General features: G+C 39.4%; 2 protein-coding genes across 2 annotated transcripts; one reads left to right on the top strand and one right to left on the bottom strand.

Annotated features, from left to right (window-relative positions):
• Nucleotides 1-14,633: 14,633 nt before the first annotated feature.
• LOC149237441 (FKBP-like peptidyl-prolyl cis-trans isomerase family protein) lies at nucleotides 14,634-122,992 on the bottom strand. The gene is given in 7 exon segments (XM_089366819.1): nucleotides 14,634-14,972; nucleotides 15,053-15,112; nucleotides 15,300-15,449; nucleotides 15,880-15,966; nucleotides 16,215-16,285; nucleotides 122,522-122,635; nucleotides 122,638-122,992. Coding segments are annotated over 7 exon segments (828 nt in total). The 5' UTR covers nucleotides 122,918-122,992; the 3' UTR covers nucleotides 14,634-14,906.
• A 3,473-nt stretch (nucleotides 122,993-126,465) lies between these two features.
• On the top strand, nucleotides 126,466-129,680 carry LOC149237442 (uncharacterized). Its single transcript, XM_089369271.1, has 5 exons — nucleotides 126,466-126,818; nucleotides 126,981-127,185; nucleotides 127,469-128,261; nucleotides 129,031-129,249; nucleotides 129,571-129,680. Exons 1-5 carry the CDS (start codon nucleotides 126,466-126,468, stop codon nucleotides 129,678-129,680), a joined length of 1,680 nt encoding a protein of 559 aa, XP_089225397.1.
• The last annotated feature ends 158,678 nt before the right edge of the window (nucleotides 129,681-288,358 follow it).

The following is a 288,358-nucleotide window of genomic DNA, read 5'->3' on the forward strand; positions in this document are numbered from 1 at the left end:
TCCGCTGGTTGTTGTACGTGCTATCTATTCACTGTATGTTTGTGATTACCACATCCGTGTGGGTTACTCCGCCAGAAGTTGCGCATGTCCTGTTGTGTTGTGTCTCTGACAGAGTTGGGACTACTCCCTTTCAACTTAAGACTCACTTCCCTCCTCTCCCTCTGCAGTGAAAGAACCTTGACACAAGTAACACTAAGCACTCACGAGGTACGTGAACCTCGTTGTTCGAAGACAAAGTAGACCACTCTCATGTGCTGACAAGCAAGAACTAAGGCAAACCTTTAAGATAATGGCAACCAGGCCATCATATTGAATGGAACTCCTACACCAAAAGGTGTGAGGTCTAGTGGAGACTTCATACTAGGGAGATCCCCTATATGTTGGTGGGTCTAGCACTGTCAACATAACAGTAGAAAGATAGTAGTAAAGTGAGACATAAAATTCATGGAGGACCAAGCTTTCAGGAGGTCTCGTGAGATGCCTGCAAGTGATCAGAATTAGTCAGCAGAAGCTCCTTTAGTCCAGCAACAGGGGCAGCCAATGGGACAAGAAGGAGGACAGTCACAAGGGTCAAGTACTGTGACTTGTACCAGTGTTTCCTCAGGTGCAAGAAATTCGGGGAGTTCTCAGTAGATGGAGCAGCAGAGACAAGATGAGAAGGAGTTGGCAGAACCTCCCACGACTAGTGGTCAAGCCAGCGGAGAGGTTCATCAGACATTAAGAGATGCAAAGGAGTTTATTAGAACTCCTAGAACAAGCAAGAGACAGTGCAAACAACCTGGCAAGTACCAAGCATTGGTAGCCCAGGTTCCAGAACCTTCTAGCTTTCAGGAGGTTGCACAACATCATATGTGGATAGATGCCATGGTCAAAGACTATAGCCCTATCATGACGAATGATGTTTGGGAGGTAGTGCCTAGGCCAAAAGATAGATCTGTTGTAGGTTCGAGGTGAATCTATAAGATCAAATATGTGGCAGACGACGGTGTGGAAAAGTACAAGGCAGGTTCATGGCAAAAGGGTATGCTCAAAAAAAAGGGATAGATTATGAGGAAACCTTCGCCCTAGTTGCCAAATACACTTCTATCCGGTCAGTTATATCTCTAGCAACCTAGATGGGATGGTAGATTCACCAGATAGATGTCAAGACAGCCTTCTTGAACAGAGTGACAGAGGAGGAAGTGTACATAGAACAAGCAAAGGGCTTTGAGACTCAGGAGAGGCGCACACATGTGTGAAAATTGAAGAAGGCTCTATACGGGCTCAAGCAGGCTCCTAGGGCATGGTATGGTAGAATTGACACCGACTTGCAGCAGATGGGGTTCATCAAGAGTGACACAGATCCCAAACTTTACTATTTGATGGTCAAGGATGAGCCTCTCATTCTAGTTTTGTATGTGGATGATCTATTCTTGACAAGATCATCAAGGCTCATAGAGGATTGCAAGAGGAACCTGGTAGCATAATTTGACATGAAGGATTTGGGGTTGATACACTATTTCCTAGGATTGGAGGTGTGGCAGAAAGATGGGGAGATCTTCCTTGCGCAAGGAAGATACGCCACAGATATTCTGAAGAGGTTCAAAATGTTCGATTGCAGACCCATGTCTACACCCATGATTACCAACTGGAAGAAGATAGATGTGTCAGATGACCAAGATGTCGACCCCACCTTGTATAGACATCTCATTGGGTCTCTCATGTATTTGGTCAATAATAGGCCAGACATTTGCTTCGCAGTCAATACCCTTAGTCAGTGCATGGTGGAACCGAAAAGGGTACATTGGGCAACAGTGAGGCATATTCTGAGGTACATTCGTGGCACAGTGGAGTATGGGTTGAAATATACTCGAGAGGATGATATTAGACTTTATGGGTACATAGATGTAAATTGGGAAAGCAGTTCAGTGGACAGGAAGCGTACCTTCGAGTACTGCTTCAGTTTTGGATCAAAGATAGTTTCTTGGTGTGTAGCAGGAAGCAGAAGTCAGCAGCACTGAGCTTTGCAGAAACAGAGTATATGGCAGCTAGCACAGCTACGTGCAAAGCTATATGGCTTCGAAAGCTGCTAATGAGCTTGTTCATGTAGAGGATGGAGGCGAACAGTGTCGATTGTGATAATCAAAGTTGCATAAAGCTCTCTGAGAATCCAGTGTTTCATGACAGGTCGAAGCACATCGATATTCAGTGTCACTTCATCAAAGATTGTGTACAACGAGGAGTAGTCAAGGTACAGTATGTTCCACAGAAGAGTAAGTTGCATATATACTCACAAAAACTCTAGGGAGAGCTAAGTTTGTCTATTTCAAAGAACAGATGGATATGGTGGAGAAACCGTTTCAGTAGCAGAGACAGGGTATTTTGGATGTTGCAGTTGCAGGAGCAGCAGATGAGAGGGAGTTGCAGTGCGGATGCGGTGTTGGCAGCAGTATGACAGGATCAATAGCAACACAAATGCAACGTATATCAGAGTTGTGCAATAGTTGGTGGGCAACAACAACCAGACATCTGCGGCGTGAAAAGAGATGATACAGAGACAGGGTGTTGCTACAAGGGGCAGCAACACCAAAACACATTCCTCGCTAAGAGGGAGTGTTAGTTTTTGTACCATTAGATGTGTTCTAGCCACAAAATTTTGTGGAGAGGCTAGAATACATGAGATCTCCAAAACCCAGAAATCGTTTCTGGAAATTCTGCCTAGAAGTGTCTCAATTAGATTATTAGCCGATTTTTAAATATTTCTTAAGTTTAAACTTAGGTAATATGGTTAATTAATCAATATTAATTGAGATAAGGCGTGAATCATCTAGAAACACACACAGATCGATCCAGAAATGATCCTAGTCATTGATTAAGTTTTAATCTTGGCCATTGCTGCTCCAAAAATGGATTATAAAAGGAACTCGATGTAGTTATGGAAATAATCCAGTGCAGATACTCAGTTGCCTAGGCAGTTCAATTTTCTCAATAGCAGCAGCTCAACAAAGAAGATAGAGCCACAGGTTGAGCAGCAAATAGAAGAGGACAGCAACAGCATCCGAGGGGAAGTTTTCAGTTTTCGGAAGATTCGAAGGAAGAAAGGTTGAAATCTTCAAAGGGCCAGTGTAGGGACTACGCAGAGGTTGACACAGGTATCTCAATGCAGAGGTCAGGGAAGCTATTTCGGAGGTAGAAAATAGTTGTGGGGTGAGAAAAATTCTCACAAAATTTTTGCCAATGTTTTCTTCAGATTAGATTGTCAGTTGGGCATCTAAATTATTGTACTCAGAATTGTTGTTGAAATAATAAAACCCTCATTTGCTGCACCGATTTTCCCAAGTTGGGTTTTTCAGGGGACAATTGTCCAAAAATAACTGTGTCAATTTTATTGTGTGTGTGCTATAATTTCTCTATTTCCAATATTTTATTTTCCGCAATATTTTTATGGTGAAAATTGCAGTTCTGATTTTATTTGTTATTTGCAGTAAGCAAATAAACTACAGAGTTAATTTTTGAATTTAGAAGAATAATTTTCAGTAGTTGCAATAGACAATTTTCACAGAGGTCGAATGACCTATTTATAAACAATTGAATGGGTCTGAATAGGTGCCTCTTGGGGCAGAGCCAACTTGAACATAGGATGGTCAACTTGGTCATCTTGTGGAGCCAAAATTAAAAATCCAAATTCAAATTTTTCTCTTGAGAAGGTCATGAAGAGCATGCCTTCTAATTTTCTTCGACAAATACAAATAATATATATTTATTTTGAACATGAAGAATATGCTTATAATAAATACATAAATGATGACAATATACATTATGAAGACCGGCCATAGTTACAAAATTCAACAACAATGACACCAGTTGGGTGAGATCGCCAAACCTTCCCCTTCCTTTCTCACACCATCAGGTCTTAGAGGATATTGGAAATACTCCAGAAAAATACAAAAAAATGGATTTGGACAAAACATCAGAAGGTAACTTTTACATTTGTTAGGATATGTATAGAGATCGGCCTTAGCAAAGGTCTTCTCGATCGTCTTCTTATCAAATATGAAAACCTCCAGCGGACACAGGTATTAGATTATGAGCTAAGTCACATGACACATCCTTAGGGATCATGTGTCTTGTATTTCGCATGTCAGACACGATACAACCCATAAAACATGTCTGACACATTTTTCAACATGTCCTAAAATAAGACACGTGTTTGGACTGTGTCAGACACGTGCCCTAATGTGTCCTGATTTTAGGACACGTGTCCCACTAAAATCCCAAAGTAAAAAGCGTCGCGTCTTGATTTTTTTCATTTTTTTTGTCAATTTCGTGTTTGTTCATGAGGTGTTAGCCAACATGGATCTTAATGACCCAGTGCTAGAGCCAATCACTTTTGATGATGAGTCTCTTGAGGGGTCATCCTCCACACCAACAAATGCAACAGGAGATCTTGGATTGGGCATAGAGGAGGATGGAGTAGAGTCAAATGGAAGCGGTAGTGATGGTGATTATAACATGTAGGAGGACCTGGACTATTGATAGAATCAGACTAGTGATTCATGACCAGTACCACTGACGAGCTATGATATTCCTACCTATTTTGTATCTACTCTATTTTGTATTTTCTAGTGGCATTCCCTCAGTATCAATGTAATACATTTTTATTTTGATGACTTAATGAGAATTTTGCAATTTATGGTTTTAATAGTTGAGTTCTACTTCTAAATTTCTAGATTTATTTTATCAATCATGATATTTCTAAATTTCTAGTTTCTTATGTGCTTGAAAAATTGCTAATAATATAAACAATGAACATTGAACTGTGAACATCATTGATGTAGTAAATTAATAAACTAACTAGTTCTAAAATTGTAAAATTGTAAATACTAAATTACTAAATAGATATCATCATGATTCATATATGTTGATGTTCTAATTTCTAAAAAATATGGATCAGACACTATATTTCAGTATTTTTTTCATATATATATGTCCCCTGTGTCCTATCTCTGAGGTCATTGTGTCTCGTGTCAAATACTGGTATTTACGTGTCCTCTGTGTCCCATGTCCTTGTGCCATGTGTCTTAGATTATGAGAATATGACATTCAAATGACGAACTTGTTTTTAAATAGGGCATTTGCAAAATACTTGTCCTTAAGAAAAAAGGCCCCAAAAAGGAAAAAGAGGCAAGCCCCTAAGCAAAGGGGATGGCAGTTTCCTAACTCTCCACAAGACCGGGAAAAAGAGCCCAAGGAAAATACTCCAAATACAAAAGCATGGACTAAACCTAGCAGCCAATCAAATGTGGGATCAGTCAGGAACAATGGATCTTAGCCAGAAGGGTGTTGAATCAACAGAGATCATAGTACTAGAGCAACAGAGAGTAGAAACACCCACTGAAAAGGAATCGAGATGAATAAAGAGATCGCATGTATCTAAGAGCTCGAACTCAAACAAAGATGTTCCCCTGAAGGTAGATGGTAATCAATTGGAAAAAGTAATAGCCGCCCCCAATCAAGGAGTCTGACAAAAGGTGGAGAAAAGAAAGGCAAAAAGGGAAAGCTAAGTGATTTTTATCACACTTAGCCCCAAAAACTATGTAATTCTTTATAGTTTCTTCTTCTTATTGTGCATCAACCAACAAGCTGACATGATTAAATGCTTACGAGCACCTGCAGAATTTAACTTTGTTCCTTGCTTTCAGATTGAATAAAATTACGATTTTTTCTTCAGGGAAAAAAATGCATAGAGAGAGAGAGAGAGTTGAATGGTCATTTTTACCTTTGGGTTTTCACATTAAATCCTTGTGTAATGTATTATTTTGCTTTGTAGTTGTCTATATCATTGTAGATTGTATTTCTATTTTCTTGGATGATTAATGTTATAGGGATGTCTAATATGGAGTCTAGACAATATTTATTCCTATGGAAAACAGTTTTGTGTGAATTCCTACCATTATATCTCTATATGAAAATGTCAGCCAGATGTGAAGATACTCCCGAGATTAAGAGTTGTACCAAGAAGTTTGTGTTAGGTCCCTATAATACTAGTGATGCCCCCATTACTATTGTAGTTGTATCCCTTATTAATATTTTTGTGCCCCTACTGTCTACATATTGTTATTACTATGCCCCATAGAATCTCTCTATTGTTATTTTTGTGCCTTTATATTATTATTGTTAGGTCAGCTTCGCTATATTGTGACCCCTTAGACTCCTATATATAGAAAGGAGGTTTTGTCATTTGAATCATCTAAGAATTGTTCATTTGTGTAATGTAAAGAAGGTTTCCCCCTCGAAGAGGCTGAATTCTAAGGCATTCAACTATCTTTTCTATCTTTTTGTGAGCTGATTTCATAACATTTGGTTTCAGAGCTTTGAATTCTAGGGTTTCGCTGCTCCAAACAGGTCATCGTGGCATTTGTGCTATAACTTTTTTTCTGCCACATTTCAAACGCTAAAAAAAAACCCATTTGGGCCGAAATCATTATGAACCCCAGGTCCGAATTTCAGAGCGTTTCGCGCTATATTTGCGGATATATGATCTAAGGAAGTTGGCCTTTTTGCAGACTCCCGAATTTCATTCCAAACAGGTGACCTGGGGAAAATCATCATAACTTTTGTTTTGAGCATCAGATTGAAATTTCGTAAGAAGTTACAGAAAAAAGGATGGACTGTAGTTTCCTGTGCATATTTTTCAGATACTAAGGTCAAAACAATGACACGTGGCACTTCATACAAGTTCACTCTTCTGGAAAGGTCTATAATCAGGTCATCTTGGGAGATTGTGCATAACTCTGCCTTGGAGAATCTAAATTCGATCAGACTGGTGGCATTGGAAAGAGGACACAAAGGGCTATTGCAGGTCGCAATTTCAGAACTGGATGATCCGAAATTACAGAGATACATCAAATTCAATATTGAGCTCCTACAAAATGAAAAAAAGTGTGTAGTTTTTTTTTAATTTTGCATAAGCTTGGTTTGAAAAATTAGTTTGAAGGAATTCAAAAGGCATAGTAAAACATTATTATCGGTAATTGATGCCCCGAGGAAAGAAAATGCAAACACCTAGTAAGCAACCTGAAAGCTCTAGCATGACTCATGAACAAGAGGAAGAAATGCAACATGATATACCAAAATTACGAGACCAAATGCAACAAATGTCACTCACACAAAAAGTAACAAAATCTAAGATGGATGGTTTAAAGAAAGATGTAGAAATTAAGATGTATGGCGTGGAAGCTGAGATGGATGATTTAAAGAATGGCCTTACCAATGCACCTTCTACATTTCAAGGTTTGATGAATTCCATTTTCAAACCCTTCCTTAGAAAATTTGTGTTAGTATTTTTTGATGATATAATAATCTACAGCAAGTCTTGGAAGGATCATGTTAAACATGTTGATAGGGTGCTACAACTATTGGAGGAGAAACAATTATATGCAAAAAGATCCAAATGTTTCTTTGGAGTACAAGAGGTGGAATATCTGGGTCATATTGTATCTCATAAAGGAGTTAAGGTAGACCCTAGCAAAATTAAAGCCATTAAGGAATGGAAAATTCCCACATCCATAAAGCATTTGCGAGGATTTCTCAGGTTGACAGGGTATTATCGCAGGTTTGTTAAGAATTATGGGAAAATAGCAGCGCCTCTAACAACATTATTGAAGTAAGATGCATTTTCATGGACTCCAGAAGTAACAAAGGCCTTCGAACATCTTAAAGAGGCAATGTGCCAAGCACTGGTCTTAGCTACACCAGACTTCACAAAAACCTTTATTGTGGAATGTGATGCTTCAGGAAATGGAATTGGTGCTATTTTAATGCAAGATAAAAGACCCATTGCTTTCGAAAGTCGTCCAATCAAGGGAAAGTATTTACATAGAGCTATTTATGAGAAGGAAATGTTGGCAATAATACATGCACTTAAGAAATGGCGACCCTACCTAATGGGAAGACACTACAAGGTAAAAACGGATCGTGATAGCCTTAAATACTTTTTAGAACAAAGATTATCCTCTGAAGAACAAAGAAAATGGGTCACAAAGATGTTGGGTTATGACTTTGAAATCATCTACAAAAAGGGGAAGCAAAATGTTGTGGCAGATGCACTCTCAATAAAGGATGAGGATGTGGAAGCATTGTTGTGCGCCATTTCTATTATCCAACCAGATTGGATAATCGAAGCAAGGGAGGAATGGAAGAATGACGAAGAAGTGTGGGCACTTATTCGAAAGTTACAACAAGATTCCAGTACATCTGATACATTTAGCTAGAAAAATGATTCATTATGGTACAAAGATCACTTATACCTCTGTAAGAATTCCCAACTCAAACAAAAGATTCTTCTGGAATTGCACGCTTCTCCCTTAGGAGGGCACTCAAAATCTTTAAAAACTTACCACAAGGTTAAGAAGGAATTTTTTTGGGATGGCTTTAAATTAGATATTCAAAAGTTTGTGGCGAAATGTTTAGTTTGCCAACAAAATAACGCTGGAACAATTAAGACAGCAGGTCTATTACAACCTTTATCCATTTCAAGCCAATGTTGGGAGGAGGTTTCAATGGATTTTATCACAGGTTTACTCAAGTCTGAGGGAAGGAGCGTCATCATGGTGGTAGTTGACAGACTTACCAAGTATGCACACTTTTGTGCATTATCACATCCATTTAAAGCCAGTACAGTTTCTACTGCATTTATGGAAACAATTCAAAAACTACATGGAAACCCAGAGATTATTGTAAGTGACAGAGATCCCATTTTTACTGGAAATTTTTTGACAGAATTATTTTCTTGTCTTGGTACTCAGTTAGCTCATAGTTCATCTTATCATCCTCAATCCGATGGGAAAACTGAGATAGTAAACAAATGTTTGGAAGGATATCTTTGTTGCTTTGTATCTGATAAACAGACACAATGGGTCAAATGGTTGCCTCTGGCTGAATGGTGGTATAACACTTCCTTCCATACTGCAACAAAAATAACCCCATTTATGACACTTTATGGACATTAGCGACCATCTATCACATCATATTTAAGAGAAAATTTTAAGGTTCAAGCAGTGGAACATCACATCGAGCATCAACAACAAGTTCTCCAACTCTTTAAAGATAACCTCGTGTTAGCGCAGAATAGAATGAAACAACAAGCAGATCAACATCACAGCGAAAGAAGTTTTGATGTAGGTGATTGGGTATTCCTACAGCTACAACCATATAAACAAATGTCCTTCAAGCAAGCTAAGAAGGATAATAAATTATCACCAAAGTATTATGGTCCGTACAAGGTGTTGCAAAAGATTGGTACTATGGCATACAAATTGGAGCTTCTTGCAGCTTCTTGAGTGCACCCAGTTTTCCATGTTTCATGTTTAAAGAAGGTTATAGGCAACAAGCTCCCAATTCAAACAATATTGCCAGAACTTGACGAGAAAGGAAAAATTATATTGGAACCAAAAGCAGTCATAGAAACAAGAACTCGACAGCTACGAAATTGATCCATTTCAGAGTATCTCATCAAGTAGAAGAACTTATCCGCTGAAGATTCCACATGGGAGGATGAGAATTTTATACAGAAGCATCCAGAACTACTCAAGCGTTGAGGACAACACTTTTTTGAAGAAGAGGGGCATGTTAGGTCCCTATAATATTAGTGATGCCCCCATTACTATTGTAATTGTATTCCTTATTAATATTGTTGTGCCCCTATTGTCCCCATATTGTTATTACTGTGCCCCATAGAATCCCTCTATTGTTATTTTTGTGCCTTTATATTATTATTGTTTGGTCGGCTTGGTTATATTGTGACCCCTTAGACTCCTATATATAAAAAACAAGTTTTGTCAATTGAATCATCCAAGAATTGTTCATTTGTGTAATGTAAAGGAGGTTGCCCCCTCGAAGAGGCTGAATTCTAAGGCGTTCAACTATCTTTTCTATCTTTTTGTGAGCTGGTTTCATAACAGTTTGTTATTGCATTGAACCATCAGTGAGTTATGTTGTGTAGATGCCACTAAGGATTAGAGTTTTTGTTTGAATGTAAGTTTGGGCGTAGAGACTGCTACAACACTAAAGCGGGTCTACATAATATAGCTTTAATGTGAGAAGCCTACGTATGAGGGAGGATAGTTTCCCTGGTTTATAAACTCACTGTAATTAATTACAAGATTGAGAGACATAACGCCAAAGGTGATTGGATTGAATAACTCGGAAGTTAACAGAAAGGTGATATATATTTATTAATTATTGAATGGATGATGGTTTTTTTACACGCAGGGCCCTGACTTAAATAAGCCCTTGGGCATATTTTCAAGAATGAACAAAGTTCGTCTACTCAAAGAAATGCTCTAATACCAAATGAAACAAACAAAGTTCGTTCTCCAAGTTAAATACTCCAGAAGACTTGGAATATGTAGATCTCCATTGAAAATACAAGAATATATATTAAAATGTATGAATAAGAATAATGTTACAAATGAGAGTGGGGCCTATTTATATACTCGGCAAGTGCCTCTTCATGGAAATTCATATCCCATTTAAACATGCCTCTTCAACACTAATTACTAATTAACTAATCATTCTTACAATTATCATTATTATTTATATTTAATATATTTTATTCATAAAATTGCATTCCTCTTCAAAAAGTTTTGTCCTAAAAGCTTGTTGATGAAAAGGCTTGACCTCTTTTTCTATTTCGAATGTCTTCTCATGTCAAAACTGTCATCTTCGTTGATACAAGTTGATATGATCCTTGGAGTGATATATAAAGTTGTCGCACGAAGAAAAGATCTGACTATCCTAAATTAATCTTTTGTGGAATCTTTCGATTACTAGAAACTTGTGATGAATCGTTATCACTACACTAAATTGTGCGCACTTTAATATCCTTCTAAACATAAGTTTGTTGTTTTTGTTTAGAGAGATACAGATATGCAGACTGATTAGAATGTATGCTTTTGTGATTTTGATGTAGATAAGGAGTGTCTTTCCCTTATCATGTGTGTGGCAATATTGAGACTTACTTCAGGTTTGATGTCGTCGAGTTGGTTACAAAATCTTCACTTAGGTTTTTCATCGTTTGAACTGCAACGTCTACATACGTCCTTACTTCAGTTGGGTCTAGATTTGTCTGAATTGTGAGATTAATGGGATCTGTGTTTGTTTCTTTTTCTTCGACTTTGACTATTACGTCTAAAGACTTTGATACTTCTTTCGTGAATAATTCTTCTCACTTGTTTTTTAATGATTGCTTATCATCCTTAAGTTTCTTAATTTGAGTGAGTAGACTTTGATTATGGTTTCTCAGACATAAGAGTTCTTTGGTTTCTGATTCATCAACCTTATTTTCAATGTCTTGACTTTTAAGCTTCTCATCTTTTAGATCTCTTGTTTGTTCCAATAACCTTTGGTTCAGTTCTTTTAAGCACAAATTTTCTTCTTCCTTCTCTGATAAAATCTCGTTGAATTTCTTCTCGACACATCCCTTTTCTTCTTCTAATATTTTCTTTCATTCTTTGGACTTCTTGACCTTCACAAGTAATTTTGGCCATGGTCCCTTAGACGCAAAATTTCTTCATCTTTTTTCGTTAGTTTTTGTTCTAGTTTTACAAGTTTTTCCTCCCGTTTTGTCATTTGCATCAGTACATCATCTTGACATTCTTTCACATTAAATAATTTTCCACATGTTGGACAACATAATTCACAATTTTTATGAATCCAAGAATATTCAATGTATGTTATACAAAACGGACATTTAGTCCAAAATAATGATTGTTGTGTGAAACTCATCTTGACTTCCTTCATCATTTTTGAATTGGACTCAATTTGTTCGTCGAATATTAATTATTTTGTGTTCATTCAAAAACTTGGGGTTTGTAAATAACCCCATTTTTTTCTTAATTTGTATAATTGTGTGTGTGTGTTTTTTTTAACTAAATAATATTCTTTTTAACTAAAAAAAAAATTAGTTTATTTTTTATCTTTACTAGTTTTTATTTTATTTTTATTTTTTTAATAATTTTATTTATATTTTTTTTTCCAATTTTGTTTTTGAATTTTTTTTCCACACACACATATATATATATATATTCTTTTTTACAAAAATAAATTCTAATTATTTTTTTAAATAAATATAATCTTCTTCTTTTTTAACCTTTAATTTCTTTTTTTTTTTTTTACTTTTTTTGTTTTTTTTTTTATTATTAATTTTTTTTCTTAAATAATTTGTGACTTTTTTTTTTTATGGCCAAAGGCTTGATAACGAAATGGAGAATCTCCAGAGACAATATAGCGAAATGCTTCAATCACGACAACAAGGTTGACGAATTTCAATAGTCAAAGAACTGGATCCGAGAATACGACTTTGTGCAGTGGTTGAGTGGCCAGAGGATCGCACTGCTTTGATACCAAATGGAAAGAACGAAGTTTGTCCACTCAGAAGAATGCTCTGATACCAAATGGAACAAACAAAGTTTGTTCTTCAAGTTAAATACTCCATAAGACTTGGAATATGTAAATCTTTGTTGAAAATACAAGAATATATATTAAAATGTATGAATAAGAATGATGTTACAAATGAGTGTGAAAGAACTGTTTATATACCAGGCAAATGCCTCTTCATGGAAAGTCATGTCCCATTTAGTCATGCCTCTTTAGACATGCCTCTTCAACACTAATTACTAATTAACTAATCATTATTACAATTATCATCTTTATTTATATTTAATATATTTTATTCATAACAATGATGTCGCCATGAACTCTACCTAGAAATGTTACCAAGTATAAAATTGTTTTGGAAGGACTATAAGAATTTGCATCTCTCGCTAAATATTGAGAAATATAGAGCAGATGGGTTAGTACAAACTTATGTTCAGTAGCATTCAATTGCTTATGTTATAGAAGAGCAGACAAGGGTGTATGTGCAATTTCAGCAGTGGTAGCATTGAAGTCTATGATTCTGTGTGCTTCTATTATGCGGTTGAGCCCTTAGAGAGTCTCCAATCCTAGATCTACGTAGAAATCTTGAATCCCACAATGAAATTATGCTGATAGACGAGGGGAGGTGTGTCCTCTGTGAGTGAAGATGTCATATGACACATATCCGTGGCTAGTGTTGTATAATACCAAATCTGAAATACCTTTCTATTGATTCTTCATGTGAACCATGACGTATGCCTCTTGCATCTCCTTTTCCTTCTTTATACATCAAGAAAAAATATGAAAAAATAGTTTCTTACCATGGAATTCAGTTAAGCTTGTTCTTGAGAAATTTTCCTACATTTTTTGTTTCCATTTTTCTCACAAGAATTCCCTAGAAACTTCCCCCCATGACATCCATAAGGATAATTAGGGTCAAGGGCATTGTGGTAGGGGAGGGTGACTATCCAAAGACATACAAAGTGTAGCAATCAATCCAACTCAATCTCCCTCTAAGCTTGGGGATTATATTCTATAGTTCTTTGATGTTCTTGAGATATGTTGGGTTATTCAAATGAGAGACATTGAACTTGTAGGTTGCCTTAGTGAGAGATGGCAAATCCACCTCCCATATAAACCATCATATAGAGTTTTGTTTCCCACGTGTATAGTGTGACTCGCAGTGGGAGTTGCATGCTAAGTCAAATGCTAAGTAGAACTAACTAAGGGGAGCTCTTCTATGTCCATTTGATCCTTTGTAAATATTGAACCTCAATAAGAAATAGTTATAATGGTTCAACTACCTATAATGATCCACTAGCTGTCAACTTGCTCGAGTGGCTGGTTGCTATTGGCAAGCATGGTTTGGGGTCTATGTCATCTCGCTCGATGTCTTCAAGTTCAACCAATGTTGTGACAACAAAATCTATTGAAACTCATGTCGCGTAGTTGACATCAACCTGAACGATGTCAACATGCTTTTAACTCATCTGTAGATTCATCGTTGACAAGACATCTATTATCGTTACTGATGTCAATGGCAAGCAATAAGCACCCAGCAACATGGCATTCAATGCTATGTAAGTTGGGTTGCACACTGTCAGATCATTTACATCCAACAATGTGCAACCCAACTTACATAGCATCAAATGCCCTGTAGCTAGGTGCTTATTGCTCCTCAGTGTCAATGGACCATTGTTGATTTACCCTTCATTGATGACCCTAGCATTAACTAAACGTCATCAACCCTCCTCTAACAGGCCTCCACCTCATCAATCTACTTTTAGCTTTGCTTGACCCAACTTCGACCAATCCTTCCACCTTGGGACTTAGACATTTTCCCGAGGACAGCGCAGCAATACTTGTTCGTGAATCATAGAAGGTTCCACTAGAAGCTTCTCATGATACCCTACCTTAGCCAACTTGAACCAACCTTCCACCTTGGAAGTTGGGACTTAGCCATTTTCCCTAGGTTGGTTCAGCAATACCTGTTGATAGATCATAGAAGGTTCCACTTGAAGCTTCTCATGAGATTCTAATTTAGCCAACTTGAATGAGTCCTTCCACCTTGAGACTTAGCCATTTTCCCAAGGTTGGTTCAGCAATACTTGTTGACGGATCATAGAAGGTTCCAATAAAAGCTTCTCATGAGATCCTAACCTAAATTAGGCAGCTTTTTAATTTGCAATAACAATTTCTTTAAACAAAGAGCATCACTCATCATTATAAGACATCGCTAAAACTTAGAAGCCCTTTGATGTCAATCTCTTTGAGAGCGAAATGAGATATAGAACAGTCTTGTGGAAGATCAAACTGAACATGGATGAACTGCTTGATCACCTGAATACGAAAATTTCTTGTCCTTGGTAATATAGGGTACTTCTCAAAATGCTCTACAGTCATATATAAATATACAATCATGGTTACATCAAATTAATAAGATGGGATGCAATAAACAATCACTACCTCTAGCCCAAAACCTTAGTTATGACAACTAAAGACGTTTATGGTTACTTTGCTGGAGTAGGTGATTTGACTCGTAGAAGCTCCACATTCAGTTCAAAGGTTCCATCAGGCTGCAATCAAACAAATGCATGTAAGTACAAACAGTTGAAACATAAATGGTTTAATGCATTGAAGTTTGAGATCATCTTACCGGAATTTCATTCATGCCCTTCTTACCATAGCCCACTTCAGGTGGAACAATTACAGTCCGCTGCAAAGTAGCATGATATGGAAGAAAGAATAAGCTATCTAGGTGTTATCAATCATTAATGTCAGCTAAGAAATATTGTAAAGTTGCTATCAAACATCCTCAAATTGAAAGACAGGTTTAACATATCATCAAACATGTTTCAAATGCATAACCCTAATCATTAATTGTTGCATGCAAAAGGTGTCACCTGTGTTCCTACTCGCATGCCCTCAGTTATTGAATATAAAGCTGGTGGCGGTTTTGGGGATGCTTGAGCAGAGAAAAGACCATTTGGATTGTCTACAAATTCACGTTTTCGTTCCCTGCCTGGCGGTGCTCCAACAATAAACTCATATGGCTGGAAAATACACATAAACAGTGAAGAAAAATATTTATAACAATATAACTGCTCCAAATGGAAAGAAAATGCATTGTACTAAAGAATAGAAGCTTTGAGCCGCACAAGGAGCAACCAAACAACTGACAAAAAACAAGCTTCTAAAACACCTGATTGGTATTTTACTAGTTATATGCTCATATGTCCGATTTCCAATAACAGGAGACAGAAGAGAGATTTACTATAGATTTTCTCAACTCTGCAGATAAAGATATCTATTAGACTGATTAACAAATGCCTATGAAACCACAGGCTAAAGTGTGAAGATATCTTCCAGCTTGGAGGTGATCAGCATGAAACTAAAATATTAATTTTGATATCACAACTATTTGTTTCTGACAATAAAATGAAAACGATAATGGTCATTCCTAATCCTGCACTTAAAGCTGACCTGAGCAATCACCCGATTTCCAGCCAGAATTTTTGATTCACGACTTGAGACAACAGTAAGACCTCGGTATACACAATCAAAGTGAACCTGCACAGGATAGTGTTAAATTATAAGGTTCCAACAAGTAGATCAGTGACATGTGGGTCACCGACTCACAACGAGACCCATGAATTTTCAGAACAATAATATACCAAGAAAAATGGCCAACTAAAAAATCATTAACAAGAAGTGGTATCTTTATTTAGGGTGGTGTGTCCGTGTTATCAGAAAATTGGAATTTGGGGAAAGGATGTAAGGGAAAAAAGGGCAATAGCAGTACAGCATCCAAGACACACCAACACAGTTGACCCTTTTCGGGCTTCAGGCCCATTCCCTTCAACCAGATCGTAGTACTTAATCCCATCACCTGCTTGTATACATCAAATAAACATGTGTATTAGCAGAACAGGAAGCTAGGATAGTCATTGGAATCATTTGAACAATATTCGCTATCATGAGGTTGATCATCAACTACAGTTATCATAAATACTTGCTGTTATAAACTAATACAAACATTTTCAATTTCTTGTTCAAAGGTTCAGAAATAATCACGGGCATGATTCAATGGAGTAATCAATAGTAAATACATAGAAAACTGACTTGTCTTTGAATAGATGGTGATTGAGTGTACTGTTAAGGCATTCATTAATGTTAAGGACACCAACCCATGGGTAGTCTTACCTGCCTAAAAAAAAAAAAAAAAGATAAAATGGACCTAAAAAATTGTCCTTAGCAAAGCAGCATTGGAAACTCAGTTAGAACTATTCATGACAGTTTTGCAATCTCAAAAATTTTAGAGCTCTTCCCACTTAATTCATGAAAACATGTGCACTTAAAGAAGTGTGCTTGTTCTAGGAGAAAAGTAAAAAGGGAAAACCATGTAGAGTCTTGCAGAATCCGGAATTGGAACAAAGAAATTTTTCTAAATCTATTCTATATCAGGGAACAGCTTTTGGTGTGCATAGTACAGGGAAATTAAATAATTTGGAATTAGATTTGCTATAAGATATCAGTTTAGTTGGCTCAGTTCTACAGTTTACCACCTCCATCTCCAGATATTTGAGTTATTCTTGCCCATGCATGCTGCATATCTATAAATCATTGTATATATTGAAAAATACATTTTATATTACATCACTCCATAGAAAGATACATCAAGTGATTCACGACTGCATATCAATGGTCTAGGAAATAACCATCAACTTTAAAGACATCCCCATCCAACATAAGCAAGGAATGTAAGCGTCAACCCCAATCTCAAGAGAGACTAATATTTTCTAAAGATGCTCATCCTAGCTGAGAACTGAACTGCTAATTATGCTTTGAAGGTGTGCAGCTCTTCCAGATGGAAAGAAGGGGGGTCCTCATTAAATGTGACCCTACATCATTTCCAGAGGAAAGTGATCTCCACTGGTAGAATAGTATTCTGCATTTCCCTACCATGCTTCCTGATCATCCACCTATCCCCTAGAATGAATCCCTTGCAATGAAGAAGTTGAACAAAGATGGCAAACTCAGCAACAACCCAAATGTAGAGGACCTGTTACCACTCCAACCAGCAGGGGACCTAAAGGGGGTTCCTAAGAGGGCAACTGCTAGGTCAAGGGCAACGGTGGAGACTTAGCCCACTGTCACCACAGCTAAGTCTCCCTGCTCTTTACAGACTTTCACTGATGGGAGGAGTCCCGGTTGTTGATTTTGGGGTAGCATCAGATGTGCTCTAGCTCCAAAATTTTGTGAAGCTAGAATACATGAGATCTCCAAGACCCAAAAATCGTTTGGAGAAATTCCACATGGATGAGGAGTTATTAAAATAATTAATATTTTTACTGAGGTTCCTAAGTCTAAACTTAGGAAAATAAAAATATTAATTGGTATTAATAAGAATATGGGTGAGAAACTTCTAAGTGACAAGGATCAAGTCTGTTTTAATCTTAGCCGTTGATTAGGGACTTAATCTCGATCGTTGATTCATCAACAGGAAAAGTATAAGAGGAGGCTTGTGGGTCAATTGAAAAGACACACCATATTGATCAGTCAGTTAGATTTTTCTAGGGCGTGGTTTGGTGAGAAAATTGAATAGGTGATCTGAGTTGCAGTGAGAGGGGCAGTAACAGAGAGTTGGATCAGAAGGGAGTTCCGAGCCAACGAGTACCAGGCAGAGAGGCAGCAATAGCATCAGAGAGGCAGCGCAGAGGCCTACACAACCTAGGAAGGGGCTCACACAGAGCTGACGCAGGCCAAGAGGGTTCTTGCAGTGGAAGTGCGAGATAATCATCGGAAGTTCGAGATTTTGTTGGGAGCTCGATGTTCTGAGCCGGGAGGGCTGAAGTTGAAGCCCCTGAGAGAAAATCGATCCAGCAGAGAAGTGACGCAATCTCCCAAAGGCAAGATGCTAGCCCACACAGAGCAGATTGTGTTGGGATTTTTGCAGTGCTTGCCGGAGTCAGCCATTCAGTGGATCAGTTGTGACTTAGAGAATGATGTAAACCCTCGTATGTATTTCTTGTTGCCGATATTTTTCTGAAAGGTTAGCCGGTGTGAGAGGCAACCTGTTGTACTCAAATTCTACTTGCTTAATAATACAAATCCTCTATATGTTGCACCAGTTTTCTCGCATTGGATTTTTCGAGGGACATTTGTCCAAAAATAACAGTTCCTTGTGTGTTTGTCTCATATCTATTTCAGTTTATGATCTGTATGTCAATGTAGTCTACAGTAGTGTTTTTCATCATTGTTTAAATAATTAAATAGATTGTTGAATGTAAAAACAAGTAGGAGATGATAAACCAGTGATGGGAATAGGATTTCTGATGTGTAGATTCAGAAATTTTCACACCAGTAGTGTAGGGATCACTTTGTAAAGTAGGTGTCAATGGATAGGTGAGAAGTGACCTTGAAAACCCTTTCCCAAGGATGGAATGAAAAATGGAACTTGTTTTCTCTTTGAGCAAGGGACTTGGTCCACCAGGGTAAGGGGTGAAGATTGGAGGGTTGAGAGAGAAAGAGTAGACTTATAAAGGAGTTTCTCAATCCCTACAATCCTTAGAAACTTGGACTCCCAAATGGTCTTTGATAAATAGTCTTTATTGAGAAGTGAGACCACACAGGGCCAAGTTGACCCAACCCAAGTTCAGGGATGGAATGTAGCAACCAATGATGTTCCTATCCTGGACAAGGTGAGGGGAAAGGACCAAACAAGAATACTTACTTCAAAATGTTGAATTGATCCTATTAGTGTCTAGCCTTGGGGATGCCTAGGCAAAATTCGGTTCTAGAGCTAGGGCTTGAGATTCTCGGAGATTCCACTGTCAAAATGGCCTCAAATTTGGAGGAGAGGGAGGGGACCCACCAACGCAGTAGCCTAGAGGAGATTGAAATTTTTCCTTGGGCCAATTGCCGAGAAATTGATGCCCTAGGTGACCCACTGGGGCTAGACTCGAGAAAAAGGGGGGAAATGGTGAAAAGAAGGTTAATGTGATCACCTTTTTTATGGAACCAGTGCCTAATTCACTTGAGGATATGGAGTCAAGGATGGTAATGAGTAAGAAATTGGATTCTTGATCAAGGAGGCCCAGAAAGTCAACCTCATCCAATGTAGATAGTAAGAAAAGAAACGCGACTTTCAAGCATTTATACTTCAAAACAAATGATGCAAGCTTCTCGAGATAAATAATCTCTAGGACATTTCATTCATATAACATTGGCCCATACATTTGGTAGCTAAAAGTTCCAATGTTTTAAAACTCCGACTCCAACTCCGTATCGACTCGGCTGGCTCGATTTCAATGACTCGATCGTTGTAAAAAATACATTAAATATTTATTTATTTTATAAAAAAACATAATTTTAAAGATTTTCATTCATGTTTCCAAACACAGCGTTAGAATATAGATAGAAGACAACATATAATCAAAGTAGGCTCATGAATATATCCATTATATCAAAATGGCACCTAGTGCACTGTCCAATACATACATGATGATGATATAGAGATCAAAACAAAAACACATAACCAAGGAGGCTAGAAATGGCCTCTACAACAAAAGTAAATTGTGACCAGTACTACTGGCTAATGCTAGAGGAGATAACATCATCTGGCTCAACCTCTAGATCAGAGTCAGACAGGGAAGCCCATGGCTCCTCCTCATCATCATCTCCAACTGCAACTGTAGAAGTGGTAGCACTAATAGGTTGTGCAGCAACTGCAAGCTGAGATAGACGAGATATGTGCTTCTGTCGTGACCGAGCAAAGGAAGCACCTGCTACTGGAGGACTTGGGGCTGGCCCTGAGGCTGGTACAAGTGGATCTGCATTCAACTGAACATTATGTTCGAGTGATGCCTACCCCTGTAAATCCAAATCAAGATCCTCATCAGAATCAAACTCTGTTGGATGACTCTCCACTACCCAATCTAATGTTGGATCAATGTCTTCCAACACAATGGGATCTAAATCGGGTCTTTTATTCAGCAATTGGTTGCGTCTAAGCCGGAGGTTGTATTGGACATAGACTAGATCATTTAACCGTTTTTTATCCAAACGGTTTCTCTTCTTTGTGTGAATCTTCTCAAAGATAGACCAATTGCCAATTGCGCTCACACCCAGTAGCACTGCAAGTTTGACTCAAAATACAAATTGCAAACTTATGCAATTGAGGACAATGGCTACCAAAAGCCTCCCACCATTGTGCTGCAAAAAACATAGGAGTGTAATGAGTTAGCTCAAGAAAATTACAAATTATATCCAACTTTCAAATTATAAACGATTTAACAAAATAAGTATTAAGAATTTGAAAATTGAAATTTTTGTTTACCTGGCTCATCTGTTTCCCTTGCAATCTTTGCTAGGTTCTTCCCAAAGGTACCTGTGGCTTTGTTGAAGGTTGTGACCTGTTAGTGTATCTCCAGCGGATCACACTCCAATGGAATAATGCGATCAATGCAGTCAATCAATCTATCTCTAACCCCCCCCCTCAAAACTCATGTTGCCAGAGCTTTACAATGATACCGTGGGTTCAAAAAATACCCAGCTACATGTATAGGGCAATGGAGTTGATTGTTCCATCTTTCGTCAATGATTGCCCAAATGGACCCATACTTAGCCGCCTTATCCTTGTATGCCCTCTTTATTTGCTCCTTTGCTTGATCCATAGCCTCATAAATGAAGCCCATAGCCAATCTTTCCCCATCCACCAACCCCAACACCTTAACCAGTGGCTCAGCAACCTTCATAATCTCTGCTGCCTTTCTCCAAAATATTTCTTTATTAACTTTCTTTTTCAATTCTTTGCCATCTTGTTTGTGAGACCACTGGCTTTGATTCCATTCATCACTAGAAAATATCTTTTGCAAGTTTCTATGTTGTGAAAGCATAGATTGCAATGTCAAAAAATGAGTAGAAAATCTAGTGATGGCAGGCCTAATAATATCCCTGCCCCTTGTGTGTCTCCTCATAAGGCTCAAAATCCATGAATGATTGTAGATAAATTTTGTTATGCTTTTGGCATGATCTACAGTGTTTTTGACCCAATCTAATTTGCCAATATCCTCAAGCATGAGGTCTATGCAATGTGCAGCACATGGGGTCCAAAATATGGTTTTGTGTTTTTTCTCTAACAACTTACCAGCAAAAGCATAGTTAGAGGCATTATCTATGATGACTTGAACAACATTAGCCACCCCCACCTCCTCAACAACCTCATCCAATAGCTGAAACAACAATTATCCATCTTTCACCTTATCAGATGCATCAACTGATTTTAGAAACATGTTTCCCTGTGGGCAGAAGATAAGAAAGTTTATGATGGTACGATTCCTTTGATTAGTCTATCCATCTAACATGATGGTACATCCTGTTCTTGCCCATGAGTCCTTGAAATATTTCAAATACTCATTAATGGAGGCAATTTCTTTCTGCAAACGATACCCCCTTATCTCATGCATAGTACGGCCTTTGAAGCGTTTTCCAGCAGCATGTATGGCATCAAACATAGGCTCATAATATGGTGAACAGGAAGCATTGAAGGGGATATCAGCATCATACCACCATCTACATATGTAATCACAAGCAGTCTCCGCCAATTCTTTCTTCCAATGGTCATCTAAAGTGCGCTGCAAAGTTCTACTAGCTTGAGGACCATGTGGATCTGATGGAGAGGAGGGTGTGACACTGAAATAACTTTTGATATTCATATCACCCTTCTTTTTCATTTTACCCTTACAGTTTTCTTGAATAGACTCCAAAGAGGGAGGAACATATCGGAAGGGGTTGGATGCATCAATACAAGGGATACAAGAAGAACCCTCAAAATCAAAATGGGGGTTGCTAGCCATCATTTGTTGTATACTCCTCTTCCTCCCAATTTCAGCCTCTAATTCTTTTTTCCTAGCCTTTTCTTCATTAAACTTCTCAAAGTTAGCTAACAAATCCTTCCTAATCTCCCCAATTTCTGGTGATTCACATGGAGTAATTTGGCCTCTAATCCCTGCCAAGTGTTGTTTCAGCCTATTAATGCCCCCAAGACCTTCTTTAATTTTTCTATGGAAAAATTTGTAATGCATTTGACTATCAACGATTTCAACATATGCCCAAGCAGCATCTTTCACTCTAGGTGCCATTTTTTCACTTGGAAATCAAAAGAAAAAATAGGAAAATGAAAACAAAAAAAAATAGCATTGCTTCAATGTTCATTTCTTTCACAAAATACACTCTTTCCAATTTCCAGATTTGCACCAAAAAATAAATAAGTAAAAACAGATTTTTACAAGTGAACAAAAATACCTCTAGGCACACACTGCCTCCTCAAAGTTGCTCCAACAAACCAACTGCTCAATGCTGCTCCAATGGATGCCCAAGAAGCTCCTCACTCCTGCTACAATGCTTGCCCAAGACTCCTCATTGCTGCTCCAAAAACAAACTCCACAACTCCTCACAAACTCTCACTCAAATGCAATGAGATGGTTGTGAGGAACTGAGAGGGGTTGGGTGGGTTTTATAGGGTTTAGGAGAGGAGAATGGACCCCAAATAACCTAAAGGCAGATTACAGTGGGCTTTGGGGTCCCCAAAAATACAATTCTAAAAAAAAAGTTGCTGAAATGAGTTGACCGGCCGTTCTTACAGAGCCAGCCGAGATGGCTTGGACTCAGCCAAGCCGGCCGGGTTGTTACCAAGCCGGCCGAGTCGTTAGCCAACTCGGCCGGCTCAATAACAACCTCGTCGGCCGATCCAGTTCAATGGTCGTTTCGACCCAATTGGCCTATGACTCGGATCAACTCGGCCGAGTCAAAGTCGACTCGGCCGAGTTGGAGTCGCCTCGGCCATTTTTTTAAAACAGAGACTAAAACATTGCTCAATTCCACATTACAATAATGTAGGAACTAGCCCTAATTTTAACAATATGCAGCAACAAGAATAACAACAATAAAAATCACTTACAACGTTATAGAGTATATCCAACCAGCAATTCGTTTGCATAACAAAGCTCCAAGATAAGAGAAATAGCCCAAATCCATACATCAAAATTCATCCATCTCCAAAAATATCCTCCAAGGAAAAAGTGTGAAAATTCTCTAAGACTAGAGAGATCCCAAGTCAAGTGATGATACAAATGAATGTATCTAACATCAATATATAGCCTCCTAAGGAGTTCAAATTAGCCTATGGGCCCCTAAAGATAAAATAATGTGCAAATAATAACTCCTAATGGTGACAAGCCCACCATACTAGCTCATAATGTAAAAACAAGCCTCACAAGGGGCCAAATAATGATGTATGCATGTCGTAGGGCCCTCCAAAGGCTCAATAACATCTTGAAGTGCCATATTGAGGAATAAATTCCTCAGAATATGATGGACAAAGGGGTGGCCCCTTGTTCTCCAAGTAGTAGACCTGTGGTGCTCTCAGTGGGTCTGAGGGCACATCAATGACCCCATGGGTCTCCATATGAATCAGAGATGTATGTAGATCCTCGACAATGGTCCAAATGGTGGAATGAATGTTGCCATGACATCATACAAGTCTTGGGACACCTGTCAAGAGTGTGGGTGTCACGCCCTCAATTATTTTTTCACGAATTGATCTACGTATGGCACCAGCCAAATGCCTAAACATTTCGTTTTCCAAGTCATCTGGTCGGTGCCACACGTAGACCAATTCGTGAAATAAGAATTGGAGGCGTGACAGATGGTATTAGAGCTAAAACGACAGCAAGATGCAGAGACCAGGTATGTATGCAGTCTGAAGTTTTGGAAAAGAAATCTTGGATTCATAGTTTGGGGTTTCTTGACTTGGAAGTTCATGGCAAAACTATCCAAGCATTGGTGGACATAGGTGCCACACACAACTTCATGACGACACGATTGGCAAGAGAAGTTGGGTTGTAGATTATTCCATCTAATGTGGAAGTCAAGGCAGTGAATTCGAAGGCTAAGGTGTCAGGGTTGGCAGATGAAGTGCCAATTCGAATTGGAGACTGGCAGGGTCAATTGGACTTCACAGTGATGGAGATGAACGATTTTGACATGATATTGGGGCAGGATTTTTTGAAGGGCAATAAGGCAATTATTGTCCCCTTTTGCGATGAGATTATGTTGATTAGAGGCTCACAAACTTGGACTTTGCCTACTCATAAGCAAAGGAAGGAAGTTCAGGTGCAGCATGTTTTTGCACTAAGCTTGGAGAAAGCTATGCGGGAGTCAGATGTGGAGACATATGCGATAGTCATCAGGGAGGTTGATAGCAATGATGGAGTGGGGACGCCTGTTCCAGCTGAGATTTCCGATGTATTGAACAAATATGCAGATTTGATGCCCGATGAGCTACCGAAAGCACTTCCACCAAGGCGTGTAGTGGACCATAGCATTGAGCTAGAGCCAGGGAAGCAAATTCCGGACAAAGCTCCTTATCAATTATCAAGACCGGAGTTGGAGGAATTGAAACGACAGTTGAAGGATTTGACCAATGCAAGTTTCATAAGACCTTCAAGGTCCCCATATGGAGCTCCAATATTGTTCCAGCGAAAGAAGGATACGAATGAGTTAAGAATGTGTTGTGATTATCGTGCTTTCAAAAAGCAAACGATAAAGAACAGGTATCCTTTGCCATTAGCTGCAGATTTCTTTGACAAGCTTGCAAAGGCCTGAGTGTTTTCCAAGCTAGACTTGAGGCATGGGTATTATCAAGTGCAGATAGCGGAAGGAGACGAGAGGAAAACTGCGATTGTGACAAGGTATGGAAGTTTTGAGTTCCTTGTTATGCCATTCGGGTTGTGCAATGCTCCTGCGACATTTTGCACTTTGATGCACGATGTACTACGTCCATATTTGGATTCGTTCATAGTAGTATACTCAGACGATATTGTGATATATAGTGATAACATGGAGGATCATAAGAAACACTTGGCTTTGGTGTTTGAGGCACTGAAGAAAAATCAGTTGTACTTAAAGAAGTTGAAGTGTATGTTTGCCCAGACCGAGATTCCATTCCTTGGACACATTGTAGGCCAAAGGCACATACGGATGGAGCCAAGCAGAGTGAAGGCGATAGAGGATTGGGTCGAACCGAAGAATGTCCATGATATGAGGGTGTTTTGGGGGATGACCAACTACTAGTGGAAGTTTATAAAGGGGTACTCCAAAGTGACATCGTCACTGACAGACCTTTTGAAGAAGGATAAGCGGTGGAATTGGACGGAGAAGTGTCGTACAGCATTTGAAGACTTGAAGAGGATGGTTACAGCATTGATACTGAAGTTACCCGACTTCGAGGGACCGTTTGAGGTACACACAAATGCTTCATATTTTGCGATAGGCGGAGTTCTTATGCAGGATGGGCATCCGGTGGCGTATGAGAGTCGAAAGTTGCAAGACAGGGAACAAAGGTATCCGGTTCATGAGAAGGAGATGACTGCAATCATCCACTATTTACAGGTATGGAGGCATTACTTGATTGGGAAGCCTTTTGTTGTCAAGACTGACAACGTTGCAGCGAGTTATTTTGCATCACAACCGAAGCTGTCAACAAAGCAAGCTCGTTGGCAAGACTTCTTGGCAAAGTTCGACATGACTATTGAGTATAGACCGAGTAGACTCAATGCAGTTGCAGATGCCCTCAGCAGGAAGGGACAGTTAGCCACACTTGAGGAGGAAGAAGACCGGGCAGCACGAAGTAGGAGTTAGGTATAGATGACTGATGAGATGCAGAATAAGCTTCGAGCAAGCATTGAGACTGATACTCAAGCACAGAGCATTGTGAAGCAGGTGAAGGAGGGAAAGACAGAAGTTTTTTCTACGAGATGGACTCTTGTTCTTTGGGAACCGACTTTACATTCCGAAGTCATTAGGGCTTAGGAGACACCTTTTGAAGGAGTGCCACGATTCTCCATGGGCTGGCCACCCAGGGTAGCGTCATTCTTTGGCATTGTTGGAGAGAGGATTCTTTTGGGAGAAGATGCAAGAAGATGTAGAGGAGCATGTGCATACATGCATTAATTGTCAGCAGGACAAATCAAATAACCAGAGATAGGGACGATTGTTGCAGCCTTTGTCGAATCCAGAGAGACCATGGATGAGTGTTTCGATGGACTTCATTACTCAGTTACAACAAGTTCGGGGGTATAATAGGATTATGGTCGTGGTTGATTGTTTTTCCAAGTATGTCGTCTTCATTCCAACGAATATACCATGTGGGGCCGAGATGACAATTGAGCTATTCTTCAAACATGTTGTGAAGTATTGGGGGATGCCATTGAGTATCGTATCGGACCGAGATCTGCGATTTACAAGCAGATTTTGGACCACTTTGTTCAAGTTGGTTGGGACAGAGTTGTTGATGAGTTCGAGTTACCATCTGCAGACAGATGGGCAGACTGAACGGATTAATGCACTGCTGGAGGACTACTTGAGACATTATGTGACGGTTGATCAGAAGAATTGGCCTGAACTCTTGGATGTGGCAGTTTAGCTACAATATGCAGAAGAGTTCCGCAACCGAGTATAGTCCATTTGAGTTGGTAAATGGACAGATGCCAGTTGCTCCACACACCGTATTATTGAGAGGTTCTTGAGGAGTCCACATGCGAAGATATTCATGACAACATGGGAGGATACCTTGGAGTTAGCACGGGTGCACTTGCACGAAGCTGCAAGGAGGATGAAGAAATGGGCAGATAAGGATAGACGGGACGCACACTTCAGTGTTGGAGATATGGTTTTTCTCAAGATTACCGGAGATCAGTTTCAGCCACTGAAAGGGACTGCAAGATCTTTGACGAGGAAGTATGAGTGGCCATTCCGGGTGAAGAAGCGAGTGGGAGAAGTTGCATATGAGTTGGATCTTCCAAACCACATGCGTTCGAAACATCTTGTGTTCCATATGAGTCAGCTCAAGAGATGTCGACTTGATGCACACCATCCAGATAGGACGGAACCACTGAGAGGACCAACCATGATTGTAGACAGACCAAACCTTGTTTTGGAGAAGATCATGGATCTTTGGACTACAGGTCTTGGGAGTAACATGAGGCAAGAGTTCTTCATTAAATGGAAGAACGCACCGGAGGAGAGTAGCTGGGAGATGGAGGATTCACTATGGAGATGGAGGAAGGAGATTGCAGAGTATGACGAGAAGCTGAGAGGTATAGCTGGATTGTCGAGGACGACAATGACTTCTGGTGGGGGAGGATGTCACGATCCTGAGTCATCATCGCACTTGGGCGAGTCGGGTGCATTTAACCGACGAGTTCGCTGACGAGTCGTCGGGGCGCACATAACCGACGAGTTGGGCGAGCACACATAACCGTCGAATTGAGGGGCGCGCATAATCGACAAGTCATGATGGGCGCATTTAACTGACGAGTCGAGGGGTGCACCAACATGAGAGTCGAAAAACCGAGACGGCAAAAATTGGCTATGTGTTGGAAGGCACAGGTCGACTTGATTTATAGGGGAGCAATAAGCTTGGCGCCCCCACACTTGGGCCGACATGTTAAAAAAATATGCCAAGGCAAGATAGGTGGGTCGGCTGGGTAACACCGTGACCCATCCTTACGGCTTGACAAGCATATAAATACACATGGAGGAAAAGTGGAGAAGGCATCAAGCCAAGCAAGCAAGTCTTAACGCATATGATTGGGTAGCGAAAAGACAAGTGAGCTGCAGGGGGAGATGAGCCTGCATGGACGAATGGAATAGTGCATAGCCAAGGGGAGGACTAGTTATAGGTCGCAGGCCGAACGGGACAGCGGAGCGAGTTAACTGGGGCGGCTCTGCCCGCGAGTTGAGCGTAGGCGGGTGGACTGAACGGAGGAGGTGTAACACGGTTGGGTAGGTGGAAGTGCAGCAGCACGAGTCATGGGTTGGCGAGCCAACACGACCGACGCGCCAAAGGCAGCGTACATGGTAGACCAGGTGGGTAACACGATTGCGGCAGTGGAGTAGTGAACACAGTTGCAGCAGCAGGGGTGGCAGTTCGGGCAGCACTGTCGGGCGAGGCTAAACGTGGCAAGGTTGAACGTGCAGCGGTCGAGTCGTGCAGTAAGCCGACCAGTCGAGCTGCAAAAGTTATAATTTGTAAATTTGGTTGAGTATTTACTCCTAAAATTGTATAATAGCAATTCGATAGAACTTATATTTACATATATTATGTGTCTCTTGCATTATTATTGTTGATGAATAATTTAAGTTTATTCCGCACTTAAATAAATTAAAAGGTCGAAAGATGAATGTGTTAGGCATAGTCTGGGAAATGACTTGGAAAACGAAATGTTTAGGCATTTGGCCGGTTTCGCACGTAGACCAATTCGTGAAAAAAGAATTGGGGGTGTGACAATGGGGCTCCTGTGGGGGGCCGCTGGGCTTAATGTACCAAGCGTATCACTATCATCCCAAAAGTGGATCGCTAGGAGTCTTTGAGCATCCATGAAGATCTGTGGAGTGTTGTCTGCTGCTGTGGAGGCCAATAGATTTCTATGCACACCCTACATGTGCCAATGTAGACCTCTAAGGTTAGGATCCCATATACGGAGACCAAACTCAAATGGTAACCACCTGCAATCCTGCATAAGATCCAATGCATCCCCTAGGCTTCCAGTACAATCAGTTATTAGAATAATTAGGTAAAAGAGCTTACAAACCATGGATAACAAAATGGGCACTTCATAATGGCATGCCCTTCTGTAGTGGGCTTTGGCATGTCCTAGTGTCTACAAACTCCAAAGGGGGTTAGCCAAGTACCTTATTAGGTGGTTTCAGTCCTTATAGGGGATAGTATATCCAAGTTACACCCTTCTAATGGGGGTGACAAGTGACAAATAGGTGAGATGGAATAGGGAATGAGAAGGACAACCCTAGACCACATAATGGGGCATAGGGGTAGCTAGATAAGGGGAAGCCCACACCTGGGTATGTAATGTATAGGAGGGAGTAATCGTGGTACATGAGGTGCCCCGACCTTGATTTTTTCACCCTTATTTATATGTCTTTTGCCTGTTATTATTTTTCTTTAATTAACTGCTCGGGGCTCAAAGGACAAGAGCATGATGTGTAAGATATAGCAGTGATTACCCCTTTCAAGGTAGGGCGGTTCATTGCCCTCCAGGGGTTGGGACAATCATAGGTTCCTGAATGATAAAGGAGGCTCATCTAGGGCCTATGGAACTGGGGTGATGGCCATGGATTGGGGTAGAGCTCCTGTATTGGCCTTTGCCCACGTGCTAATTGTTTTTGTCCCAACTATCTTTTGCATTTTGTGGTACAATTTCCTGTTAAATGTGGTCATTTATGCTTTTCACTTTTTCTTTTAATTGCTTCAACCTCTGGGGCATCATTCTAGGCCTGGCCCAAGGTGGGGGCAAGGGGATAGGGAGGCTAGCCCTATGTGGACCCAGAATGGGAATGTGGACCCAGGTGGGAGAAAAGATGAATGGGGGTATAGCGACTGGAAAGGGAGTAGTATGTGCAGGTAAAGGGGCGGGACCACACACCCAAAGTCAGGGTTTCCCAAGTAGTACCACCCTAGAACCAAATGGCCAATAAAGGAGATCCCACGGGACTAAGATGCAAGGGTAACAACTAAAAGAGATCAAGGGGACAAGAGTACAAACTAAGCCCACTCTTTCCCCCAAACCCCCCCACCAACCCATGCCCAAAAGTATCCACGATAAGTAAACCCAATACTCAATTACCAAATGACAAGACATACCTTTAGATTCGAGAGGCCCACCTTCAAGCATACGATCAATACAGGTGGGTGAGGGACCACATAGTTGGCTCAGGTGGTAGAGAAATGGCACAACGAACTAGTAGGAGGCATCAAGGTGTTGTTGGCTGCACGCTGAGGCTCATTATGTAGAAAAATTTCTCTTGGGGATATCACCCACAAAGTATTGGGTAACAATACCCAAGCTACTCAACAATCCAAGAAAATATGCTCAGCAGTTTCTTTCCCGTGACAAATCTGAAATTATACAGTGTCCAGCTAACAAATAGTAGTGTTGCATTTATCTTTCGCCACTAGACTCTATTTAAGCACTAGTCATCTAAGAAATTTGAACTTTAAAGAAGCTCGCACTTTCCAAATAACATCTACTAATCCACCTATATCTGCAGCCTGGATGCCAATCTATTTAGCCTACTACTATGGAATATTTGGTCAATATTTGGTCAGACTTTCTCACACAACTTTTTTTCCTTGTATTGCATGCATGGCTTCTAATAAAACCATTTCCAATCCTTCTAAATTGATCCTCAAGCATCCAAATTCATCCTATAAAGAATGGATTAAAGCAGAAACCTTGCACTGCCTCACCACTGGCAATCATTACAATCTATTCACCAATCTCCACTTTGACCAAGAATCAACTACTTGACCCGCAAATCCACCCACATATGGAACCCCATTTTAGCTCATCCTTTTCTTGAATAACAAGTTTGCATTTTCCAAAAATCATGACATATTTCACTCCAACTATATACCGCCTCCTGGATGCCCCATTTTTTTATCTAGCCTACTTGTATGGAATATTTGTTCAAATAGTCTCATGCAACTTTTTTTCCTTGTATTACAAAGATGCTTTATCATAAAACCATATCCAATCCTTTTAAACTCGTCCTTGAGAATCCAGATTCATCCTATAAAGAATGGATTAAAGCAAAACCTTGCACTGCTCTAAAATAGCATATCTGTTCACAGCTGGAAGTCATTACAATCTATTCACCAATCTCCACTCCAACCAAGAACAACTACTTGTCCCACAAATGCTACCACATATAAAACCTCCTTTCAACTCATACTTTTTGTGTATAACAAGCTTCCACATTCCAAATATCATGACATCTTTCCATCCACCTATATTATGCATCATGGTTCTAGGTTACCCCATCTCTTATTTAGCTTGTGACCATGGAATATTTGGTCCATATTGATATCTTCTCACACAACTATTTTGCCTTGTATTACATATATCGTTTATCATAAAACCAATTGCAATCCTTCTAAATTGGTCCTTGAGCATCCAAATTCATCCTAAGAAAGAATGGATTATGATGAACCCTGCACTGCTCTTAAATAGTATGCTTTCTCACAGATAGCAATCATTAGTAATTATGATCAATTCACCAATATACAATTATTGTGATATATTAGCCAATCTCCACTCCAACCAAGAACAAAATACATGTTCCTCAAATTCTCCCACATATGAAACCCCATTTTAGCTCATTCTTCTCCTGCATAACAAGACAAAAAACCAATCTGTCCTTTGGCAAAGGGAAATGTCCAAATAGATCTCATTAACAAATCCAAACTATTTGTCAATCCATCATACTCCCAATGCAACTTCCTAGATATGATCTTCCATGCCTACCAAATTCTTTTTAGAACCACTAAACATACAAGCCTCAAAGCACTAGCTCCTCCTTCATTGCAAACATCATAAGGTCGTTTGGTCTCACCTGTTATCACTTAGAGAAAACCCTAGTTGTAAGGGAAAAGATCTGAAATAACCTCTAACCAATCTTTTCAATTGAAAGCTAGCCCTTTCAATTCGAAGGGGGATCCCTTCTATAACTTAGTCAAATCTGACTGGTTATATACTTAGAACAATGGCTAGATCTGATTGGATCATATAAAACTGGTTTGAAAAGGAAAGGTAAAACCATTGGGCATGGAGTCTCTGATACAAAGACATTAGCAACTGTGAAAATTCTTAGATCTAACAATCTCAAGATTCCTACTGCAACCAACTGAATCTACTTCACCTAGATCATAAATTACATTACAAACTTATTTCAGATTTCTTCTTGAAACATTGAAGTAAATTACTGAAGCAGCCTACACCAAATTATATATCATTCTGAAACATAGAAACAAAGCAAAGAAATACAAACACATAGGACACTGTTATTTTTGGACAAATGTCCCCAGAAAAACCCAACTTGGGAAAACCAATGCAGCAGTGAGGGTTTTATTTTATTATGCAGCAGTGAAATCTGAGTACATCTATGGATGCCCAACTGGCAATCCAAATAGCAAGAAAATCTGGCAAATACATTCCCTAAGCAACCCTGGCACTCGTGTTGCTTGCACTTGCGCATTCCTGCACTTGTGAGTTCATTCACTCGCGCGTTCCTGCATTCACGAGTTCCTACACTTCCACATTCTTGCTCGCGCGTTCCTGCACTCGAGAGTTCCTGCACTGGGAATAACTCAGCCTCTTGCCACTGACTCTCCAGATTTGGAAATCTTCCTCCAGATCACTGTCCTTGCCCATCTACTACAAAAGATCTCTTCGATCAGAATTTCGTCCTGAGAACTTCTCACTTCAAAAATTCAATCTCTTGATCTCTCGGTCTATTTTCCAAATGACCCTCAAGCCCCTTCTTATATCTTCATGTTGGACAACCAACGGCCTAGATTAACTCCTAATCAAAGGCTCAGATCATTTTGACTTGATCTCCATCTTTATCTAGAAGATTCACCCACAATCATATTAATACCCATTAATATTTTATTTTTCCTAAGTTTATACTTAGGAACTCCATTAAAAATATTAATTATTTTAATATAATTGTCTCTGGGTGGAATTTTCCAAAACGGTTTATGGGTTCTTTGGAATGCATGTGCCCAAGCCTCCCTGCGAAATTTGAGGCTTAGAGCACATCCGATGCTACCCCAAATCAACAGCTACAAGTCGTACAAATCAGACTAACAGAGGCAAGATAGTTGTAGGTTTCTTAGACAAACCATTAAAGAGATATGGTAGGAGACAATATTAGTAAACATCAAAAACAGAGCAACCATGTGAATTTTGCGATTGACATTTAAGTTGAAAAACACATAATAAATCTGAATAACCTAAAACAGAGCATTTACACAAAATTTTGTTTCATAACCTATTGTAGCGGCTGCAACACCCTCCAAAATTTTGGCCTGCATCCAATTTTAGAGCCTTCCTTGGGTTTTTCCTTGATGTTTGCAAACACTCGGGCTCATCCCGTGAGTTCGTGTCGAGTCTTTGCACCCTCCTCACTTTACCATTCATCGGACATCTTTTTGCATGTTGGGCACAGTGTCATGCTTGCAGTCATGTTCTGGCCACGCGTAGAAGTTGTATTTGCTATGTAAACATTCGTCGCACTCACACATGAAGTTGTATGCACTGTCGTGCAAGTGTCGTCACGGTCATTCAACGATCTATCACAAGTGTCGCGCTTGTCCTCGCACCGTCGGTCGCTCACACTGAGTGTATGTTGTCTTGATGGTTCGAGGCGTCCTGCCGTCAAGTCATGTTGAGTGTGTGTTCACAAGGTCATGCATGTACGAAGTCACTCCTTCACATACTTAGTCATTTTGCTAAAACTATGTCAACCGGACCAACCCCAACAGCCGAATCTCCATTGAGCTGCACTGTGTAGTTTTAGCCCTCAGTGAACATGTACTGCTACCCAGAATTGCGTAGAGCTTGAGGCCGCCTCCCAGGCAGACTGCACTACGCAATCCTGGAATCGATTCGACTGACTGTCACCTAGAATAGCTCAGAAGTTTCCCAGCAAGCCATCTCAATCTGCGCTGCCCGCAAGCAAATCCACCAAGCCTCCAGCTAGTCAACCAGAGAGTTTGACCAGGTAGTGACCCTGGACCTCACTCCAAAAAATTCCACAAAAACTTCCAAGCATGCCCGCTTCTGCTGACTGAAGAAACTGCGCAGACATGTCAGACAGACACCCGCTGTCTGTCACTGCACTGCCCTCAAAAATTGCGCAGTTTTTCCAGCGAGTCACCCTATCAGCCGGCCTACTGCTCCTCCTAAAAACAGCACAGTTTTCATGAACAGTTTCCCAGCATCCCGCTCAACTCAGAAACTACGCAGGGCTGTCCAACAGGCCAACCTCCCAGCTCTGCGCAGTTTTCCCTAGCAGCCTCCTGCAGCCCGTTACCAGCTTCCCGGAGAAATTGCGCAATTTCTCCCAGCAGCCCGCTGCCAACTCCCCGGAGAAATTGCGCAGTTTTCACTGCCAGTCTCCCTCTGTTGCCCGCACTGTCTCCCTGAAAAAATTGCGCAGATCTGCCCTCAAGCCGAGGCAAATCATGCAAACAGTCGCTGCTGATCCGGATTGCCCATCTCAGCCTCCCAATGACCTCTACACAATTTTCATCGACAGTACCCAAAGCCCGCATCCCGGCTTGAAATGTACTCTGTGTAGTTTCAGAGCCTTGTCCTCTCTCCTAGTCACCTACATCCGAAAGCGAAAAACAATGCATCATGGTAGACTAGGAGATTTCTAGATTTGATGTCGTCTCGTCATGAGTGATTGCAGATACAGGTACATGGATGAGACATGGCGCGACGACGAACGGGATGAACAAGGAGCGCATGCAAGGAGACTTGTTCACGAACAGACAAACACATGGAGCATGCCAAAGTACAAGTGAAGGATAGACATGCACGTGCAACATCAAGCGGACACCAAGACCATGGAAGACTTCGCACACCATGCCATGCGGAGGTGAAGCTATGATACACCAAGAGCACATCCATCACTCAGCAGCACTGCAGCTCGACATGCACACCACCACCAGCATGAACATACCAGCTTTGTCGTGTCAAGTCATGTCATGAGTCATCTCGGCCACATCACTACTATGGGTCATATTGTTGTAATCAATGTAATGTAACATGAAAATCCAAGAGACCCACATGTAAATCAGAAGAGTCATGCAAATCAAACAGTCATGAGGGAAGTCGAACAGTCACAAGGGCCAGTTTTACCCTTGGCTATAAATACCCCTCATTTGTACATGCAAAGGACTTTTTCACCTTGGCTCCTCCCACATAGCCTTGAGAGTCTGTAATCTTTTCTTTGAGGAGCGAGCAGTGGCTCCAACGCCCTGCTATCGGGGTTAGTGATGTAATGGTGTACAGATGTGTCTTGGAACTTTCGCTTAATTCAGAAGCCTGTTAACAGGCTAACACGTTTTCACACATGTATTGTATTCATTTGTAAGACTATTCTTTGGACGCTTGTAATGCATGTTGCTTTAACCTGTATTAAGACAGTTGAACTATTTCGGTTGTTTTAGTACATATGTTATTGGAAATGTGTTGTATCAGTTGCTAACGTTGTCTCACCCGTGTGGGCTATCCCGCTGGACACTCGACAAATTCATTCTTGTAAACTTGTTATAACACCTGTCACACTCATGTGGACTATTCCGCTAAGTGTTGTACATGCTATCTGTTCACCTTGTGTTTGTGACTGCCGCATCCGTGTGGACTATTCCGCTAGGTGTTGTACGTGCTATCTGTTCACCTTGTGTTTGTGACTATCGCATCCATGTGGACTACTCCGCCGGAAGCTACGCATGTCCTGTTGTGTTGTGTGTCTCTAGCAGAGTTGGGACTATTCCCTTTCAACCTGAGACTCACTTCCACCCTCTCCCTCTATAGTGAAAGAACTTTGACACAAGCGGCACTAAGCACTCACTAGGCACGCAAACCTCATTGTTCAAAGACAAAGCAAACCACTCTCACGTGCTAACAAGCAAGAGCTAAGGCATATCTTTAAGATAATGGCAATCGGACCATCATACCGGATGGGACTCCTACACCAATTGATGTGAGGTCTAGTTGGGACTTCATACTGGGGAAATCACCTGAATGTTGGCAAATCCAGCATCATCAACATTTATGGCGCTACAAGCAGGGCCACATGACAAGCTGAGCCCGTTACATCTGGTTTGAATCTCTTACCAAATGGGTCATACACAATTCGTGCTCCCGGGGTATTTCTCTCATTTCTCCCTTAATCAACTATCAAAGCCCCGATGAGCTTCTCGATCACTTGTCCTTTTTAAAGTTTGATTGTGAGGACAGAACGTCCGTAACCAAGCATATTTCCGATTTTCTTCATTTCTCGGAATCTCATGAAATCGATAATGAAGAGCGTGTTTGTGTATTTTTCTTCCTCATCCTTAAAGGTCGTGCTAATCAGTGGTGTCATACCCTGCCACCTGCTTCCGTCCATTCCCTTCTCACTCTCCTCAAGGAGCTCCATCAAGCCTTCGACAAGTATAACCACCAAGATGTCCATGAAAGAATCTCTCATTTGAGAATGAAGCCTGGTGAATCAGTTGAGGACTTTGCTACCCGCTTTCTTCACCTCTGTCACGAAATTCTTGAATAGTTTTTGGACCTTGACTTCGTGAGCCAAGAGTTGAAACGCTTGGTTCATGTCTCCCGAAACGGTGAACCTCTTGATTTCCCTTCTTCCTCGACTCTTGTGGATCATGAGACCCCTCAGTTTGCAGAGGAGGAGCCCAACACCCCATTTGTTCCTTGTCCTCCTCCCTTTCCGGTCTCAAAGAGGGTGCCCCCTCGTAGTGGTCACAAAGCTAAGAAATCTGCGCAGAGGGTGCCCCCTCGCAGCGGTTGCAAAGCTGAGAAATTTGCGCAGCATGTTCCCAACCCATCTTCTCAGTCGTCTCCCGCTCCCATGGAGGAAATTCTAGAATGGCTCAGAAAGCCTATGGCAAAGATTCATTCCTCCATTCCGCAAGAGGACATCACCGTTCATAACCCAAGTCTTGAGTCTAATCTGCGTCTCTGCTATCCTCCATCATCTACAAGCCATGACTCCTTGTACCATGACTCACTTGATCAATCTGCTTCACAAGCTAGCTGCACACATTCTCTTGATTCTCAAGCTGCTGGCTCAAGTTGCGGTCATGTGCAAGGCAATCTCATTATACAGGAGGAGGAGCAGGAAGGTGAAGACACAATCAATTCCTCTTCTATGTTTCAAAATGGTTCACATCAAGACATTGAGCTTCCATTCTTGATCGACTCTCAATCCGCTAATCTTGGTGAAACATCATGCACAATTAATTCTTTCAATCAACCTCCAGTCTTGGGTTGTCATCACTCCCATGCTTCTGTATGTTGTGATGAACACCCAAGCACATCATGTGATCTGTTGTTCTCTCATGTACACTCTAACTCAGATCTGGAATGTGCATCGGTCAAAGCAGACGTCCATATCGAAACTTCCTTTGCACCTCACTTGCCCATGTGTCCTACCATTCACAGCACATCTACATGCGCGGAGATACTCCTTGTTCTCTTGCTTCTTCATCTGATGAGTTATCTCCTTGATCGATACCAGGTAGTGAGGTTGTCCATGATGAGAACAGTCTCAACGCACAAAACTCTTCCCACTCGTCATCATCTTGTGTGTTGCATGAAGACAACTCGTCAAGTCAACTTGCTGAAGCTGGAAAATTTGATGAGGTCTATGACAGAGATGGCTGCATCCTAAGAGCAGTTTTGAAATTAGCAACAATAGCCATCGTCAAGCCATGCATGATCTGGTTGAGATCTCAAAATGCAAATTTTCAATTCTGGAAAGTTTCAGGACGTGCCAGCGAGTCGAAGCACTTCAACGTCCATTAATGGTTATGTCAGGACCTCGCGACTCTGGTAAGCCCCTCGAACCAAATCAGATCTCGTTTCTCATGCACAATTCGTCTATCTGCATGGTAGCACTCGACATGCATCCACGTGTAAACAATATTAACTATTCCGGGTGTGATATTTCAAGATTTCAAATTTTCACTAATGACCGAATCCACAAGTCTATTATAGCATGTCCGTCTTCATGCACTTCTCTTACATCCAATTCGGGTTGGGAGCGTCCGTCTCTCATGCAATCATGGAACTGTGAAGTTGATCATCTCAAAGACTATCTTTGTCCAAAATCATACTTATCAGATGTTCTCTCTCGTGATTAGCTCCTTGGTCTTCTTGCAAATATTGCACTTCAAATCTACCCGCTCATCACACCAACAATCTCCCTGTGTGATGACGAGCGCACAAGCTATCACGCGAATCAAGTTCCTCTCATTTCACCACACCCCAACTGGCTTCACATAGTCATAGTGTTGGTATCCTTCCTACATTCCTGTGATGACCATGATACCTGCGCAATTTTTCACCAGTTGCAGGTGGGTGTTCTGTCATATCTAGTGCACAGTGAACTTGGTTCCATCATTCAGAGCATTCACAAGATTGTTCAAAAATCTTCTATGTTCATGTCAAACTGGGAATCTGGCATCTCGACCAACTTGTCTGATCTTTCTTCTATCTTGGGTGACTGTCATGCAGTTTATCATTTTCCCAATAGTACATCCAATGATAGTCGTTTCGCGCATTATCATCTTCAGCATGTAACATCTTTCTCCTCAGACTTCTATCAAGCAGGTGAGGCACTTCGGCCTACGCTAATGGCTATGGCAGGTCCTCACTGTCTTGACATGACCAACGAGAATGATCAAATCTATCTATCCGTACCAAATTCCCATCGTGATCCCCTCTCTCAAATCAGGAACCCATCCTCTCAAAGATCACGAGTCTTTCAAAACAGCCATCACGAATTTTATGATCCAATCACTGAATGGTTGGAATAATCTTACTTGGTGAGTTATGTTGCAGGTAACAAGCTTCAGTCCTTCCTCGCACTCGCTAAGAAAATTGTTGCAGGAGAACACACACTCGCAAGAGGACTTCAAGGTTTGTTGAAAAACGTAGTCACCGGAGAGGTAAGCATGTGTGTTGGGTGGTTGTGACACATCTTTCTGCCCACAGGCAAGACCTTCTCTCTCATGTGCAAGTTTGTCAAGTTTTTGTATTTTCTGTTGCACACTATTTTTTATTTGTTTTAATCGCCTATATCTTTGTGGTCGCAGGTCAGGTACACCTACGGTGGCTTCACTGGAAATTTCATTTCACATAACCCCGACCGTTTAGCGTAGGAGTAGGAGTAGTGTTTGCTTTCTTTCTTGTCTTTGCTTTCTGGTTTGCATGTTTGTTTGCTTGCTGACTTGGTTTGGTTTGTTTGCTTGCTCGCTTTGCTTGCTTGTTGTCTTTTCGCTTTACTTTACTATTTTTGCTTTGCTTTGTTTTGTTTGCTTAATATCATGCTATTTTTGGTTTCTTCAATAAGTGCTACCCTGTACTGAGTTCTGGCTTTTGAATGAGTACGTAGCTGAGATCCAAGGAGTCTTGTGACACTACAGCACTTGGTCAGTCTTGTGTCCGTCTTTTCCGTGCTTGGTTGTAACCTTCAGCCAACGAAATCTTGATGGAAAATACGAGCCATCTGCAAGGGAAGCTTGGGTCCAACCATGAACATGTGTCCACACTAGGAAACCTTGTGCCTGTACTCAGCCTTCTGCTCTGTGTTCAAGCTCATCCAACTCGTAGAAACGGAAAAGGGGAAAACCTAAACGAGCAAACCTATGTCAGAGGACTTACATGCTTCTCTAAAGGAACAACCTCTTCTGCTCTCAATAAGTAGGGATCCCTCTTCTGCCTCAAAAATAAATAAGTGCCTATGCATTGTCCTCTTCAAAAATACAAAGGCGAAAGAAGAGAAAGGCTTCCTGCACAAAGAGGTGAAGCATGCAACTCCATCGGGGTACTAACCAGGCTCGCTGCCAGTGGAGCAATGCGTGTGTTCCCCCGTAACTCGATCGGGGTACTGTCCAGGCCTGCTGGCAACGGAGCAACACCAGAGATGAAAACTTATACTCTGAAAATTTTTAACTCGCGAGCTAAACTACCCTTCCCGATTTCGAAACGTTGTGATGAAGTTGAAACTTGTTGTGTGTTTGACTGAGTTGGCAAAAGGTGAGCCATGTCCGTCCATGGGGTAATTGGGGAAGCCGAAGTAACCCACACAGCCATTCAATACCCCCTGAAAGACCAAGCACTGTGTTGTCAATGGACCAAAATAGAGAAGCTAGAGTTCAACCAGTGTGTCACCAGGTGTTGTAGGGACTGCAACACCCTACAAAATCTTGGCCTGCATCCAATTTCGAAGCCGTCCTTCGATTTTTCCTTGATGTTTGCAAACACTCAAGCTCATCCTGTGAGCTCGTGTTGAGTCTTTGCACCCTCCTCGCTTGACCATTCATCGGACATCTTTTTGCATGTTGGGCACAATGTCATGCTTGCAGTCATGTTTTGGCCATGCACAAAGTCTGCCTTCATGTGTACAAGTTGTATTCGCTATGTAAACATCTGTCGCACTCACACACGAAGTTGTATGCACTGTCGCGCAAGTGTCGTCACGGTCATTCAACGATCTATCACAAGTGTCGCGCTTGTCGCTCGCACCATCGGTCAGTCACATTGAGTGTATGTTGTCTTGATGGTTCGAGGCGTCTTGTCGTCAAGTCATGTTGAGTGTGTGTTCACAAGGTCATGCATGTACGAAGTCACTCGTTCACACACTTAGTCATTTTGCTGAAGTTATGTTGACTGGACCAACCCCAACAGCCGGACCTCCATTGAGCTACTCCGCGCAGTTTTAGTCCCCAGTGAACATGTATTGCCGCCCAGAATTGCCCAAAGCTTGAGGCCGCCTCCCAGGTAGTCTGCACTGTGCAATCCTGGAATCAATTTGACTGACTGTCACCCAGAACAGCACATAAGATTCCCAGCGAGCCATCTCAATTTGCACTGCCTGCAAGCAAATCCACCAAGCCGCCTGCTAGTCAACTGAAGAGTTTGACCGGGCAATGACCCCGGGCCTCACTCCAAAAAATTGCGCAGAATCTGCCAGGCATGCCTACTTCCGCTGACAGAAGAAACTACGCAAGCATGCCGGACAAACACCCACTGCCTGTCACTGCACTGCACTGCGCTAAAAAATTGCACAGTTTTTCCAGCCAGTCACCCTATTTGTCGGTTTGCTGCTCCTAAAAACTATGCAGTTTTCATGAGCAGTCTCCCAGTTGCCTAGCATCCCACTCAGCTCAGAAACTACGCAGGGATGTCCAACAGGCCAGCCTCCCAGCTTTGCGCAGTGTTTGCCCGCAACCTCCCACAACCCGCTGCCAACTCCCCGGAGAAATTGCACAATTTTTCCTAGCAACCCGCTGCTAGCTCCCTAGAGAAATTGCACAATTTTTCCCAGCAGCCCGCTACCAGCTCCCCGAAAAAATTGTGCAGTTTTCACTGCCAGTCTCTATTGGCATTATGATGCATGTGTTGTACTTGATGGCAACCCCTTGTAGAAGAACAACTCACTTATATATAACTAGATGAATCTACAGAAGGGATATCAAATGTGACAAAATACATGGGATGCAAGACAGCTCAAAGGAATCAATTCAGATGTAATGAACAATGACAACTCATTAAGATGACAGTTCTCAGTATGGCAAGTTAGCTTTGCCATCAAGTCCAAAGGGGGAGATTGTTGGCATTATGATACAAGTGTTGTCCTTGATGGCAACTCACACAAATGACAGATCATAGTGCAGCAGGTCAGTAGAAAAGAATTGATGATCAGACTACAAAGAATGAAGAAAGAAAAGTATATACGTAGGTTCACTATATACCAAGTCGTGTACACACGCAGGTTCACTATACACCAAGTCGCATATATACGCAGGTTCGCTATATACCAAGTAGTGTATACACGCAAGATCACTATATACAAAGGCGCGTACATCGTACACACGCACTTTCACGCAAGGAAAGGCACGTACATGTCGGAAAACTAAGTTTTGGGTCCGTGGTATTTGGTCCACGGTATTTTGGTGTTTGGTCCTTGGTATTGCGTCCTAAGTGTTGAACCCAGGTATTGGGTCCCTAGTATTGGTTGAGGTTCTAAATGGTTTTGGACCATGGTATTCAGTAAGGTCTAAGACTATAAAAAGAGAAGAGGATCATTAGGCAAAGGCATTCAGAAAGTCTTGAATATCTGATGAAGTATGAGATCTAGTATGCAGGTTACGGGTTCATAATGCTTTGCTAAGGAGGAATCTCAGCAGCTGATGGTGAACAAGATCTAAGGATAGATTGGGATCTAATGGCTTGGAATGAATCATCTCTATATGGTTTGATCACGCTTATTCTAGATTTGTATACTGACACATGTAATGTTCTGTAAATATTATGATCTGGGTATAACTCAAGTTTTGGAATAGCTACAAATCATGAATGAATATTTACAGATGTATATGCTAGTTGACGATGATAAAAGCGCGTACATACGCAGGTTAGATTCATCTAAGTAGCGTATACCATATGAACTATGATGTTTGATGTTACAGGTGGTTCTGGTTGTTGATGAGTTCTGATCACTGTTTACTGGTGTCAGTATTCTGCATATTCAGTTTGGTTGATTATGTTTAGTTTCAGTGTTGATAGATGAGATCTATAATGGATCAGGATCATAATGACTTATCTTTATGTGATCTGATGGACTAGATCTGGTTGCTAACATACGTATTATCCTTGTATATGTAATGATCTGGGTTTGTCTGGAGTTAAGAAGTGCAGCGAAGTTATAAGTAAGTAATTAATGACATATACGTTGGTTCGCTTTGGTATAGTTGCGTATACACGCTGGTTTGGCTCTTCCAAGTAGCGTATGTACTCTGATACATGATTTTTGATGATACAGTTAGATCTGAACATTGTTGCAGAGTTCTGTGTTCTGCTCTGTGTTCTGGTGATTGCAGTTTGTTGACTGGGTTTCAGTGATTCAGTATTGGGTGATTCAGAGATTGATGACGCTAGTGTTGATTGATTGTGTGCTTCAATGATATTGATGCGTCCAGTATGAAAATTGGATGAAACGTGGCCTTCAGATTATAATGATGTGTTCCATGAGTATCCAGTCTGGAAATTTATGAAACGTGGTACCTGGAGGAAGAAAGAGAAGGTTGTAGCCTTCTGTAGGTCAGCACCTACGTACTAGTACATCAGCGAGTACAAGAGCTAAAAAGGTTGCAGCTCCCTTGCAGGAAAAGCTGGAGAACGAGAGAAGGTTGTAGCCTTCTGCAGGTAGAATCCTGTGTACTGGTATAAGACTGCACCATTACAGAAATATTGTAAAAAGAAGTTTCTTATTAAAAGAAGATAGAGACGACTTGCAGCAAGTGGTTTTCACCCACATTAGGTTTCCACCTTACATCATGGTGTTCATATGTGCTTCTTGTGTGTGATGATCTATTCTGTTTTACTGCACCTGTTCACTGTTCATATGGTTAATAAAAGTTCTGATGCACTAACTAAAGATCAACATTTAATGGATTAACTGAATCATAAGTTTACTAGATATACGCTAGTTGCATTAGACACAGTTGTGTGTACACGCAGGTTCTCTTCACTGAAGTAGCGTATATGAATCTGAGTATGAAAATGAAAAAGTGTTTGATTTGATAATACCAATTCACCCCCCCCCCCCAGTATTATTTCCAACAATTGGAATCAAAGCAGATCCTTTGATAGAAGCTTGATCGCTTGAAGGAGATCCGTAAAACAATGGGAAAGAAGCTTAAGAAGAAAGCGCCTAAGAAGAAGAAGACATCTCAAAGGAACTATGACAGTGGGAGAATCAATTGGGGAATATGTGGAAGAAACTCTTCAAATTCAGAATCACTTCAAGATAAGGATGAACAAGCAAAAGAACTATCAGGTATGAATTTGTTATCCTCTAGTGATACATTTCTCCATCCATTTGAAAATGATGAAAGTGATAGCGAAACAACTGAATTTGCTCTTATGGGTGAGAAAGAAAGATATCAAATAGAGGCAGAATTTAAAAGGCTTACAGACAAAATTAGAGATCAACAAGATCTATTGCACAAAAGGGAATGTGTCTCCAAAGAAGAAGTTACCAATCTAAAAGCTCAACTAGAAGAAGGAAACAAGGTAAGGAAGTTATTCAAGGAAAAGGAAGATCAGTGTCAAAAGTTGCAGGATGAAGTAACATCATTAAGAAATGAAGTAAATGAAAGGAGCACAACAATCAAGAAACTCAGAGAAAGATCCAGTTATTATGAAAGTCTTATCCTCTCGCTAAAAGAAGATCTTGAATAATCAAATAAGCAGAATAAAGAACTACTCCAAGCTCTTGGAAAACAAGAAAACAAAGTTCTTGAATTAAAACATCAGTTGGAAGAAGGAAGAAAAGTTGAAGAAAACATGAAGAAGTAGTATTGTGAAAAGGAAGAGCAACTTCAGGTTGAGGTAAATATTCTAAAAGATAACTTAGAAGAAAAGGATAAGCTCTTACGATTTCAAGATAGTACTAAGATCTTGGATGATATTCTTAGTAGTCAAAGGTCTCCTGCTATCAAAACTGGTCTTGGTTTTCATGAATCTGTTGAAGATGAATCTAGCTCACAAAATAAGACAAGGAACTCTAATGCACAATCTGAAATGCTCAACAAGGAGATGAAAAGTCAATCCCATCAACAACCAAGGAAAGAAATTCTTCAAAGAAAATCTTTTACTCCTCTGATAAATAATGTTGAATGTTATATATGTCATAATCTTGGACATGTTGCAGCGAGATGCAAAAGAAGAATGGTTCAAGACCATCACACAGAAAGATTATCACGTTGCAGGTACTTTAAGGGATATTGTTTTTCTTGCAATATGTTTGGTCACAAAGCTGTTGATTGCAACAAAAGGAATATGAAACATGTAAGATGTTATGCATGTAACAAGCTTGGACATATAGCAAAGGAATGCAAGAACAAAGTACAGGCACCATACCAAAAGGAGAAAACATCATCACACTTGAAGATATGGAAGAAGAAGGAAGTACAGTCAGAAAAATGTGGCACAACACAATGTACAGACATAACAGACTCAGAGGAAGCTGAAAGTGTAAAACTTCAGTGTTCTCAATCTCATATGCAAGTTTCATAAAGAGAAGTCACGTATATACGCGAGTTAGACACTGAACAGTCGCGTATATGTTAGTTTGAGGAAAAGCAATGGGACAGACTCAGGAAAAGGGTCTGATATGATTCAGTCCATTATTTGCTCTATTTGATAATGGTTACAATATGCTGATGTTGTGTGGAAATGTCTTGATATTCATAAGATGTTTAGAAGTGATTTTGATCCTAACTTGATACTTCTTGCTGATATATGCATGATCAAATCTGACAGTAAACAGATGGCACAGGTTCAGGGGGAGCATATGCTTTGAATAATGCATTATTGGCATTATGGTCAGAAGTCCTTGGTGATGATGCTTATATGGCTAAATGATACATCTTGCTATAAGTTGTCCATGACAAAATCTCATATGATTCTTGGGGTTACAAAGTTGGTGTTCAGATCAAATTGTGGTTGATTCTCTGATAATGCATATATGGTGCTTACATGGTGATCTTCATAAGGATAAGGAGAAGTACAAAGCTTGAATACACAACTTCATTACTTGATGATGAATCACTCATATGCTATTGTCGACATATAATACAGTTATGATGCAGGATTCCTATAGTTCTTGGTGCTCACATGGATGAGGATTGTCGCTGTTGATGATATCAAGAAGTTTTGACAAAAGATCTTGAGCTCAAGATACATAGTGCTATATACAGTATGTTGGATACATGGATGATTTGCATTGTTGGAGACATGATGATGATGAGTTCTTACCCATATGATGACAGGTTGATACTTACATATGTTGATTGATACAGATGAGGGATGTCCCCAAGTGATGATACATGGATGATATATAAGATCATGCAGATCTTGATGTTGATGAGATGGCTATGGTGTCTTTCGCATATGATATAATGTGAATGATTTTATAATGCTCAAGATCAAGAGGATGAATTGATATCTATATGCAGACATATCTTGTCACAGGTTGATGCTATCTACACTAATGGACATATACAAGTTGCTGGTCTAGATGTTGTTGACAAATGCTTATGGAGCAGATCATACACTGTGTATGATAGTTGTTGATGACTATCATGGTCTTATTTAGATGTTTGGTCTCTGTTATAAATGTCATGTATATCATTCAATGTAAAGGTCATATCAAGACTCATGATGTAATAGTTTGTCTCTGTCTATTGTAGTCATTTGATGAATCCCTTTTGGTCATATGATGTAATTTGTACCCCCACTATGCATGGGAAGGATGATGTAATATTTCAGTCATGTATAAACAATTGGTATCTGGTATATCCCCACTTGGTTGGGTGGATGAGTCAATATTGGTATATCCCCACTTGGTTGGGAGATGGATGTATGTATGAGTCTTTGGTGATAGGAAGGTCATTTATGATGTATAGAGTCATGTTCTTTTTGTAGAACATCTTTTTGCAGACCTTGCTTACAGTCAGGGGGAGCATGAACAACACACTTCAACAGAGCAGAGATTTCAGCATGTACTTAGAGGGAGCATGGACAAATTGGTACACCTTGGCATATACAAAGGGGGAGATCAATCAGAGATTTCAGCAGGTACTCAAGGGGAGTATGGACAGCGGAATGTATATCAAGGAAGAGAACATCTTGGTTTGCCCTTTGCCCTTGATGTCAAAGGGGGAGAGTGACTTGGTATGGTTGTTGCCATCAAGTCCAAAGGGGGAGATTGTTGGCATTATGATGCATGTGTTGTACTTGATGGCAACCCCTTGTAGAAGAACAACTCACTTATATATAACTAGATGAATCTACAGAAGAGATATCAGATGTGACAGAATACATGGGATGCAGGACAGCTCAAAGGAATCAGTTCAGATGTAATGAACAATGACAACTCATTAAGATGACAATTCTCAGTATGGCAAGCTAGCTTTGCCATCAAGTCCAAAGGGGAAGATTGTTGGCATTATGATACAAGTGTTGTCCTTGATGGCAACTCACACAGATGACAGATCATAGTGCAGCAGGTCAGTAGCAAAGAATTGATGATCAGACTACAAAGAATGAAGAAAGAAAAGTATATACGCAAGTTCACTATATACCAAGTCGTGTACACACACAGGTTCAATATATACCAAGTCGTGTATATACGCAGGTTTGCTATATACCAAGTAATGTATACACGCAAGATCACTATATACAAAGGCACGTATATCGTACACACGCACTTTCACGCAAGGAAAGGTACGTACATGTCAGAAAACTAAGTTTTGGGTCCGTGGTATTTGGTCCATGGTATTTTGGTATTTGGTCCTTGGTATTACGTCCTAAGTGTTGAACCCAGGTATTGGGTCCCTAGTATTGGTTCTAAATGGTTTTGGACCATGGTATTGAGTAAGGTCTAAGACTATAAAAGGAGAAGAAGATCATTAGGCAAAGGCATTCAGAAAGTCTTGAATATCTGATGAAGTATGAGATCTAGTATGCAAGTTACCGGTTCATAATGCTTTGCTAAGGAGGAATCTCAGCGGCTGATGGAGAACAAGATCTAAGGATAGATTGGGATCTAATGGCTTGGAATGAATCATCTCTATACGGTTTGATCACGCAGCACGCTTATTCTAGATCTGTATACTAACACATGTAATGTTCTGTAAATATTATGATCTGGGTATAACTCAAGTTTTGGAATAGCTACAAATCATGAATGGATATTTACAGATGTATACGCTAGTTGACTATGATAAAAGCGCGTACATACGCAGGTTAGATACATCTAAGTAGCGTATACCATATGAACTATGATGTTTGAAGTTACAGGTGGTTCTGGTTATTGATGAGTTCTGATCACTGTTTACTGGTGTCAGTATTCTACATATTCAGTTTGGTTGATTGTGTTTAGTTTCAGTGTTGATGGATGAGATCTATAATGGATCGGGATCATAATGACTAATCTTTATGTGTGCTGATGGACTAGATCTGGTTGCTAACATATGTATTATCCTTGTATATGTAATGATCTGGGTTTGTCTGGAGTCAGGAAGTGCAGCGAAGTTATAAGTAAGTAATTAATGACATATACGCTAGTTCGCTTTGGTAAAGTTGCGTATACACGCTGGTTTGGCTCTTCCAAGTAGCGTATGTACTCTGATACATGATTTTTGATGATACAGTTAGATCTGAACATTGTTGCAGAGCTCTGTGTTCTGCTCTGTGTTCTAGTGATTGCAGTTTGTTGACTGGGTTTCAGTGATTCAGTATTGGGTGATTCAGAGATTGATGATGTTAGTGTTGATTGATTGTGTCCTTCAATGATATTGATGGATCCAGTATGAAAATTGGATGAAACGTGGCCTTCAGATTATGATGATGTGTTCCATGAGTATCCAGTCTGAAAATTTATGAAACGTGGTACCTGGAGGAAGAAAGAGAAGGTTGTAGCCTTCTATAAGTCGGCACCTATGTACTAGTACATCAGCTAGTACAAGAGCTAAGGGGGTTGCAGCTCCCTTCTAGGAGAAGCTGGAGAACGAGAGAAGGTTGTAGCCTTCTGCAGGTAGAATCCTGTGTACTGGTATAAGACTGCACCAGTACAGAAATATTGTAAAAAGAAGTTTCTTATTAAAAGAAGATAGAGACGACTTGCAGCAGGTGGTTTTCACCCACATTGGGTTTCCACCTTACATCATGGTGTTCATGTGTGCTTCTTGTGTGTGATGATCTATTATGTTTTACTGCACCTATTTACTGTTCATATGGTTAATAAAAGTTCTGATGCACTAACTAAAGATCAACATTTAATGGATTAACTGAATCATAAGTTTACTAGATATACGCTAGTTGCATTAGACACAGTTGCGTGTACACACAGGTTCCCTTCACTGAAGTAGCATATATGAATCTGAGTATGAAAATGAAAAAGTGTTTGATTTGATAATACTGATTCACCCCCCCTCTCAATATTATTTCCAACAGTCTCCCTCTACTGCCTGCATTGTCTCCCTGAAGAAGTTGCGCAGATCTGCCCTCCAGCCGAGCCAGATCCCGCAGGCAGTCACTGCTAATCCGGATTGCCCATCTCAGCCTCCCAGTGACCTCTACGCAATTTTCATGGACAGTACCCAGAGCCCACATCCCGGCTTGATATGTGCTCTGCGCAGTTTCAGAGCCTTGTCCTCTCTCCCGGTCACCTGCATCTAAGAGCGAAAAACAATGCATCATGGTAGACTAGGAGATTTTTGGATTTAATGTCGTCTCATCGTGAGTGATTGCAAATACAAGTACATGGATGAAACAAGGCGCGACGATGAACGGGATGAACAAGAAGCGCATGCAAGGAGACTTGTTCGCGAACGGACGAACACATGGAGCATGCCAAAGTACAACCGAAGGATAGGCATGCACATGCAACATCAAGCGAACACTAAGACCATCGAAGACTCCGCACACCTTGCCATGCGGAGGTGAAGCTATGATACACCAAGAGCACATCCATCACTCAGCAATGCTACAGCTCGACATGCACACCACCACCAGCATGAACATACCAGCTCTGTCATGTCGAGTCATGTCATGAGTCATCTCGACCACATCACTACTGTGAGCCATACTGTTGTAATCAACGTAATGTAACGTGGAAGTCCAAGAGACCCACATGTAAATCCAAAGAGTCATGTAAGTCAAACAGTCATGACGGCAGTCGAACAGTCACAAGAGCCAGTTTTACCCTTGGCTAAAATACCCCTCATTTGTACATGCAAAGGACTTTTTCAACTTGGCTCCTCCCACGTAGCCTTGAGAGTTTGTAATATTTTTTAAGGAGCGAGCAATGGCTTCAACGCCCCGCTATCGAAGTTAGTGATGTAATAGTGTACAGATGTGTCTTGGAACTTTCGCTTAATTCAGAAGTTGTAACAGGCCAGCACATTTTCACACATGTATTGTATTCATTTGTAAGACTATTCTTTGGATGCTTGTAATGCATGTTGTTTTAACCTGTATTAAGACAGTTGAACTATTTCAGTTGTTTTAGTACATATGCTATTGGAAATGTGTTGTATCAGTGGCTAACATTGTCTTGCCCGTGTGGTCTATCCTATCGGACACTCGACGGATTCATCCTTGTAAACTTGTTATAACGCCCGTCGCACTCGTGTGGACTATTCCGCTAGGTGTTGTACATGCTATTTGTTCACCTTGTGTTTGTGACTACCGCATCCGTGTGGACTACTTCGCCAGAAGTTGCACATGTCCTGTTGTGTTGTGTGTCTCTAGCAGAGTTGGGACTATTCCCTTCAACTTGAGACTCACTTCCACCCTCTCCCTCTATAGTGAAATAACTTTGACACAAGCAGCACTAAGCACTCACCGGGCACGCGAACCTCATTATTCGAAGACAAAGCAAACCACTCTCACATTCTAACAAGCAAGATCTAAGGCATATCTTTAAGATAATGGCAACGGGCCATCATACCAGATGGGACTCCTACACCAAACGGTGTGAGGTCTAGTTGGGACTTCATACCGGGGAGATCTCCTGAATGTTGGCAGGTCCAGCGCCGTCAACAGTTATGTCGCTAGAAGGAGGGTTAGATTACAAGCTCAGAAAGTTACATCTGGTTTGAATCTCTTACCAAATGGATCATACACAATTCATGCTCTCGGGGTGTTTCTCTCATTTCCCCGATGAGCTTCTCGATCACTTGTCCTTGTTAAATTTTGACGGTGAGGACAGAACGTCTATAACCAAGCATATTTTTTATTTTCTCCATTTTTGCAAATCTCATGAAATCAATAGTGAAGAGCTTGTTTGCGTACTTTTCTTCCTCACACTTGAAGGTCGTGCTAATCGGTGGTGTCATACTCTGCCACCTACTTCCGTCCATTCCCTTCTGACTCTCCTCAAGGAGCTCCATCAAGTCTTCGACAAGTATAACCACCAAGATGTCCATGAAAGAATCTCGCGTTTGAGAATGAAGCGTGGCGAGTTAGTTCAGGACTTTGCTACCCGCTTTCTTCACCTCTATCACGAAATTCCTAAACAGTTTTTGGACCTTGACTTTGTGAGCCAAGAGTTGAAACGCTTGGTTTATGTCTCCTGAAACAGTGAACCTCCTGATTTCCCTTCTTCCTCGACTCTTGTCGATCATGAGACCCCTCAATTTGCAAAGGAGGAGCCCAACACCCCATTTGTTCCTTGTCCTCCTCCCTTTCCGGTCTCAAAGCAGGTGCCCCCTCGTAGTGGCCGCAAAGCTAAGAAATCTGCGCAGAGGATGCCCCCTCACAGCGGTCGCAAAGCTAAGAAATTTGCACAGCATGTTCCCAACCCATCTTCTCAGTCGTCTCCCGCTCCCATGGAGGAAATTCAAAAATGGCTCAGAAAGCCTATGTCGAAGATTCATTCCTCCATTCCGCAAGAGGACATCAACGTTCATAACCCAAGTGTTGAGTCTAATCTGCGTCTTTGCTATCCTCCATCATCTACAAGCCATGACTCCTTGTACCATGACTCGCTTGATCAATCCGCTTCACAAGCTAGCTGCGCGCATTCTCTTGATTCTCAAGCCGCTGGCTCAAGTTGCGATCATGTGCAAGGCAATCTCATTATACAGGAAGACGAGAAGGAATGTAAAGACACAATCAATTCATCTTCTATGTTTCAAAATGGTTCACATCAAGACATTGAGCTTCCATTCTTGATCAACTCTCAATCCGCTAATCTTGGTGAAACATCATGCACAATTAATTCTTTCGATCAACCTCCAATCTTGGGTTGTCATCACTCCCATGCTTTCGTATGTTGTGATGAACGCCCAAGCACATCATGTGGTCTGTTGTTCTCTCATGTACACTCTAACTCAGATCTCGAATTCACACCGCTCAAGGCAAACATCGATATCGAAACGTCCTTTGCACCTCCCTTGTCCGTGTGTCCTGCCATTCACAGTGCATCTACATGCGACGGAGGTGTCCATGATGAGAACAGTCTCAATGCACAAAACTCTTCCCACTTGTCATCATCTTGTGTTGCATGAAGACAACTCGTCAAGTCAGCATGTTTAAGCTGGAAAATTTGATGAGGTCTATGACAGAGAAGGCTTCCATCCTAAGAGCAGTTTTGAAATCAACAACAATAGACATCCTCAAGCCATGCATGATCTGGTTCACATCTCAAAATGCAAATTTTCAATTCTGGAAAGTTCCGGGATGTTTCAGGGAGTCGAGGCACTTCAACGTCCATTGATGGTTATGTCAGGACCTCGCGACTCTGGTAAGCCCCTCGAACCAAATCAAATCTCGTTTCTCACGCACAATCTGTCTATCTGCATGGTTGCACTCGACATGGATCCCCATGTAAAAAATATTTACTATTCCAGGTGTGATATTTCAAAATTTCAAATTTTCACTAATGACCGAATCCATGAGTCTGTTACAGCGTGTCCGTCTTCATGCACTTCTCTTACATCCAATTCGGGTTGGGAGTGTCCATCTCTCATGCAATCATGGAACTATGAAGTTGATCATCTCAAAGACTATCTTTGTCCGGAATCATACTTATCAGATGTTCTCTCTCGTGATCAACTCCTTGGTCTTCTTGTGAATCTTGCACTTCAAATCTGCCCGCTCATCACACCAGCAATCTCCCTGTGTGATGACGAGCGCACAAGCTATCACGCGAATCAAGTTCCTCTCATTTCACCACACCCCAACTGGCTTCACACAGTCACAATGTTGGTATCCTTCCTACATTCCTGTGATGACCATGATACCTGCGCAATTTTTCACCAGTTGCAGGTGGGTGTTTTGTCATATCTAGCGCACAACAAACTTGGTTCCATCATTTAGAGCATTCACAAGATTGTTCAAAAATCTTCTATGTTCATGTCAAACTGGGAATCTGACATCTCGACCAACTCGTATGATCTTTCTTCTATCTTGGGTGACTGTCATGCAGTTTATCATTTTCCCAATAGTACATCCAATGACAGTCGCTTCGTGCATTATGATCTTCACCGTGTAACATCTTTCTCCTCAAACTTTTGTCAAGCAGGTGAGGCACTTCAGCCTGCGCTGATGGCTATGGTAGGTCCTCACTGTCTTGACATGACCAACGAGAATGATCAAATCTATCTATCTGTACCAAATACCCGTCATAATCCCCTCTCTCGAATCAGGAACCCATCCTCTCAAAGATCACAAGTCTTTCAAAACAACCATCACGAATTTTATGATCCAATCGCTGAATGGTCAGAACAATCTTACTTTGAAAGTCATGTTGTAGGTAACAAGCTTCAGTCCTTCCTCGCACTCGCTAAGAAAATTGGTGCAGAAGAACACACACTCGCAAGAGGCCTTCGAGGTTTGTTGAAAAACGTAGTCACCGAAGAGGTAAGCATGTGTGTTGGGTGGTTGTGACACATCTTTCTGCCCACAGGCGAGACCTTCTCTCTCGTGTGCAAGTTTGTCAAGTTTTTGTATTTTCTGTTGCACACTATTTATTATTTGTTTTAATCGCCTGTATCCTTGTGGTCGCCAGTCGGGTACACCTACAGTGGCTTCACTAGAAATTTCATTTCACGTAACCCTGACTGTTTAGCGTAGTAGTAGTGTTTTCTTTCTTACTTGTCTTTGCTTTCTGGTTTGCATGTTCGTTTGCTTGCTAACTTGGTTTGGTTTGTTTGCTTGCTCACTTTGCTTGCTTGTTGTCTTTTCACTTTACTTTACTATTTTTGCTTCACTTTGTTTTGTTTGCTTAATATCATGCTATTTTTTGTTTTGTCAATAAGAGTTTCCCTCTACTGAGTTTTGGCTTTTGAATGAGTATGTGGTTGAGCTCCAAGGACTCTTGTGACACTGCAGCACTTGGCTAGTCCTGTGTTCATCTTCTTTGTACTTGGTTGTAACCTTCGATCGATGAAGTCTTGACGAAAAAGACGAATTGTCTGCAAGGGAAACTTGGGTCCAACCATGAACCTGTGTCCACACTAGGAAACTCTGTGCCTGTACTCAGCCTTTTGTTCTGTGTGTTCAAGCTCATCCAACTCGTAGAAACGGAGAAGGGAAAAATGTAAATGAGCAAACCTATGTACGAGGTCTTACATGCTTCTCTGAAGGAACAACCAGTTCTGTTGTCAATAAGTCGGGATCCCTCTTCTGCCCCAAAAATAAATAAGTGTCTATGCACAGTCCTCTTAAAAAATACAAAGGCAAAAGAAGAGAAAGGCTTCCTCAACAGAGAGGTGAAGCATGCAACTCCACCGGGGTACTGACCAGGCTCGTTGGCAGTGGAGCAATGTGTGTGTTCATGCGTGACTCCGTCGAGGTACTGTCCAGGCCTGCTAGCAACAGAGCAACACCAGAGATGAAAACTTATACTCTGAAAATGTTTAACTCGTGAGCCAAACTACCCTTCCCGATTTCGAAACACTGTGATCAAGCTGAAACTCGTCGTTGTGTTTGCCTAAGTTGGCGAAAGGTGACATGTCCGTCCATGAGGTAAGTGGAGAAGCCGAAGTAACCCACAAAGCAATTCAATACCCCCTAAAAGACCAAGGCCTTATACTATCAATGGACCAAAACAGAGAAGATGCAATTCAACGAGTGTGTCGCCAAGTGTTGTAGCCACTACAGCACCCTCCAAAAATTTGGCCTACATCCAATTTCGGAGCCTTCCTTGGGTTTTTCCTTGATGTTTGCAAACACTCAGGCTCATCCCGTGAGCTCGCATTGAATCTTTGCACCCTCCTCACTTGACCGTTCATCGAACATCTTTTTGCATGTTGGGCACAATGTCATGCTTGCAGTCATGTTTTGGCCATGCACAAAATCCGCCTTCATGTGTACAGGTTGTATTCGCTGTGTAAATATCTGTCGCACTCACATACGAAGTTGTGTGCACTGTCACGCAAGTGTCGTCACAGTCATTCGACAATCTATCACAAGTGTCGTGCTTGTCGCTCGCACTCTCGGTCAATCACACTGAGTGTATGTTGTCTTGATGGTTCGAGGCATCTTGTCGTCAAGTCATGTTGAGTGTAAATTCGCAAGGTCGTGCACGTATGAAGTCACTCGTTCACACACTTAGTCATTTTGTTGAAGCTATGTCAAACGGTCCAACCCCAACAGCCGGACCTCCGCTGAGATGCACTGCGCAATTTCAATCCTCAGTGAACATGTTCTGCTGCCCAGAATTGCACAGAGCTTGAGGCCGCCTCCCAAGCAGTCTTCACTGCGCAATCCTGGAATCGATTCGACTGACTGTCATCCAGAACAATGAAGAAGTTTCCCAGCAAGTCATCTCAATCTGCGTTGCCCGCCAACAAATCCACCAAGCCTCCAACTAGTCAACCAGAGAGTTTGACCCGGTAGTGACCCCAGGCCTCACTCCAAAAAATTGTGCAGAAGCTACCAAGCATCCCTGCTTCCGCTGACTAAAGAAACTACGCAGACATGCCAGATAAACACTCACTTCCTATCACTGCACTGCCCTCAAAAATTGGGCAATTTTTCCATCCAATCACCCTGTCAGTTGACCTGTTGTTCCTCCTGAAAACTGCGTAGTTTTCATTAGCATTCTCCTTACTGCCTAGGCTCCCAGCTCTTCACAAGTTTTGCCAGCAGCCCGCTGCCAACTCCCCGAAGAAATTGCACAATTTTCACTGCCAGTCTCCCTCTGCTGCCTGCACTGTCTCCCTGAAAAAATGCGCAAATCTGCCCTCCAGCCGAGCCAGATCCCCCAGACAGTCACTGTTGTTCCAGATTGCCCATCTTAACCTCCCAGTGACCTCTACACAATTTTCATGGACAGTACCCGAAGCCCGCTTCCCAGCTTGAGATGTGCTATGCGTTGTTTCAGAGCCTTGTCCTCTCTCTCGGTCACCTGCATCCAAAAGCGAAAAACAATGCATCATGGTAGACTAGGAGATTTCTGGATTTGATGTCGTCTTGTCATGAGTGATTGCAGATACAGGTACATGGATGAGACATGGCACGACGACGAACGGGATGAACAAGGAGCGCATGCAAGGAGACTTGTTCACGAACGGACGAACACATGGAGCATGCCAAAGTACAAGTGAAGGAGAGACATGCACGTGCAACATCAAGCGAACACCAAGACCATTGAAGACTCTGCACACCTTGCCATGCGGAGGTGAAGCTATGATACACCAAGAGCACATCCATCACTCAGTAGCATTGTAGCTCAACATGCACATCACCACCAGCATAAACATACCAACTTTGTCGTAGCGAGTCATGTCACGAGTCGTCTTGGCCACATCACCATTGTGGGCTATACTGTTGTAATCAATGTAATTTAACATGGAAGTCCAAGAGACCCACATGTAAATCAGAAAAGTCATGTAAAGTTGAAGAGTCATGTAAGTCAAACAATCATGAGGGCAGTCACATAGTCCCAAGGGCCAGTTTTACCCTTGGCTATAAATACCCCTCATTTGTACATGCAAAGGACTTTTTCACCTTGGCTCCTCTCACATAGCCTTGAGAGTCTGTAATATTTTCTTTGAAAAGCGAGCAGTGGCTTCAACGCCCCGCTATCGGGGTTAGTGATGTAATAGTGTACAGGCCAGGAACTTTCGCTTAATTCAGAAGCCTGTTAACAGGCCAACACGTTTCCACAGATGTATTGTATTCGGTATAAAAAAAAGTGATAAAAATCGCGATTTGATCGGGCAGAGGAAAAAATCGCGATTTTCCGATAAAATCGCGATTTTATCGCGATTTTAACAACACTGCTATTAACAATAAGGGGCTACACTAGTAGTATAGGGACCTAACATGCCCCTCTCCTTCAAAAAGTGTTGTCCTCAACGCTTGAGTAGTTTTGGATGCTTCTGTATAAAATTCTCGTCCTCCCATGTGGAATCTTCAACGGGTAAGTTCTTCCACTTGATGAGATACTCTGAAATTGATCGATTTCGTAGCTGTCGGTTTCTTGCTTCCATGACTGCTTCAAGTTCAAATATGATTTTTCCTTCCTCGTCAAATTCTGACAATATTGTTTGAACTGTGACCTTGTCACCTATAACCTTTTTTAAGCATGAAACATGGAAATCTGCGGGCACTCGGGAAGATGCAGGAAGCTCCAATTTGTATGCCATAGTACCAATCTTTTGCAGCACTTTATAACAATGTTGTGAAAAGCGCGAGCGGGATTAAATCGGCGCAGGGAACGAATCAGAAAAAATCGGAAAAATCGGGAAAAAGTCAGAAAAAAGCGGGAAAAAATCGTTTGGTACAAAAATATTCATTTTTTTCAATTTTTTAAATATCTAAACCATCTACAACATAAAATAAATACATTGACACATAAATATGATAGAAAAACTAATATATAAGATGTTTAATATCATTTCTAGCGCTAAAATCACACATAACATTGAATCATGTCCTGAATAGTAAGTCCTGACTCCTGAGTCCCAACTCAGCGTCAAAATATCAACAAAAAATATGATAATGTATCTCATCATGTCATAATGTCATATACAATAAAATGAGGTCTAATCCTATTGATTTCCTCTGCCCCTCTTGCGAGAAAATGCCACAGCTTTCCCTTTCCCTCTAGATGTAGATGCTGGTGCCTGTGCTGGTGGAGATGGCAGTGGAGTCTGATGTGCTCTAGAAGCTGAAGAACTAGAAGTAGGAGCTATAGGAGGTAGACCACGTCCTCTACTGGTGGCAGGGGTAGCCCGAGCAGGTGGTGTCACCTGAAAACATTACAATCTCCCAATCCTGAAATCCTGAAAAACTGATAAGTCTGCTGGATGTTAAATGAAATCTAAAATTCTACTTTCTCCATATGAAATCCAATGAGGCTAGAACCACTCTCAAACACCCTGAGTCATTTCATGGTAATGTTAAAAATTTAAGTAAAAGGATGAAAATGAAGATTAAGGAGAATCTCACTTGTACTTTAAGAATTTAACATTACCATGAATAGCATATCCATACTAGGGCCTAGACTTGATCATTAAGCTGCCCCACTCAAAAATTATTTGTTTCTTTCAAAAAAAATTGCATGAAAAAACCCAAATGACCAAATGAAAAACCAAAAAAAAATTTATAAAATCGTGCTATCCCGGCAACCCCGAGCTTTTTTCGGAAAAAATCGGCAAAAAAAAATAGACGCTTTTTTCGTGTAAAAAGCGCGATTAAATCGGCGCGGGGAAAAAAGCACGATTTTTTCAAAAAAGCGCGATTTTTCACAACACTGCTTTATAAGGACCATAGTACTTTGGTGATAATTTATTATCCTTCTTAGCTTGCTTGAGGGACATTTGTTTGTATGGTTGTAGTCGTAAAAATACCTAGTTGCCTATGTCAAAACTTCTTTCGCTGCGATGTTGATCTGTGTGTTGTTTCATTCGATTCTGCGCGAAAGTGAGGTTATCCTTTTTCTTCTTGATATGTTCTATCTTTTGAGGAGTGGTAATTTCTGCCAATGCATTATAAGATATGGTCAGATTCATTTCTTCTTTCTCTGGGATTGGTTCCTGGTGTATATCCTCTTCTTTTGACGTTTATTGATCTTTTTCTTCCTCCTCTTCACAATTAATGTAAAATAATTTCTTCTCAGCACACTTATGACCTTTAGTGTATTTGCTATCACAACTGTAACAAAGCTCATTTTCTCCTTTTTCTTCCAATTGTTGTGGTGTCAACCTTGTAGTTTGTGGAAGGCTAAGAGCAACAACACTTCCATCTTTATAATTGTGAGAGATAGAATTTCTTGTTGCCATAATTTTGCTTTCAATTTTTCTTGGCAACCTGAATGCCTTCTCCAATGAATCAGGTTCCCAAAGACGAACCTCATGTTGAATGTTATCCTTTAAAGTCCCTATGAAGACATTAATCCTCTACTTCTCTGGAATATCATTTACCCTTATATTCAATTTTTGGAAGTCCTCAATGTGCTCTGCCATTGAACCCTTTTGTTTGAGATTTATCAACTAGCTAAAGAAGGTGTTGCTCTTTGTATCCTCATAATGTGCTATCATTTCCTCCATGAAAATTGACCAGGTGACAAGTAGTTTACGAGAACAAAGCCCTTTATACCATAAAAATTGATTCAGTTCTAAATATAAAGATGCAATACATACCTTTTGTAACAATTGCACATCATGTAGATCAAAATATTTCTCCATCTGTAGTATCCATGTTATGGGATCCTTGCCATCAAACTTCCTCATATCAATCTTTGGAATATGGTGGGTCTTCAATCCAATGTTAGATTCTATGAAATCATGATTAACATTTAATTTTTTTCTCATCATGAGTTTCCTCTACTACCTTTTCGTCATTAGGAAGCCTTTCTTGTAGCAGCTTTGTCCCGACTCCCACCTTCCTTCAAACCTTCCATGTCTTTCTTCAAATCTTCCATTCCTTTCTTCAAATCTGCTTTCATACCATTGATATTAGCTTCCATGGCACATATAAAACTATTTATCTTAGCTTCGATTGCATTCTTCAAATCATCCATCCAATTTTTCTTACTAGGTGTTTCTATTTTCTTGATTCAAGTCATTATTTTTCTTGCTTTTAGGAGCTCGATATTTAAACGACTGTAACTCTGTAATTTCAAATCTTCAAGTTCTGAAATTTTGGCCTATGGTAGCCCTCTGAGTCCTCTTTCTAACCCCACCAGTCTGATCAATATTGGATTCTTCAATAAAGAGTTATGCCAAATCTCCTACGATGACCTGATTATAGACTGGTTCAGTAAAGCGAACTTGTACAACCTTCCACGTGTCACGGTTTCGACCTTTGGACATAAAAAAAGTACACAGAAAAATATAGTCCGTCCTCTTTCTGCGACTTCTTATGAACTTTCAATCTGATGCTCAAAGAGAAAGTTATGACGATTTTCCCAAGGTCACCTGTTTGGAATGTAATTCGGGAGTCTGCAAAAACCCTAAATGTCTTGGATCGTATCTCCGAAAATATAGCGAAACAAGATCTGAAATTTGGGCCCAAGCTTCACCAAGATTTCGGCTCAAATGGGTTTTAATTTCAGAGTCTGAACCTTCGTAGAAAAAATATTATAGCGAAAATGCCACGATGACCTGTTTGAGATGGAATTCTAGAGCTTGCAAAAACCCTAACTTCCTCAAATCATATCTCCAAAAATATAGTGAGACAAGATCTGAAATTCGGACCCAAGGTTCAGAACGATTTTGGCTCAAATGGGTTTTTTTAGCTTCTGAAACCTCATAGAGAAAACGTTATATCGAAAATTCCACGATGACCTGTTTGGAGCAGCGAAAACCTAGAATCCAAACCTCTGATACCAAATGTTATGAAACCAGCTCACAGAAGATAGAAAAGATAGATCAACGACTTCAAAATCAGCCTCTTCGAGGGGAAACCTCCTTTACATTACACAAATGAATAATTCTTGGATGATACAAATGACAATACCTCCTTTCTATATATAGGAGTCTAAGTGGTCCCAATATAATCAGAGCCTACATAACAATAATATTGTAGGGGCACAGCGATAACAATAGTGGGCTTCTATGGGGCACAATAATAACAACATGGAGGCTACAAGGGCACAACAATATCATAAGGGGGTTACACTATTAACAATAAGGGGCTACACTAGTAGTATAGGGACCTAACAACGAGTTCTATTAATATCAAAAATAATATATACACCAAGTATGATTTTCAAAAAAAATTGAACCCTTCTTCATTCTACAGAGCTTGTCTTTATAGAAAAGATTACAACTTACAATAGGTTTCTAGTATCTACTTAATTACAACCTTCTAAAAATAAAAACGTATATGTCAAATACATGCACATAATACATTTTTCCAAGCCTATTTGTATCTGAACATAACAGTGTGCTATAAAACTGGGTCAAAAATGGTGGCTGATCCTCTGCCTGATTCGCTGGAAGTCGTGCCTCATCATCCTTCTAAAAATATATTTAGTTGCACAGCTTCTCCCTTCGGGTTTCCTGATCTAATAGTGTTGACAGTCTCATTGTTATCCTTTTGAAGCCGGAACATAAACAGTGTTGTTGATAAGTTGGTTGTTAGCGCTTTTATAGAACCGATTGCCAAAAACGCACTAACAATGACAATGTCAACGCTCTTTCACTTTTAACAGTGTGAAACACTGATATACAAGTTATCAACCTACGAACAAAATTCCACCTTGACAGTGGGCAACCAAAACTATGTGGTCAACAATCAACTAGCTAAGTGTGCTAGCTGCCTCTAGTAAGATGTCAACATTTGTCCTCCTCTGTCTCTTACTCCTTTGAACCTCGATAGTGACCCCTTTCTTTGAATCTTTGGTTTTCTTTGGTCTCTTTGAGCTTGTGGCCTTCTCTTGGTTTATGATCAAGTCCTTTTGAGGAGTTTTATCTACATCTATGACCTCCTTTGCTAACTCAGGATTTTGTTTCAACTTGATATTTAGTCTCAGCTTATTCCATGGCCTGGTGTGGGGTCTTTTTCCACCTTTAAACATCTCTGCCAAGGTGGGTTCCTTATCTACTGGTGTCTGCTCTGCTTCAAGCTCAATCATTTTGCCCTTGGCTTTCTCTGTTGCTAACTTCTGTTTCTGCAGGTAGGGGGACAATGAGAGGAGGAGCATCCTTTGTTTTTCTTAGCCTATCACTTCTCCTGGTATAAACCCTGGGTAATTCAGGAACCAAAGGAGGAACTGGTTCCACCTTTTGTTGGCTCCTAGTTTGTACAGATGAGGTCCCCTGTTCAGGATTTTGTGGCTGTTTGATTTTCTTTTTGCTACCTTTCTTCCTACCCCTTTTTGGTTTTGCAGTTTGAAGTTCAAACCCTCCCCAAAACAAAAAATGTTCCCAGGTCCTTCCAGCCCTTCTCAACTGGCTTTCAATTAACAATTTTATCAGACCCTTATGATATATGAAGTGGGAAGATGCATTTGTTCTCTCTCTAACTCTAGCAAACATATGTTTCAAGCTTTCCAACAAAAAATAGGGAGTATTGATTCTCAACTGACCTGCTATATGAGCTAAAAATCAGAAATGATAGAGATTAACTCGATTGTAGCGTCCTTCGCAGGTGAAGTATGACTGAGTGATCCGCAGGAGATAGTGTCACTCGTCCTTTAACCAGGACCTTTGAACTCCTGAACGCCAGTTCATTTCCTTAAATTCATCTTTTAAGAAAAAAGGTACATCAATGCCAGCCAAAACATGGCTCCTGAAAGCTCTCTCTCCATCTGCAGGAAAACCTGTGACTTCAGCGATTAGCTCCTCTGTGACCTGAAATGAAATTCCCCCAACAGTCACCTACTGACCATCAAAGCCTTCTACAAACACTCTAGCAACTCCATCATGATAACCTGCACAACGAGAGAAAAATTGCTCCCACCCTGCTTCCCGAAAATGTTGTTGAATCTCTGGATAGACCTCGAGCAGGTCGGGTGCCTTAGGCTCGCTTCTGTTTAATTTTCCACTCCTTCCCATGTTTCTCACCGTCAAGCAAAGCACCAGAAGCGGGATGGTGATTCGATCCTGGGTTTCCGGGGAAAACTTAACAACCCATCCTCATTTAGCATAAGAAATACAACAGCTCAATCATGGGTTATACAGGTATTACTATATGAGGTAAATTACTCTAAGACGTGTCAAGCAGTACATCATTATAACGAACTGACAACTGATTTAAAAAATCTTAACATGCAATCATGAATGTCAACTCATTTTTTAAATTTTCAAATTTGCAATCATGAACTGAGAACTAATTTAAAAAATCTTAACATGCAATCATAAATGTCAACGCATTTTTTAAATTTTCAAACATAAAATAACGTTGACACTCTCATTGTCAGCGCTTTAACCCTGTTTATTACAAATTGGCATGGACACTCCCGTTGTCAGCGCTTTAACCCTGTTTATTACAAATTGGCGCTGACACTCCCATTGTCAGCGCTTTAAAAATTATTAACTAAAATTATGATAACAGTGGGCACAACGAGGATGTTGTCAATCATATATGGCAGCAAGAACCCCATAGACCAGAAGCCTATTTATTACAATGAATTTGCTTTAAAGCAATACTTTTGACTGATTCTATTCAATAAGAAAATCATTTTTCAAAGCTATTATTTACAGACTCTTTTGGAACTGAAATTAAAATAAAATAAGGTAACACCACTTTATTCTCTGATAACCACTTATCAGAACCTTAGCGCCTTCTCCTCAGGCTTCAAGTCCTTCAAAATGTTTATCCACCCTGCAAATTTTTTAAGTAACATGGATATATACAATGGCATAGTGGAATGTGATTTCCTCAATAAATATAATGTTTCAGAAACCGCTCGTTGACTGGACCTCCAAGCAGTAGCTCTCCTTTCAAATCGTTCAGAATAAAAGCATTCTTGCCACGATAAGCTGCAATTTGATAAGGGCCCTTCCAAATATGATCGAACATCCCATGTTTACCTTTCTCCTCAATGCATTCATCCCATTTTAAAACTATGTCTAGGCATTTGAAATCATCTTAGTCTTTTTGTCAAATACCTTCTTGATTTTTTTTGGATATCTTGAGACTGTTCATATACCTTTTCTTTGTTTTCCTGCACCTCTATCAGCTGATTGATTCTTCTTTGAAGATGATTTGGTTCCTCTCCTAGCTCCTGTAAGTACCTCATAATTGGTATCCCAATTGAAATCGGGAAAGTTGCATCAACACCATATACTAACTAAAAAGGAGTGGTACCAATTGATCTCTTTGTACTGACCCTATCTGCCCACAAGGCAAATTTGAGCTTTGTATGCTAAGCTTTCTTATTATCCTCTAACAGTTTCTTGATGATTTTGATTAGGCTTTTGTTTGATGACTCAGCCAATCCATTACCTTGAGGGTAATAGGTTGTAGAGTGACTAAGATTTATATGATATTCATCACAGAATTTTATCAGTATTTTGGATTTAAAACATTGAGCATTATCAATTATGATTCTTTTTGGACTACCAAATCTAGAAAGAATATTTTCTAAAAACTGTATAACAATGAGATCAGTAGCTTGCCTGCTTGGGAGAGCCTCAATCCATTTGGTAAAATAGTCAGTCCCTGTCAAGATCCATTTATGTTGCACTGAAGATGCTGGATGAATTTCGCCTATAAAGTCAAGGCCCCATTGTTGAAATGGTGCTTCTACAAAAATAGGCTTTAAGGGTAAAGACATCAACTTAGCTTTTCCTTCAAATAGTTGACATTTATGACATGATGCAACTTCCTTACAAACATCAGAAAAAATTGTAGGCCAATAAAACCCCGCTCTCAAGATTTTGTCAACAGTGGCTTTCCAATAATGGTGACCACCACATGCTCCCTCATGGAATTCTTTCATCATCTGCTTGGCTTCATTTTCAAGTAAACAATTTAGTAAAATACCTTGTGGATCTTTCTAGAACAAATAACCATCTAGGATACAGTATTTAACAGATTTAAGTTTCAGGAATCTAGCCTGAGTTTTATTTGTTCCTGGTGGAGCTTGCAGATTTTACAGTATATAAACAATATCACTATACCATGAAGAATCTTTAAAACGATCATCCACTGCTACAACTGATTCATCCTTTGTTATGTCTGATAACTCCATAGTCAGATTGATCCCAAAAGTTTTGAGATTTGCTTCAGTCATCAATTTGGCTAAGCCTTGTCCTTTTATTAGTTTGGTGGGCTTGATTTCTAGATCAAATTCCAGCATTTTGGCAATCCATTTTCCCCTCCTACCATCGTTGTCAGGCTGGATTAAAATACCTTTTACTACAGCATCTGGTACATAGGAAATTATATGAGAATGAAGTACAAAAACTCTGAAATCCTTGAGTGATTTTATCAATGCATATGCTTGTTTATCCATTATATCATATTTTAGTTCAGAATCTCTCAACGCTCTGCTGAAAAAAGAAATGGGTTGTTCATGGCCTTCTGCATTTTTCTGAAGCAAGACACCCGAGATGGTGTGTTCGGAGGCAAAAGAGAATATTACAAATTCTTTACAAAAATCAAGACAAGTGAGTAAAGGAGCCTCACACAAAGCTTTTTTGATGTCATTAAAAGATTCCTTAACCTGATCAATCCATTTAATCTCATTTCCTTTCTTCAACATGCTTGTGATAACTTTCAGAATCTCGGCAAAATTAGGAATGAACCTGCGTAAAAAAATTACCTTACCCAGGAATGACTGAACTTCTTTCTTGTTTCTCGGTTGTTCAATCTTTTTATAGATGTTACTCTACTAGGATCAATCTAAATACCTTCTTTTGATACTATATGGCCCAGTAACTTCCCTTCCTTCATGGCAAAATGAGATTTCTTCGGATTTAATGAAACTCCAAATTTTCTGCACTTTGTGAAAATTGTTCTCAAATGCTTTAGATGAGCAGACTCAGACTTTGAAAAAATTGTAATATCATCTAAGTATATTACAACAAACTTGTAATATCCCTCCCCTTAATAATAAATAATAAAATAATATAAATAATAAATAAAAACATAAATAATAAATCACTTAAATAATAAAAATAATAAATCATAAATAATATTAAAAATATATACAAAATAATAAATAAAAATAATAATAATAATAAAAATAAAAATGGTTATTCTCTAAATAAGAATAAATAGAAATAAAACAAGAAAAATAGGAAAAAGAAGAAAATAAAACAAGAAAGCTAAAGAAAAGAAAAGAAATAAAAAAAGAAAACTAAAAAAATCAAAAGAAAAGTAAAGAAAGCTAAAATTCAAAGTCGCATGTAGACACATGGAGCGTGTGCATGTGGTTCCCCATCCAACGTTTACTCTATTTATTAGAAAGTGAGGAGGATGGGAGGCACTCCATCATTCCGAGATTCTATCTTTCATTCTCTTGGGAGAATGGTGTTCTAAGACTTAGGAGTCACTGGCAGTAGTACGTTGATTGAGGACTCGGGGTGGCCAGTTGTAGCAAACCCTTGCACAATTGAGCCTACGGTTGGGTGGAGAGTCGTCCCCAAAACCTTGTTGTCATCTGGCAGACTTCGATCACAGGTAATATAGGTATGTGCTTATTTGTTTGATTATGATTTTTAATTAGGAAATTAACTTTATATTTACTTTGGACTGTTACAAAACTCGTCTCTTTCATCAGCAAATGTTATATCCATTGCTCGTTGGAAAGTGGCCCCGACATTCATGAGCCCAAAGGGCATCTTCAAGTACATGAATGTACCCCATGGTGTAGTGAAAGTAGTTTTGTCTTGATTTTTTGGATTCACCGGTATCTTATTATATCCAGAGAATCCATTGAGCATAGAAATTCGTTCAGACCCAACCACTTTCCGCAAAATGTGGTCCATCTTGGGTAAAGGATAATTATCCTTCAAAGAAACTTTGTTTAGATTCCTGAAATCTATGCAGAGCCTGATTTCCCCACTCTTTTTCCTTACTGGGACCAAATTAGCTATCCAATTCGAGAATCTTAAAGGGATGATGATTTTCACAGCGAACAACCTTTTAACTTCCTTTTCAATTAATGGCAGCAACTTAGGATTGATTCTTCTTAATTTCTGCTTGAAGGGATTTTCATTTTCTTTGAGTGGAATAGTGTGTTGAATAACAGTCTTATCATAAACTTTTAGATCCTCATACCTCCAAGAAAATACATCTGAAAACTCCTTCAATAAATCTGCATATTGCTGCTTTTGTTCTATTTTCAAAGTATTAGAAACCTTGACTACTTTAGGATTATCTTCTGTCCCTAAATTATAGTCCTCCATTTCTCCATCACTTGGCAAAATTTTGGGTTTGACAGCCACATCATTTGACTCAAACAGTTTTTCTAAAGGAACTAAACCCCTAGGGATTATATTATTGTTGAGCTAAATGATATCTTGTCCAGCGATGGCATTTAAGAAGGCTGCTTCCTCAGGATTTTCCTCTATGGTTTCACCATCATCTTTATCAATTGGAGTATTAAGAAACTCATCAGTCCTCTCTAGAAAGCTTCTGATTTGTTTATCATCTTCAAAAACTTGCCAATGTTTGGTATTGTCCGGGATAGAAGGTTTGTGTCTCACATTAATTTCATATTTTTTATTTGGGTAAATGGGAATTCTAAAAGCGCTAGCAGTAGTGGCTAAAGAATCTGCAATTCCATTTTCTTCCCTAGGAACAAGAGAAATTTCATGCTCTGAAAAGAAATTAGCAAACATGTCCCATACCTCATTGCGGTAAGCCCTCATCCTTGGGTGTCTGGTCTGATATATGCCTTTGACCTGCTTCACAACCAACTCCGAATCTCCAAAAATACGAACTCTCTTCACTTTCTGCTCTCTTAACAAATTCATCCCAATGATTAGAGCTTCGTATTCTGCAATATTATTTGTGCAGTCAAAATATAGCTTGAAAGAATGTAGCTGACTAGTGAGGTTTGGTGGAATGATCCAAATTCCTACTCTGGAACCTTTCACATAAGTAGAACCATCGAAATGTAAATTCCAGATACCTTCATCTGAAGCTGCCTGAACTTCTTGCTGAAAATTGCCTTCAACCTGTTCTGATACTTCTCCATCAACACACCAATCATTAAAGAAAATCTGAGATCCAACCTCTGTATCCACTGCATAAATGGGATGGTTATTCGGCTGATCTTGATTGTTGACCATATAAGCCATCTAGACTTCTCTGTATAACCTCTTTAATTCACCAAACAGTGGAATTGATGTGTAAGACATATCCATTTGCAGTGTTCCTCCTAGCCTTGCTGACCAAGACCGGGACAATAACATACCGAATCTTGCTGGAATATCTGCCACCACTATGTCCATCATCACGCTTTTTGCAGGTATTTGTGCCAAGGTTACAACTAGATCTTTTATTAACCCTAAACACTTAACCTTCCTCGAATCAAATGAGAATAAGTCTTTATAAGGCCTAGTAATCTAAAGTCCCAAGTGGTCCATAACTCACTTAGGCATCAAATTATGCGAAGCTCCAGAATCCAGCATAGCATTATGAAGGATCATGTCGTGAATATTTAGGCTAACATAGAATGGAGGGACATCATCATTTATACTAGTTACATGCGGACCAAACACGAACTCAGGAGCATCATCATCCAAATTGAGAGAATCTTGTGAATTGATATTTACTTGATCATTTTCTGAACTTTTAACCATTGAAAAAATTTATTTCCTATACTATTCATTTCTCAAAAGTTCAGCAAAAGGGATAGGAATTTTCAGTTTACCAATTTCACTCTCCAAATTGAACGCTTGTTGTGTTTTCTCTATCTCTTTCACCTCCTTCATTTATTCTGCTCTTTTTGGAACATCCTTTTTAGGATACTCGGGTCTTTTAAGTATCTCCTTTCTTGGTTCAGCTTGTTGCTCTCATGTTGTTGTTTTTTGTGGTGGAGCTCTAATTGGGATAGTTCGGCCTCTGAGATTATATTGCTTTTGAAAATCTGCTACTGTGTTATTATAACCTTGTTGGTAAACTTTTGAATCACATATATGAATGTTGTATTTTTCTCCTGAGGACCCGGCAGAATTATCATGCTCTTCCTTGGTAGCAAACACTTGTGTTTCCTTGTCATTAAAACAACCAATCTACTGATTTGTTTCTTCAATGACATCTTCATCAACAAAGCTTTCCGGAAAAGGAGGCCTAACAACCTGTTGATCTTCAGAACCTTTTTGTTCTCTTGGACGGTTTTGAGGGCCTTGAGGTCTCCTAAAACTGGGGTTTCCATCCTAAGGTAGAGTGTCACTCCTAGGAGGGGTCAGTTTGTCAACTAGCTTTTCCATTGTTTTTAACATCACATCAAATTTCATGTTTGGTGAAGAAGATGATTCCTCCTTGAATACTACTCTTCTCTCAGTCTTCATCTTTGCTTTCTTAGCCAATAGATTTGCTTCTACTCCTATAGCATTTCTCTACATCGCCTCCAAGGTAGCAGGATTCCTCTCTCTGAGTTGATAAGCTAGTTCGGCATCAAAACCATCGGGATAGTGCAGCAGGGCTAAACCAGGGGGGCTTTTATCTTAGCAAGGATCAAATTGTAAACTCTATTGAACCTTGTTGTGAATTCTTGAACTGTCTCCCCTAGGTTCCTTTTCAGATTCTCATATTCGGCTAATATTTGCAGAGGATTTTTCTTCACTTCCCACCTAGCGAGGAAGAGTTGTTCAAACTGTTGGAAATTAGCAATGCTTGTTGTTGGTAAAGCTCTAAACCATTTCTTAACCTCCCCTGATAGACTTTGTGCAAAAAGTCTAAGCTTAACATCCTCATGATCTACCTCCTCTAGATCAATGAAATCATTCAGCTTGTCTACATGTTATTGAGTTGTGAGGGGTCCTGTACCATCAAACTGAAGTAAACGTTGTTCGTAGTTTCAAAGGAAGATCATGTAGCAGGGCTGGGAGATTGAGAGGAGTGTATCTAGCAGCGATAGTTGTGTGAGATGAGATTGAACTAACAATAGGGATCTGGAAAGCAGATGTCAATGGTAATGAAGTTGTTGTTGTGATAGTTGATGAGATAGGAGTTTGAAATCCCACAGAAACCAGAGGACTAGTTGAGGCAGAGAATGATGGAATAAAAAATGGAAAAGTTGGGGACCTGGATGCAACTATCTAAAGTTCATGAACTATCTTTTCCAACTTTTGAAATTGAAACCAAATTTTTTGATCTTGTGGCAACAAATCTAATTCTTGACTAATAGAACTAAAAATAAAAGTTTCAAATCTGGTCTCATCAAATACAATATCTAAAAGATTGCTTTCAGAATTAGATCTAAATAGAGTTTGTTCAAATTTGGTGTCGAACTGTATATCATCAACAGATTCAACCTTTTTAGGTAATGAATATGACCTCTCTAAATGAACCGTACCTAATTTTTCTGGAGATCTTCTTCTTCTGAGCAGCCTCTCCTGACTTGAAAAAATCTGTGGTTGATTTGGATCAGGGTTCCTCCGAGTGTAAACCCCTCTATGAGCCAAAATTTCGTCAATAGGATCACCTTAAATTTCAAAGTGGAGTCGCCAGAGAAAAAATCTCGCAGCCAACTCATATTCAAATCTTTGTTTGCTCTTAGAGATCTGACTTAAACAATCAAATCATTCGGGGAGAATGTATCGTGCGTTCCCTGACAACGGCTCCAAAATGTTATCACTTAAAGAAAACCCTGGCTATAAGTGATGCAGGAGCATCCAGCACTCTTCATTAAAGGAGGAATCCAAAGTGGAGCAAGGAGGAGATGTGGACCATCGAGCAAAACATGGGACAATTCTATTCAAAATAGAGTAAATGATGGAATGTATTAAATGTAATCTACCACATATGTATGCATGTAAAGAGATTAGGGAGTTGTTGAGTGATTCATGGAGAGGATTGATCGGATCCTTCCAGTGATCCGATCCAATGTTTCCTTATATATATTATGAGCCTGCGTGTTTAATAAAGGGAGCGATTGATAAAGATTTGTAAAAAACAGAGATAGATACAATGTGGTCGAAGGAGAACTTGTTCTAAGGCTGAAACGCCTTAGGCTGTAATAGGAGTCTGTATATTTATAATGAAAACCAGGCGAGCTGTGTATATTTGTGTAATTATGTCTTTTTTAAGGTATCTATGTATTTATGCGTCCAATGACTTAAAATCTTGTTTGTATGCGTGTTGATCGACCATCGATCACTATAAGGATCGATGGCGATCCATTGAATAATGAGATATCGTTATATACGAGTGTTTTTCAGAGTGTGCCAGAACTGTGTTTAACACATAAATCCATCAAAATGCAAGCAAGATTAAGTTAAGAAGGAAGCGGGTGAGAATGCACAGCGACCGTTGGATCTCAGAGATCAACGGATCAGATCATGTCGCTGAGGAGCAAAGCGAAATATCACATCGGCGAAACCCTTTATGCAATATCGGAACCAGCCTTTGAATTAGTGCGATTGCGATTGTGCGATCAAACAAGGACCGTCGAATCGGAACCAGGATCGACAGTCAAGATTTGATCGATGATCGCATCTCGGTAAACCCAAATGACAACAGACGGTGATTCGGCGATATTGCGATTGTGATGGGTCGATACGCTAATAGCGATAAAGCGTCGATTAGCGATCGGAGATCGAAGGAGCGCAGCGATAAGGCTTTGAAGTGAGAGCTGGACCCGACAATAATTATACTGCGGGTTTTAATAGTTTTGAAATCCGGCTTAAGGGTTCGGAGCATGTATTTCCCGTATAATTCATGTATTCCGATAATTGTATGGTCCGTGGGTTTTAAAGGCCAAAACGCATATTTAATGCTTCCGATAGGTTTGTGGGCCATAACCCACAGGCCTCAAGATCGAAATTTGTAAAAGAAAGGAGATTTTGACTTTCCCCCAAAATCTCTTTTCATCAAGTGGTATCAGAGCAAGGAAAGGATTTCCTGCGAGAAGGAGGAAGAGTTTGCAAGCAAAAGGAGAAGAGGTACAGTTGTTGAAGACTGGAGAGTTTATGGTCTTACTGTCGTGCAAAGAACGACAGCGGAAGGTGAGAAGACTTGCAGCAACCTAGAGAAAGGAGTGCTCAATTGGTTCCAAAGAAGAGAACCAGAAGGATGCCAAAAGACTAAGTGAGGAGAGCTTGGTAAGGTATCGTGTAGCAGAGGAAGACTGTTACTGCAGAGGTTGGGTGCAGCTCACAGAAGATGATCCAAAATGAATCCTAAAAAACCCTCTAAGTCTTCAAAAATCAAAAACTATCGCAAAAGGATGAACCTTTAAAAATGGCAGAAAACACTATCGGGAGAGAAAAACAAGAAGAAAAAGAGAAAACAAAGTATATCGGAGGCTTGAACAACTTTGCACGGGAGCCGTCGGATCTGGCCGATCAACGGTCCAGATCCAATCGGCATATCGCAATCGGCGGTGGCAAGTGGAGTCTATCGGGGGCGACCATATGATAACTGCGACAGCGATTAGCGCGAGTCGACGAGGACCATCGATCAAGCGCGCAGATCGACAGCCCAGGTTAACTCGCGATATCGCATCGGCAAAATACAAAGGAGGGCTTACCAAAGGCCCAGGGACTATGCGATATGTCGCATCACGATATCACATCGGAGCGATACAATGGAGCGGGGCCGATACACTTGCGACTTGCGATAGCCGGACCCAATGGGGTTTATAAATAAAAATACATATATTTTGAGTTCCGGAAAAAGGGGTTTTCTATGTATTTTTCGCATTTTCGTTAAATAAACGAAATACAAAGGAAATGTGAATGGAGCGATAAAACGGACCCAAAAGGGTTTATATATGCAGTGATATACATTTTGAATTTCGTAACAAGCGGGATTTCGGGCGAGCCTCCGGTGGTAAGTGGTATTGGACGGGCTCCGCCCGAGCCCATACACTGGCCGCCATGTGGCTCGGCGCCGGAGAGAGAAAACCGCCTTTTCGGGCGGGTAACCTCCGTGCACGTAAGCCACCTAAAATCAATAATAACCGTTGGATCAATGATCACTTGCAATAGCGCCCGAAGACGGATCTGAAAGGATTATGGGGCGGAATTGATAATATTTCAGATCCGATAAAAGGCGTTCGAGCGGATTTTTACAGGTTTTCTGTGTATTCTCTGTGTAAACAGAGAACGACTATTTTGGGGATTTCAAAGGCGCCGATGGTCCCTTCTATTACAAACCAGGTGGCCACCATACCCAAAGACGTTTAACAGTGATTGTTTAACGCTCAAAGGAGATCTGAGAGGACAAAGGCTGGGAGCCAAAGAGCCCAGAAGAGGAAACGAACAGACAGCATCGATTAGCTTAAAAGCCACAACATGACAGAGACAGAGGCAAACAGTGTTGAGACAGAGAGAAGACAGAGACAGAGAGCGAGAGGGAGAGTCTGTGTACTCAAAAAGACTTGGGGGATCCAAGTAAAGCCCTGTTGTTTTATTCCTGTTGTGTTGAGACTCAATTTGAGCTCACTTGTAAAAAAAAAAACTATGCTCTTGAAGACATAATAGAGAGGTCACCACTGAAGGCTGGACCAGGAGACGTAGCCCAAGAGTTTTGGCTGAACTCCTTGATTATTTGTTGTGTTATGTGTGTATATGTTATGTTTCTTTAACTGCTTCATTGTCTATATTATTCGCTAACTTATCGGTCCGTTGCACTAAATAATATAGGCAAATCCATGCACGAGTCTGTAATACCATAATCTTAGTCTAAGATCTCAATATCAGATCAAGTGGTATCAGAGCTTTAGGCTTGCTAAGGTTAAACAAGCTTGTGCTGGATTGTTGAATGCTAACTAGGTCAAAGCTCAAACTAGGAGAAGGAGAACTTGTTGAGGCTAATCCAGAAATTGGAAGAGTCTATCCTAGGAGGAGAATGGTAGAACAAGTCCCATTGGAATCAGAATCTCAATTCATGGACAATTTCATGACCATGAGAGCCATGGTGGAAGAGATGTATCGAGAATTTAAGAAAGGTCGAGTTGAAAGTACTTCAACCTCCAAACAAGACAAAGGAGCAGAGGAACCTTCTCTAGATGCCCCAGAGGGCAAAGGGAAAGGGGAAAAGCCTCCTCCATCATCTCCTCCACCATCACCTCCATCATCCTCATCTCCTAGCCCTGAAAAAAAAAAGAAGAAAACATCTTTGATTACATTAGATCTAAAGTTTGATTTCCCAATCTATGATCGAGAATTAAATGCAGAAAAGCTAGATAACTAGATTAGACAAATTGATGTGTATTGCAGGGTGCAGAACATTGATTCAGAGAGGAGAAAGATTCAGCTGGCTAGCCTTCGCCTTGGAGGAACTGCACTAGTGTGGTGGAAAGGCAAAACACAAGCTGATTTGAAGAAGCATGGTAAAATTCTTTCTACCTGGAATGAATTTGTTTCTACCATTAAAAAATAATTATATCCACTAGCTTATATGTAGCAAGCAATGATGAGTTGGAAAATTCTTCGCCAATTAAAGGGGCAAAGTGTACAAAGCTATACCCAGGAATTTAGAAAAAGTGCTTTAACTCTAGGCATTTCTCTAGACTCACCTGAAACTTTGTTTAAGTATATAGGTGGTCTGCCTAGCTATTTGAAGCACACCATTCTCATGTTTAACCCCACTAGCCTAGATGATGTATTAGTTCAGGCTACACATCTAGAGGTTAGAGGCAAGAATGTGAACCCAGAGATTGGGGGATCATCAAAACCCTCTGCAAGCAAGAACAAGGAAAAGAAGACGCTGAAATGGAAGGAGAGGAAGACAAACGCTGTACAGAAGGACAAACCTTCATGCACTCACTGCAAGAAGGATGGACACGATGATGAACACTGTTGGTCTTTGCATCCGAAGCTGAAACCCAAGAAGTTCGGTGGTAAGAATAAGAAGACTGTTGCTGCTATTCAGAAAGACTTGGGGTCAGACTCAGGGGAAGAAACAACAGTCACAGCCACAGGTATAAAAGGTAAAAATTCTGAAGCATCTACACATAATTCTGCTCAATCTATTGATAATGAAGATAATGAGAGGAAAAGACATGAGATTTTTCATATTAGAGTTATTTCCAAGCACCAAAAGATTGATACTTTGTTTGATAGTGGTTCACAAGTAAACTTGATTTCTGAAACAATTGTAAAGAAGTTGGGCTTACTCACAACACCTCACAAGAAGCCATATCCATTAGGTTGGGTATGTGATAAGGCAAACCTACAAGTGACTAGACAATGTAAACTTAGGTTTGCTATTGGGTCAACATTTGTAGATGAGGTTGAGTTAGATATAATCCCCTTGGATATATGTGGTATTGTTTTAGGAAGTCCTTACTTGTATGATAGAAAAGCAATTTTCTATAGAGCTAAAAATAAGTATCAACTCACTAAAGATGGAATAGAATATATTGTAAGAGCTCACAAACTCAAAAATAACTATTCTGTCATAAACTCGGGGCAGACGAAAAGAATTGTAAATTCATGCAAGCAATTTTTACTAATGGTTGTAAAGGAAAAGACCCCTGATAAAACTAATGTATTTGAAGGCTATGATGCTAAACAAAAAGCTAATTTAGATAAAGTTGTTTCGGAATATGATATCCTATTTCAAGAACCTAAAGGTCTGCCACCCAACAGGGAAATAGTACATGATATTCATTTGCAGCAAGATGCTCCATTACCTAACATCGGAATGTACAGGTTATCCGCTTTAGAGAATGCAGAGATCAAGAAGCAGGTACAGGAGTTGCTCGATAAAGGGTTCATAAGACCAAGCACATCACCATGTGGATCTCCAATCGTACTGGTGAGAAAGAAAGATGGTTCGTGGAGGATGTGCATTGATTACAGAGCACTGAATAAAATAACGATCAAGAATCGTTATCCTCTTCCTCACATTGATGATCTATTAGATCAGCTGAAAGAAGCAGTTTACTTTTCCAAGTTGGACTTGTGTAGTGGCTATCATCAAGTCAGAGTTGTAGAACAAGATGCATGGAAGACTGCTTTCAAGACAAAGCAGGGGCTGTATGAATGGTTGGTTATGCCTTTTGGCCTAACTAATGCTCCTGCCACTTTCATAAGAGTTATGAATGATGTACTCAGACCTTTTATTAATGATTTTGTAATTGTATATTTAGATGACATTCTTGTTTTCAGTAAAACATGGGAAGAACATTTGAAGCATGTAAAGCAGACTTTAGATGTTTTGTAAAGAGAAAATCTCTATGTGAAATTATCAAAATGTGAATTTGGCAAAACATCTTTAAATTATTTGGGTCATATTGTAGGGGGGTGGTGAATTGAAGATAGATCCCTCTAAAGTTGAAGTCATTGTGAACTGGCCTAAACCCAAATCTGCTACAGAAGTCAGGAGTTTCCTAAGAGCAACACAATATTGGAGAAAGTTTATTGCTAACTTTTCCTTGATTACAGCTCCCTTACATCTTTAACAGGATTGAACAAGGTGTTTCAGTGGGGAGGCAAACAGCAGAAAGCCTTCGACACCTTGAAATTAAAAATTAGTACAGCACTAGTACTAGCATTGCCAGATCTTCAACAACCATTTGAGATTGAAACAGATGCCAATGACTATGCCATGGGAGCAATGTTGATGCAACACGGTAAACTCATATGCTATCATTCTGAGACATTTAATTCTGTAGTAGTTAATTATCCCACATATGATAAAGAATTGTATGCATTAGTGCAGAGTGTGAAAAAGTGGAAACATTACCTATTGGGCAAAGAAACAATTATACATACAGATCATCAACCACTTCAATATTTGCACTCACAAACTAAATTGCAGCAATCAAGACACTATAGGTGGATGGGTTTTCTACAGCAGTTTCATCTTGTCATCAGATATAAGAAGGGCATACACAATAAAGTTGCAGATATCTTATCCAGACCAATCATAAATGCATCTACTATACTTAAGCATAATTCAGTAATGCATGAAAGCTACATTGAACAATATGCTCAAGATGTAGATTTTAAAGATGTATATGCAACTTTAAGTTATGGCAAACAAGTAGAAGAATTGGATTATTATGTTAAAGACCAACTCTTATATCATTTGGGAAAGTTATGCATTCCTCAAATTGAAAGAGTCAACATAATCCGAGAAGCACATACTTTTCTAATATCAGGTCATTTTTGTGTAAGTGAAACAGTTGCACGGCTACAAAGATTCTGCTATTGGCCAAGAATGCATGAAACAGTTTCTAGATATATTAAAGGGTGTACTATGTGTGCTAAAAGCAAGCCCAGTAATAGAAAATTAGGCTTGTACACTCCACTTCCAGTTCCTTCTCGTCCTTGGGAAAGTGTTTCCATGGACTTTGTTGGGGGATTGCCAAAGTCTAGAAAAGGTCATGATTATTTATATGTTATTGTGGATAGGTTCAGCAAAATGTGTATTTTGATACCTTGTAACAAGCAAGTTATAGCTGAACAAACAGCGAAGTTGTTCTTTCAACATGTATGGGTTCATTTTGGGTTACCCACTTCTATTGTATCTGATCGAGATTCCCGATTTGTTGGGAAGTTTTGGTCAAGTCTATGGGAGTTGATGGACACCAGATTGAAGAAGAGCACAGCATTTCATCCACAAACAGATGGTCAAACAGAGGTGGTCAACAGGACAATGATCCAGTTGCTCAGAGGCTATTGCAGTGAGCATCCCAAGCTTTGGGATGAACATTTGTGTTATGTGCAACATGCTTACAACCATGCCAAGCATTCTTCTACACAGAGATCTCCTCTTGAGACTTGTTTTGGTTTTACACCAAAGTCTCCCTTGGATTTTGTCTTTGGAAAAGACATAGCAGTTGATGGACATAGTGATGTGGACAAAGCATCCAAGTTCATTGAACAGATCCAAGAAATTCACCAGGCAGTGCAAGAACAGCAAGAAAGAAGCCAGGCGAAGTATAAGGCAAGCCATGACAAGCATCGAATTGAGCATAGCTTCCAAGTTGGTGATCAAGTCTGGTTTTACATCAGCAAAGACAGAATGCAAGGTGAAGGTAAGAAGCTGAAGCCAATAAGGTATGGGCCTTTCAAGATACTTGAGAAAATTGGTGAAAATGCTTTTCACCTTGATTTGCCAGCTTATATGCATATCTATTCAGTCGTTAATGCAGAGAACTTGAGACTATATGAACCTTCATTGATTGAAGATCCAGAAAAGCAAAGTCAGTGGCCTTCTATTGATGATCTGTTGCCTGAATATCTCAATGAGTTGCAGGAAGACACAGTTTTGGACAAGAAGGTGAGAACTACGCGCAAAGGGGATGTTGAGTACCTAAGAATCGGACTCGAAGGTTCAAAACCAAGCAGTGCAAGATGGATAGAGATTGGACAACTGAGGAAGTTGTATCCTCACTTGATCGATACTTAAAAACCAACTTTTGGTGGTCCAAAATCTTTTCAGTGGGAAGGCGTGATCCAAAATGGATCATAAAAAACCCTCTAATTCTTCAAAAATCAAAAACTATCGCAAAGAGATGAACCTTTAAAAATGGCGGAAAAACTATCGGGAGAGAAAAACATGAAGAAAAAGAGAAGACAGAGTATATCGGAGGCTTGAACAACTTTGCACAGGAGTCGTCGGATCCGGTTGATCAACGGTTCAGATCCGATCGGCATATCGCAATCGACGGTGGCAAGTGGAGTCTATCGGGGGCAACCACATGATAACTGCAACAGCGATTAGCGCAAGTCGACGAGGACTGTCGATCAAGCGCGCAAATCGACGGCCCAGGTTAACTCGCGATATCGCATCAAAAAAATACAAAGGAGCGCTTATCAAAGGCCCGGGGACTATGCGATATCGCATCAGAGCGATACCATGGAGCGGGGCCGATACACTTGCGACTTGCGATAGCCGGACCTGACGGGGTTTATAAATAAAAATACATATATTTTGAGTTCCGGAAAAAAGAGTTTTCTATGTATTTTTCGTATTTTCGTTAAATAAACGAAATACAAAGGAAATGTGAATGGAGCGATAAAACGGACCCGAAAGGGTTTATATATGCAACGATATACATTTTGAATTCTGTAACAAGCAGGATTTCGGGCGGGCCTCCAGCAGTAAGTGGTATTGGACGGGATCCGCCCGAGCCCATACACTAGCTGACACATGGCTTGGCGCCAAAGAGAGAAAACCGCCTTTTCGGGCAAGCAACCTCCGTGCGCGTAAGCCACCCGAAATCAATAATAACCGTTGGATCAATGATCACTTGCGATAGCGCCCTAAGACGGATTATGGGGCGGAATTGATAATATTTCAGATATGATAAAAGGCGTTCAAGCGGATTTTTACAGGTTTTTTGTGTATTCTGTGTAAACAGAGAAAGACTATTTTGGGGATTTCAAAGGTGGTCCCTTCCGTTACAAACCAGGTGGCCACCATACCCAAAGACGTTTAACAGTGATTATTTAACGCTCAGAGGGGATCTCAGTGGACAGAGGCTAGGAGCCAGAGAGCCCAGAAGAGGAAACGAACAGACAGCATCAATTGGCTTAAAAACCACAAAATGACAGAGACAGAGGCAAGCAGTGCTGAGACAGAGAGAAGACAGAGACAGAGAGCGAGAGGGAGAGTTTGTGTACTCAAAAAGACTTGGGGGATCCAAGTAAAGCCCTGTTGTTTTATTCCTGTTGTGTTGAGACTCAATTTGAGCTCACACTTGTAAAAAAAAAAACTCTGCTCTTGAAGACATAATAGAGAGGTCACCACTGAAGGCTGGACCAGGAGACGTAGCCCAAGAGTTTTGGGTGAACTCCTTGAGTATTTGTTGTGTTATGTGTGTATCTGTTATGTTTCTTTAACTACTTCATTGTCTATATTATTTACAATCTTATCGATTCGTTGCACTAAGTAATATAGGCAAATCCATGCACATGAGTCTGTAATACCTTAATCTTAGTCTAAGATCTCAATATCAGATCAGAAGATCATGAAAACAATTCCACTAAGAGGTGGGTAGAATTGCTAAGGACAAGGAGAAGCATATGACCAAGAGGTTATAAATTCTTGTGCCTCGGGAGTCTGATGCAGCAGCATCCAGCACTTTTCATTAAAGGAGGAATCCAAAGCGAAGCAAGGAGGAGATGTGGACCATCGAGCAAAACAGGGGACAATTCTGTTCAAAACAGAGTAAATGATGGAATGTATTAAATGTAATTTGCCACATATGTATGCATGGGAGCTATTGAGTGATTCATGGAGAGGATTGATCGGATCCTTCTAGTGATCCAATCCAATGTTTCCTTATATATAATATGAGCCTGCGTGTTCAATAAGGGGAGTGATTGATAAAGATTTGTAAAAAACAGAGATAGATACAATGTAGTCGAAGGAGAACTTGTTCTAAGGCTGAAACGCCTTAGGCTGTAATAGGAGTTTGTATATTTATAATGAAAACCAGGGGACCTGTGTATATTTGTGTAATTATGTCTTTTTTAAGGTATCTGTGTATTTATGCGTCGAATGACTAAAAATCCTGTTTGTATGCGTGTTGATCGACCATCGATCACTATAAGGATCGATGGCAATCCATTGATTAATGAGATAACGCTATATATGAGTGTTTTTCAGAGTGTGGCAAAACTGTGTTTAACACAAAAATCCATCAAAAGGCAAGCAAGACTAAGTTAAGAAGGAAGCGGGTGAGAATGCACAACGACCGTTGGATCTCAGAGATCAATGGTTCAGATCATGTCGCTGAGGAGCAGAGCGAAATATCACATCGGCGAAACCCTTTATGCGATATCGGAACCGGCCTTTGAATTAGTGCGATTGCGATTGTGCGATCAAACGAGGACCATCGGATCAGAACCAGGATCGACGGTCAAGATTTGATCGTTGATCGCATTTCGGTAAAGCCAAATGAAAGCGGATGGTGATTCGACGATATTGCGATTGCGATGGGCCGATACGCCGATAGCAATAAAGCGTCGATCGGCGATCAGTGATCGGAGGAGCACAGCGATAAGGCTTTGAAGTGAGAGTCGGACCCGACGATAATTATAGTGCGGGTTTTAATAGTTTTGAGATCCAGTTTAAGGGTTCGGAGCGTGTATTTCCCGTATAATTCCTGTATTCCGATAATTGTATGGTTTGTGGGTTTTAAAGGCCAAAGCACATATTTAATGCTTCCGATAGGTTTGTGGGCCATAACCCACAGGCCTCAGGATCGAAATTTGTATAAGAAAGGGGATTTTGACTTTCCCCCAAAATCTCTTTTCATCAATAAGGGAAAAATTCTAAGGTAACCTCTAACCAATCTTTTGAATTAAAAGCTAGCCCTTTCAATTCGAAGTGGGATCCCTTCTATAACTCAGTCAAATCTGACTGGTTATGTACTTAGAACAATGGCTAGATCTAATTGGATCATATAAAATTAGTTTGGAAAGGAAAGGTAAAACCATTGAGCATGGAGTCTCTGATACAAAGACACTAGCTACAAGTTGTACAAATCAGTCTAACAGAGGCAAGATAGCTGCAGGTTTCCTAGACAAATCATTGATGAGATATGGTAGGAAAGAGTAGAAGTAAACATCAGAAATAGAGCAACCATGTGAATTTTGCAATTGACATTTAAGTTGAAAAACACATAATAAATTTGAATAACCTGAAACAAAGCATTTACACAGAATTTTGTTTCATAACCTTTATTCAAATTACTGAAGATCAATGGATTCAAGTTTTGACTAAGAAAGAGGAAAAACACAATAGGAAACTAACTAGAAACCTTCAACACATGAATCTCTGAAATTTTGTAATACTGCTTGCAGCGAGTTCTATTAATATAAAAAATAATATATACACCAGGTCTGATTTTCAAAAAATTTCAAACCCTTCTTCATTCTACAAAGCTTGTCTTTATAGAAAAGATTACAACTTACAACAGGTTTCTAGTATCTACTTAATTACAATCTTCTAAAAATAAAAGTGTATATGTCAAATACATGCACATAATACATTTTTCCAAGCCTATCTGTATCTAAACATAACAACGTGCTATAAAAATGGCTATAAAATTGGGTCAAAAACGATGATTGATCCTCTGCCTGATTTGTTGGAACTCGTGCCTCGTCATCCTTCTAAAAATATCTTTTGTTGCGCAGCTTCTCCCTTTGGGCTCCCTGATCTGAGAGAGCTAACAGTCTCGTTGTTATCCTTTTGAAGCCGGAACATAAATAGTATCGCTGACAGGATGGCTATCAGCGCTTTTATAGAACTGATTGCAAAAATGCGTTGACAATGGAAATATCAACGCTCTTCCACTTTTTAACAGTGCGAAACTCTAATAGAAGAGTTACCAAACTATGAACAAAATTCCACCTTGACAGTGGGCAACCAACACTGTGTGGTCAACAATCAACTAGCTAAGTGTGCTAACTACCTCCAATAAGATGTCAGCATTTGTCCTCCTCTATATCTTACTCCTTTAAACCTCAATAGTGACCCCTTTCTTTGAATCTTTCGTTTTCTTTGGTCTCTTTGAGCTTGTGGCCTTCTCTTGGTTTATGATCAAGTCCTTTTGAGGAGTTTTATTGTTAGAATTGACAACTAGGGCCAAACTCCATGTGGGTCACCTTATTTATGGCAACTGATATTTTTCTTGGATTCCTCTCAGCGAGAGGTGTAGGATTGATCTAACGATAATCCAATTCCGACATGTATTCATGGAGATATGAATTTATTTGTATTTCTTGGCAATTTGTCAAGGTCGCCCAGCGAGCAAAACAGTTTTTCTCACCCCCAGTTTATCCTCATCATGGCATATAAAAGGAGGAGACCTTGTGGCATTATACCACTCATCTCATCTTCTCATCTCTTCTCTCTCCTAGCTTGTTTGGGTATTTGTAGGAGGAGCAACTCTCTCTCATGTGGGAAGGAGGAGGACACAGGACTGTTGCAGCAGCATTGACTTAGGTTGACCGAGGAGCAGCTAAGATGGGTTTCATTGCGTTGACCAATGTAGGGGTCAGTTTGACTGTGGATTAGTGTGGAGAGCCTCTACCAAGCAAACCGCAGCTCTGGACAGCAAGACATTTCCCTGTTTTGACCACAGATTTGACCAGCGTTGACTGGTTAGGGTTGACCGCAAAGCTACAGATGTGTTCACTATTGTTTGACCATCTTTCGTGGACTGTTTTGCGCTGCCTATCATTATTGCTGGAGGCCGAGTTGACCAAGGTTGACTTGAGGTCATTTGTGAGTTGTTTAACTAGCTTTGTTATTGTTGGTTAGGGTTTTATTGCTGCTGTTGTAAAATCACAGATTTGTGAAATTATACTCTCTCTGTCTCTCTGCTGAATTATTGAAGAATATGGAAGAATTGATCAAAGGGTTTCCCCGCATTAGGGTTAGTCCCTGGCTGGTGCCACATCTTGTGTCTCTTGTCTTGGCTTGTCTTCCACTGTTTACATTTATGTTCTATCTGCATTTTACTATCATGTTGATGTGATTGCAATTCTGGAATTTGATATTGGGCTAATAAGAAAATTTGAAGTGAATTGCTCTTAAGCATAGAATATTGCAATCATGTTTTTATTCAGTATTTGCAGTAAAATAATTTTTCTCAAAATTAAACACATTGGATAATTACCGGTTGATTGCAATAAGCGATATTTTTATCGATTTTTCACATGGTATCAAAGCAAATCTGAAGCGCAGGAGTTTATCAGACTAGATCAACGTAGGATTTTGGAAGAGGAAAGCCAAGGGTTTAATACCCAGATTGATTTCTTTAGTTCGTTCCAAATTTACTTGGGAGGAATTTTACCAGTGATATTTTCTGCAAGAGAAGCCGAGATCACTTGCAGAGGGACACTGTGATGTTGAAGTTTCTAAGTCTACTAGTTAGAAACCCTCCATGCACTTTACTGATTTATTCCTACCTACTTGTTCTATTACTTAACAAGTTATTTACAATGTAAATACTGAAAATAAACACTAGTGCATGCTCAACATATTACAGATCATCAACTAAAGGAAACAGAAACAAGCACACAAAATGACACCGTTATTTTTGGACCAATGTCCCCAGAAAAACCCAATGCGAGAAAACCGGTGCAGCTATCTGAGGGTTTTCTTATTAAGCAATTTCAGAGTACAATCTGGGTGCCAAATCTAGCTTACCCAACAGAGAATGTCCTTGGCAGTAGTACCTCTCAGTCTGAGACAAATGTCCCGGTTGAAACCCCGGATAAACCCTCTGGCAGCTCCTCAGCTCCAATCTGCCCCAAAAACCCCAGCATCTGCCTTTCTGGACTGCGTCAGCCTCTCTCTGCCCAGCGTTGGCCCTGCGTCACCCTGAATGGGCCTGCGTCAGCCTCAGGAGGCCCTGCATCAACCTTCTGGCCCTCTACGTCAGCAACGCTGGCCTCTCTAAAGCACTGCGCAGCTCCTGGCTACCTCTGCGTGGCCCTGCGTGAGCCTTGGCTGGTTCTACGTCACTCTCTCTGGCTCCTACGCTGATCTCCTAACATTATCTCTGTCTCTCTGTCTCTCTGTACTCACTGCCCCACAGCTGCAACTTCGATCACTGATTCTATCTCTCTTAGCAAACCCCGCTCTAGAGAATAGAATAACTGATCATCTGGTGTACGCTCCAAGTGACCCTCAAGCCTCCTCTTGTACTTTTCTCGTTGACATATCAACCGTCGAGATTAAGTCCCTAATCAACAGCTAAGATTAGATCTGGCTTGACCCATGTCTTTTGGACCATTCTAACACAGTTTTATATTAATCCACATTAATATTTTAATTTCCCTAAGTTTAGACTTAGGGACTCCATTAAAAATATTAATTATTTTAATATTTCTCAAATTGATTAGAATCTGCCCAAACCCTTTCTCGGTATTGGAGATCTCATGTGCCCCAACCTCTCCACCAAATTTCATGGCTAGAGCACATCCAATGCTACCCCAAATCAACACTCTCTCTTAGCAAGGATTGTGCTCTAGCAATACTCCTCACCGAGTATCACCCTAATTATCTGGCATCGGTCCCTGCGCTGATGTTAGGCCTGTTGCCCATCATCCTCTGGGCTGCTGCATCTTGTACCACTGCCCATGGCTTTGCCACTGCCACTGTTGCATCTGTACGACAGCTCCCTCTACATCCATGCTGCTACTCATGGCTCTGCCACTGCCACTGCTACATCTGCATTGCATCTCCTCTCATCATGCCGCACTGCAACTCAGTTACTGAGAAGTAAGTAACTGATCTCCCAACTCTGACCTCTCTGTTGGGCCAGAGACACCTACTAATGTTGAAGCTCCCTCTGTCGCTAACAAGTGCTCCCTCTCTAACCTCTGTGCTGCTGCAACAACTCCCTGCATCTCGCACCATTGCATACCTCTCTGTGCCATCCTGGACTGGTGCAACACTCCCATGCCTCTCTCACTACTGCAACCTGCTAGCCTCGTGCTGTCCTGGGAATCCTGCACTGTAGCTCTCTCTGTTGCTCCATCTGAATCCGTCTCTACTGACATCCGCCAGTACTCCTCTTCGGGGCTCTCGTAGCAAGGTATAATCCAAGACACTGGGTACCTCGAGGATCCTGCCCCTCGTCGCCTGTAGTCCGCCTGACTATAGCTCGATGTCTCCCCACTTCCGCTCAAGTGGTGCGTGTGCACTCATGGCACAGTCATTGTCTGTCTCCACTTCCTTCTCTGCCCTTGCTAGTGCTGCCTTAGTTTCGGAAGACTCTCCCTTTCTCTTCTTCCTTGAACAGTGGGTCGCATAATGACCCAGCTCTCCACAGTGGAAGCACTTGATCTTGGAGAGATCCTTCTTCTTCCGTTTTTCTTGCTTTCCCTCAGATGCTAGGGCAACATCTTCCTCCTTTTTTACTCTGATCCCTTTACTGTTGCTTCCTGCCTTTGTCTGTCATCTGATCTCTTCTTGGCGAAGAGCCGCCCACATCTCCTCCCAAGGTGGAAGGGTCCCTCTGCCCAGCATACTCTGGACAAATACCTCCCAGTCTTCTGAGACTGCATTCAAGGTTGTCCTCACCATTAATTCCTGATCCGACATGGCCCCTATGGAAGTCAACTGATCTCGGATCTCATTCAATCCACCAAGGAAGGTGTCGATCAGTTCTCCCTTCTTCATCTGGTATGACCTCATCTGATTTTCTAGTAACATTCTTCTCTGCACAGAAGTATGTTGGTACAATTTCTTTAGGGCCTCCCACATCTCATATGTTGTTTCCTTCTCGGCAATGTGTGGTACTACATGGTCTTTGACCCCATCAAGGATGATGCTCTTGGCCCTTGCCATTGCTTCCTCGTACTTGTTGTTATCAGCTGGGTCAACTGGGATTGCTATCGTCCTCAAGGCGAAGTGCTTGACACGATTTCTGTCAAGTACGGATAAGATTTTGGCCTTCTAGACTGTGAAGTTTGAGGCTCTGTCTAGTCTGTCCTGGTCTCTTACTCCGTGTAGTGCCATGCTTCTCTTCTACTTCCCTCATGGAAGTTCTCGATGTGACTCCCTCTAAGTCTCGATTTCCCTCCTGGAAATCCTTCTATCGATGTCGAGATGCCCCCTACTCTGATCGTTTGTGCAACTGCACCACTGATCCGAATTTCTTCGCTAGAAACCCTCAGTAGCAACTCCCTCCTCCTTGCCCTGTTAGGTATTGTTCTGACTACAATACCCCACCAGCTCCACTCTGTAATTTTCCCACAGCGTCCTAAACCCCAACAACCTGAAGGTGAGAGCTAGGCTCTGCGCAATCCTGGCACCAGCAACTCAGCCTCCTCAGCCAATTGCGTCAGCCCTCCTAGCTTCTACGTGAGTCTCCCTTTGCCTCCCTTAGCCTCTACGCTGCCTCTTCCTGGCTCACCCTTGATGACGCAGGCACTGCGTCACCCTTCCCTTGTTGCTGCTCTGCTAGAAACAGCTTCTGTCACTCGGGACAGCTGTTTTCTGTTGTTATTGCTCTGCTCGGGTGATGTCCTCAATTCTCCTGTGACCTACAACCACGCTCTAATACCATGTTGAAGTTTCTAAGTCTACCAGTTAGAAACCCTCCATGCAGTTTATTGATTTATTCCTACCTACTTGTTTCGTTACTTAACAAGTTATTTACAATGTAAATACTGAAAATAAACACTAGTGCATGCTCAACATATTACAGATCATCAACTGAAGGAAACAAAAACAAGCACACAAAATGACACCGTTATTTTTGGACCAATGTCCCCAGAAAAACCCAATGCGGGAAAATCGTTGTAGCTATCTGAGGGTTTTCTTATTAAGAAATTTCATAGTACAATCTGGGTGCCAAATCTGGCTTACCCAACAGAGAATGCCCTTGGTAGTAGTACCTCTCAGTTTGAGACAAATGTCCCGGCTGAAACCCCGGATAAACCCTCCGGCAGCTCCTCAGCTCCAATCTGCCCCAGAAACCCCAGCATCTGCCTTTTTGGACTGCGTCAGCCTCTCTTTGCCCAGCGTTGGCCCTGCGTCACCCTGAATGGGCTTGTGTCAGTCTCAGGAGGCCCTGCGTCAACCTTCTAGCCCTCTACATCAGCAACGTTGGCCTCTCTAAAGCACTCCGCAGCTCCTGGTTGCCTCTGCGTGAGCCCTGGCTAGTTTTGTGTCACTCTCTCTGGCTCTTGCACTGATCTCCCGACACTATCTCTGCCTCTCTATCTCTCTGTATTCACTGCCCCTCCGCTGCAACTTTGATCACTGATTCTATCTCTCTTAGCAAACCCCACTCTAGAGAATAGAATGATTGTCATCTGGTGTATGCTCCAAGTGACCCTCAAGCCTCCTCTTATACTTTTCTCGTTGACATATAACGGTCGAGATTAAGTCCCTAATCAACGACTAAGATTAGATTTGGCTTGACCCATGTCTTTTGGACCATTCTAACACAGTTTTATATTAATCCACATTAATATTTTAATTTCCCTAAGTTTAGACTTAGGGACTCCATTAAAAATATTAATTATTTTAATATTTCTCAAACTGTTTAGAATCTGTCCAAACCCTTTCCGGGTATTGGAGATCTCATGTGCCCCAACCTCTCCACCAAATTTCATGGCTAGAGCACATGCGATGCTACTCCAAATCAACATGTGAGGTTTTCCAGGTACTTTTGTTAGTTGGTAGAAGAGATTAATTTTTCTTTCAAGGGCCTCAGTAATGGCTTCAACATGATTGAGGGATCAAGATAGGTTGGATGGCGCATCTAACTTTGGTGTCTGGAAAATCTGGTGCCTTCTTATTTTGGAAGAGCATGGGCTAAAGGAGTTTTCTATGGCACATATTGTTGTACCAACAAATCCTATCATGTTGCATGAGTACGGAAAGATGATGCCAAGGCCAGGCATATTATTCTAGATGGGGTCAAGGACCACATTGTTCCACATTTGGCGGAAGAAAATACGGCCAAGAAGATGTGGGATGCCATCAACAAATTTTTCCAGGATAAAAATATGAATCGGAAAATGATCCTAAGAGAGAAGCTCAAAAGCACCAGACAAAATAAGGGAGAGAATGTTGTCAGTTATCTCACCCGCATCAGGACAGTCAGAGATGAGCTAGCAACCATTGGAGAGAAGGTTGATGACGAAGAGCTTGTGAGAACAGTCCTGAATGGGTTTCAAAAGCAGTGGGATGTTTTCGTGCAAGTGTTTAGTGGAAGATCTGATTTTCCTACCTAGGACTGCTTGTGGAACGAATTCACATAGGAGGAGCTTCAACTGAGCCTTGTGAAAGGCAACAGTGGTAATAGTAGCCATTCCAAGCAGGAGAGAGATGACAATGAAAATGTTGCTCTTATGAGCAAAGGAAAAGCAAAGAAGGGATCCAATAAAGGGTCCAACTCCAAGGAGGAAAAGAAGAAGGACATGTCGAAGATCAAGTGCTATGGCTGTCACGAGTTTGGCCATTACCATAGCAATTGTCCGTGCAAGAAGAAAGGTGACAAGAAGGGCGAGAAGCAGACATGACAGCTACAAATAAGCTTTCCAGTCAACAGGAGGATGGGTTTACACTCATCGCTTGCAACAATAGTCCAAGAGGGTTGTGGCATTGTGGAATGGGCCATGGAGTACTCAAGGTGGCAGGTGTTCCAGATGCAAGCACAGAGCACGATGGTGTACAATGTAGAACACCTTCCTCACTAAGAGGGAGTGTTGGTTGATGTAGCTCGGACAGGTGTTCTAGCCTCAGGTGGTGTCAATGAGGCTAGGAACACAAGAGCAAAAAATATCTCCAAGCCCAAGTTATTCTTTTGAATGGAAATGTCTTAATTAAATTAATTAATTAGTTTTAATTACTAACTTAGGGAAATAGATTAATTAATTAGTAACAATTGAGACATTGTTGATTTTCCTCTGGAGAATTGGAAAAGTTTCTAAGTGATCTTAGCCATCGATTAGATCATTTCAGATCTAGATCTTGGCCATTGATTTATCAACAAGAGATTATAAAGGAAATCGATGGGCAACCTTGGAGATCAATGATCATGGTTATTGGGGTTTGACACCAACGAGGGTTTCAGCAGTAATTGAAGAAGTGAATATTTTTCAAGGTTTTCTTTCATCAATATTCTTCCAGTTTCTGAGATCCAGAGGAGGAATTCTCCCAGAGTTCTTCTGCAGACAGGGAGGTTGAGTTATTGAGGCTGTGAGGGTTTCAGGAGGGTCGTGTTTTCTCTGAGAGAGGCTGAGATTCCTTGTGGAGGTCGTATTTTCCAAGAGGAGGTCGTACAAGATTGCCAAGAGGGTTGTACAAGTTGCCAAAAGGGCCGAGAGGCTGATTTTGTCCAAGTCGTGAGCATCATAGGGTCCACGAGCCACACGCGTGGGGTTGTACAGGCTCTATTTGCCAATGTGAGGCCATGTCAGGTTGCAAAGGGAGGTTGTGAGCCTTCCAGGGGTTAGATCGTCTTGTAAAGGTGAAGAAATATTTTACCAAAGCTTTGTCGACATTTGGAAAGTAGTATTGTCATATTCATCAATTGCAGAATTTCTTGAAGATAATAATAAAACCCCCAGAGCTAAAAAATCGGTTTTCCCTTCAGGGTTTTCCAAGGACATTTTGTCAAAAAATATTGTTGTCCATTTTGTGGTTGGTTTTCTCAAGTTTTCACAATTTATTTTTGGTGAATATTGCAATTGTGTTTTTATTCAGTATTTGTAGTAAAATAGTCTTGCTCATATTTAAATACAATGGATAATTACCAGTTAATTGCAATAAGCAATATTTTTATTGATTTTTCACAAAATGAGGCTTATTCTTATGTTTTATCATTGAATTAGCTATCTTTGGGGTCGGCTTGTGACCTATCCAACTTGTAATCACATTTATTATTATTATTATTATTAAGGATTTTAGTCTAATTTTAGAGAAAATTGGCTTGGTTTCCCTCATATAAATAGAGGGTAGTCGATTTCTCTTAGATGATTGTCAAAGACTTGGAAATCAATGCGCACTATCTCTCTCAGTCACTATGGAGCACTAGTTGAATGAGTTGTCTTGGGGAGGATATTTTGTTTGAATGGTTCTCTCTCTTGGATGATGATTGATGATTCTATGATGATTTTGTACTAATGTATTGTAAGTATCATATTCCATGTTGTACTTGTTGAAAAATTAGGGTTTTAATGAAATTTTCACCAAAGTGTTGTTGAATGTTGTATGGCTCTACATCTCCTCGAACAAGATTTTCATCAAGCTTCTCTTGAAGACCCTAAGTGTATCTTCCTTCCTTTCAATCTCCATAGAAGATAGAACAACTAGGGTTGAAGGAATTGAGAAACATAAGTTTGTCTTTCTTCCTCTCTTTGAAATCCCTTCTATCGATCCTCTTCCATAGAATTATAGCCCTAGAATCCATTACCCTTAATTGAGATAGGCACTAGTCTTATCTCTTGTGCAAATCCATAAAATAATAAAAATAAATCCCTTTTTCATTTTTATGTTTTGTAGGGAAAATTAGGGTTAGGCTACGGCAAAACCTGCATTTTTCATCATTATTTACCATGGACCTTGTTACCCCTCATGTCATCAGCGGCACACAATTTTTCAATGCATTCAACACCATTATAAGCCCAAGGTCACACGTTAAGGCCTTGTAACAACCATGTGAGGACTTGTATAAAGTGTCCTAGACCTAGGGTTTAGTCGGGCCATGGCCAGTCCCTTTGGATACATCTCTAGTTTCTTTCATCCTAGATAGGATTGGAGATCCTTGGATGGGCTTATTTGGGACTCATGGTTTTAGAGGAGCCTGCATGTGTAGGAGTGATCAGCAATGTATGGGCCAATTTAGCTCACATCAGGGGACACCTATGTCTTATCGCATGGTTATGTGTATATTGAGTCTATATGTGGCCTTGGCCTTGGTATAATATCCTTCACATAGGTCTCAACATGCTAGTCTCACAAAGTTAGTTTTACATGTTTCCCAAGGCAAATGATCCCGAAAGTCAAAGAGTCAACTTGGTCCTAAAATGCTTAGCTTGATGAGAAGATGGCATGCCATGTAAAAAAAACTCCAAACAGTGAAGGCATCGCCAAATTAGAGGTGGTCAAAGTTGGTCAACAAGTATAATAGGTTTCCAAGTGGCAAAATAAAGGCATCATTGTGAAGTTTTGGACATGCATTACATCATAAGTGGTCTACAAGAAAAGAGGAACAAAACCCATGTCTCAAATTCTTCAAATTCCTCAATGCGTTAGAGATCTACCATTTTGGCATGATAACATGGCAAATGCAATGATGATGTGGCGACACAGGATAGGATATGGCCAAAAGAAGGGAGACCTGTTGTTTTTCCACAACCTTGGGTCTAGGATAGAGTCTTAAAATCTCTTACGCTACCAAACCAAGAATCGCAACGATACTACTTTGCATAGTGGAATATAAACAACAGCAAATCTACTAGTGCACAAAATATGGACAACTTTTTACAATTTTTAACTCAACTTCGTTATATTAATCAACATATAATACAACAATCTAGGGCTCCCGTACCAGAGATAATGGCCCTCATATATCCACTATTAAAAGATACAAAAACTGAGTCTTGCTGTTAGTCCATCGACAACCAATCTACCTCAACAAGATACTCTGACCATCTGGCTGATGTAGTCGACTCTCTTAGCTCCTCTCGATCATACCATGTACCTACCTAGTCCTTTGGCTCTCGATTTGTAGCTCCAGCCTCTATCAATGCTCCATGTCCATCTGGTCACTGAACCTCGACCATCAATCTGCTCACTAGTTGATCGTTCATCCATCAACGCATCAACACGTCAAGACTCCTATCAAGTTGTTCATCGCTCCACTTGCGAACAACTCTAAACTGCCCACTGTTGCTCCTCAGCTACTCAAGGACTTCAGCCCACTAAGGTCTTCCTGCGCTGATCCAATGAAGACCGACATAGGGCACAGAGAGCTGCCACCTATCACTGCAAGATGTCCATCTCCCACAATGAACACGGGCTAGGAGGATTGCCCATCATCTGCTGTAGAAGTCCTTCTCCACACACAAGTCTAGGGTTGCTAAACTGCTCCTCTGGTTCATCAACCCTTGAGCTCAACAACTGCCACTCTAGCAACCACGTTTGTCCATCAAAGTGTTGCACATCGGGCTCCAACTTGGGCACTATCATGTTGTCCTCCAACAGACCATAAATGTGTGAAAATCCAAGAAACACCGAATCACTACTGCAACAAACTGATATTACTTCTCCTACTTGTTAATCCATGCAAGTTATTTACTATGTTCTACTGTAAATATCAAAGTAAATACAACTGCAGCCTTCACAACTTTAAATAATATGTGGAAACAAGAATCTGAGCAAGAAAGAAATAACACACACAAGTGACACCATTGTTTTTGGACCAATGTCCCTGGAAAAACCCAATGTGGGAAAACCGGTGCAGCAGCTGAGGGTTTGTATTATTATGCAGTAGTTTCTGAATACAATATTTGGATGCCTTACTCGCTATCCAATACAGAGAATCACACTGACAAAGAGATGAGTGAGATATACCTCACACTATCGCTGGCAATCCAGTACTGATCCAGCCACAAAATGGCTAGCCCCTAGCTACCTCTGCGCAATAACTGCGATGCTCTGCGTCACTCCTTTGGCTGATCGATTTGCCTCTAGAACTTCAACTTTTTGCCCTTCCAGTGTCACACCCCGACTCCTAGCTCTAGAACTCGACTCTCCAGCAAATTTTGAATCTCCTCTCAAGCTCTGTGCTGCCTCAGCGTGGCTCTACGCTGCCCAACGTGGCTCTGCGCTGCCTCTTTTAGATCTCTCTCTGCCTCCTCTGCAATGTATCCCCGGATCAAAAAACCTTCCTCCGAAAACTATCCCTGCCCCTCGCTGCAAGAAATCACTTCTCTAGCAATTGCTATGCTGCTCTCTTCAAAAATCGATCTCTTACTCTATGTGTTTTCCAAATGCCCATCAAGCCTCTTCTTATAATCTTCTCGTTGAGTAACCAACAGCCCATATTAGATTCCAATTAATGGCTCAGATCATTTTGGCTTGATCCTCGTCTTCTTCTAGAAGTTTCACCCCCAATTTGATTAATACCCTTTAATTATTTTAACTTCCTAAGTTTAGACTTAGGCCTCCATTAAAAATAATTAACTATTTTAATAAAACCTTCTCCGGGTGGAATTTTCCCAAAACGATTTTTGGGTATTTTGGAATACATGAGTCCTAGCCTCCCTGCAAATTTTGAGGCTTAGAGCACATCCAATGCTACCAGAAATCAACACTCCCTCTTAGCGAGAAATGTGCTCTAGTAATGCTAAAGCATCACCCTTCTAGTAACATCTCCCTCTGCGTTGTTGATGTCTGACATCACTGCCCACCAACTACTGCGCAAATGTTGCATCCATGCTACTGCTGGCCCTGCCACAGCCAACATTGCAACCCTCTCCAACTGTTGTTGTCACTGCAACAACGGAAAAGCATCCAAAATACTGAACCAAAGATATTCAGCGTGATGCATCTGCTGCTGGAGTTCTGACTGCTGCTAGTCTCTGCGCTGTCACTTAAGCCACTGCGTTGCTGTTGACTCTGCTTTGTGCCAACTACACTACTTCCAACACTAGCTCTGCATTGTTCAGACTCTAGCACTCCTAACCACTGCATCTATCACTCCGACACTCCTCTTGCACCAACTGACCCTAGTCTATCCTGCTACTTCTGATATGGGCTCCCGTAGCAAGGTTTTGATCCAAGAGGTGAACTCCTCAAGGATCCTGCCCATCTGCAGTTCTTTTGAACTACAGTACCAGATCACCTCACCTCTCCCCTAGAGGTATCTGGGTAATCATGGCAAACTCCTCTTCCTCGATCTTTGCAGCTGTAGCTTGCAGATCATGTTTCTTGTCCTTGTCCTTCTTCTTGAGAGGACACTGCGTAGCGTAGTGACCAAATTCACCACACCAGAAACACTTGATCTTTGAGACATCTTTCTTCTTCTTTTGCTGCTCTTGTTGCCCCTTTGATGCAAGGGCTACATTCTCTTCCTCCTCCTTGGGCTTCGTCCCACTGTTGTTGTTGCCATCAAGTTTGCACTTGACTAAGTCTCGCTTCATCTCTTCTTGCTGAAGAGCGGCCCACATTCCTTCCCAATCCAACAATTTCTCTCTGCCTAAATACTCTGGAAAAACACTTGCCATTCCTCTGAAACTGAATTCAGGGCCAACCTCGCCACTTCTGTAGGCTAAGGTGTTGATCCTACAGCTGCCAACTGATCTTGGACTTCTTGAAGCTTTGATAGGAACGGATCAATGCATTCCCCTTTCTCCGTCCTTCTTGATCTCAGCGTCTCCTCTAAGTACATCTTCCGCTACTCGGAAGATCCTTGATATAGCGTAGCCAAGGCATCCCACATCTCTTTGGTCGTCCCTTTGCCAGCAATGTGACATACAACGTGATCCCTCACTCCATCGAGGATCAACCGCTTGGCCTTTGCCATCTCAGCCTTGTACTTTTTGAGTGGATCTGCATCATTGGGTACAGCTACCACACTATCGACATACATCTTGAGATCATGCTCATTTAGAAGGCATGAGATCCTAGCCTTCCAAATCACATAGTTGGATGCTCCATCCAACCGATCTTGATCTCTCAGCCCGTTAGCTGCCATCTCTGCCAACAAAATGTCAAACTGCCTCCTCTCTCCTCTGCACTGCTCCTGCTAGAGTTAGTAGATCTTCTCATCTCTACTGTTGCTCAACAAATGAGAAATCGAATCCAAATCCTACTACAGCAACTGATAATATTTATTCTATTTGTTAATTTACTGAAACAAATTATTTGCAGTTGCCTACGGAAAATATCAAAATACATACATTGCAATCTTCACAAATTAATTTTTGCGGAAAATAAATGTAAGGAAAATACTAGCACAATAATAACACATTAACACAGTTGTTTTTGGACAACTGTCCCTTGAAAAACCCAATGTGGGAAAACCGATGCAGCAAATGAGGGTTTCTTTTATTATTCTTTAGCAAAATCTCATGTACAATCTACGGATAGCAGAATAGAAGAAGAATCATTGAGAGAAATTTTAGAAACAAATTTCTCCACTCCACAGTGAATTTCTGACACTTGAGAGGACCTGTTGCCCTCACGCTAGCCACACTGCGTTGTCCCTGCATCACTGCCTCTGCATGGGTGATCTACGTCCCTCTTTTGCGCTGCCTCTTCTTGTCATTCCCTGCACTCTCGACTATTGTTGATACCCTCTCCCTCTCACCTGCAACTTACCCTCTGATTCGATTTCCTCTTGCCAAACTTCAGCCAATGAGAATCGATCTACTTGGGCCACTGAGTATCTACCTGGTGTATTAATCCCAACACACCTCTTGTTCTATTGTCACTTCTGGGAAAAGTTGCCTTAGCATATTTCGCTAGTACGCATCCTCTACATACATCATCATGCTTAGTACTGAGAACTAGAACCCCTGTAATAATCTATATGAGCATTCTCAATGCTCCATGGTGTAAGTGTCCCATTCGCCTGTGCCATAGATTATTCAGTTCTTTTTCCCCATTATGATCACTGCTTATTAGTGCCATTGGAGATTCGAGTTGCAATCTATACAATATGTTGCTTCAAGCTCCAATTTGTCTCTTCTTCTTCCCGCTGGGATGTTTGACATACACTTTCCTTCCAATGAAGTATACATCATACCCCTTATCCTGTAATTGGGACACTGAAATCAGATTCATTCCTAACCCTGGCACATGCAGTACATTAGTGGCTCTTATGCTGGTTCCTGCTTCCATCTGAAACGTTATGGTGCCTCTCCCTACTAGAGTACACTTCGTTCTGTTTCCCATAGTGATCTGGAAGTCCATATGCTCTTCTTGATAGCTAGAGAAGTATTCTCGTACTCCAGTCATGTGAGTTGAAGCCCCGCTATCAATATACCAAACACCTGCTGATGTTGAACTTGACAAACATGCGAATTCTTCTTCCAATCTGGAAGATAATACATCTTGACTATCCATGTTGTTCCGTGCTATTCTCCTTCTCCTGACGTTTTTCTGCCCCAGCAACTGCTACAGAAAACTGCGTCCCACCTGAAGACTGCTCTGCGTTGGATCTGTTGTTGCACTACTCCCTCTACCTCTGACAAATCACGAACTGGAAATCTTACCTCTATGTCAACTCACTCAGAGAGATTTTCGTCGAGAACCTTGCCCACTTAGCTTGGACTACGCAATCCCTCTGGGGATTCAATATGCTGCCTATGCAACACTTCGATCCCCCTTCTTCTCTTCAACGTTGGGCTCTTCCGGCCTGTTCTCTTGCTTTACCTTCGCTACAATACCATGTGAAAATCCTTGAAACCCCGAATCACTACTACAGCAAACTAATATTACTTCTCCTACTTGTTAATCCATGCAAGTTATTTACTATGTTCCACTGTAAATATCGAAGTAAATACAACTGCAGCCTTCACAACTTTAAATAATATGTGCAAACAAGAATCTGAGCAAGAAAGAAATAACACACACAAGTGACATCATTGTTTTTGGACCAATGTCTCTGAAGAACCCAATGTGGGAAAACTGGTGCAGCAACTGAGGTTTTGTATTATTATGCAATGGTTTCTTAATACAACCTTTGAATGCCTTACTGGCTATCCAATACAGAGAATCTAACTGACAGAGAGATGAGTGAGATATACCTCACACTATCATTGGCGATCTAGTACTAATCCAGCCACAGAATGGCTAGCCCCTAGCTGCCTTTGTGCAGTTTCTGCGCAATCACTGCGTTGCTCTGCGTCACAGCGTATGGGGACTGTGTCACTCCTTTGGCTGATCGATTTGCCTCTAGAACTTCGACTTGCTGCCCTTCCGGTCTCACACCCCGACTTCTAGCTCTAGAACTCAACTCTCCAGCGAATTTCAAATCTCCTCTCATGCTCTGCATTGCCTCAGCGTGGCTCTACGCTACCCAACGCGGCTCTGTGCTACCTCTTCTGGATCACTCTCTGCCTCCTCTGCGACGTATCCCCGGATCAGGAAACCTTCCTCTAGAAACTATCCCTGCCCCTCACTGCAAGAAATCACTTCGATCACTTCTCTAGCAACTACTATGCTGCTTTCTTTAGAAATCGATCTCTTGATCTCTTACTCGATGTGTTTTCCAAATGCCCATCAAGCCTCTTCATATAATCTTCTCGTTGAGTAACCAACAGCCCAAATTAGATTATAATCAATGGCTCAAATCATTTTGGCTTGATCCTAGTCTTCTTGTAGAAATTTCACCCCCAGTTTGATTAATATCCTTTAATTATTTTGATTTCCTAAGTTTAGACTTAGGCCTCCATTAAAAATAATTAATTATTTTAATAAAACCTTCTCCGGGTGAAATTTCCCAAAACGATTTCTGGGTATTCTAGAATACATGTGTCCTAGCCTCCCTGCAAATTTTGAGGCTTAGAGCACATCCGATGCTAATAAAAATCGACAGAATTCCCAATCACTATCACACTTGGTCCACTCCAATGCTGCCCTCCAACAGTCCACGAGTGACCAATCCTTGTTGTAGCATCTGCTCCTAGTTAGGGCATCCAACCACCTAGGAAACCCTTCCTCTTGGCTGCTAACAGACTTCCAAATTGTCCTCTCCTAGGACACCATCCACTAGCATCAATTCAACCTTAACACATCAATACAATACATACCTAGCCCTGCTCAACTTTTGCGTCACCCTGGTGCAGTCTGCTACACGCTCAACCCTCACTCGCACTACCTGCACCCGCGTTGCCTGCACTCACATTCTTGCACTTGCGCGTTCCTGCACTCACATTCCTGCACTTGCGCGTTCCTGCACTCGTGTGTTCTTGCACTCGCATTCTTGCACTCGTGTGTTCCTACAGTCGCACGTTCCTACACTCGTGTTCCTGCACTTGCACTGCCTGCACTCTAGCTGGCTTTCTTGATGTGTAGACTATGAAAGATGCTTCTTGGATGTGTTAAATGACTCTCCTCCACCTTATATTTATACACAATACAAGGGCTCCATCAAGTCACATGTGTGGGCTTGACAACTTGTCACAAGGTCTCTAAACGCCTAGCCGACCTTGACCAAACCCACACATTAACTTCAAAAATTAATATCTCCACATAGACAACTCGGATTTCGATGATTTTCGTTGCGTTGGATTCATCTCAATGTCCTCTATCATCTCCATCCATCACATGTCCAAATCTCGTCACGGTTTTGGCCCAAACATCGATGGGTGCAAAACCCCAGGCTTGGGTTTCAAGCCCACAAGGCCACTTGTGGAGCTCCTTCCTCCAAACCCTCGATCCTCAAGGCTTGGAGTACCTCCCAAGCTACAAATCTCAACAAGACCAGGTGAAATTAGGCTAATTTATAGCAAACCCAAGCAGCACAATCATCAAATTCGTCAAGGCATTGGAGATAAGGCAAAAAGGTGGTGAAGTCAAGTTTACTATCCATTAAAGGTCGATTCAATTAGTCATTTTAGAGGGTGGACTAACCATCGGAAGATCAAAGAGGAATGCTTGAGCATCTTGGACCAAGGAGTTAAGAAGTGGATATTTTCCTAGCCATTGTAAAGTCAAGGGACTTCTCATTCAACCAAATTGAACATTAGTCCAGCAAGTCGAGTAGATCAAGGACTGAGTCGAGTTACTACCTAGCCATTGGTGAGATCGTTGAGCATTTTAGTGGGACATCGGGGCATTATTGGACCATTCTTCAACTTCTAGACCATAAGCAAAGGGTGCATGGATCTCCAAAGCAAACTTGTGTCAATTCGACCCTATAGTGAGCAAATTCATGAATGTAATTGTAATAGTTTATCAAATTTTCTTAGTCTCCAACATGTGGAAGACAAGAAAGTTATTTTCCTAGAGGAAGAGTCCAGCTAGTTGTTAGCTAGCCATTAGAAAAGTTTTATAAAAGGCTAGTCTCTTCAAATGTTGTTGTTGTTTGTGAGATCATATACCATAATAAAAAGAACTCATTTTCCAAACCTGTGTGTTATTACATTATGTGGGTTGGTTTTTACTATCTTGCATTTTCTTGGCTAATTGTGGTAAATGGGTTATAATCTAAAACAATTCTCATTAAGTAAGGTTACACGGTAGTTGGAGAAATGATTCGTTGAGGGGCTACATAGGCACACAAAGGAGATATAGTGGGCGCTAGTCCGCTTTATTCTTTGTTGCAAGTGAGTCACTCGGACAAAGGTTGAACCAATCTAGGAAGAAGCTTCAACTGGGAGAACAGTTTTCACCGAGCAATCAATCCAGTAACTGCAGAACACCATGCTAGGGGCCATTCCTATTTGGATCTAGAAAGTGAGAAGAGTTTTAAGTCAAAGATGGGGGTGACTTCTCTCTAAAGAACAAGCCCACCTCATTGATCAAGTGCAAGGCCGACTTAAATGCAAGCGTGTTTCACAACATGGCTTCATGAGGTAATTTGTTGTGGCACAAGATACGCAAGTTACAGCAACCATTTTATATATGAAAAAACCAAAATATTTTAATTTTTGTTTTAGTTTGGGATAATTATCTAGCTGATTTTTCAAGTTATATTATAAAAAAGCTAATTTGATTCCCTTCCAATTGTTAGAAATAAAGTTGTATATGAACTAATGATTTATACATTGATATCAAGGTCTTTATTGCATATATTTTTACTATGTATCAACTTTCCTGTTGAAAATCTGCATTTTTCCTGTAGTTACAGAACAGATCTACAAGTTTTCCAAGGCTCCACGTTCTCACCAATTAACTATATTTTGTTGGAATTTTGTGTATAGACTCTATAGTTAATATACTTGTTGATATATCATTCTATATTCTAAAAAACGTGTATTTCCAGTTGTTCTTTAATTAAAATCCTTGCTGGAATTTTTATGGGCATTGCACCCAATGGGATTTCATCCCAAGAGTTCACAAATTCAATTTCCAGCCTACTAGAAATTGCAATTTGTTGTTATCCAAAGGCTTCGGAGTGATCTAAAAAGGTCAAACTAACATCTTTTAGCCTCCCCACCCCTAGATCTTTTATCTAGAATGCTGTGGCACCAATTGGGTGGTAATTTCAAGGGAAATTGGTTGTTGTCCCTGCATTTTTCTGCACATTTTACAGTGTGCACTCATAGGGAAGCAAGCAAAATAACACCAGAACCCCTCCAACTAGGACTCCAACTTTTTATTTTCTTGTGAACCTAGCACCTGGCAATTCACTGACCTAACAGGTTACAGATCTACTAAATGAAAGCACAGTTAGGTTCTTAATTTTAATTAGCGGAAGAAAAAATCACATTAGCTGATCTCAATCACGATGATACAAATAGATTATGCCCAATCAACAGCTCTTCATACAAATAAATTTTAAAAAAGAAAAAAACTCAGAACTTACTTAGGCTCCCATCCTGGGATAATGGCCCAACTAAGAAAATACAGATTACAATATAGCTTGGATCTGATCCAAAAGATATTGCCCTAAATCAGTCCTCGATCTCCTTGGCTGATATAGATCTCCAAGATCTCCTTTTTGCACTTACTTGGACCCAGCACACTAGAGTATCAAACTCATCACTGAAATGTCTTTCTGAATCTTGTGTTGTATGGTGTGCCTTTTCCCTCTCCTTAGCCTTGTTTTTATAACTTTACATTGAGCTAAATCCCTAACCCTAATCTCTAAAGTGAGAGATGGTAGAGACTAGATCTCGCCTCACTTGAGATATGTTGAAAAAAATCTAGTACAATGTAGACTAGCACAATTTTTTGAAACTGATAATAACTTGTGATGATTATATTCAACTTCATTTTATCATTTACAACTTCTTCATCAAGCAATTATACTTCAGAAATTCAAACATACAAGAATGAGAAAAGAAGAGATCACAATGCACAAGATCAACACAATATTTACCTTGGGAAAACCCACTTGGGGTAAAAACCCAGCAATTCTTTCCTTAGAGAATCAATTCAACAAGAGATATCAAAGTCAAAGCTATGGACAAACTAACCAGCAAGAGCATCCACCAAGTGTCCAAGTCAGCCCTCCTCAATCTGATTGCAACCACAGAGATAACTCAGAGAATTTGGCTCCCTCTTCCACAAAGATGAATCACGGAACTTCGGCCCTCTTCAATAGAAACGAACCACAGAATATAATCTAATCACAATTTGGAATTTTGTGTATAGACTCACCAATTTGCCTCTTTTTCCCACAGAGATTCAGCCTCCTTGCACAGAGATAAACTTCAGATATTCAGCCTCTTTGCATAGAGATATACCATAGAGAGATTCAGCTCTTTCCAAGAGATTCGACTTGCCTTCTATCTGCTCCTTCATCTTTGTTTTGTTCCTTGATTAGCTTCATATGGCTAGAAGATACTATTGCTTGATGCTCAGATCAAATGATGGATGGAGAGGAGGACGAGTGACTCAAATATATAGTGAACCATAAGTTGAATGGGTGACATAAGAGTTGGGCCAACTTGAAGAGTAGAAGGCCGACTTGAACAACTTGCGGTGCCAAAACAAATATTCAAAAATTTAAATTTGTCTTTTGATAAATACAAAAATTACTTAATTTTCTTATGAGCATGAAGAACATGTTTCACATGAACAAGTACATCAATAAAAATATATTAATATGAAGACCGACCATAGCTACAAAATTCAACGCTCCCTCTTAGCTAGGGAGGTATTCATAATGACTACCAAGATAATCTCAAGTTGACAAATTCTCTAAGGAAAGATCAAGATTAAGATAAGCATCATCAATATCATAATCACCAACATCAACCATACAAAATCATGGTTCACCATCAAACAACTATATACATAGTCTAGGTGAAACACCAAATAAGCACACTCTAGAAAGAGATCAGACCATGATGCTAGGAGGCTCTAACTCAACTGAGTAGCCTCTAGGACCATACTCCACCCAAGGTCAACTGACACAAGGAGTATGTCCTCTGCGAAACCTTTCTCCCTAATTCAGGTCGATGTACTTGACACAGGGATAACTTCCCTAATTCCGGTCAAAATACTAGACACAAGGAGAAATTCAATCTGTCGGACCATTCTTCCTAATTTAGGTCAATGTACTTGACACAGGGATAGCTTCCCTAATTCAAGTCAAATTACTTCACACATAAAGAATGTCAATCCATGATGCTATCTAATCTGTCAAATCATTCTCCCTAATTCAAGTCAATGTACTTGACACAGGGATAATTTCCCTAATTCAGGTCAAAGTACTTGACACAGGGAGAAAGTACATCCATGATGCAATCAGCACTCCCTCTCAATGAGAGAGGCATTCTCCACAAGCCCATGCTTGTCTCGGAAGCAAGGTTGCTTAGTAGCGGGAGTAGGGAGCGACATTTTCAAAAGCTCCTAGTTCGGGAGCGAATCGAGAGTGAACTTTTATATAATATATATTTTTATATATTTTGATGCATATATGCCAACAAAAGCATGTAGAATGATGAATTAGATATAAAAAGCATAAAAACATGGACTAAACCATATAACATCAATCATCTAGAAGTTATAATCTTCATCAACCACGTCCACAAGTTAGTAACATACAACATATCGAGTCTCATCATTCATCAATCTTAAAGTTTCAAGCTTTCAAAATTAGATGTATAACATTTATCATTATTCATCACTAAAGTTGTAACTTGTACTTGCTTGTACTTGTAAGCATTACCATTATCAAGTAACCAAATGATAACAAAGAATATCTAACATGAAATGAAATGTTTCAACTTTCAACTTTTACAAAACATCATATTCACAATTCATTACCAATGAGTTATAATTGCTAACTTTAAACTTCAAACTTAAATTATCATATATTGTTTACAAAAAATATCATAATAAATATGAAAGAGTCCATAGTTATAAAAACTACTAGAAACTAGAAAAGACAAGTAAATCTAGATCTTAGACTTTTGTGATCCATATTGATAATGAAGTTGTCTTTCGGATTAATCACATCATTGAGATTTGGTCGACATTTAGAACCATCTAATGCAATTCATCCTCGGGATAAAGGTTAAAAAAACAATCTACCCATAAGTTTAAATAGCAGAACATCCGGGTCCAAAGTTAGCTGTTGGGAATTAATAGCTAATTAGAGTTGCAATAGGCTATTTGAAAATCCCGTGTTTCATGATAGGTCTAAGCATACAGACATCAAATTTCATTTCATTGGGGATTGTGTACAGTGTGGGATAGTTCAGCTACAGTATATACCTGCAGATCAGTAGGTAGCAAACATTTCGATGAAGGCCTTGGGGAAGGCGAGATTCATCTTCTTCAGAGATAAGTTGGGTGTTGTGCAGAACACATTCCTCGCTAAGAGGGAGTGTTAGTTTGTGTAGCTTGGACAGGTGTTCCTATCTTAGGAAGTGTCAATGAGGCTAGGAACACAAATGAAATAATTATCTCCAAGCCCAGTTTATTTTATAAAGTGAAAATGTCTTAATTAGATTTAATAACCAATTTTAATTATTTTCCTAAGTCTAACTTAAGGAAATAGGTTAATTAATCAATAGTAATTGAGACAAGTCGATTTCTCTCTAGTGGCTTCTAGAAAAGTGCCTTGATGGGGTTAAGATGATCTTAGCCGTCAATTGTGATTAGATCATGGTCATGATTCGTCAATGAGAAATTATAACAAGAAATTGATGGGACTCTTACAAACACAATTTGAGTGAGTAAGTGATGCGCAGCAATAGCGTGGTAGGCACAACGAGCAGGGTTTCAGCGGGAGAAATTTGAGAAGACATTTTCCAGAGGAAATTCTTCACAGTGATTCCAATTTTCTAAGAGACAGAAGGAGGTCGAATTCTTCTGCAAATGGGAGGTCGAATTAGCTAGTGCGAGTTTCCAGTTTACTGATGCGATTTGCTAGACGATCAACTTGTGTTGCTAGTTGCCAAAGCGATTTACTGGAGGCAGTGTGAATCAACTAAGCGAATTGTTGGAGGCAGTGCGAATCAACTAAGCGAATTGTTGGAGGCAGATAAACTTGCAAGATCAAATTTTTGGAGGCTGAGCAAATTACTAGGAAGGCTAGTGCACATTTCCAGTAAGCAGTGCAAGTTCACAGAGGCAAAGCGAATTGCTCAGGAGAGGCTAATTTGACTTGCAGAGGTTTGATTTGGTCAGCTATAGTGAAGAGAAAAATTGTTGGAGCTTTGCTACTGTTAGGCAAGTGATTTATGTGCATTCTTATTTTGTTGAAGAATTAATAATATAAACCCTCATCTACAGAACTAGTTTTTCCCACTCTAGGGGTTTTCCAGGGACAATTTGTCCAAAAATATTGGTGTCGATTTTATGTGATGTTTTCTCAATTCCTGTGATTTATTATTTGGTGAAATTTGCAGTTGTGTTTTTATTTGTTATTTGCAGTAAATAATTCATTGGGACAAATAATCTAAAAGATAGGAGAATAATTACCAAATTAACTACAACAGAATTTTCATAGAAACTTCTTTGAAACCTTGCTCCCCTTGATCTACCTCCTGCTCCTGAACAGCCTATAACGTCATCTCATACCAGATAGATTTGGAAGAGTCTGTCGACTAATCCTCCCCATCTGAACCTGAAGGCTAACCCCCTGTAAGTCGTTCAACCTTCGGAGCTTGCCTCTCCTTATCCTTTGTCACTGCTCTACTTTTTGTCATCGCTCAAGTAGGTTGGCCCTTTAGTCTATGCGGGTTGTTCTCTCTAACTCCAATGACATGTACCTCGTCAAAGCTAGATCCCATGTGCCTAATCAAAGCCTTTCCATCCTAGACTGTTACATAAAACCGCTTATTCTCCATTATATAGACTGAGAGAAAACTCCACCTAAGGTTTGGCACCCATACCACGTCCTTCACTTCCAACCTGCGTCCTAACTCAAATAGAATATCATTGTTCCAAACCACTTCATTACATGTTTGGAATCGACTCCAAAATCTACATGCAATTCTAACCCACTCGATCAAGTTGTCAAACAACTCAGGTGCCCCTGTCATATGTTGTGTGGCTCCATTGTCTAGCAACCATGCACCCATTGGTAATGTGCCTGAGGTAAGGTAGGAAATGAGTGAAAAATTGGATTCAAACTTCTTCGCAAACTCCTCTTGAGCTTCTGTAGGTACAACCACTGTTGACTACATGCCCTTTCCCCCTTTCCTCCTCTCTAGACATTGTGAAGCATAGTATCTTGTCTTATGGCAGGCAAAGAACTTGACCTTAGTTAAGACCTTCTTCTTGGGTTGTGAGGTGGACTCTTCACTGCTACTCGAACCTTTGCTCCTTGTTGCCCGACTGGCAAGAGTAAGATTCTCATCATCCCCACTCTTTTATTGTCCTCTAGTTAATGATTTCTCCTAGATCTCCTTCTGAATGAAGTCATCCCACAGTTTCCTCCAATCTAGTAGCTTTTCTCATGCTAAAACACCTGTCACAAAGGTATCCCAAGGTTTTGAGAACCCACTCAAGGTTGTCCTTACAAGTTCATCCTCTTGCACAACTCCAAGCTCGTCTCAAAGTTGCTAAATCTTGCTGAGATATGAGGCCATCGTGTTTGATTCAGTCTTCTTGGTGTTTCCGAGCTTCTCCCTCAACACCATTTTTTGATTCTAATTATCACTTTGATATAGGTTCATCAAAGCAATCCACATCTCAAGGTCACTATTCTTCCTTGATATGTGAAGGATCACATATTGAATGTGTCGTCATTGATGTCAAGGTCAAGGTCAATTCCTAGTGGATACATGATTGTCAAAGTCAAGGGGATTCCACAATGGAGGCCATGAACAAAAGTTGGTGTTTTCATGTCATGCCTGGAATTTGGTGCACAAATCGAAATTTGGTGTTTCCCAGGAGGGGTACAGTATACAACCCAGTCTAGACTCTAGAGTGGATTCAATATAAGCACATTCTAGAGTAGATTCGGTATAAGCCTGGGCATCGTGGGAAGTGGTATAATGGGGCCAAAACTTATAACTAAACCTTCACGTTTTTCCACAAAGTTACCCACACTTAATCTCAGCCACTAATTTGCAATTAACACTAATTAAATGTGATTAAGCATGCCAAGCACAAGTTCAACAGTCTAGATCTGTACTAGGCATGAAGATCAACAGCCCAGATTAATATCGGGCTCATAACATGCATGGAGCTTAAAGTGCACCTATGCACGCAATGGATCCAACGGCTATGGGTGTCTCAATCCAATGACCCAAATTGATATTTGGTTCACAACATACACAAAGTTTAAAGTATGTGTGTGCACGCAATGGATCCAATGACTAAGAATGCCTTTATCTAATGGCCCAGATCAATATCGAGCTCACACGTGTGATGGTTAAAGCAAGGAATGCACTCAATTTGGTAGCTGGTATGATGTGGCACTTCCACGTGGATAACAGGTGGCAGATCTACTGACATGGCATTGATAGCAAGTGACATGTGTCAAGCAAAAATGGCATTTTCCGTAGACAAATGATATGATTGGCAAGTGACACGTTGCAAGTAATCTCAGCACTCAGACACATGGTAGGCCCTAATTGGTCACCACTGATGACCCAGCAGGTGATGTGAACATGGTGGATCCCATACCAAAGCATCGATCACCAAAGTTCAGTTTTGTTTATAAATGCCAAGGCCAATATTCAATATGACATGGTAGAAATGATGTGGCAAACGACATGGCAATAGGACCATGTGGTGGACCCTGATTGGTCGACGATGGATTAATGTGGTAGTCCCAAAGGTCTCGGGATTTGTGCCAAGACATTGTTTGGCAAAGGTTTCTCGTGTATTTTGTTTTGGGCAAAAAAGTGAAAACTAGGGTTCCAAGTCTTGGTCATGGAAAACTAGGGGTTCAACCCTTGTGGGCTCATATCAGGCACTAAGAGATCAAAATAATCATGGATTAGAACACTCAGGTATAAGGAGTCCTGGTATGATGGGAAATTTTCCAACAAATGCAGGCAAGTTGAATATCTCTGTCAGGTGCAGATTTGTCTACCAGAGTCGCATGTTTGGGTTAAGGTCACAGTGCACGGTCATGAGGGTCTAACATCTTAGCACCTGGAGCTAAAATATCGATAGTGGGATGGTTGTGAATGAAGTATACTAGAACAGTATGGAGATAAGGCCAAGGTCATAGCCTACAATCATGAGTGCCAGCACTTGAAGCTGGGGGCTTCAAAGAATCCCCAGTATCTGGTGAGTAAGAGCATAGTCACAGCACCAGGTTACGAGGTGAGAAATTCCAGCACCCAAGCGTTGCAAGCCTAGGAACAACTACAGTATCTGGTATGTGAAGGAGGTGGTCATAAGCCTCGGACAGGAGGGGTTAAGGAATAGCCTCTAAGGGCTAACCATCACCACACTAGGAGATGTAAAGAACTAAAGGTTCTGGTATTTGAAAGTCCCAATATGCTAGACTCATGGTCATGAACACGCGCATATGCAGCATATGCAAACCACAAGCGATAAAGCTTGGACCAACTTCCAAGGGAGTTGAAACACAAACAACATATTTGGGTATAAAAAGGCACTAAGGAAGATTGAAAGTGAATTAAAGACTCTCACACCATATATAAATATGAACGATTTGTAAGTGAATAGAAGTGACAGAGCATAAGCGTTATCCCAGGTAGCACATAAATAAAAAGAACTATGCATGAACAAAGCATGTGTAGGGGATAGTTAAGTCTAAGATTTGTACCAATTAAGAGCATGCCGAGAAGAGTTCAACATTGTGCAGTGCGCCAAATGATTGCAAGTGAATCAAGATGATTAGATCGTTGCTTAGGAAGAAAAGAAAGGAGATCAGAATTCAATAAGTCTTAATGTGTTAGAATTAAAGAAAGTGCCTCTGGATCCAATCTGAAAAAAGTGATGAAATAGAGATTTGATAGGCAATTGAGATTGGATCAGCAAATCCAAAGGGGATTGGTTCTCCAACAAGTTGGTGCTTGCATATATGAGGGGATTGGTGTCTCCTGCAAGTTGATGCTTGAAAATTTGAGGGGATCGGTGTCTCCTACAAGTTGGCACTTGTAAATTAGAGGGGATTGGTGTCTCTTGTAGGCTAATGCCTACAAATATTGTAGCAATATGTTGGTTCCTACTTAAATCAAATAATTAAAAGAAGTTTTGTGGTTTTCTCTCGGAGGGGTTTTCACATATATCTTGTGTTCAATGCTCACATGTTACTATTGTTATATTGTGATTGAATGTTTTAAATAGTGTAAAATTGTAACAAAAATCCATGGGTGTTTACAAAATCCCATAGGGCATTCTCCATGAGAACTAACATTATCCTCTCCTTCCATGGATTGAAATTATAAGCATCATCCAACATGTCCCTGAACCTCAAACCAGTTGTTGCCATCTCGAAATAGGAAAAATCAACTAAAAAAAGTTCTTGCTGTCAAATTTTTGCAAGCCATGACCACGCTTTTGGCCTATTGCTAGGATCTACAGCTATCGTTGCCTAGCTACCTAGTGGTTATTTTGGCTAGGTTTGGATCGGTTGTCCTATCGAACCTCAACCATGTTTGATACATGTTCCTATGACCTGAGCTCTTAGAAGCACTTTGCTTTCTCTATCGAGGCACCTCATGGTTAAATCTAAACCGCAACCCTCCACCACCCTGCATTGTTTTCCTGCAAACCTACATCGTTGCCACTTGCCATCCTTTGTCCCCACTCAGCCTATCGAGCTACCTCCTCCACCACAATCTGCAACACTTTGTTGTTGTTGTACAATTGGATGTTTTTGAAATTGGCAGCAAGGCCTGGCCCTTGTCATCCTTGCTTGCCACCCTTTTATTTTTTTCTTTATTTTGTCTTGAAAAAAATTCTTCCACCCCCTGCTTCCGCACAAAAAAAATTGAGTGTTTGTACTAAGTACGGATTTTCCCTCAGGCCATACAGTCAATTTCGACATGTAAAAAAAACTTAACTTATATGATAATGACCGAACCTAGCCCCAACAATCCTGTACAAACCTCGCTTTTGTGTGATTTAGAGATATGTTTCCAAGGTTTCTTGCTCTAATACCATGTTAATTTTCCTGCAAACCTAGAACCTAGCAATTCATTGACCTAGCAAATTACAAATCTATTGAATGAAAGCACAACTAAGTTCGTAACTTTAGTTAGCGAAAGAAAAAATCACATCAGCCAATCTTAATCACAATGACACAGACAAATTCCACCCAGTCAACAATGCTTCATAAAAAATAAAAAAATAAAACTCAAAACTTACTTGGCTCCCATCCTAGGATAATGGCCCAACTGAGAAAATATTAATATGCCCTCAATTTAATTCTACAAATCAGGCCCTAGCTCGATCTCCTTGGTTGATCTGGATCTCCAAGCTCTCATTTCTCCACTTACTCGTGATAAGAAGTCTAGAGAATTCCATTGATTCAAATGTTGTGATCTATATCTTAATTCATTCAATGAAGGTTACATTTATACTTGAAAACAATAAATGAAAACAAGGATAACTAGAAATACCTAATTTATAACTAAATCCCTAACTATACAGAAATCCCGAAGGATTACAACATTTCCCCCCTTAATCTGAAGGGACATCTAACATACCAAGTAAAGATCTAAATTTTTCGAACTTTTCACATCCCAATGCTTTAGTAAAGATATCTGCAATTTGTTCTGATGTTGGACAATGTGTCAAATGAATTGTTTTGGCCTCTACATGATGTCGAATCAAATGATACTTGGTGTTGATATGTTTGGTTCGATCATGAAACTTTGGATTCTTGGCCAATTGAATTGCTGTCAACAAATAAAGGAGTTGAAGCTTTTTGTTTCTCCTGCAAATCTTCAAGTATTTTCCGAAGCCAAATGATTTCCTTAGTGGCTTGAGCTGCTGCAACATATTCAGCTTCAGTGGTAGAATCAGCAGGAACAGATTGCTTGCGTGATCTCCAACTAATGGTTGTTGATCCAAGATTCATCAAATAGCTAGAAGTAGAGACTCCATTCTCTTTATCTCCATCAAAATTGGAATCTGAATAACCAGCAAGATGGAAGTCTAAAACTTTGGTATATTTGATGCCATAAGTTTGGGTTCCATTTAAATATTTCAGTACTCTTTTTGCTGCTACCCAATGCCCCTCACAAGGATGATGCATAAATCTGGAAAGTATTCCTACAACAAATGTTATATCAGGACAAGTAATAGATAAATAAATCAAACTTCCAACAAGTTGCCTATACTTTGTTGGATCTTCAAATGATTTTCCTTCTTCTGAAGTAAGTTTCAAATTCTGCTCCATTGGTGTAGCAACAGGATTACAATCCATCATACTATATCTGTTCAATAACTTACCAACATACTTCTTCTGAGAGATGAAAATATGTTGTGGTTTTTGATCAACTTCAATTCCAAGATAATAATGAAGTAAACCTAAATCTGTCATATCAAAAACCTTTTTCAATTCCTTCTTAATAGATGATATATATTCATCATTGTTTCCTGTGATCATCAAATCATCAACATATACAACTAGATATACAACTAATCTTCCAACTTTCTTAACGAAAAGAGTTGCATCATCTAGGTCAAAATGTTTATAATTTAACTTTAGAAGATGTTCAGTTAGTTTCTCATACCATGCTTGTGGCGCTTGTTTCAAGCCATACAAAGACTTCATTAGTTTGCAAACCTTTTGTTATTTCCCTTTAACGGAAAAACCTTCTCGCTGAAACATGTAAACATCTTCTTTCAAATCTCCATTTAAAAAAGTAGTTTTAACATCCATATGATGAATTTTCCATTCTTTTTGAGCTGCAACAACAAACAAAGATCTAATAGTGCCCCATTTAGCTGTAGGAGCAAACGTCTCTGTATAGTCAATACCCTCTTTTTGTGCATATCCCTTCGCTACAAGTCGTGCCTTGTGTTTGTCTAGTGAACCATCAGCTTTATACTTAGTTTTATAAATCCATTTGCAACCAATAGGTTGGACGCCAACAGGGGGATCCACCAGCCTCCATGTGCCATTTTTTATGAGAGCATCATATTCCTTTTGCATTGCATCTTTCCACTGATCATAACTAGTAGCTTCTTCAAAACAAGTAGGTTCACAATCCACAGAAAAGTTAAATTCACAATGAGAATAGTTACCTGAGGAACTTCCAATCTTAAACTCATCATATTTCTTCGGAAATGTTCGAATACGAGATGATCTTCACAAAGGTTGTGTAGGAAGTTGCTCATCTTCTTCATTTGTCTCAGTTCTTGCCATTTCTGTCCCTTTCAACTCTATTGTCGTTTCTGTCCCTGTCATGTCTGTAGAAACACTTGCATCAACCAATTTCTCATCAATAGCAGAATTATCATCATTGAGAGAAGGAAACTCCACAGACTGATCTAATATAGGTATCCCCCCTTTAGGATGTGGAAGTATATTATCTTATTCATAATAAAACTCTTGAGGCACAAACCTTTCTATCTGATTAAGTTGTCTATCAATAGTGAGGGAATTTTTATCAGATTCAAGAAAAATTACATCTCTTGACAAAATAAATTTCTTGTTCTCTTCATCATATAATCGGTATGCCTTAGAAGTCATAGAATACCCTAAAAAAATACATTTTTTGCTCCGTTCACTCAACTTATTCCTCTGTTGTTTAGGAATCAAAGCATAACATTGAGAACCGAAAACTCTGAAATGTTTAACAGCAGGAAGATGATTATACCACATTTCATATGGAGTTTTGTTATTAATGACAGAGGATGGGCACCGATTTCTAATATATGCTGCGCAGAGCGTTGCTTCTCCCCAGAACATTAATTTTACATTCTTAAAATAAATCATTGACCTTACCATATTAAGTAATGTTCTGTTCATTCATTCTGCAACACCGTTTTGTTGTGGATTATATGGTATTGTGGTCTGGTGTTTGATGCCATTCTCTTGCAAATATTTTTCAAAGACATGTGAAGTATATTCTCCTCCATTATCAGTTCTTATAGTACCAAAATTTAGTTGAGCTTCATTTGTAATCAAGAAATGAAATTTTTTAAACACATCAAAAACTTGTGATTTTTCCTTAAGCAGATAAACCCAACACATCCTCGAATAATCATCAATAAAAGTCAGTATGTCTTTATTGCCATTCGCAGTTGGTATAGGCATAGATCCACACAAATCAGAGTGTATGAGACTTAATTTTCTTGTAGCTCGAGAAGCAAAATTCTGAAAAGATTGTTTGTGATGCTTGCCCAATATACAAGCATTACATGGGGTCAATTTTCTGGGAACAGTTGGAAGTCCTTTAATCCCCTGCTTTCTCATAATTCTAATACTTTCATAATTAATATGACCAAAGCGTGCATGCCACAATAAAGAATATGACAAAGTATAATTTTGCTGAACCGAATAATTTGTGTTCAATGTAACAGAGGGCACACCTTTCAATTTCAACAATTTATCTTCTTCTACACCAGTCATTACAGTTTTATTATCAGCTGCTCTTCGAATTTCCACTTTACCATCAAATATGTGGATGGAATGTCCCTGTTGTCTTATTTGTACAAGAGATAATAAATTTCTTTGGAACTGAGGAATGTAAAGAACATCATTCAAAGTATAATCAGAAAGTCCAGGAATTTTTAACTGAATAGAACCAATCCCCGATGGTTTGATTTGAGACTTATCAGCAAAATACACTACTCCATCAATATTATCACTGAATTGTTCAAACAAATCTCTTCTAAAGGTCATATGACAAGTGGCACCTATGTCTAAAATCCAACTGTCATGCCATGAAGAAAAAGAGGTACTAAATATATCTTCCATATGAAAATTACAATGAGCAACAACATAATGTGCATTCTCAGAAGACTGTCCTTTTTCTGGAATTAGATGATCTTTCTTTTCAAGAATTTGTTCTCTTCTTTCATTAATTTTCTCCCAGGGAATTCTACAATTTGCAGCTGTATGTCCAATTTTACCACATCTAAAGCATTTTACAGCTGTTTTATTAGGAAAATTTCTTTGTTTATCATTCTGCTGTCTATCTCCCTGAATATTTCTGCCCCCCCTGCCTCTATAATTCTTCCTACCTCGACCTCTATTACCCTTAGTATTTCTTTCAGATTCTTCTTGAGGTTTTTGGTCTTTTTGAGCAAGACATAGGGTTTCAGTATTAGAATTATGTGATGTTTCTTTCTTGCCAAAAGCCTTCTCTCTTTCTGCAATTTTCCCTACTAATTTGTCAAAATCTAAATCTTTTAATTGCCCACTAGCTTGGAGAGATTCCAAGTAGTGTGAATAACTAGGGTAAAGAGCTTTTATAAAGGCAGTGAGTTGCATATAAACTTTAACTCCAACAGATTCAATTTCATGATTGATGGCTTTAATTTCAGAAGTAAGTTTTAGAGGATCATTATCTTTCATTTCCAAATTAAATAACTTCAACAATAACTGAATTATCTCCAATTCAGAATGTGAATCATAAAGCTCTTTTAGTTTTGTTATGGCATCATATGCTGTTTTATTCTGAGCAATGTATCTGCTTACCTCTTCTGAGACTGAAGTGGAAATTAAGGCATAGGCCTTTTTATCCTTACTTTGCCAGATTGCTAACTGTTTCTCCTCGTCAGGCTGATCTGGTGAATTCCCTTCTTTTCCTTCACAAATTCCATCCCATAAATCATTAAAAATAAGTGTATTTTTAACCTTCCTGAACCATTCCTAGTAATTTTCCTTTCCGGACAGAACAATCCCAATTAAAGATACCAAGGAGTTCATCTTTTTTCAGATAATGACAGAATTCTTAACAAAAATTGTTATGATTACAAGAACACTTACAACAATTAAAAATAAGTGTATTTTTAACCTTCCTAATACAATTGATCTTGACCTACCTTGATCACTGCTTGATCTCAGCCCTCTAGCACACAATTGTTCCCCTATTTAATAGCCTTGACTTGCCCTACCTCTTTCCTGATCCCAACTCTTATTCCCTTGCGCACTCGAGCCCCTATTTCCTTGTGCACTTCTCCTATTTCTTAGCACACAAGGGAGCTCCTATTCTTTAGCGCAAATCCCTATTTCCTTGTGCACTTCCGATCTCCTATTTCTTATGACACAAGCTCTCAATTTTGCGCACAATTGATGCTCAATTCTACGCTCTCCACAATCAAAGATGATCTCACAAACGTATGTGTATTATGTGTCTTTGTCCTCCTCTTTATAGACCCAATTCGAGCTGCAAGGAAGGCCCAATTTAGTTTTAGAAGTCGAGTTCTGATAGCAAGTTAATTGAGAGTGACACTCTTTCTCTCTCTAATCAACACTTGGAGTCTTAACTAGTTCTTCCTTCAATCAAGACTAAAGACTAACTCGCTCTAACTGAACTTGTAATTGTCACCTCGTTTTGTAGTCAAATTGGCAAAGACTCCACTTAGCTGAAGCTCCAACTCTGTTCATGCCATCTTGATGATCATTCCAGTAAACTGAAAATAAACTCATCCTAAATGAAGTCTAATTCATGAGCTCGCATTCATGCTAGAGAAATACAAATTGAGATCTTTAATGGCTAAGGCACAAGCCAAAAGACCTTCACTCACTACATTTTCAACACTCCCTCTTAGCAAGGAAGGGATATTGTATAACTCCCAACTTATCTATGAAATAGACAAAACTGCCCCTTGCCAATGCCTTGGTCAAGATATTTGTTGTCTGCTCCTCTGTTGGAATCTATGGTAGCTTCACTATCCCTTTTTGTACACAGTCATCTGCTCGCTCTGCTCTACTAGCGTCCACCTTCCTCCAGCTTATGACTAGAGTCGTGGTCATGGGCCTGCATTCCTACATATGAAACCTCCTGAGGATCTTTGTAGTGTACTTCCCCTGTCCCAAGAAGATTTCCCCATCACCCTGCCATACCTCTAGCCCGAGGAAATAGTGCATAAGCCCTATATCCTTCATCTCAAACTCCCTTGCAATATCTTCCTTGCAATCTTAGATCAAGTTGTTTGCTCCAATCAATATAAGATCATTAACATAGAGCATTAGAATGAGCAGAAGCCCTCCACTCGTGATGTAGTACAGGTTGGCATCTGCCTCACTGTCAGTGAAGCACAATCCCTGAAGGTAGTTATCAACGTGAGTGTACCATGCTCTTGGAGCCTACTTGAGCCCATAAAGAGCTCTCTTCAGCAAACAGACATGAGTGTCTCTATTGAAAGTCTCAAACCCCTCTAGTTGCTCCATATAAATCTCCTCCTCAACCACCCCATTGAGGAATGTTGTCTTCACGTCCATCTAGTGGATCTTCCACCCCAACTCAGCTGCAAGTGCCAGAATTGTCCTGATGGATGAATAACGTGCCACTGGAACAAATGTCTCATCATAGTCGATGACCTAAAACCTGCGAGAAGCCCTTGGCCACAAACATGGCCTTGTACTTCTCCTCATTTCCATCTACTCCAAGCTTCACCTTGTACACCCATCGTGAGCCTACTACTGATTTTCCCTTGGGGCATGGCACAATCTCCCAATCATCATTCTTCATGATGGAGGAATATTCCCCCACCATGGCATCCCACCAACCCTGCTGAGAGGTTGCCTCTTCAAAACAAGAAGGCTCTAAGTCTATCAACTCAGTCATCAGTGCCATATACCCAGTGTACCTCTGTGGCTACTTGCTCTGCCTGAGCATAGAGCTAGGAGTCTCAACTCGCTCCTGGACCTCTTGATCAACCCACTTGACTTTCCTCCTCCCTGTGTTGGGAATCACTGACTGAGTGGCTAACTCCACTCGTCCTGGTCTCTTCTCCTGATCTTGCGCCGATTCCTGGTCATCCTCTTATATGGCCCTCTTGCCACCTGGCTGAGACTCAATCTGTGATACTGGCTGAGGCTCCTACTTGGGAGTGAGTAGCTCCTCCTCAGGTACTCTAACTTGCTCTCGCTCTAAGGACTCCCTCAAAGCTCTACTCTCCTCAAACCTCATGTCTCTACTCTACGCACTTCCTGCCTTGCTGCTCAAGGTTGCGCCTATCTCAACCTATAGCAAGTACAGATTCTTCATCCTCACACCTATTTGCTTCATACATCCAGAAGCTAAGTGCTTGAGGTAAGCCTTACCTCTATTGAAGATGACATCATAACCCTTATCCTCTAGGGTAGCAACAGAAACAAGATTCTTCTTCAGTCCTGGAACATAGAGGACATCCCTGAGATGAAGAGAGCTACCTAACTCCCTCTCAAAATTGACAGTACCAACTCCCCTAGTTGCATACTTGCCATCATCTCCTAGCTCAATATGAAACTACATGTCGTTCTCCTTCAAGTGGCTAATGTATTCCTTGTTCCCGGTCATATGGAAGGGTGCTCCAAAATCAATATACCATACGCTACTACCTACTAAGCTTTCCATGCAAGCTATGAATGAGAAATATTTCTCGAACTAAGAAGAAAACGCATCTACCTCAGTTGTTGCAGCCACATGATCCTCATTACTAGACTCCTTTCGATTAGGGAACTTGGTGGCATAGTGCCCGAAATCATGGCAATGGAAGCACTTGAACTTGCTCAGATCCTTCTTCTTCTCACCCTTCTAACTGGACTCGACCTCTCCTTGGCCTTTCTTTCCCTTGGCTTCTACCACTTTTGCCTGTCAGGGCAAAGTTCTTCCAGCGCTCATCCCTCTCTGTATTTCTTCTTGAACACTGTATGACCACAACCTTTCCCAGCCGAGAAGATTCTCTCAGCCGCCATTGACTACATCCTAAAAATTCTCCCAAGACTTATGAAATCCCAAAATCACAAGACTCACAAGGTCATTACATGCTACAGTAGTGCCCACTCCAGCTAGCTCATCCCAAACCTAAATGAAATTGGAAAGATACGTAATGATGGGCTCACCTTTGCTCATCCAGATATTTCTTAGCTTGTCTTTCAATGCAAGCTTCCTAGCATCACTGGAACCCTTATACAGATCTAAGATGACTTTCCACATCTCAAATGATGCCTTCTTCCCATGGAGATGAGGGTAAATATGGTCTTTGGCCCCCTCAAGAATGATCCTCCTTGCCTTGGTGTCATTCTTGTTATGTTGGATCAACTGTTGCGCATCTTGAGGTGGAACTATATGATTTGCCACAAATTCTAACACTCCATTATCCTCCAACACCATTGAGATCCTCCCATTCCATGAGCAGAAATTTGAAGCTGCGTCTAAACAATGATTTGCCCTTAGTCCTTGGAATGACATAACTCTATCCAAAAACTGCTCTTCAAAAACTCTAACACAAGCCTTCTGCCTAATCTGCGCTCTTCACTGACTAAACAATTTGGTGTTGGGCTTTATGTTGATCTTTGCTCTGATACCATGTTAAATTTCTTGAAACTCTGCAACTACTTAGATGAATAACTGAAAACAAGGCAACTAAAAACTGAAACCAAATTTACTTTCACCAAGATACAAAGTTTGTTAACAAATTATAAGCAGCAGAAAATAATCGAGAGATGGAAACACATCATACAAATTGACACACTTGTTTTACCCAAGAAACCCAAATGGGAAAACTTGCTTTCTTTGTTGAGGTATTTTATTGATTTTTCTTGAGCAGTCGGATCTATTACAAAGCAATCTGTCTTTGAGAAAGTGTTTTGCTTCTTCTCACTAATCTCAGCTGATACTATTGATCTCGGCCTACTTGATCACTGCTTGATCTCAGCCCTCTAGCACACAATTGTTCCCCTGCTGAATAGCCTTGACTTGCCCAAACTCTTCTCTGATCCTAGCTCCTACTCCCTTGCACACTAAAGCCCCTATTTCCTTGCGCACTTCTCCTATTTCCTAGCGCACAAGGGAGCTCCTATTCTTTAGCGCAAATCCCTATTTCCTTGCACACTTGTGATCTCCTATTTCTTAGGACACAAGCTCTCAATTTTGCGCACAATTGATGCTCAATTTTGCGCTATCTACAATCAAAGATGATCTCACAAACTTATGTGTATCATGTGCCTTCATCCTCCTCTTTAAAAACCCAATTCGAGCATGCAAGGAAGGCCCCATTCAATTTTAGAAGTCTAGTTCTAATAGTGAGTTAACTGAGAGTGATACTCTCTCACTCTCCAATCAACAATTAGAGTCTTAACTCGTTCTTCATTCAATCAAGACTGAAGACTAACTCTCTCTAACTGAACTTGTAACAAACACCTCATTTTGTAGTCAAACTGATGAAGACTCCACTTAACTGAAGCTCCAACTCTACACATGCCATCTTTATGATCATTCCAGTAAACTAGAAATAAACTCATCATATCTGAAGTCTAATTCATGAACTCGCACTCATGCTAGAGAAAGACAAATTGAGGTCTTCACTGGCTAAGGCACAAGCCAAAAGACCTTCACTCGCTACATTTCAACACCTAGACACATAGGCTTGTGCAGAAGTACATATCGGAGCTACCAACATCAACACCAATCACATAAATAACCTTAGATTTGGTTAGGATATTTTTTGTACAGTCATTTTCACTTCTCACATTGATATATCCTACAATTTGAATGTCATATATTGTTGGTCGAAAGCTTTACTACATTTTTTTACACAGTCAACCAATAGAACAACAAAGAATTAAGTCGTCCACTTCACCCATAAATCCAATTCAAGGCACTAATCTTTATTGATTGGGTGAAGTAGTCAAAGTGAATCCTCCCATAGCCATTAAGGAGGTAATCAGGCTTAAAGAGTGGGGACTGGGCTGAGGTGATAGTGGGCCCCAATCTTGTGTGTGCCAGTCAGGAGTAAGTTGCAAGGACTTCAGCAACCCTACCAATTCGATCGGTAAGAGATCTCATTGTCCTAGGGTTAGGCTTTGAATGCGTTCACTTGGAAAAGTAAAAAAATTATTTTACATGCATTTTTCAGCCACTAATTAGGGTTGACATCTATGGTTTTACTGTTGTTTATGTATTTTTAGCCATTGAGAATTGTTATAATTTATTCTCTTATTTACTCATTGAATAGCCCTAATTTTTTACTTATTTATCATAGATTTTGGGGTTGTTTTCTTATTGTTGTTATAAATATTTGCATATTGTAAATCTACTGATTAAAACCATAGTTTATAAGAGCAAAGAATATTTTCTTGATTGCATGTGTTTGGATACCTATCTGAGCCTCTTTTACTCTGACTAAGCCTTCTAGATTTAGCCATAGGGACCTTTTAATTTGTTTTCTTGAAAATATACTTTAAATCACACGAAACCCTAATTACCGCTTATTTATCATTGGGTGAACCTTGTAGTAGAATCCTCAGGAGGTATTTAAGCATTAATCGTTTGGGTTATTTAATCCCTAAGATCCACTAGGGAAGCCTCCCTTTTGAGAATTGTATCCAACCATAAAATCCATGGGAATAGTTGCTGAGGTGACATTGATAACTACTCCCATTGTTGCTCTCAATCTATTGTGTAATGAGGCTTTGCACTAAGGCGCTAGATTTTGCAGTAACCGGTACCACATGTATTTCTGTGTTTCCATATAAAAATGCACATGGTACACCCCTCTTACATGTTTCTTGCAACTTAGATCGGGGGATATTTCAGTTGTCAAAGAAGCAATCCATAGTTTTATTAACAGCAACAAAAGAGGAATAAACTGCGGCAAGCTCTGCAACATGTCAAGCAGTTTCGTCGAGGAGAGTATTGGGAAATTTGAAGCAAGAACAAAGTATGGCCACTATTGTTCATTGCGACAACAATTCTGTCATTCCAATGACAAAAAATCCAATGTTTCATGGCCATGCTAATGCACAGATATACAATGTCACTGTTAGTAAAAGTACCTCAAGACAGAGGGAGAGGATGCAATCATGAATGGATGCATGCGCCTGTCAGCTACAGACCATCTTGTACAGCAGAAGATCTGGGCACCTGCAGATATGGGCGCATCACTCTTTAGTTATAGAGGGAGAGGGCACATGCATGCAGGCACCTACATGCTAGCCTTAGATGAGACATGTGCTAACACCAGCTAATCTTAAGGGCATGCGTCACCAAATAAAGATGAACTAGAAGTCAAAATAAAAATAAAATTCAGTTTGGTTATTTTTGGTAAATTTTATTTCTGAGTTTGAGTCACATGCAAACCTATTTTTGTAAACGTTAGTATGCCCTTCTCAGATCTATAAGAGAGAGGGCAGAGGTACGGATTCATTCATTGAGTGGAGTCTAGCAGCGGGCAGTTTAAGGGTATTTTCCTGTAGCATTTTTTCATGTTCAGAATTGATAAAAGCAGTGACAGGCATTGGCAGTTGTATATTGAATTCTGTTCATTGTGTTCTACAGCATGTGCTTATAGATTCTAGCATTTACTGACAGAGCTGTTTTGATAGATTCTTGGCTTTGCTGTTTTTTAGTTTCCCGTAGGAATTGTAGTACGGTGCAGAGTCTGTTTACCATGATTTACAAAATTTCTACAATCACTTCATCGAAGAACTAGTAGGAGACGGTTAAATTGAATTGAGATTATGCAGATTCAGCGATCAATTTGCACGTGTTCACCAAGGCACTTACAAAGGAAAGCTCTGAAAGGTTCAGACAGATGTCGGAACTTGGAAGTCAAATGCATTGAACATCAAGGGGAGATTGAAGGCATTGATTAATTCATCTTAATGCATATGTTTAGAGATCTCTGAAAACATAAGTAGCGGTTCTGTAATAAAAACCACTGCAGACTAGATATATTTAGGAAGATATGACAGAAATATTCTAACAGTTCTGTCATGTAATCAGATCATGCAGCTGATGCATAGGAGGGCTAAATAAGAATAGTAGATAACAGTCGCATTAGAATCTATATATCATTGTAATCAAAAACTTTTGAATATATGAAAAAGAAAGTAATCCTTCATTGTGGTGCAGCAGTACAGAGTTGAATTTTTTCACTGTGGGCATACTCATTTTTGTTGTTTATGGTTCTCTGTGTTGTTGTAAACCCCTGCTATAAACCTTCTCTTTGGTAGGAGATTTAGTGACCTGGGAATGTTGCAGGCTGCAGCACAAATGTTCAGTGTGTGATAGAACTGAAACTCTTAAACACCTGATCCTGTCACTTTGCTAAGTCTGCACGGGATTGAATTTTATATTTTTGTGGTCAATTCCTTCTCATGTTCATTAACTGAAAAGACATCCGTGTTAGATGACAAATTCCCTTGGGCTGTGGAGAATCCATCAGGATGGTAGGTGATACGAGTTGAAATGCTCACTTTCTTCTCGAAGAAAAGGAATGATGCTTTATTTCATGACAGCCAGCCTGCCAGAAGCTTCACTTGGTATGACAGTGCACTAATTAGTACAAACATGTCCAGCGGTGCTTTTAGAAAGTGGAGGGAGCGGAGGCACAGTTGGCATCCCCAGAAGACAGAATTAGAAGTTTCTTGTGTTAGAGCTTGCCATCCCAGAGGTTGAACTTGCCAATGATGGTTGGGAATGATGTTGGGAATGTGTTGTAGGAGATTTTGGTGTCAATTTATGATTTTTTTTGTTGTTTAAAATGTATTTTTCTACTAGATTCAACACCCTGAAAAACGTATTTTTGAGAATTCACAACTTAAACTTGTCATTTTGGTCAATTTGTGATTTTTTTTGTTGTTTAAAATATATTTTTCTACTGTATATAGATTCAGTACCCACCCTGAAAAACATGTATTTTTGAGAATTCACCACTTAAACTTTTCATTCCATAAAATCCCAAACAGATTCTAAATAAATTCAAAAGAAAAATATGCCAAAAAAACTCCCAAACTTATAACAGGTCAACCACCGCGTTGGGAATGGCTTGGTAATGGATTTTAATGATCCCAACGCTTGGTAATGGCTTGTAATGATCCCACAGGTAAACCACTGCGTTGGGAATGGCTTGGTAATCGATTGTAATGATCCCAACGCTTGGTAATGGCTTGTAATGATCCCACAGCTGCTCCAGATCACCCAAGGTGACCCCAGAACCACGATGATCTGCCACTGGGTGCTGAGCTTATACTGTAGTTGGTTTTTAAACTTTGCCTCATTTTTATCTTTGGTAGTGCTGGTGGCTTTTGGGCAGTTTTTAATGTTACTATGAAATTTCAAATGTACATTTCCATTCTTGGGGCTATTTTGCACCAGTTTTATTATTATCATTATTATCATCGAATGCAACATTATATATCTCTGTATTAGTTATCAAATGCAACATGTATTAGTTTTCATCGTTTTCAACGACAGCAGGCCATAATACCCCAAAAACAAGCGCCAAATTGCGGTATCGAAACTTACTGCTGGTTTTGTATTCTTCAATGGGGATGGCTTTGGTGTTCCTGCGCTGCCTGGCCTGTGCAGGCTGTTCAATCAACAATGTAATGCAAGTAAGGGCTATTGCAGCGACCCCACCTCTCGTCTTGACATGGCGAGTCCCCTAACTGTCTCCCGCAGGTGTCCACCAGCTAGAATCTTCACTGCACTGGTGTCCACCCTTGTGGGTTTTGGGCTTGAAGTGATATGCAGAAAAGGTGAATACGGAGAAGATGAGGGGCAGCATCTCCGAATAGGTGCAGGCAAATGCCAACTTAAATGCTGTTGTAGTGAAAAGGAAGACGAAGACATGTGGTCATTCTGAGGAAAAGCTCTGACTGTACCAAACGCCTGCAAGTAGTCATGGCATGCCAAGGCCATTGCCAACTACGCCACACCACTATCTCTTGCGAAAGATATTATATGTTATCCACATACCACCTCCATCGAGGCTAGAGGCTAGTTGTACTCGAGGCTTAGCAATTGCTTTGTGTAATTTTTCAGTAATGCATAATTAGTACGATATAGTTAAAGTTGTATGAAAGTAACAAAATATGTTAGATATTTGGTCTAGAGTAGGTCTAAAGTAATAGATATTTGGTCTCCACTATGTTTAAGTGTTTTTATTTAGTTAAGAGTTTGGTTTTTTATTTAGTTAAGAGTTTGGTTTTTTTGGAATTTAAGAAAATAGGTTAACGGTTTAATGTCAGGCATCTCTTAACTAAGTGTAAAAGTGTAAGTTTTTTACACACCATCAATGTGTAATTACAAGTGGTGTAGTTTATCAGCTGAGACCATTAAGGGGTAATTACAGGTGGTGTAGTTTACCATGAATTATAGTGATGAGTCTGGTTTGATAAGTAAGTTGTGATAGATTTTTCCAATATTATATATATATAAGATGGATGTGTAATGGCCAAAGTGAACATAAATTTATATTTTATTGTTACTTAGGTTAGTAGGTGGTGTTGGTGTTATATACATTGAAAATTATATTTTTATTTTATTTTTATAATTAAATTTATATATTTATCTTTATTGTGTTGAGAAAGACATTTTCCAATTTACTATGGAGTAGATGTTGTCATGTTGTTAAATGAGTGTAAAACGTAAATGTTCACTATATTAAAATTATATGTTATGTGTCTCTAAATAAATGTAAAACATAAATGTTTATTACATTAAAATGATATGTTGTAGTGTATTGTAAAATGTGGGTTATATTCAAATTATATGTTGTAGTGGTTGTAAAATAAAGGTTAGATAAAAAAAATTAATATAATAAAACATAATGCTAACTCAATCAAAATATAAATAAAAATAATAAATCGATTCAATTTATGATATTTTAATGTTGATTTTATTAATAAAATTACAAACAATTTTTTCATGCAAAAAAATCATAATATGCATGTCACATTGAAAATATTTAAATAATTATGGTTCATATTTGTAACTAGAATATTGCAAAACATCCAATATTGGAAAGCGGGGAGTTTTCACCATTCGAAAAGTTTCAACTCTCATGAGGGCTTCCCTGGAGCCATGGGGCACCTTAAGGTGGTGGTTGAACGTGTGGTTGCACCCAAAAAGATCATTTTAAATGGTTTCATGGCTCATGTACACATAAGTATATCAAAGCCCACCCCCATTTCTCCTTTCCTTTTATAGTCAAAGGATCTTAGCTCAAGTGGTTTGGTGAACAACTTGTTTCCCCAATTGCATGGGTTCAAGTCTCCGGAGACATGCTCTAATTAGCCCATTTGTGGCGTTAATGAAATAATTATATCTAGTGTAATAGTGGCAATTGATCTTTCTTTCTTTCTTGTGAATTAAAAAATTGTATTACCTTCTAATCAATCATTTACATGTTCACGGATAATTTTGTTTGGTCAATTCCAAGGGAATACCAACCAAATCAAAAATCAAGAGATAAGCTAACTTGAATTTCTATGGAAACTAACTAACCTACGATCGACAATGGCAATTCTCTTACTACTTTCCTAATAAAAGAATCCAGGAATGATCGTACATCAATCCATTCCAAGGAGTTAATAGGGACAGATGTAGGGAGACAATAATAACATTTCCTTGGTCTCATTCCAAACCCAGAGGTTTTGCTACTTTAGCTGCTTCCTTATCACTTTCTGAGTGCTCTGATTCATGGAAGCTTTTGTGGCCACTCAATGATGAATCCAAAACCATATTTGTATGTTGTCCTCTCCATCAAAGGGATGGATCTCGACTTTTGCATGATGAGATGTCCCTACATGTGGTTGAGGTAAGGATGAAGGACTCGTTTTAGCTGTAGAAGACTTTTGTTGCTGCATATTTTCTGTCTTGTGAGTTGAAAAATTCTTAGCTCCTTTTGGAGCTTTTGGATCTTGCCATCCTTGTAACTTATTTGATGCAGGAGCACCCGAATGAAGAGGCGACAGATGGGAGTTGGTTCTTGTTTGTTGTTTTGTTTTCCCGTTCTATATTGACAAATAGAGAGGGAAACATCTCAAATTTCTAGTTTATTTAGTTTCATTTTGTGTTATTGTAAATAAAGGCTAAATCAGCCATTGTTAGTTTTGATTTAGACAAGATAGGCTTAGATGAGAATTAGTTGAGAAAACTGTCTCAAAAACTGGAAAAACAGTTCCTCGAACTGCAAGAGGAACTGCCACTAATGTATTAAAAAGGACACAATAATGTAGAGTAAGGGGTTAGCCGAATAGAGAGAAATTGTAAACCTACGGGCTGGCCGTAAGGAGAACCACAGAGAGAGTCTGAATCAAAAAAAAATACTTGCCGTGTTTTCCTTTTCTCTTTATGCGCAGTCTAATTTGGAAATTGTGTATCTTTGACTTTGAATGGTTGAAAGATTGAGTTTAATATGAACTATAGCTTTCCTATATGCATATATTCTTGCAGGTTAATTTCGGTGTGACCAGAGAGGCAAAAAGCTACCATTGTTCGCCACACAGCAGAAGCGAGGAAAAGGCTTGTGGACAGAGGAACGCAAGGCTAAAGAAGTGAGACTCAAGGGACGTCGAATCTAAGGGATCGACGGTGAAGATTGGTTCGGCGGAGTTTTTATGTAACTTGGGCCGCAGGAGGAAAACCCCAAATTACATTGGAAATTGACGCAAAACGAAGTCAAGGAAGACACAGACCCGAAACCTTATAAAGCGGAACTAATATCATATCGGGCCCGAGTGCATCATCACATCGGGGTTTTGTTAAGTCGTGGTGTTGGCCATTGGATACGTCGATTTACCGACTTGCAATATCGCATAGTCAGTGGTCGCATATCGAAGGGATCAGGGAGTGGAGCTCGGCGTAGCGGACCCGACATCACACATAATCATGGCTTATAAAATTTGAGATCTGGCCTTCGTGTCTGCAGGTGGTTTTCCTTTGTATTTTTGAGTTTCTCCATATTTTCGATATAATAGTGGAAGTGGGTTTGTAGTGTAAAATGCACACCCGCGGAGCCCCGAGAGCATAATCGCAGGTCGGGGAATAAAAGGCTTGGAGATTGTGACCTGCAGAAGGGCTAACGCCCGACTACGATAAAGCGTGACCTCGGGTATTGTGCCAAGCCTGAGGATTTCAACGGGGTGATTGGATTTTACGCGTGTTTGCGTGTAAATCCTTTGTAAAGGTTTCACCACCGTAAAAGCGTGATTTCAAGGATTATCAAAGGACAGAGGCGGGCAGTCACTTGTATGCAGGCTTGAGGCCACGAAGGATTTTCCAAGGGACTGAAGGGTCCCGATAGAAAGGATTAGTGAGGGTTAAAGGTTGAACTGTTGTGCGAAAGCTTTCCACAACGACTATTAAGGGAGGTCGTAACCTATATGGTTAAGAAGTCAGTTCCAGTTGTGCATTGATGGCATCAATTTTGGTATCAGAGCAGGTTTTACCTTCTCTCAGTGAAGATGGAGGTAGGAAGAAGGGGTCGAGGAAGAGCAGTCAGAAGAGCAGCAGATGGGGAATTAAGAGAAGAGATCAGAAACCTGACTGCACGTTTGGCAGCATTGGAAGTAGGGAGGCGTAGAGAGCCGGAAGATGGAGATAATAGTGAAGAGGAAAATGTGGTTATGATAGATGGATCAGATGATGAAGGGCTAGAAATTAAGCTATTAAAGTCAGTTTTGTTGGCTTGCAGCGAGCCAAAGCCAGAGATCTCTAATTATGATGGCAATTTGTCCATGGAGGCACTGTTGGACTGGATAAATGAATTGGATAAATATTTTGAGTATGAAGAAATCGGTGAAGATAAGAGGGTCAGGTTTGTTGTCACCAAATTGAAGGGACATGCAACATTGTGGTGGGATAGTGTACACGCAGAAAGGAGGAGATTAAACAAACCCTTGATTAGAAGGTGGGACAGGATGGTTGCGAAGATGAAGAGCAAGTTTCTACCCAAAGACTATTAGATTGCCCTTTACAGACAGGTGCAGAACCTGAAACAGGGAACGATGAATGTGAAGGAATATATCGAAGAATTTTATGAAATTAACCTGAGAGCTGGTAATGTTGAAGATACTCTTCAGCAGACTGCGAGGTTTGTAAATGGTCTGCAGATGGAAATCTTAGATGAAATTAGAATTCTTTCACCAAAAACCATAGTTGAAGCTTATCAGAGTGCTCTGAAGGCAGAAGAAAAGATTGCTAGGAAACAGAATGCCAGGAGAGGACGCGGTTCTGGTAGAGGTTGAGGACAGACCTTTGGCAAAGGTAAGACTGCCAGCAGCAATGAAGAGGGTAGCAGTTTGAAGACTTCAGGACAGAGTGAAAGGGAAGGTAACACCATAGGAGGAAGGCCATACCAGCGAGGAAGAGGTAGTGGCAGAGGTAGAGGAATGCCTATCAGTGTTGCAAGTGTCACAAGTGGGGACACAGGTCCTTTGAATGTCCTGAAAACGAGCAAACTGGCAGAGGGGAGCATATATTACTCAATCCAATGAAGCGGAGGCACCACCGCAGGAGGTGGAGAATGTGCCAGAGACCGGGGAAGCCTTGGTATTGAACAAGGTGTTATTAAAACCAGCCAAGGAAGTAGTTGATCAGACGCAGAGGAAAGCATTATTTTGGACTGCATGCAAGTCACACGGAAAATGTTGTAAGTTGATTATTGACAGCGGGAGTACTGATAATTTGGTAGCTATAGAGATGGTGGAGAAATTGGGTTTGAAGAGAATAAGACACCCAACTCCATACAGGGTGTCGTGGTTGCAGAAGGGACACCAATTGTTAGTTGATGAACAATGTGAGGTGGATTTTAATATAGGAAAATACAAGGATAAAGTGATTTGCGACATCATGCCAATGGATGTGTGCCATATTCTACTGGGCAGACCATGGCAATACGACAGAAAGGTAGTCCATGATGGAGTGGCAAATTGTTACAGATTTGTCAAGGATGGGATAAAGCATACCTTGGTACCTATGAAAGAAGCCAAGGAAGGAGAGGAGATAGCAGAAACAAGCGGAACGAAAGCATTACTGCTGGGAGGAAAGGAGTTTCTGCAACAGATTGAAGAGAGTGAAATAGGTTATGCGGTTGTGAGGAGACCAAGAGCAGTATTAATACACACCAACCTTACTGATTTACCAGTAGAGATACAGAGCATGCTGCAAGAATTTAGTGATATTGTGGTAGATGATCTACCAGATAAATTACCACCAAAGAGGAGCATCAGTCACCATATTGATTTTATTCCGGGAGCCAGTTTGCCAAACAAGGCTGCCTACCGGATGAGTCCAAAGGATAATGAAGAAATCCGGAAGCAAGTGCAGGAGTTGTTGGATAAAGGACTGATTCGAGAGAGTTTAAGCCCTTGTGTAGTTCCAACCATTTGGCTCCCAAGAAAGGAGGTGAGTGGAGAATGTGCACGGACTCCCGAGAAATTAATAAGATTACTATTAGGTACAGATTCCCATTACCTTGAATGGATGATATGATGGATTGTCTAAGTGGAGCAACATACTTTTCAAAGATAGACCTGAAAAGCGACTACCATCAAATCATAATTCGAGAAAATGACGAGTGGAAGACAACTTTCAAGACAAATAAGGCTTGTACGAATGGTTGGTTATGCCATTCGGATTTAGCAATGCTCCTAGTACGTTCATGCAGTTGATGAACGAGATGCTCAAGGAATTCATTGAAAAATTTGTGATTGTGTATCTAGATGATATACTGATATTCAGCAAGACAAAGGAGGAACATTTTCGACACGTGAGGTATGTATTAGAAAGATTGCAGCAAAATAATTTGCTGATAAATTTGAAGAAATGTTCTTTTTTCAAGAAAGAGTTAATTTACCTAGGATTTGTGATTGCTGAGAATGAATTAAAAATGGATCTGGAAGAGGTTGCAGCTATAGCTAGCTGGCCATGTCCCAAGAGTTTGTTTGAAGTGCGGAGTTTTCATGGACTGGCGAGTTTTTATCGAAAATTTATTAAAAATTTCACTGGGATTTGTGCACCCATGTTAGATACTATTAAGAAAACAAATCAGCCTTTCCATTGGATCAAAGTGGTAGAGAAGATCTTTCAGCTTCTCAAAAAGAAAATTACTGAAAGACCGATTTTAAGATTGTTGGAATTTAACAAACTTTTCCAAGTTCGTTGTGATGCTAGTGGAACAGCCATTGGTGCAGTACTCAGCCAAGAGGACAAGCTGGTAGCCTATTTCAGCGAGAAACTAAATGAAAGTAGGCAAAAATACATGTCCTATGACAAGGAATTTTATGCGGTGGTTCAGGCACTAAAACATTGGAGGCATTATCTGTTGGCAAATGAATTTGTCTTATTTTCAGACAATTCAGCATTGCAGTACATTATGCAGCAGCATAAGCTGAACCATAAGCATGCAAAGTGGGTGGAGTACTTACAGAGTTTTACATTTGTGTTGAAACATATCAGCGGTCAAGCCAACAAAGTGGCAGATGCATTAAGCAGGAGGAATCTGATCCTACAGGAGAGTACCATACAAGTGTTAGGATTTGAACACCTTAAGGACTTGTATGGGGCAGATGTAGATTTTAAGGAAGCTTATGAAGCTTGCCAAAATCCATTATTGAGAGATAGCAGTTCGTGGCTGGACTATAACATGCAAGAAGGATTGTTGTTCAAAGGAGGGTAGTTATGTATTCTAGAATGTTCTATGAGAGAGAACTTAATCCAAGAAAAGCATAGTGGAGGTTTAGCCGGGCATTTTGGCATAGACAAGACCTTGGATCAGTTAAGCCACTTTTACTATTGGCCGAGGATGCGCAAAGATGTACAAAGATTTGTAAATAGATGTAAAATGTGTCAGCTTGCCAAGGGACATCGCCAAAACAGAGGGTTGTATGCATCCTTACCCATTCCAAGCAAACCATGGGACTCAGTCAGTTTATACTTTGTCTTAGGCTTGCCAAAAACACAATGGGGATTTGATTCCATCATGGTGGTGGTGGATCGTTTCACTAAAATGGCACATTTCATTCCTTGCAGGAAAACTAGTGATGCCACACATGTAGCACATTTGTTCTTTACCGAGATAATCAGATTACATGGCTTGCCAAAGTCCATTGTTTCAGATCATGATGTTAAATTTACAGGGCATTTTTGGCAAACCATGTGGAAGAAGTTAGACACCAAACTAAACTTCAGCTCAGCTTATCATCCACGGACTGATGGCCAAACCGAAATGGTGAACTGGAGTCTAGGAAATTTGTTGAGGAGTTTGGTTAGAGAAACTTCTCGACAGTGGGATCATGTGCTTGCACAAGCGGAATTTGCTTATAATGATTTCCCCAATAGGAGTACAGGCAGTAGTCCTTTCTAGATCCTATACGAAATGCACCCACGGGGAGTACATGAGTTACGAGATTTGGGACAGTTGGAGCGTAGAAGTACTGATGGTGAAGACTTCACAAAGGAAATCAACGATCTTCATGAACAGGTGAAATTAAAATTACAGAACAACAACCAAAAATACAAGCAAAAGCCAGATTTGAAGAGGAGGGAGGTGCAATTCAACGTAGGGGACCTGGTATTAGCACACCTATGCAAGGAGAGGTTTCCTAAAGGTGAGTACAAGTTGAAATGCAAAAAGATTAGGCCCTGTAGGATCCTTCGGAAATTTTCTGCAAATGCTTATGAATTGCAGTTACGTCCAGGTATTGGAATTTCAACCATTTTCAATGTATCAGACCTGTACCACTACATTGCAGCAAAGGATGAAGACAGTTTGAAAAGACGAACATGGGACACCCAGGAAGAAAGTGACATGTGGATTAAACAAATGCCTCCAACAAAGCCTCTAGAGATCGGACAGATCCTAGATACCCAAGTGGCTAGACAGACTCGACGGAAGGAATATCTGTAGTACCTAGTCAAGTGGAAGGGTCATCCTATTGAAGATAGTTCTTGGTTAGATGCTGGCCAAATTCATAATGTTGGGTACTCTATTGAAGAGCTCATGGACAAGAGCCATGAATTTCATTCACCCCGGGAGCCTGATGCAGGAGCACCTGAATGAAGAGGCGACAACTGGGAGTTGGTTCTTGTTTGTTGTTTTGTTTTCCCGTTCTATTTTGACAAATAGAGAGGGAAACATCTCAAATTTCTAGTTTATTTAGTTTCATTTTGTGTTATTGTAAATAAAGGCTAAATCATCCATTGTTAGTTTTGATTTAGACAAGATAGGCTTATAGGAGAATTAGTTGAGAAAATTGTCTCAAAAACTGGAAAAACACTTCCTTGAACTGCAAGAGGAACTGCCACTAAATTATTAAAAAGGACACAATAATGTAGAGTAAGGGGTTAGTTGAATAGAGAGAAATTGTAAGCCTACAGTCAGGTTGTAAGGAGAACCACAGAGAGAGTTTGAACAAAAAAAAAAACTTGCCATGTTTTCCTTTTCTCTTTATGAGCAAGTCTAATTTGGAAACTGTGTATCTTTGACTTCGAATGGTTGAAAGATTGAGTTTAATATGAACTATAGATTTCCTGTATGCATATATTCTTGTAGGTTAATTTCGGCGTGACCAGAGAGGCAAAAATCTTGCATAAAAGAAATTGTTCGCCACACAGCAGAAGCGAGGAAAAGGCTTGTGGACAGAGGAACGCAAGGCTAAAGAAGTGAGACTCAGGGGTCGTCAGATCTAAGGGATCGACGGTGAAGATTGGTTCGGCGGAGTTTTTATGTAACTTGGGCTGCAGGCGAAAAAACCCAAATTACATTGGAAATCGACGCAAACCAAAGTTAGGGAAGACCTGGACCCGAAACCTTATAAAGCAGAACTAATATCATATCAGGCCCGAGCGTGTTATCGCATCGGGGTTTTGTTAAGTCGGGGTGCCGGCATTGGATACGCCGATTTACCGACTTGCGATATCGCATAGTCGGCGGTCGCATATCGGAGGGATCGGGGAGTGGAGCTCGGCATAACGGACCCGACGTCACACATAATTGTGGCTTATTAAATTTGAGATCCGGCCTTCATGTCCGCGGGTGGTTTTCCTTTGTATTTTTGAGTTTTTCCATATTTTCGATATAACAGTGGAAGCGGGTCTGTAATGTAAAATGCACGCCCGCGGAGCCCGATAGCATAATCGCAAGTCAGGGAATAAAAGGCTTGGAGGTTGTGACCCGCGGAAGGGCCGACGCCCGACTACGATAAAGCATGACCTTGGGTACTGTGCCAAGCTTGAGGATTTCAGCGGGGTGATTGGATTTTACGCATGTTTGCGCGTAAATCCTTTGTAAAGGTTTCACCACCATAATAGCACGATTTCAAGGATTATCAAAGGAAAGAGGGGGGCAGTCACTTGTATGCAGGCTTGAGGCCACGAAGGATTTTCCAAGGGACTGAAGAGTCCCGATAGAAAGGACCAGTGAGGGCTAAAGGCTGAACTGTTGCGAGAAAGCTTTCCATAGCGACTGTTAAGGGAGGTCGTAACATATAAGGTTAAGAAGTCAGTTCCAATTGTGCATTGACGACATCAATATTCCTGGAATCGGAGGAGGAAATAAGCCTTGAGTTGAGGGAAAGGCATTATGAATATGATCGAGTTGTTGACAGGTATTAAAGCAGAATGTTGTATTTTCATAGTCCACCAGATGTGAATAGATAATGTCATTCCACTTGAGGATGATTTTGCCTGACAACCCTTTGCTAAGATCAATTTCATCACATATTCGAGTAAAGGTCACAATAACCTTCTCAAGCCTTTCTATGTCTACTTTAATGAAACGACCAAGTGAGTTGCCCAAATTAGCTAAGATGTCTGGATGGAGCAAATGAAGGCGAAAATTTGAGGCTTTTACCCACACTGGAGTGATTGTAGTTGGCATAGAGAGAAGGTTAAAACCAACAAACCAATTTTTGAAAAAAATCCCAAGACGGCCCCAAAACCAAGGTCCTTCATAAAAAAACTTTTCATAATCCTTCAGATCTTTAAAATACACCACAAAATATCTTTCAAGTAAAAAAACAGATATGTATTTGGGGACCAAGTCTAATGCACCCATTCCTGGAGCACAGATGTTGTAATCCATAACCCATTAAATCAAAAAATAATGGCATGTGTCGAATAATCCAAGTAAGCATCCTCGATTTGAAAATGATCCACTTTAATAGTTGGGATATTTTTTGCGTGATCCATAATGAAGGTTGTCCCTAAGATCTCTTTGGGAATTGCATGTGCGGGCCTTGGTTTGAGGGTATCCTTGAAATATTTGGGTGTTGGAAGTCATTGATGTGAAAGGGTGAGTGAACCCACACCTTTTTTGATAAATTGCTTGGATAGGTTAATAATTATGGATAAAAGGACCTCCTAGAGTGATAACCCTTGTCATTCCATTTCATTTGACAGGTGACACATTTTGTGGGTCCTCTTGGTTAGAGAGATATTAATTCTTGCATATTAATGCCCTAGATGAATGGGTTTTGCACCAAATCATGCCCCATTAATTTATGGCTTTAATATCTTATTACAACCCCCTCAGGAAATTCAAAATTATTGGCCAAAATCCACGTGTCCTAATCAACTTGAAAGAAGATGATGTGGAAGTCAAAAATTAATTTTTACTATCCTAAACCTCCCCTAAATAGTTTGGCTTCAAACAATCATGTCTATTTATAAAAAATATCATGTCATCTCCAGCAAAAGTCACAACTTTTCATTAGGCAGGTCAGCCCCAAACTAGGCATGCTCAACCACTATATATTGCCCTAATCGTGGGCATATCTAAACAAGAAATTTGGTGGATCTAAGGCAAAAAGATAAGGTGAAAAAGTATGAGGCCTGAGCTTAGTTGAACATCCTGAAGGAGACCAAGGTTTAAGGATCTATCCTAAAGACATCACATCTTTTTAAGGCATTGTTTTGAGACATCTTTTTATCAGAATTTGAGGCATCTGCAACCCTTACCTAAGGCTAATCACATGCATGATTCAGGTATGCATGGGGCCAGTTTTTCACCCCCCCTAAGGCCTCCTTTGCAGCTATCACATAGGCCAAATTTTGGCCTCCTGCCTTAGGTCATACCTTGTTCAAGCCTTAGTCTAAACTTGTGATTTTCAGCCCTATATTTTAAACCGTTGCTACCTCAATTCAGGTCCTTTTGGAGTCTTTTTAGACATTGTTTTGAAGCTAGATTTGATTATTGTTGAAATCCCTTAAAGAACATATTTGGAGCTGATTTGGAGTTAATCTTGAAGTTTATTCTTGAGGTGTCAAAGGCAAGTTAATGCAAGTTTGAAGAAGGTGCTTTAATTCTCTAGAGTAGACTTTTGTAACAGAACTTTTGTACTTGTTAATTTCATACCTATATAAGGCTTTGACAGTTCAGGGGAAATCCTTGAGGAATACTTGAAGTTGTCTTAGCAAGTAGACCTTGAAGCTTTGTAGCAGATTTTGGAGCAGCCTTGGACCAAGCCTTTCTTAAGCAAACCTTGAGAGCAGATCTTGAATTTGTTGAAGACCTCTTTTGGAAGTAAACTTTGATATTGATCTTGAAGCAAGCTAGGGTAAGATCACTTGTGGGTTTGATGATCTAAGGTATGCACTTCTTAATTGAACTATTGATATGACAAGGGGCATAATTGAAGTTGTTTGAGTGTTGTTGTAACTGGGCCATTGTTCCTGGTACGAGATCTCGAGAAGATCTTATCTTAACTTTTATTCTATAGGGAGGTAGGGTGGTACTAGGGAAGGAAGTTATAGCTTCCTTCAGAAGGTTATCACCTCTTTCTAGTGGGAGCTAGTAAATCTTGGGGTTGTAGCCCTTCCAATTGTAGTCGGTAAACCAGAATTTGTAGCTTCCTTTAGAATATATATATATATATATATATATATATATATGGGTTCATTTGATGTGATGATATTGGTTAATTGTTTTGATACTTAAATTGTTGAAATTTACAAAATATTGATTCACCACCCCCCTCGAGTATTTCCAACAATTGGTATTAGAGCATATTACCCTCTAAAAATCTAATCACTGAAGGGAAGATCATGAGTAGATATGGAAATGGAAGGGATCTCTTCAAGAATAATTCCAGTGTTTGATGGAAATGATTATCCACTTTGGAGCAGTTGCATGGAATCCTACTTAAAGGATTTAGGAGTGGATGTTAGGTCCTCGATCATAAATGGCTACAAAGTTCCTAAAAATCCTCCAATTGATACTGATCAGAAGAAGTTGTTTAGCTACAATTCAAAACCCGTTCATATCATCATGGGTAGTTTTTCAAGAACCATTAAGCCCAAGGTGATGTCCTGCACCACAGCCAAATAAGATTGGGATAAACTAAAAACTATGTATGAAGGTGATGATAAAGTCAAGTAGGTGAAACTTCAAAAGTAAAGAGCTCGGTTAGAAAACCTAAAAATGGATGAGAAAGAAGATAGTGTGACTTACTTACTCATAGCAGATGATGTTATCAACTCCATCAGAGGATTGGGAGAAAAACTTGAAGATCCTTTGATTGTAAAAAAGGTCTTGGGATTGATTCCCTTAAAATATAATGCCAAGGTATCTGTCATAAAAGAAACCAAGGACTCGACCAAGATGAAAATGGAAGAATTATATAGAACTCTTATAGCATACGAATGAGAATAGATATAGAAGGTAGATCATCAACTGGGGAAGTAGCTTTTAAAGCCACAAGGAAGACAAGAAACAAAGAGCTTAGGGTCGTGTTGTAGCGGCTACGACCACCCTCCAAAATTTTGCCTTAGCTTTGTTTTGGAGCCTCCTTACCAACCATCCTAGCAGCATGTCTTGCACAGTCAAGTACATAGGATTCATTGGTTTTTTTAGCAGCTTGTTAGCTTGTGCATGATAGTTTGCTTCACTCCCCTCACAGGCTTCCACTCCGGACTTGGGCCAACTGCTCGCTCAGCATCTCCCTCAGAAAATTGTGCAATTCTGGAGGGGAACCAACCTTCCCTCCAGAAATTACACAAATATGACTGACAGCCTACTAGGCCCAGAAATTGCGCAATCCTATCAAATAGACTTCCTCAAGAAAATTGCACAATCTGGCCCAGCACAACAACTCAACCCAGAAATTGCGCAATTTTGGGCAACAATCAGCTGTTCCTCCCAGAAATTACACAATCCCTCTAGTCAGCCAGCCCATCTCCTCTCGGATATTGTGCAAAAATCCCTCTCAGTGAAGCAGATTGTTGCATGTGCCTTCAGGTTGACTAGTTCCACCTGGGACCTAAAAAACTTGACTTGCATGCATGGGTTGCTTTTTCCCGAAGTACCAAAAATCTACATGCAAAAAGCATCCCTAGATTTTAGGGATCTACTTTTAGCAATTGGAGGTTACATGCAAAGATCGTTTCAGAAACTTTCCTCCAAGTGTCGCATTTTCCTAGATTTGTGGCATGTGTGTCGTGAGCCTCAAAATTATTTATTCGATGCTTCAAATCTCATTCTTCACATCGATCTTGGAGCTTTGACATCCCACGACACATCCAAGAGTCTTCGGCACATCCAACTCAGCTATTTCCAAATAAGTCAGCTTTACTTGTCTTTTGCAACATTTATGTCACTTTTTGTGTTTTGGCTTGTGTGAGTGTTGTCTACTTGATTTATGTGAATGATTGTTGTCGTTTGCATGCATATTAGCCTGTACAAGCATCGTTCCAGTTTTTGTTTGCATCTCACTATTGTCACATGCATGACACTCTTTCACGAACGGTTTCTGATTCAGCGACTCATTTCACACACATGCATGTTGTTCCATTTTCTAAATCTTGCATTCAATGTTTGCATACATGATCATTCACTCCTACCTACACTCAGTATCACCATGCATTCACATATTCATATGATTTCAGTTGCTCGTCAACGGGTTTGGGAAACCTTGGCCCGGACTCTACCTTGCCCAAACAACATTGCACAATTTTGAGAGGGAAGGCTCTGCCTTCCTCCCAGAAAATGCACCAATTTGGCTAGACAATGTCCTCCAGTACTACCTTGCGCAATTATAAGAGGGAGCGTTTGCTGACCTAGGAAAATTGCGCAATGCAGTCCTTGGGCCTGCATCACTTGCCAGTTGAAATTCTGCATTGCATAATCTCAGCACCCAATAGGCCAGTTTTGATTGCGCATTGCACAATTCCAGCAGTCAACCAACCTCCCGATAGTCTGGATTTCCTTTTGTGTAGTTCCGACAGTTAGTCTCTCGACCTCCCAATGAAAATTTTGCAATCCTTGCCAGCAGTTCCCCGGGTATGTTGTTGTGGGGAAAAGTATCCGATGCGGATGACCCTATCCCTACTCTAAAGGTGACAGTCTTTAGCAACAACTGAAAGTAAAGTTTTGATGTTCCACTTTATGAAAATACAGAGAGAATGAAAAGAAGGTCAACCAACCTGGTGTCTTTCGCTTAGTCGATCTTTGTCCTTCTCTCTTTGTATCTCGTTCCCAGCTTCTTGCTCTCTTAGCCGGTCCAGCTACACACAGATCCTGCACAAAACAAGAGAGCAAACTACAAGATACATGTACTCATAACTGAAGCATGGATTAGGGTGCATCAAATATACATGTAAACACAAAACATCTATGTAATACAAGTATATAGGAGAACATGCAAAACTTTATTGATAGAAAGTAACAGGGTTCTGAGAAGGTTACAACCAATGATGGCTCCAATCCAGCAGCACCTCCCCAGCAGCAAGAACTCTCCTCTTCACCTCTAGTAAAACAATCACCCAATAGCTCTAACTGTAATCCAACAGCACCTCCTTGCTTAAAACAAAATTCCAGCCTCCTTAGACCTCATAGAAGAGCTCTATATATAGGAGAGAAGAAGAGAGGATGAGTCAGCTTGAGACTGACATGAAGCTGCCTTGTGTCCTCTCCCTCTTCAGTTCATCTTCAGTTCTTGAGTCCACTTGGAGATCCTTGGTTACACATGGTGATCAAGTACCTCTTACTCATCACAGGGCGAATCTTATGAACCAAGTGTCAGTTTGGAAGCTTCCTGGGCAGTTGACACCTTGCAGGATGACTGTGCCACTTGGCCAATCTCGCCCAGCGCAGGTAGCCTTCATTAATCTTGACTTCCAGCGCAGGTACAAAGAGGGACAGTTGCATTCCAGTGCAGAAGCTCAGTGGAGCAGCTGACATGATAAAAAATAAGCCTGTTTTGAAGTGTTTTCAGGTGGAGAACTGATTGGAAGTGCTGTTGTTTGATGACCTTGTTCTTTTAGGGGTAAGAACAACATGTTTAGGGACTGAGGATCCCTGTAATTATTGACATTCCATGCTCCTTGACGCGAGGCACAAAAATGTCTATAACAGTTGCCCCCTAAAGTATGAGGCCGTTTATCGGGTGAAATGCTTTATCTAGAGGATCCGAAGTTCGTTCTAGTGCTGAGGAGAGTGCCCTGTAATACAATACAATACAATACATTATTTTTCATTCAATTTTCATGATCTAGCTGAGGCGGGCATTCCCATGCTCAGCTTTTATAAACACATTTTGGTACATATGACAGACGATCGTCTGAAGGTAGACTGATAATTTTCTGCTGAAATTATCATCCTTTGAATAGGATGATCATCTGCTGCAATGATGTACATGGCAAATGCTTTTATATTTCCTGAATATATATCGCAGCCCGGATGGATGAAACTAGATCCGGGGTCTTCAAACTCGTTCGATCTTCACTCTAAGTACAAGTCGATCCATGTGAGAATTGCGCTGAAGTCAAACATGGAAAGACATCGCTTGATTACCGGTCAATAATGAAAACCGTTAACAAGCGCGAGAGGAATCACCAATAATGACGATGACCCTCAAGGTACTGCAGTACAATTCACGTGGCGTGAATAAAGGACTTGGCGTCGAACGCCACGCAAAATCTTCTGGTCGAAGGTCATTGATGTATACCTGTCGCCGGAAGTGAGAAACTTGCCATTGAGGCATGCAAGCTTCAAAGTACTGATGGGGGTGTTCCTAGATCAACTTCTTGGATAATGAGCTGAAGTCGACAAGAAGCGATCCGTCAAGGGAGGGCCTTAATGAATCCCACATCAATGACACGGAACGGAGCTAATGATTTTAGTGGAGGCGAAAACAAACTGTGAAATATGATTCAGGGTGGCGATCATGAATGGATGAAGGATAATGTATGGTAGTGGATGGGACACGGTTGACACTTTCAGAATGACCCCTCTTGAACATATAACGACACTGATGCGATGGATCGGTAGCATTACCCCAAATGTGGATGGTGTGGCGAGGACCATGGTGATGAGACCGGTGAATGAAACAACCCAACCCGATGTGGTACGGAGGAAAAGTGTCATGTTCAAGAGTGACTTGCTACCTTTAAACTTTGAATGTTCTCCCAATTTTTCCCCAGTCATTTCTGACCAGTACCTCTTTATTTTTGTCAAGCTTGAGGAGGATAACATATGCTTGTTCTATAACCTGCCCTTCGGGCAAGCCCATCGCTACGATTTAACGAGCCTCGCGATAGGGAAACTCGTTCTCGTCTAAAGACAAGTTTGTCGCTATTTAATCATTTTAACGAGTCTAACGACAATGAAAACTCGGTCCTTTTCATTTTTAGAGAGTCTGAAAAGGTACAGAAAGTTAACTCCATAATTCCTTTTTCGTCAGCTAATCCCTTAAGTCCGAAAAAGTATAAAACAATACAGAAGGGATGGCTGTTCGGTACTTTTAACGAGCCGAACAAGACAAGCGCTCGATCCTTTTGTGCAATAATCCCTCAGGTCCAAAAAGATTAAAATTTAGAGGAGGGATAGCGTTCCGGTCATTTTAACGAGCTGGAAGGCCAAAACTCGGCAAACTTTTCATATTTTACGAGTCAGTGAAAAGAGCTGAAAGAAGACTCTTCTTTTGAGGAACGAGTGATAAACAGGGATAGCTACAGATTCCAGGTACAGGTTGGAATTTTCCAATCACGGCAGTGTCACAAGGATGGCTAGGTGAAATCACTCTTCGCAGCTGTTTCTCAAAAGAGGTAAACACACAAATGGAAGTGAATGATCGGCCAAATGAACAGTGGAGGTGAAGGATGAAAACACGATCAAGGTTCTTATGGCTGATGAATTTACGATCTCAAAAGGTTATTTACCGGTTCATTTTTTCCATGAGCTTGAACTCTGGGGGAAACTTTTGCTCACACTTTTCTATTTTTTAACGAGCATAAATTCAGTCCTAAAACTGCTCGGATTTGCGTTTATTTTTTAACGAGCATGAACTATACGCTAAAACTGCTCGATATACCAGTCATATGAAGAACGCCTCTCGTAAGGACCAATTTTTATAGAGCTTATGCCTTACCACAGCTATGCTCTCTTTGGCAAATTTTACTTTTGCCCCACAGGCTTCTTTCATGCAAGTTTGGAAACGACTAATCTTAAAACCAGATAAATAACCGCCCCTAGCTTGCACTCCAGAAGGTTTGCATGCCCCCAGGTATAGGATAGAATTTCAAGGCTGCCCCTCCTCTCTCCTACTTCTGCTTTTCTTTGGGTGTTCACATTTATTTGTCATCTTGCCAATCTAATGCTAACGATACTTGTCTTCTCGTTATTTTAAGGGGTCTTACGCAGTACTCAGGCTTCCCGTCGGCCCACTTTAACAAACAGCTATTTGTGACAATAGAAGAACATCACTCAAAGATAAAACATTGGTATTATTGAGGGAGGCTTGCCTCTTTCTTATTATTCCAAAGACGGTTCGATTCGTTGCCGCAAATCAATCTCTTTCTTCGGCGGTGTCTATCATTGGGTTGTCCAAAGATGGTTACCCTCTGTCACAACAATACGGTCTCCTTCTTCGTAGACTGCCCCTGCTTATCCTTCAAAACATATGTTTCGATGGGCGAGGCTTGAATTTAAAGATGGTGACTACTTGTTGTAATAAGGGAATTCCTACTTGGGCATTGCCCACTTTTTTAGACAAAGGTGAATGATTCCCAAACACATAACTTTAACAAAAGATCATTATTCCAGAACAACCCCACTTCCTTCGGACGGGGTACGGACTAGTCATATTCTTCTGCGGAAATTCTTTCTTATACCCGGGGTTTCTTCTGCCCAAAGCAGACCAGGGTGCATGCCCCCTCGGTCCTAGTCTTTCTTTCCGAATCACTCGCGCTCATCGGGAAGGAGGACCGGGGGTGGAGGCGAATCTTGAGTGAACAGACCATTTAGGATTGGTATTTGACTATTTGCGATGCGAGATCCCGGAAATGAAAGTTGGTCTACGAGCTTGACCACCCTTCCTTCGTGTGGAAAACACATTACTCTAAAGAGTGAGGAGACTATCGCTCCCATGCAATAAATATAGTCGCGTCCAAGGAGTAGGTTATAATCCAAGGGTCCTTGAACTACCAACACGTTCATCCTGACGGTCTTCCCTTTCAATGTAACAGGTACATCGGGGAGGATCCCTAATGGTCGACTGGTTCCTTTATCAAAACCTGAGAGATTTCTCAACTCAGGTAAAAGCGCTGGGGAACCCAGTGCTTTCCAAGCAACAGAGGAAAGGATACTCACAGACGCCCCTTCATCAATGATAGTACCAGCCATAATCATTCTATAGATCTGGACAATGATTCTGAATGGTATACTGGCTGGTAACCGGGGTCTGCCTAGTTGATTCCAATCAAAGGATACAACCAGGTTGCTTGGTGGTGGGACCGAATATACGGCCGGATATGACTCTGATGATGTTCCTTCCTGTGATAAAGGAATGGGCGCATTGCCCTGATGCTCATCGGAATCGGTGCTGATGAAAAGAACCTGGATGGTGTCATCCTTGTTCTCATCAGTGAGGGTGTCGCATGAAGATGACTCTTCGGCGACGGTGTCATTTGAAGACGGGTCTTCAATGACGGAGTCATTGGATGATAGAACCTCTGAAGGAAGAACCGGGCCAACTGCCGTATCGACCTTCAGACTTTCGTCTGGTCTAGATTCAGTAGGTTCATTCTCAATGACCGACACTTCAGCTGACCACTTGAGTGGTTCAACTGGATTTTCAACTATCGAGGGATTAGGCGCGAGTTTTCGATATCCAGGTGGAAGTTGCACCGGTGACACCGGGCGATCTTCCAAAACTCTCTTGGCCTCATCTAAGAATGGACATTTGTGGATGGCATGATTTCCTTCACACAACAGACAGGGTGATCTTGGTCCCCTTCTTCGTCCTTCACTCTCGCTAGTTGACGGAATGCAATCAACATGACAACCAGAGGTTGATGCTACCGGATTGTGCAACCTTGGGGACCAGTCCCTTAGTATCCGGGGAATACAAGGACAATCACGATGGAAGTGGATCCCTTTGCAAATGACACATGGCGATTTAGGCCCGGTCGGTGCAGTGTGTGGGTTTTTGTCAGCTTTCTTCTGCTTGCCCCCAGTCGCCTTCGCCAGAGGCTCCTTCTGCTTCTTTTCTCTCTTCTTCTTTTCCTTCTTCTCCTTGGGAGGCTGACTTTTGCCGGCTCTACCTTGCGAAGATGAAGGATCAGAGGAAGTATCATAAGAAGTGGAAGGCTGGTGGGTAGTTCTAGATTGTTCTGACTGTTGATTCGACTGCTCAGGATTAGTGGCGATTTGGACTACATTAGTTGAAAAGAGCCATACAGGGAGGCCGATTGTCAATCCTGGAAGCGACAATGTAGCCATATGAGGCGCACCAACATCTCCCCAAGAGGAGAAGGGATTTGGACTTCCGCCAAGGTTACTTCCTTGGTTGGTGGGCTCCATACTTTTCAACTGAAAGATCAACGTGGGAATAACAGGTGATTATGTTCCGCTTAAAATAAATTTTATTAACGACGCTTTTAGACATAAACTTGCTTTTTCATGTTTTAAGAGTCGAGAAAAAGCTAAAGATGACTCTAGTCGCCTTCGATGTATTAACGAGCCCGAAGTGACAAATGCTCGGTTGGACTTTTTCAGTTATAGAGTTTGAAAAAGGCCAAAAGAAACTGCTCTGGAGATCTAGGCAGAGGGTGTGCCAAACCTTTCGCGAAACCACAGAATACGTTTTACGGTACGAGTGGTCGATCTTCGTGAATGCTGTGTTCACTGCATCGCGATCAGTAGGGCGGCCGACACGGTTTCCTAAGGATAAAGGATAAAAGCCTATAGGGGTCTCCCAATATACGCGACGGTACGCGGGAGCTCAAATCCGTATTAGTGCTATCGTCCCTCAGGAGGAATCACCCACCTTCGTAGAGATCGACAGTCACTACGTTTAACGACGCCGGAACACGTCTCTACCTAGACCTCTATTGTGAGCGTTATGTTACAATGCGTTTTTAGATTCATTCAATATATTTTAAGTTGATCTTGTTTATCAGTTTGCCTTTCAGGATCACCACGAGATGTATTGGTACAAATTCCTAAATGCAGCTAAAATGATAAGCAAGCTTTCACAATCTTTTTAGCTTTGAAAATCCTAACTACTGAGGGGAGAGAAAAACAATATCTTTCCACACAGAGCACCAAGCACAAACTAATGCACTTTCTCCTAGATCAGACACCCAAACTTATCAAAATGCAAAATGCAAGATGCATGTATTTCTTTTCTTTTCCTTTAATGTTGATGTAGACAAAAGGAAAACTATTGTATGATTTTTGAATTCAATTTGAAGCGTAAACAAACCAGTTTTTCTAAAATGAAAAGACGCTTTACAGGTACTTGTTTCAACACTAAAAATATATGAATTCAAACCATAAAGTGAAAAACAAACAAACTCAAACAGCCATGAACAGTAATGAAACTAGCTCATAAGATCACAAAGACACTTTTACGGTTCAGGATCTAAGAGGCCACAGCTATACTGGTTCGCTTTTCACAATGGGAAACTGTAATTGAAATAAGAAATACTGAAAGAACATTTACAGTTTCATCACACAACTGAGGCGGAATAATGTCAAGGAGAAGTGGTCTACAGCAAGTACAATGACCAGCAAGCAATCAGCAAAAAACAAGTGAAAACAGGGCCAAGACACAAAGGGAAACTTCTGGAAGACAAAGGCTAACTGGACCAGCGCAGGTTCTAGTCTGCCAATTTGACTCTCAGCGCAGTTCCCGAAGGGAGCACCTGCGCTGTAATGCAGGCTGCCTGTGTACAGCCTGCACTGACTCACGAGAGTTTCGTCTACAAAGTTTTCCGGGTCATAAAAAGCTCAAAAATGCACTGTTTTTGCTGAAATAAAAAGCTATAGGTCAAGTACAGGCTAAGGGATGATCAAGAGGATGAAGATCTATCACAAAGAGTAAAGAGTCTTTTGTAGATAAGCTCTTCAAATCTTGAATCTACTCAACAAATGAGCAAGAGTAGCAGTCCCTCTACTTCGCTTTTGATATAGTCAAAAGCTTTTCGATTTGGTACTCTTTTCTTCAAGAAATGAATAGCAAAATACTACAAACACCAACAAGATACTAAGTTCCCCAGCGGAGTCGCCAGTTTGTTGTGGGGAAAAGTATCCGATGCGGATGACCCTATCCCTACTCTAAAGGTGACAGTCTTTAGCAACAACTGAAAGTAAAGTTTTGATGTTCCACTTTATGAAAATACAGAGAGAATGAAAAGAAGGTCAACCAACCTGGTGTCTTTCGCTTAGTCGATCTTTTTCCCTTCTCTCTTTGTATCTCGTTCCCAGCTTCTTGCTCTCTTAGCCGGTCCAGCTACACACAGATCCTGCACAAAACAAGAGAGCAAACTACAAGATACATGTACTCATAACTGAAGCATGGATTAGGGTGCATCAAATATACATGTAAACACAAAACATCTATGTAATACAAGTATATAGGAGAACATGCAAAACTTTATTGATAGAAAGTAACAGGGTTCTGAGAAGGTTACAACCAATGATGGCTCCAATCCAGCAGCACCTCCCCAGCAGCAAGAACTCTCCTCTTCACCTCTAGTAAAACAATCACCCAATAGCTCTAACTGTAATCCAACAGCACCTCCTTACTTAACACAAAATTCCAGCCTCCTTAGACCTCATAGAAGAGCTCTATATATAGGAGAGAAGAAGAGAGGATGAGTCAGCTTGAGACTGACATGAAGCTGCCTTGTGTCCTCTCCCTCTTCAGTTCATCTTCAGTTCTTGAGTCCACTTGGAGATCCTTGGTTACACATGGTGATCAAGTACCTCTTACTCATCATAGGGTGAATCTTATGAACCAAGTGTCAGTTTGGAAGCTTCCTGGGCAGTTGACACCTTGCAGGATGACTGTGCCACTTGGCCAATCTCGCCCAGCGCAGGTAGCCTTCATTAATCTTGACTTCCAGCGCAGGTACAAAGAGGGACAGTTGCATTCCAGCGCAGAAGCTCAGTGGAGCAGCTGACATGATAAAAAATAAGCCTGTTTTGAAGTGTTTTCAGGTGGAGAACTGATTGGAAGTGCTGTTGTTTGATGACCTTGTTCTTTTAGGGGTAAGAACAACATGTTTAGGGACTGAGGACCCCTTTAATTATTGACATTCCATGCTCCTTGACGCGAGGCACAAAAATGTCTATAACATATGTTGCATGTCATTCCTCAAGTTTGCTTTGGTTTTAACTGACAGGTTTCTTTCCATGCATGTTGCCATGTCTCCAGATAGAGTAGGTGTTTGTCTGTCTCTCAGTAGTTCAGGGTCAATGGCTTCCAAGAGAGCAGTGTCAAAGGACACCGACAAAAGCGCAACTAGAGAAGCAGCCGAGTGAGCGTCTATAAGTTTGTCGATATACGAAGACACCAAGTTGATCGTAGACAAAGACATCAAGCTGAAATGGAAAGAGGTAAATGATGCATTCTCAGACACATTTGTGAAGATCTTGAAGACTGCCAAGTTTATGTGAACATTCACAAATCCAACTTATATCAGATTGCATGCAGGTATCCCACGTTTCCATGCATGGAGATGATACATTGGATCATTTCGCACACTGATCCCGAGATGATGAAATTGAGTAGTGTTAGCAGGAAAATGATTGCTACCTTCAGGGCACATTGTTATCAGCAGATGTACCACTTGCTGAAGCCAATGATCACCATGGAGATATGCTTTAGCATACCTAGGAGCAATGCCAACTCCAGGGATATCTTGAAGAACTGGGTGAAGGAGCCAAGCAAAGCCAGGATGGCACCCAACCATATTTACAAGATGAAGATATTGTGGAAGGCTTGTACATGGTCATATTTTCATGTCACTTGTATGGCCAAGAGAGCACGAAGACCTTCCCGTAGAGTTCAGTGATTGTGTTAGACCAACTGGTCAGTGAAGGCAAAGCATGCAACTGGTCTGACATGTTGGCTCACATGTTGAAGGAATAGGTAACAGGAGCTTGGCAGTCTCCCAAAGGTCAATAAGTAGAAATCTACATGTCCGCATACATCTTGGATGCAATCTGTGCCCGTCAGGAGTTCCCAAGCTTGAAGTGGGCATGGACACCAGCAGAAACCTCTGTCAATACTTATTGTAAATTGTTTTTCGAATGCAACTTTCGAGGAGTCATCACATAATTGTCAGATCATTTTGTCACCCCGGTGTACAAGATGATATTTGAGCAGGATCCACCTTGCATGTCGAAGGCAGCAATGGAGGCACTAATCGACATAGAAGATTGGTATGCCTCACCTCTTGGCACCTTCATACAGATGTACAACGCAGAGAAACCTTCGCATGTTTTACCGAAGTTTTTCATGGACAAGTTTGTTTGTCATGCAAGAAGTATTGTACCACATATCGACAACATTGTCAGCTAGGCTACACTGGAAGAATAAGGCACCTTGGCCCACTCTTCCATTGCGGATTGGGTTGTACAAGATACAAAATCTCAAGCATGCAGATGTTGAAATAGAAGAGTTCAAGAAATATCCTTTCGGCACCAGAAGCTTTAATTTGTATGACCCACATTTTTTTGTGAAAGATCACTGCTCGAGAGTACAATTTCCGTGGATCCACGGGGCATGTCATTGGGCTGAGGAATACCCATGGAGATATTGTCACATCTTCTCCAGGCCCAATGAATCGATTGACATCATTATGGAATGGTTAGCGAAGTAGCGTGAAGCAACATCTAAGAGAGCACCAACAACAACAACAATAGAGGTAAACATATCGATGCACGACAAAGGCAAGAGAAAGACTGTTGATAGCAAAGAGGTAGAACAAAGCTGCAAGTTCAGAGTAGACCGAATTTTGCAGGAAGTAGCTTTGGCACAAAGGCAGAGAGAAAAATAGAGGATGAAGGAAACAGTGAATGAGTTGCATGAGTCGAAGGAGCAACTCAGGAAGGAACATGAGTTGCAAAGACAGGAGAATGAAGCGCAACAAGGATAGATACAATAGGGGGCATAACATACACAGATTGATGAAACTGCGCCCGTACAGGTGTTAGACTCATCCGAGAAACTGGCATAAAGTAGGCAAGGTGAGTCGTCGCAGGAGCAGGACTTCTCTCAAGAGATTGAATGAGCACTTGAGCAGATGGATACAAAGATGGAGCACCTAGAGTTAGAGCAAGACATCGACCTCATGCCTTGCCACCAATAGGTCGACCCACCAGAGAAGATCCTAAGTGATCAAGGAGATGCTGAGATCCTTGGGGATAATCCGGAAGAAGAGATGCACAACATATCATTCGACGAGTCACAACATAGAGTTGTGCAATCGCGCAGCGTGTCTACTCTAGATAACCACACATCTCCTACATAGTTTGAGGAACGAGTGATTGTATCTGACATGCGCAAGAATCCAACAACATTGGCCAATGCTACCGGAGTATATGTTGAAGCCACTAGCTCGAGTGTTCGCTTCTTGATAGTAGAGAACGAGCGAATGGCTAAGGAGTTACAGACGGCCAAACAAGGAGGAGAATTGGTTATAGCATTCGCCTTAGCAGAGTTGAAGAAGGTGATACTTGATGAAGTATCGTCCCTTGAGATAGTCATGCGGGCATTGTATTCCAGATTTGGTACTATGCATAAGGCAGTTTTCCATCTCAATAGTTGGCAACAATGATGTGCTAGGAGAGCACGTATCTTATCAAACTTGCATGTTGTTGTTGACCAAATGCAAACATGGACAATGAGATACAAGGGAGCCTCGTTACACTTGCCCAAGATGATGAAGCCTAGAGCGATTGAATTGAAGGTTCCGAAGTAAGATTCGGAACTATGAAGAACTCCCGCAGCTCATCACTAGTTTGCAGGCTTCCCATGCATAGGTATTTAGAAGCATGGATGTCTTTGTGCGCCCACATGCGATCCCATCTATTGGGACACTCACCGAGGAAGAGGCAAAGGCACAAGTCCGACTGGAGCTTGACTCGTACTTTGACGAGTTGATGCGCATAGCCACCAACGCAGACTTGGCGATTAGTACAGACACTATGCATCAATATGTCGCTAGTCCAGCCACATTCAAGACAATGATGCACATGTTATTAGATGAGTTGGACAGAGGAGCTAGAGTCCACGACTCAATCATCATCAAGGAGAAAAACATCTCCTTGCTCGCTAAGGACTAGTACTAATACTGGAGGTGGTGGAGACTTATTGATGACTTGTGGTGCTCCCAGAATTAGGTCAGTGTCTTCATTATGTCTCTCTTGTTCCAACTCTATGTCTATCACTTCTATCAATTGCTTAATTTGCCAAGGAAGCTCCAGATCCTGCATCTATTCAACCTCTTCGTCAGATGCTGGTTGTTCTGGCTCATCAATTTGTATTGGAAATGTTTACTCTATCATCGCGCCATATATTTGTTCTTCTTGCTTCCTCTTCCCTTTCTCTCCTCCTCAAATCTTGTTCTTCCTTCACATTCTTCTCTGCCTCCTACAGTTTCAGTTATGCTTCCTGCAACCTCTGCTTTTTTCTCTTCCTTCACACTGCTCTCTCTTTGCTTTCGCTGCCAAAGCTTCCTTCCCTAGGATAGGATTTGCCTTCATCTTGCAGCTTTGTCTCCCTTTGGGTTCTCCACAACCTTCCTCTTTCCCTTGCCCTGCACTAGATTGTTGCCTTGTACTCTTGTTTTTGTTACTTCCGGAGCTGCTATTGTCTACAGAGCATCCTTCCAAGCTTTTTCTATACTGACCATCTCATTCAGTCTGGAGGCATTGTAACAGTACCTCCAAGGGTCCTCCTCTGGCCAATTAAATGTCTCATGGATCCATGGAAAGTACACTCTCTCATAGTTGTCCTTGCAAATACCACGGGGACTGTTAGCACTCCAGGAAACTCTCCTAGGTTGTAGCTCGGAGATGCCTGGTAACATATAAATCTTCAATATCGTTCTCAGAACTATTGGAATGGATGATGGTTTGGATCAAGTCAGATGACTATTTCAACTCTGTTTTCACTCAAGACATGCATGAACACCCTCAGCTTGACAAGGCTTTAGACCATTAATGCTCAATAATTTATAGATTCAATGGATAGATGGAGAATCCCGACTGTACCAGCAGATACATACATAAACACATATGAATGGCTAGCTACAAAAAGTAAATGAAGCTTGCAAATCTAATTTATCAACACAAAGATAAGATGACAATTATCTGGCATTAGACACAGAAGAAAACATGAATAGCCTATTCAAGTGCAAGCTTGGAACAGAGGAGAAGATGACGATTGAACATGTAACAACAAAATAAGCTTGTATTACTAGAATGAAGATGAGATGCTGAGAGGAATAGAGTATCCACAGTCTCCAAAAGTTGAACCTTTAATACTTCCTACTTTCAACTATTTATAGGCCTTTTATAATGCTCTCGAACCCATTGAGGCTCGAGAGGTCTTAATTATCCCCTCTATGTTTTTAACTAGATGCCATAACTAGACACACATGAGCTCAGAGGTCTCTCTCTCTAATAGCATAGTAACCAAATTCTGGTAATTTTGCCGCGCTGTTGTTGAGCAATAAAAGGTGTCTTTTTAACTTCTATTTATCTTCACATTAATTGTCAATCGAGGGACGATTTTCTATTTCAAGAGTGTACTCAGTCTGAGGTGGTCACTTGCTCAAGAGTAATGTTTTGCAGTATAGTGCTTTAAAATGCAAAGATAAATGAATGCTGGAAACAAAATCTAATTGGAACAACAAGAAACTAAAATGTTCTGTAACTAAATCATTTACTCAAACAATCATCAGTCCAGGACTCAGTAATGATAACTCTCTCCCCTGTAAACTGATGCAAATGAAAATCAATCATAGGCAAGATCTCCTATCTGAGAACTTAGAAAGCGGTAGTCAATGTCCTTTACAGTTGTTGATTTTTCAATCCACACTAAAGCAAATAACTAGAAATGGCAATTCAATTGGAAATGCTCACTAAAAAACACTTGTTGCAATATCAATTAAAAGATGAAATCAAATCCTTGTAGAAAAGAACAGTGACAAAGTCTATTGAAAAACTAAACAACAAAGCTTCATCTAACAAAAATGAATTATTAATGGAAAGGAACAGTAATGCTAAATTACTAGAATTAAACAACAATCTTAAATAGAACTGAACATCAAAGCTAATTAATTAGAAATACACAACAACTATAAATGTAACTAAATCAGCAATCTGTAATGAATGGCAAAATCTGAAGCGAAGAACGGAGCTTTAATGAATAACATAACAATATATTTGCATAAAACAGTTATCTTGTTATGATGGAAGTGAATAGCAACACAATTCAATTATAGCATAGAAAACAGAGCAATTCATTAAGTCTGGCAATACAAAACAGTAAAGCGATGCAACTACAATAAATAAAAATGAAACCAAACCATCACATGGCAGAAATCGTAAAGATATAATATAGAGCAGTAGCTTAAGCCACCAGAGGCTGGGCCGTTAGCTGCCAGTGAATGCTGCTGGGCTACTTTAGATAAGGCGAATGAATAGCAACCCTTTTACTTATTAATCATCAAACTGTGAAATCATTACAACAACAAAAGCCTTGAGAATTACAATGGTAATGCAACAATCCCCCTTTCCTCCTATCCTATCCCATCTTATCTCTAATAATCCCTGACTTAATCTCTCATAATATATTCCATCATGAATAATCAATCATCTTGAATCCCCTTCTCTGATCTCTGATTTCATTTAAATAGAGAGAGAGCAGAGAGCAGACATAGATGATTACAATATGATTTCTATTACAAAATTGGATTGTTCTCAACAAATTGATAAGTAATATCAGATTTGAAATATCTTTCCATCATTCATACAACAAGAACAGCTCGAATTTGGCATTGCAACTGGGATAATTTGGAAAACGGCCACAACAACGAATCTGAGAAAAAAGTCTTCAGAGAACCTTCTGTTTATCTTAGTACGGGCCGAATATGGGAAAACTTCTTATCACAAAACTAATTTGGTCTGTTCTGAACAAAACACATGTTTCGGATTTTCCAGATTCTTCTCCATTTGCCCAAACCGTTCAATGCAAAATCGTCACTTCTTATTTCAGTGAATTTCTAAGTTGGCACATTTAATGATGAGCTGGAAATCAAATCTTCAATCTGGAAAATATCTTGGAGGCTAAAAATGGTGAGTAATGTTACAACCAATGTATTAATAAACCATCATTGGTAAAAACATGCATAATAATCAATTTATTTAAAAATAAAGGAGATGAAATAATATTTATCCATAAGAGCATTAATCATTATAAGATGGAATTATATGATAAACCATGATAAAGAAGAGTAGAAATGGGTGGAATAGGCGTTCAAAAGTGATAATAATAATGAAATATTAACGGCCCAACATACCCCCAAACTAAATATATTGCATGTCCCCATGCAACAAAAACTGAATATATTGCATGTGCTCATGTAACCCAAAGACTCTGTGTTAACCAAGCAATAAAGAATTGTTCATCCCAGATTATGAAACGGATAGAACAAATGAATTCTTCCTCAATTAATGAATATTAAATTTTAGCAATGTTGATGAAGATGTAACAATTTTTTCATTGACGTCCAACTTATGTGTATATGAAGTTGCAGCAAAATATCATATAAGTGACAACAAACTTCATTAACCATTTTCTCAAAACCTACAAACCAGATTTTGTTGAAATTTTGCAAGTAGATTTCTAATATAGTAATGCTTCTATGATCCAAAAATCGGATTGTTTCGATGCACGGATCATGAGATATAAACAAAATGGTTGTAGGTGATAGTGCATGATTTCTGAAATTTTATGAACTAATTTAACTTGAAATTATCTGGGTTTGTGTATTTTAATGATACGTCTGTGTTTTCCAAAAATCACAAGAATTGAGTTCATAGTTTTTTTTTAAATATTTGGAAATCAATTTCTGCACTATATAAAAATGAAATTGTATGCCTTAAATGAGAAATAAAATAGAAAACATCCATCATGCGTAGCAACTCCTCCCCCAAATTGAAGAATTAGCATGCCCTCATGCAATGCTAGAAAGAAATTGAGGTGGTTGCTACCATCTGTTGAATTCTATGTTTGGTGTAAAACAACATGGAATAAGGGAGGTGTTGAGAATGAACAAGAACAACAATGGATGATAAATAATATTAATGACATGGTCATAAGAAAGAAATGAATGAAAGAAACACTCCCCCAAACTGAAAGATGATATGCCGCTGAAAAATGGGAAGTGGTAAAGATGTGGAATAAATAATGATAAATAATGCTCAAAATGGATTTTTATGAAATTTTCCTAAATTCGTAATAAATCATAAAATTATGCTATTATACCTCAAGTTTTACCTCCAAAAAGAAAAATGTGGAATGTCATATATGTATTGGCATTTGTTGAAGCTGATGTACATTGAGTTGATGCTGAAAGTGATGCAAAAGGCGGAATCCAGGTAAGCACATCATGTCTGAACAATTGTTCACGTTCGTGAGTTGCTCAAGCCTCTTCTGTTAGTTGTAATAGTGTGGTCATGCTGCGAATAGAGTTTCCCCCCCATACTTGATGTTCTTCTGCAAACAAATCACAATTTTGCATACAATGTTATTGAATCCACAGTGTTAGTTTTGAATAGAAATAGATAAGATGCATGCAAAAATTTCAATCAGAAAAACTTTTGTATACACGCAATACTAATATTTTATCAAATCAACAAGTTATGGCAGAGTGTAGTAATCAGATCGCATGCTATCCCATAATGCATACATTCCCCCTCCAATTGGAAAAGGGATTCCATGACCATAAAGCCTATGAAAGGTGTTACGTTGACGGCAAGGCAAGGGAATGAACAATACAACAGTAAATGAAGCAGAGTACACATATCAATGATAGGACAATGAGAGTTATGGTTATAATGAGAGCAGAGTGTGTAAAGATAGTTATGAATAAGAGATAGGACGCTTTGGATTGATGATAAGTTATGCGAAAAAAGAAAAAAGGACAACAATATGCCAAAAAGATGCTTTGCTGATGGTATTCTAGTTGAAAATGATGCGATTGATCTGAAAACAATTTCTCATGCATAAAGGTTCAAAACAGGGAAAAATTAAGGAAATAACTTCTCTGATAAAAAGAAAGAATAAGAAAAGGGTATTATAGTAATAATTGACGATAAGATATAACTTCAATACCATAAGCAGAGCCTCTGCTGCCAGCAGGCGTCCATAGCCTCGATAGGGTTGCTTTTTAACCCATATGAGCCAGGATCCTCAATTTATAAATGGAGAGTTCCAGTGTTATTCTACAGAAGAGATCAGTGTGCTGGCATGGTAACCAGATAACCACACTGCCATTCACTGGGATGTAGCAAAATTGATCAGGTCAACTCGTGATGAGACCTCCTGTTCCAAGGATAATTTGGCTATCCAATGGATCATAACCCTGGTGTGGTGGCCAGAATGTCACTTTGTTACAACCTTATGAACATGGTAGGCTGGTTCGTAATGAGACCCCCTATCCTCCATTTGCGAACAAAATTTTGTTGTTATTACACTTTTTTATGATAAAAAAGAGGGAGGCTCAGTACTCATTAAGAGCTAGGATGGTGGAAGAAGTTGAACATGCCAATAGAAAAAATATACCCATAATCTCATTTATTACAAACAAAGAAGATTATAACCAGGAAGGGTGGAACCAGCATGGTATTAAGATGATCAATCAGTATCATTTACAGTAGAAAACAATGCATTAAAGTAGTATATAAATAATTGTGTCCCTTTTGAAAAGAATCTATCATAAAGGAGTTGTCATGTTAAAGATCATAACGTGAATGATATTAACTCGCTTCAATAGAATCCATAATTATTGTTCTCATAAAAGTAGTGTACTTCATGCCATGAAAGGGAATCAATAAAATGTGGTTGAGATGAACTAGCAATAATCCCACAAGAGGAAGGAAGGGTTGTTCTCGAAAATACTTCCAAAGTGTTGTTCTTTTGAAGGAACAACAAAAACACTCGAAACAGTGTTGTTCCTTGTGGGGAACAACAAAGGAAATGCACGTCAACAAAAAAAATACACACAAAAAAGTGTTGTTCATACAGGGAACAACAAAAAATGCACGTGAAAAAAGTGTTGTTCCTATAGGGAATAACAAAAAAATACACCCAAAAAAGTGTTGTTCGTTAAAAAAGTGTTGTTCCTTAAGAGGAACAACAAAAAATGCGAAAATGTTGTTCCTTCAAAGGAACAACAGAAATGCGAAAGTGTTGTTCCTTTGAAAGGGACAACAAAAATGCGAAAATGTTGTTCCTTTGAAAGGAACAACAAAAATGCGAAAATGTTGTTCCTTCGGAAAGGAACAACAAAAATGCAGAAGTGTTGTTCCTTTGGAAAGGAACAACAAAAGTGCAGAAGTGTTGTTCCTTCAGAAATGAACAACAAAAATGCAAAAGTGTTGTTCTTTCGGAAATGAACAGCAAAAATGCAGAAGTGTTGTTCCTTTGGAAAGAAACAACAAAAATGCAGAAGTGCAGAAGTGCTGTTCCTTTGGAAAGGAACAACAAAAATGCGAAAGTGCAGAAGTGTTGTTCCTTCAGAAAGGAACAGCAAAAATGCGAAAGTGCAGAAGTGTTGTTCCTTCAGAAAGGAACAAAAAAAATGCAAAAGTGTTGTTCTTTCGAAAAGGAACAACAAAAATGTAGAAGCGTTGTTCTTTCATAAAGGAACAACGAAAATGCAGAAGTGTTGTTCCTTCGGAAAGGAACAACAAAAATGCGAAAGTGTTGTTGCTTTGGAAAGGAACAACAAATATGCACAATTATAAAATGCAGTCACACAAAAAACGAATTAGTTTTTCACTGCATTGATGCTGAGGATAGGCCACAATTTGAAAGAAGCAATATCTGAAACACAAAATATAAGAGAAATCAGAAAAAAAAACAACATTTTATTTAAAAACAGTATGTAAATAAATAAATTAAGTTACAACAGTTATGATGTTAAAAAAATTGATCTCTTTGAAAAATGTTTTGGCGGCAGAGACCTGACATGAATCTTCAAATGAAAATCAATTCTTCATTTCTTCTGTTATGAATCCATTGGGTAATGAGTTGGATGAAATTCCTTTGTTTCACTAAAAAAATTTCAAGAATCACTCGTCCATAAATTGACCTTCTTTATTCTCCTAGGACCTTCAAAAAAACGAGTGTCTACCTACAATAAAGCATTAAATCATGGAGAAAGAGAGGTGATCGAGCTCCCCTAATCCAAGAATTATGCAAAAAAATAACAAATAGTTATTCTATATAACAAATCCACGGAGAAAATAACAAAGTAAAATTTATTTGTCACTTGCGGGAGAGCAGTGGCCAATCATGCTAACCTGCAATGTTTTAATCACAACTTTTTTGTTTTTCATTAAAAATGAGTGATTCCAAATCCAGATGAGAGCTAATTCAAAGTTGTATCTTCAATAGAAACAAGTTTTAAAAATTCAATGATATGATATGTCCATTTTACTTAAAACAACCTGCATAACAGAGTCATTTTCGATTACCCCACTTAGAACAACAGTGGATATTTTAAGCATAGATTCTTCATTTGATGTCGAATTCGAATGATTCAAATTGGAAATGAAATTAGATTCATTTATTTATCTCCAATAGAAATAGGTTTTGAATACAAGAAGAATTGATAGGTCAAATACTCTAAGGAACAGCCGAAAAGACAGAGTTTTAAAAGTGTTGATTTACGATAGACAGTTAGTATTTTGATCATAACTTCCTCACACGATATCAAAAATGAGTGATTCCAATTGCCTTGTAAAATAGATTCATAGGGGAATCTACCATAGAAACATATTTTAAAAATTCATTCATTTAGGCCTTCAACGACGAACTGTCCCAACTTTGTTCCTGAGCTGCCCGCTAGACACCTTGTCAATGTTTTGGTTCTAACTTTTTCGTTTCAAATCCAAATTGAGTGATTCAAATTGGGTTGGAAATTAGACATAAATGGCTACTTAGGATAGAAATAGGTTTTAAAAATATAGTCATTTAGGTACTCAAAAATTGACTGTCCCATCCGTGTTCTTGAGTTGCCTACTAATCACCTTGTCAATGTTTTGGTTCTAACTTTTTCGTTTCAAATCCAAATTGAGTGATTCAAATTGGGTTGGAAAGTAGAAAGTAAGGGCTAATTAGGATAGAAACAAGTTTTAAAAATATTTCTTTTTGGTCCCTCAAAAAATGACTGTACCGACTGTGATTTCATAAATTTCGTCAAGCCCACAAGCCAAAAAAATATGATATTCAAGCATTTTTTCCAAATCGGTGATAAAAATGAAAATGAGTGTTTGTAGAACTATTATTTCCATTATAATTTATCTACATATACAAATGAATTAAAACATTTATCGTTGATGTTGATTTCCACAACGTGTTGCAACAAGAACAACTATTTTTACATTAAAAAAAAATGTGTTTATTTTATTTTATTTTATTTTTACACTAACCTACTTTGATTGAAAAATGAATATGATTATGTATAAGAGTAATTACAGTGGAGCCACTTTCGAAATAAGGCTTCAATTATGCACATACCCAAATTTGAAAAATGCATGCTAATAAATATTAGGGTATGAGAAGCCAACTTCCCTTGAAAAGATGGTGTAAAAAATTGTTGAAGTATGGAGTGATGCTGCAAAAAAGTGATGGAGTGAAACCAATCTTCAATATATCCTTTACTTCCTTGATTTCCCATAGCCATCATATCATGAAGTTCTTGAGTTTTTAAAATGGCTTATTGATGCAAACTAGAAGAAACCTCATTTTCTTCCATAACTTCTACAATTTTTGAATTTGAAACATTCTGAATCTCATTGTAAGTTTTCTCAAATGGTGCATGTGAGATAGAATGGGTGGGAAGGGTCGGTAAATTTTGCAGTTCAACACTGTAAGCACGTTGTACTGGTTTATTATGGTAATGGTGTGGAATGAGTTGAGCAAGAAATTGTGTACGGAATGGAGCATTATGATGATGTAGATGATTGGGTTGAGTGGATGATTTTGATATGCAAGCAGGATGTTGTGGAAGAGATGGTGAAGAATATGGAGAATGTGTTTGTGCTACAAGATGAGGGAGAGTAGTCATGCAATCATAAGGTGAACCATGCCAAACTTGTAGACAAAATTGGTGGTGGTTATATTGAGATTGACATGGCTACCCTAACACATTAGTATTCCATAATGGATTATGCAAGTAAGAGAATAGAGAAGAAGTGTTTTGAACCATACCTGTAGGCCATGATTTCCATGGTTTTTACCTTGTTGTAGCTTCCTCATCTCTTTGATATAATACTTCCATCCTAGATAAGGAAGAACAACTATCTATAGGATGCTCCTTTCGGTCATGAGGGCAAAACACTTCATCAAATTCTTGATTTTTCTGAACCTGCAAAACATCCAATTTTGAGTTTAGAGAGCTAATAAAATCAACTTTAAAATTTTCAAATAAAACATTGATTTCAGCTCTTATATCTCCTGTTCTTGTAGTAGATTTGGAAAAGAAAGAACAAAATTCTCTAGAATTCTTACCAACCTTGGAGATTCCTCTTGAATACCTTATGCACAATTCACAAACATCATCATATGATAACTGAAAAACATCACCTTTTCCTATCAGATTTAAGAGTTCTAAAAATTCATCTTTGATTCCTTTAAGTAGGAGTGTTTTTAAGATTTCTTTTTTCTAAATACTTATGCTTTGATTTTTGAAGGTTGTATTGAAATCGATCTACATAGTCCTCCAAGCTTTCATTTTCCCCTTGTATCATATCGAAAATATCTTCATTGGATTTGCAATAGTATTGGTACTTCTTCAAGAATATGTTCTTTATGTCTTCCCATGTTTGGATGCAGTTTACACCTAGGCTCATGAAACATCGGAGAGCTGCTCCTTTTAGAGTAAGAGGAAACACTTTCAACCTTTGATCATTAGTACAATAATCATATCCTCTACAAAGTATTTCAAACTCAAATAAGAATGTATCTGGATCTTCATTTGTCAAACCATGAAAATTTGGTAGAGAAGATGGGGGAATTATGTGCATTTGTGTCACTCCTAGATCTTTGATAGGGAATTCAAAAGTAGAAATTGAGCCATTTCTCACCATAATAGAAAATGTTCATCATGTGTTTCTTCGAGGCTCCTTCTTCAAATGTTCCTATCAATCGGTTAGTGAAATGGGTGGTGCTTCATCACCACTTGAGTGAAATCATGATTTTTTTTTTTTGAAAATTTCTATTTTTTTTTAATCATTCACACAGAAATTCAAACAATTATTTCTACCCTAAGTTCTTTAACAATTGTGTTGGAAAGCGGGTGGGGGAGCAGGGCTTTTACATGCTCCATACGCAGGTTCTTACCTTTCGTTTTTAATACCCAATTCTCTCCTAACAGGCACTCATTAGATGCACACTACTCTCTAGAAATGGCTACACTCTCCCCGGCAGTGGTGCCAAAATGTTGAGCGATAAAAGGTGTCTTTTTAACTGCTAATTATCTTCACATTAGTTGTCAACCCAAGGATGATTTTCTATTTCAGGAGTGTACTCAGTCTGAGGCGGTCACTTGCTCAAGAGTGATGTTTTGCAATATAGTGCTTTAAAATGCAAAGATAAATGAATGCTGGAAACAAAATCTAATTGGAACAACAAGAAACTGAAATGTTTTGTAACTAAATCATTTACTCAAACAATCATCAGTCCAGGACTCAGTAATGATAACTCTCTCCCATGTAAACTGATGCAAATGAAAATCAATCATATGCAAGATCTCTAATCTGAGAACTTAGACAACAGTAGTCAGTGTCCTTTACAGTTTTTGATCTTTCAATCCACACTAAAGCAACTAACTGGAAATGGCAATTCAATTGGAAATGCTTACTAAAACGCACTTGCTGCAATATCAATTAAAAGATGAAATCAAATCCTTGCAGAAAAGAATAGTGACAAAGTATATTGAGAAACTAAAAGACAAAGCTTCATCTAACAAAAATGAATTATTAATGGAAAGGAACAGTAATGCTAAATTACTAGAATTAAACAGCAATCTTAAGTAGAACTGAACAACAAAGCTAATTAATTAGAAATACAAAGCAACTATAAATGTAACTAAATCGACAATCTGTAACGAACGGCAAAATCTGAAGTGAACAGCAGAGCTATAATGAATAGCATAACAATATATTTGTAGGAAACAATTATCTTGTTATGATGGAAGTGAACAACAACACGATTTAATTACAGCATAGAAAACAAAGCAATTCATTAAGTCTGGCAATACAAAACAGTAAAGCGATGCAACTATAATAAATAAAAATGAAACCAAACCATCACACGGCAGAAATCGTAAAGATATAATATAGAGCAACAACTTAATCCACCAAAGGCTGGAGCCCTTAGCCGCCAGCGAATGCTGCTGGGCTACTTCAGATAAGGCGAATGAATAACAACCCTTTTACTTATTAATCATCAAACTGTGAAATCATTACAACAGCAAAAGCCTTGAGAATTACAATGGTAATGCAACAATCCCCCTTTCCTCCTATCCTATCCTATCCTATCTCTAATAATCCCTGACTTAATCTCTCATAATCTATTCCATCATGAATAATCAATCATCCTGAATCCCCTTCTCTGATTTCTGATTTCATTTAAATAGAGAGAGAGCAAAGATCAGTTACAACAGAGATGATTACAATATGATTTCTATTACAAAATTGGATTGTTCTCAACAAATTGATAAGTAAGATCAGATTTGAAATATCTTTTCATCAATCATACAACAGGAACGGGTTGAATTTGGCATTGCAACTGGGATAATTTGGAAAATGGCCACAACAGTGAATATGAGAAAAACGTCTTCAGAGAACCTTCCATTTCTATTAGTACGGGCCGAATTTGGGAAAACTGTTTGTAACAAAACTAATTTGGTCCGTTCTGAACGAAACCCATGTTTCGGATTTTCCAGATTCTTCTCTATTTTCCCAAACCATTCAATGCAAAATCATCACTTCTTATTCCAACGAATTTCTGAGTTGGCACATTTAATGATGAGCTGGAGATCAAATCTTCAATCTGGAAAATATCTTGGAGGCTAAAAATGGTGAGTAATGTTACAAGTAATTTATTAATAAACCATAATTGGTAAAAACATACATAATAATCAATTTATTTAAAAATAAAGGAGAAGAAATAATATTTATCCATAAGAGCATTAATCATTATAAGATGGAATTATATGATAAACCATGATAAATGACATGATAAAGAAGAGTAGAAATGGGTGGAATAGGCGTTCAAAATTGATAATAATAATGACATATTAACGGCCCAACAACTGTCAGGTAGCTCGCTCGTGCTAGTGATGCTCCATGATCACTTTTGTTGGTTCGGCTGTGTTGTGCTATGACTTTTGCCCTTTTTCAGCTTTCTGTCTCTCGGCCTCTCTCCTCTCGAATCCCTCTTCTAGAATTACAAAATCATTGCATAACGCATAAAGGGGAGGTGGCCACCTATTCTGCAACGGATGAGTGCGTCGAGCCTTTGAAATCCTTTGGAATACCAAAAACGATTGTTTTCTATTTTACATAGAGAAACGCTGCAACACTGTGAAATTCTGCCAAAACACTATTCATTTCAGACTTCAAAAGTCCTTAGATACGGTCTATTCCTCTATCGGGTCCATCCTCATCGCTATCGCAAGTCGCTTCGGCCTTGCTCCTTTGTATTTTAAAAATACGTTAAAAATCGTGAAAACAACGTAAAAATGGCTTATGGCAGATCTGAAATAATATACAATAGCTTTAAGGAACCCTTTCGGGTCTGGTTAATCGCATCGCACATCTATATAGGTATAAGCCCCGCTCCATTGTGTTTCTCTGATTGCGATATCACGATGCCATTGATCGCAATCACATATTGTGATAACCCTAGGCCGTTTGGTGAGCGCTCTATTGTGTTGGCCGATTGTGATTCTGAGATGCAACGTGGGCCGTCGATCTGCGTGCTTGATTGACGGTCCACGTTGACTCTGCCGATCGCCATCGCAAGTTCCATATAGTCTGCACCGATATCCTCCAATTGGATCTGGACTGTTGATTGGCCAGATCCGACGGCTCCTGTGCATTCACTGTTGCCACCGCCTATAGCTCTGTTTTTCACTGTTTTCTTGGGTTTTTGCCTCCCGATAGTGTTTTTCCACCATTCTAAGGGCTCTTCTCATGCGGTTGTTTTGATCTTTTGAATGATTTTTAAGAAGGTTTCGAAGACTTAGAGAGTGTTTTGGATCCATTTTGGACCACATGCCAATAGGGCTAACACTGGCTCCTTCTGGGGATGAAAGCCTCCCTGTGAGGTTTCAAGAACTGTAGACTACCGCCTTTCCAGTAACAACCAAAACAAACTTATCTCCTAGTGTTCCATTGGGCATGGAGTTTATTTGCATAGAAAACAAAAACTGAAAAAACTTATTATAGTATTAAGGCTTTAAAGCCTCATATGAAGTAAAGTTTCAAAAACCACCCATTGACTGGGCCATCAAAAACACCTTCCCCCTCCAAATTGTGTAGAATGAATGTATTGTTCATCTGAACTTGAGCAATGACAAACGGTCCCATCCATAAGGCATCAAATTTACCATGGTTTCCCTCCTTTTCCTCTAATGCATCCCATTTGAGAACCCAGTCACCAACCTGAAAACTGTCCATTTTTGCCTTTCTATCAAAGGTTTCTTTGATCTTCTTCTGATGAATTCTTGGCTTTTCAACCAGTTGTTCTCTAATCTGCTATAATTCAACCAAGTTACTCATTTTCCTCGCCATGTCATTTTCTTCATCTTGTTCTTCTTGCAAGAATTTGGCCACAGGGAGAATCAGCTGGATAGGAAAAACAACATCAGCACCATAAACCAGCTTAAATGGAGAATTTCCTATGGACTTCTTGTTGGTAACTCTATCAGCCCATAGTGCAAACTTCAACTTGGAATCCCAGTTCTTTTTGTTGTCCTCCAATAGTTTTTTGATTATCCTTACAAGACTCTTGTTAGATGATTCTTCCAGGCCATTGCCTTGAGGATAATATGAGGTAGAATGCACCAATTGAATGCCCATGGATTCACACAAGTCCACCAATTCTTCTGCCCTAAAAGCTACTACATTATCAATAATTAGTTTGGTTGGGAAACCAAATCTAGTGAAAATATTCTCATTCAAGAACTTTATGATAACCTGATGATTAGCATTTTTAGTGGGTATAGCCTCAATCCATTTGGTGAGATAATCAGTGGCTACCAAGATCCATTTATGCTGGCCACTGGAATGTGGATTGATCTCACCTATGAAGTCCAAGCCCCACTGCTGGAAGGGACCAATGGCGTGTACTGGCTTCAAGGGCAGAGATTTTAGTTGTTGTCTTCCCGCAAATCTCTGACATTTGTCACAAGACTTCACAAAAGAAAACACATCAAAAAATAGAGTAGGCCAATAATACCTAGCTCTCAGGATCTTGTGGGCTGTGGTTTTCCAATAATGATTCCCTCCAGAGATGCTAGAATGGAACTGGTGCGTGACTTCCACAGATTGTCCTTTGTCTAAACATCTCAAGAGGATCCCTGATGGGTTTTTCCAATAAAGCAGGTTTTTATTAATGCAGAATTTGGCTGATCTGAGCTTAATGGCCCAAGCTTGACTTGAGCTATGCCCTGGAGGGACTTCTAGCTTCTGCAAAAAATTAACTACACTGGAATACCATTCATAGGTGGCTAGATTTTCAGCCAAAGACTGATTCTGCTCTTGTTCTTCTGCTGCTTCCTCTATCCGCTCACCACCTGAATTTGAACCCATGCAATTGATGTCTAACAAACTGCAATTTTCCACAGCAATAAGCTTAGCCAAGCCGTGGCATTTGACAAGCTTGGTGGGCTTCACCTCTATGTTGAACTCTATGAATTTTGCAATCCATTTAGCTCTCTTTCCATCAATATCTGGTTGAGTTAGAACATCTTTTATTGAGGCTGAAGGTACATATGCAATCATTTTGGAATGCAGAATATAAATTCTGAATGCCTTTAAAGATTTTATGAGAGAATAAGCCTGTTTTTCAATAAGGTCATACCTTAGTTTAACATCCCTCAGAGTTTTGCTTAAAAAGGCCACAGGGTGCTCTACCCCTTCATCATTTTTCTACAATAGAACTGCTGCAAGTGTATCATAAGAGGCAAAAGAGAAGATATAAAACTCCTTGGTATAATCTGGATTGATTAGAGTGGGAGATTCCATGATAGTTTGTTTGATGGCTTCAAAAGAGCTTCTTGCACCATCTTTCCATTTTATTTCTGATCCTTTCTTCAACATGGAAGTGATGTGCTTCACTAGCTCTGCAAAGTTTGGAATAAACCTCCTAACAAAGTTAATCTTACCCAGAAAAGATTGAATGTCCCTTTTTGACCTTGGGATGGACAATGTCTGAATTGCTTGAACTCTTATTGGATCGATCTTCAAACCTTCAATAGAAACAATATGTCCCAGAAGTTTGCCTTCTTCTAGAGAAAACTGTGACTTCTTTGGGTTCACAAAAATTCCAAACCATCTGCACTTTAGAAACACCTTCTTCAAATGTTGTAAATGGTTCTCGTGATTGCTGGAAAAGACTGGTATGTCATTAAGGTAAATAAGGACAAACTTGTCCTTCTCTCCCACAAAGGCTATGTCCATGGCCCTCTGAAAAGTAGCCCCAACATTCATCAGTCCAAAAGGCATCTTGGAGTACATGAAAATGCCCCAAGGAGTAATGAAGGTGGTCTTTTCCTGATATTCTAGATGTACAATAATCTGATTGTAACCTGAAAATCCATCTAAGAAAGACATGACTCTAGCCCCTGAAACTTTTTGCAGCAAGTGTTCCATCTTAGGCAGGGGGTAGTTGTCTTTTTTAGAGCATTTGTTCAGATTCCTAAAGTCAACACAAAGCCTGATTTCTCCATTCTTCTTTCTTACTACCACAAGGTTAGTTATCCACTTTGAATACCTTAGGGGAACTATGATCTTGGCATCCAACAACTTCTTGATTTCCTTTTCAATCAAAGGCAATAAGAGAGGGCTGATAGGTCTTAATTTCTGCTTAAAAGGGATGGTGTTCTTCTCCAATGGAATCTTATGCTGAATGATGCTGGTGTCATAGGTCTTAATATCACTGTACTCCCAAGCAAAAATATCAGCAAATTGTTTCATCAGGGTGCAATACTTGGAACTTTGGGCAGAAGACAAGTGAGTGGACAGATTTATGTACTTTGGATGGGTTGGACTCCCTACATTATGTCTATGAACAACATATTCATTTTATTTTTTGGCAAGCTTATAAGGTACATCATTATGATCAAACAACTTGTCTAGGGGCACCAATCCATTGGGTATATGGTTACTAGGTAGCTGAACAATGCTATCTTGACCAATTTCATCCTTTAGCTTGGACTGGTTGCATTCTTCAATGGTTTCGTTTTCTTGGTCAATGTGCATTTCAGAAAATTCATCAATGACTTGTAAAAACCTATTAATTTCATCATCATCTTCAAAAACTTTCCAGTATTTGACATTGTTAGGTAGAGATGGTTTATATTTCAACTGAACTTCATAAGTCAATTTAGGAGGCAAAGGAGGAATAAACGTGCTAGCAGACACATCAAGGGAATCAGCAAGTTGGTTCTTCATTCTAGGGATGTAAGAAATGCTGAAACTATTAAAAGAACCCGTGAGCTTCCATACCTCATCTCTGTATGCTTTTAGCCTTGGATGCTTTGCTTGGAAAGTTTTGTTCACCTGTTGAATGATAAGGTCTGCATCTCCAAACACCTTCAGACCTTTGATGCCCATTTCTTTAGCAGCGTTTAAGCCCAATATCAAGGCTTCGTACTCTGCTATGTTATTTGTGACCTGAAAAGTTAACTTGAAAGATAAATGAATGCATTCTTGTGTGGGGGACACAAGGACTACCCCTGCCCCTACAGCTTCCTTAGAGCAAGCTCCTTCAAATAAAATGTCCCAAATTTGTGGGCCTTCTTCCTTTGTGATCAGGCAAATCGGTTTCCTAAGCTGCATAGAGGCCAACTGGGATTCTTCAATCTGAAGAATACAGGCTCCAAAATTAGTGTCGACCGCATAGATGGGATGATTAGTGGGATTCCTTTCATCACTGATGATATAAGCCAACTGAGCTTCTCTATATAATCTTATAATCTCACCTCCAAAAACTGGGACAGTAGCATAGGACAGATCATTTTGCAATGTTCCACCTAATCTCTTGATCCAACCTTTGGAAAGAAACATGCCAAACTTGGGGGGTACATCTGCTACCACAATATCTATCATCATGCTCTTCATAGGCAGCTGAGACAAGGTGATGGCTAGGTCTTTGATTAATCCCAAACATTTCACTTTTCTAGAGTCAAAAGAAAACAGGTCATGATAAGGCTTGGTAATGTCAAGACCCAACTCATCCATGATAGCCTTAGGAATTAGATTATGGCTGGCTCCTGTATCCAGAAGGTAGTTGTGAAGGATTTTGTCATGAATAGTCAAAGAGACATAGAATGATGGGGAACTGTCATCACAATTTTCAATCATTGGGCTGAGAACAACAGTTGGTTTGTCATCTTGCAGATTTACATAGTCAGTGGAGGCTTGGATGGCTTTAGGCTTAAGGGCCTTGAGGATAGATCTCTTGAAGGACTCATACTTCACTAGTTCAATCAAAGGTATAGGTATGCTTAGCTTCTAAATTTCTGATTCAAAATTGAAAGGAGAAGGAGACTTGTCAAGGCCTCTTACCTCGTGAGCTGGAGCTTTGAGGATGATGGGATCAACTGCCGGTCGTTTCTGCTTACTAGCTTGCTGTATTGCAGGGACAGCAGCTCTCTGAAGAGGAGTTTCCTTGGCATTATTCATCTTCGACCTCAGATCATATATGTGTTGATTATCAGTTTTCAGAACAGCTCCACCATCCCACTCTTAGCTGATCTGGTCATTGAATAATGAATTTTCATAGGCAGCTAAGGTCAAAAAGGAGGCACTGCCTTTGTCTTCCATACAATGGATCTCATCATCTTCTTCAAACTGCTCTTCTTCCATGACTACATTTTGGAAAGGGGTCTTCATCCTTTGGTCTTCATTGGCATCTTTGCTTCTTTGCAGAATCTGCAACTGCTCATTAGTTCTTCTATATGGATTTGGGTTTCTAAGAGCAAAGGTATTAGGAACTCTTCCTTTCCCAAGGTGTTGCTCAACCTTTAATTTAGAGATTTTAGAGGCTAGTGACTCTATCATCTTGGTCATTTGATCTATCTTGGGATCTGAAGATGATGAAGATTCGCCCCTCTGTCTCCTTCTATCAACATTTCCCTTGAGCTTCTCTGTAGCCATGATGTTTGATTCTACTTCCAAGGCTGCATCTTTCATATCAGCCAAGGTAGCACATCGTCTCTCCCTCAATAGTAGACAGAAGTTAGAATCAAAAGCACTGGCATAGGTGAGTTTAGCAGAGGTAGTGGTGGGTTTTACTTCAGTTGGTATCTTACTGTACATGCGGTTAAACCTCTTATTAAAATCAGACAACAACTCACCATTTTCCCTCTTTAAGTTCCCAAACTCGGTGTGGTAGTAGAGTAGATCCTTCTTATCCCCCCAATGCTTTAGGAATACATCATCTAAAGCCTCAATATCCGCTATAGACCTTAGGATCAGTTATCTGAACCATTTTTAGCCTCTCCATTTCGACTTTGGACAAAGACTCTCATCCACACATAATCTTCACTAATGTCCATGTTATCATCATAGCTATATAATGATTCAAGATGTTCTTCAGTTGTGAAACCTTTAGTCCCAGTGAACTTAGGCATATACTTTTGATATTCTCTAGTAGGCATGTCATTCAAAGGAGTGGGCAGTACTAGAGGTCCATACCTAGCAACTATGATTCTTTCCATTTTGGTAGGTGCTGCCATAGTTGTGGTGGCTATAAAGGTACTGGAAGTCTGAATGACATAGGGTTGAGGAGTGACTGATAGGACTAAAGGAGTATGATGGATAGGAGGAGAGGTTTCCTTTGGGCTTAGAACGAAAGGAGAACCCAAAGAATAAGGAGCTCTATGAATCTTTGAGATTTTTTCTTCATTGCTAGTATTAGATGCTATACTCTCAACATGTATTTGTTCTATTACAGTATTTTCTTGAAGAGATATAGAATATTGTTTAGAACTACCTAAACCTGATGCTCCTTTCTACAACATCTTTCTTTCTTTGATGATTTTTTCAGGGTCAGGTACTGGGTCCACTTGTGTCTTCTGATGATTTCTCCAAGTATGCCTCACAAACTGAGCTAGAATTATGGAGTGGAGTCACCAAGAGGTTCGTCCTCCAGTAGAGTCGCTAGATAGATGATTACAACCCAAATAGTTTCCAGAATTTATCTATCAACAAAGCTGGATCTGTGTCGTCCCCCAGGGAAGCTGAGCTTCGGTCTCCTCTCCCCGACAACGGTGCCAATTATGTTAGCACTCCAGGAAACTCTCCTAGGTTTTAGCTCGGAGATGCTTGGTAACATACAAATCTTCAATATCATTCTCAGAACTATTGGAATGGATGATGGTTTGGATCAAGTTAGATAACTATTTCAACTCTGTTTTCACTCAAGACATGCATGAACACCCTCAGCATGACAAGGCTTTAGACCACTAATGCTCAATAGTTTATAGACTCAATGGATAGATGGAGAATCCTGACTGTACCAGCAGATACATACATAAACACATATGAATGGCTAGCTACAGAAAGTAAATGAAGCTTGCAAATCTAATTTATCAACGCAGAGATAAGATGATAGTTATCTGGCATTAGATGCAGAAGAAAACATGAATAACCTAGTCAATTGTAAGCTTGGAATAGATGAGAATATGGCGATTGAACATGTAACAACAAAAGAAGCTTGTATTACTAGAATGAAGATGAGACGCTGAGAGGAATAGAGTATCCACAGTCTCCCAAAGTTGAACCTTTAATACTTCCTACTTTCAACCATTTATAGGCCTTTTACAATGCTCTCGAACCCTCTGAGGCTCGAGAGGTCTTAATCTATCCCCTCTGTCTTTTTAACTACTTGATGCCATAACTAGACACACATGAGCTCAGAGGTCTCTTTTTCTAACAGCATAGTAACCAAATTCTGGTAATTTTGCCTTGCTGTCAGGTAGCTCACTCGTGCCAGCGATGCTCCATGATCACTTCTGTTGGTTCGGTTGTGTTGTGCTATGGCTTTTTCCCTTTTTTGGCTTTCTGTCTCCCGGCCTCTGCCTGCTTGAATCCCTCTTCTAGCATTACACAATCATTGCATAATGCATAAAGGGGAGGTGGCCACCTATTCTGCAATGAATGAGTGTGTCTGGCCTTTAAAATCCTTTGGAATTCCAAAAACGGTCATTTTATGTTTTACACAGAGAAATGCTGCAACACTTTGAAATTCCGCCAAAACACTGTTGATTTCGGACTTCAAAAGTCCTTAAATACGGTCTATTCCTCTATCGGGCCCGTACTCATCGCTATCGCAAGTCACTTCGGCCTTGCTCCTTTGTACTTTAAAAATACGTTAAAAAATCGTGAAAACAACGTTAAAATGGCTTATGGCAGATCTGAAATAATATATAATAGCTTTAAGGAACCCTTTCGAGTTTGGTTAATCGCATCGCACATCTATATAAGTATAAGCTCCGCTCCATTGTGTTTCTTCGATTGCGATATCGCGATGCGATTGATCGCAATCACATATCGTGATAACCCTGGGCCGTTTGGTGAGCACTCTGTTGCGTTGGCCAATTGCGATTCTACGATGCAACGTGGGCCGTCGATTTGTGCACTTGATCAACAGTCCACGTTGACTCCGCCGATTACCATCGCAAGTTCCATATAGTCTATGCCGATATCCGCCGATTGCCACTGCCGATTGTGATATGCCGATTGGATCTGGACCGTTGATCAGCCAGATCCGACAGGTCCTGTGCATTCATTGTTGCCATTGCCAATAGCTTTGTTTTTCACTGTTTTCTTGGGTTTTTTCCTACCGATAGTGTTTTTCCACTATTCTAAGGGCTCTTCTCATGCGGTTGTTTTGATCTTTTGAATGTTTTTTAAGAAGGTTTCGAAGACTTAGCGAGTGTTTTGGATCCATTTTGGATCACATGCCAATAGAGCTAACAGGGACCATATGGATTAAAATACTTGGTGCCAAACTTGAATTTTACTATGTCCTTAGCCTCGACATCTGCATATTTCAAGCTCTTAATCTCGTATAACTTGATCTTCAAAGGAAGAGTGGGCCAACTTTCTTTCTTCTTCTTATGTATCCCTACTAAAAACCTTGTAGCGAGGTGGTGTGAAACTTATTGCATGATCAACTTGTCAGTGGAATACCTTGGTAGAACATGTGAAGGATTCTCTCCGCGAAACACTCTGATGAAGGTGCCACCTGGTGAGGAATACCAATTTGCAAGGTTTGTCATAGCCTTCATTGATTATCGAGACATGCAAGGTGGATCTTGCTCAAAGACAAGCTTGTACAATGGGATGATAAAATGGTCAGTTAACCTTTCCATCACTCCTTGATGGCTGCAATTGAAAGAAACTTGCAATAGTTGTTAACGGAAGTCTCTTTTGGTGTCCATGTCTATCTCATGCAAGGGATCTACTATTGGGAACATATTTCATTAAGTAAGTATGCAGACATGTAAAATCTTACTGGCTCATTCTTGGGCGGATTCTGAGACTTAGCCACATGGGTCTTCAACTGACAAGCCAACATTTTTAACTAGTTGAATGGCCTCCCATCATTCACCAACTGGTCCAGTAAGACCACCAACCCTTAATTAAAGGTTTATGTTTTCTCATGCCCATATATACTGTAAGCAAGCATGATCAAGAATTGGTAAGCCTTCCTAAGGGACTTTGTCTTGTAAACATGAGTAGGTGTCTCTCTAAAATTCGACAACTCTTTCACCCAATGCTTGACAATATATCTCATGTTCACATAGTTATGGGTGGCATAGAAGAGTGATTCCATGCACTTCACCAGCTCGGGAAAGTGATACATATGCTGAACGTTCTTTACCGTGAAGGTGGCAAGCTCTCTACTGATGACACTACTCAATGTCATAGTCTTCTCATCCATGTGTGAGACAATTCAGGTTATGATGTCCGCACATGGGAAAGTGGGGCATTTTCATGCAACCTTATATATCCTTGGGCACTGGATGCTAAGATAAACTTGGCAGTCCTCTAAGTCTGCCTTGAATTCATCTGTAAAAGTGTCTTTGATCTACTGTCGTGTCAGTGTACTCTTCTCAATGAACAACTGAGTATTTGCATATACTCGCAAATCCAATGAAATTTGCTCAATTAATACCCCAATACTTCTCTCGACGGTTTCATTTGATGTATATCTCTTGGTTGCCATGTTAACTGTAACTACTAGAAAGATGCTCAACAACTTTTGTATCTGTGGGACAGAGAGCACAATCATGGTAAGCAAATGTCAGCTAGAAGAAAAAAAACTTCAAGACAAGATGAAGTAGCAAGTCGGGCTCATGACGGGAAGAATTGCATAATTTACCTAACAGAGGGGACTAACTAACTATTGGAACTATGCATTGCGTTGTCCCAATAGTCATGCATGAAGCTTGATGCCTGAAACTACATAATGCACAATTCAGTCTGGGCCAAGGCCTGAGAGAGACTGCGCATTGTGTAGTCTCAGTGGCCAAATTGAGAGGTTGGCTCCTGGAACTATGTAGTGTGTAGTTGGATCCAGCCCATGCTAGGTTCTGTGCAATTCTAGAATCCAAACCTAAGGCTTGAGTCTCCAGATTGTGCACAGCTAGCAGTGCACAATGAGATGCAGAAAAGGGGACCCAGATCTGCCTAAGGGGAGTGTGAAAAACAAGGAGATATGAAAGATAATGTGATGCTGGGTGCAAATCTGACTAAGTTTTGATGCATGCATTTGAAACAAGTGCAACAATAGATTAAACTTAAGGAAAATGATGCATGTGAATAGAGTCACCTCAACGACGACCGTTGGTGCAAAACCAAGAAACTCATGCGACACTTGGGAAAGAAAATTTATAAATTGAAGCAACAATGATACAAGCTAAAACAAGTTAAAACACCAGTAGTCATGCAAAGAAATAAGTGAAATAATACTCTCACAAGCTAAACAACAAAAAGCGATAGAACAAGCGACAAAAGAAGAGAAAAGAAAAAATCACCCAGAAAAGCAACGAAAATTGCACCGAAGGCTCCTTGATCTTCTCTAGAATTCTAGAGATCCAAGATCGAGTGTGAAAATGAGCTCTAGTAGTGTCTATTAAATATATTTGGTCATGTTAGGGTTTATGATGCACATGCCTAAATCAAGGAAAAAGCGAGACTTGGTAGTTCTTTTTAAAAATAACACAAGTGCCTCCTTCAGCTTACTAAAACTAGATCCCTATTTTTCAGGGATGTGTTTTTTGATTTTTATCCCTTTTTTATGAAAAACTGCCATGCATTGCTCGTGAAGATTGTACAGTTCTGGGAAGGATTGGGAAATTCTCTAGCTCATGCACCACGCAGTTTCTAAGCACAGTGAGGTCTGCGCAATTTTTGGGCTCAATGGCTTTGGGATGAATCTCCTGTCTCTGCAATTTCCCATCTCAAGGATGGTTGTTATTCACTATTACACATTTTCTAAACTCAAGGCTCACTGGCAGTTAAGACTACATAATTCCCAAGAGTAAGGTTAGTTTCCCTCAAGATTTGCGCAGTTCTCTAAGGCAAACCCAGAACTGTCAAGGGACCAAGTCAGGAGATCAACTTGTGGGTTAGAAAATGAAATAAGTGAGTAAATGCAATCCAAGATGAAAAGAATAAGGCTTAGTCAAAGAACAAGTACCTGGATTACTGCAAGATGAATTGTTGTGGTTTAGAAGGAAGGCTCCAAAATCGAAGCATAGGAAAAATTTTGGAGAGTGGTTGTAGCCGCTAAAACAGTGGTGACACACTGACATAACTCCAACTCTCTTTATGGACCTTGTCTCATGCAAAGCGAGTCTAACTCTTCCTCGAAGTATTGTTCAGTTCTTTGATTATCATAGCTTATTCACTTAGCTTGAGTTAAAGATGTAGTCCCTACCATTCTCTTTATCAGAACACACATAGCAAGCCAAGTCAAATTGATTTGTTTTGATTGGGGATGAGGGGTATATAGATGCAGAAGTAAAAATACATTGTCAGAGTTTTAGTTTCATCTCTCATGTTTCTCCGCTGCTAGTAGGTCTGAACAGTACCCTAATGAAGTCACTTCAAGAACACAAGCATTGCTCCACTGCCAGCGAGCTTGGATAGTACCCTGGTGGAGTTACTTGCTTCACCTCTCTGTGGAAGAAGCCTTTCTCTTTTTTCACCCTTTATTTTATTTTGTTTTATATTTATTTTCATTTTTCAAAGAAGTGCGCATATGCACTTCTTTATTTCATGAGGCAGAGGAGGGATCCCGACTTATTGAAAGCATAAGAGGTTGTATCTTCAGAGAAGGATATTTATATATATCTCTAACATACTTGTTAAGTTTTTCCCCCTCTCCTTACTCTACTTGACTGAGTTGATAAGGGTTAACCGAAAATAGAAAACCGATTAGAATAGGTGGTACTAGTTAAGAGTACAAGCATTGTAATTTTACCATGCCTCTCTCCGAAAGGAATGGATTTTCCATTAGGGTATCATCGATTAGAAGAAACACAAGACTCACATAAAGATAGGGAATATATAGATAACGAACTGTTGATAGTTGTACAAGGTCCTCTTTTATTTCACCTTTCTTGTCTAAGATGCCAAATACGGTTTCATGCAGAAACTAACCTACAGGCGCAAAAGAGAATAAACAAAGGAAAGAATTAAGACAAAGTAAAAAAATCAAGAAACAAACAAGAAACACAAAACTACTCCTACTCATAAGCTAAGCAGTACATAGGCCAACTCATGTAAAGTGATACTTCAATTGCAACCATCGTCACATTGGTTGGCCCATGAAGGCGAGAACATTATTGAGAAGAAGATATGCAAGAAAAACTACATACAAGAAAGATAAAACAATGCAAACCAATATGTTTGAAGCTTGAATTCATCCGTAGAAAAGTTAAAGTGGAAAGCACATGCAAGGAATTATGTAGATGTACAATGGTGTCCTAACACATTGTGAGTGCAAGCCAAGCATGTACACTTTAAAAAAGAGCAAAAAAAAAAAAAAAAAAAAACTTCTCTTTTGCAACAGTGCTTTCTACATACGACTCCTCTAATGCTTGAGCAATTGGTTCGTGTGATTTTGGTGGAGGATGCGAAAATGGTAAGATAGATTGGTTTTCAATATGAACAACAAAGTGATGATGAGTCTGCAACAATTCAACAGATTTCTGATCTGAACTGGAACTGACCTGAAGGCTACAAGAACCTAACATAACCATCATCTCGTGCTGAAGTGCCTCGACAACTTGAGGAGTTTCCAATTCATCAGAAGATGGATAATCAAAGATCGGTGGCTTAGAAAGATCAACAATGGAGAAATTAGCATTGTGATCGGATCAATGAATGAAAAGTTCATGACAACCACGACCAAAATGTTCAAGATGATGGACAGAGGCATCCTCATGATCTGGCGAACCATAAAGAGGGGATGATGAAAAACGTGAAATTTCACCCTCTATGTTTTCGGAAAGGTAAGATGAGAGATTGGGTCAATATTGGTAAAAATGTGATGTTGGACCATGGTTGACCATGGTTGACAATGATTTCTTTCCATATTGAGACAATCTTTGTCACAATGTGATGATGGATTATAGTTGACCATGATTGACCATGGTTGACAATGGTTGTCCATAGTTCATTTTTAGATTGAGACAATATTTGACACAATGTGGCGTTGGACCATGGTCTACCATGGTTATAAACCCAAGGATTAATATTATAAAGTCTATGTCATAATATTTCCCTAGAAATATGAACCATTAGATTAATAAACCCAAAGGATCGTTACTATAAACCAAAGGGAATAATAAATCCATGGGATTAATACTAAAGATTTAAGGGATTATGGACCCATGGGAATAATATTAAACCCAAGCGATTAATATTATATAAATATTATATCATATCATATTAGTATATAAACCCATGGGAATAATATTAAACCCAAGCGGTTAATATTATATTGTATTATCTCATATTATATTAATAAATAAACATGGTTGACCATGGTTGATTTTCATATTAACACAATATTTGTAACAATGTGACGTTGGACGATGAGATAATCTTGTCATAGTGTGACCACGATTAGTGAACATGTTTAACCATGATTTATTTTCATATTGAGATAATTTTTCTCACAGTGTGATGTTGGACCATGGCTAACCATAAACACAAGGGATTGATATTATAAATCTAGGAGAATAATAAACCCAAGGGTTAATATTGTGGTCCCAAGGGATTATAAACTGAACAGAATAATATTAAACCCAAATGACTAATATTATAAACCCAAGGTATATAAACCCTAAAATAAACATGGTTGACCATGGTTGATTTTCATAGTGACACAACCTTTGTCACAATGTGTCGTTGGACCATGGTTGACCGCGATTGATTTTATTTTTGAGACAATATTTGTTAAAATGCGGTGTTGGACCTTGGTTAACCATGGTTGATTTCCATATTGAGACAATCTTTTTCACAATGTGACATTGGACCATGGTTGACCATAGTTGACAATGGTTAATAATGGTTGATCATGGCTAATTTTTCTATTGAGGCAATATTTTTCATAATGAAACTTTGGACCATGGTTGACCATGATTAATTATGATTGATCGTGGTCGAGCATGGCTGACCATGATTGACTATGATTGACCATGGTCAATGTTGACTATGGATGACCATGGTTGACCATGATTTAGCATGGGATACCATGGTTGACCATCACTGACCATGGTTGACGATTATTGAATTTCATATTGAGAAAATATTTCTCACAATGCAACATCAGACCATGGTTAACCATGGTTGACCATAATTGACTATGGTCAACCATTGTTGACCACGGTTGATTTCCATATTGAACCAATCTTTGTCACAATGTGACATTGGACCATGGTTGAGCATGATTGACCGTGGTTGAAAATGGTTGACAATCGTTGTCCATAGTTCATTTTCATATTGAGACAATTTGTCACAATGTGACAACCATGGTGAACCATGGTCAATGACGGTCCAATGTCGGATTGTTAGAAAGATTGTGTCAATATGCAAATCAACCATGGTAAGCCATGGTCAACCATGTTTATTTTAGGGTTTATAATATTTATCTTAGGTTTTATATACCTTGGGTTTATAATATTTCATTGGGTTTAATATTATTCCCCTAGGTTTATAATCCCTTGGGTTTTTAGTTTTAATCCCTTGCGTTTATTAATTTTGAATGTTTATAATATGAATAATCCCTCTATATTATATTATTATCATTATTATTATTATTATTTTATTGTTTTATTATTGTTTTATTTATTTTTATTTTTTTATTTATATTTATTTATATTTTATTTTATTTTTTTATTTATTTTTATTTTTATTATTTTTATTATTTTATTATTTGTAGCATGATCCGGATTACCCACAGTTTCTAGTTCATTCTGCCGACGTTTCAAACCCCAAAGGGGGTCCATCATCAGGACAAATCAGATAGAAAATGAATGAAAAATTATTGAGAGAAGGGAGCCTTGCGACCTGGATATAAATAAACCAAGAACCCTAATTTTGAAAGGGCCGACACATGATTTCTTATTTATTAATTAATTTCCTTAAATTTTATTTAAAAGTTTTATAAAAACATTTTAATTAATTATTTAATTATTCATTATTAGTTCAGGATTAATTATTCTCATCATGAATTCTTAATTGATTCAATCTTATAAAATTATATAATTTAATCAATAATTTAATTTAATATAATTAATTATATAATTAAATCATTAATTTAATTTAATATAATTAATTAAATTAATTAATTAATTAATTATAGGATTAAATCATTAATTTAATTTAATATAATTAATTTAATTAATATAATTAATTAATTAATTAACTTAATATAATTAAGTTAAATTAATATAATTAATTAACTTAATATAATTAATCAATTAATTTGTTTCTAATTTAATATAATTAATTATATGATTAATCATTAATTTAATTTAATATAATTAATTAAAGTAAATTAAATTAATTAATTAACTTAATATAATTAATTAAATTAATTACTTTGTTTTAATTAATTAATTAAACTTTCGAAATGAAAGACCCCTTTTTTCTTTATGCTTCCAAGGGTCCGGAGGGGTTTATTTGTCTGATCAGAGGAAGCCAATTTCCACTGATTTCACTCCATGTCCCTGTTGAGGTTCTGAGGGAATTTTATAATTTCAATGGCCTCTCTGATTTTTCTTTTATGATAGTTGTCCTCTCTAGCAATTACCTTGGCGTCTTCCAAACACACATGATGTTTGGTCTTGGACGAGTGCTCAGCAAGGGCTGAAGTACGGGATCTTTCATTCTTTATGTCAGCAGCGTGCTCTTTAAGTCTTATTTTCAGAGGCTGACCTATTTCCCCAATATAACTCTTGCCACATGAGCAATCACTCTTATACATGCCCTTGAGTTGTTGACGATTAATGTTATCCTTAACCGACCTCATCATTTGCCTTATCGTTCCACATGTTGTAAACTGCGTGTCTATGTTATTCTTCCTTAAAATTTTTGCAATTTTATCAGTAACCCCTTGGATGAATGGAAGGTAAACTTTTCCATGATTTTATTTCTTGTCTTTAGGGGGATGCTTAGAGAGGGCCCTATCCTGAGCCCTTCTTATAGCTCTCTTGATACTCCACTCCTTGTATCCAATGTTTTTGAAGACATTGGTTAAGTGATCAATCTCATCCTTCAAGTGATCAGGGTCAGAAATCTTGAAAGCCCTCACAGCTAGGGTGTTTAAGACGCCAAATTTTTGGGATGGATGATGATACGAGTCAGCATGAAGATAGCTATCAATATGAGTTTTCTTCCTGTAGACCTGGTGCCCCAAAGTGCCATCCTCTTTTCTACTGATCAGAACATCAAGAAAGGGGATCTTACCATTCTATTCAAGCTCCATAGTAAATTTGATTTCGGAAGATATAGAGTTAAGATGATTGAAGGACTTCTAAATCTCTGCCTTACCATGAGTCCAATTCAGGTTGGTGTCATCGACAAATCTTTTCCACCATGCTGGCTTCAAGTGGAATGAGTCAAGGGCTTTTCTTTCAAAGTGATCAATGTATAGGTTGGCGACAATAGGTGAGAGCGGGGAACCCATGGCGACTCCAGAAGTTTGTTCATAATAGTGATCTTGAAAACTGAAAAAAGTGGACCACAAACAGATTTCTGCAAGCTTCGCTGTTCTGGGGTCGGTGGCCATATTTATAACATGAACAGCTTCATTAAGAGGAATCTTTGTAAACAAGGATACGACATCAAAGCTTACTAGAATATCATCTTTATCTATCCTTTTATTCTTAATAAGCTTTACAAAATCACTTGAGTCTTTTATAAAAGAGTCTGTGTTACCAACCAGAGGCTTTAGGATCTTAGCTACATACTTAGCTAATTCATAGGTAGGGGAACCAATGGTATTAACAATTGGTCTAAGAGGGACCCCTTCCTTATGGATTTTCGGTAATCCATAGATTCTAGGAATAACCTCACAGGAGGGAATCAGCTTCTTTTTTATTTTATCCTCCAGGTTGGTTTCCATGATGGCTCTCTTGACCTGCTTTATCACCTTGGGAATAGGGTTGGAGTTGACTCTTCTGTAACTTCCACAACTCAAATGCTCATTCATTTTATGAATGTAATCTTCCTTATTTAACACAACGGTGGCTCCACCTTTATCAGCTTTAAGAACAACTATCTTATCATTATTTCGAAGGGATCTAAGAGCCTCTCACCCTTCTTTATTCAGGTTACTCTTTGGGTGTTTAGACCTCAACATAGCTAGGGAACATTCTTGTCTTAACATCTCCCTGTGGTTTGCTAAAAGACCTTGAGTCCCATTCTCAATGTTGCAAATGATGCTTTCAAAAGGAATGTTCTTAGGTGAGACCGCAAATCCCAATCCTTTGCTCAGGATTTTGATTTCTTCAGAGTTGAGCATTATGGATGAGAGATTCACGACCCTCTTATCATGCTTATTCAGAGCAATGGGGTTCCCAATAACAAACCTCTCATTATCAGAATTATCACTGGTAGCATTATCATTCTTAATAAATTTATAGCTTGTATTAGTTCCAGCATCAAGATCTTTACCTTCTAAGTTGCTTCCGTTCTTATATATATTATAATCATCCATGATTCTTTTATCATCCATGTTAATGATCTTGGTATCCTTCATTTCAACATCCTTACCAACGAATTCTGAAGTGATGGCAATGTTAATAGTGCTAGGGCAGCCTTCAATGCGCTTCATCTCATTTCTGCTGGACTCACCATAAGGGACAACGCAGGAGCCCATGTTCATGTTGCTGCCTGCGTGCTCCTCATTGCAGCTAATATCAACCATGATTCTGTTGGTGCTGCCTGCGTGCTCCACAGCGAAGTTTGTATCATTTACAGTGCAGCTGTTGTGGGGAGCAGCGTATGATGTTAATGGTTGATCAGCGTAGGTAGCCCAAATAGTCATCTGATTTGCTGCTTTTTCTTTGGTGTTGGGAACAACGTAGGATGATTGAACAACGCAAGAGGTTTGAACAGCGCAGGAGATTGGCATGTTTAACTCCTTTTTGCTCACAGTGTTAACATTCTCAGCTCTAACATTCTCAGCACTGTCCGCATTGTTTCTTGATTCTGTTGTTGAATATATAGTAGATAAACCCACTCCTTCCTCTAACTTGGCCAACTTCCTGGATTGTCTTTCCCTGGCGATTCTACCCTCTGACTGGGCCTTCAATGCTGCTTTTGCATCAATAATTTTCCAAAGATCAAAGCTGATTTCCACAGTTAGTTTAAGATGGGAGGAAAGGGCCAAGCGATTGAGCCTGTCTAAGGCTGCCCTGGTTCTTTTAATTTCACTTCGAATTAGGGCCAGACTTAATTTCAAAAATGACTTATTATTATAATGATTAAATAGTCTATGATTTATCTTAGCAAAAGGAGGGATGATTTTCTTATCCCTACATTGTTTCAGAAATTGCAGGTCCGCAGCTCTTCTCTCAATTTTTATCCTCAAGATTTCGAGAAGACAGATCTCCTTCCATGTTTCCCCTCCGTACAGGGAAGTTATGTTAGATTTCAATCTACTGTGGAAGTTTTTTGTAGCATGATCCGGATTACCCACAGTGTCTAGTTCATTCTGCCGACGTTTCAAACCCCAAAGGGGGTCCATCATCAGAACAAATCAGATAGAAAATGAATGAAAAATCATTGAGAGAAGGGAGCCTTGCGACCTGGATATAAATAAACCAAGAACCCTAATTTTGAAAGGGCCGACACATGATTTCTTATTTATTAATTAATTTCCTTAAATTTTATTTAAAAGTTTTATAAAAACATTTTAATTAATTATTTAATTATTCATTATTAGTTCACGATTAATTATTTTCATCATGAATTCTTAATTGATTCAATCTTATAAAATTATATAATTTAATTTAATATAATTAATTATATAATTAAATCATTAATTTAAATTAAATTAAATTAATTAATTAATTAATTAATTTGTTTCTAATTTAATATAATTAGTTATATGATTAAATCATTAATTTAATTTAATATAATTAATTTAATTTAATTTAATTAATTAATTAATTAACTTAATATAATTAAATTAAATTAATTCATCATTAATTTGTTTAGGTCAATTAATTAAGATTTAATTAATTTAATATAATTAATTATATAAATAAATCATTAATTTAAATTAAATTAATTAATTAATTTGTTTCTAATTTAATATAATTAATTATATGATTAATCATTAATTTAATTTAATATAATTAATTAAATTAAATTAAATTAATTAATTAACTTAATATAATTAATTAAATTAAATTAAATTAATTAATTAACTTAATATAATTAATTAACTTAATATAATTAATTAAATTAAATTAATTACTTTGTTTTAATTAATTAATTAAACTTTCGAAATGAATGACCCCTTTTTTCTTTATGCTTCCAAGGGTCGGAGGGGTTTATTTGTCTGATCAGAGGAAGCCAATTTCCACTGATTTCACTCCCATTGTCCCTGTTGAGGTTCTGAGGGAATTTTATAATTTCAATGGCCTCTCTGATTTTTCTTTTATGATAGTTGTCCTCTCTAGCAATTACCTTGGCGTCTTCCAAACACACATGATGTTTGGTCTTGGACGAGTGCTCAGCAAGGGCTGAAGTACGAGATCTTTCATTCTTTATGTCAACAACGTGCTCTTTAAGTCTTATTTTCAGAAATCGACCTGTTTCCCCAATATAACTCTTGCCACATGAGCAATCAATCTTGTACACGCCCTTGAGTTGTTGACGATCAATGTTATCCTTAACCGACCTCATCATTTGCCTTATCGTTCCACATGTTGTAAACTGCGTGTCTATGTTATTCTTCCTTAAAAATTTTGCAATTTTATCAGTAACCCCTTGGATAAATGGAAGGTAAACTTTCCCATGATTTTCTTTCTTGTCTTTAGGGGGATGCTTAGAGAGGGCCCTATCCTGAGCCCTTCTTATAGCTCTCTTGATACTCCACTCCTTGTATCCAATGTTTTTGAAGACATTGGTGATGAGCCCCAAATTTTGGTAACATTTTGGGCTCATTTGGCCTACTTACCTTGCTCAACCCTTCATTTTTTATCACTTATGCATCATTTCTTAGTATATTCATGTTATTTGTAGGAAGGAGGGCAGTCATTATGCCTATGTGGCTAATACACGTTTATTTCAGGTTTTTTGATATTAAATGGAGCAAAGACCACGCAGATGGAGGCAAGGAGACAGCTAAGGTGGCATTGCGAGTTTGTAGGAAGGTTGTCCACAGCCTTGAATGACCTTCCTCGTGATCTCCACCCCAACTCCGAGCTCCAACAACTATCACCACCGAGCTAGAAGGCAGCCAACGGATTCTACAGGAACAACAGTTTACTTTTAGTTGGACAGCCAAGCCCCACTAATCTAGGAGGCCAGCTTGGCCCTCATAATGTATAAATATTGAGGCTGTAGCCTTCGATGGGGACTTTTGAACCTTTGTTGCAGATTTTGAATCACGAGCTATAGCTCTGTTTTGCTCTTTGTAAGCCATTTTTGGCATGTTGTTAGACTTATGATTATGATCTTTTAATAAAAGGCAGGCATATTTGAGTTCAATCCTGAGTTCTTAGAGGAGCTATAGCTCTCAGGTTTGGGCCCAACCTGAGAGCAATAGGCCTCCTTTCTTTGTATTGTTACTTGTCTTTCCTTTCAGCATTTCGTTTCTTTGCTTTGACATGCATTTGGAAAACACAGTCTGCTGATTCAAACTTCTTGATGTGATTAAGTAGGTTAGTTGTATGGATAAAATGCTTTCAGCAGTTTAGATTAGAATAGGAGGATTAGAATTCATCAGAGTTCCAAGAAAAGGTTGATCGTACACTCACTTCCACCTCTGTTTAGAGATTGGGGGTGTAGACCGTGCCAACCACCGAAAAATGTAGTCTTACATGTTCATGCAAGCTTTAAAGTCATATTTCCATTGGTAGAAGTGTCCATGCATTTAGATATTGAGTAATAACTCCTTGTTTCAGCACCATGCATGATTTCTCTCTTAACTCACATCGTTGTTCTTTGGTTTTTAATACAACAGTTAGAATAGGTTGATGAATTCTTGGTTTTGTGCAAGACAGAGGTGATTTGTTCCATTTACACTGCGCAACACCACTCTATCACGTCCTTATCCTTCTCAGTCGTGCCTAAGCCATCTCCTTACCTCCCAGCTAGATCATTTGGCCACCATCTCTTCTGTTATCCACGTCGTTTTATCTTTTCGGCCTTCCATTTGCCTCTACCCTTCTATCGACCAACCAGCTTGACACACCCCTTCTCCATATCATCTCTCTGTCCATAGGCCATCACAAGCTCCCCTCTCATCCTACCTATCCACCCATACAGCTCATTCACTCCTCCATCACCCAAAACTCCGACTGCAGAACATCCTGTAGAAGGTAGCAGACTTCCTGTAGAAATCCCGAGCTTCCTGTAGGATCCCCTGCAGACATCCTGTAGAAGTTTGCAAACACGGTTTCCAGGCACCTGAACGTTGTGAACTTCTGTGGAATGATGTTAGGGATCCCCTGGAACCTCTCAGAGTCCTCCTGACCTTTCCCAAGCCTTCCTCTCCTTGAACTACACCTGCACAGTCAAGACCCAGTAAGAAGCACAGTCATCATAACTCCAACCACTTGAGCAAAAATACAAAAACATGTTCTCTTCAGATGAAAGTAGTTTAAACTCATGCATCTCATCTCACTAGAAGTAATGGCATCATTTTTAGAAGTTGCATTCCCACCATTGCATCGTAAGGATTAAGCTGGTAAGATTAGGGTTTACTAGGGTTTCCATGCTTTGTTGGCTTTCAGTTCATTCTTGCAAAATAGGTTGATTTCCTTTCAGATAGCTTTCGTTCATCACTTAAAAAGCTTCTTCTGAGAACATATAGAAGTTGGCTTGAGCCCTAGCGGACTTGTGCCAGCTGAACAAGTGACAGCTGCGACAAGAGCTAGTACTTGTGCATACAACACCGTCGCTTCCAAGTTTGTTACGAACTACCGGGTTGATAAAATTAGAGAAGGAAGCTCCAAGAGTTGTAGCATTATTGCTACAATACTGGAGCCCACCATCTTTTTGGCGCCGTTGCCGGGGAAGCGTCAGAGTATTAGTAATTGTTGCTTTTCTTCTATTTTCCTACTCTCACCTTCTGCCAAGTAGTTTATTTCATTTCCATTCTGCAAAAGTAGCATAGACATTTCCTGCTTTCATAGATTAGCATTTCAATTTTGCAAGCATAGATTAGCATTTCAATTCTGCAAGCGTAGACTAGCATTTCCATTCTTGCAATTCCATTTGAGAAAAGTAGATTAGATCTTTCTTGCTTTCATTTCAATTCTGCATTTTTTATTTCAGCAAGATAGTTAGTTGTAGATCAATCTGTTTCAGTTTTGCAGGTACCAAAGAGAAAAAAACAAAAGCAATCAAAAAAGTCTTTCCATTTCATGCCTCGTAGGAATCGAGATAAAACAGGCAAATTCTTACCCAACACCCCCACCACATCACTGAGTCACCCTTCTCTCTTCTTCGGTGACAGTGATCCAGAAGAACCTATAGGTGAACCTCCCGAGATATACGAAGATCCTATAGCAGAAGAAGAATTAGAGACCATCCCATCTAAAGCTATGGCTGACAATAGAGGAGAAGATGAGAGAATAGAAGGTGTCTTCCCCATCCGAGAAACCAATGGAGACATGAAAATGAAAAACATTAGTCCCTCCGCTCTACCTCACTTCCATGGACTGACTACTGAAGATCCTGATACCTTCCTATTTGAGTTTGCTGTCCTTTGTCGAACCTATGACTATATTGAAGATGAGCAGAAGCTGAAACTCTTCCCTTCAACTCTTAAGGATGCAACATTACGTTGGTTCATGGGCTTACCTTGGAATAGTATCACCACTTGGGCTCAGATGCAGCAAGATTTCAATACCAAGTATCGGGACTACTGTAGGTCCAAGGAAACCAAGGGAGAAATCTTTCAGATGACCATGGGAAATGATGAGTCCTTAGAGGATTATGAGGAGAGGTTCCAACTTAGCTATAAACGGGCCAGGTGCACACTTGACCCTGAATCCCTCAAGTTGGTCCTGCTCCGAGGAGTCCCTGAAGACCTCTTAGATACCCTTCACATGTTAGCTGGGGGAGATATTTACCAACTGCCTTATGAGGACATCAAGACTGTGTTTAGAAACCACTCTAGGGCAGCCCGGAAACGAGGTAGAGGAAACCTTCTCTCAGCTGGTATTCCTTTCTCCAAGCATGAGTTTGCAAATCAATTAGAAGATCTTAAGAGTGAGGTGAGACAGACCATTGCCATGCAACTTGACACATTCAGGATCCAGCAGAAGAAGGAAGAAGCTGAGAGGGCCTTGGCTATCTTCTGCCCTAGATGTACAAGGAGACACCCTAAGAACGAATGCCCATTGCATTCGGTTGAAGTGTGCTTCGTTTGTGAGGAGGACCATCCCACAAATCAATGTCCAACCTTACCTGGGCTTAAAGCCATGTACCAAGGGACAGAAGCCCCCACTGAACTTCTCTATTTCTTCAACCAAAGGAGGCCACAAGGACCTAGACCTTACCAGCAGGGGATGCAAGGGGTACCCCAAGCTTATTATAGCCCCAACCAATCGACTCCTATGCCTTCTTGGGGTCCCCCTGCTCATCGTTCCTGGTCCATGCCTCCTCCATGGTCTTATCCACCTCATTACCCTACTCAGCCCACTACTCATTCATATCACTCACATGCCCAGCCACAGCCTCAGTGGAATGCACCTCAGTCGGGGTGGAGGCCCCAGTACAACACTCCTCCCGCCATTTTGCCTCCACCACCAGTTCAACCTCAACCATTACCTCCTGCTCCTCCAACGCAACCTCAAATGCCTACTCAACCGAACCCAAACCCCAACAATAGACAGGCCCAGCAGGTATACACTGGGGAAACATCATGCCCTACCTATGCTGTGGAGATCCAGGAGATCAATCTTCGATCTGGAAAGACTCTTCCGGATCGCCAACCTCCTCCCCCAGAGGACGAGGAAGACAAACATGAAAGTGAACCAAAGGCTATTCCACCCTTTCTTGAGAGACTAACAGCCACCACACAACCCAACCCAGAGGAGGATGAGCTTCTGGGAGAGCTCAAGCAGTTGTGTGTGAAAAGACCACTTCTCCAAGCCATCAAAGATGTGCCAATATACAACAAACTGGTTAAGGAAAAGTTTTTCAAACACCCAGGTAGGCGAAAGAGAGATGCTTCAATCATCAATGTCTTAGGACAAGTCATCTGCCCAAAGTACCTAGATCTTGGGAGTCCTGTAGTAGATGTCCACATCAATGGCACCATCATACCTCACACCTTGATTGATTTGGGGGCTGCCATTAATGTGATGACCAGGGATACCATGCTCAAACTCAATCTTCAGGGTTCCTTGAGGAAGACCTCGACAATCCTGCAACTAGCAGATCGCTCCACTGTGACTCCCGAAGGGATTGTGGATTATGTCTTGGTCTCTGTCGACTCTTGGGAATACCCTGCAGATTTCTTGGTTCTGCAACCCAAGGCAAAGCTTACTGGATATCCTCTTATTTTGGGAAGGCCTTGGTTAGCCACTGCAGATGCTTACATAAGTTGCCGTGCAGGAAACATGACCATAAAAAATGGTCCTATGTCCAAGCAGCTAGTCCTGTACCCTCCTGCCCAATCCTCCTTAGAGCATGACTTACCACTGTGGTTGGAGGAAGGAGAAGAGGATGAGGTGTACTCAGCACCTTTGTGCACCCTAGACACCACTAGAAGAGACCCCCCAACCGAGGATGACTTGATTGAGACCTTGATCCGGAATCCACCTTCCAGTGCGCTATCCTTAGAGAAATTGGTGGAGGATGCCCAAACCAACACCTTAATGGACCTTTGTGCCACCAACCCTGTCACTCCCAAAGTCAAGAATGTGGAGTTCGGCCCTGAGAGAACGTTAAAAATCAGCTCCTCCCTATCTCCTTCCCAGGAAAAGGAGCTGTGTAGCCTGTTGGCCAGTCATCTAGATGCTTTTGCTTGGAGCTATAAGGAGATGAAAGGAGTCCATCCTTCGGTCTGTACCCATCACATATACATCAAAGAGGATTGTAAACTGGTTAGGCAACCTCAGAGGAGAATGAATCCAGCCCTTAAGGACATTGTCAAGGAAGAATTGCAAAAACTGTTGGATGCCGGATTCATTTACCCCATCTCAGATAGTGAATGGGTGTCCCCTCTGGTGTTGGTTCCCAAGAAAAATAGGAAGTGGAGAATCTGTGTGGACTACCGAGAACTGAACAAAGCTACCAAGAAAGACCATTTCCCTCTACCTTTCATAGATCAAGTGTTGGATGGATTGGCAGGAAAGAAGTTCTTCTCTTTCCTGGATGGGTTTAGCGGGTACAACCAAATCCAAATCAGCCCGAAAGACCAAGATAAGACCACCTTCACTTGTCCTTGGGGTACCTTTGCCTACCGAGTTCTTCCCTTTGGGCTATGCAATGCTCCTGCTACCTTCCAGAGAGCTGTTTTGAGCATCTTCTCGGAGCTGGTCCATGATGCGGTGGAAATCTATATGGATGACTTCACTCCTTATGGGTCCAACTTCCAGGAAGCATTGTCCAATCTGGGAAAGGTCCTAACCAAATGCATTGAGATGAACCTGTCCCTTAGTCCTAAAAAATGTGAATTCCTTATGGCTGAAGGGACCGTGCTAGGCCATACCATTTCTTGCCAAGGGTTACAAGTGGATCCTAACAAAATTGCTCTCATCAAGAAGGTTCCACCTCCCCAAAAGGTAAGGGATGTTAGGAGTTTCTTAGGATTAGCAGGGTATTACAGGAGATTCATTAAAGACTTCAGCAAGCTAGCCTCGCCATTGTTTGGCCTGTTGGCAAAAGATGTGGAGTTTAAATGGACTGACGATTGTTAGAGGGCTTTGAATGAATTAAAGGACAAGTTGGTGTTAGCCCCAATCTTGAGAGGTCCAAACTAGGCCCTACCTTTCCACATCCACACTGATGCCTCAAACAAAGCCATAGGGGCAGCTTTAGGACAAGTTGAACAAAAACTTCCATATGCCATTTACTTTGTTAGCAAAAACTTGTCCAAAGCTGAATTGAATTACACTGTAACCGAGAAAGAATTATTGGCTGTGGTCCATGCACTGAACAAGTTCCGACATTATATTACTGGCTATCAAACCTTTGTACATACGGATCATGCCGCAATTAGATATTTAATGAATAAAGCAGATGTGAATGCTCGTATTATTAGATGGTTACTTTTGTTGCAGCAGTTTGATTTGACCATTGTTGACAAACCAGGTAAAGAAAATGTTGTTGCTGACTTTTTATCTAGATTGGATTTGTCTGCAGATGAGGATGGAACAGTGGATGACCAGATGCCCGATGAACATCTGTTTGCTATATCAGCACTCTCTCCATGGTTTGCTGATATAGCAAACTACCTTGTTTTAACACAGTTCCCTCCGCACCTATCTTCAAGAGAGAAGAGCAGAATCATCAGAAAAAGTGCCTCATTTACTTGGATCAGGGGCAATCTGTTCAAGCTTGGCCCTGATCAGATCTTAAGGCATTGTGTAAGGGAGGAGGAAGTCTTTGATATCCTCCTCACCTGTCATGATGGGCCTTGTGGAGGACATTTTGCAGCAAAGACGATTGCCTTCAAAATCCTGCAGGCAGGCTACTATTGGCCCACACTTCATCAAGATGTCAGAAGATATATCAGCCAATGTGACTGATGCCAAAGAATGGGGAAACCGACTCAAAGAGATGAGATGCCTCTCCAACCTTAAGTGACTCTTGAGCCATTTGAGAAGTGGGGTATGGATTTTGTGGGTCCAATCAACCCTCCTTCGAGGCAAAGGCCTTACATCATTGTGTGCACTGACTACCTGACAAAGTGGGCAAAGACTAAAGCAATCAAGGCAGCAACAGAAGAAAAGGTGGCTGAGTTCTTAAGGGAGAACATCTTCTACAAATTTGGCTACCCAAGAGAGCTAGTCACCGATCAAGGGAGCCAGTTCACATCCAACTTAATTGAAGACCTACTAGCTCATCACAAAATCAAGCATAGGACTTCCACCCCCTATCATCCACAGGCAAATGGGCAAGTGGAAGTCACCAACAGAGCATTGGAAGGGATTTTGACTAAGGTGGTGAGCAGCAGTAGGAAAGATTGGGCAGATCGCCTGGTTGAGGCCACATGGGCTTACAAAACCACCTGGAAGACCACCACCGGCTTCACACCTTATGAGCTGGTCTATGGGAAGAAAGCTTTGCTGTCCATTGAATTTGAATACAACACTTTGAGGATGGCAGCTCAGCTAGACCTGGATCTTAGCCATGCACAACGAGAAAGGTTATTGCAGCTGAATGGACTGGACGAGCACCAGATGCAGGCTCTCCTTCACTCATAAGTGGTTCAACTTCAGAGAAAGGTGTGGCATGACCAACACCTCCATGACAAGCAATTCCAGCCAGGAGATTGGGCATTGTTGTATGACTCCAGGTACAAAGATTTCAAGGGGAAGCTGAGAACCAGATGGCTAGGACCATATGCCGTGGAAAAATGCCATGATAATGGATCTGTTCTTATCCGGACCATTGATGAGGAAGCCATCCCCATGCTTGTCAATGGGCATCGATTGAAGATCTACAGGAAACCTCCCTCAAGACAAGAGTTCATCAAAACTATGGAGAAATCAGTGTTGGTCATAGAGAAGGGTTCTGCCTCTGCTTTGGGCATACCCTGAAAGATCTAAAAAAAAAAAAAAAAAGATCCTTGGGTGAAAACCTTTCTGAGGCTCCCAAGGCAGGTGGTAGGGGTGAAAACCTCATTGAGGCGCCCCTATTGTCTTTCAAAAAAAAAAAGAAAAAGAGATTTGAAAAAGATCCTTGAGCGAAAACCTCTCTGAGGTGCTTAAGGCAGATGGCAAGGGTGAAAACCTCATTGAGGCGCCCCTGCTATCTTTCAAAAAAAAAAAAAAAAAAATGCAAAAAGGACAGGGACAACAAGTTTATAATGTGAAAATGCATGCAGGTTGCAGGTGTTCTATGAAGGAGAGGAGGTCTCTCAACTCAAAGCCAAGGATCCTTATCATGCTGCCAGGAGACCTCACCAGCACCTCCTCCAAGAATGCTCATCTTCTCCAAGGTATGGGCACGATTTCATCACAACTTAAGTCTTCTACAGGAAGGTGCAGACTTTCTACAGGAAATGCAAACTTTCTACAGGAAGTTCTGTATTTCTACAGGAAACTTCCTGTAGAAGTTCGGGACGGCCCAGAATTCATTGTATGAGGAGATCTAACGACCAAGGATCGGTTTGGACGCATGCAAGCTACTGTTGTCACCCTTACACACTGCTGTCACCTCTTTCTACCACCCCTGTCGACATGCAATGAAGATACCTGCACCATCAAAGCAGATCATTGAGTTATCAAGAGAAAGCAATTTTTTTTTTTAAAGAAAAACGCTGAGATGTCATACCATATCCATCCCAGCCATCCATGAGCTCTGTGAACGTGATCGTGAGGCCACTGCCTTTGTCGTGCAGCATGCACCCGAGGAGGAAAAACTGTTACAGGACATCCTGCAGGAGTCCCGTAACAGTTAAGCCCGCTAGAGTGTACACCATTCACAGCGCTTGCCACATGCAATGAAAACGCGGGCGCATGCAGCCGAAGCATCCAATTCATCGTCAGCGGCCTGTGAATATGAACCGCCGGACCTGTGCAAATCCACCAGCAGCAAATGAATCCACTCATCGTCGTCCAAGAACCGAAAAATCGTGTTGCGGCCGCACAGGTAAGTGCCTCGACCCTTTCTTCCGTCGAATTGCATGAATTTTACTTTGAAAATGTTTGCAAGTGTGAAGTGAATGGGTTGAGCGGTTGTATGGCCATTCGACTGGCCACGTCGACCAGTTAGTGGTTTAGTCGGATGTTTGGGGCGGTGGACGTGGCAAAAAGGAACGGGCAGTGCACACGTGAGAGCCATCCCGTCGGGAAAAATGAGTTTTAACAGCAGAGACGGCGGCGGATCTGCGGGGAATGATGCGGCAGTAAGGGAACTCGCAGACGAATGATGGAGTGACGTCGTCCAATGGTCCGGCAGGGACAACTCACCCCCGCGCCACGGATTCCGCCGAATTCAAATCTAATCGGCTAGATTGCCACCCCATGCATTTATCATTCACCGTTTGAGACTCGAGTGATCATCCAGATTCCTCTGCAGCTCGACACTCCAAGTCCTTGGCTATTTGAACGCCTGTGAAGCAACACCAAGAGCGCAGACCCACTGCAGTATCCTCCAGAATTCGCGCGCTGCTCCTACAGGAAATCGGGTTCCTCACGTCAGAAGGTGGCGGATTAAAAAGGTAAGCCTGAACTCTTTATGCAATTGGTTTTGAGGGTAGCATAATCGATGTCTACAGTCTGGTCGTAGAAAATTGTTGCAAATATTGTCTGCCGTTGCATGAATTGTCGTCCTACAGGATGTCAGTGTCATTAAGCTGTGTTAAGGTTCTCAGGAGATGAGCTTCGTGAATTATATGCATGACAGAGGCGTAATTCTACGCTCTGTCCCAGTAGGCCAAATTTCTTCCGCATTCGCCACCTCCAGCTAACGCAACAGTTTTTCACCATGCCGGGTGGGTTCATCAGAAGGGAACCAACTGATTCAACGAAGTTAAGAGAAAATCCTGAAGTGGTGGAGCTCTTCACGCGAGCGCAATGGATATCTTTCTGTGACAAATTGCAGGGCTATGACGACGAGGTGGCAGAGGAGTTTTTGCAAGCTCTGAGGCCGAAATCCAAAACATTGGCCACCATTAACTTCAGGGGTTTGAGTCTCAGACTCACCCCACAATTCATCAGCCGAGTTACTGAGCTCCCAATGGGATTACCATGGGATAAAGAAGAAAGGAAATTGGGCCAACAGGCTAAGAAAGAATTATTTCCACCAGAGGAGGAATTCTCGGAAGATAAAAATGGGGTTCGTAGAACCAGTTTACTGCCACCATGGAATGAAGTTAGCCTGCAGATTATGAAGTACATCACCTGCGAAGGCCGTTTTAGCATTGTATATGGGTACCATTTTCGGTTACTCACTGAATTAAGGTACCAGATGGATCTACCTGTAGAAAACAAACTCAGTCTCCCTTACTTTCTACTACAGTCTCTGATTGAGTGTGCAACCAAGTTAAAAGAAGGCACACCAGACCAGGTAGCCCACCATGGTCTCATCAAACTCCTCGTGGAGGATGCACTCCACACATACAAGGTTCCTCTCTCATGGGAAGCCTTCAGAAATTTGACCAAGGATGGTGATATAAAGATGCTGACCGAAGAGCTTGGTTCATCTAACAGTGAGGAGAAAGAGTCAGTGCCCGCAGCGAAGAAAGAAAAAGGCCAGAAGACCCCGACCACGGAGCAGAAGAAAAAGCAAGAGAAGAAACAAGAGAAAAAGGGTGACAAAGAGAAAGATGACACACCCGTTTTGACGGCAAGAGAGAAAAGATTGCAAAGCAGAGTGGACAAGGCTGAGAAGGTCCACATCAGCAAAAGTGCCTCGACAGCAACTGCAACCAAGTCAAAAAGTAAAACTCATGCAGCAAAACAAACCAAAGCGGTGACACCTGTTTCTATAGGAAAACCGAAACCGGCTTCTACAGGAAGCCCGAAATTAACTGAAAAAGGGTCTTCTACAGGAAGCCCGAAATTAACTAAAACAGGGTCTTCTACAGGAAGCCCTGAAAAAGTGAAACCCAAGGAGAAGAAAGCTGACATTCTTGCAAGGGAGGCAGCAGCTGTGCTGGCCGCCCTCAGCACACCTCCTAAGCCAAAGGAGAAGAGAAAGAGGGAGACCCCTCTATATTTTAAAGCTAGAAGAAGTGTGAGAATAAAGACGGGCAAGCCACAGCCTCCGTCCAGCAGCCCAATCATTATTGAAGATGCCCCTACTTCGCCCAAGGAGAGGTCCCCCTCGAGGATATCAGTCACCTATGAGAGGGGGAGCCCGAAGAAAACTACGTGGCAAGAAAGGTTAGACCAATTGACTACAAAAGCTCGGCTACAGGATGCTGAAGATGCTCTACAGGAAACCTTAGCCAGGCTTAAAGAAACTGAGAGAATGGAAGGAGAAGCACCCTTATCACCACCAAGGGAGGAAGAAGTAGAGCCACCAAAAGAAGTGGAGACAGAGCATATACCAGAGCCCAGCCCTCAGCCAAGTCTGAGTTCATATTACAACTTTTTAGAGGCTCGCAAAATTATACCTCAGAAATTTACTGTGCCACTGTTTTTTGCATTGGAGGAAGAAAGAGTCCGTACACACACGTGGATGAAAACAACAAAGTCAAAGGGTGTGGCGGACATAGGTCCCTTGCAGGAGCAGCTCAAGGAGGCCAGAAGTGAATTGTCCATGGCTAAACACGTGGCAAATTGCCAACGAGTGTTCCTACAGGAAGAAAACCAAAAGCTGAGATTGCAACTACAGGAGCTGAGGGCAGGGACAGGTACATCCTCCAAGGACACCACAGCAGAACAGCAAGGCAAAGAGGAACTACACACCGGTCTTGGGGAGCCAACTACACATCTACAGGAAGCAGAACAACAAGCAAAAATTGAGGTGCAAGCTCTCAGAGAACAGCTGCAGCAGAAAGAGGCACAATTGGCCTGCATGGCCAGCTGGGCCATGGATGTTATCCAATGCAGAGAGCCGGCCAAATCCTATGGCCTGTACTTGAAAGACCAATGGCTGCAATTCCAAATCAATACCTTGGCGCAAAGAGGTATCTCTTAGCTCCAAGACCCGCAGCAATTCACTGAAGTATGCAGTACTAGTTCATCAGAGGATAAGGCCAGATTAGCGGAGTTCTACCTCCATAATCTGGCCCTGCCTAATGTAGTTTCATGGGATCCCAATACGACCTTGGGAGATATGAAATTAATGGCTTTTGCCTCATGGCTGAACCATGAAGACAAAAGAGCTGCAGAAGCCAAAGCGATCATGAACCGAGAGCTGAACGAGCCATTGCTCATCAGACCAGAACCAGGGGATCCAGTTGCACTAATCTCGGCACACCAACATTTGTCCACTGATCCTCAAGCTTCATTAAGATATATGGATCAACAGGCCCAAGCCATAGCTCATTTTGAGGACATGGAGAGACTGTTAGGAGACAACACTGTCCAAGCATGCACCCGCAGATGGAATACATTGGCCCATAGTCTGAAAATCCGAGAGTACCATACCCCAACTCGGATGAAGGAAGCTCTGGTACGGGTGGCCCTCTATAAGAAATCCATGTAAAACCTCCAGGCCAGCTGGATTGGCCTTAAGCTAAGCCCACCACTGCTGCTAGGATTGATGGAAGGCAGCACAGAGAAATATGATAATGAACAGTGGGAAGAGGTAAACAGAAGGGCTGGGTTTCATATCAGCAAGGAGGACACTACTACAGAGGCTTGGGATGTAAGGGTAGCAGTAAAGGTAATGAAGGATGAAGAGTTGGACTAGTTGCTCAAGGATGAGCAAATATTTTAGCTGGGGGGGGATGATGAGCCCCAAATTTTGGTAACATTTTGGCTCATTTGGCCTACTTACCTTGCTCAACCCTTCATTTTTTATCACTTATGCATTATTTCTTAGTATATTCATGTTATTTGTAGGAAGGAGGGCAGTCATTATGCCTATGTGGCTAATACACGTTTATTTCAGGTTTTTTGACATTAAATGGAGCAAAGACCACGCAGATGGAGGCAAGGAGACAACTAAGGTGGCATTGCGGGTTTGTAGGAAGGTTGTCCACAACCTTGAATGACCTTCCTCGTGATCTCCACCCCAACTCCGAGCTCCAACAGCTATGACCACCGAGCTCGAAGGCAGCCAACGGATTCTACAGGAACAACAGTTTACTTTTAGTTGGACAACCAAGCCCCACTAATCTAGGAGGCCAGCTTGGCCCTCATAATGTATAAATATTGAGGCTGTAGCTTTCGATGGGGACTTTTGAACCTTTGTTGCAGATTTTGAATCACGAGCTATAGCTCTGTTTTGCTCTTTGTAAGCCATTTTTGGCATGTTGTTAGACTTATGATTATGATCTTTTAATAAAAGGCAGGTAGATTTGAGTTCAATCCTGAGTTCTTAGAGGAGCTATAGCTCTCAGGTTTGGGCCCAACCTGAGAGCAATAGGCCTCCTTTCTTTGTATTGTTACCTGTCTTTCCTTTCAGCATTTCGTTTCTTTGCTTTGACATGCATTTGGAAAACACAGTCTGCTGATTCAAACTTCTTGATGTGATTAAGTAGGTTAGTTGTATGGATAAAATGCTTTCAGCAGTTTAGATTAGAATAGGAGGATTAGAATTCATCAGAGTTCCAAGAAAAGGTTGATCGTACACTCACTTCCACCTCTGTTTAGAGATTGGGAGTGTAGACCGTGCCAACCACCAAAAAACGTAGTCTTACATGTTCATGCAAGCTTTAAAGTCATATTTCCATTAGTAGAAGTGTCCATGCATTTAGATCTTGAGCAATAACTCCTTGTTTCAGCACCATGCACGATTTCTCTCTTAACTCACATCGTTGTTCTTTGGTTTTTAATACAACAGTTAGAATAGGTTGATGAATTCTCGGTTTTGTGCAAGACAGAGGTGATTTGTTCCATTTACACTGCGCAAAACCACTCTATCACGTCCTTATCCTTCTCAGCCGTGCCTAAGCCATCTCCTTACCTCCCAGCTAGATCATTTGGCCACCATCTCTTCTGTAATCCACGTTGTTTTATCTTTTCGGCCTTCCATTTGCCTCTACCCTTCTATCGACCAACCAGCTTGACACACCCCTTCTCCATGGACCATATCATTTCTCTGTCCATAGTCCATCACAAGCTCCCCTCTCATCCTACCTATCCACCCATACAACTCATTCACTCCTCCATCACCCAAAACTCCGACTGCAGAACATCCTGTAGAAGGTAGCAGACTTCCTATAGAAATCCTGAGCTTCCTGTAGGATCCCCTGCAGACATCCTGTAGAAGTTTGCAAACACGGTTTCCAGGCACCTGAACATTGTGAACTTCTGTGGAATGATGTTAGGGATCCCTTGGAACCTCTCAGAGTCCTCCTGACCTTTCCCAAGCCTTCCTCTCCTTGAACTACACCTGCACAGTCAAGACCCAGTAAGAAGCACAGTCATCATAACTCCAACCACTTGAGCAAAAATACAAAAACATGTTCTCTTCAGATGAAAGTAGTTTAAACTCATGCATCTCATCTCACTAGAAGTAATGGCATCATTTTTAGAAGTTGCATTCCCACCATTGCATCGTAAGGATTAAGCTGGTCAGATTAGGGTTTACTAGGGTTTCCATGCTTTGTTGGCTTTCAGTTCATTCTTGCAAAATAGGTTAATTTCCTTTGAGATAGCTTTCGTTCATCACTTAAAAAGCTTCTTCTGAGAACATATAGAAGTTGGCTTGAGCCCTAGCAGACTTGTGCCAGCTGACCAAGTGGCAGCTGCGACAAGAGCTAGTACTTGTGCATACAGCACCGTCGCTTCCAAGTTTGTTACGAACTACCGGGTTGATAAAATTAGAGAAGGAAGCTCCAGGAGTTGTAGCATTATTGCTACAATACTGGAGCCCACCAATTGGTTAAGTGATCAATCTCATCCTTCAAATGATCAGGGTCAGAAATCCTGAAAGCCCTCACAGCTAGGGTGTTTAAGACGCCAAATTTTTGGGATGGATGATGATACGAGTCATCATGAAGATAGCTATCAGTATGAGTTTTCTTCCTGTAGACCTGGTGCCCCAAAGTGCCATCCTCTTTTCTACTGATCAGAACATTAAGAAAGGGGATCTTACCATTCTCTTCAAGCTCCATAACAAATTTGATTTCGGAAGATATAGAGTTAAGATGATTGAAGAACTTCTCAAGCCCTGCCTTACCATGAGTCCAATTCAGGTTGGTGTCATCGACAAATCTTTTCCACCATGCTGGCTTCAAGTGGAATGAGTCAAGGGCTTTTCTTTCAAAGTGCTCCATGTATAGGTTTTTGACAATAGGTGAGAGTGGGGAACCCATGGCGACTCCAGAAATTTGTTCATAATAGTGATATTGAAAACTAAAAAAAGTGGACCGCAAACAGATTTCTGCAAGCTTCGCTGTTCTGGGGTTGGTGGTCATCTTTATAACATGAACAACTTCATCAAGAGGAATCTTTGTAAACAAGGATACGACATCAAAGCTTACTAGAATATCATCTTTATCTATCCTTTTATTGTTAATAAGCTTTACAAAATCACTTGAGTCTTTTATAAAAGAATCCGTGTTACCAACCAGAGGCTTTAGGATCTTAGCTACATACTTAGCTAATTCATAGGTAGGGGAACCAATGGTATTAACAATTGGTCTAAGAGGGACCCCTTCCTTATGGATTTTCGGTAATCCATAGATTCTAGGAATAACCTCACAGGAGGGAATCAACTTCTTTTTTATTTTATCCTCCAGGTTGGTTTCCATGATGGCTCTCTTTTTTATTTTTTATTTTTTATTTTTGAATTGGACTAATTCTATTAATCAAAAATATGGTACAAGAATATACATTCAAGAGAAACAAAAAACCGGCAATCGGAAATGATAGGACTATCAACCTCGGTTCCGAAGAAGAAGAGAAACAAGCAAGAAGCTACAACATATGGCTGGAAGCAAGAAGATTGACTTCTACCCAGAATGGGTAGAAGCCTCAACACGAAGCTTTTTCCCTTTCCTTTTTTTGACTTCGAATCCTGGGGTGAATGAGCAATAACAACTTGAAGATTGGGGTTCTCCACAGGGGGGCCCTCCTTTTCTGAATCATAGGAGGAGGTCAAATGGACGCGTTTTTGAGCTATGGTTGTATCGGGGGACTGCGCCGGACCATCGGTGGAAGGGACCACAGAATGAGGGGCTTGATCCAATTCCGCATCGCTACCTTCATCTTCAGAGCTATAGGAATCAGAATCCACGACTGGAGGTGGAGAGCAAGGAGCCCATCGTTTGGACTTGGGCTTGGAGAGGTTATCCTTATTCTTTTTTGTCGGGAGAGATGGGCAGTTGTTCTGCAAATGCCCTGATTGGTGGCAATGGCGACAACGAAATGCAATATTTTCGTAATCCAGTGTCTGGGTCCAAACAAAGTCGTTTATCTTGAGATTGATTTAGTCTGGAAGTCCTTTGCTCAAATCTAACTCCACACATATTCTGGCATATGTGTAGAGACCTTTGGTTTCCCGCCAGAAATCTCCCATAAGGAAACTGCCCAAGGTATTGCCTACAGCTCTATAGACAACAGTATGCCATAAGTGAGCAGGTAAGTTTGGAAGCTTGATCCATACAGGTGTCCTAGTAATGACTGCAGTTGCTGGATCAAAATCTGGGAACCAAGGAGTCAAGAAGAGCCCTGCAGTTCCCATGAACCAAGGGCCTTCTTCTAAAGCCTTTTTATAATGCTTATTGTTATCAAATACAAAAATGAAGTAACCTTTTGAACAGAAACTGATCTTACAATGGTGAGTCCAGTTTGCATGGATCCATGCATAGAGATCCTGAGATCGCGACCATAGTCCGTTAAATCTGCAAATGATGGCTCTTTCTGCAAAGTTTTGAAGTTGGGTTGCAAGACTTTCATAGATAATTCAACAGAGGGAACTTCTTCTATCTTATCAACCAAAAAGGGCTTAGGTTTAAGGGCCTCTGGGGGTTTGGGGTTCTCAGAGTGTACTGCATCTTTGTATGAGAAAGGAGGAGCAGAGGACGACTGTCTCGCTGCACCTCCTCTCAAACGAAGGGTTACCACCAAAGAGCTGTTTCTGGTAATGCTGTAAGAAGAGAGGGGAAGAAGGTCTTCAAGTTGTTTACCTTGAAAGAGAAGTCTTTGAAGGCCTGATGGGATCCCAATCTGCCGTTCTAGATCCAATTTTAGATCCAACACCAGATCTGAAGAATTGACCCATTGCAGAATGGTTCTGCCTGTAAGTTGAGAAATTTGTATCTGAAAGGAGTCAAAGAAGTGCCCAGACATAGTGCCAGGGCCTCTTGTGCGTCCGAAAGCAGATCTACCATGAACGGAACCCTTGACTTGCTCGACCTGAACAGTATGCTTTTCCACGACGCCTTTGATGTGCCCGGCCTGAAGAGCATGCCTTTCCATGCCGCCCTTGCACTTTCCAGCCTGAACGCGATGCTTTTCCACATTAGCTTTGATCTGCCCCGCTTGAACACTAAGCCTTTCAACGGAACCCTTGACTTGCCCAACCTGAACGCGATGCTTTTCCACGACGCCTTTGATGTGCCCGGCCTGAACAGCAAGCCTTTCCACGGTGCCCTTGCCCTGTCCAGCCTGAACGCGAAGCTTTTCCACGGCGTCTCTGACGTCCTCGACCTGAACAACACGCTTTACCACGGCGCCTTTGGTGTGCCCGACCTGAACACGATTCTTTTCCAAGGCACCTCTGCTCTGCCCGGGCTGAACACGATGCTTTTCTGCAACTCTCAAGACCTTCCATCCCTCCATTGCGTTCTCCAATGGACTATTCTCCAATGTACTCCAATCCCTCTATATTATCAATCCCAAGGGTTTATTAATATTAATCCCCTAGATTTAGAATATTATTCCCATGTGCTTATCGTATTAATAATCCCTTCTGTTTATAATATTAATTTTTTTTTTGGTTTATTAATCCCTTGGCTTTATTAATATTAATATGATAATATCAATACCTCATGGTTTATAATATTAATCCCTTGAGTTATAATATTAATCCCTTCTATCTATAATATTAATAATCTCTTTGAATTTATTACTCTGTTTGGTTGAACAAATTAAGTAATTAAAATTATATTTCATTTTAAAATTATAAATCTATATAAACACATTTTTATTTATATAATTATATTTAAATATTATTAACAAATTAAATATGTCATATTTGATTTCATATAAATATAATTAAATAATTAGACATTTTTTATTACATCATTTAAAACCAATAAAACAACATAATAATAATTATAATTAAAATAAGTCATAAATAAATTTAATAAATTGTTTTCTCTAAAAACATATAAATAATTACAACTAACTAAAATTCTAAATTCATTAAATTAATTAATATAAATTAATGTAAATTCACTTTAATTTTAAAATTTATAAATCATCACGAGTTCCAAACTTTTTCTTAAAGTTTACATGAGAGGAAAGATTTATATTACTCTCCACATCTTAACAAATCCAAATAAAATGACTCTAACTTGATTAATCATTAACATACCAGTTCCTTACTACTTGTATAATTGTATTAAGAATGTATTTAAGGTACTACTTGAATAAGAAATGAGATATTGAGTTGATAATATCTTTCAAAGCTACCCTTCACAGATAGACTTCTTTACAAAATAATTGAATGGCTTAAATTAATAAGGCAATTTCAATTAGCAATCAACATAAGGAGAAATATTCTACAACAAATAATATGTAGAATCCAACTACCTCCAAAGACTTCAAAGCGAAAACTGTAGAGCGAATCAACCACAAAAATGCACATTTCCATTTATATTCTTCATTTGATTTTTTTGTTAGTTATGCAACGGATCAGGATCCGTAGGAACAACTGTGTTTTGAACTCCATATTTGGGACCAACTTCATCTCGTGCACGTCTCCATGACATATGAGAGTGAGCATATAAGATCACCAAAACATATAAAATAGTAATCAAAGAAAGTATTTCTCCTAGCTTGTAGTGATAAAACATTTCCCCATTACACAGAGCCCCAAATTAAAGAAATGCTCCTCTATAAATTATAATATTGTAGATGGTAAAAATAGTAGAATTTGCCGAGAATCATTGTTGATAAAGATTTCAGTGCCTTTCTTTTAACCCTAATTTTGGGAACCCTAATTTTCAATCCTAATTTGTCATCTCCCATCCCATCCTAAACCCTATAAATTGAAGGAACATGACAACTTCAATCAAATTCAGAGCCATCCAAAACTAAAATACAAAGGGTACTATGAAGGAGTGTCATTGACTGTGTATTTTCCTAACTTGTCCATCGCTTATGAATTGAAACAAAAGCAAAATTAAAATATGTGAATTGAAAATAAACCAAAAATGAAAGGTAAAGCTAGAAATGTTATTGCCTGCCTGAAGAGTTGAAACGATAAAGTCTTCGCTGCAATAATAGAACCGACGACTCTTACATTTGTCATTCCAATCTCGGTGGACTGAAGCGATGACAATCCACGAGTGCAAATGAATGACGGGCCACTCAATTTCAATTTCTTTTTAATAAACATCAAGCGCTTCACACTCAAGTAATTGCAACCATAGATTGGGTGTTTAGAGGAAGCATTTTCCATTTAGATTCTTTTTTTTTGGTCAAGTAAGAAATGAGCCTTCTATTAACCGTACAAGTACATTACATATATTACATGTCTTTGCAAGTGCAAAGACCCAAACAAGAACCATCCTGTTGTGGGAATGCCATCAATAGGAAAAACAAAGCTAGGATCAAACCAATTCTCATGGATTTCCAAAAACTTGTAAACAAGAAGGAGTGTTAAACTCCCAAGGCCTCTATGCCATCCACTGACAACTTTAGAGCTTCCGCTAAGCTAACAAACCCCTCCAAAAGTCATAGAGTTCCATTGAACTTCCACATTTAAAAAAAATTGAAATCCACCCCTCTAAAGAAATGACGACACTTCTTCACCATTGATCTATCCAAGATCCAATGGTCACAACACTTCCCAACTTCGAAACATGCTCCTCGTCTGTCAACCGTTGATCTCGCTCCACCAGATCTAACAGCTCACACGTATTTCGGCCGGTTAACTTGCGCACTTCAAATCTGCCCGAAAAGTGGTTTCCCTCTCTCACCTCGCTGATACGTGTCACTGAGTGAGTGGAATTGCAGCCAACCAGGAAATACCACTTACGGCTTTTCCTCTGCTCGAAATCCACTTGTAAGTTTTCCAACCCGATTCTACTACTCCAGACCCAATGGTAGATCAAACCAAAATTTATAAAAGTTTGAAATCTGCCCTTCTAAGGAATTGTCAGCACTTCTACACCGTTGATCTATTCAAGATCCAACGGTCACAACACTTCCCGACTTTGAAACAAGCTCCTCGTCTATCAACTGTCGATCTCGCTCCACCAGATCTAACGGCTCACACATATTTTGGCTGGTTAACTAGCGCACTTCAAATCCGCTCGAAAAGCGGTTTCCCTCTCTCACCTTGCTGATACGTGTCATTGAGTGAGAGGAATTGGAGCCAACCGGGAAATACCATTTACGGATTTTCCTTCGCCCGAAATCCACTTGTGGGTTTCCCAACCCGATTCTACTACTTCGAACCTGACGATAGCTCAAACCAAAATTTATAAAAGTTTGAAATCCGCCCTTCTAAAGAATCGCCAACATTTATGCATCGTTGATCTATTCAAGATCCAACAGTCACAACACTTCCCGACTTCGAAACAAGCTCCTCGTCTGTCAACCATCGATCTCACTCCACCAGATCTAACGGCTCACACCTATTTCGGCCGGTTAACTTGCGCACTCCAAATCCACCCGAAAAGCGGTTTCCCTCTCTCATCTCGCTGTTACGTGTCACTGTTTGTGTGGAATCGAAGCCAACGGGGAATTACTGCTTACGGCCTTTCCTCTGCCCGAAATCCACTTGTGGGTTTCTCCAACCCACTTCTTCTCGTTAACTGTTGGGTGACTCCCTCGCCTAAACACCATAGATCAGACTCAACTAAGATCTATCGGTCCAAAATCAATCTCCGGCCACTGCGTCCTTGGTTTTCCTCCGCTGATCTCGACCATCTACTCAAATCCATTGGAATACTGATGCCAATACAATCTGCGGACTGTTGCCACTCAACAAGCAAACAATTTAAGCATCCATGCACTCCCACTTGTCTCTTAAGCCTCATCAATCCAGCCTGTCGATCCAACAATCCCTATCTTTGGCAGCTTGATAGAGACAATCCTCTAACAGTTTTCCTGGGGGTATCAACTCCCAAACATGCCGAGTGTCCCTTTCCTTACTAATCACTCCTTCATTCGCCAGACAATCAACTAACATATTAGCTTTTCTTTTCACATGGACAAAGTGTACAGTTTCTAAGGTTTGCAGGTGGGTATAAATACGGAGAAAGACTTGTGATAACCTCCAATGTTTCAACACTTTATTTGGTGTCGTCCCATTGCAAATTCTCTTGGCCGCTCTAATAATCAATTATGAATCTGCTTCAATGATGACATTGTGTGAATTTGAGTCCACCAAGATTTCCAGGCATTGCTCTAAGGCCATGAGTTTCGCCATGTTATTAGTGGCCTTCCCCAAGTGGCCATGAAAGATCTCCTTTATTCATCCCTGTTCATCTCTTATAACACCCCCGAAACCAGCTAACCCTGGGTTGCCCTTAGCCGCTCCATCTATGTTGACTTTTAGGAAACCATGTGGAGGAGGCTTCCAAATATTTATATCTGCATTTATTTGGCTCACACCCTTAATTATGCCCTGTGGGCCTATAGACTAGAGACCCAAATGCAGTAGTATACGTGCATCTTGGGGTAGAGGAGGGTCCTTGGGAAGTTTCCACAACAAACTTTTGACTGTGTCTTTGAGCTGCCTTAAAATTTGATCAATTATGTGCTAGGATTTGCTTGCTTTGTTCTTGAAGATCCTACTATTAAGTTCTTTCCAAATATCCTAGATAACAAAGCTTGGAACCAGAGTCCAGGCTTTATTGAGGATTTCATTCCCTGAGAAGTTTTTCCTCCAATTCTTCAAAGTGTTGGAGATGTTGAGTCTATCCCTATCAGTGTGCCTAAATATTGAAGCCACCCAATCCCACACAGTAGAGGTGAAAGGGCAGAGGTTGAGAAGGTGATCCATCGTTTCCTTTTGTAAGCCACATAGGTAACATTTGGATGGGCCAGTGAAGCCCTTTTTCCGGAGATTCTCCCAAGTTAAAATTTTCCTTTGATGAACTAGCCAAATGAATAACTTTATTTTCATCCAATGGGGGTTCTACCAAAGAGTCTTCCATACTTGATCATGGTTTTGGTAGTTAAACCATGTTATTACTTGTTTAGCTTCTTTGAGGTTGAAGTTTCCTTCAACGTTCCTTCCCAATCTTAGTTGGTCAGGCAAGGAGGATACTAAAATCCTCCTATGTTCTAGCACCTGAGCAAGAGAGTTTGCCTGGGCCTTCAGAGGGCTCTCGTCACTGTGGCCTAGATCCTTCCAAATTCTCCATTTTCCATTGTTCCTTACATGGTCCTAGAAGTCATTTACCATGAGTAGACCTTTGTTATTGGTATCATGCTTGAGAGCTGCTAATTCATCCGTATACACGTTGGGTTCCTGCTGCCAGTTATCCTCCCAAAACCGAGCGAGGTTCCCATCTCGGATCTCCCAGAAACTATGCTGCTGAACAATACCTTTATTTTCCCAGGCATGGTTCCAAATGTGGGAGCCCTTAATATCCCCTGACATTCAAATGTGATCCTTCTCCTACCAAGTCTTGGCATATATTTGTTTCCAAAGCTTGGCCCAGGGGGTTGCTGATTCCTTGATCCACCTCCACCAAAGTTTAGCTCCCGAAACTCTACTGAGGGTTTCAGGGTCATGAAGCCCCAAACCACCATGGCTCTTGCGTTTGCAGATCTTGTCCTAGGCCACTAAAGCCCATTTATTTTTCTCTTCTCCTCAACCCCATAGGAAATCCCTTTGTATGCTCCTGATATATTGTTGAACCCCTTTAGGAGCAGGAAGAACTGAGAACATGAAAATGGTAATTTTCTGCAAGATAACCAGTGTGAGCACAAGGCGTCCCACCAAATTTAAAGACTTTCATGTCCATTTTCTTATCTTGTCCTGAAGTTTGTTTATTATTGGCTCCCATACTCCCTTGCTTAGAGGCTTATGTGTGAAAGGTATGCCCAGATACTTGGAAGGTAATCGGTCCCTTTGAAACCCAAGAATCTTGGTGATGTTTCTCTGAATAGCAATGTGATCCAAAATGGATTTTGGATAGACTCCTAAGTCTAAGTGTTCCTCACTGAGGAAAATAAAAGTCCAAGGAAGTTCCTGGAACTAGCCCCATTGCAGAGATCGTCTCGTTTTGAATCTACTGCAACTTGAATGGGCAAAAATGGACTTAGGATGCAGAAGTTATCATAAAATGAAGCTGCCCTTTATCCTTTGAAAAAAGGGGCAAAATCCCCTAAAAATGGGTCCTAAAAACCCTCTAAGTCTTCTAAAGACCAAAACTATCGCAAAAGGAGAACCTTCAAAAAAGGCGGAAAACACTATCGGGACCCAAAAATATGAAGAAATAGTGGAAAACAGGCTTATCGGCGGTCAAAGGAGCAACGCACAGGAGTCGTCGGATCTGGCTGATCAATGGTCCAAATTCGATCGGCATATCGCAATCGGCGGTGACAGGCGGAGGATATCGGAGGCAGACATGCGATAGGACCGAGCCGATGCGATATCGCAATCGCCGATATCGGCAGATCGCAATCGGCGTTGGCATAGGCCATACCATATGGAAAGACCTTGGGCTTATGCGATATGCTTTTGCGACAAGTCGCACCGCAATATCGTGTCAGAGCATTACAAATGAGCGGGGCCGTTATATATATATATATGCGATGCAATAGCCAGAACCGATGGGGCTATATACAATGTTTGATATATTTTGAGATCCGTCAAACGACAGTTTTCTATGTATTTTCGCGTATTTCATTTATTAAAAAAAATACAAAGGGAAGCACCGATACGATGAAATCGGACCAGAAAGGGTTTAGGAATGAAATATATAATATTTCAAGTCCGTCTAAATCCATTTTACGGGATTTTGAAATGTTTTAATATATTTTTAAAATACAACGGCAAACCACGGAACAGGGCAGTTGCGACATGCAATAAGTGATTAAAGGTGGACCCGATAGAAGAGTAAAGCGGATCTATGGATATTTGAGGTTCGATGAATAGTGTTTCTACGTATTTTTCCCATGTTTGAATGTATTTCTCTGTGTAAACAGAGAATGACTATTTCGGGGTTTTCAAAGGCCTGATGGAATCTTCCCGTTGCAGAACAGGTGGCCACCTCCCCTGAAGGCATCATGCCATGATTGCTAACACTCAGAAGGGGGATTCGAACGGACAGAGGCCGGGAGTTAGAAAGCCCGAGAAGAGGAAATGAACAGATAACACCGATTGGCTTAAAAGCCATAGACTGACATAGAACAAAGGGAAGCAGGAGTTGTTACTAAAATAGAGAATAAGCAGGCGGTGCAGAAGCAAAAAGAGACAAAAAGCAAACGATAAAGTGTAGAGCAGCCAAGGGAGTCACTTGGAGTCCAAGTGGAAGGCCAGAGGGCTGTAAACTGACAGAAAGGCAGCGCTGAGATAGAGCCGAGAGCCTAAGAGCTAGTGCGAGAGCCTAAGAGCCAAAGCCAGAGCAAGGAGGCCGAGAGCTTCAAAGCTGGGGACAGAATGACATTCTAGACCCATTGTTTCTGTGTTAAACCGTGGAGTTGAGCCAGAGAGCTTGTAAAAAGATTGCTGCCATAATCCCAGAGAGAATAGTTGAGTTGACTAGAGCTCAAGGAGATGTATCCTAAGGGCTTTGGGTGAACTCCAAATTAATATTGTTGTTTTGTGTGTGTTTTATTGCTGCATTGTATCTACTGTTCTTAATTGCTAACATTTGCTTTATATCAGTTTAAGCAAATTAATTTACAGCACCTAAACGGTTTAAAATAAACATAAGCATACACTTATATTGTCAAGCACACATTTAATTCCAAATTGGTTAATCAATAAGACTTGGGAATATTTAAGCTTTGGAAATGGGAGAGGTTCTTGCAAGTTAGGCAAGAAGCCTAAGTGACCCATTTTCAGATCAGGTGGTATTAGAGCCTAAGTTTGATTAAACCCACCTTCAAAGGAGGTTATATCAGAATGCTTGATTGACAAAGCAAAGGTTTCTTGTCTAACAGGTGTTTAAATAGTCAGAGGTTGATTGTATGCTTGTTTGCAGACTGAATATTGTTTGAGTTTGCAGAGGTGAAGGGAAAGCTCTTGATAGCTCAGTCCAGGAAGGACAAATAGGAATAAGGGCTGAAGGCATTCTTCTATCCCAAAGGACCTCAAAGAAATCCTTGAAGCATAAGAGGTTTGCTGCAAAAGATTGCTTAAATAAACTCTTTATTAATCTTGTTTGAAGTTCTTTGTTCATTGGCATAATGACAACTTCCTCAAGTGTATGCTCAAATTCCTTCTCCATCACAAGACTCTATGATGGAGACTTGAAGCAAGACTTGTTCATCATGATGGACAAGGTGAGAGAAATGTATGAGGATGGAAGAAAGAGTAGCATACTTAGAGAGTATTTGAATTCCATGAAGGAAGAGAAGTAGTTGCTTTCTGACAGACTGCGGGAAATGGAGAGGCAACTTCATATTGCAAATATGAACTTGAAGAGGATGCATGAGTTGGAGTCACAACCCTTTGTTGCCAAAGAAGCCTTGGTCAAGTATCAGCTTGAAGAAGAGGTAAACCATTCCAGTTTGTCTTCAAATTCTTCTAAGAGTGCTTATATTGGTTCTTTTGAAAAACATACTAGAGGCATAGGTTCCAAGCTAATGACCAAGATGGGCTATGAAGGAAGGGGCTTGGGAAAGCATGCACAAGGTATTGTTGAACCAATAATGGTTGAGGAGAGGCCTAAGTATTTGGGTCTTGGCTATGGACAGTCTTATGGAGAGAGTTCCAAAGCTGCCATGAAAGCCATTGAAATAGTCCCAAGAAGGAGCTTCATTTCATGTCCTCTACCTCAGAAGTGTGGAGATTGTATTCAGGAGGAATGCAATGGCTTGAAACATCATTTGCAAGATGCAGGTGTTCAGAAGCACACACTTGAACCAGAGAGTTGTGGAAACTCTGAAAGCCTTGAAGAGATTGATGGTGTTCCAAAAGGAGCCACTTCTTCATTTGCTTCACCTCCTCATGAAGGCAATAAAGGTGAAAGAGGTAGGTATAAATCTGGTTCTAAACACATTCCTTTTGATTTTGCAAAGCATGATAAATTTCCACATAAGCATGGGAAAAGAATTGCATGTTCCTTTTGTGGTTTGGATAACCATCATGTTTCTAGATGTTGGAAGAGAATGGCCACATACAGGAAACTTTTGAAGGAAAAAAAGCAGAAAGTCAAAGGTCCATTGGACAAGGCAAATCATGCTGTCAAGAGGATGCACATATGTTGCACTTACTGCCATAAGCAAGGGCATCTTGCTGAAAGGTGTTGGACTCTGAATCCAGCAATTCTTCCACAAAAGCTGAAGAAAGTGGAAAGAGAAGATGGTAGAAATGGAAAGGAAGATTCCATGAATGATGTGTCTCAGAATGATTCACATGTTGATGCTGATGTGCAGACAAAGGAAAGACCTTGGAACTGGATTGGTAAGAAATGGCTAGAGTTCTTTTCCAATTAAGGTTGCATGTCTATTGATGCATGTATTTGCATTTCTGTGGTAATTGAATGCAAGTTGTAGGTTTCTACCAAGAAGGTGAATGGAAAAAGGTTGAGTAGGAGACTCACTTTGTTGCTGCAACATTATATTTCATTTCAGCTTCAAAAGTACAGTGTGCTTAAGTGAAAGTTGAAGGATGAAATGCATGCATAAGCATGATGTGCATGAACACAAGGATGTTGATGTTTTCCTTGTATTTGAACATGTATGTGTAATTAACTTGAAGGGTTGATTGCTTTGTTGTAAACATGCATGTAATGCAATATTAACTTGGAAAAAGTTAACTTGGTCTCCAAGATGGAGATAATAATGAAGTGTTTCATCTTTTGAAAAAGAGTCCAAACGGTCTTTTTCTACATGATTGAATTGAAGGATCATTTGCTTTAAAGGCATGTTTTGTAGGCTTGTTACCTAGTCCATCATTTGTATGTAGATGTAAGGCATGAAGGTGTTCACAAGATGTGAAATCTGTTTCTTTTGTTGAAGCAGGAGTTAGACCATCCAGTTGCTTTCTGTATTTCTATTGTTGTTAACAGTTGTTGTTGAGCAGTTTTGTGGAGCAGGTGTACTTCACATTTGTTTGAGCCACCTTAGATCAATGATCAAGGCAGAGAAGTTCAAACTACCTTCTGTGACCATCTAAGTAGGAGTTCTGCAGGAAGGCAAAGAAGAAGGCAACTCTTCCCAAGAAGACCAGCCCATCCAAGAAGGGAAGTGGTCAGAAACTTTGGTTCAGAGAAAATATGCAAGGCAAGTGTAGAGGGAGGCTAAAAGAAGAGGGTGAGTCACTCTCATTTACTGTTCAGATCAGTATATTAGTCTTTTGGAGACCAAAATTTCTTTTAGTGGGAAGGCGTGATCCAAAATGGATTTTGGATAGACTCCTAAGTCTAAGTGTTCCTCACTGAGGAAAATAAAAGTCTAAGGAAGTTCCTGGAACTAGCCCCATTGCAGAGATCGTCTCGTTCTGAATCTATTGCAACTTGAATGAGCAAAAATGGACTTAGGATGCAGAAGTTATCATAAAATGAAGCTGCCCTTTATCCTTTGAGAAAAGGGGCAAAATCCCCTAAAAATGGGTCCTAAAAACCCTCTAAGTCTTCTAAAGACCAAAACTATCGCAAAAGGAGAACCTTAAAAAAAGGCGGAAAACACTATTTGGACCCAAAAATATGAAGAAATAGTGGAAAACAGGTTTATCGCCAGTCAAAGGAGCAACACACAGGAGCCGTTGGATTTGGCCGATCAATGGTTCAGATCCGATCGGCATATCGCAATCGGCGGTGATAGGCGAATGATATCGGAGGTAGACATGCGATAGGATCGGGCCGATGTGATATCACGATCACCGATATCGGCAGATCGCAATTGGCATTGGCATAGGCCATACCATATGGAAAGACCTCGGGCTTATGCGATATGCGATTGCGACAAGTCAAATCGCAATATCACGTCGAAGCATTACAAAGGAGCGGGGCCGTTATATATATATATATGTAGTGCGATAGTCGAACTTGACGGGGCTATAGACAATATTTGATATATTTTGAGATCCGTCAAACAATAGTTTTCTATGTATTTTCACGTATTTCGTTTATTAAATGAGATACGAAGGGAAGCGCCGATACGATGAAACCGGACCCGAAAGGGTTTAGGAATGCAAATATATAATATTTCAAGTCTGTCTAAAGCCATTTTACGAGATTTTGCAATGTTTTAATATATTTTTAAAATACAATGGGAAACCACGGAACAGGGAAGTTGAAACATGCGATAAGCGATTAACGGCGAACCCGATAGAAGTATAAAGTAGATCTATGGATATTTGAGGTCCGATGAACAGTGTTTCTATGGATTTTTCCCGTGTTTGAATGTATTTCTCTGTGTAAATAGAGAATGACTATTTCAGGGATTTCAAAGTCCTGATCGACTCTTCTGTTGCAGCACAGGTGGCCACCTCCCCTGAAGGCATTATGCCATGATTGCTAATGCTTAGAAGGGGGATTCGAACGGACAGAGGTCGAGAGCTAGCAAGCCCGAGAAGAGGAAATGAATAGATAGTGCCGATTGGCTTAAAATCCATAGACTGACATAGAACAAAGGGAAGCAGGAGTTGTTGCTAAAACAAAGAATACGCAGGCGATGTAGAAGCAAAAAGAGCCAAAAAGAAAAAGCTGAAGCACAAAGCAGCAAAGGGAGTCACTTGGAGTCCAAGTGGTAAGCCAGAGGGCTGTAAACTGATAGATAGGCAACGCTGAGATAGAGTCGAGAGCCTAAGAGCCAGTGCGAGAGCCTAAGAGCCAAAGCCAGAGCAAGGAGGTCGAGAGCTTCAGAGCCGAGGACAGAATGGCATTCTAAACCCATTGTTTCTGTGTTAAATTGTGGAGTTGAGCTAAAGAGCTTGTAAAAATATTGCTGCCATAATCCCAGAGAGCTTAGTCGAGTTAACTAGAGCTCAAGGAGATGTAGTCCAAGGGTTTTGGGTGAACTCCAAATTAATATTGCTGTTCTGTGTGTGTTTTATTGCTGCATTGTATCTACTGTTCTTAATTGCTTCCATTTGCTTTATATCAGTTTAAGCAAATTAATTTACAGTACCTGAACGATTTAAAACAAACATAAGCATACACTTATATTGTCAAGCACACATTTAATTCCGGATTGGTTAATCAGTAAGACTCAAGAATATTTAAGCTTTGGAAATGGGAGAGGTTCTTGAAAGTTAGGTAAGAAGCCTAAGTGACCCATTTTCAGATCACAATGTCAGTGTTAAAGAAAAAACTTTTGATTTGTTGAGGCTTACCTTTGTGCTAGTTTCCATAGCAAAGTCATTTAGGATTTGTTTGATCATTCTGGCTTCCATGACTGTGGGTATGCCCTGCAACATTGTGTCATCCACAAATTTTTGATGAGTATTTGCCTCTCCATCCAAGGTGAGTTTGATAACCTGGATTCTTCCTTCAGCATTTGCCATTTTAATCACTTTGCCTAGCCCTTCCATCATGAGGACAAAGAGGAAGGGTGAGAGCAGATCCCCTTGTCTGAGACCTCTGGAGGGTGTGAAGGTTCTTGAAGGAGCACCATTGAGCAGGATGGAAAAATTGGTCATGGTAACTAGTGCCATAACCCATCTTATCCAGTTTTGGTCGAAGCCATATGCTCTTAGAATTGCCCTTATATAAGACCAAATTAGCTTGTCGTAAGCTTTCGCTAGGTCCAGCTGAATGATCATACCAACTTGTTTGTTGCTTTTGAGAGAATGTACCACCTCGTGAGCTTGGATGATTTTATTGAGGATTTGTCTTCCTTCCACATAGCCCGTTTGCTCCTCTGAGATGAGAGCTGGTAAGAGGGGCTTGAGTCTATTGGCGATCACCTTGGAAATAATTTTGTACACCACATTACATAAAGCTATGGGTCTGAAGCCATCCGGAGTCATGGATTTTTCCTGTTTTGGGATCAAAGCTATGAAGGAAGCATTAAGAGCCTTCAGAACCTTTTTGGATCTTCTTGAGTCTTCCACCACCTCAAGGATATCTTGTTTGACTGTTTTCCAATAGGCTTTGAAGAAGTCTACATTGAACCCATCTGAGCTTGGAGCTTTTCCATTTTGCATTTCATTAATCACTTCACTGACCTCCTCTTCCGACATTGGCCTGTTAAGATTGTGGTTGTCCTCTCTGGTAACTAGCTGAGGGATGTACTGAGTGAAGTTGTTGATGAACCTGGATCTATCCACCAGAGGCTCCTCTACTATACTGAGGAAGTGTTGGACAAGGACAGATTCCATATCTTTGTGAGAGACAAGTTCTATCCCTTGAGAATCTTTGAGCTTTGTGATTTTGTTGTGTGCCCTGTGATCCATGGTGGATTTATGAAAGAACTTCGTGTTTCTTTCTCCCTCTCTAATCCACTGCACCCTCGATTTCTGTCTCCAGAAAATTTCCTCTTGCCTGCACCGATCTTCCCATTCTTCCTGTAGAGAGTCAGCTAGCTTTTTCTGCTCCTTGGTAAAGCCATCTGTAATGCTAATCTGATTGATCTCCTGGAGTTTCTGCTCAGTTTCTTTTTTGGCTTTGAATATATTGCCAAATTCCTTTTTGTTCCAATCTTTAAGCCTGGATTTGATATGTTTGAGTCTCTGTTGGAGCATGAACATTCTAGTGCCTTGAAGGTTTAGATCCTCTCTCCACCATTTGTCAATATTGTTGGTGAATTCAGGGTGAGAGAGCTAGGCATTTTCAAATCTGAAGGGTCTGTTTCTTGGTGTACCCATAAAAGTGGCTTCCAATTGTACATGCCAATGGTCTAAACCTCCAAAGGGAAGAATAGAAGCTGACATGGCAGGGCTTGAAAGAAAGAGATCCTCTGAAGTAATAAATCTATTGAGTTTAGAGGCGACTTGTGAAGCCCCTCCCCTCTTGTTGTTCTAGGTGAAGGTCCCATTGATTGTTTCAGTGTCCACTAACCCCATGTTCCTTATGAAGTTCTGGAAGGCCATGGAGTCTCTGCCTAGCTGTCTGATCCTGCCTTTTTTCTCTATAAGAGATCTTATCATATTGAAATCTCCTGCAATGATCCAGGGCATAGTAGGGTGTCTTGCTCTTAGTTCCTCAAGGGAGGTAAGAAGCCTGAGTTTATCTTCTAGCTTTTGAGGTCCATAGACATTTGTGATCATGTATATCTTCTGATCACCTAAAGGTTGACATACCAAAGAAAGATAGTTCCTGGACGCTTCAGCATCCAGGATTCCAAATTTCAGGGGATCCCAGAGTGTAAGAATCCCCCCCGTTGAGTTATTTGCTTTAACCTCTAGATACTCATACTTGATTAGCCATTTATTATGAAGTTCTCTAATCTTATCCATTGAACATTTTGTCTCCTGAATGAAAACCATATCTGGTTTCTCTTCTTTTATTCTATTACTGAGATTTCTTTGTTTCCTTCTATTTCCTATGCCTCAAATATTCCAGGTTGTGAGCTTCATTAAGAAAGGTTTGTAAAGGAATAACTGGTGAGATCTTTCATCTTACCTAAGTTGATCAAGAGTTTTCCACATTCGTTCAACAACTCCTTCTGTCTTTTTCTTCCTCTTTTCCTGCCTGGGTTCTTTGGAGATTGGGCCTGTATCTCCTCCATCATTTTAACCCCTCTATGCTCATGGATTTCATGATTTATTTTGACTCTAGAGCCCTTCAGTTGTGATCTCCATAGGAAGAGTTGTTGAACCTTATCATATTCCTCTTTTGGCAGGAAGTCCACTCCTTTGGTCGTCCCTTATTCCAGAAATTTCTCTAGATCTAGATTTTCCCTTTCTAGAATCTCCTGCAGTTCATGGTCCTCCGTTCTCGCCTCACTTGGAGTCATCTCATGGTCCCTACTTATCTCCATAATGCTTGGTAGATCCTCCTTTTGCTGGTTGTTTTCTATGATATCTTCCATGCTAGCATCCCTTTCCTTCTCAGTGATAATGTTCTCCATTTCCTGGTTAGTTTCTTTATTTCCATCTTCCTCTTCTAGGATCTTAAAGTTATTGTGGCTCGGCTATTCTTCCTCATTCATCTTTTTTTGTGGCCGCTTCTCACCTTTCCCTTTGCCCCCAACCTTAGTGAAACCCTCAGGATTTTTATCCACCGTTGTTTTCACATTTCTCTCCATATTGTTTGTTGGGCAGTCTCTGTATAGATGCCCATGCTCATGGCATTTGCGGCACCTAAATGGGATGTGCTCATAGTCCACCACCTACACCCATTCTTCATCATATACTTCTTAAATTATCGCGTCCGGAAGTGCTCAAGATAAGTCCATTTCCACACATATCTGGGCGAAGGAGGTGTATTTTCCTTTCAGAGTCGCATATGAGATCTTTAGGAAATGCTTCAGTTTGTCGCTTATTGTTTTCAGAGATTTCGGTAGCCAATAATCCAGAGGAAGGGAGTATAGTCTAATCCATACAGGTACCGATGTGAATGCTTCATGTTCTAGGACGAAGTTCATTATCCATGGCCGCATGTAGAGGCCTGCAGCTGTCTAGTCAATTTAATCTCTTAAATTTCTCTACATAAATTATCGATCCGGGTATCGTAAACTGATGAAATGTGGTGCACCATATGTGCTTAGTTAACCTTTTTCTTACTTTGTTGTTTTATAGATTTTATTTTGTTTGGGGTTTTTTTTTTTGTTGGTTTCCTAAAGTGTCTAATGCAAATGGAAATCCTATTCTAAGGTCTTAAGAATACTTTTAAAGGACAAGTATGGATAGAGATTTCAAGACAAGGCCTATGTCCCTAATGGTAACTTCCAAAACTTAGCACTTCAAAAGATCTTAAAACATGTTATTGATGGAATTAGTACTTAAACAAAAGTGTAAATATGCAGCTACTTCAATCAAAATGGAATGCAACAACCAATCAATGAGCTAGTGACCATGAAACCCAGTATCTTTGCTGCTGTATAAAAAGAAAACTGAACTTAAAGCAATTCAAAAACTGTAAGCAAAGTAAACTAAATCATATTACATCAGCCCATATTCTGACCCCTCACCTTTCGACTCGCTCTGGCTATAGGAGGCAATCATAAACAAATTGAGTAATTTGATACCTAAATTGCAAAAAATGAAACTAAAATCAAACTACGCATTCATACTTCAATCCCTCACCTTTCGACTCACTCTGGCTATAGGAGGTAACCGAAAATGACATGAGTAATCTAATCACTAACTTGCAGAAAAGTAATCTAAATCATATTACATCAAATAATATTCTGATTCCTCACTATTTGAGTCGCTTGGCTATAGGAAGGTAATCATAAACAAATGGAGTAATATGATATCTAAATTGCATGAAATGAAATTGCATAAAATCAAACTAAATCATACTACATCAAATAATATTCCGATTCCTCACTATTTGAGTCGCTTGGCTAATTAGGAAGGTAATCATAAACAAATGGAGTAATATGATATCTAAATTTGCATGAAAGTAAATGAGCAAAACAAAACTGAAAGAAATAACAATGCTGGAATAGAACTCAGAAAATAAATCAGCAGAAGGACAAGATGATTCCATCATGTCATTATTCATTAAAAAGCTATGTGCATTACTAATCTACAATCAACCGGTTGAACACACTTGCATGAATTAAAATTACATGAATGAAAAATCTAATCTATCAAACTTGAAAGCAATCAAATGACATAATGAAATCAAAACAAAATTTACAAAATGAAATCTACTCTACCTTACATTCTAATATGCTCCATGACATCTACTTCACATCTCCTTCCATGTTTGAGAACATCAAAGCTTTATTCAAATTCTTCAAAATTACAAAGTACAACAAAGCTCTCCAAAGCTTTCAAAAGCCATCAAGGAAGAACTACAAACTCATAAGCTAAAAAGACTTAAGAACTCCAAACTCTAAGCTAAAAAGACTAACTAATGAAGGAGAGAGATCTCCTATTTATACAAAAAGATGAGAAGCCATCTCATTAATGAGAGTCCATGAATCTCTCCCTCTACCTCTAGAGTCCTAATCAAAATAGGAACTGATAAGACACATGTCTTCTTAGAGTTATAATACAATTAGGAGATGCGACACATATCCTCATGATCCCATGATTCTTTCCACTCAAATTCGAATTTGGCCTTAGAGTGCCACATAAGGGTTTTCTAGAAGCCTCCTTTCAACCTATACATGTCAACAATCTCAACCCATTTGTTAGGTATAAGCATATGCACATTATTTTTTAATTTTTAACCACAAATTCACTTAAAAGGCTTATAATTAATAAAGATTGGAAAAACATAAATGTGGCCCAATTATTATGAAATTGGGATGAATGTGGTAACATAGTAGTGAAATGGAGGTGATATAATGGACATAATAGTGAAAGTGTAATGGAAATGAATGAAATTTTTAAGACTCAACATACCCCCCAACTGAAGCTATTGCATGTCCTCATACAATATATGTATTACATTAACTCTTTTGATCCTTGAGCTTTTGGCTTAATTTTGCATGATATCATTTGATAACTTCATATTTCTGCAAAGTGTTTTACTTGAATTGCAACATAGTTGGTTCTTGTGTTACAACCATTTTTGTTGTTGTTGCCTTCTATTTTGATCTTTGAACTTTGCATAATGATATTTTGATTATTGTTGCAAAGTATATCTTTATTGGATTGCATGATGGTTGGTTCTTGTGTGACAACCATGATTTTGTTTGTATCCAATTTATCCTTTAAGCACTTTTTCAAAAGCCATTGTATGCTCATAATAGCAATGTAATAATTAATATATGTTGGAAGTATGTGGGCTCCTGAATATGATATAGACATGGCAAGATATGAATATGAATGTATTCCCCCCCCAACTGATGGTATTGGCAATTTTATGAAATGAGGAAGAGAAATGTTTTTCCAACAATTATCATTCTAGCTTTTTATGGAATTCTATGGTCAAAAGTTAGAAAATGACGTACCTTCACTTACCCTTTGGAATGGATGAGTTGTATGCGTAGTGGCTGAAAATTTCTGATCATATTCTTCTTCAAGTGGTTGAACAAGAGGAGTCATGGATAGAGAGATAAGATGACTTTTTATTTCTTCTACTAAAACTTGTTGAATTTGCTCCAAAATGCTAAAAATAATAGTCTTCATGTCTTCAAAACTCACTGGCACAATTCCTACTATGTGAAAAGATGTTCTGATGTCAAACATAGTAGGAAATTGTTGGCTTAGTGGCCATTAATGGATGCCACTAGTCAACACGAGAACTCTCACCATTGATGACAATGAGAGTCAAGATGCCTGTTGGTACCATCCCATGACCTCCTTTTTCCTCCTAAAACATATCATTTTCCTACTTCTTTTCATAATATATCTCTTAGATTCCTTGAAAATTGATTAGTTAATAGTCCTATAGTTATTAAAATGCATTGAAATTGATTTAGGAGTTTTATGTTAAAGAATTAGAAGTTTTTGGTAAAATGGTTACAGGAAGTTCCAACATCCTGTAATTGGCTCATTGTTTGACATGTGGCACAACAGCTAGGCTAGAGCGAAAGGTAGGGATGAAAAGTAGAATGTCCAAGCATGGACGAATACCTATCCTACAGCAGAATCGACCCTCCTACATGCGCGGTCAACATAGGTCAAAGTATGGCATACTGGCGACAAAGGCAGCAACAGTAGAGCATTCTAAATTGATTTAGTTTTTGTTCCTTTTTGAAATCAGTTTAGGATGGAAACATTTTAAAAATCTCGACATGGTAAAAGCGGCAACAACCATATCATGAATGTACATTCATTTTCGAAATGTAAGGGTTGTAAAAAAACATATGTAAATACAGTCCTGTGTAATCAATGAATGGGTAATCGTTGTATCATTTGAAACAGAGTTTGAACTTAATATCAAGAACACAATTACAGTCACGATCCTTGTCTTGTTGCGTTGATTTGATAACCGGTTGAACACAGTCCAGTATACCTCTGGAACGCGGACGGGCCCTGCGTTAAACTGGTATACTGTCATTTCCTTTTTATTCGCAACTTAGGTTATTACATGACATGCACAGTAATTAAGATTGGTTTCCGATTTCAATAGTTAAGATTGGTTGTTGATTTCAATCGAATGCATATGGTTTGTGTTTGTGATAATGCTTGAACAGTCCATCACTGAGATCGTGAATCGTATCCTGTAAGGGATTCGATCCCTTTGTTGTCTGTTAAAGCAATGTCATGAACTTTGTTTTCATTTCAAAATCTGTTTATGATCTCCGTATATTTTTATCTTGTATGAATATTAGTGAATGCTGAGTATTTGCTAAACAAGGGTTTTATGTATAATGTCTCTGTAAGGAGATTGAAATCTTGGTTTGCAGTGATACACAGTGTTTAATTTGGTAAGTGAATTTAATGACAGTGTTGTAATCATGTATATTAGCAGAGTGACCTAAGTGTTTGGATGACAGGTAACATACCCCAATCTTCCGTAAAGAAGTTCTGTGACCTACATCATAACCACTTAGCTAATAATCCTTTATGTCTATATACTTTAGACGCATGCCTCTAAGCTTACGCATCCTGGTCGATAATAAATATGGTCTAGTCTAGTACCCTAGATAGAACACTACATTTTGGCGCCGTTGCCGGGGAGGCGTACTTAAAGGATTCAAAAAAAAAAATCAATACAAAAAAATAAACAAAAACACAGTTAGAAATCATGTTCATTTATGCCTAGATTTAGAGACAGTAAGGGTAGATTTGTAAAAACCCCCCACCATCTAAAAGCTAACCCATCATCATCAGGAGCAGACTCTCTAGGGAATACAACACCAGCTGAGGAAGTCATCCAAGCATTAGAAGAAAAACAAAAGTCAGGATAGAGACTTACCCTCATTGAAAGGCAAACTTTATTCACACATAAATCGCAGAAGAGGCACTTTCCTAGATCTTCCACATAAGGAGAAAGTAGCACAGTGACCGAACAATCTTTCTTTAATCTCCTCTATCAAACAAGTGACACTGACACAGATAGACCTATTAGAATGGCTGAGGAAGGAGCTGGATCAGTACCACATCAAGGACAGGGAGATGAAGAGGAGTCAACTTTTAAGTTTCCTATACATGAACCACAGGAAGATGATGAGATCAAAATGAAAAACATACCCCCATCCGTGCTACCAAACTTCTATGGTATGGCTTCAGAAGATCCAGACTCATTCTTGTTCGAGTTTGACATTGTATGTCGAACATATGGCTATACAGATGATGCTCATAGGCTTAGACTATTCCCAGTGACATTAAAGGCATCAGCCTTAAGATGGTTCATGAGTCTTGGTGAGCATGCTATAGTTGATTGGGATGGCATGAGGAGAATATTTCTAAGGAAATATCAGCCTTATTGCAGATCCAAAGATTCTAAAGATGATATCTTTAGAATGAGCCAGCAAGAGGATGAAACCTTAGAGGAATATTTAGAACGGTTTGTCTACAACTTACAAAAATCTAAACACCGAACTATGCCTCTTGATCTGATCCACACAATATTCTTGAAAGGTATCCGAGAGGAATACATGGATGATCTTAACTTGATGGGCAAAGGTGACATTTCTGCCTTACCCTTTGAAGAAATCGCTGAGTTGTGCGAAAAGTATTCAAGGAGTAAAGCTAAAATGGGAAAGAGAACCCTGTCATCCAAAGTCACAAAATTTGCCTCTACAAGTGTCACAAGGGCTGAAATAGGGAATCTTTTAGAAGAGTTTAAAACAGATCTGTTAAGCACCCTAGGGAACCAAATTGACACTTTAAAAGCTAAGAAGAAACAAGAAGATGAAGATCAGATAATGGCTATCTTCTGCCCAAAATGCCGGAAGAAACATGCATTAAAAGACTGCCCTCTAGAAAACATCCAAGTTTGTGCTTTCTGTACTGAACATCATGATATGTTTAACTGTCCTAAAGTTAAGGTTTTGCAAAACTGTAATATGGCAGCCAATACAAAGATGGAAAACGTGTATTACATGGGCACAAAGCCACCATGGCAGCCAAGGCCAACATCTCAAGGTATGTTTCCAAATCAAAATTTGCAATTTCCTATAAATGATCAAATGTATGCACAAAACTCATGGAATGTACCCATGCCATGGTAGCACCAAAACCAACCACAACACCAATGGAGACCGTCTCAACAGTACTCTCAATCTTATCATACATATCCTCAATCATACCCACCATACTCACAACCATATCAACAATACCAACAGCCGTATTCATCACATTCTGAACCATATCAGCAGTATCCTCAACAAGTTGTTTATCAGCCCCAACCTCCTCCACAAGCACTGCCTGCTCCTCCACCAATAAATCCACCACAACTACAATTTCCAGCTAACTCACAACCTCCCAGACCCACTCAAATTCCTGCTCAAACTGTCCCAAATCCAAATAATAGAGCAGAGAGGCCAGCCTACAATGTAGAAGAGGGAACCTCATATTCCACACTGCCTTTGCAAAATATTAACTTGAGGTCTGGTAGGGTACTCCAAAAAGATTCTACAATAACAGATAAGCAAGACGAAAACACAGAAAATGAAAATGAAATGACAAATCAAAGAAAACCAAACAATGATACCAAAGATAAACAGATGCAACCACTGCATCCACCTTTTCCAGACCGATTGGTCCAAATAAAACCTCCACTGTCTATACCACAGTTTGATGTCTTAGATGAACTCAAGAATGTCTACATAAAAATTCCACTGCTGCAAGATATAAAAGACATTCCCATCTATACTAAGGCCATCAAAGACATATGTCTCAAGAAGCCTGCTAGAAAAAGGATTGATCCTGAAACCATTCATGTCATAGGACATTTAGCAGGCCTTATGACCAATACCATCTCCATGGAAAAGTATGTTGATCCTGGCATTCCGAAAGTGACCACCATCATTAACAACATACAAATTCCAAACACTTTGATAGATCTTGGGGCCGCAATCAATGTCATGACTCTTGAAACCATGAGAACACTCCAGCTCATAAATTTGCAACATACAACGATTGTTCTAGAACTAGCTGATAGGTCTAAAGTGATTCCTGAAGGGATTTTGGAGGACATAATTGTCTCACTGGACTCTTGGGAGTATCCAGTGGATTTCTTAGTTCTTCAACCCAAATCCAATTTAGGAGGGCACCCTATCATCCTTGGTAGACCATGGTTAGCGACTGCTGATGCATTCATAGGATGTCGATCGGGCAACATGATCATTTCAAGAGGGACCGAAAGAAAAAAACTCACCCTTTATCCATCGACACAATCACCAGTAGTAACACACAATTTGTGGCTTGATGATAAATTTAATGATAAAGAAGAAGTACAATATGTTTTTAGCATTGACCAAATCTATGATTTCCAAGAACAAGACAATAATGATTTGGTAGAATTATTCCTTTCTCAACCTGATATGTCCGAAAATTTGAGAAATGAACAATATCATGCTGCAGATGTACTTTTGGCCCAAAACTTTCAGGAAACATGCACCATTCAATCTTTGCAAACCACATTTCACGACATTTTTCCAATTCAATCCATCACCAACACACAGAGTCAGATCATAGAGATTAGTCCAGGGAAAACTCTGAACATAGGCAATCACCTAGACTCAGCTCAGCAAGAGAAATTGATTCGACTCTTGAGAAAATACCAAAAAGCCTTTGCTTGGGACTACACTGATATGCATGGGATTCACCTCGACACATGCACTCACCATATCTATACAGATAGCACCATTAAACCAGTGAGGCAACCACAGAGAAGAATGAACCCCATGCTCCAAGATATTGTCAGAGAAGAATTACAAAAACTTTTGAGAGTTAATTTTATATATCCTATTTCTGACAGTCAGTGGGTATCCCCATTGGTTATAGTGCCCAAAAAAAATGGTAAGTGGTGCATTTGTGTTGATTATAGACAGCTGAACAAAGCAACGCTCAAAGATTATTTCCCACTACCATTTATTGACCAAGTGTTAGACACCCTAGCTGGCAAATCATCATTTTCTTTTCTTGATGGTTTCAGTGGCTACAACCAGATCAGGATAGCCTCCGAAGACCAGGACAAAACCACATTCACCTGTCCTTGGGGCACTTATGCTTACAATGTTTTGCCATTTGGACTTTGCAACGCTCCAGCTACATTTCAGAGAGCTGTGTTAGCTATTTTCGCTAATTTAATTCGTGATTGTGTTGAAGTTTACATGGATGATTTTTCAGTATATGGCAATTCATTTGAACATGCATTAGAAAACCTTGAGAGAGTTTTGCAAAGATGTATTGAAGCTAATCTGTCCCTCAGCAATGAAAAGTGCTTTATGATGTTAAACGAAGGGATAGTGTTAGGCCACTATATTTCTTTTCAAGGCATCAAGGTTGACCCAGCAAAGATCCAGATCATTGCTGATTTGCCAATTCCACAGAATCAGAGAGAGGTAAGAAGTTTCCTTGGGTATGCAAGCTATTACAGAAGATTTATTGAACATTTTAGTAAAATAGCTTTACCTTTGTTTAAACTTCTAACCAAAGATGTACTTTTCAACTGGAATGAGAACTGTCAACAAGCATTCAAACAACTCAAAAAGAAGTTATCAACCGCACCAGTTTTGAGAGGGCCTAATTGGAGCCTACCATTTCATTTCTTCACGGATGCATCCGACACCACAGTGGGTGCCTCATTAGGCCAAAAAGAGGAATCTTGTAATTATGCCATTTATTTCATTAGCAAAAATCTAACACCTGCAGAGTTAAACTACACAGTCACAGAAAAGGAAACACTTGCTATCATATATGCTGTGAATAAATTCCGAAATTACATAACTGGTTATGAAGTCTTTGTACATACTGATCATTCTGCCATTAGACATTTAATGAATAAACCAATAACTAGTGGCAGAGTTACCAGATGGTTATTATTGTTACAGGAATTTAACATCACAGTGTTAGATATACCAGGCAAAGAGAACTAGGTGACATATTTTCTTTCTAGACTGCAAAATGCAGGTGAGGTTGTTCCGGTTGAAGATTCTTTTCCAGATGAAAATCTATTTGCAATTTCAATAGTAACTCCTTGGTATGCTGATTTGGCCAATTATTTGTCTACAGGAAGGACATCTCCACACTTTACTGCAAAGGAAAAGAAGAGACTAGTCAAACAAAGTGCTAGATATTCATGGCTTAATGGCGATTTATTTTACACTGGTTATGATATGATCATTAGAAGATGTGTAAGAAATGATGAGGTAATTGATATTTTAAAATCTTGCCATGTTGAACCGTGTGGTGGGCATTTTGCAGCCAAGCGGACAACATTCAAAGTTCTTACTCTTGGATACTACTCGCCATCCATTTTCAAGGATGCCAAGAAGTATGTAAAGAGTTGTGACAGCTGCCAAAGAATGGGCAGGCCAACAGCTACAGATGAGATGCCCCTTCAGCCCCAAGTTCACCTAGAGCCATTTGACAAATGGGCTCTAAACTTTATAGGACCCATTAACCCAACCTCCAATGGTAAGAAGTACATCTTAGTATGTACTGATTATGTCACAAAGTGGGCTGAAGCAAAAGCACTGGTTAGAGCCACCGAACACACAGTAGTAAATTTCCTTTTTGAAGAGATTTTTGTGAGGTATGGAGTACCAAGGGAAATTGTGACTGATCAAGGTACTCAATTCACCTCAAAGCTAGTGAAGGACATCACAGACAAATACCAAATCAAGCATAGGAAAAGTACCCCTTACCACCACAGGCCAATGGGTAGGTGGAATCCACAAACAAAACCTTGGAAGGGATCATTACTAAAACTGTTGCAATGAACAAGAAGAATTGGGAAGAGAAGCTCAAAGATGCACTTTGGGCTTACAGAATTACGTGGAAAGATACTACAAGATTTACACCATATCAATTGGTGTACGACAAAGAGGTAATGCTTCCTATTGAGTTTCAAATACATACTTTTAAACTGGCTGCAGATTTGCAAATTGACTTGGACCAAGCACAACAAGAAAGAATTCAGCAGTTGAACCAGCTGGATGAAATGAGGCAGCAAGCAGAGGAAACCATAATCCTCATGCAAAAACAAAGGAAGCAGTGGCATGATGCACATATCAAGAAGAAGTAGTTCAAGGAAGGTGACTGGGCTTTACTTTTTGACTCTAAATTCAGAGATCATAAAGCCAAGTTTACCACCCATTGGATGGGCCCATACCAAATTGTTCAGGCTTACGACAATGGTTCAGTCAAGCTCAAAACTATTGATGGAGAAGGCCATTCCTTTACTGTCAATGGTCATCGCCTGAAACTATACACTAAGCCCATCAGCAAGCAAGATTTTCTCCAAACAATATCTCAACAAAGAGAGGTTGAGATACTGCAGCCCTCAGTTGCAGTATCACTGCCTTAGTTCATTTCCTTTCAATTTCAGAGTAAAAAAGAAATAAAAAATAAATAAATAATATAAAACAAAAACTAAAAAATATATATAAAAATAAAAAAAACATATAAAAACTAATGGGTTAGATGTGAAAACCAGCCTCTGGCACACTCTAACCCCGAATTCTTACTTGAAAACCAATTCATTGGCGGGTAAGAATTCTCTTTCTTTTGTTCACTGTTTGATTTATCAACTCAATAATGACTTGAGGACAAGTCAAAACTTTAGTGGGGGAGAGAAGCATCAGCATTTTGTTCTTTTATCTCTCCATTGTAAATTCTTAAAGATTTCTTATCCTATCTCTTCACTGTAAATTTCCAAAGCAGCTTGTTCCAACATTCCAGACTTCAATAAATAAGTTGTTTTGTCATTGTTTTATCTCAAAGGGACCTGGTTATAAACATTATGCAGGGGGACCTGTTATGTCCAGAAGACCATGCTATCAACACCAACAGTAATGGGACCTGTTTAAGACACATCAAAGGGACCTGTTAAGAAACTGTTACTTCAGGGTTACTTCAACAAAGCTTCATTCACAGGTTGCTGGGCACTAAGACTCCATCAAATACCCAGGCTCAAGGAACCTATATACATATAAGGAGTTGCATGAACATCTTCAAATCTTTCTCAAGGGACCTGTTGCATTCAATCTTTCTCAAGGGACCTATTGCATTCAATCTTTCTCAGGGGACCTGTTACAACAAGCAAAAGAATAGTCAAAAGAGACTAGTCCTACTCAGCATGTCAATACAACAACAACCAACAAAAGAGTAATATGTTTCTTATTCTTAACATTTAATTTCTTAGATTAATTTTTAATGTAAATTTAATGACTGTGACTGTTATGATCGATTTCAAGGACACCTACATTTTCCATCATCCCTTATCCCACTGATTCTTATCATTTTTCATACTTCAACCTATTCATACCTCTAAACCCATTACCAACACATCAACCTTGTTATGCTAAATGCATCCTACAGCCATACCAACATCTTCCATTTGACTGAATGCCAACTCAAACAGGACACGTGGTGGATTGTGTTTTTAAAAAATAAAGGGGAAAGAAACAAATGTAAAGCGGCCTATTCATTGTATTCCACACGGCCGAATTATGACTCCACCACCCGACGTAGCCAAATGATTCAGAGGACTCCCTGAAATCATACCCCAGTATTGCATATACGCCTTCAGTGCTCCTATGATGACATCTATACAAGCGGTACAACACTCCTTTGTTCTAAAAGAATGAATACGCTATGAAGTAAGTGCAGTGGTTATTCCACCATCATTCTCAGTTATTTCACGCTGGCAGTTAACTCCTGTGACTTCCATAGTAAGGATTGAAAGCAGTAAGCGCCACAAGAGAGAAATATAGCCATTTGGATTCGACTTACACAGTGAGGATTGAAAGCAGTGAGCGCCACAAAAAGGGAAATATAACCATTCGGTTTCGACTCCCACCAAAGTCACAAGACAGTCAACCGAGCATCATATTGGAGCGACACCACCAGGTAACAAATTGAAATTTCTCTGTTGAAATTGCAAGACATAAATAGAGAAGAGTTAGGGCACGACCCTCTACCAAGATGACTAATAGGGTCGAACCGAGCATGTTTGACAGCTCTCAATATCATGAAGATTGCATTTCCATTCTCAGAGAGATATAGTGGTTACCCTTTTTAGAAAAATTTCATGGAAGTAATGAAGAGGTTACCAAACAATTTGCTTTCACATTCAATGGAGAGAAAGCCCTGATAGGTAACTTCTCATTCGGGGTTTCAGAGGACACTATAGCCCAGTCAATAGGGATTAGCCCAGAAGGGGAGAGGTACTTTAAAACAAAGCAATTTAAAGAGAAATCGTGGACGCAGTTTATGTCTAGATCCAGAGTCTCATCAGTTAACTGGAAGAAAGGTGTTCCAAGAAATTGGTTGATGCATCCCTGGGATGAGATGGTCTATATCCTTCAAAAATTCATAACCTGCGAAGGCCGTTACAGTATTGTCTATCTATACCATATTAAATTACTGCTCCACTTGAAAAGACAATGTGTTATCAGTCTACCATATTTTCTATTACAAAGCCTAACTAAGATGTCGAAGACCATTCAAAAGAAGAAGGGAAATGAAGACAAGAACCTATACCACTTTGGCTTAATTAAAATTCTTATTGAGCATGAATTGCAGAGAAGAGGGAAAATGTGGAAGGAGTTATTAGCTGCTAACCAAATTAGAGATGAAGAAGACAAAGAAGAATTGCAGGAGGACTCAGGGTTCATGAAGGATATTGATGAAGAAATCCCAGTATCCAAAGCCAGCAAGGCACCTCTACCTGTGAGCAGCATAAGGACTAGGAAAATGAGAAAGGAAGATGCTAAGAGGGTAGAACAAGATAAAATTTTCACCACTTACTCACGAAGAACAAGGAGGACACCAAAAGCCCAGTTACAAGAAGACCAGCTTGAATCCAATGCACCTATACCAATGGATGTTGAGAGTAGTGACCACTCACCACCAGGGCCAGGAGTTGATATAGAGGTAGAAAGCAATAACAGGCAGGAAAAAGGTTCACCACCTCCCATTAAGAGACAGAAGAAATTGGAGAAACAAATTGAAAAATTAAAGGAAGAGCTCATGGAGGCTAATATGCTAGAAAAAGTTATCAGGAAAGAAAATGAAATGCTCCGAGCGCAGAGTAAAGAAACTCAAAAGAAGAATGAAAAGTTAAGGGAGAGAATCAGTGAACTGGAGGCTGAGCAAACGGATATTTGTAATTGGGCCACTAAGTGGTACAATCAGAAGAAGACCCTCAAAGAAAAATACAAAAGATTAAAGCAGGAGCTCAAGGGTCAGAAAGATACCCAGGTGAAAAAGAATGTGGAAACATTGCTAAAGGCAGCAGAGATCCAGGCAGGGACAGAGTTCAAGGGAAGCACTTCGGGGTTAGCATGAGGACATGCTAATTCCTTAAGTCGGGGAGAGATGTTGGTACCATCCCATGACCTCCTTTTTCCTCCTAAAACATATCATTTGCCTACTTCTTTTCATCATATATCTCTTAGATTCCTTGAAAATTGATTAGTTAATAGTCCTATAGTTATTAAAATGCATTGAAATTGATTTAGGAGTTTTATGTTAAAGAATTAGAAGTTTTTCGTAAAATGGTTACAGGAAGTTCCAACATCCTGTAATTGGCTCATTGTTTGACATGTGGCACAAAAACTAGGCTAGAGCGAAAGGTAGGGATGAAAAGTAGAATGTCCAAGCATGGACGAATACCTATCCTACAGCAGAATCGACCCTCCTACATGTGCGGTCAACACAGGTCAAAGTATGGCATACTGGCGACAAAGGCAGCAACAGCAGAGTATTCTAAATTGATTTAGTTTTTGTTCCTTTTTGAAATCAGTTTAGGATGGAAACATTTTAAAAATCTCGACATGGTAAAAGCGGCAATAGCCATATCATGAATGTACATTCGTTTTCGAAATGTAAGGGTTGTAAAAAAACATATGTAAATACAGTCCTGTGTAATCAATGAATGGGTAATCGTTGTAGCATTTGAAACAGAGTTCGAACTTAATATCAAGAACACAATTACAGTCACGATCCTTGTCTTGTTGCGTTGATTTGATAACCGGTTGAACACAGTCCAGTATACCTCTGGAACGCGGACGGGCCCTGCGTTAAACTGGTATACTGTCATTTCCTTTTTATTCGCAACTTAGGTTATTACATGACATGCACAGTAATTAAGATTGGTTTCCGATTTCAATAGTTAAGATTGGTTGTTGATTTCAATCGAATGCATATGGTTTGTGTTTGTGATAATGCTTGAACAATCCATCACTGAGATCGTGAATCGTATCCTGTAAGGGATTCGATCCCTTTGTTGTCTTTTAAAGCAATGCCATGAACTTTGTTTTCATTTCAAAATCTGTTTATGATCTTCGTATATTTTTATCTTGTATGAATATTAGTGAATGCTGAGTATTTGCTAAACAAGGGTTTTATGTATAATGTTTCTGTAAGGAGATTGAAATCTTGGTTTGCAGTGATACACAGTGTTTAATTTGGTAAGTGAATTTAATGACAGTGTTGTAATCAGGTATATTAGCAGAGTGACCTAAGTGTTTGGATGATAGGTAACATACCCCAATCTTCCGTAAAGAAGTTCTGTGACCTACATCATAACCACTTAGCTAATAATCCTTTATGTCTATATACTTTAGACGCATGCCTCTAAGCTTACGCATCCTGGTCGATAATAAATATGGTCTAGTCTAGTACCCTAGATAGAACACTACAATGCCCAAACACATCTTGCTAGGTACGAATGAATTTGCTGAAGTCGAGTCACCTAGAAGATCTGATGAACAAGAGATATTAATGTATTCCCATTGTTTGTCAGCATGAGGACTTACCATTAAGGCATGCAAGCCTCAAGGTGTTTTTACAAAGAACTTAGACTCAAAGGACTATGGACTCAATAATTTGCATTGAAGCAGGGCTTATTTGCGAAAATGAAAATGACAAGGAATTGAAGATGAAAATGGAAAATGGAAATGGAGAGTAGAAATGAAAATGGGCAATAAGCATATGAATGAGCCTCTTGCTTTTATTTGTGGGTTATGAATGGACAAAAAGAGATGGAAAGTGTATGTGAATGTAAGTGGAAAGTATGGAGTGGAATGAGGTGAATGGTTTATTATGAAGTATGGATGTGATGGATGGATATGATGGAGACAATAGTATCTGAAAGTTTTTTTTTTCAAGTGTTTGGATCAGATTTTGCATCAACATATTTCCTCTTTGTTGCTAATCATCCTTTTATGAAACAAATTGGTCTCTTAGAGAGACACCATTCTCTTGTAGTCATTTGTCCTTCCTCCTGGAACCTGCAAAAAAACTAATACTTCTTCTGCAATGGAATGTAAGATTATCAAAGGAGAGAGGTGATCAATCTCTCTAGTTATGATATTTACACACAAAACAAAGAATTTGTATTAATGAAACAAGTTCTCAAAGGAAAAATCAAAAGAATTTATACCTGCTTTGGAATTGGTGCCCCAAGTTGAATGTTGCTTCTTTTCAGCAATTTATTTCATTATTTGCCATTTCAAACTCTAATGATAGATTTCTCATTGTGTAGATCTCGCTGAGATCTTTCCAATGATACTTAAATCATAAAAATCTGATTTTGTATGAGAAAGATAGGCTGATTTGAACAATGAGGTTTTTTTGGCTGCGGAATTAGAGAACAGCCGCGAAATTGGACTTTAGCCGTGAAATGTGCACAGTTCTGTAGCTAAAAATCTTGGATACAAAGTTAGCCATTCATTTTTCATCATCAGTCCAAAATTAATCAATACCTTCAGAAAAGTGAGCAAATAACTTATTCATTTCATTGATTCAAAATTATTATTTTTTTTCTTGACATGCAGCGACTTAGTGTGGCGACTTTGTGATAACACTCAACTTGACTTCCCTTTGACCGGGGTCTTTTTCATCGAATTGGATCAAATGAATAGGACACCATCCATGTACTGACATTCCCCCAGCTACCCATGTGGCTTGTTTTGCTTGATGACACCTGCAACCTAGAGTTTAACAAAACAGCTGCGGAAAGTGGCTGAAACAGTCAACCATCAGTTTTGAAATTTTTTTTTTCTCTTTTTTTTTTTGTTACAAAAACTGTGTAATGATATGCTGCCTTGGAATTATTAAGGTCCATTCTGTCTCTTTCAACATAGATAGTCAGAAATTAATTTCAAGTGTAAAAACATGCTGCCTTGGAATTGTAACGTTTTCTTTTCTAGTCACAAACAAAATAACTGGCAATAGTCATTACAGCTTTTTCCAGTAACTTGCCGTCTTTTTCCAGATGGTTATATACTAACAAGTTTAAAGCATATTACAGCATGAAGAATACTCGAAATTGTACAAGATAAAATTTTATGAAGCAGAACAACTTGCTCCTTGACTATGAACATGGTTATCAAAATGGGCAAAAAAACATTCTACAGCAGTCCTGTATATAATCTATGGCAATCAGATGCTGGTGACACGAATTCCTCGGTCCATGAATTCGCATAAAATATAACAAAGTTATTTAAATGGTTTGATTTTCCAATTCTTCCCTTTACTTTGGCCGTATATTTCATCAACAACAAACACAACTGCCGTATAATTTTTTTGGACACGTCTTTGCTGTGGGTCGTGAAACTGAGCACAGTGACGCGTTGCATGGGACTATCAGTCATTAAAGACGTGTAATTAAGCTTGAATACCAGCACATAGTTGATTCCTAATTAGATTTCTCTTCCTCAGGCACGCCGAATTACATCACAGCCTGTTCATTTAATTGAAATTCCGTTTTTTTCACGCGGCAGTCAAAAATGCGCTCCAAAGAACTGCAAATTTCTCCCAAACCGCCACGAATCTCTTCAAATAGTTTCTGGGTTATCTAACTGACCCAGCTGGCGAAAAAACCCATGTTTTATTTTCTTCAAATTCACCTCCGTTTGGGCAAATCGTGCATTTGAAGTTAGACGTTTTTCTCTGTTCTGCGTTTTTTTTTTTAAATTGCTGTGTTTGAATTTGCAGGTTCATGAGCGTTTTGGAAAATTCTTACAGAAGCATTATGAGCAGTCACAGTTGTGATAGCCTACCACATGGAGATTTTCTTTGATTGTATGCACTTGGTGATAGCATCTATCCGTCAGATTTACCTAAATCAACACACCTGTTTAAGTAATTTTGATCTGCATTTTGAAATTCCACCATTGAGCTCAACGCTAATGGAATAGACTTTGTATTACAGGTTTGTTGAAATTGATACTGAAGATAAAGCATCAATTCACCATAGATTCATTTCACGGTTTCGATCCTTCACTTATCGTTGATACTCCAAATGCAATCACCTGTTACATTTTATTTCATTTGCAAAAAAAACTTTTATGCTCTTAGCCCTACGTGGTTTTCATGGAGTTTTTTTTTTTTTTTTTTTTAAATTGTTTTGTTAATAAAATTATATGTTATATTTTCAAAAATTAAAAATATACATATACATTTCATTAAACAAAACAATGAATTTTTTTTTTAAACAAATGTTCTTGCAGGCTTGTTTCAGGGCCAAGGCTTGAACATGGACTTTTCTACTGAGGCCACAGTGAAAGCTAGGATTCAAGATAGCCATAGATTATTATTTTTATTTTTCTCTGAAATTGTAAATTTTTATAATAAGGATTAATGATTTTCAATTTCAGATAGCAAAGACTTCAAGAAAAACATGCTAAAAACAGGACTTTGATTGAGGTCTTAGGTTGGTTTTTCATCGATCTGAGCTGGGTGACTAGGATAGGATCCATGTCGGGACAATTTTGGAGATGCCCATGTGGTCGGTTTTTTCATTGGACATTTGTAACCTGCTAAACCTTGAAACAGCGACGAAATTCTCAACTAGCTACGGAATCAGGGCACTTTCTGCAGCTAAGTTGCAAAACCTTATTAAAACATGATACAGTGTTTTAAGGACCACTATAGACCATAACCAGTCAATCTTGGACAGCTGAACCCATCAAAGCAGTCGGGTTTCATTTTTTCATTTGATTTTATTTTTATTTTATTTTTATTGAACCATTTGAAATGATGAAGTTTATTTTGTCTCCCTTTTTTTTTTACATAACAATCCTTTTTCTGATCCTCCAGATCACACAAAGTGCAGGAGGAGAGCATACTCAAGAATTATTAATTAATTTTTTTTACTTAACAATCCTTTTTCTGATCCTCTAGATCACACGAAGTGCAGGAGGAGAGCATACTCAAGAATTATTATTTTTTTTTAATTTTTTTAATTTTATTTTAATTTTATTTTAATTTTTAATTTTTAATTTTTAATTTTTTATTTTTTTTTCAGATGTAAGAAATAAGGTCTCCTAATCACACTTCCCTGGCAACGACACCAAAATGTCTAGTCAATTTAATGTCTTAAATTGCTCTACATAAATTATCAATCCGGGTATCGTAAACTGATGAAGTGTGGTGCACCATATGTGCTTACTTAACCTTTTTATTACTTCGTTGTTTTATAGATTTTATTTTGTTTTGGGGTTTTGTTTTTTTTGGTTTCCTAAAGTGTCTAATGCAAATGGAAATCCTATTCTAAGGTCTTAAAAATACTTTTAAAGGACAAGTATGGATAGAGATTTCAAGACCAGGCCTATGTCCCTATTGGTAACTTCCAAAACTTAGCACTTCAAAAGATCTCAAAACATGTTATTGATGGAATTAGTACTTAAACAAAAGTGTAAATATGCAGCTACTTCAATCAAAATGGAATGCAACAACCAATCAATGAGCTAGTGACTATGAAACCCAGTATCCTTGCTGCTGTATAAAAATAAAACTGAACTTAAAGCAATTCAAAAACTGTAAGCAAAGTAAACTAAATCATATTACATCAACCCATATTCTGACCCCTCACCTTTCGACTCGCTCTGGCTATAGGAGGCAATCATAAACAAATTGAGTAATCTGATACCTAAATTGCAAAAAATAAAACTAAGATCAAACTACGCATTCATACTTCAATCCCTCACCTTTCGACTCGCTCTGGCTATAGGAGGTAATCGAAAATGACATGAGTAATCTAATCACTAACTTGCAGAAAAGTAAACTAAATCATATTACATCAAATAATATTCTGATTCCTCACTATTTGAGTCACTTGGCTATAGGAGGGTAATCATAAACAAATGGAGTAATATGATATCTAAATTGCATGAAATGAAATTGCATAAAATGAAACTAAATCATACTACATCAAATAATATTCTGATTCCTCACTATTTGAGTCGCTTGGCTATAGGAAGGTAATCATAAACAAATGGAGTAATATGATATCTAAATTTACATGAAAGTAAATGAGCAAAACAAAACTGAAAGAAATAACAATGCTGAAATTAGAACTCAGAAAATAAATCAGCGGAAGGACAAGATGATTCCATCATGTCATTAGTCATTAAAAAGCTATGTGCATTACTAATCTACAATCAACCGGTTGAACACATTTGCATGAATTAAAATTGCATGAATGAAAAATCTAATCTATCAAACTTGAAAGAAATCAAATGACATAATGAAATCAAAGAAAAATTTACAAAATGAAATCTACTCTACCTTACATTCTAATATGCTCCATGACATCTACTTCACATCTCCTTCCATGTTTGAGAACATCAAAGCTTTATTCAACTTCTTCAAAATTACAAAGTACAACAAAGTTCTCTAAAGCTTTCAAAAGCCATCAAGGAAGAACTACAAACTCACAAGCTAAAAAGACTTAAGAACTCCAAACTCTAAGCTAAAAAGACTAACTAATGAAGGAGAGAGATCTCCTATTTATACAAAAAGATGAGAAGCCATCTCATTAATGAGAGTCCATGAATCTCTCCCTCTACCTCTAGAGTTCTAATCAAAATAGGAATTGATAAGACGCATGTCTTCTTAGAGTTACAATACAATTAGGAGATGTGACACATATCCTCATGATCCCATGATTCTTTCCACTCAAATTCGAATTTGGCCTTAGAGTGCCACATAAAGGTCTTCTAGAAGCCTCCTTTCAACCTACACATGTCAACAATCTCAACCCATTTGTTAGGTATAAGCATATGCACATTATTTTTTAATTTTTAACCACAAATTCACTTAAAAGGCTTAGAATTAATAAATATTGGAAAAACATAAATGTGGCCCAATCATAATGAAAGTGGGATGAATGTAGTGACATAATAGTGAAATGAAGGTGATATAATGGACATAATAGTGAAAGTGTAATGGAAATGAATGACATTTTCAAGACTCAACAACAGCCGGGTAGAAGTATGGTCCTCCTTCGAACAATCTATATTTATCCTCTAGGCTTGTGAACACTACTGTGAAGAAGCCCTTAGATCCCAGATGAAGGTTTATTTCTCCCTTTGGTTTCCAGTGGCTCCTTATCCATAGGTGTTGCGCCCTCTCCGTTGGCCATAACCCCATGAATTTGCATATAACCGCATATTCCGCCATATGATCCCTATGCGCTTGTAGCACTGGGTCGCTTAAGATGACTTAGGGAATGATGTTCGACTTGGGTTTGCATACCCCAGTTTTCCTTATGGAAGTTGTTTTTTGACTGCTACCCCCTTTCTCCTTCTCCTTACTAGCTTCCTGTTGATCCCCTTCCTGTTCATGAGGTCTGTTTCTTCCCAATATTTCCGTGTTACTTGCTTCTGTTGTCTTCTCCAGAGGTTTCTTGAAACGTTGCTTTCCAGCATCCTTGCTTCTATTTGTGACTACTTTACTGTAGGAGGGAGAAGCACTCCCTCCTGCGCCTCCCGTCATGGTACCCAAAGTCAAACCCTAACACCAACCCTGTATCAAGTTGCAAAGCCTTCCCGTCGCCTTCCCCTTCGCATTTTCCATTTAGATTTAATCGCACCTATCTATTTATTAAAAAATAGAAGATCAATTTAGGTTCATCCACCTAGGGTCGAAATAGAAATGCCTTTTGCGAACTAATTATAATTATGTTAGAACAATTTTTAATATATTAGTATACTTATAAATATAAGTATATGGATATATATTTATACTTATTTTATATTGTTGGAAACAATGAGAGGGGGTGAATCAATATTTTCTTTCAATTGTTATTATTACCAGTTTAATTCTTCACAATTTAAATAGAGAAATGTATAAGTATAATTTTATTAAGTAAAATAATAAATACAATATAACTGTGTTCCAAGCTCCAACTTGGTTTTGATGAGGTTCCGACCTCTAGGGCTTCGACCCTATCTTGTCAAGGCACCAACCTTGGATTTAGGAGCACCAACTCCAAGGACATCAATCCTTCCAATTCTGAGGCACCAACCCCAAGGGCTCCAACCCTATCTTTCAAGATGAATCATGTCAAAAGATTGTCCTCCCGCTTTGTCTTCAGCTTCCTTTTTCGCTCGGCCTTCGGCTTCTACTGCACCTTCTGCGCCTGCTATACCTTCGGCTTCCTCTGTTTCTTCCAATTCACGAGTTATGAACTTTTCTTGTTCTCTGTGATAGATGCCTGATACGCCTTTTTCAAGTGAAGCGTTTCAACTTGTATATATATATATATATATGTATGAGTTTTGCCAATGAATCAAAATGACTTGTTCAAAGGTGGAGGGGCCGACTTGTGCATGATGTGGTATATTAAAATATATCGGAGGGCCAGCCACGTCATCACCTTACCCCCCACAATCACAACCTTCATGAAAATCCACATTAATAGAGGTCCCCACATGCCACGTCATATTTTTAATTGCAATTGCAACTTTCATGAAAATAAGAGGTTTTACAAGTGTGCACATGCTCTGTCCTCCAATATCAACATCATTGATATTCACATATCAACATAGTTAAAACCATATAATGGGTGGTCCCACCTACCACATCATCACCTTAATCGCAATTGCAACTTTCGGAGGTCTTCTCATAACATAGTCGATCCCCTACGGTCGATAAAGAGGATGCGGTATACAATAAACTGTTTTTGATAAGCTCGTTGGGTACACAACTCTATCGCATTCGGCGATTTGTTGTGTCCACACCCTTATCGCAATCGACGTTTTGACATTTCTTTGAAACGTGCGATTCAATGGACGCAATATCATATTGAGTCATATTATAGTGGTGCAGTCATGTCCGCAATAATATCGCAATTGGTGTTTTTTAACGTGACATCCTTTAAGACTTGCGGTACATAACTTCCGATGTGGCGGACATGATATAACATAATGGTGTATTCTAATAGAGCGGTCAGGTCCGCATATATATCACAATCGGTGATTTTAACATAACATCCCTTTATGGCTCGCGAATGGATGCGATATTGTATGGGGCTGTTACCATAACCTGTTTCGGGTCCGTAGTACATATAACATCAGGGGTTTGAGCAGTGTTTACATAACTTAATATAATAGAACCGCCGATAACACGCCAATATAATTTCTCTGATAAAGCACCAATATCTTAACTCTTCCCTATAAATTGCTTCCGATAAATTGCTTCTCTTCTCTTGCTGGCTTTCAATGACTTCTTCCTCTTACTCTTTGGCTTTCCTCGACTTCCGATAGCTTTCCTCCTTGGATCCACTATTTCTATTGTGTATGTATTCAATCCTTGGATCTTCCATGAGTAGTATTAAGATCAATGGGCATCAATAGGCAACATCATGTATTAAAGAATTTGCCATCACAAACACTGCTATATTGACATCAATGACAACCTAGATTAACAATATCCCCCTTTGTCATTGATGGCAATATTCTTCTTCTCTCCCCCTTTGACATTAATGGCAAAAAGGTGCACAAGAACTCCCCCTGTCGAACTGCTCCCCCTGTCATGCAACATCTTTATGAATCAAATTAATGTGATGCTAGAGAAATAACCCCCATCTTTTGGCGAAGATGTTCAAATGCTTCTTGAGGAAGAGGTTTTGAGAAAATATCAGCTATCTGCTCCTTAGTATTGATATATTACAGGTTGATGTTTTGTTCAGCTACTTGTTCACAAAGGAAATGATACTTGATTGGTATATGTTTGGTCATTGAGTGCATCAATGGATTTTTGCTGAGATTGATAGCACTTGTGTTATCATAATAGATGGGGATTGGTTGATTGGTACCTATGTTGACATCTTTCAGAGCTTCCTTCATCCATAATATTTGAGTACAATAATCTACAACAGCTATATACTTGGCTTCAACTGTAGATAGTGATATGGATGTTTGTTTTTTGCTGAGCCAAGATGCTAGACAATCTCCCAGGAAGAATGCATTTCCACTAGTACTTTTTTGATCATCGACACTTCCAACCCAATCATCATCGGTGTATGCAGTCACAGTAAGAGTTGAGCTCTTAGGGTACCAAAGACCAAAATCAAGAGTTCCTTTGAAGTATCTGAGAATTCTTTTTTAGCCAACAAATGGGATTGTTTAGGAGTTGATTGAAATCTTCCCACCATTCCTACTGCTTGCATAATGTCAGGTCTCGTAGCAGTTAAGTATAGGAGGGCTTCAATTATTGACCTGTAATGAGTTGCATCTACCGGAGGAGAGTCATCATCTTTGCTTAATTTGCAATCTGTGGTCATAGGTGTGCTCATGGGTGCACAACCTTCCATTCCATATCTTTTAAGCATGTCTTTAAGACATTTTGCTTGAGATATGAACATGCCTACCGTGGTTTGAGATACTTGTAGCCCAAGGAAGTAATATTACTCTCCTATCATCGACATTTCGAACTCTTTTGACATATTTTGAGCAAACTCATGGCTCATCTCATCATTATTACTAGAAAAAATCAGATCATCAACATAGACAAGAGTGACTAGTAACTTATCCTCATCCATATTTATGTAGAGATTACTTCCTGCCACCCCCTTATTGAAGCCTTGTTGTTGTAGATAGTGATCCAATCTTGCGTACCAAGCTTTAGGAGCTTGTTTCAAACCATGTAATGCCTTTTTCAACTTAAAAACAAACTCTTTTCCTTCTGCTAGATTAAACCCTTCTAGTTTCTCCATGTAGACTTCTTCCTTGAGTTCCCCATTCAGAAATGCTGATTTTACGTCCATTTGATAGATTTTGAATCCTTTTGAGCAAGAAAATGCCAAGAACATCCTTATAGCTTCCACACGAGCTACTAGTGCAAAGGTTTCTTCAAAGTCGATTCATTCAATTTGTGAATAACCTTTACAAACAAGCCTTGCCTTATTTATGATGATTTGTCCATCTTCATTCATTTTTTTTTGAACACCCACTTGGTTGCAATTATATTTTTATCCTTTGGACGAGGTACCAGCTCCCATGTCTCATTCTTCTCGATTTGAGACATTTATTCTTCCATGGCTTTTACCCAATGAGGATCCTTACTTGCTTGAGTAAATGTTTCTAGTTCTATCATAGATAGGAGAGTAACATCATTTTTCTTTGGTGTACTTTTCATCCTTCTTCAGGTTTTCATCCCTTCATCTATATTGCCAATAATATGCTCTTCTGGGTGATGTTTGTGGAGAGACTTCACCTTTGAAGGGGTTTGAGATGGTTCTTTATACTTGTGTTTTTCTTGATCTTTTTCCTCTTTTTCAGGTTCTTCTTCATTTTCTTCAATGAGAGGGTCAACTTCATGATCTTCAATTTCTTTTTCTGGAAGGTCTTCATCAATATTCACATCAATGCTTTCCACTATTTTCCGTAGTTGATTATTGTAGCACTTGTAGGCTTTGCTCCTTGTAGAATATCCAAGGAATATTCCTTCGTCAACTCGAAAATCGAATTTTCCTGGTGAGTCATCATTGATTTTCATGAAGCACTTGCTTCCAAAAATATTGAAGTATTTTATTGAAGCAGGTCTTCCTTTCCATAATTCATAAGGAGTCTTATGATTATTTGGTCTTAGTTGAGTTCGATTCAAGGTATAAACAACTATCCCAACTGCTTCTCTCCAGAATTTTGGCTACAAGTCAACTGCTATTAACATTGTTCTTTCCATTTCTTGAACAATTCAGTTTCTTCTTTCAACTACCCCATTTTTCTTGGGTGTTCTGGCAACAGAGAGTTCTCTTTTGATTCCATGTACTTTACAAAATTCATCAAATTCTTTTGATGTGAATTCTCCCCCTCTATCCATTCTAAGACATTAAACCTTAGATTACTTTTCATTTTCTATAAGAGCTTTAAGATTCTTAAAACATTCAAATACTTTAGATTTATATTTTACGAAATATACCGACATCATTCTAGTATAGTCATCAAAAAATAAAGCAAAGTACCTTTCTCCTTGGAGTGCTAGAGTTCTAGTTGGTCCACATAAATCAGCATGGATGATCTCCAAAGGTTTTGATGTAGAAAGCTCCTTGGTCTTGTGGTTGGTTCTAGTTTGCTTTCCATGTTGACATGGACCACATACTCCTTGCTTTGGCCTGAATAAGTTTGGGATGTCTCGTATTGCATTAATCTTGCTGATATTGATTAAGTTATCGAAACTTGTATGTCCAAGTTGCTTGTGCCACAACCAACTTTCATCTGTTTGACTTAAGTAACATTTATCTTCTTGAATTTTGTTCAGAATGTAGACGTTATCTAATGTTCTAACTCCTTTCACCACAAGTTCCCCTGAGGAAGAGTTCCTTATTTCACAATCTTTAGTGCTAAAGACAACATTATGTCCTTGATCACAGATTTGGCTAACACTCAAGAGATTGTGTTTGATCCCGTCTACTAGCAAAGCATTTTGAGCCTTTCCTTTTCCATTGATAAGGGTGACAATTCATTTTCCAGCAATTTTTGCAAATCCACTTCCAAAGGATACATTTCCTTCCTTTTTGTTCAATGAGATGTAAACTTCCTTGTCTCCTATCATATGTATGGAGCACCCACTATCCACAAACCAATGATTTTCATCACTGTGAGCACATAGAGCTAGGCCATATTTATCCGTGTTGGGATTCTAATTTTTTACTTCTCTTCTTTTGAAGGGGAAATTTTGTTCATTATGTCCATTATCATTACATAATGAGAAAATTGGATCAAATTTGGCCAAGCAATCAAAAGAGTTGTAGGTCTTGATTTGTCCTTGCCCTTTGAGACCATATGGTTTGTTTGTTTGATCCTTCAATTTTGGTGTTTCATTCTTACGAGCCATGCAATGTTTATCTTGATGACCAAAATTTTTACAATAAAAACAATGCCCAAAAAGATAGTTTTGTACCTATTGTAATAGCCATGATTTGAATCAACATTCTTCCTTGGAGTTACTCTCTCTTCATTCTTCGGATTTGAGGTGGGCTTTGATGAAATAATCTTTCTTCTTTTGGGTTGCTAGAAAGTATGCCAGCATAGATTTTCACATTATTCTTAGTACTTGATGATTCTCCTTTAAAACCTATCCCAGATTTGTCATGTTGAGGTTTTTGATCATTTAGGATAATTTCAAGTATTTGAGAGCTTTCCCAACCCTTTTTGACTTCCTCCAATTCCTTCCTCAGAGATACTATTTCGGCTTCACGTTCTTCACAAAATTCTTCTTTTTCTTTTAGCTTGTTTTTCAAGAGGTCTTCCCTTCTTTTTGCTTCCTCCTTTTCTACCTTGAGAGAAATGATTTTATTTCATAATTTCTCATTTTCTTCAATGGCACTCATTAACAATTCATCTACATTTCCTTCTAGATCCAAATCATCATCATTTGTGAGTGCCATGAATAATACTTCTTGGCTTCCAGCATAGTCATTTTCTTCATCTGATTCATCATTACCTCCTTTGCGATGAGGGAAATGATTAGTTGATTTCTTTTTGATGACCACAAATTCATCTTCATCAGACTCATCTTGCTTAGAGAAGAAATTCTTCTTATTGAACCCTTTTTTTTGTATACCATCCTTTTAGAATTTTCCTTGCCATCACTATCATGCTTAAGAGGACATTTTGCAACATAATGACATATTCTTCCACATTTGAAACAAATAAGAGGGTACTTACCTTTTAGCTTCGATCCTTTCTTTAGTCTTCATACAAATTGTGCCAATTCGGATTCAACATCAGAGTCATCATTACTGGTATTCCATTCTTTCCCCTTTTTTGATTTTGAGGCCTTGAATGTTGCATCTTTGGAACTTGGGCTTCCTTTTCTCATCTCATAAGCAATGAGGATTCCATGAAGTTCATCCATCTTGAGAGTATCTATGTCCTTCATTTCTTCTATAACACTTACTTTGGAGTCAAATCTACCTGGGAGACATCTTAAGACCTTTTGAACAATAGTGCTTTCTTCAATGTTTTCTCCCAATCCTTTAAGGGAGTTGACCACTTCAGTTACTCAGAGAAAGTATGATGCAATATCTTCTTCATCATCCATTTTCAGACTTTCAAATTGTCTTCTATGAGTTTGAATCTTTGCCTTCTTAACTTTGGAGTCCCCATCGTATAAGCTAATTAGCTTATCCCATACTTCTTTGGCCGAGTCACAATTCATGACTTTTGTAAATTCAAAATTAGTTATTCCACTAGTGATGGAATTTAAGGCTTTTTCATTTGCAATGTAAGCTTTCCTTTCATCTTGATCTATTGGAAGAGTGGAAGGAGTTGTGTACCCATTTAAAACCAAATGCCAAACTTCAGGTCCAAGGGACATTAAGTAGTAGGACATTATTTTTTTCCAAAAACCAAAATTTGTGCCATTGAACAGAGGAGGTCTTCGTGACACTTCTTGATTTTTCATTGTGATTAAGAATCCTTCTTCTAGCTGTTAGGCTGATATGAAGAAGCTAGCTCTGATACCAATTGTTGGAAATACTGAGGGGGGGGGTGAATTAGTATTTTCTTTCAATTGTTATTATTACCAGTTTAATTCTTCACAATTTAAATAGAGAAATGTATAAGTATAATTTTATTTAGTAAAATAATAAATACAATATAAATGTGTTCCAAGCTCCAACTTGGTTTTGATGAGGCTCCGACCTTTAGGGCTTCGACCCTATCTTGTCAAGGCACCAACCTTGGATTTAGGAGCACCAACTCCAAGGACACCAATCACCAACCCCAAGGGCTCCGACCCTATCTTTCAAGATGAATCAGGTCAAAAGATTGTCCTCCTGCTCTGTCTTCAGCTTCCTTCTTCGCTCGGCCTTCGGCTTCTACTGCACCTTCTTCATCTGCCAGACCTTCGGCTTCCTCTGTTTCTTCCAGTTCACGAGTTGTGAACTTTTCTTGTTCTCTATGATAGATGCCTGATATGCCTTTTTCAAGTGAAGCTTTTCTTGTGTATGTATATATATATATATATATATATATATATATATATATATATATATATATGAGTTTTTCCAATGAATCGAAACGACTCGTTCAAAGGTGGAGGGGCTGACTTGTGCATGAGGTGGTATATTAAAATATATCGGAGGGCCTGCCACGTCATCACCTTACCCCCGCAATCACAACCTTCATGAAAATCCACATTAATAGAGGTCCCCACATGCCACATCATATTTTTAATCGCAATCGCAACTTTCATGAAAATCAGAGGTTTTACAAGTGTGCACATGCTCTGTCCTCCGATATCAACATCATCGATATTCACATATCAACATAGTTAAAACCATATAATGGGTGGTCCCACCTGCCACATCATCACCTTAATCGCAATCGCAACTTCCGGAGGTCTTCTCATAACATAGTCGATCCCCTACGACCGACGGAGTGGATGCGGTATACAATAAACTGTTTTTGATAAGCTCATTGGGTACACAACTCTATCGCAATCAGCGGTCCGTTGTGTCCACACCCTTATCGCAATCGGCATTTTGACATTTCTTTGAAACGTGCGATTCAATGGACGCGATATCATATTGAGTCATATTATAGTGGTGCAGTCAGGTCCGCAATAATATCGCAATCGATGTTTTTTAACGTGACATCCTTTAAGACTTGCGGTACATAACTTCCGACGCGGCGGACACGATATAACATAACGGTGTATTCTAATAGAGCGGTCGGGTCCGCATATATATCGCAATCAGCGATTTGAACAGAACATCCCTTTATGGCTTGCGAACGAATGCGATATTGTATGGGGCTGTTACCATAACCTGTTTCGGGTCCGTAGTACATATCGCATCGGGGGTTTGAGAAGTGTTTACATAACTTAATACAATATAACTGCCGATAACGCGACAATATAATTTCTCTGATAAAGCGCCGATATCGTAACTCCTCCCTATAAACTGCTTCCGATAAATTGCTTCTCTTCTCTTGCTGGCTTTCAGTGACTTCTTCCTCTTACTCTTTGGCTTTCCTCGACTTTCGATAGCTTTCCTCCTTGGTTCCACTATTTCTATTACGTCTGTATTCAATCCTTAGATCCTCCATGAGCAGTATTAAGATCAATGAGCATCAATAGGCAACATCATGTATTGAAGAATTTTCCATCACAAACACTGCTATATTGACATCAATGACAACCTAGATTAACATATATTATATTACTTAATATATATTTTTGTTAAATATTTATAATTAATATCATAATCTTATTTTATATATAATGTAATATTATTTATTAATTTTCTTAATTTATTATACATATTAGTTTTATTAAATTATTTTAAATATTTTTATTTTTATTTTTATTTCATTAATATTTTTAATTGAATTTAATTTTAGTGGTTCATTTTAATTTGTTTTTTTAATATGATATTAATAAACTTATAAATCAATATTTATTCATAGAAGATTGAAAAAAGAGTAGTTTTTAACTGTAATTTTTTGGAAAAAATTTCACTTTATTTTCTGGTAAATTTTCACTTTATTTTTTGATAATTTTTGTTTGGAATCTAATAGTGATTTATTGAAATCACAAGTTTTACATGTGAAATATTCACAATTGAAGCGCCCCAGAGATTTTGAGGGTGTTGAATCCATATATGCGGTCAAAAAACCAGTTTAAACACGAGAAAACAAGATTTGGCTACAAATTGTTTTGTGAGATTCTGACTAGAAATCCACTAGAAACTCTAAAAAGTCGCACTTAAAGACTTATCCTTAAAAACGTATATATTTCTCATATAAACTAATGCAATTAGATAAGTTAAATGGTTGGTAAAGGCATCAATTCATAATAAGCATCAAAACACTTTGTTCATAATACATCTAGCTTTGCTAAAATTTAAAAATATAATAAATACTAACTAAATTTACAACTTTATCTAAAAACTAGGGTAGGCATATAAATTAAATGGTTGGTAAACTCTGATAGGTATGGTGATGAGCCCCAAATTTGGTAACATTTTGGGCTCATTTGGCCTAACTACCATTGTTAAATCCTTCATTTTTCATAACTTATGCATTATTTTCTAGTATGTTTATGTCATTTGTACGAATAAGGGTAATCACTATTCCTAGGTGGCTAACACGTGCTCATTGCAGGATTTTGTGACACATGTTGAAGCAAAATCGAGCAGACATGGGCTAGGAGACAGCCAAGCTTGGGTTGAGGATTCGTAGGGGGTTTGTCTATGGCATTAAATAACCTCCCTCGGGATCTTCAGACCCAACTCTGAGCTACAAAGGCCACCAAAACCAGATCTAGAAGGCAACCAAGCAGATTTCTTGGAAGGAGTTGTTCACTCACAGTTTGGGCAGGCAAGTCCCATAAACTTAGGAGGCCAGCTAGGGCCTCGTAGTGTATAAATGATAAGGCTTCAGCCTTCAAAAAGTACTTTTGAAAAACTTTTGCACATTCTGCACTACGTGCTGCTAGCTTTGTTTTGTTCTTTTGTAGCCATTATTGGCATAACTCTTGACTTATGATTATTTTTTGATAATGGGAAGCAGTCAGATTTGATATCAACTCTGAGGTTTTTATAGGAGCCATAGCTCTCGGGGTTGGGCCCAACCTGAGAGCCTAGGGCCTCCTTATTTGTATTGTTATCTTTCCTTTCAGCACTGTGATTTTCCTTTTATGCATCTGAACAAAGTTTGTTGAGCTAAGATTTAGTTGTGTTGGTTAAGTAGGATACTGTTGATGAATAGAATTACTTCGGATGTATAGAATAGATTGATAAGACAAAGATTGATAAAAGCTCCATAAAAGGGTTGCCTGCACTCTCAGTTTCACCTCTCCCTTATTGGATCAGGGGCTAGAATTGTGGAGCCAGTGCTGCTCAACAAAAACACTAGTTTGCTTGGCCATGCAATCATTGGTGTAATGTTTTTCATTTGTAGAAGTTAGTCACGCGTTTAGACCTTTTGAGATGTTCCTTTGATTAAGTGTTTTACATGGTTTTCTTTGGAAATAAAGCTGCTGTTCATTCGTTTCATTGATAGTTCGAATAGATTAGCTAAGATTTCGGTTGTATGCCAGATTTGGTTGATTCAGTTAAGTGCACACCATGCAGGGCTTATCCATCTTCCTCTCATCCACCTAAGCTTCACCTAGGCCAACTGCTCCATCTCCTAGTCAGCTTCCTCGTCTCACCACTCCTCTTCTGTCCACGTAACCCTACCTTCTTGCTCTTCCATTGCCTTGGTCTTCCTTAAGACAAGTTAGCTCTCCACACCCTCTCATCACTTCATCCACCAGTTGCTGGGTCATCTCAGACCCCTACCCTACCTCCCTATCCATTCATGCATCCTCTTTCACTCACCCATCCTCCAAAATCCAATTTTAAAACATCCTGTAGAAATTTCTGAACATCCTGTAGAAATTTCTGAAACATCCTGTAGAACCCCTGCAGACTTCCTGTAGAAGCTCACAAACAAGGTTTTTTGGCAACCAAACTTTGTGAAACCCTCTGGAAGAGTGTTAGGGGCTCCTTAGGCCCTCTCTGTACCATCCCAACCTTTTCCAAGCATTTCTCCTCCTTGATCCACCCCTGCACAGTGAAAAGCCAGTTAAAAGCACATGCATGATAATTCTAATAACTTAGTAAAAAATACAAAAAGATGTTTTCTTGAAATAGAGGTATTCTAGACACATGTATTTTACCTTCATAGAAGTAATGGCATCTTCTTCAATAGTCTGCCTCCTTTCCTTTCCATCAGTAGGACTGGCTGGTAGAATTAGGGTTTGTTAGTTTTATGTTACTCTTTGACTTTTAGTTTCTTTCTGCAAGTAGATCAGCTTCCTTTGAGTTAGCTTCCATCCATCAGGTATAAAGCTTCTTCTAAGAGCTCATAGAAGTTGGCTTGAGCCCCTAGCGGACTTGTGCCAGCTGACCAAGTGACAGCTGCGACAAGAGCTAGTACTTGTGCATACAACACCGTTGCTTCCAAGTTTGTTACGAACTACCGGGTTGATAAAACTAAAGAAGGGAGTTCCAGGAGTTGTAGCATTATTGCTACAATACTGGGGCCCACCATATTTTTGGTGCCGTTGCCGGGGAAGCGTCGGAGTATTGGTGATTGTTGCTTTTCTTCTATTTTTCCACACTTGACTTCTGCTAAATAGTTCATTTCATTTCCATTCTGCAATTTCATTTCCGCAAAAGTAAAATAGATATTTCCTGCTTTCGTAGATTAGCAATTTCAATTCTGCAAGCGTAGATTAGCAATTTCAATTCTGCAAGCGTAGACTAGCAATTTCAATTCTGCAAGCATAGATTAGCATTTCAATTCCGCCAGCGTAGACTAGCATTTCATTCCTGCAATTTCATTTGAGCAAAATAGATTAGTCCTTTCCTGCTTTCATTTCAATTCCGCATTTTCATTTTAGCAAGATAGTTAGTTGCAATTCAATCTATTTCAGTTTTGCAGGTACAAGCAAAAAGCAATCAAAAGCCTTTCCATTTCATGCCTCGTAGGAACAGAGATAAAACTGGCAAATTCCTACCCAACACCCCCACCACTTCACTGAGTCACCCTTCTCTCTTCTTTGGTGACAGTGATCCAGAAGAACTTATAGGCGAGCCTTCTGAGACATACGAAGATCCTATACCAGAAGAAGAGTTAGAAACCATCCCACCTGAAGCCATGGCTGAAGATGGAAGAGAAGATGAGAGAATAGAAGGTGCCTTTCCCATCCGAGAGACCAATGGAGACATGAAAATGAAAAACATAAGCCCCTCCGCTTTATCTCACTTCCATGGATTGACTACTGAAGACCCTGATACCTTCCTGTTTGAGTTTCCTGTCCTTTGTCGAACCTATGACTATACAGAAGATGAGCAAAAACTGAAACTCTTTCCCTCTACTCTCAAGGATGCAGCATTACGTTGGTTCATGGGATTACCTGGAAACAGTATCACCACTTGGGCTCAGATGCAGCAAGCTTTCAATACCAAATACCGGGACTACTGTAGGTCCAAGGAAGCCAAGGGAGAGATCTTTCGGATGACCATGGGAAATGAGGAGTCTTTAGAAGATTATGAGGAAAGATTCCAACTTAGCTATAAATGGGCCAGGTGCACACTTGACCCTGAATCTCTCAAGTTGGTCCTGCTCCGAGGAGTCCCTGAAGACCTCCTAGATACCCTTCACATGCTAGCTGGAGGAGACATCTACCAACTACCTTACGAGGATATAAAGACCGTGTTTAGAAACCACTCTAGGGCAGCTCGGAAAAGAGGTAGGGGAAACTCCCTTTCAGCTAGTACTACTTTCTCCAAGCATGAGTTTGTTAATCAGCTGGAGGACCTCAAAAGTGAGGTGAGACAGACCATTGCCATGCAACTTGATACATTCCAGATCCAGCAAAAGAAAGAGGAAGTTGAGAGGGCTTTGGCCATCTTCTGTCCTAGGTGTACAAGGAAGCACCCTAAGAATGAGTGTCCCTTACACTCGGTAGAGGTATGCTTCGTTTGTGAGGAGAACCACCCCAAAAACCAATGCCCAAACTTACCTGGGTTTAAGGCCATGTACCAAGGAACTGAGGCACCCACTGAACCTCTCTACCTCCTCAATCAAAGAAGGCCGCATGGACCTAGACCCTACCAACAGGGGATGCAAGGGACATACCAAGCTTATTATAGCCCCAACCAATCTACTCCTATGCCTTCTTGGGGGCCCCCTGCTCATCCTCCTTGGTCTGTGCCTCCTCCATGGTCTTACCCACCTCAATACCATACTCAGCCCACTACTCATTCGTTTCACTCACATGTCCAGCCACAACCTCAGTGGAATGCACCTCAACTGGGGTGGAGGCCCCCGTACAACACTCCTCCCGCCATTTTGCCTCCACCACCAGCTCAACCACAACCATTACCTCCTGCAACTTCGAGACAACCCCAAATGCCTGCTCAACCGAACCCGAACCCCAACAAACGACAGGCCCAACAGGTATATACCAGGGCAACAACCTGCCCTACCTATGCTGTGGAGGTCCAGGAGATCAACCTGCGATCCGGGAAGACTCTTCCGGATCGCCAACCTCCTCCCTTAGAGGACGAGGAAGACAAACAGGAAAGTGAACCCAAGGCCACTCCACCCTTTCCTGAGAGACTAACAGTAACCACGCAACCCGAGCCAGAGGAGAATGAGCTTCTGGGAGAACTCAAACAGTTGTGTGTAAGAATACCACTTCTCCAAGCCATCAAAGATGTACCGATATACAACAAATTGGTTAAGGAAAAGTGTTTCAGCACCCAGGCAGGCGAAAAAGAGATGCCTCAACCATTAATGTCATAGGACAATTGTCTGATCTTATGTTGGGGCAAGTAATTTGTCCAAAGTATTTGGATCCTGGGAGTCCTGTAGTTGATGTCCACATCAATGGCACCATCATACCCCACACTTTGATTGATTTAGGGGCTGCCATTAATGTGATGACTAGGGATACCATGCTCAAACTCAACCTTCAGGGTTCCTTAAGGAAGACCTCGACAGTCCTGCAGTTGGCAGATCATTCCACTATGACTCCCGAAGGGATTGTGGAGGATGTCTTGGTCTCTGTTGACTCTTGGGAGTATCCTGCGGACCTCTTGGTTCTTCAGCCATAGGCAAAGCTTACCGGATACCCCTTATTTTGGGAAGACCTTGGCTAACCACTGCGGATGCCTACATAAGCTGCCGAGCAGGGAACATGACCATCAAAAATGGTCCTATGTCCAAGCAGCTAGTCCTATACCCTCCTGCCCAACCTCTATTAGAGCATGACTTACCACTTTGGTTGGAAGAAGGAGAAGAGGATGAGGTGTACTCTGCACCCTTGTGCACCTTAGAGACCACCAGGGGAGGTCCTCAAACTGAGGATGATTTGATTGAGACCTTGATTCAGAATCTGCCTCCCAGTGCACTGTCCTTAGAGAAGTGTGACCGATACACTCTCTCCTAGGGTAAAAAATGTGGAGTTTGGCCCCGAGAGATAGTTAAAGATCAGTTCCTCCCTATCTCCTTCCCAGGAAAAGGAGCATCTAGTCATCTAGATGCTTTCGCTTGGAGCTATAAGGAGATGAAAGGAGTCCACCCTTCGGTCTGTACCCATCAAATCTACATCAAAGAAGATTGTAAACCAGTCAGGCAACCTCAGAGGAGAATGAATCCAACCCTTAAGGACATTGTCAAAGAAGAACTGCAAAAACTGTTGGATGCAAGATTCATCTACCCCATCTCGGATAGCGAGTGGGTGTCCCCTCTGGTGTTGGTACCCAAGAAAAATGGAAAGTGGCGAATTTGTGTGGACTACCGAGAACTCAACAAAGCCACCAAGAAAGACCACTTTCCTCTGCCTTTCATAGATCAAGTGTTGGATGGACTAGCAGGGAAGAATTTTTTCTCTTTCCTAGATGGGTTCAGCGGGTATAATCAGATCCAAATCAGCCCGGAAGACAAAGATAAGACCACCTTCACTTGTCCTTGGGGTACCTTTGCTTACCGAGTCCTTCCCTTTGGGCTATGAACGCTCCTGCTACTTTCCAAAGAGCAGTATTGAGCATCTTCTCTGAGCTGGTCCATGATTATGTGGAAATCTATATGGATGACTTCACTCCCTATGGGTCCAACTTCCAAGAAGCATTGTCCAATATGGGAAAAGTCCTAACCAAGTGCATTGAGATGAACCTGTCCCTCAGTCCAGAAAAATGTGAATTCTTGATGACTGAAGGGACCGTGCTAGGACATACCATTTCTCGCCAGGGATTGCAGGTGGATCCTGATAAAATTGCTCTCATAAAAAAGGTTCCACCTCCTCAGAAAGTAAGAGATATTCGGAGTTTCCTAGGCTTAGCAGGATATTATAGAAGGTTTATTAAAGATTTCAGTAAGCTAGCCTCACCACTGTTTGGCCTCTTAGCAAAAGATGTTGAGTTCAAATGGACGGACGACTGTCAAAGGGCTCTGAATGAATTCAAGGATAAATTGGTGTCCGCCCCGATATTAAGAGGTCCAAATTGGGCCCTACCTTTCCACATCCACACTGATGCCTCGAACAAAGCCATAGGGGCAGCCTTAGGACAGGTTGAACAAAAACTCCCATATGCCATATACTTTGTCAGCGAAAACTTATCCAAGGCAGAACTGAACTATACTATAACTGAGAAAGAGTTCCTGGCTGTGGTCCATGCCCTGAACAAGTTCCGACACTACATCACTGGCTATCAAACATTTGTACATACTGATCATGCTGCAATTAGATATTTAATGAATAAACCAGATGTGAACGCTCGTATTATTAGATGGTTACTTCTGTTGCAACAATTTGATTTGACTATCATTGACAAATCAGGTAAAGAAAATGTTGTTGCTGACTTCTTGTCTAGAGTGGATTTACCTGCAGGTGAAGATGGAACAGTGGATGACCAGATGCCAGATTAACATCTGTTTGCTATCTCAGTACTCTCCCCGTGGTTTGCTGATATAGCAAACTATCTGGTCTCAGCACAGTTCCCTCCGCATCTATCTTCCAAAGAGAAAAGCAGAATTGTAAGGAAGAGTGCCTCGTTCACTTGGATCGGGGGCAACCTGTTCAAACTTGGCCCCGATCAGATCTTAAGGCGTTGTGTAAGGGAGGAGGAAGTCTTTGACATCCTCCTAACCTGTCATGACGGGCCTTGTGGAGGACATTTTGCAGCCAAGAGGACTGCCTTCAAAATTCTACAGGCAGGCTACTATTGGCCCACGCTTCATCAAGATGTCAAGAGATATATCAGCCAATGTGACCGATGCCAAAGGATGGGGAAGCCAACCCCAAGGGACGAAATGCCTCTCCAACCTCAAGTGACTCTTGAACCATTCGAGAAGTGGGGCATGGATTTTGTGGGTCCTATCAATCCTCCTTCAAGGCAAAGGTCTTACATCATTGTGTGCACAGACTATCTGACCAAGTGGGCAGAAACCAAGGCAATCAAAGCAGCGACAGAAGAAAAGGTGGCTGAGTTTTTAAGAGAAAACATCTTCTACAAATTTGGCTACCCAAGAGAGCTAGTCACCGATCAAGGAAGCCAGTTCACCTCCAACTTAATTGAAGATTTGCTTGCTCATCACAAGATCAAGCATAGGACTTCCACCCCCTATCATCCTCAAGAAAATGGGTAGGTGGAAGTCACTAATAGAGCATTAGAAGGGATTTTGACTAAGGTGGTGAGCAGCAGCAGAAAGGATTAGGAAGATCGCCTGGTTGAGGCCACCTGGGCTTACAACACCACTTGGAAGACCACAACTGATTTCACACCTTATGAACTGGTCTATGGGAAGAGAGCTTTGTTGTCAATTGAGTTCGAGTACAACACATTGAGGATGGCAGCTCAGTTGGACCTAGATCTCAGCCACGCCCAACAAGAAAGGTTATTGCAGCTAAATGGGCTAGATGAATACATAATGCAGGCCCTTCTCCACTCAGAAGTGGTTCAAATTCAGAGGAAGATATGGCATGACCGACACCTCAATGACAAGCAATTCCAATCGGGAGATTGGGCGCTGCTGTATGATTCCAGACACAAGGATTTCAAGGGGAAGCTGAGGACAAGGTGGTTAGGGCCATATGCAGTGGAGAAGTGTAATGATAATGGGTCTGTTCTTATCCGGACCATCGATGAGGAAGCCATCCCCATGCTCGTCAACGGGCATCGACTAAAGATCTACAGGAAACCTCTTTCGAGGCAAGAATTCATCAAAACTGTGGAAAAATCAGTACTGGTCATAGAGAAGGGTTCTGCCTCTGTTTTGGGCATACCCTGAGCATCTAAAAAAAAAAAAAAAATCATAATAAAAATATCCTTGGGTGAAAACCTTTCTGAGGCTCCCAAGGCAGATGGTAGGGGTGAAAACCTCATTGAGGCGCCCCTGCTGTCTCTCTGAAAAATTGGAATAAAAACAAAAAAGATCCTTGGGTGAAAACCTCTCTGAGGCGCCCAAGGCAGATGGTAGGGGTGAAAACCTCATTGAGGCACCCCTGCTGTCTCCTCAAAAAAAAAAGAGAAAAAGAAAAAAAGAGGCAGTAACAGAAAACAGGCTCAAGCTTTGGAAATTAATGGAGGTTGCAGGTATTCCATGCAGAAAAGGAGGCCTCTCAACTCAAGGATAAGGGTCCCTACCATGCTACCAGGTGACCTCACCAGCACTCCCTCCAGAAACACTCATCTCTTCCAAGGTTTGGGCACGGTCTGGTCGTAGTTTGTTTAGCCTCCTACAGGAAGCTACAGGACTTTCTACAGGAAGTTCTATATTTCTACAGGAAACTTCCTGTAGAATCTTGGAACGGGCCAGGACTGACTGTGTAGGAAAATTTGAAGCCCGAAGTCCAATAAGGAGGCATGCAACCAATGTTTTTCTCCAGCACCCACTACTGTCGCCTCCTTCCACCACCATGGCTGCCATACGATTGAAATACCTGCTGAGTCAAACCAGAATGTTGGATTTTCAGAAGAAATCATTTTCAAATGAAAAACAAAGCATGCATAGGCCGATGCACTACCTGTCAAGGCAATTCAAAGACCCTGCAACCATGAATGTGACTCCACCGTTTCAACATGCACCTGAGGAGGAGAAACGACTACAGGATGTCCTACAGGAATCCTGTAGCAGTTGATCCGGCTAAAGTGCATGTTATGGAGATACCTGAAACTCGTGAGCCAGCACATGCACTATCCACAGCCGAGCAACCGGTCTCGTAACCAGCAGCAGTCAGCAAACCGGAGCTCCCGTGCCTGTGCACGAAGCGGCAGCAAGCAGATCCGTCACCCTCGTCCTGAAGCGTGAGAAAAATAACGTCACAACCGCACAGGTAAGTGCCTCACCCTGTTTCGTCAAATCACATGAATAATACTTTAAAATGTGTGTAAATATGAAAATGAATGGGTTGAGCAAGTCGGGTAGCCATTCAACTGGCCACCACAACCAGCTCGACGGCCTCGTTCGATTCGAAAAGCTTTGGGGGTGTCGACAAGGCAGGAAATGGACACGTGGGAAGAGTCCAGTTGGAGAGAAGCGGCGATCTAACAGGAGTGGCGGCAGTAGATATGTAGGGAATGATTTGGCGGTCAGGCAGACATTCAGTGGAATGATCACAGGTGACGTCGGCCAACGGGCCGACGGGGACAGCTCACCCCCGCGCCACGAGTTCCGCAGAGATTCAAATCTACTGGCTAGATCGCGTATGGCGCACTACACTCATTTATTCCAACCACTTTGCAGCCGAGTACGCATCTACGATTTCCTGAAGGTTGATACTCCGAGTTCTCGGCCTGCTCAGCGTCCTGTTGTTGCACAGAAGGCCCAGAACCGCTGAAGCGCTCCCCAGAACCCGTGCACGACTCCTACAGGAAGCTGTGCTACAGGAAGCTCAACGTCACGGAAAAATCAAACTGTTCACGTCAAAGGTGGCAAGTCTGGAACGAGGTAAGCCTGAACATAGTCCTCCCATGCAATTGGTTCGAAAGGTGGTGAAGTCGACGTACAAAAGGGGTAGAAAACCGTAAATTTCAGTCTGTGCATGAATTTGCAAGTGTCTTCTTATTTCTGCATGAGAATTGTCGTCGTCGTGTATATGCGGGATTTTCTACAGGGTTTGGTTCATAATTGAGCCACTGTCAAGGCTCACCTGTAGACAGTCGTAAATTTTTAACTGTGTGCATGATAGAGGCGTAACTCTGCGCTCTGTCTGAGGAAATCCCAAAGGTCCATCTTTGTATACGTGCCAGCCAGCTCAGGCCACCACAGCAAGCTTTTACCATGCCGGGTGGGTTCATCAGGAAAGAGCCTACAGACTCAAAGAAACTACGGGAAACCCCTGAGGTGGTAGACCTGTTTTCTCGTGCTCGGTGGATGTCATTCTGTGACAAGCTTCAAGGTCACGACGACGAGGTTGCAGAGGAATTCTTGCGATCCTTGCAACCAAAGTCCAAAACGTTGGCTGTTGTCAACTTCAGAGGTTTGACCCTCAGGCTTACCCCACAGTTCATTAGCAGGGTCACTGATCTACCGATGGGGGTACCTTGGGATAAGGAGGAGAGAAAACTAGGCCAGAAGGCTAAGAAGGAATTCTTTTTACCGGAGGAGCAATTCTCAGAAGACAAGAATGGAGTGCGAAGAACCAGCCTACAACCGTTCTGGAGTGAGGTCAGCCTCCAAATTATGAAGTATATCACGTGCGAGGGGTGATTCAACATCGTGTATGGATACCATTTTCGGCTGCTCACAGAACTTAGACACCAAATGGACCTACCCTTAGAGAAAAAGTTGAGCATCCCTTACTTCCTCCTGCAGTCCATGACCGAGTGTGCCACTAAGCTGAAAGAGGGGATGCCAGATCAGATAGCCCATCATGGGCTCATTAAGCTCCTCGTGGAAGATGCACTTCACACGTATATTGTCCCTCTCTCCTGGGAAACCTTCCGAAATTTAACTAAGGATGATGACATCTGAGTGCTTGCTGAGGAGCTCACCTCCTCCAGCAGTGAGGAGAAGGAACCAATTCAAACAGAAAAGAAAGAGAAAGGCCGAGAAAACATGGCCAAAGCACCAAAGAAGGAGCACAAGGGAAAACATGAGGAAAAGAAAGAGCCCAAGGGAAAACAAGAGGAAAAACAAGCTGCCAAAACAGAGGGTGACAAAACCACATTAACCCCCAGGGAGAAACGACTACAGAGCAGAGTGGAAAGGACTGAAAAGGTCCATGTCAGTGAGGGCACCTCTAAGGCAGCCTCAGCAAAATTGAAAGAAAAAGCACCCTCAGCCAAGCAGGCTAAAACGGTGCCATCTGTTTCTACAAGAAAATTGAAAATGACTTCTACAGGAAGCCAGAAATCAGCCACTACAGGGCTTTCTACAGGAAGCCCTGAGAAAAGAACACAGAAGGAGAAGACGACCAAAATTCTTGCTCGGGAGGCAGCAGCTGTGTTGGCCACCCTAAGTACCTCCCCCAAGCCAAAGGAGAAACGCAAAAGGGAGATTCCGCTGTATTTCAAAGCGAGGAGAAGTGTGAGAATTAAAACTGGCAGGCCCCAACCTCCATCTAAAGACCCAATTACCTTCGAAGACACCCCTACCTCACCAAGGGAGAAGTCCCCCTCCAAAGTATCAGTCATTTATGAGCGGGAGAGCCCCAAGACAACTACCTGGAGGGAGAGAATGGAAAGGTCAGCGTCAAAAACCCCTCTACAGGATGCTGAAGCAGTTCTACAGGAAACTTTAGCCAAGCTCAAGGAGACTGAAAGAGTGGAGGGGGAGGCAGCCACCTCACCACAAAGGGAAGCAGAGGTAGAACACATCATGGAGCCTAGCCCCTAGCCCAGCTTGAGCTCTTACTATAACTTTTTGGAGGCTGGGAAAATTATCCCACAAAAATTCACAGTACCGCTCTTCTTTGCATTGGAAGAAGAAAGAGTACGAACCCACACGTGGATGAGGATAGCTAAATCTAAAGGAGTAGCAGATATAGGCCCCTTGGAGGAACAACTCAAGGAGGTAAGAAGGGAATTAGCTATGGCCAAGCACGTGGGAAACTACTAGCGAGTACTTCTACAGGAAGAGAATGAGAAGCTCAAACTGTAGCTACAGGAACAAAGGAAAGAAAGGGGCACAACCTCAGGGGACACTACAGAAGAACATCAAGGCAAAGAAGGAATGCAAGCTGGTCTTGAGGAACTAAACCAACATCTACAGGAAAGGGAACTACAAGCAGACATAGAGATACAAGCTCTCAAACAACAGTTGCAAGAAAAAGAGGCACAACTGGCCTGCATGGCCAGTTGGGCTATGGATGCTCTACAATGTAGGAAGCCGGCCAAATTGTATGGCCTATACCTACGGGACCAGTGGCTGCAATTCCAAATTAATGCATTAGCTCAGAGGGGTATCTCCTAGATCCAAAACCCCCAGCAGTTCACAGATTTATGCAACAATAGCTCCTTAGAGGACAAGGCCAAGCTATCAAAATTCTACCTCCATAATTTGGCCCTTCCTAATGTAACTTCATGGGATCCCAACACGGTTGTGGGAGATATGCAGCTAATGGCATTTACCTCATGGTTAAACCACGAAGAAAAGAGAACGACAGAGGTCAAAGATGTTATGAACCGAGAGTTACATGAACCACTGTTAATCAGAGCAGAGCCAGGGGACCCCACTGCATTGGTATCCGCCCACCAACACCTAACAACCAATCTGCAGGATTTACTAAAATATATGGATCAACAGGCTTAGGCTATAGCACATTTCGAGGATATGGAGCGACTACCAGGGGACAATTGTGTTCATGCTTGCACCCAGAGGTGGAACACATTGTCCCACAACCTCAAAATCAGGGAGTATCACACTCCAACTATAATGAGGGAGGGCCTAGTACGGGTACCTCTCTACAAGAAGTCCATGCAGAACCTCCAGGCCAGCTGGATCGGCCTCAAGCTAAGCCCAACTTTGCTTCTGGGATTGGTAGAAGGAAGCACAGAAAAGGAAGAACATAAGCAATGGGAAGAGGTGGAAAAGAAGGCCGGGTTCCATGACAGTGAGGAGGATACTACTTCAGAAGCCTGGGATGTGAGAGTGGCGGTTAAAGCAATGAAGGACGAGGAGCTGGATTAGTTGCTCAAGGATGAGCAATCATTTTAGCAGGGGGGTGATGATGAGCCCCAAATTTGGTAACATTTTGGGCTCATTTGGCCTAACTACCCTTGTTCAATCCTTCATTTTTCATAACTTATGCATTATTTTCTAGTATGTTTATGTCATTTGTACGAATAAGAGTAGTCACTATTCCTAGGTGGCTAACACGTGCTCATTGCAGGATTTTTTGACACATGTTGAAGCAAAACCGAGCAGACATGGGCTAGGAGACAGCCAAGCTTGGGTTGAGGATTCGTAGGGGGTTTGTCTATGGCATTAAATAACCTCCCTCGGGATCTTCACCCCCAACTCCGAGCTCCAAAGGCCACCAAAACTGGATCTAGAAGGCAGCCAAGCAGATTTCTTGGAAGGAGCTGTTCACTCATAGTTTGGGCAGCCAAGTCCCATAAACTTAGGAGGCCAGCTAGGGCCTTGTAGTGTATAAATGATAAGGCTTCAGCCTTCGAAAAGTACTTTTGAAAAACATTTGCACATTCTGCACTACGTGCTGCTAGCTCTGTTTTGTTCTTTTGTAGCCATTATTGGCATAACTCTTGACTTATGATTATTTTTTGATAATGGGAAGCAGTTATATTTGATATCAGCTTTGAGGTTTTTATAGGAGCCATAGCTCTCGGGGTTGGGCCCAACCTGAGAGCGTAGGGCCTCCTTATTTGTATTGTTATCTTTCCTTTCAGCGCTGTGATTTTCCTTTTATGCATCTGAACGAAGTTTGTTGAGCTAAGATTTAGTTGTGTTGGTTAAGTAGGATACTGTTGATGAATAGAATTACTTCGGATGTATAGAATAGATTGATAAGACAAATATTGATAAAAGCTCCATAAAAGGGTTGCCTGCACTCTCAGTTTCACCTCTCCCTTATTGGATCAGGGGCTAGAATTGTGGAGCCAGTGCTGCTCAACAAAAACACTAGTTTGCTTGGCCATGCAATCATTGGTGTAATGTTTTTCATTTGTAGAAGTTAGTCACGCATTTAGACCTTTTGAGATGTTCCTTTGATTAAGTGCTGTACATGGTTTTCTTTGGGAATAAAGCTGCTGTTCATTCGTTTCATTGATAGTTCGAATAGATTAGCTAAGATTTCGGTTGTATGCAGGATTTGGTTGATTCAGTTAAGTGCACACCGTGCAGGGCTTATCCATCTTTCTCTCATCCACCTAAGCTTCGTCCAGGCCAGCTGCTCCATCTCCTAGTCAGCTTCCTCGTCTCACCACTCCTCTTCTGTCCACGTAACCCTACCTTCTTGCTCTTCCATTGCCTTGGTCTTCCTTAAGACAAGTTAGCTCTCCACACCCTCTCATCACTTCATCCACCAGTCGCTGGGTCATCTCAGACCCCTACCCTACCTCCCTATCCATTCATGCATCCTCTTTCACTCACCCATCCTCCAAAATCCAATTTTAAAACATCCTGTAGAAATTTCTGAACATCCTATATAAATTCCTGAAACATCCTATAGAACCCCTGCAGACTTCCTGTAGAAGCTCACAAACAAGGTTTTTTTTGGCAACCAAACTTTGTGAAACTCTCTGGAAGAGTGTTAAGGGCTCCTTAGGCCCTCTCTGTACCATCCCAACCTTTTCCAAGCATTTCTCCTCCTTCATCCACCCCTGCACAGTGAAAAGCCAGTTAAAAGCACATGCATGATAATTCTAATAACTTAGTCAAATATACAAAAAGATGTTTTCTTCAAATAGAGGTAGTCTAGACACATGTATTTAACCTTCATAGAAGTAATGACATCTTCTTCAATAGTCTGCCTACTTTCCTTTGCATCAGTCGGACTAGCTGGTAGAATTAGGGTTTGCTAGGGTTATGTTACTCTTTGACTTTTAGTTTCTTTCTGCAAGTAGATCAACTTCCTTTGAGTTAGCTTCCATCCATCAGGTATAAAGCTTCTTCTAAGAGCTAATAGAAGTTGGCTTGAGCCCCTAGCGGACTTGTGCCAGCTGACCAAGTGACAGCTGCAGCAAGAGCTGGTACTTGTGCATACAGCAGCGTCACTTCCAAGTTTGTTACGAACTACCAGGTTGATAAAACTAAAGAAGGGAGTTCCAGGAGTTGTAGCATTATTGCTACAATACTGGGGCCCACCATATGGATCCATTATAAATATCAAAATAAAATTAAAAAAATTCATAATAATTTACTAAATTATAACTTAATTTAAAATAATAATTATTATTGTTAATGATAAAAAAATAATATTTCAGTTATAACATATACACATTTATAAAAAAACGTGTCACAAAATTCTTAACTATGTACACTTACCCCGTTTCTCATAGGGATTCTTAATATGTAAATAGGCTTTGTTACAATATGATGGGCCAATACCAAGATTTGTTACAATATGATGGCCAATACCATAGCTTATCAAAACCATATGTCCAAAAAGCCATAACTCATTTCATAGGACAATTATTCATGTAATTTTTTTTAATTAATGAATTTAATAAAAATATTAAGATTCTAGAAGATCTATTATAAAATAGACATACCTATGAGTGTTATTATTAATTATATAAAGAATTAATATATATGCTAAGCATAAATATATATTAAAAAAAACATGTAATAAAATGATTAACCATGGAACTTTACCCTACTTTACTATGGAGACTCTTAATTTATAGATAAGTTTTGCTACAATACCCATGGGCCAATACAATGACTTATCAATACCAAATTCCGAGAAAATCATATCTCATTTAATATCATACTCGTTTATATGATATATTTTTAAAGTTATGAATTTAATTAAAATCACCAAAGAGGCATAACTAATTTGCATGTAAACCTCAACCTTTGATTTGTGAATACTACTATGAATATTCTAGAATATTCCATTAATATTAAATACATATCATCCACATAACTTCTTGAGATAGAATTATCAATCTTTGATATAAATATACTCTAATGAATATTCTAAACTATTATATAAATGATAAAGCCCTACTATCAATTTGATAATTACTCACTATTAAATTAAAATTCTAGAATTTCTATTTCAAAATAAATATGCATATAGACATAAATATAAACTATATTTCTCTTGAAAAATATTCTCTTTAAAATAATATTATTTATTTATTTCTTTATACTTACTTCATTTAAATGGTTTTCTACCAAATAATTATTTTTTAGAAAAAAATAATAATTTTATTTATAATAACTAAAATTATTATAATATGCATCATTAGATTAGAAAATTGCTCAAAATCCATATGACAAAATAAATCTATATATATAAACATTATGTAAATTTATTACATGAAAATATGAAAAAATAAATCTCTCCCCATCCATACATACATACATATATATATATATATAATATAAACATTATGTAAATTTATTACATAAAAGTATGAAAAAATAAATCATTATATATCTATATCTATATATATAATGTTTATAAATTTATGACAGGAAAGTATCTCATTATTTAAAAGGTTTAAAGTTGCTATTATTTAACATGTTTATGAGTAATATCTATAATGCGGTCATCTTTGAGGATGGATGTAATCTAGGTACTGCGTTTTAGTGTTAATATAGGTGTAGAATAACCATCCACCATGTTGTTCAAATTTTTGTATATATATGAAATAAGGAGATGTGGAGAGACTTATAATTTGTAATTGTATAATTTCAAATATGTGGTAAATAAAGTGAAGTTGATGATTTGATGTTTCTTTGAATTTCATTTTATAATCAAAATGAAATTACCAAAAATTTGAGTTTGTGAAACCTTATTCTTTTGGGCTAGCTGAAGAAGTAATTTGGGTATAACAATATCAATGTTGATAGATTCCTTAGTGTTAGCCACACTAGCCTTGATGGGCATATAGTGAGTAGAAGGAAGTTATAAAATTCCTCAGGCACCTCTTTTGTGAGTATTTTTTTTTCAAAGAAACATTAAATATGAGCAAGGGAAAACTTTACTTATTACCTCTTCTATGAGATAATGCATTTTTTTATTTTTCCTCTATTAGATGATGAGAATTTAAGATATATTTAGACACTATATTGCACACATAAGGAGAGTCTCTTTTTTTCCAATAAGCTTAGACTCTCAGAGATCCATACTCCTAAACTATTTGAGGGGATGAAATTGATCTTCTTTATGATCCTCTTCTAATACCAATATCTAAAAGATTCTTCTATATCTCCTTATTCCCAAACTTTTTGATGGATCACCTAGAACTTTCCTTCACGGCCCAGATCGATTGCCCGTCATGCATGAAAAATCAACGACGCACTTTGCAATTTGAAATCGATGGTTCTCATGACTTCGACCAATTTACTCTCATGGATCAGTGACACGTGTCTCAATCAATTGCCGTTCCACCAAATCGGCCTACAGTTAATGTGTTAATGTGTCTTAAGGTAATTCACTGTGGGGGGATGATTAGGTAATTGTAGCTGCAGTCAAGTACGTTGGCAGAGTACAATGTCATGATGACTGAATAAGAGAGGCCCTGACACAATTAATCACCAACCAATCACTTTAAAAAAAATAAATTTAAAATAATTTAATAAAATAAATTAAATTTAGATACAAAGTTAACATTACACATCCCATTTTAATTTTTGGTCAAATTAAAATAAATTGACAGTCAACGCATTTGAGAATGCGTTATATCCTGCTGCGGCAGGAATAATAAGAGTTTTACTTACAGTCGGACAATAACACTATAATTATAATTATAATTATAATTATTATCTATTTTTAAAGTCACCGTTTAAGCTACATATCAAATTAACTTATAAGAACCAATGTTTACGTCAATACATTGTAAAAAAAAAAATTCAAAAAATTAAAAGTTTTACTTATAATGGCATAAAAACACTATTACTTATATAGGTTTGTCTTTAAATGTGATTTGTTACATATGCCACTTATTGCCCACTAAGCTATGATGCTTTACTCAAAAAATTAAACCTATGACCAATTAAGCTAAACCATAGAGTTGATATAGTTATATAATTATATTAGAACACTTTAGTATATTAGTGTAATTAAGTATAAATATATATTAATCAATATTAATTATACAGTAAACCAATTAAGTTAAATCTGAGTGCTAGTATAGTTATATAATTATATTAGAACACTTGAGCATATTAGTATAATTAAGCTCAAGTATAATTAAATAATTATATTAGAACACTTTATCATATTCGTATAATTAAGTATAAATATATATTAATCCATATTAATTATAGAGAATATTTTTATGTTTTTTTGGTTTTAGAAATTATATAATCTACTTTAATAAATTCATAAAGTTAGAAAAACTAAAAAGCTCAAAAGAATAAAAATAAAAAATAGTCTTGTAGTTGTGTATAGACATTTTAAATACTAGCAATTGCACCATATGTTGCAAAGGAAACGCCGTAAGGCATAAATTGGAGAAGAATCGTGACATATAAAAATCAATTATGATGCAGGTGCATACTTTGTCATTAATTCATCCTGTTGGATCTGATGACCAAGATCACTGCATATTTTGGGAGCTCGGGAGGTGATATCAACCTCTTTCCCATTTGCAAACTACTAGACCACTCGATCTGCCTCCCTTCATTAGATGGTTGGCTGATTGATAAGACATAACACTCAAATGTTGAAGACGGAAACTTTAAAACATAAAATGCACAAGAATATTGATTCCCAAAACATTTGTATCTTATGCTTCTGAGCAAATTCCTTTTATAATATTTTACTTAAGATGAGATCTGATTAGTTTTGACAAAGTCTGATTTAACTAAGAAATAATATAAACCTAAAATGCATAGTGCTCAAGATTAACCATGCCTTTATTATCCTACAACTAACTATTAAGACTAGCTATAAATGATTGCCAGATGTGGCACATTAGTTCTTCACCGTTTTAGCAAAAATGACCCCACCTTCTCAACAAGGGGTGGGAAGCTATGTTCAAAAGAAACCTAGGACAACCGTTTTTCCTAAGAAGGTAGTTGGCTTTGGTGCCCAACAAGATACGTCATAGTCTACTACTACAGGTCTAGTAGTGTGTCTTCCTCCAACAACTGCTGAAAATCCAGAATTTTATCAGGTGCGTGGGAAATGTGAACTTCCTCTTCCAGAATAGGAGGTTCATAGGGCTTGAGATTATTAACATTATCCACATTGTGGAGGCAATGTTGGCAAGGAAAATCTAAATGACATGCATTCACACCAACCTGCTTGAGAATAGTACAGGGACTATAGTAGATGCGCTTGAGTTTATGATGTCACTTCCCCTTAAGACACAATTTATCTAGATAAAATTAGACTCAGTCACCTATGTAAAATTGTACAAACAGTTGATGTCTATTATGGAGTTATTTGTAGCAAGGCGAGGGAGTGTGAAGAGCATCAGATACTTGGGAATGGGTGCGATCCAATTTCTAAAGAAAGGAGGATGCCCTGTGCTGCTTCTTGCGTTGGTGATGGGAGACAACTAGAGGAAGAGAGTTGGGAAGCTTGTATGGGGCCAACCACTGGTAACCATAACAACCTCATTATAATTATGTTGTAGGACATGCAAATAATAATTGCATTGTTATTTTTGGTGTAGTGAACACAAAGGGCTTGTAACAAGCTGCAATTTATTACTTAGGTTTGAACATTTGGTTTTTGTCTTGGAGTGATTTATAGCAAGCCTAGGGGGTGTGAAGATCATCAAATACTTGGGAATGGATGCAAGCTAATTTCTAAACAAAGAAGGATGCCTTGTGGTGCTTCTTTTGTTGGTGATGGGAGACAACTTAAGGAAGAGACATGGTACCATGTAAGGACCAATCACTAGTAACCATAACAACCTCATTATAAATGTGCATGGAAAGAAGAATCCCACTATTTATTTTTGGTGTAGAAACACATAGGCCTTGTACCAAACTGAAATTTATTACTTTTGTCTACCCATTTATTCATTTGCAAATGAAAGGCAATAGAGAAATGAAGCTCACAATCCAATAACTATTGTAATATCTTCCAAAATGTGTTGCCTAAAATAATGATGTGAGAGAAAACCTTTGCATATAAATCTTCACCCAAGGATTTCACAATTGATATTGTTTTACATCCCTTATTGTCCTAATTCTCTCTTTCCTCCATTGTTTCTTGAAGACATAGGTAGTCTTCTGCTAGTTTGTTGTTTATGTATTGTTATTAGAAATCATATAAATTATCTCTTCCCTTACATCAATTTTTTTTGTAAGTGTATTCAAACATTTTGCAAGTGGTTCCCATCAAGTGTTGAATCCAATGGCATCTATGTTTGGTGGATGTCAACTTTCATCCACTTTTGCAAGTTTTATTTTTTTGGCACCTTACTTACTCTTTTTGTGTGTTTCTCTTAAATATCAAAGGAATTGTACCCTTTTATATAGTCAATGAAGGGCAAGGTAGAATAGCACTCAATTATTTATTGTCTAATATTGATTTCTATATTCCTACTTGTGCAGCTATTCTATTTAGATTCATTGAAATCTCTTCGTGTAGAGTAGAACCCCTTGGGCCACATGATGTGAGACCATGCTCAGATTTCTATATTTCGAAAAAGGTGCATAAAATGTTGGAACATGCAAAATTATTTGTTGTGGGGATGGTTCTCTAGCATGTGAGCTTCTAAAGAACATAGCCTCATAGGAGCTACCTAAAGAAAACTATAAGAGATGATAAAGTTATTGAGAAGAGAAATATTAGTAGACATTTCCTCTTTAGGGATTCTAATATTGGGTAGGCAATGTTAAGAGTGGCACCATCAACAACCAATGCAATCAACCAAAATTTGCAGGTTCAAGCAATGGATAATCATGTGAGCCTAGATATCAAAAATGTCTTTGGCTATTCCTTCTAGAATGGTAAGTCTGATGTTGTTTTGAAGACTATGGACAATGTCAATGCCATGTTGTATGTAGATTCAAGGTGTGTTTACTTCTAGAATCCATTGCTAGTTTGGAACACTAGGAACCAAGTGCAACACCCAAATGGTTATCCCTCACTTGACTGAGAAGTATGGAGCATCAAGAGACCCCCCTAAAAAGCACACACCCATGTGCACTCTTCATTCATTTCCACTTCATATTCACCACTTTCTCACATGGGAAAGGTTTGAATTTGAAGATCTCTTAGACAAAACTCCAACTGAGGCAAAGCACTTTTCTTTTAAAATTAGAAGAAAACATAGTAAAAATCAAGTTTGCAAGGAATACTAAGGCCCAAGAACTTCTAGAGTCTAATGTCTATTATTTGGTTTCGAACAAAAGTCTAACATTTAAAGGTTGAGTCTCTTGGGCTAGAATCAAGTAATTAAATACCCTTCCTTTTCCCCTTTCCTTCCCTTTCCATGATTATATACTTTTCATTTCCATCATTCATTGCAACAATCTTAACACAATTTACTATTTACAAAAATATCAAATTTCAATAAACTAGATTTGCAAATCACTAACTCATTTCAGGATTCATGTTAGAGGATTTATTTCCAAATAGTGTAAAGCAACTTACTTTTAAATTCGGTGAGGATGCAACTACAAAAAAAGGTGCACCATTCTAGTCTTATCCCAAGCTTTTCCCAAAGCCCCTCCACCCTTCTTCCCATGATCTCATTCATATGTCTTAGATTCTTACAACCTCCATTTTAAAAGCTAATACATGTGTCATTCCCATTCCCCATTGAATTTCAAATCCAAATTCAAGCTGGCGCATGTGGTTGATAAAGTGCATATTCCAGTTTTCGAGCCAAAAGAAGGGGTGAAGATTGTCACAAATGAGAAAGATACGTATGTGAACCTTTCTTCTACATTGTATGATGATGATGATGATGATGAACTGATTGACAAATTAATCACCACACCACAACATGATGTTCAAAATCTACCTTCAAGCTTTCACATGAATCCTATTAAGTTTGAAAAGGTGTTCTCTAACTTTCCTCATTAATGATCCCTATTATCCTCTACTAATTACATTGCTTCTCCTCCCTTAAATAAAATATTTCAATTCAACACTACCCATTGGAAGAAAACTCAGTCTAAAATTTTGGTTGTTGCTTCATTGCAATGCAAGATGATCATACAAATTATCACATGGATCTTATCATTGGACTTGCTAATATGCGAGCAAGGAACTATAGCATACCTCAAGTGGATAAGATCAAGGCCATACTTCTTACTACCTTAAGTGTCATACTTCTTATGAGCACTATGCATGTTATAATAAAACCAATATAACCACCATTTTCTACACAAATTGGCAAAACTCTTCTTAGATCAGAGTTGCACAATTACATGGGATATTGCTTAAAACTATATTTAATGACATTTTAAAGTCATATGGGAAATTAATTTTCAACAACAATTGCGATGAACATTAATAGCATAACATATGAACAAGATTGATAATTTTAAGTCTTATACATAATTACAACAAAATATTCGATCCTCTTTTTTTTTTTTTTTAATTTATTAAGAAAGTATCATAGTTGAATACCAATCAATTTTCTAAGTCTTAAAAACTATTAAAATTGTTATACAATAAAAATTAAACCATTAATCTCAAAAACTCAGTTAGAATGCACGAAAAATAAATTAAAAATAACAAAAACAAGTGATAATATATGTCTAGAAAAAACACATAGGTCATTATTAATATGGAACTTGCATTAAGAATATAATTGTGTTTTACATTCACAATAGGGTTCTACTCATTATTAATAAAATATGTATTAGAAAGAATAAGATCTCAATCATTATTATTAATCCCCTTTGCATTCTCTTCAATTGTTAGGATAAAGATGATTAATGTCCACCATGAATGTATGTGTTAATTATGGTGTTTCCATACCTCTCTCTACATTATTAGATTAATTTTGTCTCTTAAATTTTATAGTATATTACAGGTTAGCTACAAATAACATGAAAAGTTATTGTCTCCTATGTTGTTTAGGGTTGGTGGTGAATGTATTAAGTATTCATTGAGGGAATTTCCTTTTTCAAGTGCAAAGGGATTTTTGTATAGGAAAATAGGTGGAAAATAGGTGGAAAATAGGATGGCACTTCCTTCCTTGTAATGAACCTCCTGAGCCTACCTAGGAATTTAGCCTCTAAGACCCATAAATTTAAAATTTTGGTTTCATTCACAGTTAAAGATTTAACCCTCCTTGTAGATCTTGTCTTCTAAAATTTCCTCAGCCATATTACTATTATGCAATAGTACAAATTTCTCCTTAATTGTTTTACTTGTTCTATTATATGGAACCTTAGATTCATTAACATGTCTACTGTGTATGAAAAACTGTTAAAACTAATCATGGCATGCATCCTATATAACCCTTGGGTTAATCCCCCCAAGAATTAATGGACATTAATTCAAGTTTATGGTAATTAGTATGGCTATATATCATGATCACAATCCTCTACACATAGTCATTATGTTACTGACCAACCCTTGATTCACATGCATAACTAGCTGGACTAGCCTAAAATGAGGCAGTCTTAGACATGCAAACACAGATAATTTGAACCATTGGCCATACACTGAGGAGAATTAAGCATTAATTCCACAATTATTCCACATGCATAAGTATTTAATTTATCACATAACATTATAAGCATACTATATTTCTTATTTAAATGTAAGATGTATATTTCATAGCTATCTCACATATTCATATGTGATCTCCTCTTAAACACCATTAGTATTTACAACCATGTATTATGCTTCCACTATGAACTCTGCTCTTGGATATAAAAGCAGTCATAGGTATAATACATTATCATAGAAATCATTAACACACGTAATCTATTTACGTATAATTGGTGCATGCAATTTCTATCATGAATCAGATAGCTCATGGGTATAAGTAATGTCACACACTTTACACACTTCTACTGCTAACTTCACACTGGAATGCAACATGCATAATGAAAAACCATTATCTCCATAATAAAGATAACCTTGAGATGAATGATTTAACAATTTCAAAGTAAGGATTAAGATAGAACATATTTCATACAAGTGACTCAGATTATAATGAAGGAAAACACCAGTAATCTACTCATAAGCATTTCATTCAATTCATTCATTCATGGTGAGGAAACTTAAATCTTCTCATAGACAAACTGGAACTATAACACAGAGAGAGAGAGAGAGTAAGAATCATCATACAAACATCCTATGCATTTGACAACAACTAGAACCTCACTTGGATGGAGGAGCACCACCACCCAGCCATGAACCACCTCTGATTCCCCCCGAGTCGAAGATCTTGCCAAGGATCAACTGTCCTCAATTGATTGATGCACTGGGTATTTAATACCCTCTTTCGTGATTTAGTTACCATTAGCGGCGTCCCGCTTTATGGATTTTTCCATTTGCCTAAGTCTTTTCTAGAAAGGCTCGTCTTTATCTCCCACGACACTTTTCCACATAAAAGCTTGCCTTTATCTCCTGAAAAGCTTTTATGTACGATGGATCTTTATCTCCCATCCATTCGATGGATATCCAATCCATCCAAGCTTATCTAGAATCACATCTAGAAGCTTTAAGATGAAAGATTTGTCTCTATCCCATTCCTCATGGGATTTGGCAAGCATCTCCTCTCTCTTGGTGCTCCACCCTCCAAGTGATTTATTTTATTAATTTATTTAATAACACATTTTCTTTTCATAGTACATATCACGTAGCTTTCCTCAGCTTAGGTTTTGAATAATTTAACCCATAAAGGAGGATATCACACCAAGCTTTAATGCAGCTTAGGTTTACAAACATTTAACACACAAGTGAGGATATCACACTAGCTTTAGCTTAGCTTAGGTTTACAATAATTTAGTACACAAAGGAGGGCTATTACATACTCTCCCCCTTAAATTTTACACCATCCTCGGTGTATCACTGCATCATGTCCTCGTTCACAGATAGCTGGTTTCTAAATCAACAGCTCTCATGGCTGTGCCATCTAATGCAATTTTTCCAATGTACATCTGTCACAAGGAGTGCTCCCAACGCCTCTCCTTCCATAGCTACATTGGTCTCAGGGAGTGCTCTCCTTTCATAGCTACCTGTAACATTTTTTCAAACCATTTGTGAGAATTTATAGATGCAGAAGTTTAAATATGATAAATATCATAATCTGCTACTTAATATTATTAAAGCAGCTATCGCTTATTAGTTATTTTATCTGAGGAATGCATGTTCTCTGCTTGCGTTCTTTCAAGCCTTTGTGTTCTTGTCAAACACCCACTTCTTGCAGTCTCCCTGCATGCAATACATCAGTTAGCATATTTTCCACATTAATATGCCTGCAAGGTCATAACAGATTATTTCACATCACAATATATATTTATATACATATATTCATTGTAATTGTATGTATGCCAACTTGCAATTAACCATAGTTACTTATACCAAATTTACTTTCCTTCTTCTGGGTAACCTCCAGGTTTGTTTACCTAGCTAGACATCCATCCAATGATTAATTTGTACCTGCACACAAGGTATGTTATACACACCAATACACATTTCATTTTTCAACCTTTTAGCATATGTATCCATACAGTCCCATATGTACTGTTGTAGATAGTCCAGATGTAGTACAACCTATAACACCATCCTCATGGTATCAACTGCATGACATAAACTTTATCCACATATTTTTCCACCATGTTAGTATCATACCAACATTCACTTATCATGGTTCATCTATGTAATTAAGAAAGTTTTATGTCATGTGTAAATCAATTCCAGATGTCAGGTGGTTACAATATCAGTTGCATAGTATTATATTCATGCATATTTTCATCTTGATCATACCTTCTGCTTAATGTTCTAAAGAAGACTATTAACTCATAGCTGTTGAAGTTTAATATTCATCAGATCATTAATTCACCTCATATGTTTTACTGTTGCCCTATTTATACCCCAACAACCTGTTGGCCATGTATAACTTAGTGTAGTTATGCATGAAAGTTTTTACTACTTTCAATCCTACACTCCTTGTAGTTGTAAATGTTTATAATCTCGGGGTATTTACCAATATAATTATTAGGTCGATCACGCTCTTTTTTTCTACAGAACATACTCCCCCTTAACTAGTCATTGGTGTAACCAACATTTTTATGATTGTTGAGCAATGACTTTTACTTTCTTTCATCAATACTAGAATTCATCAGAAAGTGCTTACATGGAAGATTCATATGACTCATTACTATGCATAGATATTAAGCATGATCCTTTTTAAAACATTTTTATCTGAATGACCACTCAGCCAGACTATGGTAACACATACAATTCATGACAGTGCATGGGTATATGTATCATTACACAACAATACAACAAGATACAACCATGGTTTTCTTTATTATTTAATCTTCTTTTCCAGGGTTAGATGATTTTATTTAGCCTTGCATCTATACTTCAATTGTACCAATCACCATTTAAATCTCTTACCTATTGGAACATTCAATTCCAATATAGTTTTTCACACCATTCATCAACCGGTTCATGTCATGGTTTTGGGATGTTGATCCAATGGTAGAAATTGTGTTAGAGGTTTTAAGCAAACTTTCTAATTTCTCTTCATCATTCTTAATACCAATTTTTCCCAAGTTTCCTTTTAGGTACATCTACTTGCTATCATGCATATATATGTATCTTACCTTCACTTTTGATACCACAATCTCCACATGCTCAAGCATGACTATTTTGGAGATTTACATGAAAGTCAACCCTCTAAAATAAACTAGAATTGTAGGTAGAAAATTTGTCTTTACGGAAATCCTTATACATAAGGATTTAATTCTTCTATGCAATTCTAAATAAGAAATTATTTTTTTCATGCATAAATATTTATCTAGCATACTATGTTCCATACTAAACATAGTGATGATCAAGTATAAATATAAATATGAATATAAGTATTTATGCTTATACATATGGTCCATGCAGATGCTATCATGAGTAGGATAGCTCCATGGCCCAAGCCATAACAACTACCTACTATGCCTCTCATTACTCACTCTACCTTTTGATACAATAAGAGACACATGCTTACTTTGACTGCTGGTTCTCATTGTGGTTTAAAATAATATGTATTGTTATGAATTTCCATATCTAATCATCATGGTATTCTCATGTACCAAGCATTGTTTATGATTTTATTATTTTTCAAAGTTAGTTTAACATAATTTCATCTCATTTAATTGTTTTCGCAGACCAATAACACAGTGATATATACGCCTTTGTTCATCTTTCAAGCTTTATACCCAGTTTGAAATCATACTGATGGTATAAAAAAAAACTTACTATCAAAATCATTCAACGAAAGTATACCCTTTTTGTCTTTTAATGTTGACTTTTGTGCTGGATATATGAATTTTTATTTTTATATTTTTTTATAAAAGACACAAACCCTTCTTTGCATCCAAATTTGTGCAGTTAATTTCTGTTTGAGGAAACGCTGTACTTTTTTTCCATTCAATCAAACAGTCCGTACAAGCTAATCCACACAACTAGTGCCAAGGCATGGGATAATCAGGCGATAGCTAGAAATTTCATGTTTCCTTTAAACTCGGTTAGATTGTAACGCTGTGACTGTGCATGTGAGGGACTCGTATAATTTGCAACTTAGTAATTTGTTGACCATATTTATTCAATGTATACCAACACAAACGATGTTCTTCAGGAAAAGCAACTTAACAAAGAAAAATACATAATACTGTCAACCATGAAACAAGGAACAATGAGTCTATGGCCCTACGACTATATCCTAATGTTATTCATTTGTTTAAATATCCAAGTAAACCTCACATTCTCAACTCCAGGGTTTCTTCTCTCTTAGTCTATATGCACATATACTTAGTATGTCCGAAATTTGCATGATGGATTCTTAATACCCATCACTGCTTCAGTTTCTAACCTTCTTTTCTTACCGCAGACCTGAAATAAAAACGAGTCCCTACATATAATTCACACTCTGTTTTTTTGTTTTTGGTAGAAGTCCCCAACCGAGGGACGTAACCTCCTTGAGGAGCATCTACATGCTTGAAAAAACAAACTATTCCCCTAACTTAATGATATACAACTTATCGTTTTGGACAATGATGGGTATATGCTTATACTATTTAGTTTTGGCATACCCATGACCCCTATATATGACCATATGGGTCAGCATGCTCATATACCTTGTTTCATGGGCCTTTCCCTGTACAGACCTTTACTTCACCAATACAGAAGCATACCCTTATGGCTTAGTATGCTACCCACATATTAAACAAGCTCTGCGATGAAAATAATATCATCGTTTACAGAAGTTAGTTATATTCAACATGCATCAGTTATAACATAACATGCAACCTAATATGCAACCCTGTATAATGGATCAGAAGTATCATCCATGAGATGGTTAATCCTCAGCATGCATCAGTGATTAATTAATGTACAATTCCACAATTGATAAATGTAATCATCCACAGGAAAAGTAACTATCAGTAGGCATGAGCTATTAATATAAAGTAATGTGCACTTTGCACCTAATCAACATGATCATTCTCAAATATAGACAACCATCTAAATGCAATCCATTAATAATAACGTACAATTTTTCAACTAAGAAGGGCGGTTATCACAAAATATAATTTGGTCGTTGGCTCGCAACATAAATAACTAGCAACTCAATATAGATAAGAGCATCACAACATAGCTCTAACGTGTTTATATATATATATATATATATATATATACATATCGCCATCATATTCCTCAGATTCTTCGAGCAACGAGGCCTTCTCAGGACCCACCTCAATGCGTGATACCAACAGTCATTGAAGCTGCACGAATTCAAATCCAACATCAGCAACATTAGGTATCAGTATTTGCAATAGATATTTGCTCAAGATAGCACCACCCATGGAAAAAAAATAATCCTTCCTGAAGCCAAGGCCACCGAAATGAAGGTTGTTCAACATCAAGGTAGCGCGAGTGCTTCTGCGCTCTGCCTAGAAGAATTTAACTGGATCTGATGATCCCAATTCTCTTTGTTGCCTCCCTTGTATAGAGAAGTTAACAAACTTATGTGGACACCGAAAGTTAAGATAATCCTTATCCCTCTGAATTTCCTTTCTGGGGGCGAAGGATCTGTGAATTCTTCACCAGAGTGTTGTCATGAGGCAGAAGGAACCAATTAGATTGGCACAGAGGGAGTTGCATTCCAAAAGCTTTTCCTATGCGGTGATGTTTCTAAAATCTAAGAAAAATGACTTAACTGTTGTGGAGTCATGCTGCTTTAGCAAAATTTTCCTTATTCCATCGCTGGCGTGATGGGAAACCTACTGCTTTGCCATCCCATCTCCATAATAAACTAAATGTCCCCACCCCACATCAACAATGATTGTATACCAATGGTGATTATAATTTGACTATAGGTAAATATTATCTCCTTTTAGATAAACCATATCCATATTATATTTAATTAATTTTTCTTATTAATTGCTATTACGAGCACCATTCTCTCAGTTTTTTTTTTTTGAGGTAAGTCTATCCGACCTCATGTAGCAATCAATATGATTGGTGTAGTTTTATGCTTTAAAAAGTGTTGTTTCTCTACTTTTGGGGCTCATTTTGTGATAAAAATATGAAAGTCAGTGGTTTCAAAAAGAAGAAACAATAATATGGCAGCCTTTTCTCCGATCCCTTCATGGAAGCATTATTGTAAAACAACAAATCATTCCAACACATCCTTATTGAAAGGTTGATGATAATGTCTATCCACACTCACGATAATTATTCCCTAGATGATATTATCCATTCTTCAGTTTTTCTCCTTCACGCATGCGGTAAGGAAAATCGAAAATAAGAAACAACATGATTTTCTCCACTCAATTTGAGAAGGTGCTATTACTCCTACCATCGTGTACATTTCATTGAGAAAATAAAAACGTCTATCTTGCCAACGCATGAGAAATGTCAACCCAAGGATAACATCCAACTCATCAAAGGAGGAGCAACCATACGATGACTCCATGTCCTTGTACCCTACAACTTATATAATTAATCAATTTAATTATCCAGATTTTTTTTTCTCCAAAACAAGATAAGGGCCACCGTCTGGCAGCCGACATGACTTGGTTGATTTGTTTTTATACAACATGTAATGACTAAGGCAATAGAGATACAAGTAGAATATAAATTACTTGCCTCGAAATCCTTTAGTTGTCCTTTAAGGAGCTTATCTTCCCTTTGACATGGTCATGCTCATATTCTTCGATTAGACCAGTAAGCAGGTGTAAGGTGTTATATTGCCATTCATGAACGCTACTAGAAGTATGCAACCTACTTTCATGGAATTATGATACATATGGCATTACAAATGCAAGAGTTCCGTTCTGGGGTTGTTCTGTCATGGAATATAAAAGAAAAACAATGTGAAACCTAACCCTCCTCTTTCGTTTGAAGGCACAACGAGCTCTACGCAATTATAAAGGAAATTTGAACATTTTATTTCACTTGGATATGGTGCATCTCTAGTGACCTTGGCATGTGAGAAGAAGGCGAGTTGAGCACACCCCTCAGCCCTACTGTAACCAATATTGGCTTTGTGTAAAACATACCTATTCATCTTTAATAAAAGGATTCCCTTGGTTGAATGCTTCCCTTATACGTTTATAAGGGGTTAGAGTTATATTCTAAGAAGGACTATATGCGAAAGATCTCGACAATTATTCAGTTTCAATTGGAACCCAATGGACAACAAGCTGAAAAGTAGAATGTAGTGAGGTGAAATCGCACTTTTAAAAATTTCGAAGACTATGCACTTTTTAAATGTATTACATTTATTTAGGTTCGGCGTAATAAAATTTTGGTCCAAAAGAGTGAATTTATTTAGCTCTTGATTTAATCAATTAACCTTTTATAAAAACACAACCTTACTTGAAATATATTATTGATCTTTCAAAAACCCTGATTATGTTTGGATTCTCCTTCGAAATCTCTTAAATTCCCTTGGCTTGCAAGAATTTATTATGAATTTTATATGCTTAAATTTCCAGATAAATTTTGGGTTATAATTAAATTTTCTAACAAAACTTTACATAGGTAGATGAGTCCATGGGCCTCAAGTCTTGAATTTGTGCTCTGATACCATTTGTAACAAACCTCCTAAGCCTACCTAGGAATTTAGCCTCTAAGACCCATAACTTTAAAATTTTGGTTTCATTCATAGTTAAAGCTTTACCCCTCCTTGTAGATCTTGTCTTCTAAAATTTCCTCAACCATATTACTATTATGCCATAGTACAAATTTCTCCTTAATTGTTTTACTAGTTCTATTATATGGAACCTTAGATTCATTCACATGTCTACTGTATATGAACAACCATTAAAACTAATCATGGTATGCATCCTATGTAACCCTTGGGTTAATTCCCCCAAGCATTAATGGACATTAATTCAAGTTTATTGTAATTAGTATGGTTGTATATCATTATCATAGTCCTCTACACATAGTCTGTATGTTACCGATCAACCCTTCATTCACATGCATAACTAGCTGAACTAGCCTAAAAGGAGGTAGTATTAGACATGCAAAAAAAGGTAATTTGAACCATTGGCCATACATTGAGGAGCATTAAGTATTAATTCCAAAATTGTTCCTCAGGCATAAGTATTTAATTTATCACATAACATTATAGACATAATATATTTCTTATTTAAATGTAAGATGTATATTTCATAGCTATATCACATATTCATATGTGATCTCCTCTTAAATACCATTAGTATTTACAACCACGTATTATGTTTCCACTATGAACTCTGTTCTTGGATATCTTGGATATAAAAGGAGTCACGGGTATAATACATATTCATAGAAATCATTAACACACGCAATCCATTTACGTATAATTGGTGCATGCAATTTCCATCATGAATCAGATAGCTCATAGGTACAAGTACTACCACCCACTTTACACACTTCTACTACTAACTTCACACTGGAATGCAACATGCATAATGAAAAACCATTATCTCCATAATAAAGATAACCCTGAGATGAATGATTTAACAATTTCAAAGTAAGGATTAAGATAGAAAATATTTCATACAAGTGACTTAGATCAGAATGAAGGAAAACATCAGTAATATACTCATAAGCATTTCATTCAATTCATTCATTATTGGTGAGGAAACTTAAATCTTCTCATAGACAAACTGGAACTATAACAGAGAGAGAGAGTAATAATCATCATACAAACATCCTATGCATTTGACACCAACTAGAACCTCACTTGGAGGGAGCAGCACCACCACCCAGCCATAAACCACCTCTGATTCCCCTCGAGCCGAAGATATTGCCAAGGATCAACTGTCCTCAATTGATTGATGCTCTGGGTATTTAATACCCTCTTTCATGATTTAGTTACCATTAGCAACGTCCCACTTTATGGATTTTTCCATTTTCCTAGGTCTTTTTTGGAAAAGATCGTCTTTATCTCCCATGGCACTTTTCCACATAAAAATTTGCCTTTATCTCCCGCAAAGCTTTTATGTCCGATGGATCTTTATCTCCCATCCATCGATGGATATACAATCCATCTAAACTTATTTAGAATCACATCTAGAAGCTTTATCATGAAAGATTCATCTCTATCCCATTCCTCATGGGATTTGGGAAGCATCTCCTCTCTCTTGGTGCTCCACCCTCCAAGTGATTTATTTTATTAATTTATTTAATAACACATTTTCTTTTCATAGTACATATCACCTAGATTTCCTCAGCTTAGGTTTTGAATAGTTTAACCCACATAGGAGGGTATCACACCAAGCTTTAACCCAGCTTAGGTTTACAAACATTTAACACACAAGTGGGGATATCACACCTAGCTTTAACTTAGCTTAGGTTTACAATAATTTAGTACACAAGGGAGGGGTGTTACATTCCTTGAATTCTTCAAGTAGTGTATGGAAGACTCTTTTTTTAAAAATGTTTTCCTTCCTTGAATTATTCAAGTAGTGTATGGAAGACTCTTTTTTAGAAAATATTAGATCTCTTCCATGTGTGGTTTCATGAGAAACATAGATTATTATAAATACAATCTTATTTATAGATAAAAATTTCCCTTCATTTGAAGGATGTTATATATGTTTGAAACCATTTTATTCATTTAAATTAGGCATAGGATCAAGGACCAACAATTAGGTAGAACTCTAGAAAAATAATTAGCAAGGTGGCGGTGAGTGAAAATAAATAAGACGATGACCCCCCTCCTAAGCACTAATTTTCCTTTATAGTTTGAAGATGGGAAGATTAATAATGTTGTTCATGATGGTAAACCTAATATAGTTGTTGAGGGACTTATTATACTATCTTAAATATGATATTTTACTTTAGATATTTCCTTTTTAAACTTCAAAATCATTATTCTTGATTTAGTACTCATAAGATTTAAGTTTTTTTTTTTTTTAATACAAAGTCTTTTAAAAGAAAATATATAATGAAAATAACATTTTTTAAAACAAATTTTATTTTTCAATTTTGTAATTTCGTGCACATATCAACCATCACTTTGTTCTACTAAAAAATATTAAAAAAAACAAATAACTTTAAAAATATAATAAATAACAAGTCATTATTTGCCCAAAAAAATTCTACTATTATACTAAATATTAAAAACATTTACTTACTAAAAATCATAAAATAAAATATCAAATTTTTTTATGGAAGACCCTTTTTTAGAAAATCATTTCATTCCTTGAATTCTCCAAGTAGTGCATGGAAGACTCTTTTTTAGAAAATGTTAGATCTCTTCCATATGTGGTGTCATGAGAAACATGGATTATTATAAATACAATCTTATTTCTAGATAAATATTTCCCTTCATTTGAAGTCCCTCTTAATTTGAAGGATGTTATAAATGTTTGAAACTGTTTTATTCATTTAAATTAGGCATAGGATGAAGGACCAACAATTAGGTAGAACTCTAGAAAAAGAATTAGCAAGGTGGTGGTGAGTGAAAATAAATAAGACGATGACCCCCCTCCTAAGCACTAATTTGCCTTTATAGTTTGAAGATGGGAATATTAATAATGTTGTTCATTATGGTAAACCTAATACAGTTGTTGAGGGACTTATTATACTATCTTAAATATGATGTTTTACTTTACATATTTCCTTTTTAAACTTCAATATAATTACTCTTGATTTAGTACTCATAAGATTTAAGGTTTTCTTTTAATACAAAGTCTTTTAAAAGAAAATATATAATGAAAATATTTTTTTTTGAAACAAATTTTGTTTTTCAATTTTGTAATTTCGGGCACATATCAACCATCACTTTTGTCTACTAAACACTATTTAAAAAAAACAAATAACTTTAAAAATATAATAAATAACAAGTCATTATTTGCCCCAAAAAAATCTACTATTATACTAAATATTAAAAATATTTACTTACTAAAAATCATAAAATAAAATATCAAAAAAATTATGGAAGACTCTATTTTAGAAAATGTTTTCCTTCCTTGAATTCTTCAAGTAGTGTATGGAAGACTCTTTTTAAGAAAATGTTAGATCTCTTCCATGTGTGGTTTCATGAGAAATATGGATTATTATAAATACAATCTTATTTCTAGATAAATATTTCCCTTCATTTGAAGTCCCTCTTCATTTGAAGGATGTTATATATGTTTGAAACCATTTTATTCATTTAAATTAGGCATAGGATCCAGGACCAACAATTAGGCAGAACTATAGGAAAAGAATTAGCAAGGTGGTGGTGAGTGACAATAAATAAGAGGATGACCCCCCTCCTAAGCAATAACTTGCCTTTATAGTTTGAAGATGGGAAGATTAATAATGTTGTTCATGATGGTAAACTTAATATAGTTGTTGAGGGACTTATTATACTATCTTAAATATGATATTTTACTTTACATATTTCCTTTTTAAACTTCAAAATCATTATTCTTGATTTAGTACTCATAATATTTAAGGTTTTTTTTAAAATACAAAGTCTTTTAAAAGAAAATATATAATGAAAATATATTTTTTTTTAAACAAATTTTATTTTTCAATTTTGTAATTTCGTGCACATATCAACCATCACTTTTGTCTACTAAACACTATTTAAAAAAAAAAATAACTTTAAAAATATAATAAATAACAAGTCATTATTTGCCCCAAAAAAATTCTACTATTATACTAAATATTAAAAATATTTACTTACTAAAAATCATAAAATAAAATATCAAAAAATAATTAAAATATTAAAACAGAAAATAAAACTTTTTATGAAAAAATTAGGATTATTATATTTCTACTCACAATTTTAACTTAAATGCAAGTAATTTTCCTTTAACTAACACTCATTTTTTTTAGTAAGTGACTTCACTTTTATTGAATATATTGTAGTTATTTAAACACATAACAATCAAAGTAGAAACCCTGCTTGTGGCTATTTCAAAAAAGAAACCGGTGATAGACTATGCAATAAACATTTCCCAGCAATATTATATTATTTTGGAAGGTAAAAACACAAACCAAAAACAAGAGTGACCTATTTAGTATGTTAACTATTATCTTGTAAACTCAAATAACTACTACTTTGTGAAGGAAGAATAGTAACTACTATCTTGTAAAAAAAAATCTGTGAGATGAAAATTATTATGAACCATATACGCATGTTAACTATTATCTTGTAAACTCAAATAACTATTACTTTGTGAAAGAATAACGGTAACTACTATTTTGTAAAAAAAATCAGTGAGACGAAAATTATTATGAACCATATATGATGCAAGGTTACCCCTGCACATACCCACAGTATGCATAAATATGCATAATTACATCTATCCTAGGTATTTGATTCTCATAGGAGTCAAATCTTCAAACCATAAATGATTAAGGCCTCTTTATCATCGGTTCCTTTATATCGGAACTCAATCACCCTACTTAAATCTCCTATTGGGACTATTTAACCCTTCGCAACCTTCATATAAGACCTTATTAAAGCCTTCCTTCTAATTCCTTCTATCGGGAATTAAAACCCTCTTCAATACTTTATAAAACCCATAAGCTGCATATATATCAACCTTTCCCTCTTAAATATTGGTTAATATATATATTTACACATAAAACCTTTATTTGATGCTTTTTCCTTATAAAACCATTTACAAAGGAAAATGCTCACAAAACATACCTTTTCGCCTTTAGTATGGTCTTTGCACACTTCTCGAGGTTCCACCTTTATCGCTGATCACAATCGGCTCCTCCGCGGTTCATCTTAATACCCATCCTTCCACTTTACCGATATGCGATTATATTACTTCCTGGAATACACTATCAACGCTTAATTCTTACCATCTCATTTACAAAGGAAACATACCTAAACAAAGGGAAAGCCTGTCAGAACACAGAGCTGGACTTCAAATATCATAAGCCCGCATCTATAGTTATCGTTGGGTCTGTCTTCCACTTTCCTTTCCACATCACTCACCTCTGAACTCCGATAAGCCTGATCTTCGATCTCTGCTTATCGGCTATCGGCGCATCTCTTCATCGCAATATCGCAAGTTGGCGTTTCAACATTCCACGTCCCTTGACCTCTATCCAAGGTGATTTGCGATTAAATCTTGACCGTTGATCTGGCGCTTGATCCAACGGTTGAGATCTCTCCCCGATTCAAAAGTCGCTTGATGGTCCTCCACCATTGATCTACACTTAGTAGATCCAACGGTCCACGATGGTTTCAGATAGACAACAGACACGGGGGTTAACCACCCAATAAAGCGGTTTCCCCTCTCCACTTCTCTGCTACGTGTTGCATTATGAATGGAATCAAAAGGCTATCCTTCGATACCATTTACCACTTCTTTGTCGCGTGAAATACCACTTTAGGTTATGAACCTGCCTTTCTCCATTAAGGATCGCTGATGCGATATTTCAACACTACCTCATACGATATGATCTGGACTTTTGATCTATAAGACCCAACAGTTGCTGTGTGCTAACACTTCACTTCTATGCTCTTCTTCTTCACTTAAGTTTTACGCCATTTCTTCAAGTTTCTATGGTTTCTGAGTTTCTTCAAAGGTTTTGGCTTACGCTCTTCAGCTACTCAATTTATTCCCACTTGAGCTTAACTCCGCATGCTCCCTTGATCAATGCCGCTTCAGATTATTTCCTGATCCTTCAAGTGGATTCAATGATCCATTACGACTCCTTCGAATCGCTCTTCTCCTCTGCACTCTGCCTTGACTCTGCCTGCAACCTTTGTTACAGAACCTACGAGTTCACACAATAATCAATCACAAAACACTCGATTCACACATTTGCACACTCAAAATCGAATTCCTCTGTATATAACATATAAACAGTTGATTACATAACGAGACTCTCTGTCTCGTGGCCTGATCTTCTGCTATCAGTGGCCTCCCCTTCCTTCTGCGCGTAGGCTTACATATATATTAGAAGTTCTATTGAGCTAATTCCGGTTTGATTCCTAAATCTATTGAACTGACTCCTAGATGTACTCTATTCTCTATGTCCACTTCTCATCTCCAATTAATTCCTAAAGCTCTTTCTCATTCCTCGAATCCTGAAACTATTTTAAGAGTCATAATTGACCTCTATTTCTTGTCATTTATTCACCACTCTTGTTCTCCTTTAATTCGAGAGCATTTACAACTTCCTCTCATTATCTAATTGAATCACTTAAAGCTTAAATATTACAATAACTTGAGACTTAGGAAACTAATTCTCTAAAGATACATGACCCCCTATGTCTACTTATTTACAATTATTTTCTCTTGGGTTGAATGCTCGTGCATTAGACTCCCAAAGTAGAAAATATTCATCATCTTCTGATCATGTGTCTTTTGATCTTTGTCTTCCTAGATCCCATACTTTGTTTTGTAATTGTCCAAATGCATTGCTCCTTTGCTACTTCTGCACTTTTTCTATCTTTTGTTCCCTCTTATTCTCTTTGTCAATCAGGTTCAAGTTCTGATTGATCTTTCTTCCTGCTGCTACCATTTTCCTCCATATGGACTGCTTCATCATCAACTGCCATAACTCTTCAATCTCCATCTCCAGTATATCTTTGGGCTGGTCCATATTCTGCCATTCACTGTTACCTCTTTCTCTCTGCTTCAGGTTGTTGTTGCTGTCTACTGATTCTTCAAATTGCTGATGGTTACTTCCACTTTGTAGCTGCTGGTTTATTTTTTCTTCTTCTTTTGTTCTTCTTGCTCCAACTTTTGCTTTGCTTGCTATGCTGACTTCTATGTTGACTCTTATGCTGATTGCCTCCCTATCATCCTTACCCTCTTTCATGATTATCTCTTCTTGTATTGAATCATGACTGTCCAACATTCTCTCCAACAATTGAGCATCTCTGTTCCATGGATTGAATTCTTCCACATAATCTTCTTCTCTCATCTTTATTTGGCTATTCATCTGTGCCAAATCTCCTCCAGCATCTGCAACTAAACCTGCACTCACAAAACACTTGTTAAAATCAAAGACATAAGGCTTCTGTGCCTTATCTTCCTTTGGCAACAATTCAGTTTGCTGCTCTGTTTCTTTCACCTTTGTTAGCACATCAATATGCTGTTTTGAATTCTCAAAAGAACTCATGAGACTGTCAACTAGTCTCTCTTCCACATCATCTGCTCTAATGATGTCTTCCTTCTCTTGTTCACTGTAGTGAACTTCTTCTTCTGCAATCACATTGTCATACTCTGAATTTTCCAGCAAATATTCCAGCAATGCAATTTATTTGTGACACTTTGCAAGTATTTCATCATGACTTCCAATCCTAAGTTCTTTCTACTGCAATAATTCACTGGTTCTCTCATTTAAGAGACATTCTCCACCTTCCTTTACTTCAAAGTTTTTTTCTCCTGAAAGATACTTCTCCACACTTCTGACAACTTCAAAATATTGCCCATCCTCTGCAAAACACTCCTTTATTAGTGTTCTTCCCCCCTTTGCTAAGTCTTTTGCATAGACTTCTTCCTTCTTAACATCTTTTAGTAGATGTCCTTCTTTCTTACTGATTGTCTCAACAAATTCCATGGCTATTTCCACTATGCCTATCATCATGGTGAATTGATGATCCTTTACTATGTTTTCAGCTAACATAGTCTCTTCTTCAAGTTTGCCTTCAGTCTCTTGCTGTTTATCTTCCCCAAGAGCTATCCTTGTCTCACCATCTGCATTAACATTATCTTGTATTTGTTTTTCATCAATAACATTAATCAAACTCATTTGATTACCTTTCTGAGACAATATTCCTTCATTCTTCATCAGAATAAGATCCTGATTCTTCATCTCTATGACAACTTCTTTAGACTCGTCCATAGACTTTTTCTTCTGTATGCAGTCAAATTTTTCTTCTTCTGAGAAGTTTTCTTTGTCACGTTTTACTTCTAGATCTTCATCTCCTTTGAAGATATCTTAAATAGGTTGCTTTTCTCCTGCAATACCTGCCATTATATACAAACTACCGGTTTTAAAAACATAAGACCCTGTGGTCTCACTGGATGCTTCAACCATCATATCTCCTTGCTGTTCCAAGTTCTCTTTATGAATCAGAAATTCTTTGGTGGTCTCCTCTTCAATCTCTTCAATCCCTTCACTTGGTTGTTTGATATCTTTCTCCAACTGTATATGAGACCTATCTATCTCATCTTCGTCCAGAACATAATTTAGATTCTGCTTGTCTTCTTTCTCCTTTATGACAATATCAGCAAATTGTCCTTCACATGTTTCACCTGCAAACATACTCAAATTTTCAGATTTAAAATCATCAGACATTTTGGTCTCACTTGAAGTTTCAGTCTTCAAGTCTTCATCTTCAGTCAGCATCTACTCATGCTGTTTTGAACTATCCCAATAGTCCATGAGATCTTCACTTGATCCGCATTCTTTATCTTCAGTGTAGTCTTCACTTTCTCCCAAAATTTCTCCCTATTCTGGTTCACAAATGTACTCTTCCATTTCCAACTCCACTTCCTTGAGTTTTTCCATTAGCCACCTTACTTGCTTTTGCTGTAGCCTTCTATGCATCTCATGTCACTCCATTGGCTTCTTCCTTAAGACCCAACCTAGTCTCTGGCTTTCCTCAAGTATCCTCCTTAATGCATCGAGTTGTTCTTTTAACTCTGCAATATCTTTGTCAATTTTCTCTTGACTCATCCTCTTTCCATTTGCCTTGGCATCCTCTTTCTTAATCTTTCTTCTATTGTGGCTTCTCTCTGAACCTATGCTATGACTATCAGTAGTCATCTTCTCCTCTTCTCTCTTCATGAGCTCCTTACTCATCTGCAACAAGCCTCTTCAACAGCTAGTCCTCCTTGCTGCAATCTTACCTCACTAAGCTCTCCTCACTCAGTCTTTTGGTAAGCACATGTTCTCTGTCTGGAACCTCCTCTTGAGCAACACCTTTGATCCTTCTAGGCTTCTGCAATCTCTCACTCTCTCTTGAGAACACTTCAACTATCCTCTCTATCCAATCTCTTTTTGGATTCTTCAGGTTCACTGCCACTTCTCTATCATCTTGTTTTCCTTACTCTGTCTTCAAGAACACATCTGGTTCTCCTCTCACAACTTCTCCTGCTGTCATCTATGCATTAGTGTAAAAACATACATTCTCAATATTACCTAACTTTCAAGATCTCAACATGATCTTGTTTCACCATTCCACTTGTACTTTGTATGGATTGTCCTCTATCTCTTGCATCTGCAAGTTTTGCTACACATCACCTCCGTGTGCCTTCTTCTATCAGATTAGAATCTGATCCTTCCTCTTGCCTGCATAAACACCTTAACACATATTCTGTTCTCAATTCTTTCTCATAGAATTTCTTTGTTATGTTTTAACCAATTGTTTCAACTTCAATTCTACTCTGATACCACTAATGATGCAGGGTTACCCTTGCACATACCCACAGTATGCATACATATACATAAATACATTTGTCCCAGGTATTTGACTCTCAAAGGAGTCAAATCTTCAAACCATAAATGATTAAGGCCTCTTTATCATCGGTTCCTTTGTATTGGAACTCAATCACCCCGCTTAAATCTCCTATCGGGACTATTTAACCCTTCGTAACCTTCATATAAGACTTTATTAAAGCCTTCCTTCTAATTCCTTCTATCAGGAATTAAAACCCTCTTCAGTCCTTTATAAAACCCATAAGCCGCATATATATCAACCTTTCCCTCTTAAACATTGGTTAATATATATATTTACACATAAAACCTTTATTCGGCACTTTTTCCTTATAAAACCATTTACAAAGGAAAATGCTCACAAAACATACCTTTCCGCCTTTAGTATGGTCTCTGCACACTTCCTGAGGTTCCACCTTTATTGCTGATCGCAATCAGCTCCTCCGCGGTTCACCTTAATACCCATCCTTCCGCTTTACCGATATGCGATTATATTACTTCCGGGAATACACTATTAGTGCTTATTCTTACTATCCAGTTTACAAATAAAACATACCCAAACAAAGGGAAAGTCTGCCAGAACACAGAGCCAAACTTCAAATATCATAAGCTCGCATCTATAGTTATCGTTAGGTCCGTCTTCCGCTTTCCTTTCCACAACACTCACCTCCGAACTCCGATAAGCCCTATCTTCGATCTCTGCTTATCAGCTATTGGCGCATCTCTTCATTGCAATATCGCAAGTCGACGTTTCAACATTCCATGTCCCTTGACCTCTATCCAAGGCGATTTGTGATTAAATCTTGACCATTGATCTGGTGCTTGATCCAACGGTCAAGATCTCTCCCCAATTCAAAAGTCACTTGATGGTCCTCCACCATTGATCTACACTTAGTAGATCCAACGGTCCATGATTGTTTTGGATAGGCAACAGACACGGGGGTTAACTGCCTTATAAAGCGGTTTCCCCTCTCCACTTCTCTGCCATGTGTTGCATTATGTATGGAATCAGAAGGATATCTGTCAATACCATTTACCACTTCTTTGCCGCTCGAAATACCACTTTAGGTTATAAACCCACCTTTCTCAATTAAGGATCGCCGATGCGATATTTCAACACTGCCTCATACGATATGATTTGGACTGTTGATCTATAAGATCCAACAGTTGCTGTGTGTTAACACTTCACTTCTCCGCTCTTCTTCTTCACTTAAGTTTTACGCCATTTCTTCAAGTTTCTATGGTTTTCGGGTTTCTTCAAAGGTTCCGCCTTACGCTTTTCAGCTACTCAATTTATTCCCGCTTGAGCTTAACTCTGCATGCTCCCTTGATCAATGCCAATTCAGATCATTTCCTGATCCTTCAAGTGGATTCAATGATCCATTACGACTCCTTCAAATTACTCTTCTCCTCTGCACTCCGCCTTGACTCTACCTGCAATCTCTGTTACAGAACCTATGAGTTCACATAATAATCAATAAAAAAACACTCTATTGACACATTTTCACACTCATAATCGAATTTCTTTGTATATAACATATAAACATTTGATTACATACGAGACTCTCTGTCTCATGGCCTGATCTTCTGCTATCAGTGGCCTCCCCTTCCTTCAGCCAGTAGGCTTACATATATACTAGTACAAGTAGTATTCAAAGTTTTCCAGAATACCGGGCCTTTTCTGGTGTTTTTCTTCTTCTTCCCATTTTATGCTATCTCCCTTTATTCATATTAAGATACAGAAAGAAACAATTAAAATGAGTTTTTCACTAGTTAAACTTTATGTTAATTATTATTAACTATTAACTAACTATTAATTTCAAATTATTATTAACTGTTAATTGATTATTAATCTAATGGTTGACTTATGTTAATCATCTAACGTTAAATATGAAGGTGCAAAGTAGTGCAAGGTGGCACTTTGGGGAGTTGATTTCAGAGGGGAACGCCTTACGGCGTAATTAATGTAGTTATATAATTAGAAATACATAGTTATATTATATTATAGTTAATATATATTTTAACCCAATAAAATAATATATATAACTATAATTAATATTATAATATTAGTGTTGTTATATATATCATTGTTTCAAAAAAACACTTTAATTATCAATATAGTTATATTAAAACATTTTAATACATTAGTATAATTATAATGATGTTAGAATGTTTAATATATTAGTATAGTTATATATAGTTATTAGCAATTGCACCAAATGTTGCAAAGCACTAATTGATGGTTTAATGCTTCTTTGACAACTATTGAAAGACTTGATAATATCAACAAAATGAAAGGACCATGCTACAATGAAATCTTATTGCTTCCTTGAGCCTTACAAATCATGAGGCCAATGTTCAAGTTAAAGACCTTGTTTGATTATGCCAACATTAATTCCTCATAAATAAAGAACCAGATCGTGATTTATTACCTTTGAAATTGCAAGTTGTTTTGGTTCCATTCCTCCATATTTCTTCTTGAAATGGGTGATTGTGCTTTAGATTTCATTTCTATGAGTTGGCTAGAATAAAAAATAAAACAAATATTAATTAATAACAAATTTTAGCATATTTCATAATAAAAATTTCCATGGAAATATGTTTTTTATGGCATTACAATTAAAATATACATGATGTGAGGGCTTCCTTAAATCTTCAATACAGTAAAATTGCTAATTGTTTCAACCGTCACTTGAATTTTGCTCATTTATTGTCCGTGCATGAGTCTGCTCAGTTGTCCGATCATTTTGTTGTCTTCCATACAATATAGCTAGGTATTACGTTTGTTGCAGGTGCTTCATTGGCCCCTTGGTATGCAGATACATGATTCACAACCTTAAGAATTATTGCAACTCTTGTGTGATCTTTAAATATAACTAATGCATTATTGCCATTTAGCCACACTAGCTCACATTCACCTCCAAACCTAAATATTAGTGAATTCACATTTGTAGCACATGGTAAATCAAATAGGAAAAGGACAAGCCTTAGATTCATAATAGAGATGATTTGGAAAGTAAAGGACGCACCTGCCCCTGGAATTTATACTACGACGCAAAGGGTCTTTTGAGTTTTTTGTAGCTTGTACAATTAAAACACATGTTGGATCCCTTCCTGCAAAATATATAGAGAGCTTACATATTTTTGTGATAAGCTTCAATGTATCCCTTTTCTCCTTGGGAATTGCACATAAAACATGAAAAAAATGCCTTTTGTTTTAGACAAAACCATGAATCTAAACCTTGTCTCAACATCTGAGCCCCATTTTGGCTCTCTAGTTATCAAATTTGAAATCTGTGATTTCACCCCTAATATATCAGCCTTTGTTGTGTAGAGGCCAAAGGAATCCTTCTTTAAGTTAGCCCACTCATTATTACAGACACGTTGTCTTTGCCCAATAGGCAGTCTGCTTAAATGTGACTGTAATGGTTGAATAGGAGTTGGTAATTTGTGTAGAAAGGGTTCAAAAACTGGATTAGTTTTCATATTGTTGCCCCTAGCATCACATGGCACCTGTGATGTTAATCTACCATAACAACATAATATTTTTATTGGATATTTTCATCTTCTATCGAGGCATGGAGTATATGGGTGACATGAAGCTATGAAAGTGTGTTTGCAATCTGTCCTTGGAGCTCCACAAATTTTCCAACATGACATTCTAATAGATGATGTTGAGATTGAGTCATAGGGAGGTAAATGATAGGTCTTAGTACAAGCATGGGTTC

This window comes from Pinus tabuliformis, chromosome 8, assembly GCF_031772625.1.
Source record: "Pinus tabuliformis cultivar Carrire ecotype Pingquan chromosome 8, CPIR1, whole genome shotgun sequence".
Lineage (NCBI taxonomy): Eukaryota > Viridiplantae > Streptophyta > Pinopsida > Pinales > Pinaceae > Pinus > Pinus tabuliformis.

Excerpts from the sequence above, each read along its gene's own strand:
- LOC149237442 (XM_089369271.1), top strand. The coding sequence starts at position 126,466 with ATGGAGGTAGGAAGAAGGGGTCGAGGAAGAGCAGTCAGAAGAGCAGCA. Across the intron at positions 126,819-126,980 it reads GGTGAAGATAAGAGGGTCAG|ACAGGTGCAGAACCTGAAAC; the intron begins GTTTGTTGTCAC and ends TGCCCTTTACAG. Across the intron at positions 129,250-129,570 it reads CAGCGAGAAACTAAATGAAA|ATGTAGATTTTAAGGAAGCT; the intron begins GTAGGCAAAAAT and ends TGTATGGGGCAG.